We start from the raw sequence: 288,358 nt of genomic DNA, 5'->3' as shown, positions 1-288,358 counted from the left end.
GTGGTGCATCATCAATATCAAGGAAGCAGAGGTTATCCATACCATTCACACTATCAGAGCACAGAGAGCACAGGATGAGCACAGAATCAACCCATCAGAAGTCATTTTCTATAGTTTCATTACAAAAGATTTAAAAGATGAGGGCTTCAGTCAGATCATTGCAGATACAGTTCCTATAGATTGAAAATATGCTATAAATCTATAATGCGGAAATAGGCAGCGCATGAGGAGGAGGGCAGGTATTAGTAACCTATTGTATAGATAATTGACGATTTCCTATGAAGCTTTTCAAATGGGCCTCCCATCTTTGAATCACTTTCATCCCATTGAATGTGAGACTCTGATTGTGTGAAATCACCACAAGTACCTTCAATTACAGGAGGCAGTCAGCGTAGGAAATGGCTGCTGTAGGTCAGGAGGAGAAACGGCTCTGTGAAATGGCAGACGAAACGTCGTCTTCAGACAGCAGTCTGCATACCTATATGAGCAGATAACGTTTATTATTTAGGGCTTGATAAAACACAGCCCATAAAATGAAGCATTTGGATAAACAATGATCGAGGAACACACAAAGATACAGAGACTCTGAGAGATTAGAGGAGAAGAGACTGAGGGAGAAATGAAAAAGGGGAGAGGGACTGTTAAAAGGGAGGACAATTTTTAAATATGACCTTAATCCTTCAATATGACAATTCACCTTCAAAATGATTTTTAAAAAAAAGATTAACATTATATATATATATATATATATATATATATATATATATATATATATATATATATATATATATATATATATATACACACTCACCTAAAGGATTATTAGGAACACCTGTTTAATTTCTCAATAATGCAATTATCTAATCAACCAATCACATGGCAGTTGCTTCAATGCATTTAGGGGTGTGGTACTGATAAAGATAATAAAGGTCAAGATAACCTCCTGAACTCCAAATTGAATATCGGAATGGGAAAGTTTGGAATGGCAATTTTGAGCGTGGCATGGTTGTTGGTGCCAGACAGGCCCGGTCTGAGTATTTCACAATCTGCTCAGTTGCTGGGATTTATAACGCACAACCATTTCTAGCGTTTACAAAGAATGGTGTGAAAAGGGAAAAACATCCAGTATGCAACAGTCCTGTGTGCGAAAAATGCCTTGTTGATGCTAGAGGTCAGAGGAGAATGGCCGACTGATTCAAGCTGATAGAAGAGCAACTTTGACTGAAATAACCACTCGTTACAACCGAGGTGTGCAGCAGAGCATTTGTGCAGAGGTATGCAGCAAAGCCACAACATGCACAACCTTGAGGCAGATGGGCTACAACAGCAGAAGACCCCACTGGGTACCACTCATCTCCACTACAAATAGGAAAAAGAGTAATCTAGATTATTTTCAAAATTATTCAGTCATGGCGCCCTTTGAAAATGTTCTAAATTTTGTGGCACCCCCTCACATACGTTACGCTAGGGGTTAGGATCACAGTTTTAGGTTCACGGTTTCTGTATGGTTCGGTATTTGCTATGTTCATGGAAAAAAGGACTACTGTCAAATAAAAATAAAGAAAAGAACAAATAACTTAAATACAAGCAGCAGCACAAATAATTACTATTGAGCAAAGATAATAAAATAATGCTTTTTTCTTTTCTTTACAGGTAGGTCTAACATTAGTTTTTAGGTAAATAAATTGAAAAAAGTAATCAAATGAAAAATTACTGCATATTTAACTGTTTAAATTAAATATTAATCCTTATTAAACTTACAAAAGCTATTCAATCAAGAGCAGTGAGTGATGTCCTTATCATCTTTGACATTAAACAGACAGCAGTAAAGGCTACTGCCCCTTTAAGACCCAGGGGTATTGCTTTCTCAACTGTATGTTCACTTAAGGCATATTCAGACTATGTCTGCTTGGATATTCATCAAGATGGGCATGTTGACATGGGCTACTTGTGTGAGTTTGTCCGTTCAAGTGCAAGACTTGAAAGAGAACTCAATAGTTGTGCGCTGAGACGTGCATGTGCGTGCTTTCGGATGACCACACAGAGACAAATCTTCTCACATCGCAATCGCACGTGAGTTCTCAATCGCATCTTCTGGCTCTACACCCGTATTCATATTCGATGATACGGCAACACTCACATGCACTGAACAAAGTTTACTAAGAGAGACCTTTTGCCCACATTTTTCTTTTATTATCGCTGTTGTTGTAATGTATAACTGAGGAGCCAGCACGTTTATCCATTGACAGAAACATCATGTGAGATGAACCGCGATGCAAGTGTGTGCTGAAACCTTACACGCAGCACCCCGCGCACCTCGGTTGGGAAACACTGCATTAATCTGGCGCACCACCATCCACAACATGTATTAAATAGACACATAGCAGGCCTAATATGACTTTAAATTAAGATGGTTATTATTGGCACACTGTTGAGCTACAAAACGAAAATATCTTGCCAGACATCTGAACCTGGCTTAAGTCGAGATTGCCGCTCATGCCGATTGATATTAATGTCTTTCTCTTCCTAATGGTAAAAAAGAAGTTTCTGAACCGAATAACACGAATTAGCTGGTGTTTTTGTGATGAAAACCCTGAGATGATTAAAATCGATGTTTAGGGAGCCCGCATCCGCTATTTTTTTTGTGCAAAAGTATAAAGTGTAGTGTCAATAAAATCACTAATTTCAGTATTTATAATGTTAAGAATTAAAAAGAGTATTGTATCTCAAACCCCTTGGTATAATTTATCATTTACAGCAATAAACAAAAATTACCTATTTTCATTTTTATGGCTATGGCACTTTGACGATCAAAATCTCATAATTAAATTTTGCGAATTTAGCCGGGATGACTGCCCGCAAATACCCACACAATAAAACGTGGGCAGCCCCTCACGGACAAATGCCCACATAAACATAATAAAACATAAACAAAACTCAACATAAACTCCAGGCCTGGTCCTCTCTCGTCTTCCACAGCCCTTGCCCCTCCTTTTATGCTCCCGTCACATGGCCGCGAGACGAGACCGGTGTGACGTCTCGCGGTCCTTCGCCCCGCTGCCTGTCACACCACATACCCCCATCGCAGGCCGGGGGGCACTCCCGGGACTGCGCTCTACTCCCAACCCCAACCCGGCTCACGGCAAGCGCGGAGACTCCTCCGCTCCCTCTCGAATGGCAGCCACCCCACCTCGACCCAGGGGCATGGCAGCGAGGTCTCTGTCCCACCTTCCTCGCTCCAGCACCATCGCCTCGGGCAGCCCTCGCGGTCCTCATTCATCTGCGCTGCCCGACCTCCTCAGCAACGCGATCCCCCTCAGCAGCGAGGGCTCTTCGACAGCATGTCCCTCCTTCCTCCCGGGTTTCGGCACCAGTGTAATAAAGTTCGTAGATGGGAAGGAAGGAGGCGGGAACCGGCGAATGTTCAACAAACTTTATTTCAAAATAAATAAACAAAACGAAAGTAAAACCGCAGGCAACCCCTCACAGACGACTGCCCGCAAATACCCACACAATAAAACGTGGGCAGCCCCTCACGGACAAATGCTCACATAAACATAATAAAACATAAACAAAACTCAACATAAACTCCAGGCCTGGTCCTCTCTCGTCTTCCGCAGCCCTTGCTCTTCCTTTTATGCTCCCGTCACATGGCCGCGAGATGAGACCGGTGTGCCATGCAGATACATATTTGTTTTGGTTTTTTGTGTTTTTTAGGGCTGTCAGTCGGTTAAAAAATATTTAATCGCGATAAATCGCATGATTGTCATGAGTTAACTCGTGATTAATCGCAATTTAATTGCACGTTTTTAGCAATTGTAAATGTATCTTAAGTTTTTAATACTCTAATCAACATGGAATGGACAAATATGCATGCTTTATGCAAAAATACATTTATTATTAGTGAAACCATACTTATTCAATAATAATCAATAATACAGCATCAAGACTAGACGTATCAAAGGTCATAAATGTTTATCAAAGAAATTGTTAATGTCTCTTAAGCCTAAACACACTAAGAATAAGAATAAGCAGTGATTTCTCTCATTTTAAGAATATAAAGGGAGTTTTTACACTGGCAGTTTAATTCAGAGCAGGGCACTGTTCGTATGAAAAATTGGTAATGTGAAAGCTGTCATGCGGACCGATGAGCGCACCAGAACCAGAACCACACCATACCTGGAGGAGGTCCATATTCCACGAGTAGGAATATAGTGCGGCCCCTTTAAGAGCTGCTGTTTCCCTGTTGAACTGCCAGTATTTTGTGTGCGCGCCGAACTGTGCCGCGATTCACGCGAACAGTGAGAGAAACTATTTTTCCTATTTGTAGTGGAGATGAGTGGTACCCAGTGGGGTCTTCTGCTGTTGTAGACCATCCGCCTCAAGGTTGTGCATGTTGTGGCTTCACAAATGCTTTGCTGCACACCTCGGTTGCAACGAGTGGTTATTTCAGTCAAAGTTGATCTTCTATCAGCTTTTATCAGTCGGCCCATTCTCCTCTGACCTCTAGCATCAACAAGGCATTTTCGCCCACAGGACTGCTGCATACTGGATGTTTTTCCCTTTTCACACCATTCTTTGTAAACCCAAGAAATGGTTGTGCGTGAAAATCCAAGTAACTGAGCAGATTGTGAAATACTCAGACCGGCCCATCTGGTACCAACAGCCATGCCACGCTCAAAATTGCTTAAATCACTTTCCCATTCTGACATTCAGTTTGGAGTTCAGGAGATTGTTTTGACCAGGACCACACCCCTAAATGCATTGAAGCAACTGCCATGTGATTGGTTGATTAGATAATTGCATTAATGAGAAATTAAGCAGGTGATCCTAATAATCCTCTAGGTGAGTGTATATAATATATATAAGCATGTTACTATTACTTGAGTGGATGCATATGCATGTGAAAATGCATAGCACTCGCCTCAAAAAACAACATGATTTGAGGTATTGCCCTTCCCTGTAGCATAAACAGTGTGAGACAGGTTACTTGGCAAAGTAATTTTTTTTTTCAAATCCTAACCCTAAATATAACCCATATTAATAGTGCCACTAACAAGTAGGCCTACACCAAACCAGAATAAACCCAAGTTGGCGAAGGCGCTGTGCTCGCTTCTATTAGCGTTCTCCTGAACACAGCAGGGGATAATCTCTCAATCAGCGTAATGAGGAAATATATACGGTTTGATCCCAGCAGCTGACGCCTGGCCTCAAGACCAATTTACCTTTTAAATCCTAAAAGAACTTTTTCCACCATTACACTATCCTTCAAAGAGAGAGGGGTTCAAATCCTCCCACAAACCTTGATTTATTTCCCCTGTTGGACGTCTCTTCTTTGTTTTAATTAAAGCAAATTCCGCCGAGGGCGAGTCGCACGGAGGCCGAAGGGAATTTTCCTAATTATTGTACCCATCAAGACTGAATCTAGGTGATTAAAAAAAGCAGAACTCCCGAAGATGCCATATATGACCAGAATCGGAACTGCGCAGTGCTTTTTGTTTGTCTGTGAATTAAAAGGATTTTCCTAAACCAAAAACCAACCTTTCCTTTAATGAAGATCTCGCAATGAAGATGATTCTGCCCGCAAGATGAGGTTTCTTTCATCCGTACCATATTTCAAAGTGCAATACAAGCAAGATAAAAGCATTCACAGGCTGCTTGATTTACTGCCCAGCATATTAAAAACTACATTGATTCATTAATATGTAAACTGCCTCTGTGTCATTAATATTGGGGGTTGGAAAGGCCAGGCTAATGCCCTGGTTCCTCGGACCTGTGAAGATTGGGTTCAGGGCTTCTATTTCAACTGGGCCCCTCACCTTTGTTCTCCTCTAGTCCCAAGGGTAAGCGAGGTGAATAAATATGCTTGATTACTTATGGTACACTCCCATCAAGAGACAAATATATGCAATTATTTGAGCGTCTAATGCAGCCATAAGTTAAATGGAATTAAACATGATGCTACCTCCTTCCTGATGAGCACTAAGATTGGGTTAGAAATGTCACGTAACATTTAAAAAATGACATTTGGCTGCCGTTTCTCTGATGCTTTAGTGTGCAGATGCACAAAGAGAGCAGAGAAGTGCTTTATAGCACTGGAGCTAATTGAAGTGTGTTCTATACACAGATGAAATTACATTCCTTTCATATTTGAGGCCTTTTCAACAGATGAATGATTTGCATTCATTACATAAAAGGTGAAATTGATCAACATAGCAAAATAGTGGAATCACAGGCTGCTACACAGAAAATCATCTGTCACTTTGACGATGATGACCTTGAGTTGTACATTTTTTAAATCATACTCTATTTTAATCATCAGCAAAATACAGTCCATGATATATTTAATGTGATAAGAACTATTAACTTAAATTAATATAATATAATATAATATAATATAATATAATATAAATATTATATATTCATTTAATATCAGATATATCATTAATATACTATAATTTATAATATAATATAATATATTTAATTGATATAAAATATTGTAAATAATAAATAAAACATAACATATGCTGTCAAATGATAATCACATCCAAAATAAAAGTTTGCGTTTCCAAAATTTATGTGTACAATATATGTATGTACTGTGTACAATTATATGTATATTTGAATACACACATATACATGTATATAGTTAAGAAAAATATTAGTGCTGGACAACGGTTAAAATGTTTAATCGCGATTGATCGCATGATTTTTCAGTGATTAATCGTGATTAATCGCAGTGTGCACACAATTATATGAACAAAAGTTCAATAACATATGGTTTGCCAACACTTGAAACAAATAAGGTGCTTTTACAGCAGTTAAAAGTTAGTAACAGTTACAATATTTCTTGTAAATATCAACTTAAACATTAATTTAATCAAATTAAATTAAATTGGTGGTATATATATATTTTGATTCTGTAGTAATATTCTCATCAGTGTTCTGTCAGCTTTTATATAGGCCTACTTAAATCGCATATTTGTGATATTCACCCCAGGGCGCTATTTAATTTTATAAAGGCCATTTTTTAAAATCTTATTAAATGTATGCATCATCTTTTATGTTAAATTCTTACATTTGATTAATAAATTCAGTTATAATAGTAAATAAACTGTAGGCTGTTACCAATCAAATTAAATAATTTAAACTGCAAAAAATACAGCTGCAATAAATAATGTTATAAGATTGATGTTCTAAATAAAACATGCAATCATACAATGCAATTTAAACATAACCGCCAATAGGGGGCAGCAAGTGATCGTCTTCATAAGTGAGCCATCGAGTCGTTCATTCAAATGATTCAATCAAAACGCTGAATCATTCAGTAACAAATCACCACGCTGAGTGTTGCTTTCTATTGGAACTATTTTCGTCGGTGAAATCATGGGTGAAATGGAACAAAAATGGAACAAAAAACAAAAAAACGGATCTAAAAATGTTAGTAACTTAATATTAATTAGGCTACTTGTTTATTGAACTAGGCTACACCATTCACCATTCATATCATAAATCATAAATATCAACAACTACAAAAAACTCGTTGAAAAATCAATTGTTTTGATTTCTCAAAGAATGTCTCTCACAAAGAGACAGACAGTGCAAGCCTCAACGCGATTTTGTTACCAGAGGCAGAGATACACTCCATTATCAATCGCTGTTTACATTGAATATAATAATAACAACAACAAAAAAATCTGATTCATTCTCGCGTTTCTGGTTATTTTATTTTATTTTATTTGTCCCAGACAAAGAATGTTAAGGCCTTGGCTTAGGCTACAGACAGCCCTGTATTCTCCTGTGACCAATGGTTTGTCTGTATGTGTATTCAGAGGCAGTGAGCAGCGGGTTTTCAATATTATAATAAATACGTTAAAGGGGGGTGAAATGCTGTTTCATGCATACTGAGCTTTTTACACTGTTAAAGACTTGGATTCCCATCCCAAACATAGACAAAGTTTCAAAAACTAATGTTGGACGTTTGATGAGTATTTCTGTGTCAAAAATACTCCTTCCGGTTTCTCACAAGTTTCGGCGAGTTTTTTTCGAGTATGGGTCGGCTTGACGTTAATAAGAGCGGAAGGTCCTTGTATGGGCAGTACGGGCTCTTCTCCCGGTAGGGTGTGCGCGCGCGTGACTAGAGCACGCCGTAAACAGTCTCTCAGATGCAGATCCAGTCGTCCTTGAACACTTATGTGGCGCCGCGCTTCTCTTTATTCCTATGGGTGACGTCGAGCGACTTCAACGCTTCAGCACAGCATTCCGGGAAGGCAGCGCTGCATTTGAACCGATTTGAACGCAGAAATGACGGGAAGCTTCACAACATCGTTTCAGTTGCGTCTCAAAATGGATTTACACACTACTGCTGTCACAGGACTTTACCAAATCATACCAAAGAAGTGTGTTTTTGACGGAGCAGTCCCAGCGATAAAGTTTCGGTCCGTCTTTGGAAGCAGCCGGTGAGTTAACTTAAACTGCTTCAAATGTCTCTGCTTTTGGCTACGGACGCATGAGTAAACATCAGTAAACGACACGATCGCGTGCTTCGTCATTCAAATGCGCTAACGGTTACTCCATTGTTGTTCTCCGTATAACGTTACAGTATGCTTGCTACTTCTAAGGTCTAGTCGCATACAATAGTCCATAAACCGAATCATGTCCTCATACACTGCGAGTAAACACACAGAAATGTGGAGAGGCCATTAAATACAGTAACTTACATACCACAGAGACGGACGTCCTGATGTTGCCGTTTCTCCTGTTCAATTTATTTCCCTCAGATTTGATTCTGGATCATTATCTGTATTAGCTGAGAGAGCCATGGGTTTCTCCACGCTTGAGGACGTCACCGCTTTGCGCGCTTGTCATTCTTTAGCTCCGCCCACACGATACGCCTCCAGGCGCTCGGTTTTTTCCGGAAAGACTCGGTACAGCCTATATTTCTTTTATAAATATGATAAAACTAAAGACTTTTCGGAGATATGAAGGATGCAATACTACTCTATAGGTACTCAAGATTGACATGAGATTGACTGAAACTGATGTTTCACCCCCCCTTTAATGCGTGATAAAATAATTGTTGCCGTTAATTAATTAATGCGTTAACGCGATAATAATGCGTTAACTTGCCCAGCCCTAAAAAATATACAGTATATGTATGCAAGTATATATATATATATATATATATATATATATATATATATATATATATATATATATATATATATATATGTATACAATGTGTGTGTACGATGTATAATTATACATATAATTATACACATTTAAGCACACATTTAAGCACAAACTTATTTTATATGTGATTGTGATTAATCGTTTGACAGCACAATTATAATATATAATAAACAAAATATATAATAATAATACAATATAATAAAGGTTTTAAACAATACTGGATATAGATAACTTATTTGTAAACTGACAGATAATTTAAGATGATTTCTGCCATTTCGTCTATGTTTTTAAAATCTGCTAAATAACATCTAAGTGAAATGCAACTCTCAATTCTATATTTTCTCTTTCTTTCTTCACTCTCCGTAACACCTAGGGAAGATCTGGCTCAGAATGCAGCTTTACCTAATTGGTTTATTGTCTTGAGGAGCTGGTGACAAGGCAGGCAGTCAGAGGCAAGCTTTCATCAGAGGTTATTTGGAGAAATAACTAATTTCAGTCTTTCTCCCAGCACGGACTCAACCTGCTGCCTCTGAGTCAGGCTCTCTGGAGAGTTCATTAAGACAGTGGCATTCCAGATCTCCTATAGTCAACAACTAAACATGGCAGTAACCTTTATCCTGCCACACTGTCTCGTCTTGCCTTCGCCTGCACATGTTTAAATTCCAGTGTCCCACTCATATTAGTAGTTTGCACAGACAAAGGACATGGAATGTTTACAGAAAATGATATAGCAGTGGGCCAATTCTGCAAGAATGAAATTAGACCACAAAATTAGACCATAAACCTTACTTGAAAATAGCTTAATATATTAGTATTTTTGGCATTTGAAAAACACATGCAGAGAACAGTTAATTACTATGTGCAGAGACGAGCTCCAGCCCAAAAAAGCAACATTAGCTCTACCAATAACATGTTGACAAGATGACTGTTGGGCGGGGCTACATGTTTGTTCAACCAATGTCAGACAGAGTTTGAACAATCATCATTTATTATAAATATTACAATAATTCCAATTTTTGCATTACTATTAGGCAATTAGTCATTAGTCCGAATTAACCTAATCAAAATATTAAAGTGCCCTATGCTTTTTCAGATATTACATTTCATGCAATGTGTAATATAGCGGTTTGTGATTGTAAAATGTCTGCAAGGTTAAGATCAAAGTGCACAATAAATAAAGTGAAATGGTATTTTATTGGACATTTCTGATGGACATACACTTAATGCTGATGGAGAAGAATTGCAGTCGCAACGTCTCACAATGTACAATAAACTGAGTATCGCATCACTGAGAAACATCCTGCTCAAAACATCCATGCGATGAAGTTTCAGGGTGAATTACTCTAAAATGTTTCATTATACGAGGACTGAGGAAGCCTCCTGAGCTAAAGTTAAGGGACGTTACATTTCGGCCGTCTGACCAATCACAGTAGGCTCTCGGAAAGGATGGGTTTAGAGAGATTGTATCTTCAGACTAGTCATTTGAGAATCTTTTTTTATGACCTTTGATGCATGTTAACCTGTTGTAGGAGAGATCCAAAACAAAATTAGGAACCTTATCCACCTTGGTCCCACTGTTCTCGTATGAGGACAGTATATTTTAGTGAATTTCTCTGACACCATACGTCACAGTTTTACAGTCCTGTAAAGAGCACGTTCAGGGATTTCCAGAGAAATCATTTGTTTTGAGGTTTAACCAGGACAACAACAACTTCTTAGTTTTTTTAAAAATTACTTAAATGATCAAATGTAGCACTCTTATGGAAATATGATCCTATAAAATTCTATATGTTAATATGAAAATGTTGCCAAATATTACTCCTACTATTACAGTTTTTTTTTTTTTTTTCCCTCATTTCATGATGTTCATGTGTGTGTATGTGTGTGTGTTTATATATATATTATTGTTTTATTTTTATTTTTTTATTTAATTTGTTTCTTATGCTCCAAGCAATGTAATGGCATGAACAAATACCAAATTCAAAAGACTTTGAATGGGTCTTTGAAAGACTTTTTTGGGTCTTAGGAGGTTAAAGTAGCATAATAGGGGCACTTTTAATATTATATTAGTAGTAGTGGTAGATTGCATCACTAATTTTTTTTAAAAGAATTGCAAAAAACTAAGACAATATGTAATGTATAATTGCATATTTTTTTATTTATTTTTCATATATTAGTATATTATAAGAATATTTTTAAAAAATATATTATTGTTGTGGTTAGTAAGTTTATCACGCTATCAAAATTTCAGTAGTTGGCACCTATCTCAGTATCATTGTTTCGTTATCCGTAGCAATTTTGTTTTGATCTTTTACGAATTTGGTCCCGTTTTGTCTAGTCTGTTGTTATCTCTGTGTGAATCATTGCAGTTTCCAATTCAAATCACACATTTACAGTAAAAACGGTTGTCAATTCAGAAACTTTGCCGCATGAAAACCTAAATTTGTATTCCGATTGTGAAGGGGTAAACAGAAAGCAAGAGAAGAGCCTTCCCTTTATAATCACTATACGGCTGTCAATCTCTAAAGTGAGGGTCACTGAATTCTGCACTCTCGTGAAATCTCCTGTTATAATAAAAACCCTTTGTGTTTTCTTTTCTGATAGGCCATTACATTCACTTGCTCAATTGGCTACAAATGCACAACGCTTGTGAAATAACACTGTAAATAGAAACCTTGACGTTCAGAAGGCGTTCAAATAGTGTCTATCAGTAGGTACTAAATATACCTGGTACTCGCTACTACAGAAATGCTGGTGCTGTCAACTTAATTTTTTTACGGATTGGTACTGGCAGTACCAGTATGTTTGACAACCCTAGTTATTACTAAATATACAATAATATACATACTAATATAATAATAATAATAATAATAATACTCCAATACCATGCCTTCTAGGGCAACTATCATCATGTGCAAAACGTTATATATTAATTATTTTTATTACTACAATTGTTATGACAAATTAGTAATGCAGATCATCTGTCCATCCTATAAAGTTAGAGACAAACCACGCAAGTCACAGCTAAGAAAAGTTCTTGAGAAAAGTATTACTTTAAGGGGTTTTATCCCATCTGCCATAAGCAAAGGCAACAATGTACCTTCTGAAATTCCAACAAACCCTTCATTGTGCTTTTTACATGCTCCTCGCCATGCTACCCATGTGCCAGGCTTACGGTGCCAAGTCAGGCCTGACTGAACCAAAACTGCCTGTGGCTCCCACAGCACTAAAGGCACAAGAGCCCGTGAAGATTGTGCTAATTTGTCCACTTCAGTCAACATGGATGAAAGCAGGAGAGTAATTATTAATTCATTATTAAAAACTCGTATTATTTATTAGCCTAGGGATCGTGCTGCCCGGTGTGTTTGGCACTCTGTCCAAAGAGGTCCCTCTCTGTTGATGAACACCAGCCCCAGGCGCTGTACTCTGTAGTCCAAGTTGAGACACGTTCCCCTGGGCACCACGCCACCATTCAACCAGGCTTCCACCTGAGACATCAGCTCCGCTGTGGCCCGTCATCCGTGTAGGTTTCTTCTGATCATAAGTGACCAGATTCACGCTTATGAGCCGCAGTTGTTCAGTTCTGACCTGATTTATATTTTGCCATGTCTGTACACTCAGACCTACGCAAAGGAGCAAAAGGAATCCATTGCACGATGCAACGGCCCTGGGCTAAAGGTTGGCTATACACCAGTGATGAAGAGGACTTACAGAACGAGCTGTGATCAGGCCTTATTGATTTTTCAAAGCACTTTCAAAGTCATAGCCAGCTTGTTTGTGAATCACGGAGTAATGCACTTCTTGCAGGAGAACAAGTGGACTTCTATAAATTACAGCAGTTTTTCCTTTCACTGTGTTAAAACATGTATACATTTGATATTTTTCAGCTGCAGTTTAGAAATGCATTCCTTCGCATTTAAATTTTTTTTTTTAATCAAGTATCTTATGTTTACTAAGGCTGCATGCATTTAATTAAAAATACAGTAAAAACTATTAATGCAATAAAAAAACATCTATTTAAATATATTACTGAGATGGCATACATTTTCAGCATCATTACTCTAGTCTTCAGTGTCACATGATCCCTCAAATTATTGTAATATGCAGATGTAGTGCTGATTTTATCACAGTTAAAACCATTGTGCTGCTTAAATTTAAAAGATATGTCTTCAATAAACACCCCAAAAAGTACATGTGTGTATATATATATATATATATATATATATATATATATATATATATATATATATATATATATATATATATATATATAAAATCTAATATTAGCTTCTATTAAGTTACTTTATTATGTTTTAACTCACTGTATAATTGATTTGTTTCATATAAATTCATAAAAATTACATTTAAATAATCAATTTAAATAAAAAATGTATTATAAATTAATATATCTGTATTTACTTGTATTTACTTATTTTAATTAATATTATTATTATTATATTTACATTTTTACAGTTTTACTCTAGGCTTTTCAACATGTATTTTAATCTTATTTATTTTGATTTGATTCTTTTTTACATTTTTATCATATGGTAATTTTACATTAAATAATTTATTTATTTAATCTCATTTATTTGTTTACTTAATTTAGTTTTTAGTTTTTATTTTCTTTAAGCAAAAGTATAAATAAAAAAAATTCAATTTATAATAAAGCAAATTTGTTTATTTACTTATTTTATTATGTTAATTTTATACATTTAATTGTATTCATCTATTACATTTTTTCATGGTTTTTCCTCTATAATTTTCCACAGATCCCCTGTCACTCCTTTGCGGCCCCCCTAGGTTGGAAATCTCTGACATAAAGCATCCTTGCTAAATGAAATGATTAAGTTATATTATAACAAAAATGTGTTCAAATAAATAAATAACTAAAAAAACCTTACCAACCACAAATGTTTGAATCCAACTTTATATTGCAAGATCATTAATAAAATCCATCTCCATTTACAGCAGATAATAAAAATAAATAGCCTGACAAGCCAGACCCACATCAAGATGTTTGGTCTGGAAACTCACCATTGACAGGGCTCAATCTGAGGGGCGGGATAAACGGTTGTCTTTCAAACTCCCTCTGCACGCGATAGGATAGCGCTACACCAACCAGAGCAACGAAGGTGAAACGGAGCTAGTTGACGGATTAAACTTTCGCCGTATCCTTTTGGCAAAACTTCGAACACATCTTCCCTTCTTAAGAATGACTTCAGTGCCGTTCTTTGTTCTTTTCTCAGAGAAAAGATTAACTCCAAGTCTTCCAGAGTCGCGGTCAAAGCTGAGTAGAAAGAACGCCGTTCGCCAGTTTCTGTGTTTACTAGAAGCACGCAGACGCAACGCTGCCATCATTATGTTAAGCCCCGCCCACCGACTCTATACACGATGTGATTGGCCTGACCAGAGTTTGGTTTTCACAGCTCAGAAGTGTATTGAGAGTTGCTAAATGATACTCGCGGCAGATTAGATTTGCTGCCGCTAGGGTGCGTCTAGATTTCTAGGCTAAAGAATAAACCCATGGACAGATAAATCTGGTTAAGATGCAGGCAAGTGCAGTTCCAATTCCATGTTGGAACAGTGTTGCATTGTTTTACTTGTAAGCCTTAAGGAACACACTGACTTTGGGGGACTTTACCTTATTCACCATATCCCCCATGGTTAGATAAATCCATACATACCATTCTCATCTCCGTGCGTGCCATAACTGTCTGACGCACCTACTGCTAACCTAGCTTAGCACAAAGACTGGAGGTAAACGGCTCCATCTAGCATACTGCTCAATAAGTGACAAAACACCAACATTTTCCTATTTACCTGTTGTGATATGTACAGTTACATTTTCTACTAAGACCAACGAAAAATAAAAAGTTGCGCTTTTCTAGGAAGCACAGAGATGAGAATGCATGGTATGTATGGATTTATCTAACTCTGGGGGATATGGTGAATGAGCTAAAATCCCAAAAAGCCGCTGTGTTCCTTTAAGGCAATCAAAAAATCCAGCCCCTAAAACACCTTAAAAACAGACTGTGAATTAAATGCATGTTAATGGAACTAGTGGCAGCAGCCAGGCCCTTGATCAACCAAATGCTTTAGTGTACAACTGCAAAGTGATATTTATGTATATGTTTAAAACTCAATTTAACACCAGGATAGCATAACTATAATGGGCAGTACTTTTTGAGCTCAGGGCCAATCAATAATTGCTGAAAGCACAAATGATTCTATTTTCTTGAGGCCACTGGAATGATGAGAAAATGGCTGAATTTGATATGTAACCGAATATTCTGGCAAATGTGTTAGATAAGATTATCATTACGAAACCATCAGGCATGGGGCCTTGAAAAGCAGTGGGAGACAAACTCAAATCTGCACTGATTGATAATGAAAGGATTTCAGCTCTAATCATTGCTCCTAGCTAAAGAAAAAAAAAATGGAATGCATTATTTTGGCTGACAGGACACGGGAAGATACATTGTTTGTGTCGCCAAGAGACATCCAGCTACAATAATTTACTTTCAGTCCAAAAAATTAGCTGAATGCAAGCAAAAGAACGATGAAGTATGTGGTCCAGGAAGTGATAGAACAACTAAAATATGGGATATCTAGTGTTAAATCAATCAGACCATCCATCACATTACTTTATTTAAAGCATTTGAAAAACATCTAAACAACTAGATGTGTTCGCTAAACTATTATCTAACATAAAATTAACCCAATGTAATTAGCTTGCTTGAAAAACTCTTCTTGGGGACTCTGTCCTACCTTTAAAGTGCTTTTTGGCTATAATCGTGTCAGCTATTTATTTTATTTTTTCATATTTCGTCAACCATGTCCTGTTTTTGTTTCGGCAAGTTGTAGTTGACGAAAAGTATTTTAAGCCCTATTCGCATTGGATTACTATTACCTGGGGGCCATCCATAATTTAGAAACTATTTTGCGATAGTCGTGGTACACCGGTTACATCACTTTCCCACCATTTTTTAGATTTTACTATAACTGAAACAAGACAATAGCAAAATAAAAAACTGTTTTGAATGATGAAAATCTACTGTCACTTTCGTTAACGAATAAAAACCGAGACAAAAATGTTAGGGAGGGACGATTAGGGAAGGGATCCAGTCAGAACTGATGTCCTTTGTGTAGTAGATGCGCATATTTGCATTTTAACGTGCTGATCTAAACGCGGGAAATGGAGCGCTGTTGCACATTGTACAAGCTCACGCACCAGCCTTTCAGAACGGGTCACAATCAATGAATAGCGCACATTTATGCCAGGTAATTTTTTATGAACTAATGCTAAGGAATAATGACTGCTTATATAGTAATATGTTTTAGATGGTTGCATATTTTATCTCCCTCATCTGAACTTAAAAGAGCAGCTGCAACTGCAAATAGTAAGGTGTACTGCAAAAGTCAATGTGTATTTCGAGCTTGTTCATAATTAAAAGTCACAAGTCTAAATAAAAATTATCTGTCAAAATGAACACTGGTACTGTGTTTAAGTGAGTGTACTGTGTGTGAGTGAGCAATAATACTGAACTCTCACAGCAGATATGCCCTTCGAGAGCGTTCAAATCAGAGGCTAGGAAATAGACATTTTTTCTAAATGTTTTTAAAATCATATTAACATTATAAGTGCACCTCAGGAAACATTATAAAATAATATGTTAATATATCATAAAATGTATAATGTAAATATCCTGTATTTTGATTTAACGCATTGCATCGTGCTGTGTTTTAGGGTTAACAGAGATTTCTGTAAAATTGCTGGATAATGTCCTGGCAGAAAATTAGCAGTTAATTCTGTTTTTATTTTTTACAGTGCAGAACAAGTCTATTTACAAATTGCAATTACAAGCCAACATAGCAGTAGCACGGACACCTTTCCTTTATTAAAACTCAGAGAAGTCTGAAAAAACCCTTAATCGAGTCGGATAAACCCTCAGTCTGTGATGACTCTTACTACAAGGATACTTTAGTTATTATATATAGCACCCTGTATGACTAAAGCCACACATGCAGACAAAAAAATACCATGGCCTTTCGGATAAACATCACTCATTTTCAAAACATGAACATAGCAGTCCAACGGTAAACATTTTGCCTTGAGAGCCACTTCAGTATGGGTAGATAAAGGCCTTGGTTAACAATCAGTTAATCAAAACCTGAAGGTTTTTTGTTAAAAGTGTATTTTTCTGCTTTTAAAAGGTGTAGCGCTCAAACATAGAACCAAAAGAGATGTTTTGTTTTAGTAAAAAGAAAGTAGATAAAACATGCTCTTCACAAGGACGCCATGCAACCGACTTCTGGCACCGTCAATAGCTCAGACAACCAACACATTACGAGTGACTGAATGGGACGCACAAATAAATGTCTTCCCTGCCTGCTGTTTGAGATGTAAAGCAGATGTAATTCAATTTCTCATAAAAAGGTGTCCCTTCTTATTTCATTATGAACACCTTGAAGGATAGTGTTAAATGCTGTTTAGGTCACCTCTATGCAGTCTAAGTGCAATCTATCTTCCTTTGTCACTGTCACAGATCCAGGGTCAAAGCCCAGAACCACAGAGACTCTGCTTTCCACTGCCTTTGTCTGACTAAGAGTTCATTACAAATCCATGGGAGAAAAAAGGAGGGATTAAAACAGGAATAGCTTTATTGATGCAGCCGTTAAAGGAGACTTGTAGGGCATTCAAAACACCGATGACTGAAGCTATGACTGTATCCACCTTTTAATGTGTTTTAGATTATGGACGGCACTTCTGGTTTGGGAAAGTTCCATTCATTAAATTAAATTAAAATCATAAAGCTGTGCTGCAAATAATCATTATCTTTCAGCTCGACTGCATGAGCCGTACAATTTCCATCATGTTCTCATGTTCAGACTTCATGAGAATAATTTTAATGTGATATGGTATGAAAAGAATATCTACGGCAAAAACTATTTTCAGACGCTGAGACGGAGACTTTTCCTCTGGATTTCCTCCTGATATATATATATATACACACACACACACACACACACACACACACACACACACACACACACACACACACACACACAGAGAGAGAGAGAGAGTGAGGAAAATAAGTATTTGAACACCCTGCTATTTTGAAAGTTCTCCTAAATCATGGAGGGGTCTGAAATTGTCATCGTAGGTGCATGTCCACTGTGAGAGACATAATCTAAAAAAATAAAAAAATAAATCCAGATGTATGATTTTTTAACTATTTATTTGTATGATACAGCTGAAAATAAGTATTTGAACACCTGAGAAAATCAATGTTAATATTTGGTACAGCCTTTGTTTGCAATTACAGAGGTCAAACATTTCCTTTACTTTTTCAGCAGGTTTTTACACACTGCAGGAGGGATTTTGGCCCACTCCTCCACACAGATCTTCTCTAGATCAGTCAGGTTTCTGGCATATCGCTGAGAAACACGGAGTTTGAACTCCCTCCAAAAATTCTCTATTGGGTTTAGGTCTGGAGACTGGCTAGGCCACACCAGAACCTTGATATGCTTCTTACAGAGCCACTCTGTAATTATCCAGGTTATCCTGGCTGTGCGCTTTGGGTCATTTTCATGTTGGAAGACCCAGCCTCGACCCATCTTCAATACTCTAACTGAGGGAAGGAGGTGGTTCCCCAAAATCTTGCAATACATGGCCCTGGTCATCCTCTCCTTAATACAGTGCAGTCGCCCTGTCCTATGTGCAGAAAAACACCCCAAAAGCATGATGCTACCACCCCCAATGCTTCACAGTAGGGATGGTGTTCTTGGGATGGTACTCATCATTCTTCTTCCTCCAAACACGTTGGAATTATGGAATTGGAATTATGGAATTATGACCAAAAAGTTATATTTTGGGCTGATCTGACCACATGACAGATCCCATGACTCCTCTGGATCATCCAAATGGTCATTGACAAACTTAAGACGGGCCTGGACATGTGCTGGTTTAAGCAGGGGAACCTTCCGTGCCATGCATGATTTCAAACCATGACGTTTTAGTGTATTACCAACAGTAACCTTGGAAACGGTGGTCCCAGCTTTTTTCAGGTCATTGACCAGCTCCTCTCTTGTAGTTCTGGGCTGATTTCTCACCTTTCGTAGGATCTTTGAGACCCCACGAGGTGAGATCTTGCATGGAGCCCCAGTCCGAGGGAGATTGACAGTCATGTTTAGCTTCTTCCATTTTTTAACGTTTCATTCAACAGTGGACCTTTTTTCACCAAGCTGCTTGGCAATTTCCCCGTAGCTTTTTCCAGCCTTGTGGAGGTGTACAATTTTGTCTCTAGTGTCTTTGGACAGATCTTTGGTCTTGGCCATGTTAGTAGTTGGATTCTTACTGATTGTACAGGTGTCTTTATGCAGCTAACGACCTCAAACAGGTGCATCTAATTTAGGATAATAAATGGAGTGGAGGTGGACATTTTAAAGGCAGACTAACAGGTCTTTGAGGGTCAGAATCTAGCTGATAGACAGGTTTTCAAATACTTATTTGCAGCTTTATTATACAAATAAATAGTTAAAAAATCATATATTGTAATTTCTGGATTTATTTATTTTTAAGATTATGTCTCTCACAGTGGACATGCAGCTACGATAACAATTTCAGACCCCTCCATGATTTCCAAGTAGGAGAACTTGCAAAATAGCAGGGTGTTCAAATATTTATTTTCCTCACTGTATATACACACACACATAATATATATAGAGAGAGAGAGAGGGGTTCTTCTAAAAAAAATAGCATATTGTGATAGAAGTTCATTATTTTCCATGATGTAATGATAAAAATTAAACTTTCATTTATTTTAGATTCATTGAACACCAACTGAAATATTTCAGGTCTTTTATTGTTTTAATAATGATTTTGGCATACAGATTTCATCCGACCAATAAAAGAAAAGTGTTTTTAATAGAAAAAAGTCAACCTTCAAATAATTATGTTCAGTTATGCACTCAATACTTGGTCGGGAATCCTTTTGCAGAATTGACTGCATCAATGCGGCGTGGCATGGAGGCCATCAGCCTGTGGCACTGCTGAGGTGTTATTGAGGCCCAGGATGCTTCGATAGCGGCCTTAAGCTCATTCAGAGTGTTGGGTCTTGCATCTCTCAACTTTCTCTTCACAATATCCCACAGATTCTCTATGGGGTTCAGGTCAGGAGAGTTGGCAGGCCAATTGAGCACAGTAATACCATGGTCAGTAAACCATTTACCAGTGGTTTTGGCACTGTGAGCAGGTGCCAGGTCGTGCTGAAAAACGAAATCTTCATCTTCATAAAGCTGTTCAGCAGATGGAATCATGAAGTGCTCCAAAATTTCCTGATAGCTAGCTGCATTGACCCTGCCCTTGGTAAAACACAGTGGACCAACACCAGCAGCTGACATGGCACCCCAGACCATCACTGACTGTGGGTACTTGACACTGGACTTCAGGCATTTCCTTCTCCCCAGTCTTCCTCCAGACTCTGGCACCTTGATTTCCGAATGACATGCAAAATTTGCTTTCATCCGAAAAAGTACTTTGGACCACTGAGCAACAGTCCAGTGCTGCTTCTCTGTAGCCCAAAGTGGCTTGACCTGGGGAATGCGGCACCTGTAGCCCATTTCCTGCACACGCCTGTGCATGGTGGCTCTTGATGTTTCTACTCCAGACTCAGATCACTGCTTCCGCCGGTCCCCTAAGGTCTGGAATCATGCCTTCTCCACAATCTTCCTCAGGGTCCGGTCACCTCTTCTTGTTGTGGAGCGTTTTTTGCCACCATTTTTCCTTCCCGCAGACTTCCCACTGAGGTGCCTTGATACAGCACTCTGGGAACAGCCTATTCGTTCAGAAATTTCTTTCTGTGTCTTACCCTCTCGCTTGAGGGTGTCAATGATGGCCTTCTGGACAGGTTCAGGTCGGCAGTCTTACCTATGATTGCGGTTTTGAGTAATGAACCAGGCTGGGAGTTTTTAAAAGCCTCAGGAATCTTTTGCAGGTGTTTAGAGTTAATTAGTTGATTCAGATGATTAGGTTAATAGCTCGTTTAGAGAACCTTTTCATGATATGCTAATCTTTTGGGTTTTCATGAGCTGTATGCCAAAATCATCAGTATTAAAACAATAAAAGACCTAACATTTTTAGTTAGTGTGCAATGAATTTAAAATATATGAAAGTTTAATCTTTATCATTACATTATGGAAAATAATGAACTTTTATCTCAATATGCTAATTTTTTGAGAAGGACCATATATATATATATATATATATATATATATATATATATATATATACAAACAAACTGCATATTTGTTGTCTGCTCTCCTGATTTAATTTATGATACATCACATTAATAATTCACTGGAATGAACTAAGAATCTCTTGTTTCTCGCCACCAAATCCTCACGTCTCTACCAAGGTTTGTTTTCATTCGGATGTTTTAAAATGTAATTGTCTTCCCCTTTTCACTTCTTTTCTTTGTAGTGTTTACTGGAATGTTTCTAAAACAGGTAAATATAATATTTATTGTATTCAGTGTCACATGATCCTTCAGAAATCCTTCTAATTTGCTGATTTGCAGTTCAAGAAACATTTATTATTATTATCAATGTTTTAAAAATTGTGGAAATTGTGATACATTACAATTTAAAATGTTTTTAAATTTAAAATTGTATTCATCAAGGATGCATCGCGAATTGCACATGCAAATTGCTTCAAGTGACAGTAAAGACATTTTTAATGTTACAAAAGATTTTTCAAATAAATACTGCTCTTTTGAAATTTCCATTTATCAAAGAATCCTGGAAAAAATGTATCCCAAAAAATAAACAAAAATAAGCAATACATTTGATAATAACATGATTCCATTTCTAATGATTGAGCATGAATAATAACTGATAATAATAGAGAACTAAATCAGCATGTTAGAATAATTTCTGAATGAGCATGTGACACTGAAAAAAAGCTTTGCCATGAATAAATGACATTAAAAAACAGTTATTTTAAAACAAAACAATATTTCAAAATAATATTGTTTCTCATGTATATAATCAAAGTATTTAAATCAAATGCAGCCATGGTGAGCATATGTGCATATTCCTTTTAAAAATATATTAAATGTTTAAATCTTTTTAAACAAAAAAATATTTTTTTTGTGTGCTTTTTTACTCTTTTTAAAAATGTAGTCAACTAAATTTGGACTCACATTTAAAACAAACAAGCAAATTAATACATAATAAAAAAATAAAGCAATTTAAAATGTATAAAATGCTTAAAATACAAAAAAATAAAAAATAAAACTTGTCTCTGCATATTCATGGAAGCAGCCATATTTTTCCTTTCTATTACTGTCTGTATGGGGAGGTGTAAATCACGGGTTACTGAAAAACAGAGGCTCTTGGCCTCAAATTTTATTGGACAATCATCACTGCCAACTGGGTTTTGACCGATTAGGGTTCTTTCCCGTAACTGTTGTGGAGTTCTCCAATTCTGCACAATCAACAAACCATAATGAGAACTTAAGCAAAAGAGAGGCCCTCTGGTTCACTCGGAGGGGAATCACAGAGATGCCAGTGTGATTTATGAATTAAACCTATTTTCAATGAAATTTAGTTTAGTTATATTTTGCAGTATATTGTGGCTTTCCTCCCTCTTTCATTACAAACCGAAGTGCCGTAATGAAAACAGTTGCTTGCAGCACAGAGCCAAATTTGAGCGCTTATACGGAGGAAAATTTATCACCAGCGTGCTTGCGTAGTCACACATGGCCTTCCCACAAACAATGGAGTCTGGGTTTAGCAAAATAGCAGTCTGAGCTACAAATAAACGTAGCTGTGGTAGACAGATCGCCTTGTTCCACTGTGAAGAGGCTGAGTGTGCCATTGTCTTCCCTGAAAAGTATATTCCAAAAAATCAATAATTTACTGACAGAACGTATAAAGATCACCCATCTGCTCGCACCGACCTCATTAGCGTAAATACCTAGAGGAAAAAATGTGCTAATAAAATGAAAATAAAATTAACAGCGTCAGAGCTCTTTTAAGAACTTGCCTGCAGTGTTCCCGTTAATTATTTTAGATACAAAATTAGAATGAGACTAACCTGGCTTTTCACCTTTGGCTTTTGTAAAAAAAAAAAAAAAAAAAAAAAGTAATAATACTAATAATGCAACCTTTGTGTGGCTGTATGTACCTAGAGGCAGTCTTTCAGCGATGAGGGTAAACAATTCGCTTTCACTGAAGTGCAAACACATCTGAAATATGAGCCTTTAATAGATAATGACATGCCATGGCTCGGTTTGAAAGATGCCATGCTAAGATCAGATTTAACTAGTTCACTGGAAATTTCTAACATATAATAGGGAAGACAGTGGCTCTGACAGAATGTTTGCATGCTAAATCAAATCCTGTCTTTTAAACAAGATTTAGGAATATTTAAACAATTTAATTGTCACTAAAAGAAACGAATAGGATCAGTACAAGAACTGGTCTAGAATTTGATATGTTAACTTTTTCTTACCTACATCTCAGTAGGCCAAACATTCTGTCACAGAAAAAAAAAAGAAAAAAAAACATTTAAAAATAAATGACAAAAATAGTTTTCAAACTGAGGTTTGGTAGAGGATCTGAAGAAAAGAAAAGGGGAAAAAAATATACTTTACAGAATTTGACATTATGACCATTTTAGTCTTCTTTCAAATGCATGGAAATCATTATTTTATTCCACTGACAAAAAAAAGTTATTTGGAAAATAAAAAGGAATTCTGTAGGAGAAACAAACAAATATGCATATAGTTTTGTGGGGGGGAAGTTTCTCCTACCTTGCAATATATAATTTGTATTTGTTGATCACTTGTCTTGCAGTCTTAAAAATATATATATTTATATAAATGAAAATGCAAAATGTGTTTTTAAATACACCTTCCGCCAGATAATTGGCTTAACCCCATGTTGTTTACTCATCATCTATCCACCCTCATGTTACTCACTGTCACTTTTTCCTATGGAATACAAAACATGTTATTAAAATGTCAAAGCTAATCTTTTCTTTACCGTGAAAATGCACAGTGATAACTGGCTGTCAAGTTTAGCTGCAATTTAAAAATAATAATAATAATAAATAAACAGATCAGGCATAACATTATGACCTAATATTGCATTGTTTCACATTTTGCTGCCAAAACAGCCCTTTCCCATCAAGGCATGGTCTCTAGACCCCTGAAGGTGTGCTGTGGTGTCTGGCACCAAGATGCTAGAAGCAGATTCTTTAAGTCCAGTGAGTTGCTAGGTGGGGCCTCCATGGATCTGACTTGTTTGTTCAGCACATCCCACAGATGCTCGATTGGATTGAGATCTGGGGAATTTGAAAAACCATTCCTAAACCATTTTTGCATCGTGGCAGGACGCATTATCCTTCCGAAAGAGGCCACAGCCACCAGGAAATTATGCTGTTCATGGTATCAGAAACAGCCACCTTCTAATGCCTTCGTGCCCACTGTTGGCACTTTCAGTGGTGGACAGGGGTCAGCATGGCCACCCTGACTTGTCTGTGGCTATGTAGCCCCATACGAAACAAACTGTGATACACTGTATATTCTGATACCTTTCTATCAGAACCGGCATTAACTTCTTGAGCATTTTGAGCTACAGTAGCTCGTCTGTTTGATCGGACTACATGGGCCAGTCTTAGCTCCCAACATGCATCAATGAGCCTTGGCCACCATCCTTGGACCACTTTTGATAGATACTGACCACTGCAAACCGGAAACAACCCACAAGAGCTACAGTTTTGGTGATGCTCTGACTCAGTTCTTCTAGCCATCACAATTTGGACCTTGTCAAGTCCTTACGCTTGCCCATTTGTCCTGCTTTTGAGGACAAAATGTTTACTTGCTTCATCAAAATGTTCATTTTTGAATCAAGGTCAAAAACTGCACCACTAAATTAACACCTTACATTAAAAAATACAATGTTAGTTCAATGTTTTTATCCCACTTAGTAAGCCAGGATCACCAGTGGTGCCCCTCTGAAAAACTGGTGCATGGCGCCCCGGTTACATTCCACATTTACCTGTGCTTTTAAAATGTTCACCTTCTGTAAAGTAACACTAAACTAATCAAACAAAACACTTTTTAGGTTCTGCATCAAAGCCAGGGCATCGAATCAGTGGTAAGGCCCATCAAACTCATCAAAACACTGAGTAAAATTGCTTCAGCAATATAAACGGACTGTGTCGCTGACCCTTGATTTCTCATGACTACTACCCGTTCTTCTGATGCACACAAGTTCACCATTGCCGTCAGTGAGCCTGGCACACGGTCATTTCAATGAACTCCACATAGTCATCCTTCACAGTGTTGCTCTGAGCACCATTTCGAGCTTTTCCCACCTCAGCCCTGGATGTGGCCTCCATAGACCCTCGTGCATTCATGTGTTTACTAAGAGAGAAACCGCAGCATCCACAACAGGAAGGTGCATCTTACCAGCCTCTGTTTGGGGAGGTGAAGGTGTTGATGGGGGTGGAAGAGTAACCACAGACCATTTACATCGGCCCAGTGAGCCTCCGAAATTGCCTTTGGGGTGGAGCAATTGCAATGTTCTAGATCATTAGGTCAAATAAGTCATGGAGAAATTCCAGTTAGAGAGGGTAAATTTGCGGACATTTTGACAAAACTGTATATCATGGTGTGGTTTCTAAAGATGGGCCAGCGAGTGGGTTTTGCCTAAAATTGCTCCCTACTGTGAGGACGGATTTAATGACCTCATAGCTCTCCTGTCTTTTCAGATGGCAGCCTGAGCTTCCAAACAATTTATATTAGTGTGACCGATGTGGATTGCAATACATTAGCCAATTTGATACTGAACAGGTCCACATGCTCTTCAAAATAAAAAACACCCTGGTGTCTTGTGACTTTTTAAAAAACCTCACACCTTCATACATCATGCAAGAAGTGACTCACCGTCTGCTGGTAAAATACCAGCCGGGTTTCTACTGTTGAGTAGTTTGTCAGACCGCTGTGGTTTCACTGTACAGTGAGCCTTAAAGGTTTATTTTACCCAAAAATGAAAATTCTGTCATAATTTACTGTAAGACCTTACATGACCTGTAAGACCCTCGTTTATCTTCGGAACACAAATTAAGATATTTTTTATTAAATCCGAGAGCTCTCTGACCTATCAATAGACAGCTATTTCATTAACACTTTCAAGGTCCAGAAAGGTAGTAAAGACATTGTTAAAATCAATCATGTGACTTCAATGGTTCAACCTTCATTTTAAGAAGCAACGCAAATACTTTTTGTGAGGAAAAAACTAACAAAAATAATGACTTTAATCAACAATTTCTTCTAGCCTGTGTCAGCCTCTTACGTTGATTTTAACAATGTCTTTCTTTTTTGGCCTTGAAAGTGATAATTATATTGCTGTCTTTTAGGGGGTCAGAGAGCTCAGGTGGGTAAATGATGACAGAAGTTTCATTTTTGGGTGAACTAACCCTTTAAGAAACTACTATCACTACTACTAAAGGTTATAGTAATTTAGCCTGTGCTAATGCGAGGCCAAGACCAATGTGTGTTGAGACCAAGACAAGACCAAGGCAGGATTAGACCAAGACCAGACACAGAGATCAAAGAGATCCACATTACCACCTAAGAAATGGCTTAAAACTTATAATAAATGACTTATAATAGATATTTAATTACAATAAGACATTTTATAAAGGTGTTACCAATCAAATAAAATCATTAATAACAAAATTCATCTTTGCGCTACAGTTTGCTATACAGTTTTTTATAATGTTTGCAGTCATGCTCAAATTTTTGAAAAAAGCTCTCTTACTCTTGTGATATTGGTAAAAATATCACGTTATATACATCTAGATCTCATACAATAACTTTTTGCAACAACGTCTTGAATTTTGTGAGCATTTGTAATCATTTTTGGTGATATTTTTGACACAATCGCTATTTAATTTCTGAATCGGAAAAATAAATCAAATTAGAAATTAGTTATTGATTGCATCTGAAGCAGTACGTTTTACATCCAATCGCGTTAATGTTAGTAAATAAATCAGGCAGTGCACTGTCAATTTAGTAATATCCCGATAGTCTTGAAACAAAACCCAAAGTCCTCTTTGACAAGACAAGATCGAGTACAAATGTGGTCGAGTGTGGTCAAGTACTACAACACTAGTTTGTGCATTTGTTGAACATCAGACTGTCGAAAGGATCCAGGTACACGTTCCGGGCTATAAAAAGTACAGAGAAACTAAACGTAAAGTCTGGGTTCTATGTCAAAACATTTACTTACTTTTAAAAGTATATAACCAAAAATAAGCACATTTCAGCATTTTAGAACAAAACTAAAAAAAAAGTTAACTTTTTCTTAACACATTTATTTTAAATGTATGTAGTTTTTTTATTTCAAGTAGTACTTGAACAGTTATTAAACCTTTGCCAAATTTTAAACATGACTGCATATCTACAACAGTGAACAATTCACATGGTGTGTCTAATCTACCGTTCCTAAACTTCAAATGCATTCATATATATATATATATATATAAATATAATATCAGTCACCACACAAACAAATGTAACACAGCAAGCGCCGTCCAGCTCAGCCCACACAAGTTCAGTGTAAACTGCCTTATCAGGCAGAAAGCAAGAATCCAGGGTCTATCAGCACAGTGTACATGTCCATAGCGTACACCTTAAACACCCCGCTGCCTGTCTGACCACGTCTGCGGTGTGTCACAGCACGTGAAAACACTTTTCCATGACAGGTAATGTGTTTCCAGTTAAACCCCCGTCCACTTAGCAAAGGGTGGAAATGAATCAGCTCACGAAAGCATCACCTCACAGTTTAGAGCAGCAGCGGCTTCATCTAACATACATTCGAGGTGTGGCGTGGAGTCCGCTCAGCGCCCTGGGTAAAGGCCCCATATTGCCAACTGTTAATAGGCTTAAGCCCGGGCCCATTGTCTTTCATCGTGGCGGTGGGTCTACTTGTCCATACTGGTCTGCCAGACCAACAGTTTTCACACGTATGTATAGTTGGAAAGAAGTGGAGCAGATGTGGCTTTCATCTCCCCTGACAAAGTTTCTCTAGAAATACAAACACTCCCAAAAAAAGTTTAATTCTCTGAGGCAGGGAATGATCCATTTTTTACAGTGGGCTCACCGTGTTCGCAATGAAACAACGACCCTACTGTTTGGCGTTGCAGCCCGTATTTATTTTCAATCCATCCTTTCTTCTTTCTCTCATCTTTTAATTAATTTTTTATCCCCCGCGTGCGACTGCAACCCCTCGCTAGCCTGGCCTCCTGTCGGGACGTTATATTATTCTCAAGCGTAAATGAAGACAAAGAATTTTTCAAATCACCTCCAGTCAAGCACCATGATTTGTTTTATTCATCCTCGTCCAACCCCTTTTTTCCCCACATCCTCTTGTCAATTTTGCATGTGTTGCCTGGTGTGAAGCCCTTCTCTGCTGTTTGTCCCACATGAGGGCTGTAACTTTCATGCCGCTTTAGCATGCAAGTTCACTGCCGGCGATCTCCCTCTAGGTCAACATCTCCTCAATGCGCTCTGTCTGCCTGCAACATCATCTCTGTCTGCAAGCCACACCAGCAGCCTTTTTCCAAGGACGACATTTTTTTTTTAAATGACCTGCAATTAGAACGCGTCTAATAAAGGCATCTGCACAAGATGTCATTTCTTTCACTCAGACTTTTTAATTATCAGTGCAGTGTGTCCACATGCGCTTATCAATATCTCAGAAGCTTTGGTTTATTCAAGTTAAGCTTGCAGGCGCCTTATACACATCATAATATGAAGGGAAGAATGAGGTACGCTGTGCTACTTTTTATTCAAGATCCTATTCTCCAGGAAAGGATAAATGAGGTGAAAGTTTGTGTCGAATTATATTTTACAATATTTTAGGCTACTATTAACTGAAATTAGTAGAGGGAATTTTATGGTCATAAAAAAAAATCATACATTTTTTTTAAATATTTCGTTGAAAATGTATTTTATTCCTGTAATGGCAAAGCCAAATTTAAGCATAATTACTTTAGTCTTCAGTGACACATGATTCTTCAGAAATTATTTAAATAAGCTGATTTGGTGCTCAAGAAACATTTATTATTTCTTATTATTATCAAAGTTAAAATCTGTTGTGCTGCTTAATAATTTTGCAGAAAACTTAATAGAAAGTTTAAAAGAACAGCATTTATTTTAAATATAATTTTTCTGTAAAAACGTAAAGTCTTTATTTTACAGTGTTCTTGTTTCATATATTACACGTACATTACATGTATTTATAAATAATTACATGCAACTAACCCTCAGCCAAACCCTAATCCTCTCCTAACCCTATATGTATGTTGTTAAATAATATTACGCAGTACTTAAAGAAACTGTATGTTAGAAATGTATTTCAATTAATCATAAAATGGCCCTGATATGTCACTAGACATTAAGAAATCATGTTAATTTCAAATACTTATATCACTGACAGGAGTAGTCCAGCCAGGATATTGTCATTTAAAAGTTGTTGTTGCAGCCCTCAACTGATGTAGATGTTTTGGCCTGACGCTCCCCCCTCCCCCTATCTACCAATCATGAAGTCAGTAGTGTTTCGGCATCCGGGGGGAGGGGGATACACCGCTCTGCAGTCATTTGAAAGTGATTGCAGTACCAGTTTTGGCCACCATCTTACATACAATTCCTTTAAAGCAAGTGTATGTAAGATTGTGGCCAAAACTGGTACTGCAATCACTATCCCCTCTCCTCCTCCCCCCTGACTCGAGGTAGCCAGATAGGCTTCAGGATCCAGCAGGAACTGGATCTGCAGCTTTGGTAACTAGAGCAGATCTGGCAACCCAGATGCCGAAACACTACTGACTTTGTGATTGGTAGAGGTGGAGGGTGGACCTTCAGGCCAAAAACAACATGTCAACATCAACATCAGTTGAGGGCTGCAACAACAACTTTTAAATGACAATATCCTGGCCAGACTAGTGTTGTCAGTAGGGCTGAACGATATTCTGTTTTAACATCGACATCGAGATGTGCGCGTGTGCGATAGTCACATCGCCGGAACATGCGATGTGAAGGGTAGTAGTATTTTTTTTTACGGTCTATGGTAGTAGCCCATGGTGTATTAAGGAAGCACACAGTAAACACGAGTTTGTTGCTGGAGTGACATGCACGTTCCTCATGCCGGCACAGTGATTGGTTCGCTGTGCCGCTGCTTACCGCTCACGGCCAAACATTCACTGCTAAAATGCGCGACGAAGAGGATCCGAATAGGGGGAAAAAAGGTTCGTACCAGAAATAAGCTTTTTGGGACTATTTTGGCTACATAAAGGAGGATGTTGAACAAAAAGAGGTACTTTGCATGGAGTGTCTTGTGGCCACAAAACAAGAAAACACCACCAATTTGTCTGATCACTTAAAACGGCACAACAAAGCTCTATACGATGAATACAAAGCAGGGCTCGACATTAACGCTTGTCCGGGACATGTGGGTGTTTTGAAGGGACAAGTGAAAGAGAATTTTACTTGACTGACAGACAAGAGCCTGATTAAAACAAAAAATAACTAGCGAATCACCAAAATGCAAGAATGTTTGTGCATTTATTTAGTGTAAGTGGCGATCGATTGTGGATAATAATATATAATGAACTGATGATAATAAGGTCGCGCTGTTGACGCTCGTGCAGCCTCTCGAGGAGAAATCACAACACTAGAGCGTTTTCCTGAATACCATCACGACTGAAAATGACGCTGATTTCATATGACAGCTCCATAAACAACTAATTAACATTCACTTAGTCACTTACATTTTAGATGCTATATTTAGTGTTGTTGTTCTATTTCAGCAGTGAAAATCGTTCAAAGCAGACCCGTAACACGTCTCACTCATAGCAACAAGTGTGAACGATTCAGCGTTCGAATGAATCGTTTGAATGAACGACTCAGTTACTCACTTGTTAAGACGGTCACCTGCTGCCACCTACTGGAGGTTTAGTTTCATGTTTACACATATTTTCCAACATTTCTTTTTGTCACTTGTAATGAAGCTTGCTTATTAGTGAAATTATTAATATCACGGAATGGTAATTATTGACTTTAGCCTGGATTGATGGCTCTCAATATCGCAATATATATCGTTGGGGGAAAAAATATCGCAATGTAATTTTTTTCCAATATCGTGCAGGCCTAGTTGTCAGTGATATAAGTATTTAAAATTAACATTATTTCTTAAAGGGATAGTTCACCGAGATATTAAATTAGAGCCATCTTTACTCACCCTGCTGTTGATTCAATACCCTATGTCCTTCTATCACTTTCAGACCTCAAAAGCAGAAATTTGAAAAATAGTCCTGCACGCGCTCCTGCTGATGGTTCGTACTAGTCATTACAGGAACGCGCACAGAGTAACGGCTGAGCTCAGTGTTTTGACTGAATAATAGTTTATTTCTCCAAAAACCTTATAGTATGCCTCCTGGACACTTTCCATATATGGCGCGGGTCTCACTATATCACTGTGTCATACTTTTAATGTTGTATAAAAAGTAATAATATAGTTTTTTAATGTTTTAACCTGGTCGCTATTCACTGCTATTATACGAAAGAGCGCGTGCAGGACTATTTTTAACATTTCTGCTTTTGAGGTCCGAAAGGGATAGAAGAATATAGGGAATTGAATCAACAGCAGAGTTCAATCCAGTCTTTTAGAGTCATTTTATGATTAATTGAAATGCATTTCTCACATAAAGTTCCTTTGAATATAAAATAATTTTAAGGTGTCATTGTTACGGTTGCAATAAAGCATAACCAAAGAAATCTTACTGACCTCAAACTTTAGAACCAGAGTCTTATTTTACTGCCCATTACACATATTTTCAAAAACTAGAAAAAGGTTTAATACTCAGAATATTTGATTAGTTCTTTTAGAATAGCATTTTTTTATTTTATTGATTTTATATTTATAGATTTATTTTTTTATATTTTTTATTTTTTTTGGGGGGGGGGGGGCTTGATTTATTATTCATGACTCATTATTAGTCAAATAATTTACACGGGAATACAAAAAAAAAAAAAAAGTTGCATTGACATAAAACCCATTTGAACTGCCATGTAGAAAATTAATTTTGATGTGCAATAAAAAGCACATAACCAGCACTTTAATAATGAAGAAACTTGACAGTTTTGTTAGAATAAGCAAGTGAGACATCTTACCCCATTCCCGCCAACGGTTCCAGCTCTTGATAACACTGTTCTCACTTTCAGGGAGTTGCACTACTGTGGCCATTGCACTGCGTCAGTCCCCAGTAAAACACTTGTGTTATCAACCCATACAAGAGTTTGTAAACTTGACCTTGACTTGACATTTAAAGCCCTTTCTTTGGGTCTGGACTTGTTTTCAATTACTGCACCCTGTAAACCCCCCCCCCCCCCCCCCCCCCCCCCCCCAAAGTGCCATCAAAAGGGTCTCCGATGTATATTTCTGAGGCTCGGCCTGTTTGACACATACAGAACGTAAAACAGGGACAGATTTCAATAGCAGCAAAGACAAAGACACCAGCGCTAAGAGGAAAATGTACTTCACTGTACCAAATCAACACGCTCACCATGTCAGCCACACAGAAAAAAGAACACTTTTGTTCACGTTTAGTCATTTCGTTCCGAGCAGAGCTGTAATTAACTCTTTGATTGAACATTAATTGTGAACAAAACTGAAATGTGTAATTCCTTAATGCCTTGCTCATACAATATGCTCTGTATTATAAGCCAAGCTGTCTTTCGTAATTAGCACAGAAAAGCTCTGCGACATTGTGTGAAGAGCAGTTTGAGATCTAACAACTGAGATTACTGACCCGATTAATCGCTAACTGATGAATTATTCCCCATTATCTGCCACTCGCTAATTGCAAAGACTAAGGAGTTTATTTAAAACAAATTAACTAATTGCTCTGTTTTTCAACTGCCGGAGGGATGATAAAATGTAAATGAGAGAGTCATTAACAATTCTTGGCATCTATGCAGGGTTTCATGTCTTATCAAACTGCTTTTTACAGTGTATGACTAATGCATTCTTATAATCTATGTTTCCTGATCATATTAAAGTTCATTGATTCCAGACCCTGATTGCGAGGCCCGGGCTGGCAACTGTTACAAATGCATCTGAAAGTGACCGATCAAGAGAAATGTACTGCCATACCTCCATCAGCGTAAAGGTTGTGGGTCTCACGGCAAAGTGAAAATGGCAGACACCTTCTACACGCAGAGGGACAGACCTTTTGTGCACGGCTGACCTAAGGTTGATGAATTTGATGAAACTGTGCTACTGCTTGGAAACCGATCTCGCTGGATACGAAGATGCGGGAAACGTTTTGTATTATGTACAGCTGGGTTTTAATTCCAGTTAAAACTACAGTATCTGATTTCCATAAAATGTGTTTTTTGGGAGCGGGACATATCAAAAGGGTCATCATTTTGTCATCAGCCTTAATTACGTCACATCTATGAATTAAGATTTGCTATGCTACAAGTACATATGTTCTCATTCTAGAGAACATTTGATTAGACAAACTCTGTAGTGCAAGATGAGTCATCAAAGAGATCTAAATGTAATACACAGTACCCTTTAAAAGTTTGAGGGCACTAAGATTTTATTACTTTTATTCAGAAAGCATGCAATCAATTGATAATTTGATGACACAATAGTGACAGTAAAGACATTTACTGTATAATAATACAAACGATTTCTATTCCAGCCGTTCTTTATTCTTAGTTCTATATAAAGAATCCAGAAATGTATCACGGTTTTCACAAAAGTATTAAGCAGAACAATTGTTTTCAACACTGATAATACTAATAATTGATTCTAGACCACCAAAAGTAAAGTTGAGGCGAGCTGGCGTTGCCATCTGGCCAGCGCGTCACTACCGGATAATAGAAAATGGGCAAAGAGGTGGGATGTGGGCGGAGCTTAGGTGACGTAATGACTACAGGCGCGAATAAATGGCTATCCACCTCTCAGTCAAAGTAACTCCGTCCTTAATTATGCAGAACTTTAAGGCTTTATATAATGTAAACTAGGCATGTGCCGATATCAATTTTTCATGTTGCGATTAATTGCGAAGCTTTTATCACGGTATACGATATTATCACAATATTGAAATAAGTTGCAAAAAAAGTGTTGTCATAGCACTAATAAAGTAATAACAAAAATAACTGAATGTTTAAATACAATAATACAATGCACCAAATATATATACAGCTCTGGAAAAAATTATGAGAAATCAATGTTAAGTGGTCTCTTAATTTTTTCCAGAGCTGTAAAAGTAAAATTTTCAAACAGATTAAAGTGCAAAAGAATTAGGCTATAAAGAACAACGGTGTCACAGGTTCAGGTTGTGACACTGGCTCTTCCTGTTGTTTGTCCTGTCCTGTCATTTCTCTGCAGCTCGTGATTGGATAATGAGCTGATCACGAGCTGATCTCCCACACCTGTCACTCGTTCCCTCTACCCTTTATATGCCCAGCTGTGTCTACCTCTTGTTGTCAGTTGATCATATGCTATGTCGTGTGAACGTCTCGTGTTCTGTGTTCCTGTGTATGTGTTCTGTGATTACCTGCTGACTTTTGTGTTCAGGAACCTTGAGACGAGGAGTTAGTAGCAAGATTGAGTCACTTGCTGAGCCAGGACTAGGGATGGCTCGATACCACAATTTTGGCTTCGGTACGGTACCACAATCTAATACCGAAGTACCGATATTAAATCGATACCACAAGGTCTGATATTAGCGCGGGTATATTGCACGCGAAAGAGAACAATTATGCAAGTTTTGAGTTTATAAAGTGGGAAATTACCACAAATGTTTATTGTAAATTAATCAGCAAAGCTTATCACATCAAATCAGTCATTTGAAAACTTTCTTGTGAGAAATAATTTCAGCAAAAATCTCTCAAAATTAGCAAATTGCTTCTGGTTTCAAAAGACATCGCACTACACTAAAGCAATCTGCATAATCCGATTCAACATTTCACGCTCGTCTCGGGATGGAGAACGGAAATCATTTGAACATGCAAGTGATTTTATAGCATTTCGTAATAACAGTTACAGGAGATATGAGCTCATACGACACACACACACACACACACGCCTGTCACTTAGTCACGCTCGCACATTACACATTAAGTTTCCTTAAACAGTCAAATACACAGAATTATGTACAAATGTCCGTCTTTAGTGAGTAAGTTATTCACATAAACACAGGCGGTTGTGTCTAACGGGAATATAAATAGTGCAATAGTACGCGTGCAAATATAATGAGATCTAAATGTCATTGGTTGAAACGAACGCTGGAGATTGTGATATACGATCTTATGGTAGGCTATGTATGTGCGTTGATCAGTGTTAAAAGAAAATAAATGTCTAAATGAGATGGTTTGAATGATCACTGACCTGTCGATCTCTTCAGAAGTCTTAAAGTCAGGATAGTGACAGATGCTTCTTGGCTAGGTTTGATGGTTCTTCATCAGTTTTATAAGCAAAGTCATTACAAATGTCACTTCTACTCCTCTCTTTATTAATTCGTTTTGGGCATCTTGAGTGAGATTCAACTGCTTTATCCATTTTGTTCGTCTGTTGTTGTCACATTTGCCGGTTGTTTCGGGTCAGTTTGGGTAGCGCGCTGCCATCTAGCGGTGAACTTCGGAACAGCAGCATATACCGAAATGTGCCAAATCATGATATCGTACCGTTTTAAATAAAATATATACCGGTATTTTTCCAGTACCGGTATATCGCGCATCCCTAGCCAGGACTTGTCTTTTGGTGCTACGACCTGCCTCCTCTTCCTGCACGCTTGCTTATTATTGTGCTGTGCACACGGGAACCACCATCAGAGAGAACCCAGCTTTTGTTCTGTCACACTGAGACTGCTTATGTTCCGTCCTTCAGTTCCCTAATAAACTTTTTTCCTCACGATCATCTCAGCATTTGAGTCCTCCTATTTCTGAGTTCCCTGACAAACGGGTAACAAATTACAATAAGGTCTCATTATTTAATGCATTAACTAAGATTGAGCAATAGCTACATTTGGTACAGAAAGTAAGAAAGTTGAAGTTTAAGAAATACTGATCATTGTTAGTTTTATCTTAGGTCCATTAAAAAAGTTATTTGTTATTAAATATTAACTAAGAAATTAATATTACTTAGAATAATGAACTCTTTATACATATTTTTCATTGTCAGTTTGGTAATAATGAATTAACATATTAACTAATGAAGTCGTATGTCTTTTGAACAAATAATCCAAAAAATTTGAATCATTAGTGCATGTTGTAGTCCAGATTAAAACAATGTTTAAGTTTGAAAATAAATAGCCTATTAAGTCTTTAAGTATTAAGTATTTGGTGCTGAGCCTGTGATGAACAACATTGAGATTACAAAAACGAATTTCTGTTTTAAAAACTTCTTCACTAGCGGTTGCTTTTGTTTGCGGGGTTTCCGGGGTAATCGCTGCATTCTGCCGTTCCATCAGCGCCCTCTGCTGTCCCTGAGCGGAACTTCATTCAGCCCGTCTCCTTCACCCGTACAGTCATGTGAAAACGCACGTTGAGCTTGTTTGCATCTGAGCGCGCGTCCCTTTGGCGCAGAAAAGCGGTGTTGAGCATTTATACGGTTGATGGGCAAAGTATTCTTGAGTGCATTATAACAAATTTAATAATTGTTAATAAACTATTATTTTACAATATTTTGAAGTGCCCACGATACAATATTGTGCATATTCATTATCGTGATATATCGCATTACCGAAAATCAGCACATGCCTAATGTAAACAAATGAGTTATAAAAAATGTCAGCCCCCTCGGAGTAGTCATGAAGGGCAAAATTAGCCGTATAGACCAAAACCACAATTTGTACCAGACTGTAAACATGTTTTTTTTTCTACTGTAAATTTGGGCATTTTAACATGGACCTCAATGAGATTCTGCTCCCTTTTGGAGCCTGTCCCTAGTGGCCAGTTGAGAAATTGCAGTTTACATTACTTCCGTATTGGCTTCAAGGAAGATTGCAGGAGGTTGCCGCTTGATATATATGTTATATATATAGATGTCACACTTTAGATCAAGGTGTGATTCTCACTATTAACTAAGTATTAACTATGACTTATGACTAACTGCGTATAAATAGTTAGTAAGGTAGTTGTTAAGTTTAGTTATTGGGTAGGATTAAGGGATACAGAATATGCAGAAAAAAATAAAAAGGTGTTTTATAAGTATTAACAAACAGCCAAAATCCAACTAATTTGCTTGCTAATAAGCAATTAGTTAAAAGTGAGAATTGGACCCTAAACTAAAGTGTTACCAAAATAAATGTACTGTATATATGTGAAATGTAAAACAAGTGCATGTTTCCAAAATTAAGGACCAGGCTAGCATAAAGACCTCCTCAAAGCAAACAGGCACAGGCAAAAGTTCAATTTCACAGGGTCTTTAAATATCCAACACTACCATGGAAAAAGAAAAAGAAAAATGTTTGCTCTATTTCTACCACCTGACCCCCATCTAAGCAGGCAAGAAGCATCCTAGAATCTCAAGGTTTGTCCCAGAGGCCATGAAGATGCATAAATTAGATATAACATACTCTGTAGGTGACAAAATGATGTGTTTCACTGACCCAGATCCACCTTTGCTCAGCAGGAACGGGTCATAAACATCTTGGGCATGCACATCCATCTCTGGCCCACATTCAAATCTCTCAATATAGTACAACAACAAAAGATTATAGTGGGGTGACTGGCTAAATCTCCCCAAGACTGAAAGAAAACGGCTGTTATGTAAAAGCATAATTCTGCATTGGCTGATTAGTAGCCGAAGGGTGAGGTGTAAAGATCTCCCATCGGATGGAAGAGCTCAGAGCAACATACCCAATCAATATATCAATATGCATTTAAGGGGTCCGGGTTGGACCTCTAATCAGGATTACAGGGCGCCTGCACGGCATTGCCCTCAACAAATCAATTAACAAATGATATGTACTCCATTGATATGTGTTCATCACCCAGCTTTATTGAAGATCGGCCCCGCAGCCTGTCACATGCCAGACCAGTCACGGGCCGTTTTTGTACCAGCTCAGCAAGCCCTTATCTCCTGACGCCGGCGTCGTTTTCATAGACTCCAGCCATGTTCCAAACAACTGCATTTCCATGCCGTGCCTGCTGGTGTACAATCAAAGAATGTCAGCTTACATTGCGCATTGTTATTTAAATGCCGTCGAGACAATGGGGTTTGATTTCTGGACGCAGGGCCATGAGGCCCAGCTAATCCTCTCAGAGCCATGTTACGGTTTTTCGTCCTGATTCACTCTACATCGTGACGAGTCAGATGGGACACACTCAATGTCTCCTCACCTCCCAGCAGCCCTAGCACATAGTCACGACAGTCCAGAGAATTAATTCTTGACTCGGTTTTAATTGGTTTAGCCTTTAAAAGCATTTAACACAGTCTGTTGCTTATGTTAAATACAGGCAGACTTTTGGAAGAGGGATAAATGTGCAGAGGACACTGTTTGGTCAAGTTAAAAAGGAACAGCTGGACTTTTGTTTTTCACCCATAATTTTATTTTTTACTTTTTTCCAAGCAGGAAAAACTGAACGGAGGAGGACATGCAGATAATCCTCTCCATGGGTCTAATCCCTGCCAGCTCGTCTGAATTTAGAGATAGGCCGAAGCAATAAGAATCCCTATTTCCAGGGAATATTCCGTAGTTTAATACGATAGGTATCTAGGGTCTAATGCTAAATAAAATATCACCAACAAACTAAACTAAATGGATTGATAACTCATGATTGCAGTTACACAGAACTGCATTGAAAGCACAATAAGTTGTAAGATGCACTTCAATTCGTTTTTGTGCTGAAACTTTGTCTGCATATCTCCCATAACAAAAAACTTCAGAAAATATGAAATTACTGACAAACAATTACTGAGAAACTGTTGACGTTGTCTCAAACATACCACGCATCTTGAAGTCACCTAGCTGCTGCACAAAATCAACATCAAAGTCTGAAAGCCACATTAGTGCACAAAGCATAACCCTTTCACTAATATATATTTTTGCCATTTTTTGTCTGTTTGTTTCCAAGAGATGGACCAGAGTATGTCCCCATTAAAAAGCTGCTACAAAGAAACCAAGCAATAAATCTATTGTTTGATGTGCATCTTTAACTACAGCAAGTAACATTTTATTTACCATAATAGCTTGTGGATGGTTGTGGTCTTTTAGCATATGCCAGTCCTTCAAATTATTCTGGGTGAAAATTTAAAATTAAAACTTTTAAATATACATCCTCAATATAGGTCTTTTTTTAGATGTGTACCACTGAGCATTCGCTCACAAACTACTTTGTTTTAATCATTTAAAATAATATATGATTTTCTAAACAGTTTAATACATAATTAATGCACCTAACCTTTTATATCTCAATCAAGGTGGCTTGCTTCTGTAAAGATATTTAGTTTATGATAAATTAATACGAAATGGTTAGACTTCACTATATTTTAGATTGGGAAAAATAAATAAAATATTCATTTAAAACAACCATTTGTTCAAATAACTAACCAACCATTTGTTTAAACAAACAAACAACATTTACATTTTACATTTACATGTATTAATTTAGCAGAACATTTTATCCAAACCAATTTACAACCTAAGAATACAGGAAGCAATCAGTCATGAAGAGCCACAAAATAATCATAAAAAGTGCCTGAAATACTGCGTTTTTTTATTTTTTTATTTTTTTGATTAGCCAGAGCAGCACAAGCTAGAATAGGGAGGAAAAAGAGAAAAATAAAACACACTTGTTTAAACCACCAATCAACCATTTGTTTAAACAAAGAACCATTTGAATGAATGAATGAATGAATGAATGAATGAATGAATGAATGAATGAATGAATGAATGAATGAATGAAAATAAAACTTTCATTCAAAACAACCATTTGTTCACACAAGCAAACAAACATCCCTTTGTTTAAACAAACAAATAGCTATTTGTTTAAACAAACAAACAAACAAACAAACAAACAAACAACTTTTTGTCTAAACAAACAACCATTGAATTAATTAATGAACAAATGAACGGACGGACAAAAATAAAACATTTGTTCAAAACAACCATTTGTTTGAACAAACAAACCACTATTTGTTTAGACAAACAAACAAAAAAAACTATTTAAATTGATGAACGAACGAACAAACGAAAAAAATGAAACTTTTATTTGCATGAATGCGAACAAACATTTATTCAAATAGAAAAATATTAAAATAAAGAAAGAGCAATTAATCATTAGTAATATAGTAAATGTAAAAAAGGCAAATGTTTGATGATACAGTATTATTGCATGCAATAATTGGTTCTAGCAACTATCTTCACTACTAGTCCAATCCAATCACTCTTGACCAGATTAGTATTGCAAAAAAAAAAAATCCTATACATTTATTTGCAAAACTAAACTTGCAATTATAAATTATACTAATCTAGCAGTCATCTAACATATTTCAATTTTATTGAACAGACCAGCACAACCATAGTACAAATTAAATGTTGAGTCACGGACCTCCATTTTAACAATTAAATAAAAATGGTACAATAATGTTATTTTTTCCTGATATCTGGTCTAATTCTGATTTAAGCATAATGCATGTGCATTCACTCACTAAAAACCCCACCAGTAAACACAGATCAATACATCTTAATCTAACATTTGAGATCTCACACAACAAGGAATCAAGCAAGGACAAAAAATATGAAATAATGCAGACTGACCTTTGAGGGTCTCGCTGATCAAATCAGAATTCAGCACTGGCAAGGCGGAAACTTTATTTGCAGGTCAGGGTGAATACTATTAAATATCCCAACAAAAATGACCTTGACTTTTTGTTGTGGTGTAAAGGTCGAGAGCATGGCTATCTTCAGGCTCTTGTGCAAATAAAATCTGTGTAAATGTAAAAAGACTGCAGAGCTGAGTAAATGCATGTTGTAGTTCCTTTATAGTCTCTATGCTATGCCAAACATTGAATTCGTTTTAATAATAGGTCCAATCAATCAAGGGAAAAAATATTTAGACTGTGTTATTGGAAAGGAGCTCAATTTCTGACCAAAAATCAACTTGCTAAGGATTTTTTTTTTCCCTTTGCAATACAAGGTTTGGACTCGGTTTCACTGCTCACAGGGAGACTGAAGCAAAATTGCATGTTTTCACCACCGCCCACCCCGTCTATCTTCCCCCCCAAAGCAAATGAGGCCCAGACAGGAATCAGCAGAGGAGATTCACACCGCATGAATCCGTAATACATCAACACCGGCACGCCACCGGCAGCCATGCTGCTTCAGAAATTGCATTTTACACTTGTGTGAAAAAAAGGAGCCAGTGGTTATAAAATATCAAAACTGGGAGGGGAAAAAAAACCTGATGACATGGGTAGCAGAGTGATTCACAAATCTGTTATGATTATAATATCAAATCGAATCAAATATATATATATATATATATATATAGACTGGTTTGCGATCATTAAAATATTGTATATTATTTTATATTCATGTATGTACATACATATTTTTTTTAGAAATTAATTAATTACATTATTAATCATTCATTATTCAGTAATTATACATTATTCAGTCACACTGAAGACTGGAGTAACTATGCTGAAATGCCTTTGCTTCACAGGAATAAATTACATTTTAAATTATATTAAAGTAAAAAAATATATACATTTCACAATATTACTGTTTTTACTGTATTTGTGATTTTTAAAAAGACTGCAGCCTATGAGTATAAGAGGATAAATTATCCTATTCAAATACATAATTGCAATTACTTTTTTCTTTTAAAGGTCCCATTCTTCACGATTCCATCTTTCAAACTTTAGTTAGTGTGTAATGTTGCTGTTAGAGCATAAATAATACCTGTAAAATTATAAAGCTTAAAGTTCAATGCCAAGCGAGATATTTTATTTAACAGAAGTTCCCTTTCAAAGCCTACAGCGAACGGCCGGTTTGGACTACAGCAGGAAGTGCAGGGATGTAATGACGTCACTACAACCGTTTGTTGACTAACCCTCCGCCCACAAGAACACGCAAAATAAGGGGCGTGGTCTTGTTGCTCTCCCACGTGGAGAGGAGCGCGCATTCAGCGCTTGCATCTCCCCGTTATGGTAAGAGGCGGGACCTTTGCGGGCAAAGTGCGCTAAGCTGCTGTCCAATCACAACACGGGAAGCGCTGGCCAAATCAGAACTCATTACGTATTCCTGAAGGAGGGACTTCATAGAAAAAGGAAATCATCAGGCCGTTTTTAGGACAGAGGAAACAGCGCTGTACAGATAAGTCAATTCTGTGAAAAATACTGTTTTTTTTACACGCGAAACATGAACACATGTTATATTGCACACTGTAAACATAATCAAAGCTTCGAAAACATGCGAAGAACGGGACCTTTAACAAAAACATTTCCAAGGATCTGGCATCCCAGAGATCTTACCTCTAGTATCTTGAGCACTTATTTGTTCTTATTCAAACAGTACTCATTTTCTATATTTTAAAAAAAAAAATACGTGCTAAATTAATTTTTTTTTTTCCCAGTGAGATTTAGTGTGTTAAAAATTAAAAAGAAAATATATTACAGATTAATTATTTGGCCAATTTATCACTTATATAACATGAACAAGACATAATTGGAGAGAATTTAATTGGACAACAATATGTAAAATCTCCCAATTAAAACTGGAAAAAAACACCAGCTAACAGAAAAATAATACAATTTGAAAATATACTAGACTTAAAATAAAAAAGGATGCCTCCACAATGCATTTTATCTCTTTATTTCTGCCTGTCATATGATAAAACTGCATATGATAAAACTGAAATCATGCCACACAGTGTTTGCAAATTGCCCCCATCACTCTAATGTCCAGTTGGGCTGGATTGTTTCTCATCTTGCATAGCAGTGGCAGTGCTCAATATCCATATACATCTACATTTAAACAATGAAACTATCAGGTGAGCAACAGCAGCAGGACAGCAAGTCAATACGACTATGAAAGATCTCCAATAATCAACACAATTAAAGTCATGGCATCTCTGATACATCTGCCTATCTTACTGACAGCTGCTGCTTTCAATCACTGCATATCAAGCCTAAAGTAAATCATCACTCCAAATGAAGCCAGCATTATCACTGAAGAACACACGACTTTATCCAGACCTGCCCTTCATGCCTATTTAAAGAGAAACGGACAGCGGTTACAAGCACAGTCATCATGCAATATCAATTAATAAAATGAAGTTCATAAATCAAATTTGAGGGACATATATTCAAAACATGGTTGGCCGTATTAAGATGCAACCAGACTGATGAAAATGATTAACGTGGTGGATTAAAATATTGACGTTTCTACAGAGTGGTTTGCCACTACAGAACAGGCCTCTCGGTTTGATTTCCTCAGCGAGATCCCTGTCAACGACTGTACGGCACTGTTATAGCAATCAATGCGAGTCTGGCCTACAAACACAGAGCTGTATTTTCAGAGCTGTTGCCATTGAGCATCTGTTCAAAGTGAGCCATTATACAGCATCATGTATAAACATATTAGCAGGCCGAGAGGGGAATAAATCTGCTCTCTTTTCACTTGCACACGTTCTATTTCCATAATATGCTTTATTAGATTTTTTTGTGTGCACGTCTGAGTTTTGGGCAAAGATGACGTCCCCTCCAGCACAGGCACTTGGAGAGGTCAGTCCCAGGTCGGGACCAAATTGGCAATGTACTGAGGGGTACAAACTTCACAGCTCGTCATTAATGCAAGAAAAATGTATTTATATCATGTGGGGGTGATTTTAACAATCTTAACTGTGGAGCATGCAAAGCTTTTTTGAAAATGAATAAAACAATGGCAAAATTAACATGAAAATATATATATATATATATATTAGAGGTATTAAAGTTCTTTTCTGTGTAGCTGCATGGTCTTAAAGGGACAGTTCACATAAAAACTCAAATCTGTCATTGTTTATTCACCCTCACACTGTTCTAAACTTGCAAGACCTGCTTTGTGCACAAAATTAGCTATTTATCTGCTGTTTTTCCTCACAATAAAAGTAGATGGAGATCAATGACATCTAGTCACCATTCATTTTCATAACATAAAAAGAGCAGCACGTGTGTGTGTGTGTGTGTGTGTGTGTGTGTGTGTGTGTGTGTGTGTGTGTGTGTGTGTGTGTGTGTGTGTGTGTGTGTGTGTGTGTGTGTGTGTGTGTGTGGTGTGTTTTCGTTCGTTTGTTTTTGTAAAATATCAAGACTAGAATGTGTATAATGATATGGGTATTACAAGGAGAGGGTGAAATATGAGGACATTACCCATGTCCCCAATTTTCAAAATGCTTATAGATCATACAGGATGAGGGTTTTTTTTGTTTGTTTTTGGTTTTTTGAGAAAGTAAAAATGCAGAATGTTTCCTGTGATGGGTAGGTTTAGTGGCAGGGACAGTGTGTGTGTGTGTGTGTGTGTGTGTGTGTGTGTGTGTGTGTGAGTGTGAGTGTGAGTGTGAGTGTGAGTGTGAGTGTGTGAGTGTGTGTGTGTGTGTGTGTGTGTGTGTGTGTGTGTGTGTGTGTGTGTGTGTGTGTGTGTGTGTGTGTGTGTGTGTGTGTGTGTGTGTGTGTGTGTGTGTGTTGAAACACTGGCTCTATGACAAAGGGAGTGGTCCGGAAACCTGTTTGAAAATAGCTTGAAATCAATTCAATGAATCAAATCAATGGAATCTGACTTGATTCTTACCTTGCTATCCAAACCACCTTATCTTCCAAGACATTTTTACCTTCTACTTCCAGTTACTGTCGCTGTACAAAAACAGTTTGTTATGCTTCTTGATTTTGCAAACTGGTAAGGGTCATATTATTTTTTGAATGTATTATTGTAATCAAAAACACACTGGGCTGCTCTGCACTTTGAATTCATCTAGTTATTATAGAGACTAATGAATCAGAAGTCTTCCACATTAAAGAAATAGCCAAGTTCACTAGAAAAAAAAATTCCATCTACATTTTTGTGAAACTCCAAAAACAAATATTGCAAAATACCAACCTTCCAGCTGAGTGGATATTGGCAGTAAAAAACATCAAATATACTTTAATTCTTATTTACACAAATTATTACAGGGGTAGATTATTGATTAACTCTTTCCCCCGCCATTGACAGAATTTTCCAGCTTTCCATGTTTTCAGTTATACGGTAGAAAGAGTACTGAATTTCTGGATCAAAACACAGACACAAAAGGAGCAAAAACAAGCAACAAAAGCATTACTTATGCATGTTGTAAACTTTTTTTTAAGTTCTAAAAGTTTGTTTAAAAGCATACGGTCTGTTATTTCTTTTAAATATATTGCATGTTCAGATAGTCATGCACCTAAATATTTCGGGGGCCATGAAAATGTTGTGAAAATTATCAAAAACACTGGCTGGGGACCAGAGGTGGACAGTAATAAGTACATTTACTTGAGTACTGTACTTAAGTACACTTTTTGAGTATCTGTACTTTACTGGAGTATCATTTTTTCTGGATACTTTTACTTCACTACATTTGAAAGACAAATATCATACTTTTTACTCCACTACATTTCTATCAAGGTCGAAAGTCGTTTCTGTAGCAGCTCTGAAAGTCGGAGGATGATTTTTTCCATCTTTAAAAGTTTTTTTTGGTGTTGTTGTTTCAGACAGTCTGTCAGGAATCACTCTTATAGGGTCATTTACATTTTCCCAACTTTTTTTGAACACTGATCAGTTCATAGCAAAATGGAAGAAGACGGTTCTTAGGCACAGTGTGTGCACCCATAGCCATACTTTGAAAGTATGTTTCAGTTTTTTTTAAAAATCAAGATTAGTTTAGTTGGCATACACTTGGTGCATGTCTTATAAAATATAAAAAATATAAACATCTGTGAGAAAAAGAAGAGGAAAGTCGGGAGAATATCAGAAGTCTATTAGTGTATTGGATCCGTGCATTCGGCCTTAAAGTGACATCAGCTTTGTAAAGAGCTTTGTAAAGAGCTTCTACAAGTATTTAAATGAGTTTAAGTTAGTCGTATGCTAGTACGTCAGATGGAGCATCACTGAATGACTTAAACCATGATGACAGTTTGCATTAATACAACAATAATAAAATAATGCATTGGCATAAAAAAGGAAATTTACATTGATACTTAAGTACTTTTGAAAACAAATACTTCTGTACTTTTACCTGAGTAAAAATCTGTTTTTACAACTTTCACTTGTAACGGAGTAATATTTGACCAGTAGTACTTTTACTTTTACTCAAGTAATAGAGTTGTGTACTTTGTCCATCTCTGCTGGTGACTGGCAGCTTTATAAAAAAAAAAGTTAATAAAGACGTGTTGCACTAAACTATGCTATGACCTCAAAACGCATGATTTAAAAAAACTACTACATTTCGACGTTTGCATCACATAACCAGCTCCATAAAATATGACTTTTCTGACAGCAAACTTGCCCAGTAGCTCACCTGGAACAGCGTGCGGAGTGAGTCCTGTTAAACACAGGTCACAATTAAAATGCTCCAAGACTTGTAAAAGCAAGCCAAAATGGCATGGCTCCTTCAGCAAACATTTTAATCGTAATCTTTCTTTTGTTTGTTAGGTTTAGGGTAGGGTTAAATGCACAACAAGCAGGATATTCACGTTGATCTGTTTAAAACTGAAAGCGCTTTCACTTTGAAAGTGTCGCAAAAAAACAAGCAGTGCTGTAATATACACTCATTGCACATTTTTCCAATTTGCCTGTTGGAAACTTCTGCACAGAAATATAAAGTGGGTACGTTTTAAGATATAATTCCAAATGATTTATTAAATATGTAAAAAGTAAACACACTTGTATAGTATAATAAATTTACAGATATATATAGTAGTTATGCTGATTTGGATGAAGCTCGTTTTCAAAGCAAGCTTGACAGCGCATCAGACACATGTCAAATACGGACCTGTTTGATACTCAGAGATATTTTAACGTCTAATTAAGCTCATTAACAGCTGATTAGAGATTGCCTTGCCCGTGGCAAAACAGGGCCTCCCATCATTTGGCCGGCTTGAGTTAGCTGGCAGGGGAATAGGGCGTCCGGAGCTTAACAGGCCTGCTTTTGTCCACACTGACAAGCAACATGAGGAGGCCAATGCCGTTTTATTAATTAGTCCCTTTGAAAGTTGAGCCATGTGGTTACACACATTACGAAATTTGTGAGGATTCTCAACGCATACACTCCTCCATCTCCCTCGCACTCTCTTTATTTCTCTATGACCGACCAATCATTACAGATGAGCCGTTCTTTCATAGCGTGACCTTTGTGAGTCTGCTTATTTCAAGCACCGCCCCTGCAATGACTAGATTTACCAGGCTTTCACTTTTAATTAAACGCAAATGAGAACATTTGCTTTGATGAAAATGAGAAAAATCTTTATTTTCAACATGTAAACAATTAGCTTTGTTTTGCATCGGGCCTGATGTTGACACAGCGAACCCGAGGCAAAGATGCTTTTGTTTTTGTCACGACTTGCCTTGTTTATTTGCCCAATAAACCAATGATATGATCGCACATGTGAGATTATGTTTTGACAAAACACATGTGTGGGGAGCGTTCGGTAGCAGACGAGCTCGGGATTACGTGCTAATGTTAAATCTGCATATGGTACAAGCAAAAATCAGCTTTAATGGTTCAGTAAATCCAAACTAATAGAGATTATTTCTAATCTGATGAGAAATTAATACTGAATGTGAGGCTGGATTCAAATTGATGCCCAGTTTGGCTCATGAAAATGAACTTGGTGAGCACAATACGCTCTGGCCTCATTTCTGAACTAAAAACAACTGAAGAGAAACAACAAAGACAGACTGAACATTATTGCAAATGACAGCCGTTTCATATTTTTCCCATTAAAATTATGAATCAGTTCATTCCGTCACAAACTAAATACCATTGTGGTAATGTCATAGGGTAATTTTGAGACATTTCCTTTCTCTTTTATGCTAGTCTGCACCTTACATTCACTAATCTCTCACATCAGCGGTTGCTCGAGACCTTGGGAATCTCCTAATTGACTTCTCACTGAACAAATAATTAGATGAGTTAAGTCATTAAGAGTGTAAGATGAAGTGGTACCATGGAGATCTCAGTGTGACTGAAAACTGTAGCTCAGCGTCGGCCTTCCAGACACGCAAACCTTTTCTCTTCTGTTTTTCTCGCTCCATAAACGCAATGGAAAACAGATCTGATAATCAATCCTATTTGATCCACAGGAAACATCCCAACAACACAGACAGACAAGTATGTCAGTGGGCATTATTTTTAAAATGGCTTGCATAAGAAAAGTAACATGTTAAATCCTTTTGCTAAATCTGCGGTGGGAGGATCTGGCCCACAGAAACAAGACAAAACAAGCACACACACAAAAAAAAAGTCAGCACAATCAGACAAAATATGGTTCAGATGTATAAAAATAAATAAAAAAACCCAAGAAAGAAAGTGCAATCTCCCAAACAGCACTACAATAATATATAGCGTGACCTCAGAGGAGGTAGGAATATCAGTGCTAGATATTGCAATGCTGAGAAGTCGCCGTGGGATGTAGCCATAGGTGGGAAATTGACTCACAGGGCAGCACACCTGCTGTTCATGTGAAGTCCAAAGCCTCTTTGCTCAAGTACCGACTGGCCCAGATCAGATCAACAGCAGCAGGACAGCTAGAGCGGGGGATATATTCTGATGAAAGCTTCACCTTATCATTTGTAAGGTGGAACTAGTCAAATCCCGGTTGTTCTCATCAACACTAGAAAGAAACGTGTTGTTTAGAGCAGTGTTTCTCAACTGGTTTTGCTTCAGGACATTGGAAATCAACTTGCACCCCAACATAGTACCAAAATTGTTTATCATACAAGAGGAAACCGAAATGTCAAGCAACCTGTCCATACGAGGTTCTAACCAATTTGCCTTGCTTCTGCCCTGTGACAGATAAATTTACAGCAAAATAATTTAGAGCCGTTTCTCTCAACTTAAATGCCACCCAACAGTACTCAAACTTGTATCATACAAATGTAAACTGAAAATCAAACAGTCAAATGTGTTAATATTCTATAACTGAATAGCGTGATTAGACTATGCACCACTCACGATTGAATAATGTTAACATTTAAATCTATTTTAATTTTACTCTAAATAACTAAAAACTCAATTGTTTTAGTCAATGTAGTCATCACAACATTATAAATGTACATTATGAAATTTTTTGATTTTGAGATTTGCTATAGTGTTTTTAATGATTAACAATAGATGTCATTTAAAATTCATATACAGTACATGTAAAAAAAATTGGGAAACAAACATACAAATAAATATCCAAAACTGATTACAGATGTGTATATAGGTGTGTGTGTGTGTGTGTGTGTGTGTGTGTGTGTGTGTGTGTGTGTGTGTGTGTGTGTGTGTGTGTGTGTGTGTGTGTGTGTGTGTGTGTGTGTGTGTATACACACACACACACATATATACTATATGTATGTGTGTATTTAGTTGCATTTTATAGTTTGCATTTAGCATTTTGTTGAGATTCTACTTAATCAGTTGTTCTTAACAAAATATTTGCATTATATCATACAAAAGTGAAAACACTTCTGATTAGACTCAAGACGTCAGCTAAAACACAATGAAATGCATGACTAGAGATGCAAACAGATACATTTCGAATGATTATTTAAATATTATGGCTAATGAAAATAAATGGCCAATATTAAAATACTATTTAAAAAATTCAAATACCATTTTATTTTTAAAACAAATATTGTTGATAAGCGATATAGTACTGATATATTATGCATCCCTATGCATGAGTTGCATGTTATTAGCATTTTGCACTGTTTTCCCTCCTGCTGTTAGAACAGGACAAACTGACAGCCTATTTTTTGAGGTTGAGAACCACCGGTTAAGAATATATCTGTGCATTAGATATAATTTCTGAGTGTGTGCAAATGCTTCATTCTATCTGATTTGGCACATTTAGTCAATGTTCCCACTTCACAAGGGCTAAACGACAGAGCCAAACTAGTAATCTACATTATTCTGTGCTGTAGTGGAAACTGAAATTATCAGTTATATATAACACACCACAACAGATTGTTGGCCATGTGAAAACCATGAGTATCCAATCACACGGGGACTATAAATCATTGATACTAGTCAATCTTGCACTCGCTTTTGCAACCACGTCTGGCAAAAACACACAGCGGACTTCAAGCTTCAGTTCAAGCAAAATGGTGATGGGCGAAATTCAAAAAGCTATAATACTGTAGATGCTTAAGATTGCGCAAGTTATACAAGCAGAAAACGGTGATGAAATGCTGCTTTGATTTTGTACATTGCCAGGCTCAATAACTCAAACCCTGTGACACAGAAACAGATTAGATTCATTATATCTGTCTTTGGGGTTTGCTTTAAAGGGATAGTTCACCCCCAAAAAATTAATTATCCCATAAGTTACTCTCAAGCCATCCTAGGTGTATATGACATTGTTCTTTCAGATGAAAACAATCAGAGCTAAATTAAAAACGTCCAGGTTCTTCCAAGCTTTATAAAGGCAGGCCAAAATTTGAACACCAAAAAAGTGCATCCATCATTATAAAAGTAATCAATGTCCATATTTAACGCGTTATAAAGTAAAATATCTAGCTATTTAGTGTTCAACTTTGGAGTTTAAAATTCTTAAGCTAAATTCTTATTTTACTTTATTTTATAACGTGTCAAATATGGATTTTTTTTCCCCAAGAGCCTTGTGGAGTACTTTTATAATGGATGTATGCACTTTTTTGGTCTTCAAATTTTGGGCTGCCATTCATTCCCATTATAAAGCTTGGAAAAGCCAGGACATTTTTAATATAACTCCCATTGTATTCGTCTGAAAGAAGAATGTCCTATACACCTAGGATGACTTGAGAGTGAGAAAATCCTTGGGGTAATTAACATTTTTGGGTGAACTATCCCTTTAATAATACATTAACACTTGCATAATTGCGGGAATTGCGCAAACATAAATAGCTAATTAAATATCTACGAAAGAAAGTTTCTGATATTGCAGATGTCTTGTGCATTAAAAGATGTTTAGTGTTAATTATACGTTTACCACAATCAGAACTTGAGGCCGTTCATGAAAACTGACCGAACGGGGAAAACAAATAAACCGACCTTTAAGTTACTAGACTCTTTACACAAGTCTCACTCGCGGGTTTAGTTACGAGGCATTAATTTGTGTGAGCCGTTAGGATAGCGGTCTGTCGCCGAGCCTGAACACGGAGGAGAAACAAACAATGAACAACCATAATCTGGAGCTTGAATTGCAGGTCACCGGGGGGCTGCTTGCGCTGCCTCCCAGTAAGTGTTGTGATGTCAGCTCCTTTACACACTCGCCATCCATCTTACTGAAGCAATGGAGTCCACTGCGAAAAAAGCGAGAGGGAGAGAAAAACAATGGCTGAACGTATGTTTAGGGAAATAAATGAAATCTGAGGGTAAAGTACTCCTCCCCAGATGCGGAATTTTTGACACAGAAATGGGAAACAAATGACGTAGGGGCCCCGCTAGGCCACAGCAAGACAGCTGGGGGAACAAATGTCCTCTGATCTAAATGCCCTCTGGTTTTAAGCGTCTAACCTACGAGCATTACGCCAGGGCCGGCTAGCTGCGGGAGAAAGGCTAACGCAAGCCATTATGCTCCTCTGCTCTTTACCTCTGCAAAGGAGACGAGAGAGAGAGAAGACAATGGAACTCATCTTCTGCTTTCCACACAGCACCTGAAGCAGAGCATGTCTTATTCCTCGCCCGAGGCCTTCCACCCCGTACAGGCTCGGATCACACCAAACAGTTCATCTTTAAAGCACGTCGCATAGAGACTCCGCAGTCATACTGATACCCGGGCTAAAGGTGCGAGGCTCTAGCACGCCTTTCTATCCCAGCATGCTAAGCTCAGGAAGATACAGGCTCTTAGATGAATACCCAGTAGCCACCTACGTTATAAATAATGTCTGAGACCCATATAAATGCATTGTTAGCCATATCTGAAAAGAGAAAAACAGGGTTTTAAAAGAAACAAATTGACAAGCTCACGCTTTTTCCTAAATCCATAACCCTAAATATTAAACCACTATTTTATGCAGCATTTTCATTTATTCAGCCTGAAGAAAAGACTCCATCTAAAGATAATTTCAAATTTAATTGTGCCATTTTACGCTAATTCTAACTTACAGCGATGACCTCGTTGTAATATTGGCATATTGATTTCTGATTGGTTTTCATTCTCACATCAACCTGTATTTGCATATCCAATTGTAATTGGTCTTTTCTTTCTTAGCTGCATTTAGGCCGTAAAGATGGTGTTGCGGTGTGAAACCCAAGCCAGCTCATTTGCTGCCATACAACATCGGTGTTTACTCCAGGACATGCAGTTATGAATAAACATCTTGAATTGAATAATACAGTGACTTGCGCTGATTCTAAAGGCGGTTAGAAGCAGTCCAGCCTTTTCTTTTTGTTCTATCATTTCAAACCTCTTTGATTCTTCCTCTCAGTTTCTGAGCTTCTCTGGCCTCCCAGTCTTCAAAACGGTCTCCTCTCCCACCACCACCATCATAAATTAAAGATCTTCACAGCAGCTGATGCAATTAAGCATGTCGTCTTCACACTTCTCCTACAAGGCTTCTCTTTGTTCTCCAACAGAGCATCTAACCTTCCCTTTTAGTCATGAGCCATCTAAATGGGAGTGAATCTTATCCTTCATAAATGCTGTGACAAGCTCGCCATATTTTAACCATGTAAGATATGAAAATATGAACCCTCTGTCAAAGGAGCATCCTGGGAAGCAGTTGTACTGAGTTTCATTTAGGATTTTTCTAGCCATTTCTTGTGTATAATACCGCTCATAAATCAGATAAAAAAAATTCACACTGTTCATCATACGAGCCAAATATCACTTCAAGCCAAGGAGGATTTTCAAAAATAAAGAAAGAAATGTGTTGTGTTAGTGTTCTCACAAAGGAAAAAGCTAATTATGATCTCAATTCTGGACGAAATATAGCCGACTAAAAAAGGACCAAAGGACTAAAAGTATTATTTGAAATGTTAATCCATAAAATACACAAATGTAGTAGTAGTAGTAATAATAATAATAATAATAATAATAATATTAATAATAGCCACATAGAAATATAAAATGTTACACATAAATTAAAATATAAAAAATTAAAAACGTATATATAAAAAAATATATATATAGAAAATTATATATAGAAAAAATATTATCAAAAGAAAATATTAACAAAATTTAAAAATAAATAAATATATATATATATACACACACATTTCAAATAACATATACATATATATATACATATATATACATATACATATACACACACACATACATATATATATATATATATATATATATATATATATAATATATATATATATATATATATATATATATATATATATATAAGCCAATTTTTTTAATATTTATACAACATGCTTGGTCTGCTGTTCTGTCTGGTTTGCAGCACTGCATTCTGAAAGTCATTGTCTTGTTAAAGGCTGGTCCTAAAGCACTTCTAATTTCCACGGTCTACCTATGCCTCCTATTGGCCTGTTTCATTCAGTCACCCTACACTGCATGCTGAGCTCAATCTAAGAGAGCAGAAAGACAGCGAGAAATAGAAGTGGGTGGGTGGGTGAAGGTGGGGGGGTGAGGTTAAGAGAGAAAGAGAGAAAGAATGATATCTTATGAATGTTGACCACTGTCTCCTTACATAAATCTGCACATTAAGTACAATAAATGAGGCTTTTGCCGCTGAGACCTGGAGAATGGAGTCTGATTCAGTAATGTCATTTAAAAGCATTCACATCAGAGGAGATGGCGGACCCAGATTAAGGAGCCCCAGTTATCATCAAGCTTGGTGCGTCTCACACAGTCCAGTGAATGATAGCTCCCAAACACAGCAAAACATGATGAGACAAGCCTCACTTAGATTTTAAATTACCTTCCCATCAGCATGTCTTCTTGAAACTGAATTTCTACATGTCTTATGATTAAAAGAAACCAAAAAGTGATTCAATATGGTTTACTATTAAATATACTGTACACAAATATATTAGTAAACTAAGAAAAATAAGTGTTAATAGTACATGGTGAGGAAATGGCTTAAAAAATACCAACAAACCTTTCAATTTAATTTAATCATACTTCAACTGAACTTGTTCATACTGATGATGAGACTGTCTTGTAAATCCATTTGTATTGTCAAGTCTTTCCCCATTTATTTTGTTACTTTGAGCCCCAAGAGAATGGTTTCTGAAGGATCATGTGACACTGAAGACTGGAATAATGATGCTGACAATTCCAAGAATAAATTACTCTTTAAAATGTATTCAAATATTAAAAAGTACATGTAATATTTGAAAATATAGTATTATAGTTTATACTGTACTTCCGATGAATAAATTTAGCCTTAGTGAGCATAAGAGACCTTTCAAAAACATGAAAAAAACGGTGTGTGTGTGCGTGCGTGCGTGTGTGTTGAAATTGATGTATTGGCTTTATAACAAGATTAGTGGTCAAACAATAATCCTAAAAAAAGATTGCTTACATAATATATTGTACTGTGTATATTTATTATGTATATATAAATACACGCACGTGCATGTATTTATTTAAGAAAGATTTGCTGTATTTATATATAATCTATCTATCTATCTATCTATCTATCTATCTATCTATCATATAAATATATACAGTATATGCATGTATGTGTATATATACATAATTATACACACATATTATGTAAACTTTTATTTTGGATGTGATTAATCACAATTAATAATTTGACAGCCCTGGAAAAAAAGATGATCAGACAAGCCGCATTTCCTAAAATATAAATATACAGGTTAACTAAAAAAGTACATTTAATTTAATCTTAATTCCATCCCGATGAGAGAATCCAGATTTACAAGACATTCATAAACAAGCAAAAAAAAACAAAAATCATAAAAAAGCACATATTCCAACTGTACCTTTTAGATTAAACAAAAAGCACAAGACTATTCTGAGCTTCATATATGACCAGGGAGGACACTACATCCGTGTCAAGTCACCAAATGCATATGCATTCAGCATTAGGGCCGAAACACAGTGCATTAGTATAGTAATAAATATTGATGCACGCTAAGAACGACAGCATAAATGTGTGGAATCAGAGGGATTAGAATGTTTGAAGAAATGAAGCATGTAATGACGCTAGATTCACCTCCATTATTTTCAGCCTGCCACAATTCCTCCATTACTTCACTTAAGAGGCCACATCAAAGATGCAGCTGACGCCTTTGAAGCATGTATCGGAAACTGAACTCTCAATGGCCCCATTTTACAAAGCTTGACTCCGGGATCCCACTAAGTTCCAAGAAGCATATGACCCTCCCATTAGGCGGAACACAAAAAAAGGGTCAGGCACCATTTTTGCATTTACAATGCAAGAAACTTTTCTGAAATTCCCCCACAAACCCCCGCACATTTCCATTGGTAATGAGTAAAGCGTTTGTGACTCTTTTTGCACGGGCGATAATTAATGTCCCCCTTTTCAAAGGCGGTTCGTTTTAAATACTCATCTTTGCTAAACCCCTCTTTCTGCGCTGAACTACTGCCTTTTTAAAAAGAGTAATCCCGCTATTGTTGAACCTGAACAGAAGGTGAGAGCCAACGAAGCACTGAAGTGGCAAGAGACAAAAAAAATTGGGTAATCTGAGTCATCAGAAATCTAGACAGTGATCTATGCGACCGATTCGATTCCCTCTTGACACCCGGTCGCGGTGGCTCTCCACTTGCCAGCTCAAGCTCAGACCGCATGCAGCGTGTGCCATCCAAACCAAACTCAAACTTAGAGGTTGATAAGCTAAAGTGTATTGGATTTGGTAAGAGTTAGTCGATTGTTTCTGGCCCCTGGGTGGTGGTTTATGGTAATGTTAGTATCAATACAAACAAAGGCCATACAGCTGTACAAAGCACATCAAGGAAATGAAAGACAAGGCTGCCTCTGTCAGTGCAGCGTACAATAAAAGAGGGATTTAAAGGCAGGCCGACCGATCACTGGGGAGCAACAAAATGAATGAACTGTAGAAATGCTCCGAGTTGATCCTTTTCACTAGCGGTTTAGGGACTAGCTAATGGTCGAGGCTGCGCTCGAGACAGAAAATATATAACCCAGACACGTTCGGGGCATAGCAAAGGTCAAGAAAGGGTGAAACCGAGGAGTCGGGGTGATAGGGATCCTGTCATAAAACGCCGTTATTGAGAGAATAAGTGATGAATTTCTGTAAGCCATTAGATAAAACATTTCTGATTAGGAAGCCGTCGTCAGCCATCAGGTGAGAAATTTATATAAGGGTCAAATCTGAAGTGCAATCAATATGCTGCTTGAATTATTTAATGACAATTAAATGAAGGACGGGGTGCTTCAAGGTGAGAACAACCATTCATTTATGAAAGATATGTTGCGGATTGGGGAGTAAAAGGAAGTATAAATAGATCACACACTTACAGAACGAACTCCGAGTGATCAATTGCATTTAGTTTTTTACCTTAAAATCACGCAAACAAAAAACACTGAATCAGCGACACATCCTGTATATCAATTATGAAATGGAAAATAAACATCCTTGTGTTGACATTACAGTATTAAATTCTTAAGACCGGTCTGGTGAAGAAACACAAAGAGATTGGAGCACTTGATCCATATGAAGGGTTTATGACAAATCTCTAATATCCACATAAACCCTTTCTTTTGTCCATTTCAAAATGTCCTCGTTATTAAAATCTGGCAAAATAAAAATAGTATTTATGCTGATGGCTTAAATTGCATTGAAATTAAGATACTTATAATAACTAAGAGCTTAAAAGGCCTCAATAAAAGCTCCTTACAATTGCAAATTTATACTGTATTCTTATTTTTCTACTTCCTTGTATTCCTTAAAAATGCTCATCTTGTTTCATTTCACCTCCCTCTTTCTCATTTCTCCTCTTTTTATAGGTCCATGTCTCGAATTATACGCAAATTACACCTAAAAGCAATAAAAAGGTCATCTAAAATGGCTGTTTTTAAGATTGAATCATGAATTTCAAGGACCTATGAACGCAAGGCGCCATTATGGTCCATTTCCCAGCTTATTTCCCCGATATACATCTCCTGACCTGTATTCAAAATTCATAGTTCCACAAGTGACATGAGCATGTCTCGGACATCTGAGAAGTAAAGGCTTATTCCTGACCTGGTCTCCATGGCAACCCAGTGCTGACTAGTAGCTGGCAGGTTTTGACACTGATGAGAAATGTTGTACGTCTGGCTGTCTTTGTTGAGCATTATATGTTTACATGCAAACCAAAACAGAACCAAATCATTTAGAGACGCAAATGAATATGAATTTTAATAAAAGATTGGTTTGTACTACAAGGTAACCCTATAATATATATATTATTTACTGTGAAAAATGTGATAATATATGTGTAAAATAACATTAAAATAAAAAAACATTAAGAGTGAAAATTGTTGTCTTCAATTAAAAGAAAAAAAGAACCATAAATTAATATATTAATATCAATAAATTAGAAAAATAGATGACATATTTGATGATGATATATTTGGGGAAGAAGAAAAAAAAATCAATGGATTTATCTTGCTTTTTTACAGGCCATCATACTGCAATTCATAATTATTTACCAACCTAGAGTCCTAGAATTAGCATTTTGATTGATACTGACCCTGTTCGGGTTCAGGTCAATATCACTTCCATTTCTAAATCAATTCAGGAGATGCACTGAAAATGAATTGACTGATGAATTCCCCTTTGGTTTCTTTAAAAATGTCCAAAAACGAATTCTTGAATCTAATTTACCTTCTTTCTGAATAAGCATACTCAAAGTTCTGACTGACTCCAATACGACATAAATAGATGGACATTAAGGTAATATATGTTGTAATATATGATCCTCCTAGTAGAAATCATGCACTGTAATGAAATTAGACATTTTTCTAAAAACATAATCTGCACTGAAATTCATTAAAAACATCAATCGTCATCTTAGACGGATAAAAATGGGATACAAGAGACAATAAATTGTAGGAACAATCTCTCTCCAGCCTCTTCGTAATGCATGTGAATTGCCAACGCTGACCACCAGTACTTGTAAAAGCAATCTGGCAACCCTTTTTTCTCTCCATCTCGCCCCACAATCCAGTATTAGCGATACTGGGAAAGGTCACATGATAAATGACTGACAAACAAATCAAACCATATTAGCGCGTAGCTTTGTTATCAGCCGTCGGCAGAGATAACAGAAAAATGAAGCTTCTCCCGAATAATTCGCTTGTGTTTTTTGCCTGCTCTGCAGTCTAAATCAGAGGGAGGGATAGAACGAAGGAGAGGAGAAAAAAAAGAGAAAAAAAAACAAGGATCTGGCGGTGGCTGTTTGTCTCAGCGCCTGACAGTGGGAGAGCAATAATACGCATTAATGATGGTGCGTGTGCAAGTCTATGCAGCCAAGAGCAGTCAGTCACATTGGCTCCCAGGAGGTGGCAGTGAGCTGGGGTACACTTATACACACCGACACATATATACACCTCCCCAAGGCCCCCAAGGTGAGGGTGACCACTGGCCCCCCGTCCCCTGTCTATCCTTTCAGTCAAATCAGGGTTTTCCAAAAGACTCAGAATGTTTAAAAATGGCACAGGCGTGTTGAGATGTGGGAAGAAATTTGGAAATGGCAGTTCAGAAACAATCAAGGCGAATTTCAAACGGATTAGCCTGGGAGGTTCTGGGCACGAGTTAGATGCTATCTCAACTTTCCAACTGAAAGTCATCACACAGCCAGGAAAAATCAATCACGTCTCCTCCAGGATGAGAAAAGTAATATGAAAAACAAGTGCAATGGCTGCCATCTGCGCAACACAAAACTGTTCTGCTCCAAAATGAATTGCCATAGATATTTCCTTCCCCTGCTTCCTGCTTTTTATTTGTGTTCCCCGTCAGCCTGTTCTCATTTCTCAGTTGTACTTTTTGTAGTTGTGTACAAGAAAAAAAACTGTTCGGCTGAGAGTATTTTGTAGCTATAGTTAGCACACTATTATTACACAAGCAAATCTGATCATTACTTATAGAACAAACAAACAAAAGACGGACAAAGTTTAAGTGTCAGTAATGACATTTATAATGTTCCAAAAAAGTTTCATCTCAAATAAATGCTGTTCTTTTGAACTTTCAAAGGATCTTGAAAAAAATATATTTTGCACTGTAGACATGAATAAGTTGGGAAAATTCAATATGAGGCAGAAAAATTAAGCTGCCGCAAAATTTGATTTTTTTTAAAAAGGAACACTTTTAGCATAGCTTAGCATAGATCATTGAATCTGATTGGACGATTAGCATCTTGCTCAAAAATGACCAAAGAGTTTTGATATTTTTCCTATTTAAAACTTTACTCTTCTGTAGTTACATCGCGTACTAAGACAGACAGAAAATGAATATTGTGATTTTCTAGGCTGCCATGGCTAGGAACTATACTCTCATTGCTACATAATAATCGAGAAATTGCACTGCCGTACCATGGGTGTAGTGAGATGGACTTTTAAAGACGTCTTTAGTGCCTTTATAGGTCTTGAGAGAGAAAATGACATTGGTGTCATGAAGGCCTTTCTGAGCCATCGGATTTCAACAAAAAATATCTTCATTTATGTTCTGAAGATATATCTTAACGGATATCTTACGGGTGTCAAAAGACATGAGGGTGAGTAATTAATGACAAAATTTTCATTTTTTGGTGAACTAACCCTTTAAATTTAAATTTTGGAGTATACCAATTCATACATTTAACTTAAAGGGTTAGTTCACCCAAAAATGAAATTTATGTCATTAATGACTCACCCTAATGTTATTCCACGACCGTAAGACCTCCGTTCATCTACAGAACACAGTTTAAGATATTTTATATTTAGTCCGAAAGCGTATGCAAGTCTAGGCACACTATACTGTCCATGTCCAGAAAGGGAATAAAAATATCATCAAAGTAGTCCATCTGTAACATCAGTTAGTTAATTAGAATCTGTTAAAGCATTTGAAAATACATTTTGGTCCAAAAATAACAAAAACTACGACTTTATTCAGCATCAGTCTTCTCTTCCACATTTGTTTTCAAAACTCAAATAAATATTCAAACGGTCATGAATCAGCAGATTGATTCATGATTCGGATCGCCAGTGTCACGTGATTTCAGCAGTTTGGCAGTTTGACAAGCGATCCAAATCATGAATCAGTACGCTGATTCATAACCGTTTTAATCATTTTTTGAGGTTTGAAAACAAACGCGAAAGACAATGCTGAATAAAGTCTTAGTTTTTGTTATTTTTGGACCAAAATGTATTTTCAATGCTTCAAGAGATTCTAACTAACTAACTGATGTCACATATGGACTACTTTGATGATGTTTTTATTCCCTTTCTGGACATGGACAGTCTAGTGTGCATACACTTAGATACGCTGTGGAACGACATTAGAGTGAGTCATTAATGACATCAATTTCATTTTTGGGTGAACTAACCCTTTAACATTTTCATGTAACCTCAATGTGAACATTTTTATTAAAATAAACTTAGCTAGCTATAACAACCTAATTCAGAAAATGCTAACATGTTAACAATAGCATTGTATAGCACTTGCTGAATGAGTGCAGCAATATAAAGCATTTAAATCTGCAGTAGGTAACTTTTGTAAAAAAAATAATAATAATAAAAAAAAAAAAAGTATTTTTACATATTTGTTAAACCTGTCATTATGTCCTGACAGTAGAATATGAGAATATGAAAAAAATCAAGCTTCTCTGGCTCCTCTCAGTGGTCCTATTGCCATTTGCAGAAATACACTGCTCCCGGTAAGAAACAACCAATCAGAACCAAGAGGAGTGTCTTAGCAGTGTCAATCAAGCTTGTGTGCGCTGATCACACCCCTCTCGTGCGCTCTCATGCACAGCGTGTACAGGCGTTTAAATTCAAGATTATTGGTGTGCCACAGCTTTGCTTATGGCGGACAAACAATCCAAACTGCCAATTCCTCGAGTGGCACCTGCTCATAAAATAAAGATGGGTACACGGAAAAAGACAGATGGCGATGATAAATAAGACAAAAAGAAAGAATTAGATAGAGCTTGAAATAAAATGAGGGTAAATATCAGAGCGGCTTTTCCGAGGTGAAGGAAGCTAACATTATGTGTCCTGAAACGATTAAAAACCGATGCAGTTAGCCACATTTCTGCTTGACAAGTAAGTATCCCTGCTTGATTTGTAGCCCATTGACTGAGAGTCAAAACTTTGGCCGCATAACATAGGCTACAGATAAAATGTCACACACTGTGCAAAGCAACTATTGAAACCTACTAATTCACTGGCTTGTCATGTTGCTGAAATAATGTACTAGCAAATCTTATTTAGCATTACATATCGATAGAATAATTACTTGCATACTGCAACATTAGTTAACGTTATAGCTATTTATTACTTATAGAAATAGTACAACGTCAAGTTTGTAGTCAAAGTATGGGCAGGCCATAGTCAATGTAAATCATATTGTTAATGTTTCGTCCGTACCAGGGAATGTGCCGTAACTGTTTATCCGCCGTCATCTGTGGCCCTGCTTGTTTACTAGCCTGTGCATTCACGGCAGGCTCTGTTGTGATGGGGGCGGAGCTGTGGAGGGAGGGCTGTAAAGTAGCAGAGAGCAAGGGGGAGTGACCTGTGAGTTGTGCTTGTTCAAATTTTCAGGCTAAGTCAACGTTTTCTAAAAACTCCTTACTGCAGCTTTAACATACTTGCTCTCAAGCCAATCCGAGGTGCACCCCTCATCACCATGATCAACCCACATTAACAGAAACTCTTCTACATTAGCATAACAAAACATTATTCAATAAATCTCCCACTTGACATTAATCTTGCACACACAAAAAAAACATTATAAAACACTTAATTTTAGCATTTGCTCTTTTGAGTGCCATGGACAAAGCATGCTGGGAAATAGAAATCCAGTTAGTTAACTGGAAAATAGTTTCAGTTAAACTAAAGTGTATAAATCAAATAAATGACTGCATAAAACCCAAAACAATGAAACAATGAAAAGTTTAGTTTACTTAAAATATATCAGTTCTGTGAACTTGAAAGAAAAAGAAAGTGCTTAATACTCATAAAAGTTCATTTGACCAAACTAATTTGTTTAATTTAAGTTTGCCCTACTCAAACCAATTAATTGTTTTGAGCATTATGGTTTACAGTGCAGTTTTCACAAAAATGTGAAGCAGCGCAATGGTTTTCAACATTGATATTAATAAGAAATGTTTCTTAAGCCCCAAATTGGCACTATAATGAGTTATGTAGGATCATGCGGCACTGAAGGAGTAATGGCTGCTAAAATAAAATCAGTTTTGCCATAACAGGAATAAATTACAGGTTAAATTATAAGAAAACCTTTTTTGTTGCATTTTTTATCAAATTAACGCAGCCTTGGTAAGCATACAAGACCTCTTTCAGAAACATTTCATCTTAAATCTTACCGACCCCAAACATTTGAACGGTAGTGTACTTAGTTAAAATACATCTTTCTTTAGATCACTGTATCATTGCAGCTGACTCTAAACAATGCATCTTGCACTGAAATTACTTTGTAGCAACTTTGTCATGCGTTTCCTTTCCATCCTAAACCCGACAGCCTCTTTAAAGATGGATTTCAGTGTTAGTGGGCCGGTTTGGGCGCTTTGGGTTATCCACTCCAACTCATGGACATGACCCGAGTGGGAGAGGAAGAGATTATGGCAGAATGAACGAGGGAGAGGGCGCTCGGGGCCCGAGCTCCCTCACATGAAGCTTTCATTACATGAAGGGCGATCCGCGGAGGAACCTGATTTACCATGGGACTGTGTTCCTGCACCAGAAAGCCAGTGCTCCTGTCAACCTCCATACCGGTATCTCTTACTATAGATGGATGGAAAGAAAGAAAAACAGAACCTAACAGCCCTTGTCAGAGCCAAATACAGTCTTTAGTCCATTTACAGATTTGAAATAATTGTAGTTGTCATTAATGCCAGAAATCAGGCAGTGGCCTGCACTGGTGGAGCCTCGGCAGATGCTAACGAATCATGTGAAGCCATGCATTCTTGACATTTATTGCATAAAACAATAAGCAGCAAAAACCTCTTGCTGCATAATTACACCATTTAGACAGCATCGGGATCAGATGAAATGAAAGAGACCTACAGGAAAAAAAGAATTAGTTGCCATCTGCTTTCCTGGAGGGCCTGCCACCACCCCTGAGAGACATCACACATAATGTGAGACTTTAGGAGCTCGGCTTTAACTGGAGAATGACACTAATTCTGGCCAATGTTTATCTCCCCTCACTGAGCAGGACTCATAAAGATTTCATGTTACTCAAATGAGCCCTACAGTTCTCGCTCTGATCGTGCTATAGATAGATGTGCTATAGACTCAGCAGGCATTACAGATTAATCTTACCGCATACGTTTTATAGAAATGTATTAAAACAATGCGTCTTCATTTCAGACTTATGGAAAGCTTTAACACCACTGTGATATTTCAACTTAAATCTAAATATTTATTAGACTAAAGTTTTAGTATCAACAGTTCCCATAAATCATGGGTGAATCTCAATTAGAGGAACTTCACTGTCCACTACACAAAAAAATAATAATAATAATAACACTGACAATAATATTTTTTTAAAACATAAATACATGTACAATCAATTCATATTATTATTAAAAAATATTTTAGATTAAATGTCACGTATCATTAAATTACACAGAAATAAATATAACAAATCGTCATTTTCATAAACACACCACTAAAATCAAGAAGGTTGACTAAGTCCATGATCAGATCCTTATTCAAGGCAATAAATTATAAATGTTTTAACATTTAAGACAAGATTTCATAAAATAGTAAAACATATGCTACTATGATTGTTTGTTATTAAATTTCATAGTTTGTATATATAAACAGATCATGCAACAATATTATATATATATATATATATATATATATATATATATATATATATATATATATATATATATATATATATATATATATATATAATATTGTTGCATGATCTGTATATATATACAAACTAAGAAATTTGATAACAAACAATCATAGTAGTATATATATATATATATATATATATATATATATATATATATATATATATATATTTATTTATTTAATTATTATTTTTACTAAAGCTAAACCAAATACTAATTCTAACATGGTACTTGCTCATTTTGTTTGAATAACAGACATGCTATACTTAAAGAAAAGGTCTGATTTATTTTTAGTGCAGTTTTCTCCAGCCAAGAGCAGCAAAAGCATATATAAGGCATTATTTTGGTGCGCTCCTGGCTAGAGAGAATTAGAAAATATCAGACTGTCATTGTGATTTGATACTGGGATGAAAAATGTCAAAAGTGGAGATGACAAATCAGCCCAGTGAGGAGAAGTGGCTCTCAGACAGGGGATGTCATTTGTCATGATTGCCATTTGACTGCACTCCCAGTCCCCCTCCTCCACCGGCTTTTCTGCCTACAGATGAATGATACATTGATAGCCATTAATTCTAAATTATCCAAATTTGCCTAACTGCATCTAGCATGTGTGTGGAAATCAAATTTATCAGTGCTTTCCTTTTGCTTTCTCCATCTTTTTTCCCTCCAGTCTCCTCTTCTTTACCTTCCGCGAAGTCTAAACCTTTCTGTGGACAGACGGGGAATTAGATTTGCACTCTGCACAATACACACAGCCAGACCATCAAACCCTAAGCTTGGTGACATTTCCGAATGTTCATCTCCCCTCATTTCAATCGTCCATTTGGAATGAATAAAACGGCCAGGCGACTTGAAAGAATGGCAGCCCCCTGAGCTTCGCTGCATCTATGGCTCATATCTCCACCTCCTCCTCTTCGCGCATCCCCCCCCCCCCCCCCCGAGCCCCCACCCCGAGCCCAACCTTTAGGAAGCCGAGGGGCTTTGTTGGAGGGGGACACAGCTGAGCCTGCCTCACATCCAGAGCCCCCTGCATAATACTGGAGGTAATTAAGCCACAGCTTCAAGGTTGCATGGACACAAGACAATTCAGCCTAATGAAGTATCGATCGGCTGCAGCAGAAGTAAAACAAGTTGACATTCATTTAGAGGTACTAGTGAGAATATACCACAATGCCACGGATGACGTAAGGCTTCAATGGCGCACGGTTTAATCATATGGAAACAATGTGGTCTAGACTACAATACCTCTTGTTGAGCTACTTTGTCATAAATCAACAATCAGGACCTTGTACATTTTGGTACCATCACGGTTGGGTTATAAAAGAAAATAATCAAAGAAATCTCAGATTTAACCAAAATGAGAAATTCACACAATCAATGGCAACTATGACCATCTTGTTAATGGAACAACCGATCTTCAGATTATATCAAACAGTGCTGTATTAGCCAAATTCACAATTATTCCCATTTGAAATGTTCTCCAGAACATTTCCTGACAGACCAAAATCATGTGTTTCTCAGAACATGATAATATTGCTCCAATGAGGCCTGATTGAGGTTTGGCTCAACTACAAAAAAGGTCTTCGGTCTAATCTGTCCTAAGAAAACCTCTTATAGCAGAAAACCCCCCAGTGACAACCAGATTTCATCAACAAATCTGACTCATTAAAGTCATTTGATTGACAGATGTTATGATTCACAACATTTGCCCTATTTTCATGACTGAAAGCTGTAGGACCAAGCAGCCGACTACCGCAGGCTAAACTAATGAGTCTCTCTTTGAAGACCTTGGACCTTGAACATTTCAGAAAAGCTCCAGAATGCAAGATTATTCCTGGACTAAGTTTGGGTACACCAATGTCCAATTTAGTTCTCCATCCAAACATCTCGCTTTTCAGTTCCTCAATAACTTATAATTAAAAAATGTCTAATTTAAGAATTCAGACCTTTTCTGAAAATTAAAACATTGTTTTGCACAGGTTTGCTCTGCATGCAATATATTTGTAAATGCAAGATTTTTTTTACATCTAAATATTTAATAGTAAAAGTCATTTTCTTTATGACAGAAAAAAAATTCTACTAGTATTATTGTACACACATTTAAATTAATTTAAAGAAAATCTGCTAAAACAAATTTATTTAATTGTGTGGAAAGGTGCATCGCAATTTAAGTTAAGAATGTTTTTATTTTTTTAAGTGTATATTAGGGAATTATAAATTTGACAGGAATTGTGTAGAAAGAAAAGGTCCGACAGTCATCTGAACTACATCACCTGCCAACAAAATGCTGATAAGAAACATAATTCACCACAACTAATCAATTCATTTTATCTGAAATAAACAGCTCTGCACTTTACATGTAATTCAAACTGAGCACTCAAAACACCCACATTTGCAGCTTATCAGCACAATCAAATGCAAACATCCGGGAGAGAGCAGAGTTTTTTCCTTAAGTAATTGTCAGTCTTTTAATGGAGTCCACAAATGTCAGTTGCCAATATGTTTTAGCATTAAATGCAGTAGGAAGGATCCAGAAATGTGGGCTATTCGGCAAAACACAACGCATTGTTTAACAGCTTCAATTACGCCAAATAGCCAGGTTTAGACACATATTTGCATTGTGTAATATCTACAATCAATGCAGACATGAAAGTCAATTTGACTCGGCCTCATAGGGTGAAACTCGCAGTAAGTGAAAACCACTAGCGCTTTACATAAAAAGTACAGTGAGTTCCATTTGTCAGTGGCACGGTTCAAATATTTTGACATACTTTATGATAATAGCTGCACAAACCGGCTAACAAATCACCAATCATGTGCAAACATAAAAAAAGGAAAAATGCACCGGCTGGACGTTTCATTTTAATGTTGTGCTTTAAATTCGCTCCACTGCCAAAAAGATCACACTGATGCATTACTGTATCGTTGTCAGAAAATGACAGTCAAGTGCCTCGGTGCGTTAACATTAGCGCAAGGCCTTTAAGACATTTACACAAAACATTCCACCCACAGTAGCGGAATACAGTATATAAAAGTCCAGGTAGCATTTGGAGTGAAGGTGAGAGCTGCAGGTCAGGTGACATGATAAACAGAGAACATGTACTCAAAATCTCTAACTCTATTTTACTCTCTCTAGGCACTCATTGCTCATGGCAAAGACTGCAAAGATTATATAACATAACATAACTACACACCACATTAAGCATTCAGGTAGAAACCCCTAAAGGCAAAATCTCTCTCTAAAAACATTTGTATTCACATTTATGTGGATATGAATTCAAAATATGCCGACCCACTAAACACACTTTGAGCTAAAAAAGGAATTAAAATAAAACATTTGTCATTCAGTTGCATGGACTAATTAATAAGTCACCGACTGTGAATTATAAACCATTTAAACACATTTGATATCACTCTGTACTCAAAAAAACTTTTCTTTTGACACTTTTTGATAGCTTATAGCGATCATAAATCACATAAATTATAAATCAGAGACTGTTTTGACACACATGGAGAAAAAAAGAAACTGCTGTCCAGTTTATGAAAGAAGTCAACATAAATAAAAAATGTTCTCATGGGCAATCATAAATATGGAGAAGTGAGGTGTGAAAATGAATATCTAGTACCCGCAAAAAAGAAAAGGGAAAAGAAATAGGGCGCATTGTGCAGGACAGCTCTCTGCTTGTCTTACTGTGAGTTGTTTGGTATCTTTTCTTACCTGTCACAGACGCAGATGAGTCAGGCCAGGTCCTTAGAGGATTCTGCCGGTGCTGAAGACACGCGAGCCATCCAGAGAAACCACACTGTGCGCACTTCACTGAAATACATATACATCAGATAATATTTGTGTCAAAACATTCACGAGTTTCACTTTTGTCACTGCACACTAAATGCACAATGATTGCCATGTAAATTTGCAAGTATTGGATTGTGTACAGCTTTACTATGATGATGTACACAGTACACACCAATCAGGTATAACATTGTGACAGGTGAAGTGAATAACACTGATTATCTCTTCATTGCATCACCTGTTAGTGGGTGGGATATATTAGGCAGCAAGTGTTAAAAGCAGGAAGAATGGACAATCGTAGGGATTTGAGCGAGTTTGACAAGGGCCAAATTGTGATTGGTAGACGACTTGGTCAGAGCATCTCCAACTGCAGCTCTTGTGAGGTGATCCCAGTCTGCAGTGGTCAGTATCTATCAAAAGTGGTCCAAGGAAGGAACAGTGGTAAGCCAAGAACAGGGTCATGGGCGGCATGACCCTGATGCCGCCCATGACCCTGTTGATGCACGTGGGGAGCCACAAAGCAAAAATGGTCCAGGAATGGTTTGAGGAGCACAACAACGAATTTGAGCTGTTGACTTGGCCTCCAAATTCAGCAGGTCTCAATCCATTCGAGCATCTGTGGGATGTGCTGAACAAACATGCCAGATCCATGGAGGCCCCACATTGCAACTTATGACTTAAAGGATCTGCTGCTAACATCTTGGTGCCAGATACCACAGCACACCTTCAGGGGGGCTAGTGGAGACCATGCCTTGATGGGTCAGGGCTGTTTTGGCAGCAAAAGGGGGACCAACACAATATTAGGTCATAATGTTATGTCTGATTGGTGTATGTCTACAGACAAGAAGTTTTACTCCCCATGGGCCAAGTCTTACTTTAAGTACACTTTAATAGTTCTAGTGCTTTTGTAATTAATTATATGCAACGAATACTGTGTTATTGATATTCGTTTCACAACCTCTGGTCGGGCAGACATTACACAAAGAGTTCAAAGTTTCTTTGCTAGACTGCAATGTCAATTTATGTCATATGAAAAAGTAGGCCAGGAACTATCAATCTAATCCTCATCACTACCCAATCTGCTGTATATGAATAGTGCATGATTAATTCTTCAGTATTAATCATGTACTTTGTTCATATAAAACAAAGCTTAAGCTCTATTTGCTAAGATATTTGACCTTGTGAAAGAGTTAAGACATTACAGCTTGGATTTAAAATGCATCTAAAGATTAAAACTGGTGGTTGACTATTAGAGAGGATTATAGATGAAGGAAAATTATTTTTCATTTTGATGCAAAACTGATTTTGAAGTAAAAAATAAAAAATAAAATAAGGAGCAGGTGGTACATTATTTTGATAGCAAAATAACGTTATGCATAAGATGTGTGATATCTATATACCGTTTTGCCCCCGCCCTTCAATCAGAGCAGTAAAATTAAAGTAATACCTTGGACAAGCAACAATATTTGTTGTGAATATATGCTTCAGTGCTTCAGGCTGTTCTACTTCAGAAATCAGCACGGCTTTGATCTTTACTCACTGAAATGAAAAAATCCTTTATGACTATCAAGTAATTCTCACTTCTTTTTTTCTTACAGTGAATCTTGTTTACCAGTACAGAAGTGCATGTTTACAGGTGAACGGGAATTACTCTGGAGAGTTTCAGCTCAGCCAAAAATGCATATTTTTGCCATTCAAGTGCTTTGAAATGCAACCAAGGTCACCGTCAAAGACATCCAATTTAGCATTCACACAACCTGAAGCATGTCAGTGTTTTTTCTCTTTTGAAATCAAAGGTGCACTAGGTACAAGACTACTTGCAACTCTAAATCTCACAAATACAGTTCGCTCAAAGCAGGGTTGGCAATGACTTTTACGAAATAACATGACACTAAAATATAACGAAAAACACTTCCCATTTATTTCATTTACATAACTGCCTTGTAAAATCAATTCATGTATATACCAGAACAACTAACAAAATCCATTCTTTAAAGGGATAGTTCTGCTTGGTTACAAACATTCTTCCAAATATCTTCCTTTGTGTTCAGCAGAACAAAGAAATTCATACAGGTTTGGAACCACTTGAGCGTGACTAAATGATGACAGAATTTTCATTTGTGGGTGAACCATCCCTTTAAAGACACCTTTCCAGTGCATCTTTTTAAATTCTGTAGCACTTTGAGATTTTGTTTAATATAAAGTGCATTATAAATAAAATTTATTATTATTATTATTATTATTATCTATGGAAATGCCCCCTCCTATCTGAAAGAACTACTCACACCTTCAACTACAGCTCGATCACTCTGTTCAACAAACTCAAACCACCTCCATCTTCCCAAGCTCAGAACTATGGGTGATCGGGCTTTCTGTTCTGCCAATCTTTGGATTTGGAATGCCCTACCTGACCATCTGAAGGCACCTCAAGCTCTTGAGACTTTTAAAAAAGGACTTAAAACATTTATTTTTGGGAGAGCTTATGTTTTTTAGCTATTAATCTAGTAGTATTTTGCCATTTTTAAATGATCTTAACTGTAGCACTTCATTCCAAATGTAAAGTGCAATACAAATAAAATGTATTTTCATCAGGTTTTACACAAGCCTATGAAGGTAAATCAAAAGGGAGAGACGCAAGATTATGAAATTATTATGCTGAAAGTTTATAAATTCAAAAAATGCTAAACAGAAACCATTTCAGTATCGTTTTCTTAGGCCATATGGAGTCAGCTAGGTAAAGGTTCACTGAGGCCACAAGGTTTTACACAATTTTTACTTAAATACATTAAAATGATCTCGTAGTTGATTATGTTTTTAAAATCTCTCTTTCACACAACATGGAGGAGGTAAATAGGTCAACTGGTCACATTTCCCATCTCTGACAATACTTAGTCAAAGTAAAGTGTTTACTTTGTAAAATGATGGATTTCAATCTTGTGATGACAGTTTGAGCAGCTGTAAACATATCTAATTTGAAGCAAAGCACTAGAACGCGCTTTTTATGTTGAGGTCCTGAGATCTATTTACTTGATTAAATCTGAGCTCCTAATCCTTCATGAGAGACAATGTTGGTCATGTTTTTGGAATCTGTTGAACTCCACTATTGTTGTTTATTTTATCCACTCGAACAATCTATTACTCTTGCTAGCCAAGAATGCCATTCAATTATTATGGATTGTTTTTGATTATAATGCAATGTAATTTAATGCAATATAATGTAATATAATATAATATATATATATATACAAAAATATATATAATATACAACTTGATTAATTTCTGATTGGAAAAGTTTGTTGATTTTTAAAATTGTTGTTAATAAAATATAAGAACAATAATAATAAATAAGTATTCCCATATGCCATTCATTTGAATACATTTTTGTGATATTTAGTATAATATAACAAAATATTTAAATGAAATGTAAAAAATAAGTAAATGAGTAAAACTGCATAAAACTTGATTAGTTTCTGATTGTAAAAAGCTTTTAAAGTTGTTAATAAAATTAATAAATACATTTCCATATGCCATTTATTTATTATTAATTGTTTTTTAATAACTGTTAATTAAAGAAAAATTATAAAAATAAAGAATGAAAAATGAAGAAACATAAAATAAAATAAACAACAGAATAACATTGCAGACCTTCATTAATTTCTGATTGGAAAAGCTTTTAAAGCCATTCATTCTCTTAGGTTAAAGTCTTCAGATGTTCTGGGTTCATTTTAATGTCTATGCTTTTAAAAGGGGATGGGCAGATGAGAGTTGTAATCCTCTCTCCTCTGGCCTCAGAGGCACGTTTTGACTCCGTGCATCAACAACAAATGTTGACCTTGCTGTTCAAAACTCAAGGCCTTAAAGGTATATGCAAAAAGCAACATGGACACCTTAAAAGAGGACCGGCTTTTGATGTTGAGGGGCCCCGTTTTCAAAGCAAACGGGAGATACCCATAGGCTCAAATTCCATCAAACAGTTTTTCACATATATATAGCTCGTAGGTGTTTATAATTACAAACAAGCGGCATCATGATTAAAACATTGCGAGAGGATCAGAGGCCAGGGAAGACGTATTAAAAACAAGCGGGAAGAGAGGTACCGGTACATACAGATTTACTTCAGACATCTCACGTAAAATCAGACGTACACAAACTTATCGAGAGACTAAACATAAACCCTAGAAGCCATAACAATGATTTAAAACGACCAATACCCAAAATATGAATAGAAAACACAAAAAGCTCAGGAAAGAGTGATCTATACTGGCTTCCTCCCGATTCTGCACAGGTATTGCGTGAGTGACACACTGACATGGTAATAATGTCAGTCAATTTAAAAGGGTGCCGCTTCAAAGCGAGGAAGGAAACTTGGGAATAGTCCCATCATCGTCTGTCGGCCAGAGATTTTGTTCCGCAGAAGTCGTGCGCACAGTAAAATGGTCAAGGGCTGTCTTGTAGAGATTAATGAGGAAGCTCTAGGCACTCTGGGAGGTCAGGGTGACAGGAGGGGTGGGGCTGGGAAAAAAGCCCTCCAGGACCCCCCAAAAAAACATATGAGCACACATTCACTCTAAATGAGAGGACTGATTGGCCTTGAATATGCTCAATCTGACATTGAGTAATTAAGAGAAATTATGTGGTAAGGATTGTTTCCCTAATGTCTTCGGGGGCTCTGTCACTGCGCTGTAATGAAGCCTGATGTAATCCAAACCGCTTTCAAATGGCCTGTGACAAATAAAGACTGATGTTACTGCATGGCAGTTTGAGTGCATTGTGGACTATGTTGTCTCGATGATGTAATCATAGATTGAGGATGCTTTTAATTACCAGTTAAATATTTAAATCGGCAATTAAGCTAATTAACATAAACGTCGTCAGTCACACTTGATGTGCCGAAATATATGGCAATAACTGTTATATCACACAACAGCACCAAGCCTTTTTTTGTGTGATGCATAAACTGGGAGAAAATACATAAGCCTGACAGAAAAAAGAAAAAAAAAACCTCTGACCATTTCTATCTTTCTTTTCTTCTACTGTCATGTCCAATATGGCATTACAGAGAGAGACCTTCACTAGTCTCTTTAGTGCTGATCTCTCTTGATCCCGATGTGTGGTCTAAATGAAAACTCAAACAGATCCATTCTCTCAAGTTCCCTCACAGATGTGAGGATCAATACAGGGACATGTGGGTATTGATCAGCGTAAATGGTAGCAACACTCACAAATTTGCCAAAACAAGACCTTTTTTTCCAGAGGTCCGAGGCCACCGCCACGTGTGCTGTAATGTTTTTACGATGTCTATGGATTTTATTGAGGTAGATTACATAGAATTATGTTGTTCAACTTACAACCAGGACTCTCAGAACGGCAAACCTTTCACTGAGCTTATTGGCGTGGCTCTGGAGGGCAGCTTTTCAGACTGCAGTTTAAAATTGCAGCATTGAGGATGCCAAATTTGATATGGAATAAACATAAGGGCCATTAAAAATGCAGATCTGCTGACCTGACGTTCTCTATACTGATTACACCAGTATGACAACTAAGATGATTTCAAGCAATTTGCTAAAAAACTGGATGAAATAGTAGGGATGCTCAACATAATCCATACCTATCCCCAATTTATCAGTAATAGTTGCTATTAAATATATAATGCTCATGCTCATACATGTTCATTTCTAGGGATGCACCGATAGGATATTTTGGGCCCGATACAGATTTTAATAAATAATTATTAGTCGATACCGATAATCTGTCACTTGCCCTCTAATTTGAAATTTTGTCATTAAAAAAACATTCATTAACTTATAGCCTACTAGCTAGTTTATTGCTGCATGATGAAATAATTTCTAATGAACATAGTCTGGATAATTTAAAATTCAGCAGGCTAACATTAATACAACATAAAGATACATTTGAAATAAACAGTGCTTGTTAGGTAGGTTTAACAGTTCCCATTTATGGAAATAAAGTACAAAAATGTTAAATGGGTGATAAATAGAGAAATCAACTTTCCCTTGAGCTTTTGATATATAAAAGGTCATGGTAATATAAGAATATCCTGTAAGTTTCAGAGCTGAAAACTTCCTTGTTAGTCAAAGAAAAGCTTTTATAGACACCAGGCCCAGCAAACAATCTTGTGCTTCATTTTTACGTCATAGCGGAATCAAACACACCTCTACTGCACGTCTATCCAGTAGCCCCGCCCACCGACTCATGAAGCTGATCGGCTCGTGCTAGCTAGCCAACAACAAAAAATATGCCGAGGAATATAGGAGGAATATGTGGTTGAACTTTTTTTTAATGAAGTTCCAGCTCACGCGGGGAAGACATGTTCACTTAATTTCACTGCGGAATCGTTTGTAAACAAATCTCCAGTCGATGCTGGATTTGGATCCGACAGGAATGTTGCAACACACTTATTTGAGTAAAACGTGTTTTTATATGTAATAGTATTGCATTGTTATAGATCGTTTTGCTCATGTGTACGTGTCTAACAGAAACATACCTTTAGCACGCTGGACTCAGACACGTGTGGGCCAGGGCTCGCAAAGCCCGGCAGGCAGATGAATCTCAAAATATTCCGTTCTTGATCTGTGCTGTTGTCTCTCTCGACTTGACATTTAAAAGTAGTCCATGTGTGACATCAGTTAATTAGAATCTCTTGAAGCATCAAACATACATTTTGGTCCAAAAATAACAAAAACTACGACTTTATTCAACATTGTCTTTTCTTCCGTGTTTGTGTTCAATTCTCAAATAAAGATTTAAACAGTTATTCATGATTGTATTCTGATCCGAATCATGAATCAATATGCTGATTTATAACCATTTGAATCTTTATTTGAGGATTGAAAACAAACAAGGAAGAGAAGACAATGCTGAATAAAGTCGTAGTTTTTGTTATTTTTGGACCAAATGTATTTACGATGCTTCAAGAGATTCTAACTAACTAACTGATGTCACAGATGGACTACTTTGATGATGTTTTTATTCCCTTTCTGGACATGGGCAGCATAGTGTGCATACACTTAGATACGCTCTCGGACTAAATATAAAATATCTGAAACTGTGTTCCGAAGATGAACGGAGGTCTTACGGGTGTGGAACGACATTAGGGTGAAAATTTGAATTAACCTTGCCATAGTGAAATAATAAGAGTTCAATACATGGACATCACATACTGTGAGTCTCAAACACCATTACCTCCTACTTTTTATGTAAATCTTGTGCATGAAAAACACCAGGAAAAAATAAGTGATTTTCAACATAACGCCACCTGTGACGCAATCGCCGGGGATCATTAATATGTACGCCCCCAACATTTGCATATGTCCGAACATGTTCATTCAGGCGGAACTGACGGAGCCGAATCATCGGGACTGCAGGTAAACAAGCGACACTCAAGGATAGCAAAAACGGAAGCTCTCATGGACACAAATGTCATGTTCCAGGCTGTGCAGGGGACATGAGGACGTTTCATACCCATACCACAGATTAAAAAACGTCAACAGTCATGGTTGATGTTTATCATAATTGGATACCACAACAATTTAATTCAAAATCGTTCGTTTGCTCGGCCCATTTCAAGCAAGCTTCGCTCAGCGTCTTAAACTGAAGAAAGGGGCAATTACAACTATATTCCTGCAAGCAGTAAGTAGAGATTTATCCACTTATTGACTGTTGAAACAATTTCTGATTAAACTGATATCTGAGTTTCTTAGAGAGTCAGCATTGTCTAGATAACGCAAGATGCTGGTACAGTAACACTAGGAAACTCCAAGTACCAGACCAAACTAAATAGTGTGTCTAATGACAAAGATTAATATTATTTACAAAATAAAACAGTAGATACATTGCTTACAGATCGTTCACTCAATCTTTCTGGCAAACGTAAACTTTTCCACCATATAAGTTAAAATGATAGTCATTTGACAAGGCTATTCATTTGGTAAAAATATATATATTTATATTTTTGAGAACTGAAGTATGATGTTTTTGCATGCTTATATTTCAGAGTACATCACGGTAACTGCGTAGCCTACATTGTGACTAACTTTATATAAACATGCAATATCATTAAACAAAAAACACTGGTTTTGGTTTTGTCGGAGTGAAAGAAGAGCGTTCATGCCAGATTTCAGTAATTGAAATCCCCCAATCTGAGCTTTTCTGTGAAAATAACATGTATACTATCCAGTGTTTTGCGCGGATGCGCGGATGATCTGAAAAGACCAATAAACAAGTAGGCTGCCTTTTAGCCATCTCCATTTGAGATGTTCTGCTTAAAGTGTCATTCAGTCGGTCTGTGTTCTGTCAGGACGGTCAGGACTCACGAGCCGCTTCGCTGAACAGCTGAACTGCTGTGCTGTGAGCGGCTGAAATAAGCCAATCAGAGCAGAGCTCAACATTAATATTCTTGACTCTTCCAAATAAGGCAAAAACAGAGCATTACATATTAGGGACAATTTCTAGGGCTGTAAATAGACCTGTAAAACTGTATCTGGACAAATTTTCCCCTTAAGTAAGCCACATACCCTCTATGTAGATATCAGAGAACAATTTAACATATTGTTTCAACTCATTCTGACATAATTAATGACCTTTAATGACATAAATTTCATTTGTGGGTGAACTAACCCTTTAACATATATTATTGCTGCCTTTTTAATGGCACATTACAAATGTTTACATGTTTTTCTTTTTTAAGCGGTGATGAAATATCTTGCTCTTGTAAATACATTTCAGTAATAAGTCTAACGTTAACGTTATATCTTTAAAATGCATCCAAACGACAGCAAAGCACAACCGTACGGTGCTCTGCAGTGGGCAAAAAGGATGTAAACAGCAAATTCTGAAGTAATATATTACTGAAAACTTTCAAATGGCACCACACAACCTTTGTGTTTTTCAACCAGGGATCTTTACGCGGGTGATGGGAGAAAAACATGAATATTCTGGATTAAGACAACAATAATATCCCTGACTAGCCCTTGTCAATGATGAAAACACCTTACGTCGACCCCAGGAGAAACAATAACCGTCCGAATAGGGATTACGAACCCTGACTGGCAGGACGTCGTTCCCTTTTTGTGTCAGACTTATTTTTGTTTGTTGTCGTTAACTCATTGCAGCTGCATCTTCTAAATAATGCCAAGAGTGGGGTTTGAAGTGAGTGACATCACCTGCGTCGGAGCAGTAATAATAATAATAATAATAATATATTTTATTTGTAAAGCCCTTTTCATAGTTAAAAACAATCCCAAAGTGCTATAAGTGCAATATGATGCAGCCCCTGAATAAGACGCACAGAAATACTGCAAAATATTAATAATAACACGACAAAATAAAAAATAATAAATTTAATCTCGTCTCATTTTCATCAAGAAAAACTAAGACATTTTTGCATAGTTTTTATTTTGTGAATAACATTTAGTCTTGTTTTTATTCGTCATTACATCGCCAGCATTTATGTTGCGTCTCGTCTCGTTTTCGTCACGTGATAAAGGTTCGTTGACGACGATATTTATTACATACTTTTCGTTGATGAAAGCAACACTAATCTCCACCAAATATTGTTATCCTAACAAACCATACATCAATGGAAAGCGTATTTATTCAGCTTATTTATTTAAGATGTATTGACCCTTATGACTGGTTTTTGTGGGCCAGGTCACATATTATGATTCCTAATTTCACTTGTAACATTATGGATTTCAAACAAAATACTCATTTAATATAAGATAATCTACACAGCAAGATAAAATTAAGTTGGTTGATTATAATTATTACGTAATCAATGCAACTAACCCAGACAAAGCAAACATCAATATGCCAACAAATAAGTAAAGTACATCTAAAAGCACCAAACGTGACGTCATTTTTTTATCCCAGGTACAAGCCGCCTCTGACACGAGTGTCAAATCTTTACTTCAATAGGCACGCTGATGGCACGGTCTGCCACTGTATTAATAAACACACACTTTCATTTGCGCCCGTCATACCAATGAGGCTTTTGAGATCTGATGGAAATTGTCCTTGTCTTTCTTAAAGTCCATCTTGTTTTCTGGAGGGACAAACCAAGAGGCCAAGATGTGCAGTGGAGTGTGTTGAGTTCTTCGGGGGGGTGGAGATGTCCCCCAGCTTATAAAGAAGGCATGCTAAATCATTTAATTGTCCCCTAAAAGCATAAAGTCTAATTAGCATAGACATCATTGATGTGGCTTGCGGCATATGGCAATTGACATCTAGGCAAGATGTTAATTGTCGTAACTGCCATTGTAACATTCCTGAATGCATATTATGCAAATGATGTGAGTAAAAACAGCGATTGGTCATTTTAACGCCTGTGTTAATTGGACATATGTTTGTTTGAGAACACATGGCAGTGGCTAATATCAAACAGCCTGACAGATTAACATTCTGTGATGTCTGCAACAGATCTAAACTTTTAGATGATAGCGGATTCAGCATAACTTCATCTCTAGATAAAAAAAGAATGCAAAATATTTTATGAAACCCATTTAAAATTGATCTTAGCTGTTAATTATTGAACCGGAATGATCCCAGATTGCGTTTATAAGCTGATATATATCATTAGCAGAATGTTTGTGTTGAGTAAGCGCATCGATGGAGAAGCACAGGGGCAACACGCATCCATGCTTTGCATTTTATGCAAGACAAAACAATTGATTTTTGCAAATCATTTTAAATACATCAGCAGTCCTTTTACCTGGTTTTCCCAAAAGACCCCTAGTGTTGAGTGGAACCATGGTATGTCTTTAGCAATAATGCAAAATCAATGAGCAGAAACAGAGCTATCATCTCCTTAAACGCAAACTGCTATTTCACTGATTTCTAATTAAATTGACAGTGAGTCCAAACAAACAGCCCTCCTCACTGCACGGATAATACAATACTCTAGGTTTTAAAGAGCAAATAATGTGGCTGACGTTCAGAGTAACAAAATTATACAATTTCGCTTTCTCGACGCTGAATGAAAACACATCGATCTGTAAACATACTCCTTTGATCGTTCTAAACGCTCAACAAAGCCTAGTGTCTTGAAATAGATATTTGTATGGTAATTCTTCCATTTATCTTTGAGATGCGGAGGGGAGATGAGAAGCCCTTTTCTATTTGCAGTTCCATTAATCTTTTGAAGTCTTAAATGCGTAATCCAATGAAAGACAAAGCTGAAATCCAGAGCCAGTCGTAGCGGATTAAATATTTATAGTGGATGCCTTTCTCCGTTCCTACACCAACAACTTCTACGCTTGTTGCTCTTTGCTATGAAGTGAGCTAAGGCGCTTGTGTGCTCGCTGGCCCATAACGGGGAGGACAGCGCAATCAGAAAAGTACCAGAATCAACATGAAATAGCTAACAATTACTGGCATTTCCCCTCGTTTTTACATGGGCAAGAGGAAACGGGAAGTATATAAATCAAGCCTTTCTGGTAGAACACTTGCTCTAGGTGGAGGGAGCGGGAAAGTAACTGTGCTGCTAAATGATTATGTACTCATTCTAGTTCTGTCACTTTGTGTTTACACCACTGTCAATGGCATGCCAATCAAGAGCTTTATAAGACCTAATTCACACAGCCAGGACTAGTGCTTTTAGGCAATTTCCACTCTTCAGTATTCAAAAATCATGTCTGCTTACATCTCTCTGCTTAATATGAGAAAGATGTCACTCTGTATTCAGTATTTTCATTGCATATTAATTCATACAAATTAGTGCAGTCAATCGATTAAAAAGTTGTAGAATTAATAAGATAATATGCTGATTAATTAGTTACATTTTTAATTAGCAAACAAAGACACTTCAGATTTGCTTCAATGGTAGAAAAATGAATGCATTTTATAACTTATTTATGCATTGATTTAATTTTAATGAACGCATGCTAAAAAAACTAATGTAAATTGGTCATTTGTGTTTATAATTGTAATTATATATAATTATATATAATATAATTATATATAATATATATAATGTATAATTATATAAATATAACTATTATAATGCATAATTAAAATAAGTTAATAAAAGCAATTAAATAATTAATAAATAAATACAATAAAATGTATAATGGATTAAATAAATAATTTAATTTAATTATTAAATTAAAAGAAAAAATATACAACTTGAAAAACCAAAAAGGACATTTAAAAAAAAACTAAATTAAATCAATTAATACAAATCAAAAAAAGCTATTTTTTTCAACTACTACATTTGTGAATGTATCAGTGAATACAAATAGACCCCCAAAAAAAGGAGTCTCCTGTGTTGATTTGGGATCTGGCTTTGTTTTCTGGATGCTGGTCCCCACTCTTATAGACCTGCCATAAGGGATTTAAAAGATTCCCTGAATCTGGCTCTTTTCAACAGTAAATCCTGGTATTATACTCCTCCAGGCTTTGACTGTTTTACAGCAGCATTTAAATAAGTGAGCATAGGGGAAAATATGTCAAAGGTCTGTAACAGATGTCCAGTGGTCTTTCCGTTCTCCCTTTGGCTAATTTAGCACTATATTGAGCCTTCAAGGGAGGATTGATGGTCCTGAAGGTGTCCCCCCACCCCCATCCTAACATGAGCAAGTCTCAGGAGGGAGCAGCTACAACTTCCAACACTTTATTATTGGACAATTTGGAGTCTTCTTTCAGTTGGGTGACATGGCTTAGGAGATGTCACAGACTGCCCAATCAATACTGGAAGCTTAGCTGGCTGAAGTGTCTACCACCGCAGTGGCAGCAGCTGTGGCCGAACACACTGCTGACCTGTTTACGGGATGGTAATTACTTCGGAAGTGCCCAGCTTTTGGCTCTCACTGACCAGAGCGCATTAATGAAGGAAAAAAAAAAAGCACAGGGCCTGAGCGATCAATCCATCCGTGAGCTTGACCACTGCATTTTAAATGATGGGGTCACTGATGATTAAAGCCAGACAAGGAAACGTGTAAAAAAAGAAATTTAATTACAAAATCTATCCATCACTCTACCCACTAACGGTGGATGTGACTGATGCCGAAAACATGCTCACTTGACAACAGTCATTTTCGGTCTTTCAACCAGTCAGTGATGACTTTTGCAAAAGATTGAGGTTAATATTTGGAAGTGAAACAATTGCTTTGCTGTAACGATCGCACTCTACGGAGTTTTGAAAGCAAAACAAAATCTGCCACCCACAGAATTTCTCTGTGAATCGACAAGCACTAATTCCTGACATTTCTTGGCTTATTTCCTCTGAATGAGGAGCAGAAACAGACAGAAGCTGCGCGTCGGGCTGCGGTTGCCTGTGGCTCGATCTACTTGACTTGTGGTGCGACAAAGCGCTCAGCATGTAGGCAATCCAAAGCCCAGTAGCTGGCAAATGTATTGATCCTATGGATTTCCTCCAAAAGTAGTGATAATGATATATCATGGCCAGATTTGGATGAACAAACTGTTAGAGAAGTGTGAAACCAATTTAAGGACATAAAGACCATGACTTCCATTTGCAATGCTTCAAACAACAAAGGACAAAGGAAGAAAAATCTATAGAGACCTTTAAAGGTCTTTACAAAAGCCTTCATTTGTCTAGAGATGGTTGTTAAATATCTAACTGACATATATTTTTCAAAACTTTTTAGAGCCGTCATCATAAACATACTACAGAAAGTATGACACAGCTCTGTTAAATACCATTATCATGTTTGTTTCGGTTCAGATTATGAACGCAAACAAATATATATTTGTATACACACACATCTTTTGAAAGTTGCTTATGCTCACCAAGGCTGCGTTCATTTGCACTTGATCAAAAATACTGTAAAAACAGCAAATGTTACAAATTAATATTTGTGAAACAGGTTTTTTTGTTTAGTTTTTTGTTTTTTAATATATATTAAAATGTTTTTTGTTTTTTAACAGTAATTTTTCAAGTTTTCAGTGTCATATTATCCTTCAGAAATTATTCTAATATGCGGATTTGGTGCACAAGAAATATTTAATATTATTATCAATGTCAAAAAACGTATCGCTTAATTTTCATAGATTTTTTCAAAAGAAGAACATTTAAAATATAATTATTTTGTTTTTTTTTAAAAAGTAAAAAAAAAAAAAAAGTATTTACCGTCAATTAATCAATGCGTCTTATAATGTTGAGTAAAAAGATTAAATAAAATTAACATATTTAACAGAACTTTTGAACAACAGTAGTGTATACACACCATTTGTGAACAGAGGTAAAAGCAGACATCTTAGCATTAAGGCACTAAATATTGTGTTAACTAAACATGCTGCAAAAGCATACAGATCTTATGCATGTAAATGATGTCGATGTCTTGCTCACAGGGCAAAAGATCACTTTAATTTTATTCGTCTCATTTTCATACTTTCAAACTGACAGTTGGAAAACTTAAAAAATGTGATGACGTATAGATTTTTAAAGAAATAACTGTAGTTACACGTGGCAGTTTTCCTGCATACTGCACATGGATTAAAGTTATGGGAGGACAGAAAGACAACTTATGTGTTTTCTATTATATTCTCGGAATTCTGGTTCTAATCCTGCATGTTAAATATCAGACACTTTCATTTTTCATCCTGAATCGATGCATCTGTGCTTTAAGCTCCTTAGTATGCCGAAGAATTGGATTTCTGTGAACACATTACATATACACGTTTGTATTAAAATCTATAATTTCTATTCCATTTTCACCTGATTAAAATGCAACATCTGATTATTATGGAAACCTTTCGCAATCTTTCTGACATCATGAAAAAACATTCATTTTAATCTCTGCAACATTTTAATTACTAGGTCAATTCTGACTTTCAAGGGGGAAAATAATCTTTTCACAATAACAAATTATTGGTGCAATTTAAAAGGAAAAAGACATTAAACAGAGACGAATGTTATTCAAACTTAAGATTTTCTCCATCTGCTCTAAATGCCTCATGTAAATGTGACTCTCCAGTACCATGAAAAATAAAAGATGCGCTATTTTTTGATTAATTAATAATAATTTTAAACAAAAATAAATGTTTTCAGTTAGTTTTTAGGTTTCAGATCTGAATTTGCAGTAACTTTATAGGTGTTCATACGCAAATACAATATGATGCTGAATAAAATACGTCAAAAGATATCAACAATGTCTCTTTCTGTTTCAGGCTACACACCTTTGAATCAGCCTTTTCTTTTGGAAATGAAAATGGGCCACATTTATGTCAGTTTGCTTCTCCCTGCACTGGACATCTTGTTTGATGGCAGTTGTAATTTGCCATGATTTTTTTTTCCCTCTCTCCCCTTATATAAATTCTGAAAGGAAACTCGCAGTCTTTTGTAGTTATGTTTTAAATTCAAGCACTCGCCAGCATGCTGAGTGTTCATTTTAGAACTGTGATGGCCAAATCAAGATAACAACATGTCTCTCCAGACAAAATGACCACAGCATGATGCTGCCAGCTGAAATTAATTCGGCAGTTGACTCGAGGGGGGATTCAGAGGCAGTGTCTGCCGCACCTACTGTACAAGTCTTGAATATTTAGGGAGCCTTATCTTTTACATGCTGTTCACAATTCACCCTCCCAACATTTACTGATGAAAATGTACAACAAGCAAAATATTTTGCCATTAAAGAAATGGTGGTGCTTCAGTCCTACGAAAGGTACATTTGTTGGAGCTGTTCTCTGTGGCTGCCTTTGTGCTTCAGAGGCAATTCTGGAGAGGTCAGGATAAAATAATTGTTCCTGCCTATGTGACCTGACATCTAAGATTTTTGGGAACTGATTTGATTGCATGTGTACCTTTGCTTTTCATCTTTCAAAAGAAAAAACATACGTGCCTATTGTTCAACATGTAATACAATATGCTAGGAGTATCAGATAAAATTTAATTTCATGCAAAAACATTTTTTTAAATAAATATGACCCTAAACCACAAAACCAGACATAAGGGTCAGTCTTTTGAAATTAAGATGTTTACATAATATAAAAGCTGAATAAATAAGCTTGTTAGGATAGGACAATATTTGGTTGAAATACAACTTTTTGAGAATCTAAGGGTGCAAAAAAAAAATCTAAATATTGAGAAAATCCCCTTTAAAGTTGTCCAAATAAAGTCCTTAGCAATATTACTAATAATAATACGTTTTTATATATTTACGGAAGGAAATTTACAAAATATCTTAATGGAACCTGAAATATACTTAATATCCTAATGAATATTGGCATAAAAGAAAAAAATATAATTTTGACTGTATAAAATATAATTTTGACAGAATTATTGGCTATTGCCTGTATGACTGTACAACTTATGACTGGTTTTGTGGTCAAGGTTCACATACTTTTATCCAATTGCATGAAAAATTGTTTTCACAGTTGGACATAAACATTTTGCCAAATAATTTTGTTTGTTTGTTTGTTTTGTCTTGTTTTAAGTAAAAGGGAAAAATGCATGGGGACTGTTTTATTCATGCATTTCACAGGTAGACCAAAATATGGCATATTTTGGTCCACCTGTGACTTAGCTCATCATGTTAGAAGCTAAATAGCACAAGATGCAAATCTTCATGACCACCCGGACCAGCCAATTCTAGATCCAGCTCATGGGACCTTGGCTTTGTCAGTCATGTGGAAATATGGGGTTTTCTAGGTCAGGTCAAAATTCTGACATTTCTATTAAATGGAAATGTTAATGTTTGGAATACTGCCAGTGATTTCGCAGACTGATCAGTATCATACGCGACATACATGTATGAGACAGTTCAAAAATATATCTAATACTAGATTAACAGTCTAGAGGAGGACTGGCCGAAAGCCATTTAAAATACAATGATAGAATAAAGAACAAAAAATGCTTATGATAACAAGCATAAATATATTATATATTTTACATAATATCTATATAATATTATATATATATATATATATATATATATATATATATATATATATATATATATATATATTTATTGTAAGCCCTGTAAACAATATATATATATATATATATATATATATATATATATATATATATATATATATATATATATATATAAATGTATATATATATGATAACAAGCATAAATATATTATATATTTTACATAATATCTATATAATATTATATATATATATTTATTGTAAACCCTGTAAACAATATATATATATATATATATATATATATATATATATATATATATATATATATATATATATATATATATATAAAAATACGTATTATATATATATTATTATGTAATATATATACATTTCCCTTTCTCTGTTAGTATTTAACCTATTTTATTTGATCATTACCATGTTTAAAGCGACAAAGAAATATTTATACCATACGCTGAAGATTTGACTCTCAGTTATGTCACGGCCACTTGACGTCTCTATTCAGAGAGCAGTGTTGTAAATAATTACGCACAATTAGCACTTAATTAATGAGGCTGAAACAAAGAGACAGCTCCCCTGGTGCACTTTTTCAGCTTGAGCAAAACAGCCTTGCAATATGCCATCTGTTTCCAAATCCGCGCCCTGGTAGCTCCGTTCTGTAATATGGCATGTTGAAACAGTAATCTCCCCCTTGGGCCGACATAATTACGACTCCGCGTTAATCACCTAACAATTAGCAGCCATCAGTTCCAAGGGGCAATCAATGAATTAGGAGACTCCCCCACATGTTCAGTGTTGTTCTGCCCATTTAAAAGCAAGCAGCCCTTCAGACTGACACCTTCTGTACAAAGAATGAGAAGTCATTTGCACTTGTACCAATTAAGATTACTAATATCCCTTGGTGAATTGAAGCACCTTTCACACCTTTTGTGGTGTTGATTTTTTTTCTCTCACTTTTTTCATTTCCTCTCTCTTTCTTTTTGTCCACCATGTTTTTGTGAGGAATTATTCTGAATATTTGACTTTCCTCCATCATCATTTTCCTCATATTAGAGTCATTTATTATGAATAATATTGTACAATTTGATTTGAACAAAACTATTGAAGCAGGTGCAGCCCTGAGACTGATCTTCATCCCTATTGTGTTCCATTCGTTTTGATCAACAATATTAAAAACAATCCAAATACGAAAGCGCGCCATCGATCATGTCGCAAATACATCTCCTTAAGTGGCACACGTCAAGCTGTATGGCTAACCGTGCACATTCAAAACATGCACTGCCGAGAATCACGTCACTCAGATTTGTTAATAGACAATAAGAAGCCTGATTCGCTCTGCATGTGTGGTTTATTTCCCTACAGAGTGTTAGACTTTAGAAGCGGGGTAAAACTTAAAAAGAACCGCTTATTATTTCACATTAGGAGCCTTAATTCAATAGCAACCCTGATTGTCCCACAAATGGCCTTTATTCCTTTCATTCTTCTTTCTATTGCCACAGATGTTATTACTGTGCAGATGGCCACCTTCCCTTATTACTGTATTATATGGCTGCGGCCACATGCGTGAATTAATGTGTGTGGTGGAAATATTATACATTCGCAATATATGCCGGGTGACATATTGTAATGCATATGGGGGTGGGGGGTAAACATGCACGGGCCTCCATATTCATTCATAACCGGCTTCTTTTCCCCTATTCAGCTGAATAATCAACAGAGGGTTTGGGAGTCAGGTGCCGGCCCTATAACCGGGGCAGGGGGCTAATTTAAATGTCAGCCTCAACATCACCAAAAAGTACCTATGGCAATCACTGAAAGGTTAAATAGGTTTTCTGTCTTGTTCTTAATTTGCTGAAATTGCAAAATCAATACCTGCAGTTGTAGTCACAGCTTCTTGTTTTACTGCTTTAAGATAAAGTCTACAGGAAGGCAATCTTCACTTCCAATTTGCAATGTTCAGCATCAGGGTGCCTCTTATCAGTGCTTTTAAAAAGCAGCTGTCCAGCCAAACCACTGCGTTTCCTGCACCGACACACAAGCTTCCTCCGTGAAGCAGGACCTCAAAAACACCTTGAGCCGGTGGAATGGGGAAAAAAATTAATTCAAATTACATATACACATACAGTCAAAACAAAATGTATTCAGACACCTTCAACATTTTCTCACATTGTCACTATAGTTTATAAAATGGTCAAAAAAAATATGACAATAACTCAGATTAAGCTGTGTCAGAACAACTGCTAGGCCACTGTATTAAGAATTTTTAGGTATAACATATCACAGTTTACTTTATTTTGCTATCCTCACTTATATAAAATGGACTACAGTGTCCTGCACCTACTAGTAAAAAAATGATATCTGAAGTCTGAATCATTTTTGGTTTGACTGTATATAATTGAAATAATTTAAAATAAAACATGCAGTGCATCTCATTTCACTCCAGCCATTTCAAAAGGAATCACTTGTTTTATTATTAAAAAAGCGCTGTTGTAGTACATTACTAACAGCTGTTCATCAGACTCGAGCTAAAGGGAAACCAAGGAGAAAGGGCACAGCCTTAACTCACAGCCCAATACGGTTCACTCTGTGTGTGTGTGTGTGTGTGTGTGTGTGTGTGTGTGTGTGTGTGTGTGTGTGTGTGGTCATTTTTGTCTGCATATAAAACACAAACTTCACCCTCAGAACACAGCTGTTTTCGGTTCTACGTGTGAAATGGCACAGAAATTGAACATTTACAGCAAGCAAACATCCACATGCTCAGATCCAAAGCCTTTCTTACCCTGTCAAGCATTTAGTGTAAGTGTTTTAGCATTATGCTAATGAAGCTTTGGAAAGTGTGTGTTCATTTAGCTTGTTTTTAAGGCCCTTTCAGATCTTTTGTCTCAGTGTGGGCACCGTTAATCCATCTTAAAACCTCTTTTTAATCTCCCTTTCATTAGTGGAGATAACCGCAGAATGCCACCTTCGTGGCTTTTCGCTTTGATTGTGGGTTGGACGCATGAAAAAAAAAATGCCAGTGTATGGTCTTATATTAATAGCCTTAGACTGCAATCAGAGAGCTCTGGGGACTTTTGAGTTTTATTGCAGAAATAATTTCACATGTTCCAGAACAGATTAAAGAAAATTTAATCTGGATATTAAGAACATTATATTCTAAAGTTTAGGATCAGAGCTGCTACAGACAGGAAGAAATCCACAGAAATTAGAAATGGATTTGATTAGGGCAAACTGTAGATTTAAAAACTATAAAAAGAGGGGGGTAAAACAGCATTATTATTATCATCATCATCATCATCATCCAAGCCTGGCTTGGAAACTACAGGCAGCCTTTTCTCAGAATTTTCAAATTATTTTGTGACGTCCTAATTTGTTCGGAATCATGTTACTCAAAAAGCAGATTTAGTGAGGGAATAAATAGCAACCAACTGAACATCATTTTCAGAGTCATTTACATTTCTGTTTCATTCATCATAAAATACACTTATAATCTTAAATTCACAAATGCTCTCTCGACGACGCAAAGAGTTCAAACAGTTGCACTCGTCACTTTCATGATCTGAAGAAATGGCGGTTAAAGAATGCCTTGTTTACAATTTCCCATTAGAAAAAAAGGTTCAAGAAGTTCATTTCTTGCCTCACGCCCACAATTTGAATGCTTGGTGAAACACTGCCATCTACTGGACATGCAAAAGAGTCATGTCAGAGGGTTACCTTTTCAAAACGCATAGGAAAACATGCAAATAGCCTACATGTTAAGTAACAGAGCTCCTCGGGGTGTGTGCAACACATATTGCATGCATATTTCAGCTTTTAAACAGCTCAGCGCAGGTCTTGCTCCATGGCACGGTGGAACCAATGACAGTTTTATGTCTGTAAAGAGGCATTAAATACACTGAGAACCCAAACAGCCCCAATTGTACTGCTTCTCTTTGGAAAGAAATACAGGAGCTTCTAGTGAGAAGTGTGTGTTCAAAGTTAGCAGTGATGGTTAAAGGCGCAAAATATTAATCAATGGACTCAATAAGCCATACTACTAAATTAGCTTTAAAACCCACAATACTGATGTGCAAATAAACATACGCCTCAGGCCACATCATATGGAAGTAGTCTTCAAATGAAGGGTATAGTAATACTGTAAGAATAATCAAAGGATTACTGCAAAAATGAGCAGTTAACTGTAAAATAAGTCTCTCCGCCCTGGCGGCGTGATTATACTTAAGCCCTGTAGTTAGGTGTTTTGAATTTCCATTTTCACACACACGTTCCGAGACAAAGGTAAAAGGAAGAAGAAGAGGGTGACAGCGTGGAGGTAGTAGCCAAAATGTCTGCCGCACCTTTTATTGAAGCGTATGAAAGGGGCTGAAGGAAACCCACACCCTGTTTTCATTAGCCTCATGTCAACCACAGAGAGAGAGAGAGAGAGAGAGAGAGAGAGAGAGAGAGAGAGAGAGAGAGAGAGAGAGAGAGAGAGAGATGCATTTTCTTTCCTTTTTACCTATATGCCTCATATTACTGCATGCAGGGAACAAAAACCAGAAAGGATGTTTGTTTTTGTTTTTTTCAAAGGTTTTTTAAAAGGTTTTTTAAAAAGGTTTTAAAAGCTTGCATAAATATATAAGGAACATAAGGAACATAAATAAATAAATATTTTAAATATTATACGTATTTTATGATGGCCATGTACAATATAATTTGAGATTTAAATAAATAATACTATTGCCAATTGCACAAATGTAAATGTAAACATATTATGAACAAAAAACAACTGAAAAATTATCTTATGCATCTCATCAGATCAAATTTGAGCACAATACTGCATTTTCCCGGACCATAATTAACAGTTATGTCATGATCTACCATTTCATCTGTTTTCACTTAACATATTTGCAAAACATCCCTGAATATGACTAAACAAATGATATTTTCTGAATTTGCGGTGCTTGTGAAAACAAAACCAGATGTTTCTGTGAGAACGGAGTGGAACAGAATAAAATTTACACATTTAAATAAGATATATATCATAGTACTTGAGTAGGTGTGCGTGTATATAAATATGGAAATGGAAGGATTGTGGCTTTTACTTAAAGCTATTATACAGTAAATTAACAATACAACAAATTATATCTTGTAAATGCTGATGTTTTAGTACAAAATCATGCAGCTTAATCATATAAAATATAAAAAGCAAATAAGCATCACAAATTACAAATGACCATGTTCTTGGCAAGTGCCCTCATCAGTATGCAAACAGAAACAGCGGAGGAAAGATGAAGAGAATCGGAGCACAGGAAATGTGCATGTCGATCAAGCCGCTACGAGCAGCTGACTGACATTGTGTTTGTTAAAGCCCTGTGAGCGGTGAGAGCAAGCCTGGCTTATTACCATGTAGCATCCACGCTATAAGACTCGGCTTGGGGAAGTGCGCTCTAACAGGCACAAGACCCCCTCAGCCGAACATTTCGGCTTATACACATCACTGCCCCGAACGAGCATCAGTAAACCAATGACGCCTCTGCCAGCAAATTACATTCCTTAATGATCGTTTGACTGCGATTGTCACACGCATCACTCTGTGCTCATGCAAATGTGCACTCCTGACTGGCCAATGGCAGATGAAGTAATACTGCCCCATGCGTGATTAAAGATGATGGATCTCCCTGGTTGATTACCACCACCCCCAAAAAAAAGAAAGACTGCCCACCGCAAATCTATTCGCCCTAAACGTCAGCCAACGTGACTCGCTCTCACTTATAAAAGGAGAATTAACGCAGGGAGATTAAGTTGCCTCCTCCAGTATATTACAATGGGCAGTCGGCGCCCCCTGAGAACGGAACGGTGGGCTAGAACAATACATCCCTCATCAGGAACAGCGCAGAATTACAAGCCCATGGAAATACTACAGGAGCACTCCAAACTCTGACACAGCAGTACCGACAGTAACCACCATTTAACCCAAATTACGCGTACACTGCAAGCAACCACAGAGACAAGATAGTAAAACAACCACACGCCACGAGGGTTCATGCAATATTTTGGCAACTCGCAGAGAGAGAGAGAGAGAGAGAAAGAGAGATGACATTCAAAAATATTTACCAGAATGTTTCCGTCCTCTGAACCGCCCTATTTGACTGTGTTTGAGAGAGTGTGTGCGAGCGAGCGTGTTGTCTGGGGTTGAGCTAGCCTCTTCTTGGACCGGGGAAAAAGCAGACGGGGGATAAGACAGTGTGATGTGTGTATGAAGCCGTGGCCCCGAGACGCATGACCCACCGTGATGTTTCGGGAGCCAGTCAGTGACCTCCCGCTCTCTCTGTGATTAATTCCCTTTGCCCTGCGCTCGGCTGGCCCACTAAATTGCCCCCCAAAAAGGTGCACAACTTGTTTCGATATAAATGATAGACAAACACAATCAAAGTGTATGTACATTTATAGATGGGAGAGAAATTCAACTGAAAAATCTAAAAGAAAACAAAACAGCCAGTCAGTCAAAATGGAGGTTTGCAGAAGGGAAGCCGTAACCACAGCCATTACAAATATTCTGTCTCTCTCCGACCAGAGATTCTTCTCCTCTGCGCCGTAGTGATTCTCATTTTCTGACAGACTGAATTACTATTCATTCACTTTCTTTTCTGATTATGTGCTGGACAGAGAAATTTGGGGGGCTGCGAATGCTAATTTTTTTTCTTCCCCCCTCTCGTCTGACACCATGACAGCAGTCTCTGCCGTCACAAGGGCAAAGTGGGGAGAGGAGCAATCTAGCATCCAGGGATATGAATTTCTGATCAGTGGCGGGTCAGCTGCTCCTACCGCAGGCTTACAGTAATCCCATTGGACAGCCGGCTCTGATGAAGACAGGGAGAGGGCCACCACAATGGAGGTGGCTTACAGTCGCGAGAATCTCGCTCTAATTTAAAGTCACGCATTTTGAGCACTGCAGATCGCGTAAGGAAGACCAGCAAGGAGTGATTTAACCGCTGGAACGATTATGTAGATTATGCTAACTCCTGCTACACACCCCTTTTTACACCGCTTCTATTGTTTATATTACCTCTCGGTCAAACGTGCCCGCCTGACACGCTGTTTAACAAACATTTTAATGCGCCCCCTCGGGCCCGCGTTGATTAATGAACCTAGATTTAATTCCATTCACTAGGAACACTGGTATTCATTCATGTATAATATAAGAAAGAGATGCATGTTGGGTGGGGAATAATGAATTGTGAATCTTTTAATCATTTTGGATAAGTGTGTTCATGCATACATTTAGAAAAATGGGTTTCGAGTGGGTTTTAGGGTGGAAACCCAGCCCTCTCTGGGAAGATAGCCATGGGACTCGATGAGCAAACACGAGAGCAACAAAGTTGACCAAGACTATCAGCGGCTGTTAGCCCGAGACAGACAGAGCACATTCTTATAAAGGTCATGAATCTGGGCTGTGTGGACACATGACCAAACGAACTTTGTAAATGTTATTGTACAGGATGACCCATGTGAGGTAAGGTGTGCCACAACCTGCCTTGGAATAACATAGAAGTCTGTGCCAAAAGTGAATTACATTGGAGTCCAATGACCTTGGATAATTTCATTTAAACCTGGAAAAAAGACAAATGTTTTGCATTTTGAAGAATTTTGAAAAAATTGTTTAATATTATCCATTTCCTCTAGGTCACTAATCAAATAAGCTAATTTGACAATGGGTGGGTTTATATGCACACCAGTAAGCTTTATACTCAAATAAATCAGCATATATAAATAATCAGTTTTCCCTGTTTACATGCAAACCAGTAAACTGACAATGCAAGTAAACCACGTTTACATGACTTTATTAATAAACCAGGTCATTTCCTTGTAGTCAAAATTGACGTCAAAAATAATGATGTCCGTATCTGACTCTGATATTTCCAAATGTTAGGTCAGTTGTGATGTTAAATAATGCGTGCGCTGTGTCAGCGGGAGTTTTATGGCTCATATTATCCCTCAGTTACAGATGCAACGTTTTGACTGAACCTCTTCTGCTTCTGCTGCATGAGAAGAGAACACATCTTTACAATTTTCTGTCTGGATGCGTTTAAATCTGCTCTAAGTTTGCGTTTTTGTCACCTATCACGCATGCGCACTTCAATAAGCCGACAGAAAGCAGGTTAATGCGTTTACATGCAACATGAAATCAGGGTAAGAGGCAAAAAACTACCTGTCCCGACCGGTTTATGCTTAAGCCGTTTATGACCTTACTCCGATAAAAGAAAACGGGTTGTTTGTCGGCTTAAGAACGTGCATGTAAACGCACCCATTGATGTTCATCCTCTGATGGTCAGATGTTCTTCTATTTAGGCACAACATGCTCTTTAGGTAATTTCAAATCATGCTAGAGATCATTATCAACAGGTTTTACACAAACATTTCTCAAATATTTAGACCTTCTCTTTTTTTAATGAACTTTTCATCTAAATCTATATAAACTTGCAGGCATGGAAACTGTTTTATAGTTCTAAGAAGAGAGAACAGCTTTCAGTGAAACTCTCTGTGAAGCAACTCAGTAATATTTTATTTTATTTTTTAAAGATCTTTAATTCTACAAGGACACATTAAATGTATTAAAAGTGACAAACATGTAAAATATTACAAATAAAATTTATTTCAAATAAATGATGTTCATGAACTTTCTATTCATCAGAAAATACTATAATTGGTTTCGCAAAAATTGGTTGGAATGGTTTTTGCAAAAATATGAATTGTGAGAAATCCATTTCATTTCATGAGAGCCAAAATAAGTATATTATAATGGTTTCTGAAGGATCATGTGACACTGAAGAAAGGAGTAATGATGCTGAAAATTCAGCTTTGCCATCACAGAAATAAATTAAATTTTCAAATACATTAACATTAAAAACATATATTTAAAATTGCAACAATACTACTATTTTAAAAGGATTTATCATCAAATAAGTGCACACAGAAAAATAGGGTGTCAAAATTGTTCCTTTAGGGGTACAACAGCTTGTCGCTGGGGCAGTACCCTTAAAAGGATTACCATTTTTACCTCCAAAAAGGTTCATAGTAGTACCTTAAGCTACGCATTTGTACTCAAAGGTACTAATATGCACCTTTTAGGAGTAAAAAGGTACAAAGATGTCCTTTTAAGGGTACTGCTCCAGCGACAAGCTGTTGTACCCCTAAATAACTAACTGCTGGAGCACTATGGAACTGAAGTAAAATTACATCCAATAATACCCATAGTTAAACCATCCTAAACCATCACACTGGTATTCAAAAACAATGAATCTTATCTGAAAAAATTATAGTATTATCAGCAGTGAAAATTAATATTCATTTATCAAAACTAAAATACACCCATCTACTCTAACTCACAATGACATGGCAACAAAAGCCTGCTCTATGACCGAATATCCGCTGACCCACAGAGTAAAAACACACAAAACATGACAGCTTATTGTTCCGCCATAAGTAAAAACCAGAGTCTTTGCCATAAAACTGCTTTTGTGGGAATTTTAATGATGGGGAAGTCATCCACAGAGAATGAATAATGAATGAAGCATTTGATTTTGGAGGCAGAGTCTGGGTTCCTGTAGTATAAAGGATATTGTGGAGAGAGTGTGGAAGTTGAAAAGCATGAATACCCAAGCGGGGGCAGAGGGGGCAGCGGAATCAGCAGAGTTTGCTTGAGCGAATTAATTCACCTGAGTACTGTGAAGGCGAGAAGCGCGGAATATTAACAGGGCTCTTATTGTAATTGCATGATTACGGTGAACCCGGACACCAAATAAAACCATTATTTGGGTATTTTTACACACATATTTGATTAAAGCCGGGTGACATGTTTATATATTTATGCACTTTTGGACACTTTCGAATCCACCGAGTTTATGGGACGAGATCGGAACGATGATGTCACTCCGACAGAGGGCAACGACCGCCCAATCAGAAGCTACGATCCCCCCTGCAGCTCCTGCACCCCTCTCCTCGTAACCGAAGGAGCAGGTGATTTACAATATGGAAACGAATAGTTCTGGATCTTCATGATGCCTCTCGCAGAGGGAGACCAATATTGAAGGAGGTTAAAGAAATGAGATTAAGGACCAGGCCCCATGCTGCAACGCCGTAAGATTGGGCCCGGGGATAGGCACATGCATTAGACTGATGAAAGTGAGGCTGCTGATCAGAGTTCTGAGATGAACACTTGTTCGAAAAAAAGAGGCTGATGGAAAATAGAAAGAGAGAGCGCTAGAGTGTGCGAGAGAGAGAGAGAGAGAGAGAGAGAGAGAGAGAGAGAGAGAGAGAGAGAGAGAGAGAGAGAGAGAGAGAAAGAGATGACAACATCTGTGGGGTAATGAAAGCGCATTGTGTCGTGCTAGATTGTATGGAGGCAACTAATCAGATCTCAGAGGGTAGAAGGGTGCTGGTGTCATTCGCCCGGGTTCTTCCCGCTATTGTCGTGATGGACCGGCCTTCACTACGAGGCCTTCGCTAGATGATGAGTGTCTCACACATGAGGGGTTATGGGAAGTTCACGTGAACGAATGAAGTCCATTTCCGAGGTGTGCGATGAGAGAGCAACACAACCGGTGTTTTCAATTTACAGCTCGGGCCAAAGAAACGTACATCTGCGAAAGAAAGACGAGGAAAAAAGCCTCAAAAATGCTTCCCGCAGAGGTGGCCTGCAAATACAGTGAAGAATGTGGTGGGATTTCTCCAGAATGTGCCAAGATGAATTGTGGGATCGGGGTTGTGTTTTTAAAACATTAGTCAAATTTTATGGCCAGCAGCTTCAGTCGGGTTGCACGGAGAAACATCCGTACACATGTTGGACGCGGAGCCGAGAATTTGGAGATCTTGCTCGAGATGGGAACTGCAAGCACCTCGGAACTCGAATTACCGCAGGCGTCCATGCAGCCCAAGTCTAAAATAACCAGCATCACCTCATTATGTGTGGGTGGGCAGAATTATGACTGGTGGCAAATTAAGTTGTTACATCTGCACCGTGTTGAAATATGGAGTGCAAATAGATGCGGCGAGGCAAAGTCGCAGAAGCGCTTGACTTTATCAGGAGACATGCTGGGCACCAATCTCTCTCTGCCAGGCAGGTCATTTACCTCCAGAGCACACTCGGCAGTATTGAAGCAGTCAGGACTATCTGTCCCAGACACATGCCTGACAGAGCACCGTGCTGAATGCACAAATGCATTTAAAATGCAGCTTGCATTTTTCCCCAGACACACGCATGCACGTGGGTTCTAAAGGGGTGAAATTCAGCATGCATATGAATATTGTATTAGTCTGAGACTGTTGCAGCTCAATTTCAATAAACAGACTAAAAAAAATAAAACACCTGATGATGAGGCAAGCATAGTCTCACAGATTGTAAAAAGAAAGTGTAGAGCTAAAGCTATAATTTAATTTAAAAAAAAAACATTAAAAATGGTGTGACGGCATAAGGTAAAATATATCATGGCGATACAACAGTCCTGATATCTTAAGTCCTGATCTTGAATCTCTCTTCATTTTTCTATTTTCTTAGAGAAAAACAAAAGCCATGTGGTCCAACCAACATGCAGAAATACAGCAGGAAACAGGAGTCAATAACTATTAAAATATCACATAATTTGAACTTTTTCTTCCCAAAAATGTATGATTAATTATATTTGTGGAAAATACAACACTATCATTCAAAATGTGGGATTTTTTTTATTTATTAATATGTAGGATGCATTAAGTTAGATAAAAGTAGGGCTGTCAAATGATTAATTGTGATTAATGGCATCCAAATAAAAGTTTGTGTTTACATATTATACAAGTGTGTACACATATACATGAAATGTATATATATACTAGTACACATAATAATTATACACAGTACACACACACACATTATGTAAACAAAAATTTAATAAGCAATTTTTGTCATTAACAAAAAAAGAAAATATTTCTTAAATATATTAATGTGCATGTTCAAATATACATAATAATTATACACTGTACACAAATTATGGAAACAAACTTTTATTTTGGATGCCATTAATCACGATGAACCATCATTTGACAGCATTAAAAAGTGAAAGTAAAGACTTTAAATTGTTACAACAAAAAAATATGCATTTCAAATAAGTTCCTTTTTTGTTGGTAAATAAACTAAAAATATTAAGCAGCTCTTAGAATGATTTCTAAAGGATATAATAAATGTATCACACGGTTTTTACTATATTTAAAAAACAAAAAAAGCCTTAAGTGAAATGAGACTTTGTTCAAAACCTTGGGGGGGAAAAACAACTAGAAACGTACGAATTTGACCAAACTTTGGAATGGAAAACATCTTAAAGTTTTTTTAGTTAAAGGTTTCAACATGACATTATTTTACAACTTATGTTGATAAAAATAGCATAAAACCTTTCTAAAACCATGTGAAACCAACATGAATACAAAGAGCTCATTTCTGAGAATGTGCATATTAGTCAGTGACATTAGGTTCCACATATGAATCAAACGCAAACAAAACATAACTGCTAAGTGCAGTAAACACACGAGTTAATGACAATATAAAGGCGATGAAAAGGACATGCAGAACACAATCTACGAGTTAGACCACATCTCCGTTTGTTCCAGGAATCTCGGTGTTCGCTAAGTAAATAATGAAGGGTGTATTATTCCGCATGGAATAATGCTAATAGAAATGTCCTCGTCAAATGTTGTCTATCAGAGATGTAATGAGAGTTGCATTATTCCAGCAGGGTGGAAGCTAATGAACTTAAATTCATTTACTGCGACTATTCAAGGGAGAGAGAGGGAAAAAAATGCAAGGAAGGCTATAATTTCAAGGTGTGCGGAACGATCGGCTATCCGTTTCCCTTCTTTCCAGAAGACGCCTGTGGAGCAGTTTGCCACGGTGCCCCGCAGAGAGCAACACATCAGTCTAGTCAGCAGGGAGTCATCATCATTTTCTTTTTGATTAACGATTCCCCAACTAAATATGATAGAATAGGATGGTAAGCACATTGTTTGAAATTAAATAACTCACAAAACTTTGGCTGTGTTTCAGCGTCGTCGCTTAAGAGACAAGCATCAAGCGGAGAGTTTATTTTTTAGTGTCAGTTATTAATAGGAGTAAGTTCCAGATAACAATGGCCACATTTCATTTGCCACGCGTTAAAATGAAAAAGAAAAAAGATAAACTAATTATTTTGCTCATAAATTAGGCTTTGCTCCTTTGCAAGTACAGAGAAAGCCATTGTGCCGGCATAATTAATTTCTTATACTATTTGTGTGTACATTTCATAATTATTCAAATTTCCGAAAGGGCTGAAACACTTCCTTCAGTAGAGAGAGTGATTTTCTACACTTGACTTCCTGTTATAATCAAGGTCTTTCTAACCTGATAACTGAAGGTTACGCCTCGGTGAATAATTCAGTAAGGCACGAAAACTCTGGCGGCATGGAGAGCACTAATCTTATATAGTCACAGTAAAGGATATTAGGGAACAATTGGCAAAAGTGACACATCTAATAGAGAAAGATTACTCTGCGCTACATCAATTTGATTTGAATTGAATACATTTCACAAGCATTTTCAGCTGTGCCGCCCCGGACAAAATGGAAGAATGCAAGGTGTCAGAGGAGGCCAGGAACAGTCGGCCATTCTCAGACTAAAGCCCACATTTATGAAACTCCTCAAAGGGAGGGTGCTGCTCTGATGAGAGAAACCAGCATCTCAGCCCGTCTTAAATGGCTTCACCACATCCTTTTTCCAAAGCAATACTGCAGTTTAATCAGGTAAGACATGCAGACGATGAAAAAGGGGTTGTGAATGTGTCCCTTGAATGCTGGGAGCCACAGGGTTTCTACACCTTTGCCTGCTTTTCAGCACACACAAAAATCTGTTGATCTGGAGGGGAATTATGGGTAAAATGTGTGGCTGAGAAATGATGGGGCGCAATCTTTACCCTTAATCTCTCATTGAGTGGCAAGCCGGTCCCCAGTCTGACAGAAGCCATTAATTTTAAACTGTACTTACATTACCAAGTGTATGTGTGTGGTGATTTTCTCTCTCTCGCTCTCTCTCTTTCCTTTGCCTGAACCTTGATCCTGGAAAGGGTGCGATGTCAGCCTATCCTGAATTCAAGCCCACCACGGCTAATAGACCACCATTCATTTATTCATTCATTTTAAATGGAGAGCAGAGCTAATCAAAAAATATTCCCTGATGGCACAAGTAAATGAACACGCTATCAACAAATGCTTTTTAAAATAACCCAGCATGGAACACTTAAGCTAAGAGTCTTGACGGCAGCTGCAATTCTGATTCACGTTTGCATACGTTATAAAATAAAAGATCAAGTGAGATTTGTGGAGCCTCTTACTAGAAATTCCTCACAATGAGGACCATCACTACAGCGGCTCTATTTACAATGCGCCTCTAACGACACCTAGTGGCCAGGTTTTGTCATTGAATTCAATGGGAATTGGTACTTTGGATATCAATTAAGCACTGACAACCACGTATTTAAGTTTTTAACTAGTCAAAATTACTACTTTATAGATCAATAAAAAATATTACTAGTAAAAATAATAATAATAATAATAATTAACTAGAATGATTCTAAAAAACGTAAGTATAATGGATTATTAGTAAAACTAGAACCACAGATTCCCACAGGATTCAGGATACAACAAGGTAACCTACTAGTAACGTTATAATAAAAATGGAATCTTACTTAAATATAATGTTCCCCATTTACAGTCATTAAAAATAAGTGCTTGCTAATAATATCAAATATGCAATAGTTAAACGAATAAGTTACTTTTTAAAAGAAAAATACGTTTTATATAGAAAATGTTTATATCGGTTCAGATATTTACTAACGTAGAACAATGTAAAGCAAACATTGTAAACGCTATGGCGAGTGCAGGCTCCACAGATAAGTTACAACAAACAGTAGGCTAACTTACCTTCACGGACTTTCCACAGTAAAGTTGAAGAAAGCTTCATTTTTGATAAGCCCATCTTGTCATTACAATATTTATCCGACTATATTTTAGTTTGTATATCACAAAGAAAGTATCAAAGTATACAAAATATCGAATGCTAATTAAATCAAGTAACGTCCGTTAGGCCTTCAGGCTCAGACCACATCCGGAGTGAAACTCAACGGGATAAGCAGCGTAGATAATAAGAAACCTATTTAATTTTTCATCAACTACCAATTTTTATATTATGTCTTCACCAAATTATTATATTGTTATTAATATTAATATTATTATTTTTATAAATAAAATTATTTGCTTAATCGATTGGCCAAGCTGTCTGAGGCCCCGCCCATAACTAACACCCGAGGTGCAAGAGGTTCACCATTCAGCTTTCTTTTTTTAAGGGGTGGTTCCGTGTTTTTTTTCTAGGCTTGGTTGTGTTTATGGGGGTATAACCGGGTATAACATGTCTTAATACTTCTTTTTTTTATTATTTTTTTTTATGCTTTATCTTTCTTATATTTTAACTTTATTCCACACCGTAGTCTTCTTCACTGTCCTTTGAACGGCTCGTTTGCTTCGTGCTTCTAGCATACAAAGTCTTAGAAGTCAGTTTTCTACACATACACATACATGGTACGGGGGCCCAGCAAGATGGTTTGTACCCAGGGCCCAAAATTTGGTGCTACGCCGCTGCTAGCAGGGATTTATGATGTCACCAACCCAGGATGAAGCTCGTTGTAGTCCAAACCGGCTGTTTTTGTAGGCAATAAACTTTTGTTTGCATTGAACTTTCAGCGCTTTCAGATAGGCCTACTGTTTATGCTCAAGCAGCAACATTACACACTTACTAAAGTTAAAAAGTGAAACCGCATGCAACCACCCCTTTAAAGCTACACTGTGTGATATTTCCCCCCATCTAGCGGTGAAAAGGTACATGACCATCCAGTGAATAACAGTTTCTGTTCCTCTCAATCCTGATTTTGTTTTAACTCCTACGGTGGCCGATTTAGTCCAAGATTAACATGGCAATCCCTCTCTTCACATTCGACACGGTGCCATCGAGTGTTAAAACGCGAAAGGCGAAGCTTGAATTTACGGGTATGTCCCAACATGGCGACCGGCATTCAAACCCCTCACCCGTATGTATTTTCAATGGCATATTATAAACTTACGAGAATACTTTATTACTTTAAAGAAGTAAATATACATTAATGAGCACATATATTTTTGAAAGAACTAAGTGTTTTTAGCTAAGAATAAACTAAAAAAGTTACACAGTGTAGCTTTAAACGATTAATGTGAAATAATAATAATAATGGGAGTGATCATACATTTATTTTTGGGAGTTTTCATTGGGAATCACTATCCTAAAACAGAAAAGTCTCCCCTAATATTTTAAATAAAGTAAAACCCACTTATCTGAAAATTAATGGCAAAGTGAAAAATCTACTTTAAACCATCCCCAAATCTAAATTAGTCTGATAACAGATTAAAAAAGCTTGAGATTTTGCTAAAAACCCAAAGCTGGGGTTTAAAGTGCAGCACTGGAATAGAAGCAGTCTGGAAGTGTCATTATGCAAACAAATGATGGTTCTACACGAAAAAAGGGAGGAAAATTCCTCCTATTCAGCTTGTCGGTGATGTGGATTACAATCACTTTGAGTATCCTCGCTGTCATGAATGTCAAGGTGTAGTGTGTGAGAGAGTTTCCTTCACCACAAAGGTGAAGAACAGATATGCTTATTCCATCCACTCCACATTGCTCAGAGGAGGCTTACCGAGGCTTAATACCACACCGTCACACAAAGCTGAACGCCTCAGATGAGATGTGTGCCTTGAATACCAAGATAATGTTTTGTATACAAATAAGTGCATTCAGCCTTGTGCGCTTGTTCATTAAGGATCACTGGATGCTCAGCTTTCTCCCGTCAAGCTTGCCGTTTAACCCCGCGCAAGCTGCCACTCTATTATGGAGTTGATTGGAGGGTTTGCATTGTTTATCTTACCTTGCTCTGTCTCCATTTCCACTTCCTCCAAGCTCTCCTGCAGTATAATAGACAGCTACTATTGACGGCATCATCTGCCCCCAGGCCTTGTGCACTTACACCTAGTGATATCAGATTGCTTTCTGGAAAACCATCCAAACAGGGCGCACTCCAAAACTTATTACGGCTTCCCATGAATGCTGAGGTATTGACAACACGGACTTCACCTGCACCAAACGCTGTTGTTTAGATGCAGAAAATAGCCTGATTTGATGTGTTTTTGAATGAGCATACGGTTCTTGCTCTTTCTCTGTCTGTCTCTCTTTCAGAGGCAATGAGGTGACAGAGATGCATGATATGTCAGAGAGCGCACCATTTCACCTGGCTCAGATGAGATGTTATGATCATCTGCTTTCTAGTCTAAGCTTCCTCGTTTTGTTATAATTGTATAGGTTCCATGTATAGCTCACGGTGGCTTTTCACTCTCAGAAAACTGACAAAAGTTGCAAACTGGGACGTATAAATAACATGTCCCAACTACATATTTTTCATTTTTTTATGCTTCATGTTTATACAGCTGCCACATGAATCAACTGTAATGCAGGGTCCATTGACATTCGCCAGGATAGCTTGATTGTAATTCATGGAACATTTTGATGTGTAGCCTGCTGTATATGATTTGTATGAAATGTCAGTGCTCCATTTAAAATACAGGAAGAAGCTCTTCTTGCTATAAAAATAATAGCACATTCTGATATATTAATGAAGTAAGATCCTTGCAGGGACAATCCATGAATATCAACCTTCATATAATAGTATATTGTTAAGTTTTCTCTTTCAAATAAATGCTGTTCTTTTGAACTATATATTAATAAAAGAATCATGGGGGGAGGGGGTATTCCACAAAATTATTAAGCAGCACAACTCTCTTCTACATTCGTAATAATAAGAAATGTTTTAGCACTAAATTAGCATATTAGAATGATTTCTGAAGGATCATGTGACTGAAGTAATGGCATCTCTACCATCACATGAATAAATTACATTTGAAAAGATATTAAACAAAACAAAAAACTATTATTGGTCAAATAAATGCAGCCTTGGCAAGCACAAGACTTCGCTTTAATTCTAACCGATCTCAAATTTTTGAACTGAAGTGTATATTATCATGCAAAATTAAAAATGTAGAAGGACAATGAGACTTTCAGCTAAGCATTAGCTGCTTTGGTTTAATAAAATATTTTCCATCTACTGAACAAAACTGTCAATAATCTTCTGTGTGCATTATAGTTTCCCAAAAGTAGCACTTTATAACATGAGTAACATTTATCTTGCAGTACAGCCCTATAACATTGTAAAACGTTTATTTTAAAAAAACAATACAAATTAATTCATAAATTAAAAAACTCAGACTCAAAGATTAATTTATTTATGTTTTAAAGGGCACATTTTAAAGCAAAAATAACATTGCATAGTATAATTTTGTTAATAAATTAAATCTAGACTTTTTAATAGTACAAAAAAATGTCTCTTGTAACTGACAATAATTTGTTATTAGTAAACTAATATTGTCTACATTTACTAATAATGAGAAACCAGGTCTGGCAGCATGACAAACACACCATAAATCTTACAAACATAATTATTTCAATTTGTGGTGGTCCACTTCGACAAAACATTTGGAATTAGTTTGTAAAGTTCTCTTTCGATCAGTTAAATATGTTGCACTGGAGGCGGGGAAGGGTGTAACTCACACAGTTTGCACATATACAAACACACAGGGCCTGAGCTAGAGAGGAGTCTCATAGGTGAGGCTCAGGAGAGGGTCTGTTTGGCATGGGCTGTGGCGGTAGCAGGAGAACCGGGCTGTCGGCGGGCTCGTAGGCCTCCTGGTTCTGTACTGAAGTGGGAGATGGAATAGGGGTATCTGGGGATGCTGAAATAAACAGAAAAGCTATAAAATGCACTTAAAGTAGCTTTGTATGCCATGGGCAAATTATTCAAATCAGGTATTTAAAGAGCTGACACACTATATTTATGAACAGATAAATAAAAGCCTATCTTACCCATTTGCTGTGAGTGTGCAGATCCTGGTATGGAGCTAATGACTATAGTCTGTCCTGTTATTGGAATCTGAGGGTGACCATTGTGATGTAAGTGAGGTTGTTCTGTGGTTAAACCTGCAAGAATAAATCAATTCCATTATTGATTGACTATATGAAAAACAGTCTTCAAAACTACAGTATGTTCTTAATTTATCCTGATTTACTAAAGCAAGCCTATAATAATAATACAAATTTTGAGCAGATTTGACCCGAAAATTTCCTTCTACAGCTATATGGTGGCAAATATGCTACTTACAACTTACAACCACAGATGGCGATAGAGCCACAAAAGTTACAAAGCGCACATTTGAAGTTATAAAGTCCCTTTAAAGGAACTGTATGTAAGAAATGTATTTCAATTAATCATAAATCAATATCATGGCCCTGATATGTCAATAAACATTATGAAATCATGTTAATTTTAAATACTTCACTGACAACAATAGTCTGGCCAGGAAATTGTGATTTAAAAGTTGTTGTTGCAGCCCTCAATTGATGTTGATGTTGTGTTTTGGCCGGAAATTATGTTTTTTGAGGAAAACATTCCAGGATTTTTCTCCACATAATGTATTTCAATTGCAACCAACGTGTTGAAGGTCCAAATCAATGCAGTTTTAAAAGGCTTCGAAGGACTTTAGAGGGCTCTGCATCATCCCAGCTGAGGAATAGGGTCTTATATAGTGAAACCCTTGTTCATTTTCTAAAACAAATAAACATTTATATACTTTTTACCTAAAATGCGCAACTTCAGTGTTCTGCTTTTGCACTACATATGACGCCATTATGTGTAGTAATGTGATGACTTTACTATTTAGCGATTTATTTAGAAGGTGGAACATATTCTACCATATGTTGCACTTTCTTTTATTCTTAGTAATATGAGTTCACTACTTTGTATGTCTAAAGTCTTTGGTAATATTACACAGCATCAAAAGGAAGTTGCGAGTTGCGACATTTCAATTTCAGTTTTACTATTGTTGGAACTTCTTCCAAAAATGGTCTTGCATTCCTTGCATCAATACACCACATCAACACAATACATTACAGTACCATAAACACCACATAAATAACAATACATAAGTACATAGCTGGCTGCAATACATCAAATTAATCCTTTCTATTCTTCCAGAACCTTGAAGCCCACATAAGAGTGTTTGATCGGATCCATAATGCTAAGTATGAGCAATAATAATAGTGATAGGCTACTCTAATCAAATGACACCAATCCAGAAGTAATGTATATGGTATACTAATACAGCACATACATCATTTTGCCTCACCATTTTACATTTTGCAGTGTTATAAGAGAAAGATCAAGCACATTTGTTTCATAATAAAGTATTTGCTTCCACCTATTTAAAAAAAAAGTATCATGAAGCATTTTTCCGCTCCAAAAGCCCATGCAATTGAATGCTTCACCTCATACTCACCCCCAAGAAGCATCTCCTGCAGCAGGTTATCTATCTTGGCAAGACCAAAAAGCTTGATAAACTGTAGCTGCTCAATCATCTGCCAGGTGATGCTTTGGAGAGTAGGAAGCAGCAGCAAAAGCTCGCCGAATCGCCCACGCGAGTCATACTGCCGGTCATTAATGTAGTCTTCCAGACTCATTTGAACCTGATAGCGCATCGCCTTGATCTTAGAGGGGTCTCTTAAGCTTTTGGCATCTAGAAGTTTAAAAAATAGTAACATTTATGGCTGTGTTTCAAGATTCATTTTGGGTGTTAAATTAATGTTCTGTTTTATTTGCATATACCTGGATCAAAGAACACAATGGCCTTTAGAGCTGCATATTCATTGTCATCAATTTGGATGTCCTGGAAGGGTAATACCAGTTCATCCAAGACTCGGTTAGACACGCGACCTATTTCTGGCTCAGGGCAGTTTCGATGGACAATACAGCCATTACCTGCATGGAAAATAATAAACAAAAGATCCGCTTGAGTGTGTGCGTGTCTGTGTAATTGTCTATCTATAATTATGCTGAAATGTGAAAATGACTTTCTATTAGAAGTTACCTAGAAGCAAGAGGTCTTTGTATGTCATTGATCTTTTAGCCACACCAAGCAGAAGGTGCTCACCAGCATGAGCTCGTAATAAACTAACCTGTAAAAAAAAAACGAGGTCTGGTTTAACAGTTTTCTGTAAACCTACTATACTGCAATGAAATGTAATGAAAATATGCTACGCTATAAGGAAATAATCATAACACACATACAGTACTGTTCGAAAATTTGGGGTCAGTAAGACTTTGTTTTTGAACATAGTAAACATAGTAAGCTTTTCCTTTAATAAACAATTAAGTGAACACAGTATTGTGACATGTTTTATATATTAATATATTTTTAAAAAAAATAATATATTTTCATCAAAAATTACTCCAGTCATCAGTGTCACATTATCCATCAGAAATCATTCTAATAGGCTTAAAAAACATTTATTATTATTATCAGTGTAGAAAACAGTTGTGAAAACCGTGACTGTTTGAAGAATAGGAGGCTCAAATAATAATAATGATATATATATATATATATATATATATATATATATATATATATATATATATATATATATATATATATATATATATATATATATATTTATAAAATCTATTTTATTAATCATTATATAGCATATACAGTCAAACCAAAAATTATTTAGACATCACATAATGTTTTTCTAATGGGTGCAGGACACTATAGTTCATTTATTTAGGTAAGGATAGCAAAATAAAATAAACGGTGACATATTATATTTATTTTCATTCAATGGACTACCAGTAACATTTTTTAAAAACATTTTGACCTGACCATGTTTTGTTTAAGTGTTTTTTTCTTGAATTGCTAATGCGTCCTTTTACACCACAGACTGAACAAAACGAAGCATTGCTTGGTCATTGGTTGATCTAAAATGGTATTATCTGATTGTGTTCTTAAACTGAACAGCTGATTGGTTGATTAATCCATTTGTCTATCAAAGTTATCTGATTAATTTGTTTCTTGTCATATTTTATTACCATTTTCTAAACTATAGCCAGTGATAATGTGAGAAATGTTGAAGGTGTCTGAATACATTTTGGTTTGACTGTATAAATGTATGTTGTATGTATATTCATTACAATTTTTAGAAATGCATAGTGTAGTTATGGAATCTACCAGCAGAGGGCTAACTGGACAATCCTAACCAGCCAAACATTTGCCATCTAGCTTACTAGTAATAAAACGTTATCTTTATAATGCTAAATGGAGTAATCAATTTTGGTCCAGAAGAGAAAAACTACCCATTTTTACCAATTCTGTCAACTTTTTGGATTACACAACCATACAGCAAATAGACCTCAAAGCTAATGCACATGAACAAAATGCCATTTTTATATTTTTAACCCTAAAGCTCATATTTAAACATCAGAAGACTATGCATCTTCAATAAAAATAAATGCAAGGGGTGAAATCTGAAATTTCGAGCAACACAGACAGCATGCTAAATGAAGGCTAAACCAAGTCAGCCATGTGAATAGCAAATATTGAGCTTCAGTGAACGGTCCTGCAATTTAACCCAAGGGCCTCCCCAATTAGTACAGCCAGCGTTGCTTTCCAACGGCCATTACCTGGTCATCAAGTGGCAATTCGCCGAAGGCTGGGATGTATTTAGCCCACTCTACCAGAACAAGCAGCTGTTGCTTCATAGATTCACAGACGTCACTGATAGTGGCTGATTTTTTCTCTGAAACATCAGCAGGGCCCATTGGGCTGGCGGCGTTGATCTGCTAAGAAAACAGACGAGAGAACAAACCGAATTTACCGTGTCCTCTAAAAATGCTTTTGCACAGGCTGTTGCCTCTCTCAGGGTAAATTCACACAGGTACTCATGCACATAATTAGAAATGTTGATGACACTGACTGATGCTCAAAGAAAGGAACGTGCACGCAAATTACAGTTGTTATTTATCTCTCTTTGTTATTATTAACTACTGAGCAGAACTTCATCAGAGTTACTGTGATGAAACCTCTCTTCCTTCTTTAATCAGTCCTGTTGCTGGTTAATTTTTGTTTTTGATGACTATTTATCTCCAGCAGAATGCATTAAAACTATACACCTTTGCTTTAATTGACAATCATAGCAATGATTTATTGCTCCAAAGCAATAAATGTTATTGCCGCAGATACCGTAACTATATGCGTGTTTTTCATTTTCCGTGTCTCTGCCCTTTTCTACTGAATTTTTTTTTCTCTTTGTGTGTGTGTGTGTGTGTGTGTGTGTGTGTGTGTGTGTGTGTGTGTGTGTGTGTGTGTGTGTGTGTGTGTGTGTGCGCGAGAGAGTGTTTTGATTAACCTTGATAGGACAGTTTACCTGCTGTGAGAGCGCTTCAGCATGAGCGAGGGCTGTGATTGGTGGCAGATCATGTGAGTCTTGCATGTTCCTCCTAGAGCTGATACGGTCCCGCTCATTCTGCACAGCTTAAAACAAGCACAAACAATTTTGCTGATTAGTGAGCTAATAACAGTTAGGAGTTATTACTGATTAGCCAAGATGATGGGTGTGTTTCTCAAGCTTATTTCCAGAAAATCTCACACACTGCAAAGAAATAAGGGGCTCACTGGTAGAATGAATCATTCATTTTAATTTATTAACGTCATTAAGCATATAAATAGTCAAAAATTACCTTTTTGTCACATCTGCCAATGGTGAATGAACTGGGAAAATATGCCAGCCATAAATATTTCCTCTTGGCAATGTTACTGTATTGTGCATAACTTTAAATCATTTTTAAATACAGTTTTATTTAAAAATAATTAAATAACAAATGTTCTCTATGCGAATGTATTTATTTAGACTTGTGTGTGTGTGTGTGTGTGTGTGTGTGTGTGTGTGTGTGTGTGTGTGTGTGTGTGTGTGTGTGTGTGTGTGTGTGTGTGTGTGTGTGTGTGTGTGTGTTTGTTTGTGTGTGTGTGTGTGTGTGTGTATTTGATACTTTTATTGAATTATATTGATTTTTACTGTCAAATAACAGCTGAAAATAAATATACTGTAAATTTCATACCAGTATGTGTGATTTTTCTGATATGTAGACTTCAGATGATACCTGCTGAGAAAAAAATTGCCTACAATTTTTTGCTGGTCTTAGCCAGTCTCACTGCCTGGTCTGGTTTGCTAGTATAAGAGGAGTTTTGGCCGGAAGACCAGTTTGTTAATCAGGTAAACATCGGCTTGGACACACACGTTTTTTTGTTGTTGTTTTTTTTAAAGAAATGGGAAACGATGGTGAACAAACTAAATAAAATAATACATGACTGTCGAACAAAACCCTGCATAAGCTAGAGGTAAAACTTTAACTGACCACAGTCCTGAACAACTTGTACGCACGAAAAGTGGAGAGCACATGATCGCCCATCATAAAAGTCTAAGCCAAGGTTATACATCCAATAAACTAAACATCCTTGTGTAATCAGGGCAAGTTTTATGGCATCATCTATTTTACTCACTTGAGTTCCCTCTTCCTTGTTACTCCATGACATGAGATGTCTGTTCAAGACTGTGGGAAATGGGAGCATTTGCGTGGAACACGTTTGCATATAAAATGTTTACCTTCTTTCTTCATTCCGGCTCGAAAGCATTTGTGAAGTCTGCAGAAACGACACTGGTTCCTTTTGTCTTTATCCACGACACATTGACGATTAAACCTGTCCAAAAAGAAGATCACAAGAGCAGACACCATACTTTGTAAACACCATGTTCACGTTACACTGATACATGTATAAAAATATAGTATTTGTGCTTTTTGGGAACTGTAAGGAATTAAAGGTATGTGGTTCTAATTCCAATTTCACTGAACAATTCCAGATGCTTAAACAATTCTCTTTTCATTTTGATATAGACATGACAGAAGTAATAGCTTACAGTTCATTGAATTGGTCAAACTCATTAAACCAATTCAATCTGGGTTCAGATTCTTTCATTGAATGATTCCTTAAAAAGAATCGGCTCATAAGGGGCACTCAGTTGTGAATCAGGTTATATTGTTTAAGCTTAACAATAAGTAACACTTTACAGAAAGGTCATATTAGTGCCCATCAATGCATTAACTAACATTAGCTAAAAATGGTTACACTTTATTTTAAAGTGTCTTTGTTACAGTGCAAGTATTGAGTAATATTAAAGCTGCACCATGTATTTTTTCCGTCCCCATTTTTCCCGCCTATTCAAAACAAAGGCATAGTTTGATGACGCCAAGTTTGAGCTCAGAATCTTGGGACGTGGTTTTCACCTCACAGCCAGTGGAAAAGAATCGAGCTACGACTCGGGCAGAAATCATGTTCATGAACGTGATTATTAATGTTACAGTGGTATGAAGCACAGCAGGACAGAGTGTTGTAGGAGCTACGCAAGGTTGCTGGAGTGATTGTTGCCAAACACATGGCTCGCGAGCAGCGGGACTTTTATTATGAAGGGACACCGTCGCGGCCTCCATTTCCGCTTTTCCAGTTATGTGTATGAGGTAACGCAGCTCTGTTTATTATATTCGATACATTTGAGTGTGTTGAAAATGATGGCCAAATTGAAATTCTGTAAATTGATACATCAAATCTAATCTGCCGCGAGTGTCGTCTAGCAACTCTCAATACACTTCTGAGCTGTAAAAACTAAATCTGGTCAGGCCAATCACATCGTGTATAGAGTAGGTGAGCGGGGCTTAACATAATGATGCCAGAGTTGCGGTTAAGTGCTACTAGTAACACTAAACACAGAAGCTGGCGAACGGCGGTCTTTCGAATCAGCTCTGGAAGACTTGGAGTTAAGCTTTTCTCTGAGAAAAGAACAAAGAACGGCACTGAAGACATTCTTAAAAAGGGAAGATGTGTTTGGAGTTTTGCCGACCGGATACGGCGAAAGTTTAATCTTCAATGTTTACTAGCTTCAACTAGCTCCGCTTCATCTTCGTTGCTCTAGTTGGTGGTAGCGCTATCCTATCGCGTGCAGAGGGAGTTTGAAAGACAACCATTTATCCCGCCCCTTGGACTGCGCCCTGTCAATGGTGAGTTTCCAGACCAAACATCTTGAAGTGGGTCTGGCTTGTCAGGCTACATTTTTTTCAGTTGGCCGAATTGAAAATCTGTGAATTGATGCAATTTAATTCACAGAAATTCAATTCCGCCAAATGAAAAAAATGTATGTGATCAGTCACTTGAAAATGTTCAATTGGAGACCTGATTTTTTTTACAGTCTGTAACAAGGACACTAAAACAAAGTGTAACCGGGTTAGGTTTGCTGTAGGGTTAGTTGCATGTAAGTATGCATCATTTTAATTTATAGTTATTACTATAGTTAAATGTAACGTAACAAGGACTGTGAAATAAAGTATTACCTTTGGTATTTATTTATCTTTGTCAGTTAATGAAAATATAACTGTATATTGGGAGTTCATGTTAGCTCAGGTTCATTAAAAAATATTAACAGATGCAACTTTTGATATTAAGGTATTAGTAAGTGTTAGAATTTACAAATGCTTAAGAGGAATTTTCATTGTTAGTTCATGTTAACTAATATTTTTTTTAATCTATACAAAAAATTAAAGTGCAAACTAAACATTTAAAATAAAAGCTATTCATAAATTTTATTAAAATAATACTGAGCATGTTTGGTTTCCCATATAAAAATGATTTTCAGTACACAATATTAATTTTATAGATTGAACATCTTGGATGAGTGTGATGTACCTGCAGGAGTAGACATGACTCTTCCTGATGCTCCGCCGGAAGAAGCCTTTGCAGCCATCACAGCTGGAGGCGCCATAATGTTTACCTGTGGCTTTGTCGCCACAGATTGCGCAGTTGGAGCTCACACCATTTTCTCCTTGACTGATGTTGGGCTCTGTCGGCATGTTTTCTGTGAATAACAACATGGACGGTCAGGATTGAGCTCATCGCATACAATGTTATTGCCACCTGAACTCGTTGGTTCGAGTTGCAAGTTGCTACAACTGTTCATTCAGTCAAGTGAGTGCTCAATGATTCACTTGTATAGAGAATTGTGTTTATTTCACATCCGCACTAAATAGTGGAAATCTACTGCTGCTAAATTCCTAGATGCTAAACTAATCCAGCTAGAGACTAACAAACAGAGCATAAAGCTACAGCACGACACGTCTATCAAATCTCTGCCTTTTTACTCGGTCTCTCAATCATAAGCGCTAACGAGGAGAATAAGGAAGAGTTCTGCATAAGTGAACAAAGGATGCTCATCCTAAAAGACCTTCTAATGCTACAGAGAGTGGCACCCTTCTGTTCATATAGACAAGGATGAGAAATCAATCATTCCTTTGTGCATCCAAAATCATAACATTTCAACAAAAGAAATGCAGCAGGGGACTTTAGGCTTTTATGCGCTGAGACTGATTGGAGCCTCCTGCTGTTGTAGGACAGACTTAATTAGGATTAGCCTCTGTTTTATCGCATAGACAGATACTCAATGGAGATTGACATCTCATGGATAAATGTTAATGTGGGTTGAAAGCAATCTCTTCTGATTTAGTTTATTCCCAAAGTGATTCCTTCTCATTTCAGAATAAAACATCATTTGAATGCAAAGGGCACGTGTGGCCGCAGAGAGGCAATTTCGTACATCTGCAGAGCATGTTTTGAAGTATTTCGATTCAGAGTAAGGTGCTATAAAACTTAACATGAAACAATGAGAACGGGGTTGGAAAACTATTTGACAATATTCACTTCATGGGCTTGATTAAATAGATTCGCCTTAATTCTGACATAATTTATTTACTCTTATGTTGTTCCAAACCTACATGACTTACTTTCTTCTGCAGAACACAAACATTTTTGGTGACCATTGACTTCCATAATTTGAGACATTTCTCAAAATACAGGGTATTATTTTAGTTTTACTCAAGAAAGATATTCATAGTTTTGGAACGATATGAGTAAATAACAGAATTGTCAGTCTTGGGTGAACTGTCCCTTTTAGCACAGGATGGCCAAAGAAAGCTGAATTATACACAATCAATCTCAAATACTTTCCTACAATATTAAATGTATACTTTGCATGAAAACATCAACACAAAAAGTGAGTTTTGGTTTCTGCTAATGCACCATAATGCTTAATTTCACTTTGTGCAACCTATTTAAATGTGTAAAACATTAATTTATCTATTTGCATTCATCATTGGCATTCTTTAGATAAGTTTCAGTTCCCAGCATGATTTGCTTTGCATGGGACTGGACTGGGTGATTATGATAGGGTACAGTTTTGCAATATTATTTTAAACAACTTACAGTCATTTAAAGGGATAGTTCACTTTAAAATGAAAATTCTGTCATCCTTTACTCACCCTCAAGTTGTTTCAAACCTGTATGAATTTCTTTCTTCAGCTGAACACAAGGGAAGATATTTTGAAGAATGTCAGTAACCAAACAGTTAACTGGAGCCATTGACTTCCATAGTAGGAAAAAATAATAATATGTAAGTCAATGGTTCCAGTTAACTGTTTGATTACTGACATTCTCCAAAATATCTTCCCTTGTGTTCAGCGGAAGAAAGAAATTAATACAGGTTAGAAACAACTTGATGGTGAGTAAAGGATGACAGAATTTTCATTTTAAAGTGAACTTTCCCTTTAATGTAGATGGTACCATTTAACACATTTTTTTTCAATGCTAACACTTCATATTTCATCAAGTTAGTATAACAGATCTAATTTTCTTGGGTTTAATATTTGTTTCATTTCAGGAAAATCTGAATTGAGTCAAATAATGATTTGTCTAGCTGTCCATCAGAGAGTGTGAGTTTGCCTTTAAATAGTTTGTATTCCAGTTATTTATGGCCTTTCTCTATCTCTGTGTTTAGATGTACTGTAAAGAACTGTAAAGATAACTAGGAAATCTCTACAGCAATTTGAATTCAGCATTAGGTTAATGAAGAACCGAACTGGATAAATCACATCAGATTGTGGTGACGTATAGTGGCCAAAGATATGGACCACGGATAACCAAAGGTCCTTAGGTTTATAAGGTAGAAGTGACAACATTGCAACTTTGACAAAGACATTTCCCATGATGCCCCAGGGTGACTGTCCCTTTAGTAAATGTACTTTTATTTTTGGAGTAAAAGTACAAAATAAGATAATTTCACACCTCAAAATTAATTGTTGTTCTTATTTTAAATTAAATGGATAGCTCACCCAAAATTGAAAACTCATAATTTACTCACCCTCAAGTCGTTCCAAACCGGTATGAATTTCTTTTTTCTGCTGAGCACAAAAGAATATATTTTGAAGAATATGGTTAACCAAACAGTTGAAAGGCCCCACTGACTTCCATAGTATAGGGGAAAAATACTATGGAAGTCAATGGGGCCCATCAACTGATTGGTTATTGAGTTGACATTATTCAAAATATCTTCTTTTGTGTTCAACAGAAAAAAATACATTCATACCAGTCTGGAACAACTTAAGGGTGAATAAATTATAGAATTTTCATTTGTGACCTATCCCTTTAACATTAAAGTTGTACAAAATATACTAAACTTACACTTAAATATATCCCATTTTGTCTTTTTTCCCAACCCATCAACCCATGGAGAACACTGTCTCTAATCCTGAGACTCAGAACTCTTTTCTCAGGATTTGAGTGAAACCCTCTGTTGAATTTTAAACTGAATGGAAAGACTTTTCAAATAGTTACCTAAGAGTTATCTCCTTTAGGAGGTAAATGATTCTGCTGGGACAAATCATTCCACAGTTCAGACAGCGATTAAACCAGCCATGACATGGCACCTGTCCCTTCCAGACACGTCCAAGTCAGTCATACCAAGCCAAATTAACACCCGCATCAGTTAGAATTGACATTAGTTAAACACAAAATTCGAGCAGCACGCAGCATCTGCTTCAAAAGAACTTCAAAACATCTTTTTGGACAAAATGCACAGCACTCACCAACACAATAAAGCACCTCTGCATTCTCAAAGCCCAGTGTGCTATAGGTCGGGTCCAGGCCCTCACAGTAATTGGCTACATCCATGTCCAACAAGGATTTAGGGAGAGGAGTGGGTGAAAACTTCATCCCTGGCTTGCTATCCCTACTTAAAGTCGTCCTGGGACAGTGTCTCTGGGAGAGAGAACTGAGAACAGCCTAAGGTTGACCATCTCTTCAGAATGCTGATTTGTCATCTTCTAAGACAAGGGAGGAGCCTTAGCCAAGACTCCTCACCTCCTTGCACAGAACTTATCTTCTCCCCTTATCCTCTACTTATCAGAAGGATGAAGAGATAACAGTATTCCCCATTTGTTCCAGAAACCAGAGTTTTTATTGGTGAAGCCCAACCAACAGGCCCAATTCTCAAAGTCTTAAAAAGTAATGCACCACCCCATAACCAAAATATGGCAAGGACTGCAGAACAATACATTTATAAATACACATTAGGAGAACTAGGAGCTTCCTTTTTAAACAAGATGTTGTAAATCAATCAGCTTGAGATGTGCCACATAGCTAAAATGAAGTTGCATACATTTTGTTTTTATTGGCTAATGCTCAATTAAATTTACAAAATGAATATTTAAAAACAATGCATCTCAGTTACAACAGTTCTGTTGCAATTGTACACTGCAAAAAAATTATATGTTCAATAAGTTATGACAACATGTTTTTACATTGTTTTAACTCATCAAAATACGTTAAGAAATGTTAAACTTTTTTTTATAAGTTATACAAGATGTAACTCATTTTTTAAAGTCATGATTATTATAGACATCATTTACATTTGTCAGACACAAATTCTATTTTGCATGTTAACATTTGAATGTAATACTTTGTGTCATTGAGCCACTTTTCTTAAATGGATAGTTCACACAAAAATTACAATTCCGTCATCATTTACCCACCCTCACGTCCTTCCAAATCTGTATGACTTTCCTTCTTCTGCAGAACACAAATATATATTATATATATTATATATACACACACACACACACACACACACACACACACACACACACACACACACACACACACACACACACACACACACACACACACACACACACACACACACACACACACACACTATTTTATGGCAAAATAAGAATAAATACATCACAAAAACAACAACAGTGCAGCACCGACAGCCCTGACAGTGCATGTGCAGTGCCATAAAGGAAAACAAACAGGTGTCTCTGATCAAAGTATATTTTTAAAACATTTAACTTTAATGAAATACTTTAAAATTTGGATCCCCTAAGGGTTTGCTAGATTTTAGAAGATCTGTGTTTTTCTGTAGACTAAACTGCCTGACAGTACTTAAACCTGCAATAGAAAGTCAAGCACAACAAAGACAGAAAGACCACAAAATATTCAAATAAAAGATACAAAATATGAAATAAACTAGACTTTAAGGATTTGACATTAGATTCAGCAAGCACATGGATACTCTGAGGCAACACCACACAGGTTACATTTTAACTTCACTCCAACAATGTTCAAATGAGGAAGTGTTCAAATGTTCACATGATAGTGAGGACATATATTCCATGTACTCTATTTTCAATAAATTGCATTACACCTTACAAAAACTTCAATGCAGAGAGATGCAATGCAAACACTTTACTTCAAAAATAAGTAGAGTATACTCTACATTAGTAGTACGATTTCAAAAGCAAAATAAATTCAAGGTCAAACTAGAGCGGCTTAGAAGTAAAAACACACTACATTCAGTTTTGTAGGCCTATTCAAAAATTATAATTGTATTGCGTACAATAAAAGGCTGCATACTTTTTAATAAAAAATGCAACCATTTAAAGTAATTTATTTATAATGTAAAGTTAATTGAGAGAATGTTGTGCTTAGAGATTGAATTTAGCATAATTTAAACCTTTAAAATGACTGTAAAATATAGTAAGAAATTAAAAAGCACTGCTTATATATGCGCAGAAATTAAAATGTGCACTTTCTGTAAGAAACAGGCTATTTGTATATTTCAATAAGAAAGAAACATGACACGAATTACTGTCGTGTTCAAACCGAGCGATATTTTTATTGACCATGTAGGTTAGTTGTAAATAGCCTACTTCTTTAAATTTCTACATAACCAGGTAAAATGTATAAACAAACGGTTTATTTTTCCTTTAACTCGCCCACAATTCAATATGACCGCAACTCAAAACTATCTTACCTTCTCCACGTCCAACAACGATTTGCATTAATCCACCAAAATACAAACGAGCATGGGTCAAACTTTTACGCTAATAAATATGGTATTTTGCTGTTACAGGGAGCAAATGCGACTAGGCTACATGAAGTGTTTAACATGTCATTGGATAATACTTTTTGTGGTGTTGGGGGAGACTCTCATTAGATCGATTTACTAAACAAACTGAAAGTTGGGTGGAGATGTTAAACAGTAACTAGCCCCAATAAAACATGAATCGTGTTACCTGTGCGTGGGTTCACGACGTCAAGTACAGTACAAAGCCTAAATAGAAATAGAAACATTTGAATGTATAGCCTGTAATGTTTGGCCTATTTATTCTACATCTCGTACATAACAGACATTTTGTATTTTGAACAGAAAATAAATAATTAAACGCCTGCTAATAAACAATTTGGTTAAAGGTAGGCTAACTATAATTTTACCTAGCCTCAGACCGGGTTTTTGACGTTCTCCGAGTTTACCAGAAGAGGGCGCCAGATCTTTATTTTTATGCATTTCAATCTGTCGTCTGATATCGACTAACAAAATCAGGTTTTTAAACTCATACATACAATCCTATCTACAATCGTCCCCAGAAATGAAACCAATTGACCCTGTATCACTCGTGAATTGTTGCGGCTTACGTTGGCTAAGTTAGGCTACATAATATGGAGGAAATTTGAGGCATTTTAAAGAACTCATGACGTCAAAAGGGTTTTGTGTTATTTTGATGGGACCCATGCATGCCTACACGCTGGATTCATGAATCCTTAAATGAAAAAGGTTTGTTATTTTTAGTCCATCCACATTTTGTCCAATTAAAATGCTCACTAAATGTGATTAAACGTAAACCTCACGAGTTTTTACATTTATTTAGATTGCGTAAATATGACTATTATGCTAGTTGTCAGAAGTTAGCTGTAAAATTGACGTTTAAATAAGATATTTAGGGCCCACTTATAGCTCAAAAGCATAAAGTCAATACTAATAGGCCTTTCTGGACAACTGCATTTAATTTGGGATGTAACCCTTCCTGAAAGCTATACCCGTGGTAAGCCTACTAATGTTATTTTTGTTTTTACTGTTGTCATACTGAAACGTAGCTACATTTATTAGTAGTAGGCCTACTCAAGTGCATTCAACCTGTAGTAAGCGTTCCGTGCCTTTCCTGACCGTCTTTTCAACACAGCTAATAGATAGTAGACAAATGCTATACACCTTGTCACATCCTAGCCTGTCACGTTTTCTTCAGAAACATTTTAGTTGAACAGTACTTGTTTCACAACGCTGAGAACATTTAAAAGTAACTTTCCCCTCATGTGTACAAAAAACAAAACAAAAAAAACAACGTATTATAATTATAGCACTCGTTTCCTGTAAGTTTTAAAAAAAATCACATCTGCAGACTCTGGTTGATGACAAATGACATGCAGAGGCTAAATGCTGCTTTAACGTCGGAATTTCGAAAAATTTCGTAACTCCCACTTCCAAAGTCGAAGCTCATTGCATTGAAGTGAGTAACTTCAAAGGCCGTTCATGTGCAATTTTTAACTGGGAAACTCGTATTTACGATAATTCAGATAGCACGTGAATGCAGCATTAGGTCCAGCACACCTGACACACGCCCTTCCCAGTGAACGTCAACATGTCGAAACACGTAAGTCCTGTGATGGCCAGAAACACCTCATTAATCGCATGAAGATTTGCAGTGTCTTCCAGGTATTTCAGCCGGAAAAGGTGGTACGGTACCAGGCAGGTGAGCATGATAAGAACAAAGATGAGGTTTTTTACTTGAACCCAAAACTCCTGCTGGGAGCGGCTGGCGGATCCGTGCTTGCGTATCAACGCGTGCAGGATGATCGCCTGGATGCAGGTCTGAAGACACGACACACTGATAATAAAGATGGACAGAATCATGTTCACAACGTAGACGGCCATGTTTTTTTTAATCATATTCCCAAATTGGAAGCACTTGGTGGTTTCTTTGGTTTTTGTATTCGTTTCCCCGTATTGAGACAGCACGAGGGGTAGCATGATGGACAGCAGAAGGATCCACACTACAGCGCTCGCGCCCAGCGCGTGCAGCCGCCTGTAGAACTCAGTCCGTTGCGTTTTCTTGTAGTAATGCAGGAAACGAAGGGTAAGAATGATGGCGTAGATTACAAACACCATGTATATATGAATATGCACCATTGCGCTGACCAGTTTACACATCCCAGAGCCCAGAGCCCATGTTTGTTGTACAGCGTAGTAGTATATTCTGAATGGCACGGTGAGCAGGAATAGAAAGTGTGCGACCATGAGGTTCAAAAAGGCGATGGTGGTTAACGAGCGAATGTTGGTTTTTAACAAGCTGATCATCAGGGCCAAGCCTGTGAGTCCCACCAGAAGCACGACTGTGTAGATGACGATAAGCGCGATTCTGTACGGCTCGGGGAGGTGGAATGGAGTAGGGCTGGATGTCACTGTGGGATTGGCAGCTGTAGTGGAATTGGCAGCTGTGGTGGTGTTCATCGCCATGGTCCTTAGAGAGAAAACATACTGGAAGTCAAAGACAAGTGTAATGAAGTCATTTAACATGTGGACAAGTCATCCTGGTTTAGTTCAACCCACAATTACACTAAAACTATTTTAATTATTATAATCGATCATTGAGATGATCGATTATAAAACTCATACAAGTTTGGAAGGACACAAGGGTGTTTTCTATGCGGTATCTTGGCATTAGGATTGATTTGTTTTACTCCAGCTAACATGAACTACAATAAGTATATTTATTTTCACACATATTTCACATTTATATTTTTTATATATATATATATATATATATATATATATATATATATATATATATATATATTTATTATATATATATATGTATAAAGTCAAAGTCACATTTATAAGTCAAATTTATCAAATATATATATATATATAAAACCAAAGCTTGTTATTATTTAATTGACCAGCAGCAAACTTAATTATATAAATACTGTAACAAATGTGTTGCTCATTGTTAATTGATAAGTTAATGCATTAATGTTAAATCTTACCAATTACAGTGTTTTTTTAACAATTTGCTAAAGAAACATATTGTAAGTCATTGTATTTTGTAAACCCTCATTGCATTCCTTTAACCATTATTTTGAATACTTCATGTAAATGTACTACTGATAATAATTTTAGCTCCTTTAGCTGTAGCTGCCAAGCCACAGCATGTACATAAAAAAAAAACTAAAGCCAGACATTTCAATTATATTTTACAACACAGTGCATTTAAAATGTTTAAATCCCTTTACATGAACAGCTAAATGAGAGATTGAAGAAAGATACGTACCTCAGAACAGCAACACAGAAGTCGGAGACGCCGATCAGATGAGGAAGTAAGGTAATGTGTTTGTTGCTTTTGCAACTCGTAACCACTATTTTAGCACTCTTAAGACAAAGAGGCTGGACTACTGGGTGTTTCATGATTCACGCTGTTGCACATTTGAAACTTCACTTTATATGGCCAACCCCAAAAACAATGAAAGTCACATTGCCAAACAACCTCTCTGTTGTTTTCAGTTATGATAAAATACTGCAAGATCACAACCACCTAGCATTTCTGAATGTATTGTAACGTGCCTATTAAAATTATCTCTCTTTGTAAGATTTGATACCTGTAGTTTCTACTATCGCTCCTTCTTGTGTCTAGACCTGTGCTGAAAAAGCGGGTTTGTGGTTTTTGGTTTTCCCCTGCTTGTTTGTAACAGCTGCAGATGGGATGAAGGTGAAGGGGAGGCTTAGGGTGGGGGTGCTCAAGTAGAAAGTTATTAATGGATATTGATGATGTGAATAAAAATGTATGTTTTTGAACAGAATATAACACTATTTATGTAAGAGAACATATGTAAGTAAATACACTTTATAATGTTACATTATAAAAATGTAATGCATATGTTACTGCTATTAATCACAGTTATGTTAAAGCTACACTACTGATCAAAAGTTTGGGGTCAGTAAGGTCATAAGTCTCTTATGCGCAATAAGGCTGCATAAAAATACAGTAAAAAATATTGTAAAATATTATTTTAAAAAGGCACTATATATGTTAGATTTTTGGATTAAAAAACTGGTGTTATATATTTTGTTGACTTGTGTAGGCCTACTTATTTATCTGGATTTGAACATTCTTGGAAACATTTGGGATAAGTAATTTTAACAAGGACACAGCAAAATCCATTGAGTATATGTTAGTTAATGTTGTTTAAATCTTGATAACCACAAATACCATGTTTTACCATGCCTAATAAGTGTGCAACAACAAGTGTCTCATAGTAGCCGTAGTGCGAACACACCGAGTAGCATTATAACATACAACAAATCAAAGCGTCATCAAGCTATGCCTTTGTTTTGAATAAACAACCTCTAGCGGGGAAAAAATTACATATTGTGGCTTTGACATTTAAAGGTGCCCTAGAATGGAAAATTGAATTAACCTTGCCATATTGAAATAATAAGAGTTCAGAACATGGACATCATATACTGTGAGTCTCAAACACCATTGCCTCCTATTTCTTACGTAAATTTCGTAAATCAAAAATTCAACAGAAAAAAAGTGCTGCTCAACATAAACCCAACCATGACGTAAGTGTCGGGGATCATATGCATGCCCCCAACATTTGCATCTGTCCAAACAAGCCTAATCTACTGATGGTAAACAAGACACTCGAAGATAGCAAAAACGGCTCGGTTGAGGTTTATTATAATCGGATACCACAACAAATCGTTTGTTTGTTCGTCCCATTTCAAGCAAGCTTCACTCAGCGTCTTAAACTGAAGAAAGTGGCAACTATATTCCTGCAAGCAGTAGTGATTTATCCACTTATTGAATAGCTTTCTAAACAATTTCTGATTAAATCGAAAGTTTCTTAGAGAGACCGCATTGTCATTGGTGTTTTCAGATCCCCCGTGCGCGAGAGAGCTCGCGTGCTTATGGTTGCCAGATTGGACAAGTTTAGGTAGAACACTCGATAGTATACGAGTTCTTTTCACAGAAACGCTCTGTTATGGGATTTAATTATTGAAATCTGGCAACCGCACGAACGCGAGCACTTTCTCGTGCGTGGATGATCTGAAAACATCAATAAACAAGTAAGCTGCATTTGATCAATCTCCGTTTGAGATGTTTTGCTTAAAGTGTCATTTAGCCGGTCTGTGTTGTGTCAGGACGCTTCACTGAACTGCTCTGAGCTGTGAGCGGCTGAAATAAGCCAATCAGAGCAGAGCTCAACATTAATATTCATTACCCTTCCAAATAAGGCAAAAACAGAGCATTACATCCTAGTAACAATTTCTAGGGTTGTAAATGGACCTGTAAAACTGTATCTGGACAATTTTTGCCCTTAAATAAGTCACATACCCTCTATGTAGATATCAGAGAACAATTTAACATATTGTTTCAAATCAATCTGGGGCACCTTCAACATTTTCATTTTTATATATATATATTATTTGAGCCTCCTATTCTTCAAACGGTCACGGTTTTCACAACTGTTTTCTACATTTTCTTTACTGTCATTTTTGGATAAATTTATTCTGTTCTTTACCATAAAAAATTCTTACTGACCCCAAAAGTTTGAAAAGTTTCATATTTATTTTATTTGAACCTGCAATGCTCTGACAATGTCAAAGGTCAAGAGTTTTTATAATTTTATAAAAAATATTTAATGACACTTAATGTAAAGGTTTATGGTAAATAAATAATTTTACACAAAAATACTAAAAATACAGTATTATAAAACTGCACATGTATCATAATAACACCATCCGAGAATTAGATCCCAGTTAAAATCAGCTGACATATCAGTACCATAACATTCCTCACCTTTGGCATAAATCATACAGTACATATACAGACATAATCAAGTACTTTCCCTTTATCCTTTCTCAGAACTAAAATACCTATACATTCAATATATCATATATGTATTAATAATAGATCACTTTTCTTCTTATTATTATTATTACAAGTCTTCCTCTCTTACAGTTTAAGATGCAGAGTCATGTATCTTAAGTAATATTGATGTTGAGAAATTCACAAAAACAGGAAGATCATGCTGAACATCAGTCATATTTTTTGCAGTTGAATGTTTGTTTTATGCACCTTGTAAACATTAGGAGGGAGGGTCCAGGTGTGAGGTCGTCACCTAAAGTGCATCTTTCGTTTCTGTCCGATGATGATTCTCTTGGAGGTTAAAATGTGTGTCATGACACTCAGCAACATGAGGAAGATGGTCATGGACATTACGATGACATAGTGACTAATACTGCAACACAAGAAACATTTTATCATATTTGTGCAATATGTGCATTACATTAACACACATGCAATGACAGATGCAATCCAAAAGTGCGCTTGTGTTTTACATGGATAACAAGATGGAAGCTAAAATAATACAGTTAGCCCACCTAGTTCCTATGTCAAGCCAGCTTCCATAATCTTGTACTAAGAAAAAGAAATGCTGGTGAAAAAAACAGAAAAGTTCAAATCAATAATGAAATTGGTTAATAACAAGCAATAATAAAAAAAAAATTATTTGTTATCTATGCTAAGCTTACCAGTGCCATCAAGTCTGAAATGACGAGCACAATGAGGAAAATGCTAAAAAACAAATGCAGATTTTATGTAATCATGTAATGTAAATAATGTTATAAAAATATATAATTTGTTGAACTAATGTTCCCTCATTCTGATTCAACTAAAACAACGGAAAAAATGAGTACAACTGGGAGTACATGGTTTGTTATATCTTGCGACATGCAAAACAGTTTACTGAAAACAGGAGAACTAATAAGTCAAATGTGCTGACATATTAGCAAGTCATAGAAGGAAATTGTTCATTCATAGCCACGATTTCGCCTTTTGTTTTTTGTCAGCATGTCCATAGGTCTTTAGGAACATATCCAAATTGGTCTTTATTTGCTTATCATAAACTATTGATTCCAAATTCCAGATGAACAAGGAAGTGTAGCACATGCAAATATAGCACATGCTCTCTGTCTACAGTCAATGTGAAGACATGCTGGTTTCCTGCTGTACTAATTATTCTTTAATGAAAAGTACCTTCGTGATGAGAGCTGCGTTGAAACTTGAATGCTTTCGAATGTGCACATCACAATTACAAATGGGATTAAAACCTGAAAGATGATGAAACAGTGGAAAGATTTATATAGTTGTGCACTAATAATAAAAAAGCATCAATTTGAAACTTAAAGGGATAGTTCACTAAAACATGCCATCCTACATGTATATGACATTATTCTTTCAGACGAATACAATTGGATTTATTTATATAACATGTAAAAAAAAAAAAAAAACATCTTACAAAAATCCATAGTTTGCTTTAGAAGGCCTTTATTAACCCCCCGGAGATGTGAGAGTTACTTTTATAATGGATGTATGCACTTTTTTAAGATGCCATTCACTGCCATTATAAAGCTTGGAAGAGCCAGGAGTTATTTTATATAACTTTAGTATAACTTAATATAACAATTTAATATATGATTGTATTCGTCTGAAGAATGAGAAGAATGTCATATACACCTAGAGTGGCTGGAGGGTTAAAATTATGGGATCATTTTCATCCGTTTAAGGTTGAGCAAGTGCCAAACCTTCCACATTAACAGGCTGCCCATGATGAACGGGTTGAAGACAGTCAGAAAGCAGTACACTGAGGCTGGATCAAAACTGAGGGTAGATAAAGGCATAATTATATTCAAGTCTATTGTATAGCATTATTGTTACCAAGCAGCTTACCTGTTGATAGAGGCAATGTTACCACAGCCAAAGAATGCAGTTATTATGAAAAACACCTATTTAAACAGTTAAGGATTGTAAACATTTTATATATTATATATATATATATATATTATATATATATATATATATATATATATATATATATATATATATATATATATATATATATATATATATATATATATATATATAAGCAATTATAAGACACAAAACAAATAGTCTGTAGTTCAAAAGGATGCAAAAAAGTAAGATCTCCGAATGTCATCCAGTCTCAGCTGCCTGATTTTGGTTATGTCAATATTTTCAGCAAAATCAATGCTGGAGAGCTGAGAAAACAGGAAACGGGACAATCAGTAAAGACAAGGAAAAGCTGTACTACTGTTGTGGTATGCAAGTTTAGATCAACCTAGTTTAGGTTGAGAATTGAAGGCTTTAGGCTATTTCTTATAGAGGCTGAAAGGAATCTCTTAAAAAGGAAGGGACAGCATTACCTCAGTTCGATATGAACTTTCCTGAGTGGTTATGGTTTCCTGCTCAATGTTGATCCATGCAAACATGAGCCATGACATCACCGGGGGGAAAAGAGCCTCATACCTTCACAGAACACAAACCAAATAGCTATTAGAATAAAGGCCCGGTCACATCAATATTCATTAATATTATGATCGATATTAGAACTATTTATCATTATTGTTATAAATATCAATCTTGGTGTAAACAGGCCGTAAGAGTTTTCAATTTAAAATGTTAATTTAAAAATAAAGAAACACAAAGTTATTATAAAACTTTTTAAAAATCAATTTGCATATCAGTTAATCAGCACATCATGTAATTGTATTAATGATTTAAGAATATACACTATCAAAAGTTTAGGGTCAGTAACATTTAAAAAAAAAAAATTAATACTTTCCCATATGAATGTTACAAAAGATTTACATTTCAAAGAAATGCTGTTCTTTTGAAATTTCTATTCATCAAAAAAAAAAAAAAACACTATTACACATCACAGCCATTTTCAACATTGATAATAATAATAAATGTTTCTTGAGCACCAAATCACCATATAATAATGATTTCTGAAGGATCATGTGACAATAAAGATTAACAGCTGCTTAAAATCCAGATTTGCTTTCACATGAATAAAGTTCTTTAAATAGATTAAAATAGAAAATATTTCTAAATATTACGGTTTATACTTTATTTTTACTGCCCCCAGCCTTTTGAATGGTAGTGTATTTAATTCATACTGAATGTAAATAATTATTTACTTATTAGAATATATTGTCTGTAGATGAAACCGTCTCAAACCAGTCAGCTGCTGAATTGAAAACTTTTGCAACTTGACTGCTTACTGCACGCACTATGTGGTTTCCTTTTAAATTTCATTTCCTTAGATGGAGAACCTCAAAAGTATTTTTGACCAAACCTACACATCAAAACAGCTGATAAGATGGCATTCAGTCAGTGTGATTTACCCTGTGCTCAGAAGAAGGTAGACACACACCAATGACATCAGAATACTCAGCAGTCTCTGAAAAAGCCTGGTTGAACTCAATAGTGGTATCAAAAATGAGGAAACTAAAAAAGAAGTGTGAGAGAATAGGGGATGAAGTACAAACAGGATGGTAGAAAAGAAGAAGTGCAAATTGGTTAAAGACGCTTTAAATCTTATTTATAGTTGACTCTGCATAATAAAGTGCCCCAATTATGCTTTTGTAGTTATGTAGTATTTTGTATTATGCAGTGTGTAACAGTTCTAAATGGATGAAAACATACCACAAAGCTTTAAATCTGAAAGTGCACTGTATATAAAGTTTAAGTCTCTCAAAAGTAGGAGTCAACGTCAAGACGGAACTTTAGCATGGCAACATTCCAGAAGAACTGACGCATATTGCATAAGCATATTAGCATTAGCATATTGCCCATCCACTTATTGTTCGTGCAGACACCAGGGAGAAATTAAACCCCCTCAAACACTGCAGCTGATTCCTGTGAATCGTGGATCTACAATGTACTCTACAATGTTTATTGTGTTTCATAAGCATCTGGCTAACTGGCCAACTCACGTTATTACTGTCTTACTGAAATACTAGTGTAAATCAGGTGTGGGCTGCAGTATTGTTCCCTCAGTCATTCACGTTAGAGCACTGTGGTGATGTGCAATGTATATTATGAGACCTCCAAAATTAAATTAGGGAACTTTACAACACTACAGGGGTGCTAAACACCCTCAAACGCAAGCAAAAGCACCCTCAGTTGATACTGTAATAACATATTGGCGAAACCGATTTGTGTTCGCTCTCTGGAGAGCATCAAAAGCATCTATTACAATGTGTTTTTGCAGTGTTTGAGTAATGTAGCCAATCACAAATGTAACGTTAGTGGTGTCTAATCAGAGGTGTTTAACAAAGCAACAGAATTTTAGTGAGCGATCTTGGTTCGATTTCGAGGCTACAGTCTATAAAATCTCACTGAATAATAAACTATTGATTTTCATGCTGCTAAGATGACCGACGGCAAATTGCAAGCTGCAAAGAAGTGACATATATATATAAATACTGGATTCACTCTGCACAAGACAAAAAATATCCTCCTGAGACCCAGACCAGAATCGATGGTTTGACTCTGTAGAAGACATATTTTAGTGAATTTATCTGACAACAGTTTTAAGTCTAGATATTCTTATAAATATTCCCATTTGTCCGCAAATACAAAAAGAGTAAATAGATACATTGCATTGAAAACACATGTATAGCCAAATTGCAAGTTAAAATGGTATATCAAATTATTCTGTTATATCTTCCATAACATACTTGAGAATCCTCTTTATACAAAGCTTGGATAAAAAAATAAAAACGTTTTTTTTTAATTCTTTCAATAAATGGGTTCTGGTGTCTTCTACAGAGAATATAGCACACACATGCCCACATACACACACATATATATAGATAGATAGATAGAAAGATGATGTGCTATACTCTCTGTCATCCTCCTGAGAAGCAGAAAAAAAGGTTTTATGAATTTTGATTTTTGTTGTTGTTGAAGTATTTACATTGTTTGGTGCATAAAAAAACACATTGACATTTTTCAATTCAATTCTTTTATGCTTGAAAAAAATATATATTCATAAAAAAAAAAGTTCTACTTCTCAGGAGGATGACATGTTAAAATACTAGTAATGCATTAAAGCAATGTAAAGGCTGACTCAATAGATTAATAGACCAACATGCATAGCAAGATATTTTAGAAATTCCACTTATTGGTAAAAGTGATAACTTGTAAATAATCTTACTTTTCTCACTGTACACTGCTATGGTGGAGCCATTGCCTGTACTTTACTAGAGCACCCTGAGTGATTACAGAAACACCCTCAGTGATTTTTATTCTGTAACCTGGCCTGTTTTAAAATAGCATAATAGGGGCACTTTAAGCCAGGGTAACATGAAAGTATTTGGATTAACACTGAAAAAACTTAAAGGATTTGTTCACTTTAAAATGATCCCACGATTTACTCACCCTCAAGCTATCCTAAGTGTATATGACTTTCTTCTTTCTGATGAACACAATCAGAGTTATATCAATAAATGTCCTGACGCTTACAAGGCAACTTATGAAAAAAGCGTAGGTGGAGTGCAGCGCAGGTGTTTTGAACTGTGAGAGGCATTACAATTTCTTCGTAAGCTGAATATGGAAGGCGTTCTAGCAGAAGCTAGATATTTTAATTTATAAAGTTTTAAATATGGATATTTTTCAAACACAAACCCTATTGATTCGCTTCAGATGGCCCCCCAGAGTCATGTTTAGTATGTTTATGATGGATGAATGCACTTTTTTGAGCTTCAAACTCAATGGACCCCGTCACTGCCAGTATAATGCTTGGAAGCATCAGGATATTTATTGATATAACTGATTGTGTTCATCAGAAAGAAGAAAGTCATATATACCTAGGATGGCATGAGGGTGTGTAAATCATGGGGTTTTAAAGTGAACAAATCCTTTAAGGTCAATGGTTCCTGACATATTTACTCGCTTTCAAGTCATTCCTAACCTCTATGACTTCTTTTCTGCCTACACAAGATATTTTGGGGTCCAAAAGAACACTTGGCCCAATTGTATGGACACTGTATTCCACAGAATAAAGAAAGTCATAGAGGATAGAAAAAAAATAAGGGTGAGTAAATGACAGACGTTTCATTTTTGCGTAAACTACCTCTAATTCAGTGAGTCTACATCTCGCAATAGCATCATGGAAATGGAGATAACAAACCTAGTGTGAACCAGCTAACGATCTGGTTGAAGAGCGGCAGGCCTTGCTTGAGCTGCAGACTGGAGTGGGTGCTAGTCAGGGTATAAGCACACAGCACCACCTGCACCATCTGAAAATACATGCAGAAAAGCTCCCCAGATCAATTTAAACTGGGTTACATTTAGATGCCGGGTGTGCAGATTTAAATGGTTATATTATTTAGTACTCTGATAATAACGAGCATGGGATGAGGTCATGGAAGTAAAAAATAATCTACAGTACTCATGTTTTGATTTTTCACTACTTGCTACTACTAGCCAAACATACAGAACATGCTTGAATCTGTCTGCTGCGGATGCAAGAAATTTCAGACAATATCACAGAGATGAAGATGAGATAATCAGCAACAGGAAATGCACTATAACAGACAAATTATACACAATCAATTGCAGTTTACAACTGTGAAATCGGTCAAACTTCTTTTATACCCATTGAGAACCACAAAGGAGCCCATTTTGCTACCAACAAAGGAACCTTTAATGCTACTGGGTATCATTTGTTTTGATATCCATGTGCTTTTGGGTTTTGAATGGCAATTATTTTGACGTTCTTATTATTTCCAAATTGTATATCTTGTTAAATCACTACTTCCTATTGCATTTACTGTACAGCCCTTGTGTCCTTCCTGTCATTTGTTCTGTCCCTAGTTCTTTTGGTGTGACATCCGCCTTAATTTCCTGGTTCTCATGTCATGTTCTGGATTTCTCCAGCTCGCCTGAACCAGCTCTTTACAGAACAGTATCCTGGATCAATATTTTTAAACACAGGGGTTTGCAAATGAGGGAACTGTAAGGGGGGTCTGTAAGTTGATAAACTTATAATCAATATCCCCTCCAAGCTGCGCGCGTGCGAGACCGAGCACTTGTGATGCCACGGCTGCGCAGAAAGAATAAAATTCCACATAAACGGCCGATGTGAAATGAGGGGAGAAATCCATCTGATTGTACTTTAAATGCAGAATAATTGCAGTGCTCTGTTCAACCGCTATAGAGTTAGTATCGCTATAGTTTTAGACCTCTTATAGTGTTTCATAGAAATGCAATGATGTCGCGTGTCAGTGGCAGACAGTCATGTTTGCGGTCCAAATAGTTCAAGAGGCCACATGAAACCTCTGACTGTAAAAAAAAGTTATTAAAAAAAAAAAAAAAAAAAGGTTTGAAACGCAAAGACGTAAAAATATAACCTCTTCATGTTTTAAAGAAGAATGGATTGATTAATTGTGGAAATAACAGATGATAGGCACAGATAGCATGGTAACAAGAGAGACAACACCCACCACAAATGTAGTGTGCAAACTCAAAACGACTCGGTAACACGTCATTTTAAATAGATGTGCGTGTGGTTTGGGTTTCAGAGATATTTAGATAACTATAAAAGAGTTCACGTTCCCATACAAGTTTTTCATATTTACTTCAGGGTTGGGTTTTTTTGTTTTGTTTTTTACAAATTGAAGCACTTAAACTAATATAATAGCCTATTTTTATATATTAAAAATATGTTTATGTTTTTATATTATATTATAAATTGGTATAATTATATTAAAATGTAAGCCTAATAAAGAATTGATCTTACAAGGGGATTGTTTAGGGATCCTTGCCATTAAAAAGTAAAAAACCATTAAACAAAACCTGATATAGAAAATTATGGAACTTCATAAGCAATAAACAAACATTTAAGTTTGATGGTTTAATGCTGCCTGTTGCCAATAAGTAGTGTAACTGCTTAATTTTTTCATATATTATATTATTATCATGAACTGAACTGTTTTGGGGGAGATTTTTAATTAATTAATTAACCAGTTTTTAATTAATTAAACCATAAAAATAAGTTCCTTTTTTTTAACTAACAAAGTATTCTAAAATATTTTAGGGTGTGTTCACACTTGGTAGTTGTAGGTCACTTGTTTTTTTTTTTGGTAGGTTTTTTTTTTTTTTTTGTTTGGTAGGTTTTAACACCAAAACCTAAAGATACCAAACCTAAAGGCATAGGGATACACCCATAACCTGATTGGTCAGTTTTTATTATGTATATTTTTCGACTATATGTGTTGGTATTTTGACCAACTGAGAATTTGTGCGTTGCACAATTAAGAGCTTTTAAAATGTGTGAAGGAGTCAAAACAGTGGCAGGAATCCTTCCGTCACACACACAGACGAAGATCTGCTGTTAGACATGGTTCTGATGCATGAACACAAACTATGACTGGCAACATCAGAAACTGCATACTTCCCTACAATATAGTAGGCAAAAAACTGACAAATGAAGTATGTCCAAATTCACATCACGATGATCTAATTCTTTCTGCAAGATTCTGAAGTGTGCTGTCCCATGAATCATTTTCCTATCCCATGAGGCCACAGGATTTATGAATGGCAGTGAACCGACGCTGATAGGTCATGATAAATGGCAACATGGCGAATGTAGTATGTCCAGATTACATTCATGCTAAACACATACATACTTTTTTAGTGGTTGTAAAGCAACTACTTATTCAAAATAAATACCTACTTAAGAGAGTTTGTGAGTTCGGATCCAGCCTATAATGAGAAAAAATGGGAATGCTTCAGAATTCTGTCTTAATAGGGTTGTATCTTGTGGCCTCATGTCCCGTTTAGGTTTGTTTGCATGTCTATGGTTCGTGTTGCTTTCGCATTTCATTTACAGATCGTTTGGAAGCGGACCGAGACCCATCTTTTCAGTGGTCTCGGTCCGCTTATTTGGTGCACACCAGGGTTCGGATGGCAGCGTTCACACAACATCAAAGAAAGTTAAATTTGTTGTTAAATTATTAAAATATTAAGCTAAATCTTGGGGGTTATTTCAAGTAAATATTTGAAAAGGGTTCGACTGACCACAAAGTTTGGGAATCCTTCATCCCAAGATTTTGACCTCAAATGCCTGCGCCAAAATTTCAATGGTGAACAAAGTGTTAAAAGAAGGGTAAAACTGACCTGGCAGATGAACAGCTGACGATCCCTTCGGATCAGAGGAGGGCATCTCCATGATGACCACAGATATGAGGACAAATTGAAGAGGGTCAGCACTCCAGCGCAAATTCTGTAGTACAGCACATCAAATTTAGAAGATGAACCTTCCTGATGCCATTCAGCATCACTGATATGAGAATATAAGTGTTTAACAGTTAACTAATAAAGTTAACTAATGATTGTGTATGACAGTACTGGGATCAGTAATTAAACAAAGTGTGCTCACACATAGTTAATGTTAGGTTCCCGTCCCACCACAGGCAGCAATGGAAATACAGCCAGAAAGAGACAGCTAAACATCCAGCTCAGTGACCTGAACTACAGCAACATAAAGAATACAAGACATCAAAAACACACCTTTCAACCCTCATATCAGAGCAGGCCTTGACGTCACCTTACCTTTGCTTTTGTATAGAGGCCAGAAACCATAGGCCACATTGCCAGCACCACTAGACCCAAGGTCAACATGGCCCGATAGAAAAAACTCATGACCTAAAAAACACCAGCAGACAGGAAATGAAACGGGAAATAGTTAAGACCTCTTATTTACTGAAGTGCTAAACAGTTCTAACACTAAAACTGCAAAAATACTTGTAATAGCCTTAATCATGTCTAGCACACAGTTAAGCAAGCACTTACTAGTAATTCAATTCCAAATGTAACCAGCAAAAAATATCCAAAGCATTTGCTGAGTGGTAATGAGGGGATCGATCGAATCAGACCAGCAAGAGTTTCAAATCTGTGACAAAGAAAAAATACAAACTCTAAAAATCAAGGAAGAACGAGAAACAGACCTGAAATAATTTTTCACACATTTGAAAATTATTAATGTAACTGCAGATTTTAGAAGTGCAGAAGTTAAAGAGGTGATGAATTGGGAAATCAACTTTCCCTTTTGATATATAAAAGGTCACGGTAATATAAGATTATCCTGTAAGTTTCAAAGCTGAAAACTTCCTTTTTAGTCAAAGAAAACGATCCTTACGTCGTCGCACAACGAAACACCTCTACAGAACGTGTAATTCAGTAGCCCCGCTCACCGACTCATGGAGCTGTTCGGTGGATCACAAGCCAGCAGCAATAAACATGTGGTAGAAATTAGCAAGATATTGTGGAAGAACACAGCCGCTGCATAAGCTTCCTTCGGATAATAATATTAGGAATTTATGATACTTCATTTATTTTTAATGAAATTCCAGCTCACGTAGGGAAGACTGCGTGTTTGCTTTATTTTACTGCGGAATCGTTTGTAAACAAGCCTCAAGTGCTGGATTTGCAGACACAATGTTGTGCCTTCTATATTGGATCCGACAGGAATGGTGCAACAAACTTATGTGAGTAAAAATATTTTTTTTATATGTAGTAATAGTAGTCAGGGGGCTGTGTGTTTTCCAGACGTGCTACCTAAATGTACTAGCCTGACAAGCCAGACCCACATCAAGATGTTTGGTCTGGAAACTCACCATAGACAGGGCTCAATCCGACGGGCGGATAAACGGTTGTCTTTCAAACTCCCTCTGCACGCGATAGGATACGATACACAACCAACCAGAGCAACGAAGGTGAAGCAGAGCTTGTTGATAGATTAAACATTCGCCGTATCGGCAAAACTCCGAACACATCTTCCCTTTTTAAGAATGACTTCAGTGCCATTCTTTGTTCTTTTCTCAGAGAAAAGCTCCAAGTCTTCCAGAGTTGCGGTCAAAGCTGATTTGACAGACCGCCGTTCGCCAGTTTCTTTGTTTACTAGAAGCACGCGCAACTCGGCCGTCGTCATTATGGCCCCGCCCACCGACTCTATACACGATGTGATTGGCCTGCCAAGAGTTAGGGGAATACAGCTCAGAAGGGTATTGAAAGTTGCTAGACGACACTCGCGGGCAGATTAGATTTGCTGCCGCTAGGGTGCGTCTAGATTTCTAGGCTATAAATGTACGCCTGTCAGCAGAAATTCTTTCTTGATCTGGTTGCGCACGTGTATGTGTGTGTGTGCGCGCGCTGCGGGCCATGTAATACAGAAATAATATTCCAATCAATCGCGGTTGAATGAGAAATAAATCATTGTGTTTACTTGATAAAGACATTTAGGAGCCCTGTGGTCAAGAGAATTTTTGCAGTTTCCGCTTTCAAAATAATCTCTCCCTCATGTGAACTGACAGGGGCATAGATATGACAGGAGCTGAAGCTCATTAACTATGCAAATCTTATCCAATCCTAGCCGTGGGCGTTCACTTCCAAGTCTCCAGTGCGTCACGCCCATCAAAACCCAGCGTTCAGAAGACAGCCTCAAAACCAGTGTAGATAAATAGCCTATTACTTATTAGTTATGATGTTTTTAAATGTAAAAACCACACAAACGTCATTAGTTGACCTCAGACAACAGTATAAAAAAGAAAAAAAAAGCCAGTTCATGACACCTTTACCATTTTTGTTAAAACAAGTCCATTTTCCGATTTATCAACTCTCCATCATGTGAATAATTTTGCACATTGTTGGGCCTGTCTAAATTTACATTTATGAATGTATATAGGAGATGCACAATATTACTACAACAATGTTTTTTCGCCTAAAGTTTAAATGTATTTGTATCTGTCAATATTGGATAGGTATTGGATATTTAATTAAGATGAAGGCAAGTATAATCTAAATATAATAATACTGGAGAAAAGAGCATAAGCACTTAATGGCCCTCTAGTGGTTAAAACTGCATGCATTTTGCGAAGAACTTTGTTTTTTGTTGTGCTTCACCTCTGCTTGACTGTGCAGATGAATATGACTCCACCACATAATTTAAAATGCATTACAATGAACGCAATTTTTGAAAAGCCATTCCAATGTTGATTCTTGTTTTATTATTAGCTCTGTCGCATTCACTTTTTACCAGTAGACTCTCTAATGAAAGTTTTTTTAAAGTGGTGGCAAAACACATTCTTTTGAAGGCTTGATTGGGTTTGTGGGGTGCACTGTAACGTGTTCATGGTTGGTTCTTAAAAAAATTCATTATTTTTCATATATTTTACCTTTATTCTACATTGCACTGTCCCTCTTTGTAAAAAAAAACGGTCTGATGGTTCCCGGGTTTTATGAAGCCGGTCCCTCAAAAATACGCAATGAGCTCAGATTGGTTAGCTGGGCCAGTGTGTTGTTATTCCCTAACCGCCTAGTGCATGTGTTTTTGAAACCTCCTACCTTTACCGGTAGTCTGGCCGGCAGTAAGGCCGGCGACACACTGCAAGTGTGGCGTGTCTGTTTTTTATTTTGGGTCCCATGTTAACAGGTTAAAGAAATTTGTACAGGTTTGGAACAATTTGAGGTTGAGTAAATTATGACAATTTAAATTTTTGGGTGAACTATCCCTTTAAACACTTAAAACATAGTATAACATGTTTACCGTAGTGACTCTTTGAGGATTGATGATGTAACTCATTAAAAAAAAACAATCTACACAGTGTACCTTTGATCTAGTTACTGGCAAATGTCATCTTTAGTAAATCTCAAAATGAATATCCATTTTTCATACTGCACATTATTTCATACTGTACATTAGTTTAATGCTGGTAATATTAATCTGGGTCCTTCAGCAAAATTAGAGATAAGTAACTTACTCTCTCATGACGGAGTACCACACGGGCACAGGAAGCAAGCAGTAGATGTAGTAGGTCCAAGGACATGACTGGACCCACAAGAACAGAGCCACAAGAAGACCTATACACAGAAACACCTGGCCAAGATTTCTTTCGGTTACCTAGAACCCCACAAAGACAAACAGGATGTGACACACCTCACACCTTTAAACACACTATTTTAATAAACCACTAACCTTATTTTTAGTAAAATGATCATGACCTCCTATGACAACAGGCTGCACGTTGAAATACAATATCTCTTGCTTACCATTTGTGTGTAAGATGGAGGTTTGCGTAGGCTAGCATGGGTCTTCAGGATAAACAAAACCACATAAGAGGTCCAACCAATAAAACCCAGGACTACACTGCAGCCCAGGAAGAGCCGATCATACGTGTGATAATATGACAAGCCTTCCATGGCCTGGGCTATCAGCTCTTCACAATAAAGGATCTGGAGGAATAAACAGAGAGAGATTTAGGGAAATGAAATAAAGATAATCCACGAGTCAGTTCGGACGTGACGACAACAAAATAAACACTTACTGCTTGATTAAACTGTCCTCTATGGATCAAATCTCTTGCCTGACGGATAAAATCCATCTGTTTAGAGTCAATAAGAGGCCTAGAAGCAAAAAGGAAAATCTCACAAATTGATCTGACATTGATGGCTGTATACCAGAAAACTGCTTAGACAATCAAATTCGAAGACTGAACATTGCATAATGAATAATCAACATTTTTAGCAAGTTTTCCAATCATACTGTATCTTTAAAGGGACAGTTCACACCAAAATTAAAAATGCTGTCATCATTTACTCACCCTCCTGTTGTTCCAAGCCTGTACGAGTTTCTTTCTTCAGTTGAACACAAAAGAAAATATTTTAAAGAATGTTGGTAATCGGACAGTTGACGGTATCCATTAAAATCCATAGTATTTTTTTCCTACTATGAAAGTTAATGACTATTATCAACTGTTTGATTATAAAAATTCTTTAAAATATCTTCTTTTATGTTCAACCGAAGAAAGGAACAAAATGAGAGTGAGTAAATGATGACAGCATTTTCATTTTGGGATACACTATCCCTTTAAGGCATCTACTTTTACGTCAATTACTTCTGTTATGATTGGCTAACCAGTTCACATGTGAAAACGAATAATACAGTTTATTGTCATTTATCAGAAACGGCAGTCTGATAAATGTGCTCCAGATATTGACATCAATACCATGACAATTTCTGAATTACCCCTTTTTGCAGCCAAGTGCAGATGAATGTCAAATTCCAGGCTTTTTTTTAAAGCAAGAATAATCCAGTTTTTCATTATATGTGTCCTTAAAGAGATAGTTCACCCAAAAATGAAAATTATCTATCCTAATTTACTCACCCTCAAGCCATTCTAGGTGAATATGACATTCTTCGATCAGATAAATACAATTGGAGATGTATAAAAAAAAATGTCCTGGCTAATCCAAGCATTATGATGCCAGTGAATGGCAGCCCCCAGAAAAGTGGCTCCACATGGCTCCAGGGGGTAATAAATGCCTTCTGAGGGGAAGTGGTGCATTTTTGTGATAAAAATATCCATATTTAACACATTATTAAACAAAACATCTAGCTTCCATTGGACAGCCTACAACTCCGATTGTATTTGTCTGACAGAAGAATGTCATATACACCTAGGATGGCTTGAGAGTGAGTAAATCATGGGGTAATTTTCATTTTTGGGTGAACTATCCCTTTAAGCATTGACTTTTACTCACTGGTAGGGTGTGAACAGAAAGGATATTGTTGTTTCTTTCTTCTGAGCCATTTTCACCTGAATTTTACAAACACAAGATAACTGGTTATTTTAAATAAAAAAAAGTGCCAGAATAAACCAAAATGTCCTGTAATTTACCCTGAACTGCTCCAAGATCTGAATAGCATTTGCATACATGCTCTCAGCCTTAAAGTGCTGGCTGTTATTCAGGTAATTCAGCGGTAAGACACCCTGTAAAGCAACAAATGCTTCAGAAGATAATATAACCACTGCATGCATATCTGTGTAAGTGTGCTTGCTTTATGATTTAAACTGGGGATCCGAAAGCCCTGAAATAAATGCTCACCACAGAGTTTAGAGGAAAGGGAACTCCTATAAGAGATGACATTAGTGGAGCAATATCAGCCTGCAATACCAAAAACATCAGATTAGCAATGTTTCAATCATTTATAGACATTTCAAGAATAAATGAGACAGAAAATCTTACTTGATTGACATCCACTCTCTTGTATGTTTCTAACCCCCATTCTGAAACAAAAGAAGAAATATTAACAAAATCAATTCTGCTGTTTAATGATGCCTAAACCTCTATTAAATGATGTCTGAAAACTACTTTGATGGAGACGGAGGGGTGTTAGACAACTACGGGCCATAAAACAAACCTTTCAAGTAATTGTCATTGTATTTGTGAGAGTCCTGCCGTTGTGCTGTCTGAACCCCAGCGCCCCATGCTACCAGCGGGGTCAGCGTCTCTGATGGGTGTCCCGCACCGTGAGATCCTACAGAACACATGCTCGTATCAATTAAATATTCTTTTACACAAATGCTGACTTAAACTTAATATAAATCAGGCAAAATATATTAATTCTTAAAAAGATGACTGTTCAGAGGGATACAAGTAATTTATTAATCTTTTCTAACAAAGTTTTCCTGTCACAGATTTATAAAGCGTTAAAGTTACAAAGACTAGGTCAGAGAGATGTTTTACCCCAATTTGTCATGCCATGGTCAGACGTAAAAACATAAGCTGTTTTTCCATCATGCCCATAAAAGTCGTCCATCACCGTGACAATTTCAGCGACACCAGCATCAACCAGGGCAATGTTCTCTAGATATTCCCTAAGCACAGACATCCCAAAGAAAATAGTAGATGTGAGGCTTTGAAAATGGCAGTAGCTCCACCTAGTGGTAAAACTAATGTCCAGGTGATTTGATTATATGCATTTCTATATGCATATACCTGTAAACTATCAATCTTAACACATTATACTACAATACAAGTCCATTTATCTGGCCCTTTTTACAACAAATATTGTTTTGGAAGTGACTTTACATACAATAATAATATAAAACAGACAAAAGGAAAAAGGAGTTGTTGATCACATTGCAATATTTTATGTGGTGAAATAACTTTTGCTTACTTTGACATGGGCCTGTGGGCATGGCCATTGGTATCTATTCCCAAAAGATGAAGGAAAAACACATTCTGTTCTTCGTGTAACTTATTCAGCAAAGTTTCATTACTTTTGGCAATATTGAGAAAATCCTTAACAAAAAAAGGAAAGAAAAAAATAATTAAAAATCATATTCAGTCATATTTATTACAATATTTCAGTCTTATTGTATTATTATATAATGTGATATATGATTGTTCAAAATTCAGAATTGGCCTCCATTCAATTCATGAATTGGAATTTGAATTGAATTGACTCCACCCCACAGGAAGTTGAATTTAAATTGGAATAACAGGAAGTAGAATTAAATTCATGATTATGATTATATCATATATATATTAGAGTAAATGGAAATGACCTGTTTATATTTGAATTTCAGTTGTGTTATTCAATGAATAGTCTGTTTGATGCGGGCACAAGTAGGAACAAACTTGTTATTGCACTAGCATTAGCAAAGTTATTTCTTATTGAACAAAGCAACATTCTTCTTCTTCATAATAATAATAATAAGTTATTCACATCACAACCTAACCCTAAGCTCTACTCTTCTGCACAATGGTAATGGCCAAAACTTAAACATAACAGAAATTCTTTCAAATGTCAAACATAAATGAACATTTCACATTAACATATTTTTTCCTTCACTCAAAAACACATTAAACAACACTTAATTTCAATATTAATCTCCATTTCCAAATCATACTGCAAGCCATATGCAAAGCATACTGGGAACTAACAATGGTGTCTCAAAATAAAACTGCTTAATTGAGCTAATTATCTTAAAATAAACAAGTAATCTTATTTTCCTTCATTTTATCAGCTTAATCGGTTCCTCAATTCAAGCCTCAAAATTGCTTACATTTCCTTAAAAAAAATCAGGAAAGTGTATCTCGGTTTTATTTCTATACAACACTGAACCACAATTTTCTTTTAAAAAAAAAACACACACACTATTTTTAATTATCACCTTACTTTTTTGGTGAAAATTACAAGTTTTTTTTAAAGTGTCACTCCTCAATCCTGCATACATTTTGTTCTAAAATACAGATAATGATCCATTTAAATAAATTAACCCCACAATGTTGTTTGATTAGTTTTGTTCCAATGTTATTTTAATTTAAAAGTAATAAAATAACAAAGTTGTTGTAAATGCAGTCATCATTAATTTCAATACAAAACTCACTGAGCAACACTGTTGCATTTAATTCTCAATAGCTCCTCAAATGTTTTATCATTGATTCTGCAGCGTTCTGGTCTGAAGATCTTTCCTGTGACACTAAAGATTCTCTCAACAGATGCAGATGAGGCTGCTGTGGCAAGATAGACATGTATATGAATTTCTTGGAATTTTTCTTGAATTTTAATTCTGCTTCCTTTAATTCAATTCAAATTGTAATTCTACATCCTGTTTTTGACATCAATTCAAATTCAAGAATTGAATTGGAATTTAGGAGTCATTCTCAATTCAATTCTGAATTGTGCACAAGCCTGATTTATATATATATTTATATATATATATATATATATATATATATATATATATATATATATATATATATATATATATATATATATAAATATATATATATATATAAAATTATGCATAACATTATAAACGAAAGGCAACAGGTGATGAACACACACACACACACACACACACACACACAATCATTCAAAAGTTTGAGTTCAGTAAATAAATAAAAAATGAGCATATTAGAAAGATTTCTGAAAGGTCATGTGACACTGAAGACTGGAATAATGGCTGCTGATAATTCAGCACTGCCATCCTAGGAATACATTTATAAAAAATATATAATATATTTTTATTTTAAATGTACTTGTTATAATATTTCACATAATAATTGTATGTTTTTACAACTGTATTTAGAGCAAATAAATGCAGCCCCACAATTTTGAACAGTAGTATGTATGCACAGAAACAGAACAGAAATATGTATGCATGAATATTAAAAAATGTTATTACTATTAAAAACAAATAAGGGTGAAATAAAATAGAACTATTAAATTAGATATCAGATAATTAAATTAGATTCAATAACTAAATAATCCTTGGCATTGGCAATAAACTAAAATAAGTTTAAGTTGAAGCACTAAAATTGCTAATGGAAAATAAATAAAAACTAAAACTGAAATAAAAATCAATTCAATTCAACCTAAATAGCAATATTTAAAAAATAAAACAGTGAAAAAAGCATATAATGAAATTACTAAAACAGAAAAATAAAAGGTAATTCAAAATATGAATAAAACTTTAATAAAAATTAAAAATAAAATATATATGTATACATTATTATGATTAATATGAAGTCATACAATTGTATGCATAATAATTATTCAAGACTTTTAAACATTTTATTATTAAAGTAGTTTAGATACAGCACGTTTAAATAACAGTTTAAGACTTTTTCGAACAACAATTCTTAAATGCTGGGCAATGCTATACGTATAAAAGAAGTTTAGTTCATAAAAAGCGACTGCATAAAAGCACATTAAGTATCCTACCTTCACTTCATCAAATACCCATGTATCAAGTCTGGACGCATCAGTGGAGGCGAAATCCTCCCGCTCTGGTGGGTAAGTGTGAGTGTACACATGGTCTCCAGTGGCTCCTACAAAACACACATTCTAGTAAACCTCTAAAATACGGTCATTATACTCCCATATATCTTCTCACAGGCGTGTGGTTATACCTTTAGCAAACATTGGTAATATGTCAGGGCTGCCCCAACACCAAGTATTTCTGCTCTCGTTAAATACAGAATCAAACTCCACCGGATTCTCCTTCCAGCCTTTAAGCAAAGAGATGTGAAATGCATTATTAACTTTACACACATGTAGGTTATTCACAAAAACATGTATCACTGCTTACCCTTGGCAACAGCACTAACGTCCTCATAAAACCCCGCTAGTAGAGCCACGTGACCTGGCCGTGACTCTGTAGGGACTCGTGTGTGTGACACTCCCCATGTGCCACCCTCTTCGATCACACTCCTTATGACAGGAAACAATAAGAAGCACAAGTTAAATCTATTTATACATCATAAAGAACACTACACACATAAAAACATTATATTTAAGAGGCATAAACTATATTTATTAGACTATAACTGTTGTACTAGATGTATGCTTTCACTAACATGTCAGTGAATATATATAATATAAACATATTTGCATGCGTGCGTGTGTGTGTATACATGCATAAATATGTGTGTGTGTGTGTGTGTGTGTGTGTGTGTGTCTGTGTGTGTACGTGCATATAAATGTGTTTGTGTGTGTGTGTTTGTGTGTGTGTGTGTGTGTGTGTGTGTGTGTGTGTGTGTGTGTGTGTGTGTGTGTGTGTGTATTTTCATTTGAGGCAACAACAGCAAATGCAATGCATTCATATAAGTAATATTTTCTGGATCTTTCTGTAAGCAATAATGAAGGATTGTGAATATTTTGACGAAAAAGCATTTAATTGCTAAAAAAAGCCACTGAACTATTCTGGATCAGTAAATAGGACGAAGATTATCCCATGTTCATTACCTTAGGTAAGGAGCCCTGACTGTCCCATTGTTGTCTGGCTTAAAGAGACTGTCAGCTCTCAGACCATCTGCCACAAAGAGCACCAGGCGCTTGGCCGGAGGGGCCAGAGGGACACGTTGTGGTGTCATTCCATGGACAAGAGGGGAAGTGAAATAGATGTCAAATATTGAGAGAAAGAATACTACATGGACAATGAGTCCCACGATGAAGAAAGTCATCATCTTCATTTTGTCTGCTGTCAGAAAAAGGAAAGGAAGACAAGCGAAAAGTTAAACATTTGAAATACATTGTGTTATTTCCATAGTTTTTAGAAGTTTTACCTTAAAGATACTGTGACTGCATTCAAAAGGACTAAATAATCTAAAGCCATCTCAAAAATAACATAAGCATTTATTTTTACAATCGGTTTAATAATATGATTTGAATACAACATATGCTTACCTATTTGCAACCTTCAGATTGAGACAGAATTATAAAGTCGCTTAATCGAAGATGTACAAATGCATATTATCACATCAGCAGTGTCAATGAAAGGACCCGGCAGAGCATAAACGACCACGAGTCTACATGAGACAATACAACCTCTAAACAAAAGGCATCATAATCTTGTTTTAATGTGCTGTAATGTGTATGGCGAGGAACTTGGCTCATGACCTCCTAAACCAAATAGTATGTAAACAGATTAACTGAGAACTTTTCTTTACTTCCTTGTTTTGGTAACCTTTGAACTGGAAATCTTCGCAATGCATCCTGGGAAATGTAGTTTACGCCATTTGGGGTTTCTCTTCTTTTTTTACGAATTATAGAAATGTTGTATTATATTGACTATACATTATATATATATATATATATATATATATATATATATATATATATATATATATATATATATATATATATATATATATATATATATATATATATATATATGTGTGTGTGTGTGTGTGTGTGTGTGTGTGTGTGTGTGTGTGTGTGTGTGTGTGTGTGTGTGTGTGTGTGTGTGTGTGTGTGTGTGTGTGTGTGTGTGTGTGTGTGTGTCCGTTTGCTCAAATAGCGAAATAAAAACTCCACAAAAGTGACAAAAGAGGGGAAAACAGAATGAGATTGATAACTTCAGTGTCTCTCCAGAAGCAGTAGACTAACTTTTTTTTTTTTTTTTTTTTGTAATTTAATGCAAAAGTAATATAATAAAAAGTATTAGTGTTATAAATGTACATACTTTTTGCATGAAAATACGATATTGATGATCGTTAAAACGTGACATCACTGTCTGTGAAAAGCACATTATTTTTTTACAGTCTGTGGTGAAAAGGCTCTATAAAAACATTCGCGTTATATTGATACTTTTATTTTAACATCCATTAATTCCATAATCCGGCATATGATAGCTATGTTCACTAAACAGTATAGTTATGTTGAGGCTTTTATTTTGACAGCAATATAATTCCTTAGTTTACGGTATGCTCGCTAGCTTCACTCAGGTTTGAGAGTTGAGGGTTTTTGTAAAGGGATACAGCAGGTTTGTTAATGATTTCTAAATGCTGCGTTTAAATGTTTAAATAAACTAAACACCTGATCTATTATCTAGTACTTTCAATATCGTAAATTGCTAGTGGTATTTAACATACTTCTTTGTAGTTCATCTGGACATAAAACCCGATTCTTGCTAGCTATGGCTGGCAGTAGCATAGCGATGAAGACATGGGAGCTGTCAAACAGCATGCAGGAAGTTCAGAGTATTGATGAAATATATAAGTATGACAAAAAACAACAACAAGAGATTCTGGCGGCCAAACCATGGACTAAAGAGTGAGTATACCACAACATAAGAATTTCATTCTCCTCAAAATATATTTTTTCGAATGAGTAAGAACACAGTTCTCCATACTGCGTTTATTGTTTACAGCCATCATTATTTTAAGTACTGCAAGATATCAGCTTTGGCACTGTTGAAGATGGTGATGCATGCCCGTTCTGGAGGAAACCTAGAGGTGATGGGACTCATGCTGGGGAAGGTGGATGGAGAGACCATGATAATCATGGACAGTTTTGCTCTACCCGTGGAGGGCACTGAAACACGAGTCAATGCTCAGGCTGCAGCCTATGAATACATGGCTGCTTATATAGAGAATGCTAAACAGGTACCTGATCCAAATAGATTCTCTCAAATAGATTTGGCTACTAAGAATAAACCCACATAGTATTCACTTCTTTAAAAATGCATTGTGAATGCTGAATTTGTCTAGTGCTATATGCTACGCTTCACTAAACATTAATTTACTAATTGTTTTATTATTATTATTACTATTATAATTATATCAGTTTTCATGATCTAAAATTACGTTTTCATGGAATATTTGCCCTTTTAAAAATTGTATATATTTATCACATCACAAGACCATCTTAAAATAAATAAATGAAATTCAAAAAGGTGATTTAAAAATAGGAAACATCCTAAAATAAATGGTGACTTGTCAGAGGAACTAAAATATACATGCATTCTGTATATTGAAACATGATATTTTCTGTGGTGTGGTGTATAATAAACATCTAAAATTAGTTTATAATTATATACATTTGGTTTACATGATCCAATGTTAAATGAAAATAAATGAAATATTTTTATTTATTAAATCATGAGACCATTTAAAATGAATCAATGAAGGAAAAACTGTGATTTTAAAAATAAAATCTTAATAGTGATCAGTCAAAGGAAATAAGATAAACATTTTGTACATTATAGACATATGAGTCATCTCCCAATGAATGTCATGACCAGTATGTGATGAAATATGATTAATTCTGATGCATTATTTTAGGTGGGGCGGTTGGAGAATGCCATTGGATGGTATCACAGTCATCCTGGATACGGCTGCTGGCTTTCAGGCATAGATGTCAGCACTCAGATGCTTAACCAGCAGTTTCAAGAGCCCTTTGTTGCAGTTGTGGTAAGTGCTGTTGTAAATGTTAACTTGTTGCTTATTTCTCATTAGGGCTGATTTTGTCAACCATGATGCCATTAATCTCTAAAGACAGAGGGGGAAAATAGTTCAGCTATGAAACTGTTGCAGTATCAGTTTAAATTCAGCGATATCAGTGATTCATAATTGACCCCAGTTTGGTGACATTTGTAGTGCTTTCTGATTAATTGGTGTTGGCTTTGTAACTGATACATTATACAGTTTACCCTTCGTTGCTATTGCTTATTTTGTGCCCAGGGCAAAATAGCAAGCTGCTGCTCATAACTTTCATTTGCTAAACTGGCAGCTCAATGTTTTTATTTGTTATATTTGACTGAACTGTTTTGCTTATTACGGTCCATGTCATTTTTCTTCCTCCTCAGATTGATCCCACAAGGACTATATCCGCAGGGAAGGTCAATCTTGGAGCTTTCAGGACATATCCGAAGGTAATCAGTAAATTGTTTTTGTAACCGTGTAGAATTTTATATTTATGTGTCTATTAATTTATGAGTTTGAAGAGTTTATGAGTTGAGTTTAAATCACCACATATTTAAATGTTAACGGTAGGGTTACAAGCCTCCAGATGAGGGTCCATCTGAATACCAGACTATACCTCTTAACAAGATTGAGGATTTTGGAGTGCACTGCAAACAGTAAGCTTTTCTGTGCTTATAATATACATAAACTTGTTTTAAATGATTTAATTTTACTGTGTAGGAACTTCACTATAAACCGGTTTCTGTTTTAGGTATTATGCTTTAGAAGTGTCTTATTTTAAGTCTTCCCTGGACCGCAAACTCCTAGAGCTGCTGTGGAATAAGTATTGGGTCAACACTTTGAGCTCCTCCAGTCTGCTGACAGTAAGCACTCTCTTTTATTGGTGTAAAATAATTATTTTACAGTGTCCTTGTTACATATGTTACATGTATAGCACCGTTTCCACCGAAATTACCCGGAACAAATTTTCCCAGGAACTCTTTTTTCGCGGTCTAAAGTATCTCAGCCTTCATTTTACAGGTTATATCCTGTTTATCCTACAGGTTATATAACAGTGGTTATATCCTTATCTGTAAATGTTACCAATTCATGCGATTAAAGCATGAAAGCGTGCAAGTCTGACCTTTAGCTGCAAACTTCACTGAACGACTGTTGGTGTCATGATAAATCCTGTCCCCCTGTGAAATATTGTCTGCTTAGTTAGGACCTAACGCGGTAGCTGTTTTAAATGATCAAAAGCTGTTATCGTGATGTTTCAATAAGTAAAAATACCAATAAAAAATCATAACATAGTAATGTACCTATAATGTAAATAATACAGAATAAAAAAACTATAATATAAAGAACTGTAAAGGAATAACAGTGTGTAATTGATTATAAATGTAAGACGGTTGTACAGGATACAGAAATGAGTGTCCTTAGCGAATGTGTTCCTGCAGAGCGTGCATGTCTGCGTTCCTGCAGAACATTCCTCTTATCTAGTAACAGTTTTGTTTTATTAGATTGTAAAACCATGTTTGTTTGTTTTTGTCATATTGATTAGCATTTTAATAACCACACAAATACCATAGTTAAACTATGGATTAAAGCAAAACTATGGTTAATGGCTACCATGGAATAACTACAAATAGCATATCAGAAACATATTCGGTCAACTAGTTGATTATTAAAATAATCGTTAGTTGCAGCCCAAGGTCAGGTAAGTTGTAGGCTCGTTGCTATTTTCAGGCAAATGAAATTGACTGCGCGATTGACCAAAAAACCCTGGTCTAAAGTCGGTAGCGCAGTATTTTTTGCCAATGCTCAACTGGCTTTTAAAGGGAATGGGAGCCTAAAACACACTCATTAAGAGAATTGGGACAACCTTTTTAGACCATGCACAGGACACACAGAATTTTTTTCCCGTCGTTAAACTAGCAAAAGTGGATTCAGAAACGCAATAAGTGCACTTGTGCTGTGCGCTTTAAGCCCCGTTCACACCGCCAGCGACAGGCAGCGACAAAATGACATGATCCCATTTATTTCAGTGGAGAGCTGGCGACTTCCGGCAACATGAGAGCATTTTATGCAAATGAGAACAATTTGCATTTTATGCAAATGAGAAGCTATTTTCGCAAGCGACAACCAATAGGAGTGAAGTATTTAATCAACCCGTAGTAGGAACGCCCACTAGCGTCATGAATCTCTGACGCTGGGGACATGCAGTGACAAAATCGCTGGAGGTGTGAACGGGGCTTTAGACCATGCGCTTAGATCGTTAAAATAGGGCCCTATGCGCCTATAGACTGATCATGTAATATATATGCGTATGATACAAAATACATGTTGTTAACTAAAATACTCAGTACTTTAATATATAATTACACTACAAAAAGGACACCTTAAAATAAAGTGTAACCAATTAGGGTATTTCACAGTAAGAAAATCTCAGTCACATTATAATTATTTAATATAAGTGTAACATTTATTTATTATAATAATGTTCATCTGTTTGTCATTTATATTGATATTTCTAAAATAAAAAAAGAATTAAAATATTTACACAATAATTGTCTTTATCATCCTGGAGTATTTTATGTGAATGTGACTTATAATATGACAGTTTGTTGACAACCTGCGCAGATGATTAATATTTGTAAATGCTGCTTTTGTTTCCCTACCCATTTGTTTTCAAAAGCCTGTCATTGTTGACTATGACATTCTTCTGTCTTGAGCTTTGTTTAACACTTTCAATGAGTTGTAGACTATCTAAACAACAGCCTCAGAGCTCTGCGTTAGAGATAAATTGACTACTTGTCAAGAGCAACTTTCTACGCAAAAGAAGAAGTGGTGTCAGTGATTACGTTGTCACCACAGACAGAGACCTTAAGTCAAGTCTGTTTTCGTTTGGGCAGTGTACAACCTCACCTTCTGCAAACTTTTGAGACCTCATTCAGGGCTTCAGCAAACATTCAAAAAATGTTTGAATCCACCATCAGTGAAAGGCCAGTTAAAAGTATTGTTGTGAAATCGTGTATTAACCTAGAGCAAGCGAAATGGTGGTGTTAATGGCTCTTGTTCTTTCAGAATGCAGATTACACCACTGGACAGGTGTTTGACTTGTCGGAGAAGCTTGAGCAGGCAGAAGCCCAGCTGGGACGAGGCAGTTTCATGCTGGGCTTAGACACACATGATAGGAAATCTGAGGACAAACTAGCAAAGGCAACACGTGACAGGTATTACAATCTTTGTTCATTCAGTTTTAAGTGTTTCCTTTTTGTTTAAAATGTCAGTTCTGATAAATAAGTGAGAAAAAAAACCTTGTTACATGTGCTAGACTACTCACTTCACTTTTTGCCCTGTTGGTTTGATTGCTTCTATTGCTCTCATTGCTCAAAGTTATTGCTACATTGCTCAAATGTCACACTGATAATTCAAATTCTTTATAGAGGCATTATAAAAAAAATATGGTCTCAGATGTGTGGATAAATATAAAAACAATTGTACAGAACTGTAAAAAACTGTTTTAATAAAAATTAGTTTTATTTATTTAAAATGGATTAAAATTGTCACACATTGTATTTGTGTGTAATTTTGTAACCTGTAATTTCCATCATAGGTACACTTCAACTATAAGAGACAAAATGAAATGGGGGAGGGGGGGGGACAGAAAATCATTGTCTGATTTTTAAATAATTTATTTGCAAATTATGGTGGAAAATAAGTATTTGGTCACCTACAAAAAAGCAAGATTTCTGGCTCTCACAGACCTGTGACTTCTTCTTGAAGAGGCTCATCTCACTCTACTCGTTACCTGTATTAAAGTATCACAGGCTCAAACAGTCAGACTCCAAACTCCACTATGGCCAAGACCAAAGAGCTGTCAAAGGACACCAGAAACAAAATTGTAGACCTGCACCCGGCTGGGAAGACTAAATCTGCAATGGGTAAGCAGCTTGGTGTCAATGAATCAACTGTGTGAGCAATTATTAGAAAATAAAAGACATACAAGACCACTGATAATCTCCCCTCAAGATCTCATCCTGTGGGGTCAAAATTAGCACTAGAACGGTGAGCAAAAGTCCCAGAACCACATGGTGGACCTAGTGAATGACCTGCAGAGTTGGGACCAAAGTAACAAAGGCTACCATCAGTAACACACTACGCCGCCAGGGACTCAAATCCTGCAGTGCCAGACGTGTAGGTTACCCCTGCTGAAGCCAGGACATGTCCGGGCCCGTCTGAAGTTTGCTAGAGAGCATTTGTATGATCCAGAAGAGGATTGGGATGAGATGAAACCAAAATAGAACTTTTTGTAAACACTCAACTTGTCGTGTTTGGAGGAGAAAGAATGCCGCGTTGCATCCAAAGAACACCATACCTACTATGAAGCATGAGGGTGGAAACATCATGCTTTGGGGCTGTTTTTCTGCAGAGGGACCAGGGCGACTAATCTGTGTAAAAGAAAGAATGAATGCAGCCATGTATCATGAAATTTTGAGTAAAACCCTCCTTTCATCAGCAAGGGCATTGAAGATGAAATGTAGCTGGGTCTTTCAGCATGAAAATTATCTCAAACACACCGCCCAGGCAACAAAGGAGTGGCTTCGTAAAAAGCATTTCAAGGTCCTGGAGTGACCTAGCCAGTCTCCAGATCTCAACCCCATAGAAAATTTTTGGAGGGAGTTGAAAATCCGCGTTACCCAGCGACAGCCCCAAAACATCACTGCTCTAGAAGAGATCTCCATGGAGGAATGGGCCAAACTACCAGCAACAGTGTGTAAAAAACCTTGTGGCAACTTACAGAAAACTTTTGACGTCTGTCATTGCCAACAAAGGGTATTTAACAAATTATTGAGATTAACTTTTTTTCTATTGACCAAATACTTATTTTCCACCATAATTTGCAAATAAAATCGTTAAAAATCCTTTTCTAAAAAAATCTTTTTTTCTCATTCTGTCTTTCATAGTTGTGTAGAGAAGTGTACCTATGATGGAAATTACAGGCCTCCTCATCTTTTTAAGTGGGTGAACTTGCACAACTGATGGCTGACTAAAATCTTATTTGCCCTTCTGTGTGTGTGTGTGTGTATATATATATATATATAATATAAAACATTTTATAAGATAATGGGTAATTACTAAGACGAGTCTCTGTTTTGGTAAAAAGTCCCCACTAGTGACATAATTTTTTTAATTTCAATTTATCATGTTTTTAATATTTTCTTTCCTCCTCAGCTGCAAAACGACCATTGAAGCAATTCATGGTTTGATGTCCCAGGTTATCAAAGATAAACTCTTCAATCAAGTGAATACATCTACCAACTGAACTTGGAAGGAACTGAAGTTAGATGACTTCACATGCTGTGTTGGCTTAGTTATGTGTTTGTTCGATATGATTCAGCTTTGAACGATTCAAAGCAATTCTCCTGTAGGAATATTTGCATAATTTGTCATTTGTTTAAACAAAGAAATAAATGCTGTTTGGGTTTATTAGTTGGACATCAAGCATTTGCTTCATTTTCTTAATTGACTTAAATGTAATTTTTATTATGTGTAAGCGGCTCAAAATTTGCCTTAAATTAAGTCTTGTCTGAAATTCTAACTCACACAGCTCATCATCAAAGCTGTCCTTTAGATCAAGACAAATGAGTTTTCCTCAGCACTGCATGTTACCAGACGTTTGAAATGTATTCTCCTCTGGGTTCGGTGTGTAACACGGTACCGCACCATTCCCATTTCCCACAGCTCGTTGGGCGCTGTAATAGCAGTATTCCATTCACACACCCTAAAAACATTATATTTAACATGTTAACAAAAACCGCAGTGCTCCACAAGAGGTCATTTTCATGTTTGCCAGTCATAGCATTACATAATGGAATAACAAACTCAACGGCCCAAAGATAAACACAGCTTGGCATGGCTACAGCGCATCTGTCAGGACGACCCTGTGCAGGTTGTCTCTGCGTTGTACACAATCCTTCAGGATTCTGAGCGTTACACTACGGCCTGTCACTGATGCATCACAGAAACGGGAGCTCGATACAGTGGAGTCTATTCAGTCCTGCGTGTCTGCTCTTTATCGCTGCAGACACTCAACGCCTGTGTGGTTTCATGCACACAAACGTGTCTGCATTTTCTTACAGACAACAGTGACGTCGTCCTCATGCACATTTTTGTACCCCACGCCGTGGTGCTAATTTTAAAACGTACTGTTATGTTCCAGAAAGCAAGTCTGTTCAACTTGTGGATTTTGGCTTGAAACTTTAGCAAGAGTGTTTTTATTTGGCCCATCGAGGAATAAATTAATTAAAATCACAGTCATCGAAAATCACTTTCCGTAAGTTCTTTTTTACCCATTGAAATAACAACTAAAGCTAATAATCATCACCAGATGAGCATTTGTAATACCTGAAGGAAAGGAGAGTATAAATGAGATATAACCTAAGCCTAAGCATATTATGTTTTCCATGAGCGAAGAAACATCAGCCAAATCCATTAACTAATTTTAAAGTATGTTTTCTATTAGCAAGTCTTCTTAAGTTACTTGGAATTCCACTTTGTTTGCTAAACCCAAAGAAAATGTTTTAAAATAATAATAATGGAGGAATTATGATAAATGTGTAATTAAAAGAATATATCCGAGTGATGAGCACAAATAATCAGCATCACCAGGACAATGTTAAACTAGCCTATGGGACCAATGACCCCAAGATATTTGGTAGCACTGATGTTTTCTTTGGATCTTATAATAATAATCTCAACAAGCATGGCAGTAAGGAGCTGAAACATGTTAAATGCCCCAGAGGAGAGTCTGAAAAGGGAGAACTCCCCCTCTACGTCCCTAAACCAACCAAAGCAACATTTCCTTTCTGACAAGTACTCTGCATGCATAAATAGAGGCAAGTCACTCAGTCTCAGGAAGCACATTCCACCACAGTATATAACAATACACGGGTCACCGCAGTGCCTCTGTCCACCGGAGCTCACCGCACTGATATGCATTATTAGGGGCAGCAGTTTGAGCTTGGAGCGAGGGAGGAGAGGGGGGATTCGATTCAACCAGCTGAAGCTGATAAACATGGTTTCTGATTTCAACATGTAAATGCTTAAGAGTATTGTCTACTCTCAAGGTTAGCTGTAAAAAACTTTTTTTTTCTTCCCCCAAAATTGTGTCATTTAATCTCTTCATACAGCTCTGGAAAAAATATTTCTCAATATTAATTGCTCTTAATTTGTATATAAGCTGTATATAAAATTATTTCTCAGCAGTCTTTTTAGGGTTAATTTATATTTATTTTATATATGTTAATTTATTAGACTGACACTGTAAATATTCCAATATAGTTTGCATCTATTTAAGATCAAAATCATAGACATCGGACGTTCGTTTATGTAATTCCTTTAATGAATGAAGTTAATTATAACTTAAATTATTGATAACATTTATTAATTATTAAACAATGTAGCTCTTGGTAGAACAATTTACTTTTAACAACATCAGTAAAAACATTATTTTATAGCCTACTCATATCGAAAAACCATACAAGCGGTAAATAACGTGTTTTTAAAAGTCCACATAGAATTTAAAACTTTTCACCATGTCTGTTGAGAATATCAAGGCACATTCAAGTTCCGAAACAACTGGCGCGTGCAAACCATAGGTGCAAACTGATCTTGTGCTCGCGTCGCGTCGCCATGACAACGTCAGATCACTTCCTAAACAAAGCCGGGACAAGAGGAAAAGAGAAAGATATTAAAAAAACAACAGCAGAAACATTTTGCTTTCACAGCTGGCGACAGTAAATGAACAGCATTTGTACGTTAAGGTAATATGTTTATTTTCTGTTATTTCTGTTTACGTGCCAACAGTGGGCTACGTTGCTTGTTTATTAGAAATAAGAGTGCTCATTTATGTGTATTGCAATATATTAACTTCTAATGATTGGCAAACTGCCATCTTCACCCAGTTCCCTAGAGTTTAACCACAGAAAGTTATTGATTTTAAGAGCCTCTCCATGTCATCTTCCCATAGTCTGCTCCTCTGAGATCAAGTGTAAAACCGACCTGCTGTCATGTGTTGATGTATGTATTCCCTTTACTTCTGTCCTAGAGTTCATCGTCTGCGCTTGACAAGACAATATAGATAGAAGACTCAGCATATAGAATAAAATATCATACAAGGTCTTTCCAAGGAAGTCTTTCTAGTAAGATGCTTAGTTGTGCCGGGTCAAACTTGTGTGATTATAACGTTAGACAATATCAAGGGTAACTAATTACTGGGTTGTTTTTTTATTGACCTTTTGCCTCGATCCAACTATTCAAAAATAATATGTAAGGTGTGCAGGTCAATTGAATATGCAAGTAAGTTACATATCATAGAAGAAATAATGGTCACCGCATCAATTAAGGCTTTCAAAAACCTGTTTAAAATCAACAGAGACCAGGTTCTAACTTAAATTACAGAAGACTTTTGATCTTCACTTCAGAAATATATTCTTACACAAACACATCGATTCACATCAGATGGTCTTTATTAAGCCCCCAGAGCCGTGTGGATTACTTTTGTAATGGATGGATGATCTTTTAGAGCTTCAAATGTTGGGCTGCTGTTTACTGCCATTATGCTTGTTATATAATGCTTAGAATCTATCATTCTGACAGAAGAATGTCATATAACGTTAGTACACAAAATGGTTTGAGGGTGAGTAAATCATGGGGAACTTTTCTTTTTTGTGTTAACCATCCCTTTAAGATTTAAAAAGTTCCATTTCCTAAGCAAAAACACTAAATTCTGAGTATACAACCCCACTAATACAACTCTGTCTTATGTTCGTGCATTGCTTTTTGTGTTTTTGGCTCTCTCATAAATCTCCTTATTCCCTTGACATGCTGTGAAGAAGAGAGATCTATCCTGTGATATTTTTGCACACAGGGTCATTATGGTCCGCCTGACAGTGCATCTGATCGCAAAATCAAGCTATCACTCAAAAACCTGCAGAAGTGAATCTCTCCAGCAGTATCTGAAGAAACTGACCCATATCAATTTTTCAAACAAAAATATAGAGGAAATTGTAAGTTTTAGTTCTAATTCAAGTTGTAGTTTGCATTACATTAAATATTACACTACAATTCAAAAGTCTGGGTCAGTATGATTTTTTAAAAAAGAAGAAATTATATATTACTTTTATTCACCATAGATGAATACATTTATTATTACAAAAGTCTAAAAAATGAAGCAGAACAAATGTTTGCAAAATTGATGATAATAATAATAATAATAATAATAATAATAATAATAATAATTGTTTCTTGAGTGTCAGTTAGCATATTAGAAAGATTTCTGAAGGATTATGTGACACTGAAGACTGGAGTAATGATGCTGAAAATTCAGCTTTGCCATCACAGGACTATATTACATTTGAACATGCACTCACCTAAAGGATTATTATGGACTGCATTTATATAGCGCTTTTATCCAAAGCGCTTTACATTTTTGCCTCACATTCACCCATTCATACACCGACGGCGATGTCAGCCATGTAAGGCGCCATCCAGCTCGTCGGGAGCAGCTGGGGTTAGGTGTCTTGCTCATGGACACCTCGACACTTGGTCAGGTGGAACCGGGGATTGAACCACCAACCTTCTGGTTTGTAGACAACCTACATGAACCACTGAGCCACTGCCGCCCCAAGCCACTGCCGCCCCATTAGGAACACCATACACTGTGTTTGACCCCCTTTCGCCTTCAGGACTGCCTTAATTCTACATGGCATTGATTCAACAAGGTGCTGAAAGCATTCTTTAGAAATGTTGACTCATATTGATAGGATAGCATGTTGCAGTTGATGGAGATTTCCGGGATGCACATCCAGAGCACGAAGCTCCCGTTCCACCACATCCCAAAGATGCTCTATTGGGTTAAGATCTGGTGACAGTGGTGAGTACAGTGTACAGTGAACTCATTGTCATGTTCAAGAAACCAATTTGAAATGATTTGAGCTTTGTGACATGGTGCATTATCCTGCTGGAAGTAGCCATCAGAGGATGGGTACATGTTGGTCATAAAGGGATGGACATGGTCAGAAACAATGCTCAGGTAGGCCGTGGCATTTAAACAATGCCCAATTGCCACTAAGGGGCCTAAAGTGTGCCAAGAAAACATCCCCCACACCATTACACCACCACCACCAGCCTGCAAAGTGGTAACAAGGCATGATGGATCCATGTTCTCATTCTGTTTACGCCAAATTCTGACTCTACCATCTGAATGTCTCAACAGAAATCGAGACTCATCAGACCAGACAACATTTTTCCAGTGTTCAACTGTCCAATTTTGGTGAGCTTGTGCAAATTGTAGCCTCTTTTTCCTATTTGTAGTGGAGATGAGTGGTACACGGTGGGGTCTTCTGCTGTTGTAGACCATCTGCTTCATGGTTGTGCATGTTGTGGCTTCAAAAATGCTTTGCTGCACACCTCGGTTGTAACGAGTGGTTATTTCAGTCAAAGTTGCTCTTCTATCAGCTTGAATCAGTCGGCCCATTCTCCTCTGACCTCTAGCATCAACAAGGCATTTTTGCCTAGAGGACTGCCACATGCTGGATGTTTTTCCCTTTTCACACCATTCTTTGTAAACCCTAGAAATGGTTTTGCGTGAAAATCCTTGTAACTCTGAGCAGATTGTGAAATTCTCAGACCGGCCCATCTGGCACCAACAACCATGCCACGCTCAAAATTGCTTAAATCACCTGTCTTTCCCATTCTGACATTCAGTTTGGAGTTCAGGAGATTGTCTTGACCAGGACCACACCCCTAAATGTATTGAAGCAACTGCCGATTGGTTGATTAGATAAGTGCATTAATGAGAAATTGCACAGGTGTTACTAATAATCCTTTGAGAGTTTGGGAGTGTATTTTAGAATAGAAAACAGTTATCATAAATTTGAATAGTATTTCACAATATAGCTGTATTTACTGTATGATAAATGCAGCCTTGGTGATCATAGAAGACTTTTTTTTCAAAAATATAAATCTTACTAACCCAAAACCTTTGAATTGTATATTGTTAATGTTTATTGATTATTTTCCATCTTTACCATACAGGATGATCTATCAATATGCAGAAACCTCACAGTCCTTTACCTTTATGACAACCAAATATCACAAATCTGCAATTTGGGGTTTGCCTCAAACCTTACACATTTATACATGCAAAATAACAATATATCTTGCATAGAGAACCTCTCATCTCTACATAATCTCTCCAAACTGTAAGTATATGAAAGGACAAGCATATTTATTATTTCTCAATCACATTCCTGCTTGCATCGAAATGAAGTATGGCATTAATATTTTGTTGCTGCCTACTAATATGTCTGTATTTAAGGTTCTTGGGAGGAAACAGCATCACTGTGGTGGAAGGATTAGAGGAGTTGAAAAGCCTGAAGGAGCTGCATGTGGAAGGTCAGAGACTACCCCGTGGAGAAAAGCTGGTCTTTGACCCCTGTTCCATTTCTAGCCTCTCTGTGAGTAACTCGTTTCTTTAACATTCACCTCAGTGAAGAAGAGCTTTAGGTTGTTTCATGATATCTTCAGTCTAGTGCACTTACATTTAGATTGACATAGCGCAGTGTCCTGAAGCATCTTGTGAGTTTGCCGTCAGAATCAGAAGAGAGGCGTACGACTTGTGGACCGAGATGTGTATCAAAGCAGTTCTGTGCAAAGTTTGATGAGGGTAAAAGAGGTCTCTGTGGCTGCCTCCTTGTCTGACAAATCAACAGGGAGTGTTTACCGCCCAGGCGATAGGAAAACAAACCGAAAAGTTAAGAATTTTGTTTATTTTGATAATTAATGAAATTGCAAGCGTAAGTGCACCCAATTTTTCCCCCGTAAAAAAAAAAAAATCCTAAATGCTCTCCTTTTACTAACAGTGAAATCTTTATTGATTCACCAGAAATGGAACTGGTTTCAAATTTAAAGTGCATTATTATTTATATTAATATTATATTTGATAATTTCAGGAAACTCTGTGCATTTTAAATATCTGCAAAAATAACATTGATGAGATATGGGACTTGGCCCCTCTCAGAAAACTGACCCATCTTTTTGCTGCCGATAACCAGCTACAGGACATAGAGGTAAATATGATTTTCCATCTTTTATAAAAACGATACTTAATTAATTTTATAAGTACAATAAAAGTTACATTTTTGAGATTTTTGTTCTGTTTAAATATGACACGGTTGTATGTTCCTATGAAGTGTGAAATGATAGAGGGAGAGTAGTGCAAAAAACTAATCCTACAAATCCTTCCAGCAGTCTCCAGGCTTACACAGGGTCAGAATTATTCAACAAATCAGCGGGCCGGTCTCCAGGGACAGCTTCTGCTGACAATTTAAACAAGCACAAGTTTTCCTCCTTCCTCCTGAACTGATTTTCCTCTGAAATACACTCAGTGCCCCTTACAACTTCAGCCTTGTATTAAAAAAACATTTGAGGCAAACATTTAGTGAAACTAAACCTGAGAAGTAACCTATTCTGGAAAATAGATTTTCCAACCTATCGATATCACGCATTCAGCGGCTAAAAAGATTGGCGAAGGAACACTTTCCAAACTCTGCCGTAGTGTAACGAGTAAAAACCTTGTCAAGCACCTCGCTAACTTTGTCCAACAGCACAAAAGACAATTCTCTCAGCAACTGCCACCGATAATAGTGATCCATGTGTCAGAGGAAGCTTTCATGTTTAGCAGATATCTCCTTTAATTTATACAACCCCTTTGCCACTATTGATTCAGTGGCGACAGCACCCAAAGGATCAATTCCTGCCTTACGCAGTTGGGTCCAATTCTAGAGGAAACATTATGGATTTTTAAAATAGATTATGACAGGCAGTCAGCCGAGTGACAAATGGGTACTGCAGAGGCTGTTAGTGGCGCACGGCCAGACAGTGCAGATAGGGATCGAAGCGCTGGTCAAATACAGGTTCATAACTGGCCATCATTAACCCAGTGTGGGGCTGGAAAGAGCCCAGTCAGGAGTGCATTCAGCACTCCCGCGCATGGGAGGGCAATTTGGCGCTGGGCAGTTCCCAGCCAAGCCCTCAGAGTGACAGACCTGACACGATCATTTATCAAAGCCTGAGAGCGCGCGGCTCACTGGGGTCCCGCTAGAGCTGATTGCAAGCGGACTGAAAAGTGGAAGCACTTTGGTTGAGACAGGAAGGCAATGAACAATCAGAGCGTGTCCAGAGAGTATTCATATTTCCAGCCTGGATTAATGTGTCCTTAGATAAACATACACTGCAGTCAACATGCTTGAGGACTACAGCCCAGGGGGACTTGTTAGTCACCCAGTGCGAGTGGCAGTATTTATTAAAACAAGCTGATGTCTTGTTTATACTGTTTGCCCTACAAATTTGTTGTTGAATTTGTTTTTTATGCTTGTAGCCTCTTTGTCGCCCCGATCATTTTTAACTATGCCCATCTTCTGGTAAATCTTCAAAATCTCTTCAGTGTTTCATGATTTTTCCAGCATACGAAATCTCATTTGGAGCATTTGGAAAAGATGTAACTGACCTTTACTCTGTCTACTAATGATTTTATTTTGTACTGATTAAGAGTCAAATGTAATGCCTTTGTTTACGCTTTCAGGAGTTAGAGACAGTGTTCAGCCAATGCTCTCAACTGCGACTACTGGATCTGAGTAGAAATCCGGTGTGTCACAAGCCTAAATACAGGGACAGACTAATAACAGCCTGCAAGATTCTAGGTGAGAATTAGTGCTTATGAACTTGTGAAGACGAGTATTGAACCATTTAAAAATGTAATTATTTATTGTAAAAAGAATCACTGACCTTCTGAATTGCTCAATTTTTTGTCCTTTATTATGTCATTTATTTATTTGTTATTTTATATATTTAATTTATCACTTTTAATGACACCTATTTTATTAGGATTTTAATTACAATTATTTTAATAGCATGTACTTTTATTGGTGGTGTGGTTTGAATTTCATGTAATTATTTAGTTAGTAAATTATGCACATAAACTGTATTAATGTATTGTTATTCAGAGGACCTCGATGGAAAACAAATAAATGAGCTGTCTAGGCAGTTTCTAATCAACTGGAAAGCCTCGAAAGATGCAAAGAAGAAACTAGAGGATGAAAAAGTCTTCAAAAGACAAATCACAAATCCACTTACAAGTATGAATATTTGCTGCTAGTTTTGTGTGTATGTGTGTGTCATTATTTATGAATTATATAGAGGATAAAAAATAAATATTAAATATACAAATTAAATACTAAATACTACTATTAAATACCTTTAATTAAAAATTAAATATTACATATGCAGTTAATGGGATATGAGTATATTTACATACTGTATAATTTGTATTACAAATATAATAGGGCCCTAACATGTCACCATTATCGCATTTAAATTTCCTACATTTATTTGTTGAGTGAACTGCAATGAAATTGTCCTATTGTTCTCTGATATTTACAGTAATATTGACATTTTCCAATTTTGCTATTACTGTAATAGATTTTTCCAAGTAGGCAATGCATCATTTATTTATATTCCACTGATGAATATATCATCAGCATGTGGCTGAGTAAGCCTTACATCCCTTATGTCAGTTGCATGATGATGTGTGACTAACCCATGTTTTGCTTTAGCTGATATTCACAGGGGCCCCCAACATCTCTTTGCCCATGACCGCAGTAGCATTGTAAGTAAGCCGTCAGAATTTGGGAAGCCCGGCGTGACATTTCGGACTGACCAAGTTCAAGCAGACAGCAGAGGAAGAAGGTATGAACAATTAAAATTTCTACCATGTTACGTGTATTTAGTATTGTTTTTTTTTTGTTTTTTGTTTTTTCATATACTTACAACTCATCTTCTATTAAAAAAGGGAAAGAAAATCTTAGATAATAGCTATCAATGTACAGTTGCATGTTACTACTCAGTTGTTGCCTTCAGACATGCTGAATAAATGCCTGCTGTTTGTCAAGTTGTATGGCTTTTATTTTTTCCCACCCATGCAAATAAACAGCTTTCTCCTTTAGAACTGGCCTGAGGTTAACCAGAGTTCTGTGCTGTGCTGTAATGTGACATCATCTTATACTGCATTGCCCCTTTGATGTCTCACATTTTAGATTTCAGAATGTTAAAGAATCCTGTGGTTATCATATCAGTTGCTTTATCAGTGTGTGGCCTCTGAAATACAGAAATTATTTGTTAATGTAACTACAGTGAACTGAAAAAACTGTAGCAAGCAAGAGTAATAAGAATAATAATGCTGAATGACAGTTGTTTAAAGCCCTAATTAGCTGTTTTCTATGTTGTTATAGGGGTCCAGTAACAGAAGGATTTTTACTGATAATTTAAATAAGCATATTTTAGTGCCAGGATTTTATTGTTCTTGGCTATTTTTACTAGTAACTATTTACTATTTTGACTATTAACACAAAGCATGAAAGTCAACAAATAGTGTTTGAATATTATTTTAATAATCTAATTTATGACATTTTATTTATTTAACTCCTGAATGTTCTGGTGTGTTCACAGGTCAAGTGGGCTAAATATTCCAATGAGGAGTGGCAGAATCTGACAATCTGAAACCGCTGATTTAAAATCCTTCATCAGTGTCCTTTATAAAAGTCAGTCGCTCACATGCACATTTAGCTTGTCATCTGTGTGAGGACTTTTCTTAAATATAATAAAGTGAGTGGCTCTGCCGCATATAAAATGTGAATTTTTGAGCAGGTTCACCATGCTGTCCCATGACAAGTTTTTTTGCACTGCCTAGTTTGCATCTTCAAATTATATTTCCTGTTTTTAAAATATTTGTGTAAGTTTGTTTGTAATAAATTTACTTTGCAAAATGTTTGAGCATCTTTAATATCATTATGTTTTGTACATTATTCTTTAGGATAAGGACATTAGCAGTATTAGTAGTATTAATGATTATTAAAATAGTAATTTTTCATAGTTAAAATGTAATTTTAATTACAACATTTCAAAGAGAGATTTTATTTGCCATTGGAAATTCTCTGAAATCGCAGACTAGAATACATCTGTAGTTTAATTGTCTATTTTTTAGGGTTTGATGATGCTTTTAGCATTTAAATAATCAAATGTAGGTTTTGCACTTTGTGGATTTCTTATAATATTATATTTCTCAGATCAAATATATTCGTGCTTAAAATTACTTTCTCATTTCAGAGCTGAACATAGATTTATCTTTTAGATTCATAGCTAACTTTTTGTCAACTGAGGATTTATTTCAACTTACACATTTTAGCAGATTTATCAACATCATGGACACTGCGTTCTAGACTGGAACGGTAAAGGACATTGAAATATAAAACTGATTTTATAATAATGTTTAGACCTATAGAATACGCGGTAAGTACAGTAATGAACTAATGTAATTTTCTGCGTATTTGTCGTCTAATATCCACAGCAGGCTATAACCTCTGAAAGATGTAGAGTAATTAGACAGAGAAGCTTACTTAACCTCATTTGCTCTGCTTCATAATTAATGGCCTAGGGGCAATACTGTTACTTCATCCTTACAAAAACAATGTTTATTAAGAACAGTCTCAGATATACATGTTATGAATAGTTCCATTCATTAATTCTCCCACATCTCCGTTTGCGGAAAACAGAATGATTAATTTGGGACTCTCACAAGAATTTCCTCAAGCATGCCAGTTGATTGCAGTGTTTATAGTTTATTTATTGGCTTTGTCCCAGGAAATGAAGCTGATGTCTGCGGCTCAAAATGATAATATCGATATGCCTTTTTAAATATTAAAGTATAATTAAATTTTTGAGAGCATCGTGCCGATAGAATATGCAACGCTCTGTTTGCCTGCTTGCAAAAATAAAATTCACCAAACAAAACCAATAAAGGGGATGTGAGTATTTATTTCTTAAATAAACAACATTTTATGTAATGTTCTAAAGTTGTGGTTTACAAAGTAACTCTGGGAGGACCCAAAAAAATGCTGCCTCTGGCGTCGATTATGAACTGTACCCTCCTACCGACCGATGCGAGAACGGCTCCAGTTGCCAGAGTTTTTAAGGCTTTTGATTAATTACACCGAAGTGAAACACTTGTCAGCTCTTTGTGTTCCCCGATAAATTAGAGGCTCATGAGACTTCACGCAGTCATTCAGGTGAGGACACTGCGTGCGCGCGGACATATAGCCCTCTCACGCGCAGCACCACTGGTTAAACATTTTTACATCAAGAAAGGGACTATTATTTTGCCAAACTGTGGAGATTTTCAGGTCTTGATGTGTGTTTCTTAGGACAGCGCTTGAAACGATAATACAGGTATGTTTATTACATTTCAATAACTTCTCATGACTACGCACCTTTACTGGACATTTGATTTTAGGCTCACTTTAGGCAAATGTTTATATAAACTCTAAGTTATTGTAAACTCTAAGTTCCTGTAAAGAATGCATGGGCTTAAACGTGTCATATTTTTTAATATTTGTATAAATGTGTGTGTTTTAACGCACTATTTTAACCAGGTTAAGAGGTGACTTCAATGGTTGGAAGACAGTCGATTCGTATGGATGGCACTGGTTCTGTGACAGTTATGGATGATAGTCCCGCATCAAGCCCCAACTCGAGCCCCAGTCCCGACGCGCTCTCAGCGGATGGCCGGCGCGCAGAGGCCCTGTCTCGCTCCAGGGTGGTCCCGTCTAGTGGCCTCGGTGGCAGAGGGAGACCCGCAGCAGCCAACGCAGCGCGCGAGAGGAGTCGCGTGCAGACGCTCAGGCATGCGTTCCTTGAGCTGCAGAGAACATTACCGTCGGTGCCACCGGACACCAAACTGTCCAAACTCGACGTCTTGATATTGGCAACCACATACATAGCGCATTTAACGAGAACCTTGCAAGAGGAGGGGATGGAAGAGGACAACTCAAAACAAACTGAAGCTTTAAACTCACTTAAAGGCGATGGTTACTTGCATCCTGTAAAAGTAAGTTTTGGTCACGTTTGTTGTCTAATTATAACTATTTTATCATTAAATAGAACTTGAAAATATACAAATTTCCATTAATTTAAAACATCTTTCTTGAAGTTTTGAATAGGTTATAAGATTGAGGTTTAGTCTTGGAAGTATCAATTTTACGCGTGGCAATTCATATGAAACAATTGATTAAGTGTTTGTATTCATCGTTTTGTCTTTCAGAAATGGCCAATGCGTTCAAGATTATATATCGGTGCCACTGGCCAATTCCTGGGTAACTCGAATGAAAATCAAGGGGCATCTTCATCCTCGTCTCAAACATAGCTTAGATTATTTGCACAGATTTTTGGAGGTAATTATTATTAAAATGACTAAAAATGAAGGTTAAAAAAATGTTTTAGTAATTTTGTTGCATAAATTGTTCAGTTGCAGCCTGTAAATGTTTGTTGTAGCCTACGCGGCAAATGAACAGAACTCGTTAAACTGATTATCACTATGTTGCCATACTGACAGCTGAATAATTGTGCATATTAATATATCCTAATTATTTCAAATATGTAAATAAGATTGAAAAATTAAACATTGTGTTTTTTATCTTGTGGGTTTCTGCTCAGACTTCTGTAGCTATTTGCAGTTCTGTACTTGTCTGAAATTCCGTGTGTTGTTATAATGAGCTGTCATGCTTGAGCTGTCGGCTATGCACTTTCTGTTACAACTTTTGCACTAAATGCATGTGTGAATAACTTAACATTCGTCATGTGAAGTGGTCTGTCAGAATCGTAACAATAGCATCATCATTCCATCTTCTCCTTCCTTCCTGGTTTTCGATGTGAATAGTACTACATGTGGAATAATAAATAAAATAATTATTAAACTAAAATTACACTGATCTCATTGTTATTCTTATCATTATATTTTTTAAAAATCACAATGTGGAATATAAAGGTTCATTAATGGTCCTTAATTGTTTTAAAATATTTGACATGCACTGAACATTTTAAATAGGCTATTTATTAGCTATATAATTATTTTTTATATTTAGTTATCATTTACAGTTCTCATGACGGCATCAGCTGTGAAATTGCTCATGGAAACATTAAAAAAGCTCTTAATCATGACAAATTACTGAAATTTGTGGGAAGTAAAGAATAATGTTAACTTTTAAACCCTCTAAAGTGTTTATAACGCTTATATACCAGATTGTAAATCTGCATCTTAATATGTCGGCTAATACTGTGCTAAATGAATCATTTTGATCTAAAGTGTGGATATTATTATTAAATGGAGTTTGGATTTTTTTTATAGGCCTATAATGTCTAATTATTAGATATTATAACTATTTAAAAAATCCATATATATATATATATATATATATATATATATATATATATATATATATATATATATATATATATATATATATATATATATATATATTGTAGGCTAGGTTTAAGTATTAAGGTGATATGTCTACATTCAATAAGCAAGCTTCTCTCATAAAATAAATAAATAAATAAAATCGAATTAAATTTTTTAATTATTTTCATAAAACTTTACTCTTTTGAGAGCGCTATCAATATATATGTGTCATAAACATAGGCTACGCAAGAATTAAACAGTTTCAGCTGATTTTATTTCATCACACTAGCACTTCAGCACGCATGTGCGGCTTCTACTAGGAAGTGCCCTTTTAAAACGCCAAGTGCGCATGCGTCACCTCCTTTTCTTCCCAAGTGTGGAATGAGCTGGTCGCATGTTCTACACGTTGCAGTATAACTTGAGGTAAATGTATTTCAATTAACAATTGTACTGATGCATTCTAACAGAATTGACAGACATTATTATGTTGTACAGCAATTTGTAAAACGCTACTTAGAACTACTCATGAGGTTATAAGGTTTAAATTGTTGCATCATGGGTCGGCCACGTGGTTAGTCCGCACTCGTGTTGCATCAAGAATAATTTATAATACGAACATGGCACGTCCATCCATTTCTTTTATAGTATGTGGTCCATCCGTAGAAGCATCATTTGTTATTAATAACTGGAATTTGAAAGATTTGAACAACTGAATAATTCCCAAGCATTAGCATAGCGCATCGGCCATGGCGCGCACTCATATTGATGATACCCACCGTGATCTTGCACTAACCTAACGTTAACTAGAGAACAATGTTTGTCTTCAGTTTTGAAAGCCAGCCCGCCCTGTTGCAAAGCAGATCAGCCCAAATGTGTGCATTTACTACGTTATCTTAAATTGTATGAGTATTGTACGTTTGCTTAAATTACATTTGTATCTATCCATACGTTTTTGAGCATCGTTCTGGAGAAAAGATTTCTGATTTGTTGTAGACTTTTTATATGTATATGTATATGTGTATATATATGTTTAAATTGAGCATAAAGTGAATACAGGAGTTTTGGTGCGGTGTATTAAATTCCTTCAGGGACAATATGATCAATATTGTAAAGGTGACCGATTCTCCACAAATTGACATTATTTTGTCAAATCTTGTTGTAATCATGACCTATCTTGGAAAAGATTTTAAGTATCCCATGAGGACTGTTATAAATCATTTTGGCAGGAGGGTGTCCCAGATCTGGTGATAAATTGCCCCTTTGCTGTTTGCTCTGCTGTTGGCAGGACTGTGCTCTGTCCGGCATAGGGCTGCTGTCCCTCGTGTGGCCTGGCTGGTTTGGGAATGGTCTTCTATGACCTGGATTGGGTAATCACTAATCAGGGCTTTGACTCTCTTGGAGGGGCTGTGGTCTTGGTAAAGGTCCTGACCTTGAGTTGAACTAGTGTAGCCCAGGCCTTTTGTGTTTGTGTGGGAGGGTCTACTCTCAAGCTGTGTTACAGTGCCTTTTGACCTCTAGCTCATCAGTCATCTTTTTGAAGGGGAATTGAGTTTTTCATTTAACTCTTCCCTTGGTGCTGCATATGAGGCACTAAATCAATATCTGAAACACAACATGGGTAATTAGTGATCACTTTAATAACTTTCTGCTGCTTTTTTCATGTTCTTTACTTGAAAGATTTACTGAGCTGAAGCTTAATTTTTTAAAATTTAAATCTACCCTTTTTTTCAGTCACTGCAGATGAAGATGGCTGTAGCCATTGGAAAAGATCACTGTGAGGGTAAGAAACGGATTTTTCCAAATGTTTTAGTTTTGAGGTGGTTATATTGGGTACCCAAAGTTTTGCATAAACCAAAAACAATGATGATTTCACATTTTTGCCGTTTACCCATCATACTATATTGGGGTGCTGAAACTGTGACGATCTGAAGCAACAGCAGAGCGGTTTACTATTTAGTTTGTGAGTGAGAATATTATATCGCCTGCTTAATTTATCCTTTATTCTTATCCTCACTAGGTTCAAGGATTGCCACTGGTAAAGGGTGACATGAGAAGTACAGATGAAAAAATGGTAATTTTTTTTGTCTAAATAAATATTTAACGTCATTTTGTTTTTGTGTGAAATGTATGAGACAATATGTTTGAGACACGTTTGTTGCTGTGATGACTTCACATTTTGCCGTTTACCCATCAGACCAAATTGGATTGCTGATACTGTGACTATCTGATGCAACAGCTTGATCAAGAGTTGATTAGCAGTAGTCTGTTGAGATTTAACAGGAATTCAATTTTTATCCTTATGCTCCCACCAGGTCCAAGGATTCCACTGGGAAGGGGTGACCTGAGAAGTGCAGATCATTTAAAGACGGGCAAGTTTTTTTTTTTTTTTTTTTTTATGAAAAATGTATATGCGGGTGCCTATTACAATGATGATCACAGTTTAGCCGTTTACCCATCAGACCAGATTGGATTGTTGACACTGTGACTATCTGAACCATTAAGCAACAGCAGAATTGACTACCCAGAACCCCATTTAAGATTAGTGCATTATTGATTTTATTCCATCTCCCCCTACTAGATCGAAGGATGGAAACTAGAAAACGGGAGACATAAAAGGGCAGATGAATGAAGACTGGCTACTTGTATACTGGTAAATAATTATATCCGATAATTATATATTTTATGTCCTATGCCATGATGAATTCACTTTTTGCCGTTTACCCATCAGACTAATTTAGGGTGCTGAAACTGTGATTACCTGAAGCTGTGTTTAGACATTAAATGAGCTAAAGCTTGGTTCCTGCTTGTAATACCTTGCTTCATTCCTCTACACAGGTTGCGTAGGTGTGCACAAATTGCAAGATCTGCTTGCGGGATTCATCCAATGCAAGGTCCCGCTGGTACAAAGAATCCAGGTCATGGAGAGCACAGGGAAACACTGCATCGGGTGGAAAAACAAGCGCAGAGGCCCCTGCATTCCGAAGACAAACTCTCATTCCCAAACTCTCGAACACATTCACTGAAATTAGCTTGATCCTTAACTAGTAATAGTATTAAAAGGTGACTTGGTTGTGATCAAATGTACATAAATTATCATCAACATTCTTAATCTGTGTTTCTTTATTGAATATAATTTTTGAATGACTTGATTTTCTTTAAGACTTTTAAAAGGAAATAAAATGGGGGAAACTAACCATGTTTCAGGGTGACTGAACTCTCACACAGCAGTACTGCAATGACTGCATCTTCCTCCAGAACTTGTGTTCTCAGGCTGAGTTTAGCATGAGCCTGGGCCAGAGAAATCCTAACAGAACCAGTAAATTATTAGTGTATGAAATGGTTACTTAGTCAGTTGAGGTACAAATGTCTTCCATCCATCTCTAAATAAACTGAAATTATATAAAGCTTAAATCAGTTAAAAATGGTACTGTGACAAACTTGCAGTATAACTGCTCCATCTAGTGGTCTAATATGGCAGTGCTTTAGAAAGACATATCGCCATGTGTAGCTTTTGTTTTTCAGCAAACTTATTTTGTAGTGCTTACAGCAGTTTAATAGAAGTGACTGAGACAGAGGCTCTCTGTGTTGAGTCTGAGCGAACCCTGCGACTGGCCATGTAATAGCCATGGATCATTCTTTCGGCCTCGGGAGTCATTTCCACCTTCAGTTCCCTTGCATACGCCAAGAGCTAGAAGATATTAAAGTGTGGAAAAACATTTTCATGTAACCATGTTTAAAATTAAGTACATTACTTAAAATCTTTATTTCAAGCTAGTAAACAAAGAAACGGCAGTTAATGTGGTTTATTGTATACTACTGGCTAAGAGTTAATTTAAGTCTATGCTCACCAAACTTGCAAAATACAGTTAAAAACAAACAAAATATGGCGAGTTCATGCCATGTAATTGCAGAAATTTGAAGATGACCACACTCAAATCATCCTTTTAGTCTCAGAGCTGTTCACATTGTTGGACTGGAAATTATCAATTTCTATGGCAACACTGGCTAAATGAATCTGCAGCAGTCACGTGGTACTAGTAGGAGCTCTCAGAAAATGTGTCAATAGGATGTAAATGCACCTTCATTTCAACTGAAAGAAGCAGCACATGATCCTTTTGACTGCTAGTGTATATTGACAGACCTCTTTGTAGTCTTGTGTGGTAAACTGCATGCATGCTGGGTAAAGGGGTTCTCCTGGGCACATGGCCTGTCTCAGGATATGCGATGTCATGGACAGAAGTGGATGATTGCCGCTTGTTTCTCGACACTGGACTACGAGTCCAAATGCCCCTGCGAGCTGAAGGGGAACTGAGCCCATTTCCTGCATTAGAAGAAACTGTGAAATCATGACTTCTGCACTAGAAGATGCACTAATGTAGTACTATAAAATAACTGAGTAATTGTTTAGACAGTTTGGAGTAATGGCTACGATTTAGGAAATTAGCACAATGAGGAACTCCTAAAATAGATGGCATTGTCTCTGGTTCCTGTTCCCAAATACAGAAAAGGGTGGGGTCATTTTTAAAGGATTCCAGCATTCCTTCTAATCAGTCTTTTGGTATGTACTACATGCTTATAAAATCCCCATATTATCATTCTCATCTCCTTTCCTGAGGAAAAGCTTCATTTGACTATAAGAAGATTAGAAATGAACCCACCATTGAGCCCAGCACCACATTATCACATCTGGCTGTCCTCTTGGAGGAGAAAGCAGCATCAGCTAAGGCCCAAAAGTTGCACTGGATGGGGAAGGAGAGCTGCTGGTCCATATCATCGCCATACTTCTTGGCAGGAACGAAAACAGACACAGTTCTGCTTTCAAGAGCTGAAGGGAAAAGGTATTTAGGTTTGCTTTAAAGCATGTGCAATCTTTCATATAGTGCAGTCATCTGCGATACAAAATAATGTAAAACAACTAATTGGCACCAGACTGAAGCATGTCCATCTTGTCTTTCTTGTAGCATGTGAGGTCTCCCAGCAGACAGACTCCTCCAGATGCCAGCAAAGCTGAACCTGCATGGATGTTGGCGGTACCTGCTCCATGTTCATCTCTAGACAGAGATGCCAACAGCTCTCCTGTCAGCGCATGATGAATCCCTCGTGAGGCCAACGGCAGGCTATATCTCATCAACCTGTCAATGAATAAACATACTATGCATCATATGTTGATGACCATTATCTAAATGGACGTGCATTTGATAAAGCAGGACCTTTCAATGATGAGACTTTCACTGGTGAAAGCAAGCACATCCAGGTGGTTGGGCGAGTCTGGATTATCTGCAGTTTGCACCAAGCTAAGAAGAAGCCCCAACTTTAATGTGTTGTAGAGACCAGGTGGGATCACCGGGGAACCAAATGAGTTGGCTACAATGGCAGAGAATCTCCATGGGGAACAGGCGGAGGCTGCCTGCAGGTTCTGGAAGTTTTTGCTAACCAGACAGGAGCCTGTGAACGGCAGTCAGGAACAAATGACTTTGACATGCTGTGAATTTGTCTGGTTGTTTTTACACCATCGAAATCAAAACAAGACCTTACATTTGGGACTCCATGGTTGGATGCTGCAAGCCTCTACACTCCAGGTTACATTGGGCCACTGGTGCACATGAGCTGGAATTCCCACAACTCGGTACAGATGGCCGATTCTCATGGAGTTACAGAGTTCATCTAATTACGTTAAAGAGAAACAAAACAATGACAGTTGGGTGCTGGTCTTCACTTATTATTTGAGAAACAAGCTCACCACCTACACGACTGCCAACAGAAACACTGCAGGCTCTTTTAAACAATGATTCCACTATGACTTGTAGCAACTAATGAGTGCACCTTACATTTATTAACATGTATGTTCAGTAACTGGAGCCTGGCGTATTGAATTCCAGACTAATACTAGGTCAACACAATATGCTAATACCGTCCAGAGAATCTGTGGCCTCTCCAGTTGGCTAACTGAGAAATATTATTGAAGGAGACAGGAACACCCAATCTTATACTGAAAGACACTGTGAGTGGATGTGTTTTAGCAGTTTATTTATTTGAGAGCTCTGATTCAAACTTATGAAAACCAGGTTAATCAGGCATGACAAGTAACAAACTAACTGGATTATTTCCTAATGGTTGGTTTAAAAGTGTATTTGCAAATACCATGAGAAATTAAAAGGGGTTATGATACAAAAAGTGCATTTACCTCTTAGAAAAAGGGTGACAGATTGATATCTTAAGGAAGCAGCATCATGAACTCCCAAAATGTCCACCGCGTTTACATGTATGAGCTCAACTAACTGTTTATCTGTGGATTTATAAAAAGAAAATTATAATAATTTTACACATTAAATTTGGTCTGCCTCTTTGCAAGTAAATTTGTGAGTACAATACAGTTCAAAAGTTTAGGGTCAGTAAGATTTTATTTAAAACAGTCTTATTTTATAAAAAATAGTAAAAGTAAAACCAGTAATGTAAAATTTAGTTCAATTTAAGTTAAAGTAACATTTAAAATTTACTAACAATTTTCTAACATTATAAATGTATTTACTATCACATTTCATCAATGCATGTGTCATTGCTGAATAAAAGTATTAATTTATATTTAATTTAAAAAATAAAATAAAAAACATACTGACCCCAAACCTAAATAGTAGTTTGCAGCTATAAAATTTACAGATTTTTTTCTTCATGTATAAAGTTTACTCCATATAATGTCATTAATGTTTTTTTCATGTATGTTTTCTCACCCCCTAAAACCCGAGACTTCACATCCTCTTTCAGTGGTGAAAAGCAGAGAAAGCAGGTAAAATCACTTCTAACCGTGGCAGACTCTGTGGCACCCGGTGCATGAACTCTGATATGATGAAACCCTTTAGACAAATTGACAAATTGTGTAGGACAAAAATACATATAATTCCCATAAAGTTAATTAAGTTACCCACCTCTTGAGCAAGGACATGTCTTTTCTGAGCAGAGAAATCTGGCCCCTTGTGTGTATTTGGTAACACGTGTCATGGCAATTACGAGGCCCTCCAAAGCTAAAGGTCTCATTGGACCATATCCACGAGGAAACTCAGAGAGATCCAAAATATAGTCGGGAAAAGGCGGCAAGTGAGTTGGCTTTAAAACAACATTAACCTACAAAAATAAAAAATAGCATACACTTATGATGGTTCTATTATATGATTGTCTAGTTAATTTCAAGAATAGCCAAATCTGTACTCATTCAAACACCATCAGTCAAAAGTGTGGAAGAATTCAATAATTCATTCATGGATAATTAATTAACTCATGTGTACCAAGGCTGAATTTGTTGTGAATTTTTTTTACAAAATAAATAACTTTTTTTTGTAATATCCTGTGATGGCAAAGCTACATTTTCACATCCTTGTACCAGTCTTCAGTGTCACATGATCCTTCAGAAATCATTCTACTATACAGATTTGCAAAACATGTTTTAATATAATCAATGTTGAAAACAGTTGCTGCTTAATAGCCTATTTCAAATATATTAAAACACTTTTGGCCAGTAGTGAACACACATAATCAAAAAATATATAAGTGAATATGCATTAAGCTGTTCCTCACCTGGCTTTCTGTTTCTATGTGGTCAATAAGTGACAGAGTTTTCACAGACAGATAACAAACCTGAAAAATAACCACTGCATTCTTGTTTGTTTGAAATTTTGCAGAGTAATTAAGCACAATAAAATGACATCAACAGATACTCATTTATTTCCCCCTTTTCTAAGAAAACGTGAGATAACTGACTAGCACGCTGGTTGCATATTTTATTTGTGCAACTCACTGACTGAAAGAGTGAAACGGCTTTCAGGGGATCGTGTAGTATACAGTCTCCCAGTGCGGCGTCGAGTTCAAGCACATCTGAGGGACTTACATCAAAACTGAACCGATACACGCCGCCCATCTGCTGTGAACCTGAAAGACATTTGATTTGACCTCATGACCTTTTCAACAGTTATGGACAAAATAATAATAATAATAATAATAATATAACATAATGTACAACGTCGCATAAAAACGGATGTGAGCATGTGTCACGGGCACGAGCTCCAGTCCACTGAGGGAAACTACTAGAAGCATTTAAACCGCTAATAAGGCTTCCAACTTTATAAACAAACCTTTAAGGACATTACAGTCTTCAATAAGTTTACGTAAACCACCACTTCTATCTAAATAAATTACTATTGCTTCTTTTAAAGAAAGTATACTATCCATATCTTCGACAATCGAAATGCACCGCTGGCTCGGCAGTTGGATGCGACCCTTGAGTGTAGACCTCTAATATATGCAAATGAGATGTATCACACGTGACCCAAGTGCTTCTATAACCTGTAAACAGTGTTTTATGAATTTATAACACATCAAATCTATTTAAACACATTATCGCTCATTTGAAAGCAAGTTGATTATCCGTGTATTTCCCAAATAATAATAATAATAATAGATTTTATTTATAACGCACTTTTCATTCCGAAGAATCTCACAGTGCAACAAAGGGAGAAAAAATTGAATAAACAAGTAAACATACAGAATAATACAAACAACCAACCAACACATAACAGTTAAAAGCTTTTCTGAACAGAAAACAGAGCTGATGGTGTAAGTCTCTGTAAGCTCCACAGTAAGTTACACTGTGGTCCACCTCATGTATTACATTTCTTCCAGCGCTAGAGCTGTTGCTACATATTCCCAATTTCTCAGCCGATTCCCAAATTTGGCAGTGTCCTGATGATGTCGTCGAGGCATGACAGTTGAAGACCAGATGATGGGGATCACTGCAGCACCATGCAGGAGGCAAACACAGTTTTCCGGGCAATTCTGTGGACACACCAGGGTCGGTGCAAAAGTCAAAGCCGTTCCACGGTCACGATGCAAGAAGGAACAGCGATGCAGCCAAAACTCAGCAGCCGAGAAGCGGAACATCCCAACATCACGCCGGATGCTGATGACGCTAGCCCGGTGCAAACTTCAGCCACCATGCAGTTCAAGCCCGAGGGAGACCACCAGTGAGCAGCCGACACCAAGAAGAGAGCGTGAGCAGCCGCAGCGAGCAACATCAAATGTCCTTCAAACCAGAACCAACCGCAACAATTCAAAAAACATCAGAGAAGCGGGGGAAAACGGCAAACAACATCCTCTCAGTGGCTGCCAGCAATCAGCAACAGTCCCAATTGTAGCTCTGACTGTTAGACTAGTCACAAACATAAAATAAAATCTAAATCTAATAGTACAGTTAACATGATTTGTGGGTGGAGAAGCGGCAAACATGACAGACAGCGCCAGCGTCCTCTCCCCCACCTTGCCTAGCAACCAAATGTACTGGTACCTTGGTAACTGGGAACGAAACATAATACATGCAAATAAGAGGCAAGACGTGAGCCAAGTGATTCAAAAACACGTGTTTACTTGTACAGTACATCATTTAAAGGTCATGTCATACGTCAGTAGGCACTATAGGTGTCTCATCTCATAAGCACAGTGCGGCAAATGAAATAGTGGTTTATTACAGGGTCATTGTCAGTATTTAAGTGCTATTAACTCATTAAAATCTAAGATGCAAATAGCAACAAATGTATAATTTACATTGTACTAAGGCTTATGACCCGTAACTTGAAGGGTTTATCTAAATTAATTTCAAAACAGCTTAAAGGTCTGCCTATTTTTTAACTCACTTACACAGTATAAGGGAATATATACATGTTAATTGCAAGCAATACATGAATTGCTTGTGTTGACATTATATGAACATTGTTTTCCATAGTAAATTTCTAATAAATGACTAAACTACAAAATTTAATTTTTCATATACTGCACAATATTATAAGCAATCAAGTATAAGAGTAGGGGCAAAAACAAGGAATGTGTAAGTGGATGTTTTACAAATGCCATCTGCCCTTGAAAATATTCTCAGGAAAACATCATTAACTTCAGCACCTTAGCTGAACTCTCAGGTAAGGCGTTTAATGTTAAACAAAATATAATGCTATTTATGCATAAAAATACAGTTTGAAACACCCTGCATCCCAAAAGGTTTATGCACTGCTTCTGTTAAGAAACAAAAGGATCCACCCTCTCTGTTTGGGACATCATGCTCAGCAAATTCTTCCCTTTCACCAGAGAGAGAGTGATCACTGGCTTTTAATGCAGCTCTCTGTGGATCGCCATTAGCAGCGCCACCCTTACAGGAAAGAATCTTCTGACGGCGGGGCATAAGAAAATCCCAGGAAGGCATCATCAGCTTCCATGACACTAGCATTGATGATTGACTGCCCTGAAGAGAAGCACACCGAGTTTGGCACGGTTTCTTCAGTAAACTCGGGATCAAAGTTTGAGATGTCATACTGGGAATCCTGCGAGACAACATTAAAGTTTTAATACTTTTAGGTATAAAAGATTGTGAAACTTTAGTAAAATAATTATGTTAAGTCTTACCACACTAGGGTTGAATGGAGGGGGAAGCTTTTTCTGTTCAAGATCGTCCCATTTAATGAATGAGAAAAATTCATGTCTTTTGACTTCTTTCTGTAACAAATAACATACAACATTGCCTAACGGATTCATTGGTTGGCATTTTAACGCCATGCTAGATTCCTTGGCTAGTGGCGAGTAACAAGTTGAAATATTATAAAAGCACAATTTCAATTTTGCTTTGGATAAAAATGGAAACTAAAATAGGAAGCTAAACTGCAAAAACATTATTGAGATAATACTGAAATGTTTAACAATAATCCACCAGGGGGTGATATACAAGTACTAAATTTCTCACAAAGTCATCTATGAAGCCAAGCCTCTTGGTGTGGTCTTTCTCCAGCAGGGCCTGAAGGATGGACCAGGCAGCTGTGGATGCCCCAGGGCGCATGACAAGCTCCTTGTGAAGAATGTTGTCATACATTTCATGTGTGTCTCTGCTGTAGAACGGAGGCTGTTGACATAAAGGTAAAACAAGATTTAAGCTTCATCATCTATGCATTTCCAAAAACTAGCCAGATTTATGGTTTATTTGTACCTTACCAGTCCATAAAGCATTTCATACAGCACAGATCCCAGACACCACCAGTCCACAGTGTTATCATAGGGTTGCTTCTTGAGTACCTCTGGAGCTAGATACTATCAAAACAAAAGAATCCAATTATTGCATTAAAATTGTTAAGTTATTCTACCCTCAAAAAGCTTGATTTGCAGTTAATAGAGTGCAGCAGTCATGGCACCAGAATACAGAAGACTAATTCCCCAGTGGTTCCCTAAAGAGTTACATGTTTTTTTTTATAATGTGTTTTTTAGATTTATAAGTAAATTATTAGCGATCACATTGGTAAACATAACTTGACAATACTTTTGCTCTACAACATAAATTACACACACCCATATCGAAAACACAAATTTTAAAGTTATGTTTATTTTTTAAAACACACATTTCTAATAAGTAAGTAGATAAGAATGTTTGGGGTCAGAGTGTGTGTAATTTACGCTGTAGTGCAAAACATCTAACTATCGTCAAGTTATGTTTATCACCAACTTTATTTTACTTATACATCTAAAAACCGCATAGAAAATCTCAAGAAAACCACTGGTGAATTAGTCTTCTGGGTTTTGACATCACAAATGCAGTACTGGTTAATCTAGGCAAGTGTAATGACCAAATATGTGACAATTTAATATAAATTATCCCATTAGTTATCTTTATATTTCACAGATGTAAGTTAGCTATCTTTACATTTCACAGTAACATGTTAAACTAATTTTTCAAACAAAAAATCAAAAACACACATTACAAGTACAAAAGTCTGTAGTGCTTTTTTTATATAAAGAAGCTTGATTTGCACTAAGGCTGCAGTTGTTATATATACACAGTAATAATGTGAATTTTTTTTTTTAATTAGTTTTTTTTCCATTTAAATCCATTTTAAATGCAATTCATTCCAATTAATTCTAAATAGCAAAAGCTACATCATTACTCCAGTCTTCAGTGTCACACGATCCTTCAGAAATCATTCTAATATCCTGATTTGGTGCTCATAAAAAATGTCTTATTATTAAAAATGCTGAAACCGGTTGTGCTGGTTAATATTTTTGTGGAAACCGTGATATATATTTATCAGGATTCTTTGATGAATAGAAAGTTCAAAAGAATAGCATTTATTTAAAACTTTTCTTACATTATCAATATATGTTTTACTGATCAATTAAATATGTATTTGCCGAATAACAGTATCATTTCCAATTAAAAAATCTTACTGACCCCAAAGTTTTTGAAAAGCATCATTTATCTATCATGTTTCAATTATACAGTACCTCAGGTGTCCCACAAAATGTGGTCGTTGTGTCTGCTTGAGAGATGCCCTCTTTACATAGTCCAAAGTCAGTCAAGACTATATGTCCCTTAACAAACAAAATATGTCAACAGGAACATATTCAGAAAGCATGTCACCACACAAAAGGCCTATTCTTCACAGAGCCAAAGACTGTGTCTGACTGGAATATTTGGCAGGGCCTTGTAAACTCACAGTTTTATCAGATTCGACAGGAAATGCACAAATAAAACAAACTAATCTCAAGCATTCTTACAAATTAAAAATAGGTCTTTGGTTTCATTGCTATATTTTATTTGGCTGGCTACAAAGTTATACTTTGTACACCTCGTCTCGGGAAATCAAAAGAGTTTGTTATACTTCACAGTGAGGGTAGATTACTCTGTTTCCCCTGGAACTCTCAGTGTTGATCGGCTATGCTCTGGCCATGATAAAAGTGGGGAAAAAGTGTGATACTTACTTGAGAGTCCAGCAGGATATTTTCTGGTTTCAAATCCCTGGGAACACAAGAACACTTAACTTGTTAGCATTTTGTCATTTGCTTTCAGCCAGGAACAATTCAACTGAAAAAAACTTTACACAGAACATTAAACAGAAAAACCCTCAACAATGAACTATGGCTAATATATGACAAGACAAGCTATTAATAATGCATTTAATTCATGCATACTATACTCTCATGATGGCCATTTCACATGTGAGTGTAATTTTAAATGACTAAGTCAGTTCATTTTAAGTCAGTTCATCAATCACAATTTTACAAAAGTAATGTTCCAAGTCACATTATGGCAACAACTGGGAAACCAGAGGAGGTCTAGAATGTGTCTATTAAACATTCCTCTGCTTCTGGGAATTCTCACACACTTTGACAGCGAAACATCATATGAGAATCACCAAAAACCTGTGTGTTTATAATAAAATTATAATAATGTGTTTAATAAATCTGTATTTACCTGTAAACAATGTTAAGTGAATGCAAGTAACCCAGAGCACTTGCCATCTCGGCGATATAAAACTTTGCTCTGGGTTCAGGAAAGGTCCGCTCTTTTTGCAGGTGAAAGAAAAGCTATAATGTAAAGAATAAAAAAGTTCACTCAATAAATGCAGAAAATAGTCAGGCTACCTATTACATCATGGTTTCCCAAGACCATAGCCTGCCTCACAATGCTACTTATTTTTGTCTGACTTATTTAAAATCATTAGACTTAAAAAACGGGAAGTCAAACGAGTGGTTTAACTGAACATGTGAATAGGAACCATGCAAAATGCCAATAAACTGACCAATAATTTGCTTTAAAAAAAAAAAACCCTTCATCATCTCATTTGCATGTTACATAAAACTCCTACATTTCCTTGTTAAAGTTATAGTTCACCAAAAAATTAAAATTCTGACATTAATTACTCACCATTATGACATTCCAAACCTGTAAGGCCTTTTTTTAGTGCAACACAAAATGTAAGTCATTGGGGTCACATGTGTTGTTTTTGGACTCCACATACTTTCACTGAGTTAAGCAGAAGAAAGTAGTCATACAGGTTTGGAATGAAATAAGGATGTGTAAGTGATGACCATTTTTGGGTGGACTATCTCTTACACTGAAAAAATACAATACAATACAATACAATGAAAACACGTCACTGTTGGTTATCAAAGATGGCTTTTGAGATATGATAAAGCAGATGTCTGCCTTGAGTTCCACAATCATAAATACTCACTTCTCCACCATTGACAAAATCCAGGACAAAGTATAACTTGTCTGTTGTCTGAAAGGAATAGTGCAGTCCAACCAGGAAGGGGTGTTTAACATTCTTCAGCAACACATTACGCTCGGCCATAATGTGCTTTTGCTGGCGTGAAAAGGGCATTCATTAATCAAATGTCAAAGAACATAAGAGAGTGAGCATTAATACAGTTTTGGTTTCAAAACAAAGAAAATCATTACCTCTCTCCTGTTTAAAATGACCTTTTTTTGCAAGACTTTGATGGCGTAACACTTCCCATCCCGCTTCCTCTTTGCAAGGAGAACCTTTGTGTGGGAGAGAACACGGTAGGTTAGCAACGGTTTCACCTTCCACTACGGCCACTCGTGGGCAATAACTGAGACACTTTCACTTCCTGAATGGAGAGTCCATGGCTAAGAAACAAACACTAAGGCTAACCATACAGCAAAGAAAACAATGTATTAAGGCCATATGACATTCAGAGCTGATACATAACATGCTACACACAAGGAATTTTCTCACTTTCTCTCACTACTGTGGCAGTCAACAATTTCACAACAGTTTCATCAATACGTGTTATATTTAAAAAGAAAATGTACCTTTCCAAAGCTTCCCTTTCCTATGACTTTAAGAAAGTCAAAGTCAGTAGGCTTTGCACTGTGGGCAAAAAAAACAAAACATGGACATTAGGGCTAAATAAGGCATATGCATCATTCATTTACACAATGTTTTTCACCCAAATGCATATAAACACAGTATTTATCACTATACAACGCAATAAACTATTCTAGTATTCTAAACAATTACAACCCAAATCCAAATAGTTGGGACACTGTACAAAGTGTGAATAAAAACAGAATGCAATGATGTGGAAGTTTCAAATTTCAATATTTTATTCATAATTAAACATAGATGGCAAATCAAATGTTTAAACTGAGAACAAGTATCATTTTAAGGGAAAAATATGTTGATTTTAAATTTCATAGCATCAACATATCTCAAAAAAGTTGGGACAAGGCCATGTTTACCATTGTGTGGCATCCCCTCTTCTTTTTATAACAGATTGCAAACGTCTGAGGGCTGAGGAGACAAGTTGCTCAAGTTTAGGAAAAGGAATGTTTTCCCATTATTGTCTAATACAGGCTTTTAGTTGCTCAACTGTCTTAGGTCTTCTTTGTCACATCTTCCTCTTTATGATGCGCCAAATGTTTTCTATGGGTGAAAGATCTGGATTACAAGCTGGCCATTTCAGTTCCTGGATCCTTCTTCTACATTTTCTATCATGTTGGAAAATGCAAGGTCTTTGAAAATGCAAGGTCTTTCCTGAATGAGACAACATCTGGATGAGAGCATATGTTGTTCCAGAACTTGGATATACCTTTCAGCATTGATGGTGCCTTTCCAGATGGACAAGCTGCCAATGCCACACGCACTCATGCAACCCCATACCATCAGAGTTGCAGGCCTCTGAAGTGAGCGCTGATAACAACTTTGGTTGTCCTTGTCCTCTTTAGTCCGGATGACATAGCATACCAATTTTCCCAAAAGAATTTTGATTCGTCTGACCACAGAACAGTTTTCCACTTTGCTGCATCCATTTTAAATGAGCCTTGGCCCAGAGAAAACACCTGCGCTTCATAAGCGTTTATATACGGCTTATTTTTTGACCTATAGAGATTTTACAGCGAATGACACGATGGATTGTGTTCACAGACAATGTTTTCTGGAAGTATTCCTGAGCCCATGTTGTGATTTCCATTAAAATTAGCATTCCTGTATGCAGTGCTGTCTAAGGGCCCAAAAATCACGGGCATCCAGTAGTTTTCCGGCCTTGACCCTTATTTGTTCGATTGTTCCAGATTCTCTGAATCTTTGGATGATATTATGCAATGTAGATGATGATAACTTTAAACTATTTGCAATTTTTCTCTGAGAAACTCTTTTCTAATGTTGCTCCACAATTTTCACCACGGGATTGGGGGAATTTGTGATTTTGACTTCTGAGAGACACTGCCACTCTGAGAGGCTCTTTTTATACCCAATCATGTTGCCAATTGGTCTAATAAGTTGCAAATTGGTCCTCCTGCTGTTCCTTATATGTACATTTAACTTTTCCGGCCTCTTATTGCTACCTGTCCTAACTAACTTTTGGAATGTGTAGCTCTAATAAAATCCCAAATAAGATTTAAATGACATTTCAAAATGTCTCCCTTTCAACATTTGATATGTTGTCTATATTCTGTTGTGAATAAAATATAAGTTTATGAGATTTGTAAATTATTGCATTCCTTTTTTATTCAAAATTTGTACAGTGTTCCAACTTCTTTGGAATCAGGTTTGTATTAAACACTTACTGTGGGTTTGCAGATGGTCCCAGGTTAATGTTTCTAGAGGTAGAGTTACTCTGTAAGACAGATATGAGAAAAATATAACTGCTAGACTCAATTAAGCTGTAGAAAAACTAGTCATTCTATTTATTTATTAATAAGTTTATTTGCATATGATATGGACAATACATAAATATAAAAGAAGATTGAAAAACTAAAAATGTACAGAGATTGTAGCACATTATTTTGCATCCCTAGAAATAAAAAAATAAAAAAAGCTATACATAATTCTATTTTGAACCAAATGTCAAAATGCTTAAAATACAACTGCATAACACTTAATGCCTGTGAACACAGCAACCAACTAGAAAAGTATGATGCCAGCTTACTCAATACCCTATATAATAAAAACATAATATTAGTTCAAATACCAACCTTGTCATCTTCATCCTCTGAGGCATCGGAGAAGTTTTTAGATTTGTCCATCTGCAGAAAGTCTTTGACATCAGGACTGCGCATTTGAAATGAACATTCACATGTTAGAGGTCTGACTGAGGCGATACAAAGCCACAGCTGTGAGAAGAAATATAAGCTAACATCAACAGTTCTCTGTAACAAGAACCGTAACCATGGAGAATCAAAAAGAACCATCTTTTATTTGGCACAGGTTCACAAGATAGTCAAATCAGCTCTAGCTCTACTTCTAGTTCAGAGAGATATCTCGTTGTGGCTGGTTTGGCTTGTTTCCATCCAAAGGCCACTCAAATCTTACAAAAATGTAGATGCATTGATACCGTGAGTGGTAAAAGAAACTCAAGCAACGTAAAAAAAAACTGGCTGATATACTCACTAGTTGCAGAGCTGTGGATGGGACACAATCCTCTGAATGAACTCATGTAGCCCCGCTCTTCTCTGTTTTATAAACTCTAAAAATTACACAAAAAACATAGGTGTTTAAAAGATCATAGACAGCATACCCTGATTTTACATTAATCAAGTAGTGAGCCAACACAACATAACGCATGCTTATCATAAAAAAGGAAACAAAAATACTTGAATTAAAACATCTAATTATTATGAACTGCATAGGTTTAAAAGAATGCAAAACTACTACCATGACAGAGGCTGAATAGGATAATGTACAATTTTGGTTAAAATAACTCTTGAATTGTGGTTTCATGTTCTTGGTAGCCAATAATTCACTGGACTAAACACTTTGTGGTAGACACAATTCATGTTTATCCTCATTGCAAGTGAACCCATTTTTACTCATGTAGTCTAAATCATTTTTCTAATCTTGCATATTTTTGTTCATGGTTTTTGCGGATGTCTAGCAACCTGACCATCTTGGCATCTGCTTATTTACCTAGCTACCAGGAAGTGACGTGAATTTGCATCAAAATAAAGGAGAGCGTGATTGTTGATGTCAAAGGCTGTGTGTCCAAAACTTTTTATATCATGCTATCCACGACCCAATCAGAAAAGATCTATGAGAACTACTCATGACTACCATCACCTCTGACAGGAAATAACTAATTTATCTGTAACTTATCAAAACCAATGCTGTCCAATGTGAATACAGAGTGAACCCTCAGTGAAGCATGGGCAGCTACAGTAAACATGTGCACCAAATAATTATGACTGTTATTGTCCAGTGAGACAGCAATTATCCAGGTAGAATGAGGGGGAAAGAGAAAAGCAGAGAAATAATCTTACCAATAGTAAAGAAGCCTTTAGAACATGTGCACAATTTTTGCATGTGCTTCCAATGACCAGACTCATGATTTCTCCATGAAAAAAAAATCTTGACCACATACTGGCCACATAATTGGTCGCACATGAGCTAAATACAATTGGTACTTGGGTGTGCATTCTCTTTCTGTTATTTATGCACACAACGTTGCTGCCACATTGTCTGAGAGCATAACATGAGATTAAACAAGGACAAAGATTTTATAGGCTTGGTGCAGAATGGATTTAGCATGGTTGATTTTCTGTAGGGAAGACTGTTGGATAATCTAATTTGTCAAATACACATGATCTCTGTTAAGCTAAATGAAGCAAAGTCGCTAACGTATGTGCACGAGACGACAAACTTTTCCAGAGAGCTTTGTACAATATTCATCAAGGAAATCAGGGAAATGTAAAATACCTGGGTCAAAGTTGTCTCCAAATATTCTTTTAGAAGGAATCTTCAAATTCAGAGCAGGAAACTGTTTTTTCAACTGTGGAAAAACACATTATATTTTGAAAATCCACTACCATTCAAACATACAGAGTCCGTAGAAATTTTTTTAAGAAATGAATCTACCGATAGGACATTTTTAAATTGTAATAATATTTCACAGTTTTAACTGTGTTTAACAATTATGCAGCTTTTGTGAGCAAAATAGACTTCTTATAAATTCTTTTTTTTTTTAAATCATACTGACCCTAATTTTTGTGAACAGTGAATAGTTTGTATGTTGCACAAAATAATACAAAATATTATTTCTGAAGATACATTCCAAAAATGTAACAGTTTTATGTTTTAAACTATAATTCAAATTACTTACAGTGTTGTACAGTTTATCAAATTCTGCATATCTCCGGAACACAAACCACTCATGCCTTCCAACACTGACCATTACTTTGTAAACCTAATGAGTAAAGGAAACATTCACATATCCGACGTTACAACACAACATTTAAAACAAACCAAGACTTAAAATCTGTATGAGAGCATGAGAGGTAATGTGACTCACAGTATAGCGTTTCTTCTTGTCTCTCTGTTCATTGTAGCAGGGAATGCTGACATTGGGGCAGCTTGGTTGCTCCTCCATCCTGAGATCTTACAGAATCTCACAAGCAATGGCTCACAGGTCCTCAGAACGCACCCCTGCCTCTTGTGCACACCTGATTCTGATGGCAACTCTCCATTCTGGTCCTGCACAGAACATAAACATACGCAAGATGTTAAACCACCATCAAGCGCTCTTCTCAGCAGGGTCCAGCGTCCACTTTAGCTCTAAAGGGCTTTGCATGACAGGACAGGAAGGCCACTCAGAGTCACTAATCAAGTGTGGCATGAACACAGAGAGGAGCCTCAGTCTGGCCAGCCAAGCGATGAGTCTCCACCTCTCTTTTCCTCGCATTCTTTTATCCTCCCCTCTGCTTCTCTCCAACTGGGAGGGAGCAAATGGGGATATTCTTCTTTCATATGCCACTTCCACATACTCCCTCTGTTAAGTGCAACACACCATTGCTCTCTGGGTGGGCGACATTCCCTGTCCCCTCTGAGGTATATGAGGTATTTTTAGAAAACGCTGTTCTGGACCTACAAGATGCAGACTTAAAGGCCAGGAGGAGCTCAGGAGAGAGTGAATGAGCACTGATAAATATTTATGTGCACAGAAACACTGACATTCCTCAGTATATGATCAAAAAAATTCAGCATATAATAAAAAATAAATAAATAAATATTATCCATAGCCAACACAAAGCGAGGATACAATGATTAGACATAACATTATGACCACCTTCCTAATATTGTGTTTGCAGCCCAAACAGCCCTGACCCATCGAGGCATGGACTCCACCAGACCCCTGAAGGTGTGCTCTGGTATCTGGCACCAAGATGTTAGCAGCAGATCTTTTAATACATGTAAGTTGTAAGGCGAGGCCTCCATGGAATGGACTTGTTTGTTCAGCACATCCCACAGATGCTCGATTGGATTGAGATCTGGTGAATTTGGAGGTCAAATCAACACCTCAAACACATTGCTGTGCTCCTTAAACCATTCCTGAAGCATTTTTGTTTTGTGCCAGGGCGCATTATCCTGCTGAAAGAGGCTACAGCCACCAGAGAATACTGTTTCCTTAAAAGGGTGTACATTGTCTGCAACAATGCTTAGGTAGGTGGTACATGTAAAAATAGCTTCCATATGGATGGCAGGACCCAAGGTTTCCCAGCAGAACATTGCCCAAAGCATCACACTGCCGCCAGCTTGCCTTTTTCCCATAGTGCATCCTGGTGCCATGTGTTCCCCAGGTAAACAATGCACACGCACCCAACCATCCAGGAGTCAGCATGGGCATCCTGACTGCTCTGTGGCTAAGCAGCCCCATATGCTACTAACTGCGATGCACTGTGTTTTCTGACACCTTTCTATCAGAACCAGCATTAACTTCTTGAGCAATATGAACTACAGTAGCTCATCTGTTTGATCGGACCACACGGGCCAGACACTATAAATAGTTAGATCGCATTCTTAAAAACTTAACAGTATTTTAAAAAACGCAGTGTTTTCAAAATATGTAAAACGTAACTTTAAATACACCAGTTTCATCTAAATAAATGACCACCAAAACACCAACTATTTTCTAGAATAATATACATCTTTATGCATAATTATTTTAAAATAAGAAGTGGGATTATACAAAACACTCCTGTGTTACTCCTGTGTTAGACTGCGTGACATGAAATACAAACTAAATGTGTGCAGATGAGATAACAGACTGTAGCTGCCGCAGACACAGATTACCTTATCGCAGCAATCTGTCATTTTTTCTACATTCTTGTTAGCTCGTATGAATGTCACAGGTTTATTTGCCTAAGTGGCCAACTATTCAAACGACTTAAAGGGAGTTTAATAACTCGCATGCATATTCAAATGTGTCAGATATATTGGAGCTCTCTTATTGTTTTAAATACGCAAATAAATGCACACTGCCCAGTGTATCTGCCCAGCCCTAATGATTTACCTGCAGACAAGATTACTCATGTTGTCTTCAACTAAAAACAGTCACCAGGAAGCATAGCATTATTTAAATGCCTGTGCCAGTGTCAGAGCCAAATAATCGAACAGAAACACTTTACCTTTAAACTGAAACTAGAAGCTGGGTTCTTCACGCATGAGAAGTGAAAGATCACTGTGAAAGTCTCATTTCAAATGCACAAAATAAAAAACAGACAAAATGATAGAACAGCTTCAGGCTGATTATTATGCAATTTCATGAAACTATAGCCTATTATTTAATGTCATCACTACATTGGAGGTGTCAAAAGGTTATTAAACATGCCCTCATGCTATAACAACTCAAACAGTCAAACTGGTTTGAGCAGCGAAAAGAAAGTGCAAATGAACAGACATAAACTTGCACAGACATGTCACACATTAAAATATAGATTCATGCCATGCCAAAATGCATCAGTACAGGTTTCTACAGCTTTCATCTGAGATTAAGTGTAATCCTACACTATTAAAGATGTTATATCTAAAGTAACAAATGCACTGGATTCTATGTATAGAAGTATAACAGTGAATATAAGTAAATCTATAAGTATAATAAAACTTAGGACAGTTTAACTTCCAATAAAATTGATAACAAAAGGCTTGGTGAATATTTCACTTGTTGGTCATATCATTTTGATTTAAATTGTCAGCACTGCTACTCCTTAAGAATAATAAATGATACAGACTAGCCAACACAGGATTCATAGATTAATTTCTTAATGAGAAATTCCATAAATAATATACCATATTAAAAATAACCATCCATTTGTTTTGCTGTTGACCTAACGTTAGTCTAAGAAATCAATTAAATTCAATTTGAGCAATATTTATTGCCGATACAAATACATCTTATTTTGTGTTATAACCAATATGCAGAAGCAGAACTGATTTTTATTTGTAGTTCCAATTCTGCTATTTAACAAACTAACTAAACAGTTTGGCTACAAATGATATGTATAGCTGATATTGACATATTATGTGTAGCTGATATTGAAGAACTTATAACTGATTAGGTAAAAACTGATAATAAAACGAATGATCAGTCTCTATTTTTATTAATAAAAACAATATGCTTGTGTTTAATACTATTAGCATTACAATAATCAATAACAATTAAATAATAATATAAATAATGTAGCTGTTGCACACATTCAAATTACATAAATGGATAAAAACTGCCGATTTCTTTTTTATTATTATTATTTAAATCATGGTGGCCATCTGGTGTAAATACGAACATTTTGTAGCTAGATTTCCAAACGGCTAGAAACAATATTTTAGACTGAAATCAATCGAGATCCAAAACAAATTCCCAACAGGCAGACATCTGGCAGTGGCTGACATTAGTTTTTTGCAGAGCACTGTATTCCTGGCATTTGCCTTGCCTGTAAAATAAATAAATAAACATTTTATTACGTAATGTACATTGTGTACCATCGCCGAGAAAGGACCTGTTACAGCCAAAACTGTACTACAACCACCGCCGTACTTCTAGAGTCACTCGCGTGCTTCACATTGTTCAAAGAGAGTCAAGACATAACTTGCCTTATTTTCTCACTTTTTCCATCCAACTGACTCCAGTGACGTGTCGGGAGCGTCGGGAGGCAAAGGAAGTCCAACGATTCAAATATCAAACTCGGCGTGTCTGGGAACTAAATACTGACCCAGCTTAACGGAAAGAATTTGCACTCTCCTGCATTCATCATGTTACCAATGAACCGCCAGTGAAAGAAAGACACATTGACGTTTGTTCCGAAGTTCCGAAACAATCAGTCACGCGACTAAACGCGAGGAACGAAGAATAATAATGTTGTAAAGGAGCATAAACAACAGCGCCATCTAGCGGCACAACTCGATCATTCATACCTATGATTCATACACTTATGAATGAATATATATATATATATATATATATATATATATATATATATATATATATATATATATATATATATATATATATATATATATATATATATATATATATGGTTTACTGTTGGATTTTTTAACCTTATCTTTTTTTACCTCCCCTTTTACCTTACATGTTCCCTGTTTCACGAATCAGTATTTTGTTTTTATTTATTTTACTTTTTAAAATTTCACTGAAAAGTCTTATATTATATTGTATTGTATTGCATTGCATTGTATTGTAGTGTTACATGATGAGTTATTTTCATGACCTGTTAAGGTCATTAGACCATGAACTAATATTTTGAATGAATGAATGAATGAATGAATGAATGAATGAATGAATGAATGAATGAATGAATGAATGAATGAATGCATTTATTTAGCGCTTTTATTTGTACTAAGGTACACCCAAAGCTCTGGGTGCCAAACAAAGCAGATATTCACAATTCTAACCCTCCGAAGACCAAATAAAATCACAAAATATCCGCCAGAGGGCAGCATAGGGCAGCAAAACTGTACCGTGTTCCGTTCAGAGATCAATTTTACTTTGCAGTGATATAGCTTATATTATAATATTCAAACCCTGCCAATAACACGCTACGATATATCTTTAATTGATTTATTGAAATATAAAAAGTCCCCAGCAAACATACTAAGTAATACTAAATAAAACTAAGTAACTAGCTACATGTAAATAAAAAGGGCGTCAGTGAGTGTCACAGTCCAGTGGCTGTTCAACAAGAGCGCGCTACTCCGCCTTCCTTTTTCCGCCAATCAGCGACGAGGCCGCGTGCGCAGATTCAAACCCGTTTCCGGAAGAAGGCTGGGCGCGAGATTCGGCGGGATGGACAAAAAATGAAACAGAATGAGTGGAAAAAACACACGCGCTGAGAACATAGGACAGAGTGACAGTACAGAGGGGTGTGTGTGTGTTCAAGGCGGGCAAGACTAACACAGTTATATTTATGGATTTTCTTCCTTTACCATTTTGAGATCACACTAGAAGTTCTCTCTTTTTTACTTTGATTATTTAATAATAATAATTTTGGAAGGGCATTTTTTATTCTCTTATATTTATTGCATAAGGGCTCTCGGGGATGAAACTGTACGGATCTGAAGCTTTTCGCGGACCCATGTGTGGCATTGGCATGTGTGGATAAATGTCATCTGTGTGTTTTGATTTCAAGAAGAATCGCAACATTGGATGTTATAAAGACATTTTCTTTTGAAAAGAACTGGACTTGAACTTAGTTGACATGGCCAATATGAAGTCTCGCAGGTGAGATGATGGATCGTATTTAGTGCTTTGTGAACTAAACCAAATTCAAAAAGCTAAATCAATCTTAATTTAATTAAGTAATTATTATTATCATTTTATGGATTGTGTACAAATGTACAGATCGTATGTTGATGCACAACTTAAAACATCGGGAGGAATTAATTATGTATAGTATGGAGTTGTTTGTGTCGCAACAGAAATCGCTATGGCAACAATAAAGACCTAAATAACAATAATGAACCATTTAAAACATAAATAAATTATAATATTTAACATGATATGACAGGTCCCTATGACGCTTCACGTTGCACCTGCTGATCGTCGAGGTTGATCATGATCTAAATACTGACTCCTTTGTTCAAAAAAACATGTATTATTGCTAGTACCGCCATAATGTTTCCTCATGCCAAATGTCATTCGTCAAACAGTTTCAAATGTTTACGATAAATGTATTATGTTAGCCTGAATGCTAGCGGTTAGCCTGCCCTGGCACGTTCTCTATTGAACAGTAACAGGCGAAGTGAACTAGCATGCTAACCAGCTATTTCATAATTTCTGAAGTAATTTTAGTCAAAAAATTAAACGAAACAAGTCACAAGTAAATAAAATGCACGTTCAATTTTATTTTAAATTTATTTTGTTGACTTTAAATGTGTTTTAAATTAATCTACAAGTAAGAGTGATCACAAAACAGAAATGGGGGAAGGTTGCCGATTTAGAGGATTATAGTATTAGATGAAACAGTCCTGATGCCTTAGGACATTACATAATAACTACAGATCACTAACATTAATGTATAAAATCAGATTATTAAAGGAGATCTGGAATATGTAATCGCTTTCTTTTTGTAAACATTTGCATATGTTTGCAATATTTTACACTTGCATCATCCTGAAAAGGTATTAAGTGTAGCCTATACATTTTCATGATTTAGAGGTATTTAGGGGGTATTTGTTATATGTTACAGTAACTGGAAATTAATATACAACTCATATTTATAATAGGTTGATAGCTGTTCAAACACATTTATGTGTATAGAGATGCACACGAAATATGGAAATATTTATTAATGTGTATTTGAGTAGTAATAAAGGAGCAAGCATATTCATTTTGTACGTAATGCTTTCCACACTTACTCACATCTAGTTTTGTTTATAAAACTATGCGAGTAAGATTTTCCAAATTATGATGTTCATGAAGGACGCTGACATACAGCTTTCTTGCTGTGCCTAAACAAACATGACCATGATGTAACTTATGGATGAATGAAGATTTGAACACTGTGGGGTTCGGTAAATTGCTGTCAGACTTTAATGGAAGATATTTGAATGTAATTTCAAAGAGAAGACCAACTGAAGGCCTTAATCTGACTGAGTGGATTTGTCGTTTGTACAGATTTGGTCAGCCTCCTGACTGAATGATGCAAGCAAATCACCTCTGAAGTAAAATGGGCTTGTTTATAACCTCACCTCTGAAACACTTCTTTCATCTGGTGGCTTGTAATACAGAGAGCCAATGTTTCAATGATAAACATGCAGACTGGCAGCAAGAAGGATTTTAGACTTCCATATTTGTACCACTTTAGTCAAAGTTGGACTTAAGCCTAAAAATACGCCTAAACAGATTTCCTCACAACTTTAGACTTTGCAGCAAGGAATTCTGGTTGAATGTGCTGTTGCATATTTCTTTAATGATTAGACCTGCTGCCTTGTTTTTCAAGAATATCTTTTAGCTTTACAGCAAATAAAGCTTGAGCTTTGTTTATGTTGACAGTCACCTAGCATCGGATAAATGGTTTTCCATTAAGTTTGTGCTCTGGTATCCCAGGGAGACTTAACTACCCTGTGCATGGTGTTGATTAAATACTCTCTACCTCACTGCATTAGTGAAATGTTACCAGGCAACAAGGCATTCCTATAGACTGAAGTGTTGGGCAAAGTGACTCACTTTAAATTACTTTAGAATAACATTGTTTTTTTCTATGTATATTAATGGGTAGACTCTTGGATAGTGGACAAAAATAATATATAGCCTATGTTCAAATAAAAACAAAACAAGTTATGAATGCAAAAACCAGCGCACTGGAATAATTTGAATACTTCTGGAATTCACTTGTAGCTTGTTTTGCTTGCTTGCAGACTAATTATACTCAGGCATGTCCTGTTTAATGAGAGAGCTGCTTTTCTAAACTGTTTGCATCTTAGATGATTGATCAAGCTTGTCTGCTCACTGGTTTGTGTCAGAATAGTTTGACTCTTCCTTTTCTGTTTGTGTTTCATGACTGCAGTGAAGATGAGGACGATGATCGCCATTCTACAGATCCTGACAGCAGCAGGGACCCCAAGAGTTCTAAAAAGACCCTGTGCAAAATTAAATGGTCCCGGGATGAGGTACTTAATACATGAATTCTAATTTGCAACCAGTTCCACATATGCTATTTTAAGCTTCAAATGAGATAATACTTGCTCTTTGGGTTTCTATGATGAAACAGGAAGGGGTGGGAATTGCTAAAGTGTTCTTAGTGCTGCTGTAACAGTGGGCTAGTTGTGTCTGAGATGGAAAACTTCATGATCTCTATTTCATAAACAGGATGAGAAGCTAAAGAAGCTTGTTGAGCAACAGGGAACCGATTCTTGGAAATTAATTGCCAATTATTTCCCGGTAAGTAACTCGCTGAATCAGATGCAAAATCATGACTTAGAAAGTGTTTTTAAAATTGTGTGCTGGAATAATAAAATCTGTTAGTCTAGTTGTAATATGAATGATTTATTATTTCACATATTTATTATCTTTCTGTGGAAGAATAGATTTTCTGAAGTATTTAAAGTACTTAAAATATTTATATAATATCAATATTTATATAATTGTCTACATCTTGAATCTATGTTCCAAACCATGTTTTTGTCTTATCCTGAATCAATACAGTACACCTACGTATATTAAGTGTAAATATTCAGATTATTATACAGTGTGGAGTAGCATAGTGATGTTCTTCTGCAAGATACATGCAGTTTTATATAATAACCGCTAGAGAACAAAAAGTTACATAGTGTAACAAATAAACAATTTATGCAAAGTAGGCGAAAGGTGAACTTTAAAAAATAACTAAGAAGCCACATATTAAGTTCTAACTTTAGACTAAAAATACTGTTGCAAATGGAAAGTCTAGATAGAATTTCAGCAGAACTATTGTTACATTTATATTGTATTATTAGTGACAGGTCTTTGTGTTAGTAAAGATGTTATTATAGGTGTATGTGTACTAGCTGGAGGTGTTGATGTGGGATTTTGTTGCACTTTGACAGACAAGGACAGATGGTCAATGTCAGCACCGTTGGCAAAAGGTGCTCAACCCGGAGCTGGTGAAAGGACCCTGGACAAAAGAGGAGGATCAGAGGGTAAGACGAGCTGGGTGTTCTGTGTCCTCAGAGCAAGACAGAGATGGATGGATAAATGATGAAAGATGAATGATCAGGAAAGGCGTGATGATCTCATGGTCTTGATTCTGAGTTTTAGAATGTAAATGTCATTGTCCTCCTCTACCATCCAAAGAACTGAAAGCTTTTGTTGCAGTATCCTTACAACACACTGTTTAGAAGTTGCATGACAACATTCCAGAAGAACTGACGCTGTTATAAATGCAAGAGGTCTCTTTCTGCCCTATTCGTTTCACATTGTACATATACATTGTACAAGTTGTACATACTCTTCTGTTCAAAGGTTTGGGTTTCAGGTTTCAGTCAGATTTTACACATGTGTATAATGGGCTAACATATGCGCTGTTATTGATACAGTTCCTGCATGTGCACTGTAATAAATTAGAAACATACAAACACTTGTAAATGCTGATGGTGAGGAATTACAGTTTAAACATCTCATAATGTACCTCAAACTGAATAGCATCACTGAGAAACGTCCTGCTCAAGGTTTGGGTTGAATAACTAGTTCTTCCAATGTTTCATCAATTCAGACTCGTGCTGGGATTGATGTAAAATCAATGTCATCGTTACTGTCTTTAAAGTGTGTACTATCGTTGAGCTTTAGGAAGCCTCCGGATGGAGCTAGATGGTAATGTGTGTGTTTCCGAAATATGCGCTGTACGCAGTAGATCAATCACAATAGACTGGGCCATCTGACCAATCAGTGCAGTAGGTTCGCGGAAAGGATGGATCTAGAGAGTCGTTTAAGAATAATTGAATGTATATGTGCAATGTATATTATATATTATGAGAAATGTTTTGACCTTTTATATATGTCAACCGGTTGTTGGAAAATTCCAAAGCTAAATTAGGAAACTTTCAAATAGCTTAATAGGGGCACTTTAATGATTTTGAAAGAAGTCTTTTTATGCTCATGAATTTGATCAAAATACAATAAAAGCAGTAATATTGTGAAATTTTATTACAATTTAAAATAACTGTTTTCTGTTTAATTATATTTTAAAATTCTATTTATTCTTCAGTATCATTGCTCCAGTTTTCAGTGTCACATGATTCACATGATGATGATTTGACACTCATAAAAAATGTCTTATTGTTATTGTTGAAAACAATTGTGCTGCTTAATATGTTTGTGGGAACCGATAAATTGCTTCCAGGATCCTTTGTTCAAAAGAACAACATTTATTTTTTTGAATAAAAATCTTTTGTCAAATTATAAATGTTGACGGTCTCTTTTGATTAATTTAATGCGTCCTTGCTAAATAAAACATTAATGTAATTTTTAAAAGTCTTAATGATCCTAATATAGTTCTAAATATAAAGATGCAAAATGTGCAATCTATAATTTAGGTTTAGTTTAGCTCCTGAAAATAAAAATTGGGGGGAAATCTCAGTTTGTCTAATTTTATGTCAGTTCAGAGACCAGGGTTGACTGTTCTGTCGAGATTCAATCATTTAGAGTTCTTCCTTGCAGATTTTGAAAAACTATTAATATGGATGGAGTTCCAAATGGAGAGGATATTTTATAACCCTAGTGCCATATTTTGTTTCTGATCTCTCCACAGGTGATTGAGTTGGTTCACAAGTATGGGCCCAAACGGTGGTCAGTGATTGCCAAGCACTTACAGGGCCGCATAGGCAAACAGTGCAGAGAGCGCTGGCACAATCACCTCAACCCAGAAGTGAAGAAATCCTCCTGGACCCAGGAAGAAGATCGAATTATCTATGAAGCACATAAACGACTGGGCAACCGCTGGGCTGAGATCTCAAAGCTGCTGCCTGGAAGGTAAATATTTCTTATTTTTAATCTAAAGTTATAGAGAATATAGAATAGCAGTGTTCTTGTGTATGCCAAAGAGTCACATTTACCTTACTGTACGTTTATAGGACGGACAACTCCATTAAGAATCATTGGAACTCCACCATGCGCAGGAAGGTGGAACATGAGGGTTACTTGCAGGAGGGCAGCAAGAGCTACAGCAGTGAACCAGGCCAGAAGAAACGGCCCAAATCCAGCCCAGCTGTGGAATATACACATAGCCAAAATCAGCGGATCTTGAACAGCCGATCACAGGTGATAGCACTCACAAGAATAATGTAGCATACTTATTTTTTCACTTTGTAGATGTTATAGAATGCTTAACTTACCCTTCTATCAGTGATTTTTATAGATAATAATTTATATTTAGGGATGCACAATATATTGATAGCATATTGAGTTTTTTAAAAATGTATTTTGCTTTCATGTTGTTCTTGATTGGCAGCCGCCCAGATATCCGTATGGTTCGCCAAGTGACCAGTGTATGGAAAACATTAGTGTCGGGATCTCAAGCTTTATGACAGTAAGTCCTTTGGTGCAGTTCTCATGGCATGCTTCAATCTTCTCTATTTCTGAACTTTCTGCTTTCTGAGGTCTGTTCGTCTTCTCTATAAATAAAAACAATCGACTCATGTTTGTTGGTAATTGTTTAATCTGCATGTATGTGGTGTGGTGTTTTAAACTGGTCCATATTTGAATTTCACCAATGTCATTTTACACATTTGAATCTAAATGTATTGACATTTAATCTAATCTAGTACAATGAATGTAAACTACATCAGCATCCCGTGGTTTTTTGCTTGGTGAAATTCAGGGCCTCAAAAGTCTCGTGAAATTATCAGAAAACTTTGTCTCAGTCTCTCTTTCCGCCTCTTCCTCCCGATTCTTCTTCCTCACAGCCGTGCCATGACGACCCAGACAAAGAGAAAAGAATTAAGGAGCTAGAGCTGTTGCTAATGTCAGCTGAGAGTGAAGTCAGAAGACATTCGGGCCCTCGTGTAAGAAACACCTGTGTGTGTAGAATAGTGCGCTATTGGTTCCCCCCATTCCCATCTTACTCCCACCCTCATTTCTAGCTGTGCTTAGTAAATCTTGCCCGCCATCACTGCCTCCCTGCCTCACACCATCCTTTATTAACTAAAACTACAGAATGACCGCTTTGAAGTTGAGCTTTTATTAAAAGCATGTTTTTATATGCTTATTTATTAGTTGTATTATTGTATGCATATTACAATACAACTAATAACTTTATAATCTTATCTTTAAAAAATCATATTAATACAATACATTGACACAGTTCATGTATTATTATATATTTAAATTTTCTAAATGTTTTTCTTTGTGGGTTCTTTTCTAAATACATTTAGTAGATTAATGAAATGTAATTATTTATTCACAATTTCCCTGTGAATAGTCAGCCTACTGTCTATCATTACCATACTATCATACTAGTGTTTAACAGAGATTTTAGCATATGGTCAACTAGTAATATGAAACTCAGGTTTATTGGCACAGATGTGTTTGCTTTTTCAGTTTAACTCTCCCCTCCACATCACTGCAGCTTATCTTTTTCTTTAGATCTTTTCTTATGATAAACTCCCTCACTGACCTCAATGGTTTGGTCTTATACAGAATCCAGAGAGCTACTCCAGCTGGTCAGACAGCCTGCCCGATGATACTGTCACCACCACTGATAGTATGGATGACAGAGGGGTGGAGCTGTGCCGTTTAGAGGAGGGCCAGCCTGCTAGGATCCCTCTGCCTGTCTCTCCTAGCAAGTTCCTAGCTGCTGAGGCCAGTGCTGTGCTGTCCACACTAGAGACCATTCCAGAGTTTGCCGAGACCATGGAGCTCATTGACTCAGTAAGTATAATATATAGACTGTATTGCCAAAAGTATGGATTTCTGGAGTTCCAATCACTTCCATGGCCACCAGTGAATAAAATCAAGAACCTAGGCATGTAGACTGCTTCTACAAATATTTGTAAAAGAATGGATTGCTCTCAGGAGCTCAGTGAATTCAAGTACCATGACTGGTTGCCACCTGTGCATTAAGTATATTGGTGAAATTTCCTCACTACTAAATATTCCACGGTAAACTGTTAGTGGTATTATAACTGGATGCAATTAGGAATTACAGCAACTCAAAAAATTACAGAGGCGGGCTAACGCATGCTGACGTGCATAGTGCACAGAAGTCACCAACTTTCTGCAGTCAGTAGCTACAGACCTCCAAACTTTGTGTTGCCTTCAGATTAGCTCAAGAACAGTGCGTAAAGAGCTTCATGGAATGGGTTTCCATGGCCGAACACCTGCATCCAAGCCTTACATCACCAAGTGCAATGCAAAGCGTTGGATGCAGTGGTGTAAAGCATGGCGTCACTTGACATTAAGGCAGTGAAGACGTGTTCTCTGGAGTGACAAATTACGCTTTTCTGTCTGTGAATCCGATGGATGAGTCTGAGTCCAAGTCTAAAGTTTGGTGGAGGGGGGTTATGGTGTGGGTGTGCTTTTCAGGGGTTGGGCTTGGCCCTGACCCTTAGTTCCAGTTATAGGAACTCTTAATGCTTGAACATACCAAGATATTTTGGAAAATGTCATGCTCCCACAACTTTGTGGGAACAGTTTAGGGATAGACCTTTCCTGTTCCAACATGACCTGCATTACAATGATATAATTTCTGGATGATATTAACTGGCCAATACCAGTAAGTTGATCATTATTTTCATTTTATTGGTGATTGGTTTGATTAAATAAATTAAAAATTAAACACTTAAATACAAAAGTCAATTATTTTAAATGCTAATTCTCACAGCATTATAGTGTTCAGTATAAAAAAATGTATATTCATTTGACAGTATTTCACTTACTTATTTACTTATTTACAGTATAGTACACAATGTAAAAAAAAAAGTCTTTGGTCATTTTTGAGCGAGATGTTAATGTTTTCACATTCAATGAATCATGCTAAGCTATGCTAAAAGTTCTACCGCCAGATCCGGAGATTAACTGAATGGATTAGAAAATGGTAAAACTCAACTGTTTAACTCTAGAGGAGTTGGAACAATTTTAGAAAAATATGTATTGTTTAAAAAGAGGCAGTATTTTGGTTAGGTAAGTTATAATATATGTTACAGATTTCATGCATTTATTCACTGTATTCTGACAAAATACTATATTTTACTAATATATTGTTTACATATAATTTACTCAATAGGCATTGTAAAGTAAGGTAATCATGTGTATGTTTTGATGCTGCAGGACCCTTTGGCCTGGAGTGATGTAACCAGCTTTGATATTTCTGAAAGAGGCTCCTCCCCAAAACCTGCTAACCCAACTGATGTTTGTCAGAACCTGGAAAGGTGCACAGAAAGCCTTGCATACTCCATAAATGCTCCCACTGTCTCAGGGCAGTGTGCTTCAGTGAACCAGGGCAAGTCTTTGGCTCTCTCCAACACCAGCATTAACAGATTTAGCTCTCAACCAGCATCCATGATAAGAAAGAAGAGGAGAGAGAGAGAGGATCAGTCTGTAGATGAAAGGAACTGCGCTGCTTTTATAGACAACGGTGGGAACTCTCCAAAAAACACCCCTGTCAAAGGCTTGCCATTCTCCCCCTCTCAGGTATGGGTATGTTTATAACATTTCATATCTTTTAAAGCACAAAAAAGTTGAATTTGAATGAATCCACAAATTTCTATTTAGTTTTTCAATGTGTCCGGTGGTGAGCCCTTGAGCCTCGACAATCCTGCTCTTACATCCACTCCAGTGTGTGGACAGAAATGCCTCCTCAATACACCCCACCACCAGAGAGAAACCACACCAAAACACCAGAAGGAAAATGCAGGGTCAGGGCATATTCTTCACCTCTGCGGTTTGAGAATATCGAGCTGACAATTTCAGAATCAAGAAACAACTAATAGTATTTTTTGTCTTCACAGATTTAGGACCCCAAAACTTCATAAAAATATTATAATCCACACTCCAAGAACACCCACACCTTTCAAAAACGCATTGGCTGCCCAGGAGAAGATGCACGGCCCATTAAGAATGGTGGTACGTCCCAAGACCAGATTTACTAAACGGGGCAAATAAGCGTGAGAGCTCAAATCCAAAAAAGTGCGGATGGGAGTGGAAAGTTCTGTGTGTGATCTACTGTTGATGCATACATTAAAGAACACAGATTTCTATGCTGAACAACACAGTCTACCAAGATTAGTGAAAATTAGACTCTGGTTTAAGAGTCTTTTTTTGCGGTAAATAAAGGCGCAAATACCAGTAAATTGACTAGCACAAACCTTAGTAAATCACCTAGCTTGATTAATTTAAATACTCTCCTCCAATAAGTTTTGCATCTGAACGGGAAACTACTACAAAAGCATATGCAATAAGGTCGGCCGCATAAATGATTAGTCCATACCTTTACAGCAATAAAATCTGCATAAAATAGAGGCAATACAACAAATACTTGTATCATGTATAAATAAAATTTAACATACATTTTTATTTTACATTAATGTTTTATTTTATAATTGGATATTTTTATATATTAAATGTAATGTATTTTATTATATTTATTTTTTATATTTAGTTTTAGTTTTCATTAGAATCAATTATTTTATATTACGTATATGCTATTATAGTATTTAGTAATATTTTTAATTTTTTAAGATTTTTTTATACTTACATTTTATTTTAGTGTAAGTTTTAGTAATTTTGTTGGGGGTTTTTGTGGCATATTTATTAGTTTTTTATTTTATTTATTAGATTGTTTTATAAATTTTATTTATTTATTTCTATGGAGCCCCTAAAGGGACGGTGAAGAAAAATTATGGGAGGAAAAATTATCCCTTATCGCTCCCTGATAAACGTTTTGTTCACTCACAAAGAACTCAAAAGTTTTGCGAGTGGAGGCAAAGTTTTTTTGGGGGGAACAAAAGATTTGCAAGCGAATGCAAAAGCATTGACTTATTATTTTTCCTCCCATCTTATATTTTTTCCACCACCATGAACCCAATAGGGTCTCTGTATATTTCAGTTAGTTGCTACTAAGTTTTCCATCCAATATTTATATTAAACTTTATTTCAGGTTTATTTCAATTAATGATATTTAATAGTTTTAGTTAGCAATAACAACCCTGATTAGAATGATGTAGGAGATGCTTAACCGTCCTGAAACAAATGTCACAATGCAAAAAATTGTCTTAGCGATCCTAAAAACAGGTTTTATTTTTCTTTATTTTAAGACTAAATATGTCTTGACAGATTTAATGAAATTCACCTAAAAAGGCTCTTCATGTGTCTGCTTCAGCCACTAATTTGTCTTTTGATATATTGGTGTGTTCAGCCCCAACCACTGGCACTTCTTGAGGAGGACATCAGAGAGGTTCTGATAGAGGAAACAGGGTCTGACATCTTCACACAAGTGCAGAACCATCTTCAGTACAGATCTTACGAGGTACTGGCCACTTTCTTACATACCCGTTTTTATAGTCATGCAATTAGGTTTAGTCCTGAAGATTTAGATTTTGAAGGTTTCATCTGATGTTAACTCTTACATCTCTTTATTTTATTTTTAAACTCATTTGTGGTTCACAGCAGATAGATGCTCCTGCAAGGAAAGTGAGGAAGTCCCTGGTATTGGACAGCTGGGAAAAAGACTGTTTGAATGTACAGCTGTTTCCCCAACAGCAGATTAACAACAATGCAGTGGTAAGAGCATTATCATACTCTACTAGCTAATGAAGCGTCATTAGTGTTTTTCTGTTTTGAGTTTTAATTTAATTTTCCCTCTTAACCCACCATCTTTGCCCTTCTTTTTCCACATAGCCTCACAGTGACGGCCTGTTGACCAGATCCATGCTCTTGATGCCATTGAGCGAGAGAGAGGAGAACTCTTGCTCTCAAGCGTCACTGAAGGATTCACTTTCCATAGTATGTTCCCTTAGCCCACAGAGCAAGAGAGAAAACATGACCCAAAGGAGCCCACCTTACCAAACACCCACTCCGGTAATTTACTCTAATTTGTTCCCTGTCCATCAAAAGCAAAGGATATGACATGACATTAATCTCCTTATAGTGATTGTGTTGCAGTTAACACATAATCAACTCAAATAATCCTCAGAAATGTAGCATTTTTATAATTCAATATATGTATTTCTTTTGTTATAAACATGAATATAATATAAGACCATTGGTCAAACCAGTGTTATTTCAGTATTATTTGTATACTAGTTTAATATTTACTATTTTGAATTGGCTTTTATATCAAAATTTTATGTTTTGTAAAAAAATAAAAATAATAATAATTATATATATACATTTGTTCGTATTTTGAATAAGCTTTTATTTTAATATTTTGAATTTAAGTTTTTTTATATTTCTATAGAGCTTTATTATTATTTTTTATAATTTAATACTTTAACTTAAACCTATTTTATTTCGGGTAGTTGCAAATGACTCATATATCAAATGTCATATTAAGATCAATGTTTTATTTTTGTTTTAGTAATTTAGTATTTCAACTTAAACTTATTTGATTACAGATTGTTGCCAAGAAAAAATGCTTAGGTTAATTTTTTTATAATTATAATGATAATACTTATAATAATTTGTAGATTTAGTTAACAATAACAACACTTCAATCTCAAAAACCTATTTTCTTATCTACCAGGCCAATGGCGATTGGGAGGCAGTGGTTTTTGGGAAAACGGAGGATCAGCTGATCATGACGGAGCAGGCCAGGCGTTACTTAAACACCAACCCCACTGCCTGCATTTCCAGAGCTCTTGTCCTTTAAACATCACTTCTGCACTACAGCAAACCGCTCTCTTTTCCTCGATCACACCGACATTTAACCTCTCCGACAATCTGGTGTAAGAAACAGAAACACTCACTATGATGTTTGCTAAACACCTACTGATATAACAATGTATACCGCTTAGGATTAAAAAGAACGTATTTGGAAATGTAATCAAAATACAAATAGCACTAGATTTGCAGGATTTAGCTAACAGTATTTTAACATAGTTATTTCTATCCATTTTTAGCCGTCAAAAGTGTGCTGATTTTAAGGGCTGCTTTTCAATGAACTTTTTTAAAGAAGGAAAATATTCAGATAGTTTTTAAGCTCTTTTTAGAGGTTTTTCGAGACTGGTGTTAAGGATAGGAGAGCACTGGCAGTGTTGCACTACTGTGGTTGTTTGTTAGGGTGAGGAGCAGAGACAGTGTTGAGGAGTAACTGGATAGCACTTGCAACGTAATCGTTTCCGCTCCAAACATGACAAATGTTCCACCCCGATTATTATTATTTTATTTTTTTACGAGTAGGACACTCACTGAATGTATTGTATAGTGTGAATTTGCTAAGTTAACGTCTACTGGAAGGTACCTCAAACATTTTGTTTTTTGTTTTCCATAATTGTTTTGCTGTAAAGTGAAGGTTGTCGAAATGATTTATACTTCGAACATCTGGAGAGACGTAAAATCGACTTTGCAACCGAAGTCTAAATGCAGCATAGTTGCTGCTTATGAAATTGTTCTCCGTTTAGCCAAAATCATGTTTGGTACAGATGCCAATGCGCACGTCGCATTATAAATAACACGTTCCAAGAACAGATACATAGGTGAGATTTGTTTGTTTAGATCTGTAGGTTCTATTTATTAAATCTTTACTAATTTATTTATTTCAAATATATAAAGAAAATCTCTAATTATATTTCTCTTCTGTTAAAGATTTGACTACCTTCCATCACATATTTCTGATTTCAATAACACTGCCACTAATTTCTTGGCCTGTACAGTAAATTTACCATCCTTTCAAAGGTTCCGTCCTCTTTACACCAATTGGTTGACCGTAAAAGTAGCAGCATTCAGCCTCCAAATGTGGGGAAATTGCACTTTTAAATATATAAATGTTGGTTTGTCATTTATCTATTGTTTTACGCCCTCTGTAGTGTTTACGTTTTGTTTTATGTTATTCAGTGGTTGCTGAATGTATTTAAACATATCATTAACACTGACGGGTCAAGGATGACATCCGAAGGGGAAAATGATGTAAACGTAGTTCCTCCCTCCGTTTTTCTCGCTCTCAAAAAATGTTCATAAGGTTTTGCTCGCTGCTACTGAGAGTTACAGCAGGAATGGAAACAAGCACAATTGACTGAAGGAAGTGTTGGACAATTGCTTTGCTCTCATGTGAAGTGAAATGTTGAATGAAATGTCATGTTTTATTATTTTATACTAAGAAGAACCCATGTAAAATAGTTTCAGGTTATTTACATTGATAAGTTAGCCAGAGCAATAAAAGACCCTGATGTTAAAGGATTCGGCAGTATTAGCGTTATGTATTGGGGTTTTAACACATTTTTAATAATTTAATAAGATCGTCAATGATTTTTTTGTAAAAAGTTTATTTTTGCTAATTGTAAACCAGATATTACAATGCAAAAACCCTGTATTCAAAGAAACACTACACATTGTGTCCCTCAATGTATCTACGTTACTGAGAGATCCATTTATTTTGGCTCACGTAACTTTGTAGATAACTGCTTAATGTGTTTTTATGTCTTTGTTTGTCTTCATTTTACTGTTTGTCTTTGTATTTTTTCTTTTTTTCTGTAGACTCGAGGGAAGCAAGTATATGTAGCAAACTGACATGCATTAAAACAAGCAGCACACTTTAACTGACATATCTCATGCAAAATGTTACGCATTTGACATATTTTCCGCAAGACAATTATAACCTGCTTGTTTGATATTACAACGAACTTGTCAATAGCTGTTGTCAACTACATACCTAAAAATTAAAAAGAAAATGCTCTTCAAATGTGCGCGTTTGTATTTTTCTTTCTGTAAAATGTGTGATTCTCTGAATTGCACCATGAAACTGATTCAAACAGTATTTAACTTTTTGGTTGACACTTACATCCTTCCCGGGACCTAATTTTTCATCCAATAATCACTTTCTTGTTCATGTCACACTGAAAGACCTCAGAGAGTCCAGTTTCTTCTGAAAGCTGAGTGTTTACAGAGGTAATGGAAGTTGAGGTCTCTTGAGTCGATGGCGATCCCCTGTCACCAGGCCTGGGGGTGCCACAATCTCCGCCCTTGGGGTCCGTGGACCCACACCCTCCCTGAACAACACAGCTCTCCACAGGTCAGCTGCTCTCTCTAAAGAGGCCCACTCGGCCATGAAATAATGTCTTTTGGCTCTATTGTTCTGCATGTCTGTTGGTTTTGCAGGCTCATTCACTCAATTTCCCCTGAATAGAGGGGCGCAAGGCCCCACTGACATGCCTTCTGCTGTTGATGGCCATTACAAGCCTATAACACATGTGCTCTTAAATTTTTCTTTCAAATTCAGAGAACACTTTACTATTGTATTTTTCACACGGTCAATGCAGGTTTGAGATATGTCAAAAGCCTTTTGGGGATAAATTGGTTGGCTGGTTTGGGCTTTTGTAAAGTGCACTGTGTTCTTGATGGCTACTGTAGCCATTTTGGCTCAACGCAAAACAAACACCTGTTATACTTCCTGACAGTGATGGGTAAATTTAGAAAGCACTTTAATCTTTAGGTTGAAATCTAAGCCTTGACCTTGACTGAGGTGATTATTGGTCTACCAGTTGTAAAAAAAAAAAATAATACTTTATTGGTTAGTTTATAAAATGTTGACTATTTGTGATGGCTTTATGTATTTTGGATGTATTTAAAGAAGACAAAGGCAACAACAGTACGTTTTGAATAAGAATGGGGACACAATTAATAAAGACTGCTATTTCTCTAGTGAATAGTCTATTTTGTCTCTATACATGGGTTTAAAAATAGAATATATTGTAAATATGTGGCTGGTTTTTTTTCTGAGAATAATGACCTTTTAAAATCCTTATCCAGTGGCTCGAACAAATGAAAAGTCAAAAAGCCTACTGTAGTGATCATGATTCTACAGTGCCCTGACGAAATAAATCTCTAATATCCTATAGTTACCAGAGAGAATGTCAATTGTCAGTCTTACTTAAAACACAGACAATCACATAATGATGACCAAAACCTATTTCTACTAAGAAGACTTCGCCAGCTGCTTCGCAAAAACAAACCGTGTGTTCCGATTTAAGAGCAGCAAATGACTCTTGTGAACTGGTTCTTTTTAGTGAATCAAAAATATAGCCTAGGCAAATTGAATCAAGAACAAATAACTCTTTTGAGTCGGTTCTTTTAATGAATCGCTCAAGAAGCTTACGAGTTTGCGGCTTTGTATCAGTCTGACGAATCCTTTACTAAATGAACTCACTGAATCCGTTAGATTACTGAATCAACATCTACTCACGGACTGAACTGCGACTTATCATTACTTTCATGATATTCAAATCTACTTTCTTTACTGTCTTTATTCTGCAGAACACAAAATAAAACATTTTAAAGAATGTTGGTTACCAAACCATTTCTGACTTTACAGTATGGACAAAAACACACTTCTAAATATAGCCTAGCCTATATTATTATCCATAGAGCAAAGAAAGCATAGACTATGTTTTGAACCACGTGTGGTTGAGTAAGTGATAAAAGAAATATTTTTTGGGGGTGAACTAGCTCAAACTTACATTAGAAATGACTCCCCCCAAACATACACATTCCAAATGAAGGAAACACCACCCACATGAATAATATTAGTCACTCTTAGTCACTCCCAAATATTATTTCTATTTTACTTTAATAATGAGCTTCCATATAAGCCCATGAGGGAATACCATCATCATGCACACTTGCACATGCATAATATGTAGGTGTCCCAGTGCAGCATGTGGTACAGAGCCATCCTGTGAAGCCCCTCCCTTGGGTCTGTGTGCACATTGCCTGCCATTGTGTTCAGTAGACAGCAGATGGTAGGCTATCGCAGCAGTGACAGACCTAGTCATCTGGCAGGCACCCACAGTTCAGGCGGGAAACACAGGCGTGGTGCTCCGCTGCCAAAGGTGCCTATTAATATAGGTCAGTCTTTCCACTGGTTATGACCGACTGACTGCTGAGAGTTTGGGCACTGAGCTGGCCAGGCACATAGCTATATACTGTAGAGGCTTGAGCTATAAATAAACTCATATAGGTGATTTTTGAGTTTCGAGAGCAAAAGGGGCCCTTGCCATTAAACACAACAGAGGCCTATAGTGTGCTCTGCTTCATGTAGGCTAAGTATGAATGATTCTGCTGTGCACACAGTTTAGCATGTAGTCCATGATCTATGCCAAAATATTAAAAAAATAAATAAAGGTAAGAAAGATAAAAAAGGTTGAGTTTATACCCCTCAAATCTGACTTTATTTCTCAAAATTCTGAATTCATATATTGCTATTTTGAGTTAACTCAGAATTGTGAAATAAGAACGTGGAATTGTGAGATAAAGAGTCACTATTACTTTATTATTATTATCATTATTATTATTAATTCCGAGGCAGAAATGGGCTTCTACAGACCCTGGACTACTAATGATATAGGATGCAACACCAAAACAGACTGTTTGAAATGGCTGTCCTGGTGAGGGCTGGAGGCACCTGGTCAATGGGATGGTGATTATACACAGTGTTCAATGGGTGGGGCAGATATAAGTCTTTCTCCAGACTAGCAGCTGTTCCTCAGGTGATCTGCAGGCGACAGGTGCTGCGAAATGAACACTATTCATGCTTATTTGGCATCTTTTGAAGTTTCTGAAGTGCAGTAGCACATCAAAATGACATCAACATGACATCAACAGTCACTGCATCAGTGGATTAGGGTTAATTAAGTTCTGTAAAAGCCCTGCAAATAGGTCCAGGAGAAAGCTGAAGTAATTGTGACCAGTAAGCCAAGCTTAGCAGATGGCCAAGGCATCTTATTAAGCTAAAACCTGAGATAAGTCATTTACTGGGACTGATTCAAAGGAAACAGTATAGCAAAAGTTAATCTTATAATATATGGCGTGCATGATGAGCATTGCATTTTAAACTGAAGTACAGGGATTTGATTTAGTGCCACCATACATAATGAGTCTGCAAATTACAGAACTTGACGCCTTTCGCATACTGCAAATTATAACTATTTATGCAATAAAAAATGTTTATATAAAATATAAGACAAATATCGAGCAAATATGCTGTTACTTTTGGCACATGTTCCTTATACCAAAAGATTACATGTAGTAGCAGTCTGTGAGTTACAAAGCAGAATAATTGCCCCCAGTCACCCCCAGTTAAGTATCACAGGGTTGTCAATGTAGCTATTAAGATTGCAACAGCTACAGTACTACTTCTAAGCCTTCTGTAAAGGAGTCATTCAATCAGCCTCAGAAGCCCCATTGGTGGCCTCCTGGCAGTGGCTTTTCCTACGGTGCTTGGACAAGATTCTCTGGAGCATGTTGGGAGAGCTGTGTGCCTGGGCCTCACATCTGAGCGCCAGTAAAGCACCCTCCTCCCTATCTTCCCCCCAGGGGACTTGTAGCCTGCCTCTGCTGGGGAACACAAAGAGGAAACAACAAGCACAAAGACCCTGTTTATTCCCAATGACCCAGATTCCAGCGCTTTGACGAGGGGAGATAAGTGACAGGCTGTTCGGTATTGGTCCAGGACCATCTCCAATCACAAGACCACAGCGAGGTTTAATCCACCACACCTTGACCGCTTAAAACAAGACCACAGCGCCTCGAACGCAGAGAGTCATCACATAGGAATTCACACTAGTGAAAAGTGTGAAATTGCACTGGCAGCGTTGTTTTATTGGTTGAGAAATGGCATGAAAAGGCCTTCCATTGAATTCAGAACCATATACAAACATGTTTCCTGCTCTTTTTACGCAGCATCAGTTAAAAGTTTGGAATAGTTACAATTTTTTTAAAATGTTTTTTGAAAGAAGTCTCACCACGGCTGCATTTATTTGATGAAAAATACAGTAAAAAAAGAGTAATATTGTGAAATATTATTACAATATAAAATAACTGGTTTCAATTTGAAAGGATTTAAAAATGTAATTTATTCCTGTGAATTTTCAGCCTAATTAATCCAGTCTTCAGTGTCACATGATCCTTTAGAAATCCTGCTGATACTGATTTGTTGCTCAAGTAACATTTTATATTTGTTTAAGGTTTATTCATGTTTAAATTGTAATAAATATTTCACAATATATCTGCATTTAAAGCATTTTTGATCAAATAAATGTAGCCTTGGAACAAAATTCAACTCAAAAACCTAGCTAGTGTATATAAAGTGCATGAAAGCCATCGGGAAGGGCTCATTGTGCAAGAATTGATCAGGCCTGGTGTGCTATCTGTGTGCATTGTTAGCTAATGAGCTATGAGCCACCTGTTTGGGGACTGGGAGTGTGATGCTGGGAGGGGGAGCAGCTGCCCGTGTGTGTCGGTGGGGGTCGACGGGCGTCAACTTCTGTAATTTGCAGACTCATTATGTATGGTGGCATACTTACCCCGTGCCCTCCCCTAGGATCACGACAGTCCCGGCTTGGTTTGAACTGTGCCGTCGTAGGCCATTCGTAGCTCATCCCTGTAGGAACATAAACAAAAGCTTGAAAGTCACAAAGAAAACAGATTCTGTATTCTCGTATACTGTCCTAAAATGCACCAATTTGTGTAGGCCAAACAAATATATTGCAGTAACCTAGTGCATGAAATTATGCATTAATAGAAAGTAAACATTTTGTCACTCTCTGTGCTTAGTTTCATTTATATGTTTGTCATGACTTAGCTCTGTGACACATGGGACGGGGAAGTAGCCCTGTTGGCCGTCCTGCACGCGACCGGACCACCTCGATTCATGCTTTGAGAGTACTTCAATGACGTCATCCACCCGACGGGCCCCAGTAGTACGGCCCTATGGTGCGGCCACCGAGGCGTGTTGCGGTGTGTTACCACCATCTAGTGGAGCGATGATGACTCATAGAAATAATAGAATATATTATAGATGCATTGGAAATTCAATGTATGCTGCTTATAAGTAACTGTTTGCATTTAAATAGGCTATAAGTGTCTATAATTGGATCATTATTGTAGTGATTATTATGTTTGATTGGGAATGAATTGGGAGGAAGCATCTGTATGTAGAATCACTTGGCACCTCTGAGTCCAAGCATTAATTAATTGAAAGTCTTTGGGATGTGCTGGAAGAGACTAAAGTTTACAGAATGTTTGACTCTTTTATTGCCAATACAAGATTCTGACCAAAATTGATGGACCTCTTGATGGAAATAAAGTATGTGATGTTATTTCCATCAAGAGGTGCCTGCATTTTTCTTGGTTAGGTAGCCTATACTGTATGTATGCCTAGATTCAATATAGCAGTATTTAACAGAGATAATGCCTGTTTGTTATCTGAGGTTTAATAAAAGGAAAAGGAAATGTTTTTGTGTCATATGTAAATTGTACTATTGACAATACTGTATAAATTAGGAAATTATAGGATACTGCTTGGTCTGAACTGTTAAAACAGAAATAATTTTTGTAAATAATTTAAAATTAAATTAATTTATGCATTTAACCGTTCCACATTGTTAAAACAAATGTAATGTATACTGTTTTTAACGTCAACAAATGCAGGTCATAGACACATTAAACAATTTAAGTATGCACAAATAAGCAAAAACGCATGATAAATTGCAAAGGCCTTGTGGAGAGAAAAACGGATGTGAAAACCTGAAACTGTTCATTGCTTTGCATGTAAATGTGCTGATGCATCCTGAGGCCTGTCTGTGAGATACTGACAGAGATCCCTCTGTTTCTGTCTGTCCTTTAAATAAACGCTACTCACTAATCCACTGCCGCTGATATTTAGGACACAGATCTTCTGCAACATTATATTTTGATAATACTGTGGATTATGCATGTTTGAGTTCTGAAATACATATTAGAATGATAAATAAGTACATTTGTGCAAGATTAAGACACAAATATTAGTTCAGATTTAGCAAATAAAATATGCAAATATTTTCAAGCACTCATGCATGCAAACACAATTTATTTTGGGTTTTGAAAAGGTATGTTGGAGTATACATGTATTCTGGCTTTATAATTGTGAGTACACTACACAAAACAACAACAAAACAACAACGATAGATAGATAGATAGATAGATAGATAGATAGATAGATAGATAGATAGATAGATAGATAGATAGATAGATAGATAGATAGATAGATAGATAGATAGATAGATAGATAGATAGATAGATAGATAGATAGATAGATAGATAGATAGAGTCAATACACACCCTGCATCCTCAACACAGCAGTGTTAATTGATTTTGGCATCAAGTGTGCCCTATATTTCTGTCCATTGGCGTGGGGTGTTTGTTTGACTAATGATGCTTTACAAGCCTGACAGATGGGCACTTCCCCTCCCAAAGCCCCCCAGCTGATCTGAGATGGTGTCGGTGGTCAAACACCATCCATCAACTTAAGAGCAGGTTATTATTTTGTTTGGAAAGAGCCATCAACACTGACTCATCCATATTTTGAACATATGGCGTCGTTACTAATTTGGATGAGTGGGGTTTTTTGTGGTCATTTAAATCACTACATCCATAAAGTAACACACCTAAATAAAAATAGCCTCATAATCAGTCAAGAACTACAACAAATCCAAACATAACTGTTAAGTTTCAGTTTAGCTTGGTCAAACGTAAACATTTTATGTGAGGTCATTGCAGTAATTTTTTTTAGACAACTCAATTAAACATGCATTTGGATGCATTACATGAATGTACCTCCAGGTGGCTGCATTGACTTTAAAATATTTCTTATATTAAATGACAAGTAGCCAAAGATATAAGTATGCTAGCATGCAAAAAAGTACATACCACTTTATATAACAGTTAAAAATATTTAACAAACCAGAATAAGCTTATATTTGCAAGAAAACTATGGTGTGAAAATTAAATTCCATTAATTCCCCAATGGAACGACAAATATTTGTTGTAGATTAGGCTATGTAATAATGAAAAACAGTCCAGAAATGAACAAATGCAAGAAATAAAAGATTAGGAAAAAAAAAAAAAATATATATATATATATATATATATATATATATATATATATATATATATATGCATGCACACAGAACATATTTATAAAGGAAACTGATTTCATGAATTTTGCACAATTTTTATTACAATAAAAAATTTCCATCCTATTCCTTAAAATAAATTTTAAATCACAAATGATTTACACATGATAGTAGTAGTAGGTATAGTAATACTGTAATACTCAGTATAGTAATACTGTCTATAATTAATTAAAAATAATTTTAAAAAAAGTATATCCAGGCAGAATTTCTCACTCTTATATTTAAACATTGTACTGTGCAAAATTTTTTTTTATATTTTAACTTTTTTTGTAAATATTTGCAAGATTCAATAAAGAACATGACATAGAGATTTAAATTTATTGTGAAATGACAGAGTAACAGGTGGCAATATTAAATCACATTATACAAAAAGAAAAAGTCCAGTTATGTTCAGTCCAGCACTGCATCCATGAGATTTATAAAGATGCAAGTCTGGACACCGAAATACAACCATATTGTACACTCGAACTTCAGCACCAAGGCACTCAAAGTTTTGATTTTCTCTCACACATGGCAGGTTGACATCATGTGCACAATATATATAGGATTTTAAAATAATTCCACACTGCTGTAGATTTTAGCGCTTTCCTTGCTTCATTGGAGGTTTCCGTCCTTTGCCTTTGGGACCCTGACCCTTTCCCTTTCCACCGGCCTTTCCTTTCCCTTTCCCTTTACCAGACATGTTACCCTTACGTCCCTTCTTTCCTAAGCTTTTCTTGCTCTTTTGAGCCGAATCCACATCCTCTTCTCTCATTTGCTTATTCACAGCTTTCGTGATGTTGAGCCGTGGCTTCTTACTGTCCATCACTTTCAGTAAATCCAGCTGTTTTTGCTTTTCACTACTAAAGTCACCAATAAGAGGCTGGAATTTTCTCTTTTTCCCAGTTTTTTTGGATGTTTTCTCCTTGGGCAGGTTCTCTTGAAATTTACCAACAGAGGCGGTGGATATTTTGGCAACATTGACAGCTTGTGCCAGCTCTGCTTTAGACTGCTTAGGGGTGGGTGCGAGCCCCATTCCAGGCACCTTGATCTTCTGAGCTCTGGCGATGTTCTTGAGTCTGTTGTACTCATTCCTAGCCACTCTCTCTTTCTTGGCTTTATTCCTTTTTGCAAATTGGTCCTCATTGGGATCTGCAGTATGTGGGACCTCTATCAACCATTCCTTGGTGTCATCTTTGGCACGTTTGTATCCCCATCGCCTCTTCCATTCCTTGTGAACTTCATCCCATACCAGGTTGGTCTTCTTTTTCTTCTGAATGCCCTTGAGCTTGGCAAACTGTTCCCATTTTGTAGGAGGCTTTGGTTTCGGTGCAGGCTTTTCTCTGGGTAATGGTGTTGTTGGATCTGGTAGCTTGGCGACGATTACTTCTTCAACCTTTTCTGTTGGAAGTTTCCACAGCTCGTTGATGAGAAGTTGTGTGTTATCTCTCGCTAAAGAGCGTAGAAAGTCTTCTCCTTTGTTGTCTTTAAATTCCCGAGTATCGATCCGGTTCTTGTCAAACGCAAGCAAATTACCCGGGTCAAATTCGAGGTCTAGTTCTTTGTTTACTGTAATACTTCTTAGTTTTTCAGCCTCGTCTCTCTCTGCTTTAGCAAGCACGTCTTCTATGCTGCAAGACGCCATTTTGGTTCTAATGACACACAACGTGGTTTTCTCACATGTGCTACTGAAAGCGGAAGGACTTCATTTCAAAATAAAAGACTTGAAAACTCATTTTTTCAAAACTCATTAAAAGAAAAAATAAGAAAAACATATATAAAATAAATGTAATCGTGTTTTGCACATACAGGTGTAGAAAACGAATGAATGTAATATAATAAAGCTTGTTTATTATTGTGATAAAATAAAGTACGAAGACTTCGGAAGTTAGGAGGAGTAGCGACAAACTAGCAGGACGTCCCATCGGCTCTGTGGCGCAATGGATAGCGCATTGGACTTCTAGATTGAAGAATGGGGTCATTCAAAGGTTGTGGGTTCGAGTCCCACCAGAGTCGAATTTTGTGTTCAGAATCGATCAAATGGCCAAATGCCAGAAGTTACCTTGAGTGTTCGGAGATATGATTCAACCAAACAAGATTCAATGATTCAATGTCTGAGTCGTATAGCTGAACCGAACATCTTTCTTGATTTTATATAAAAACGTTTATATTTATCACTTCTATGTTAATATGTTAAGATTGTTTCGCGCATTTATAAGAAAAATATAATACACAGACGTAATACATAGACGAATATGGTTACATTTTAAAATAAGGATTAACAATAACAAACACTGTAAATGTTATTTTACAATATTTTTAAAGGGAAACGAATGTAAAAATGCTTTATGTTATTTAGTTAATGTTTTTTTTTAGCTTTGTTTTATTGTCGTGTGTTAAACTAATTGTGTTTTGTATTTGAAGGGTTAGTCAAATAACAATAATCTATCTGGTTACTGGATGGAAAACATAAATCTTGGTAAATAATTTTTCCAAATTATGTTAAAACTAAATTAGTATTATTATAATTTGGAAAATAGTTTACCAAGATTTATATTTTTTCCACCCAGTAATAAATAAATAGGTCTGAACCACAGACTGTAAAAAAAAGATCACTAAACTATTTCTGATTGGACGACTGCTGAGAACGTCATATCCGCTGCTCGAGTTTCCCCGGGAAGACACTTTGGCGCGGAATCTGTTGTTTTTGCTCGGCGGTTCTAAAGAAGGTTGAAATTCTACCACACGCCAGGCACTAATTTATATTAATGGCTCCTGTATCAAATTCTGATAAAGACATGGACGGCGGAGATTGTGGTGAGCGTGTTTACAGTGCTTAGTGTTATTAGCTTGCTAATATAAATGCAATTCATTGGGACAGGCAGCTTATTGGATTCCTGGCTGTACTGACAGGGCTAGTGTGAGAAAATACAATAGAGTAATTTTCCTGTAACGTTAATTTACTAATCCCTAAAATATACGTTATGCTTGATATATTTATGTGTGATATGCTTTTCTCCAGTAAATTTGACGCGTCAGCCTTTTGAATGCAAACTGACTATTGAATGTCAATGATTACTCTGCCAAATGTTATCTTTCCTACCTGGCACATACATGCTTATTCACATGGATTTGCTAATATTTCCTGTGTGTAATAGTCTATGGCCTGCAGAATATCTTTTTACATTTGCATTAACATATTTTTTGATAAATAATGTTTAATAAAATGTTACATAATGTGCTGCTTTGACCATTTAAGTCATTGTTATAGTAATAATAACAGTAGAATCAGTGGTTTTGAAACCTGCACTCAGATATTATGATTTTCACTAGTCCCAACATAAAATATTTCTCTTTAAATTAAAATTTGAGCAATGTGTGTAGTAATATTTATTTTATTTGTTTTTTAGTTTCAATAATTATAGTTTATGATGTAACTCAATGACCATGATGGGTTTACAATCTGATGCTTCTCATCAATTTATTCTCACATCATTTGTCATTCTCACATCATTTCACGGTGTCAGTCTAGTCTTGACATTTTAGTTTGCTATACAAAATGATTTATTCTTGCAGTTTGATTTTACCGAGCATTTCCTTGTTCTATAGATGCGTCCGACACGTGTGGCATTGCCGCCTCACGTTCCAGGCGGGAGAAAAAAGAGAAAGTGGGACGCAAGTCGGCTTTAGAGCAACTTAAACGAGCCAAGAAGGGAGAGAAGGTTAAATACGAGGTAAGTTGCATGTCAGCTTTTGGTACACGTCATGTGTGCTGTTCCAGTGTTTTGACATTGCCTTGTATTCAGGTGGAGGAGTTCACCAGCGTGTATGAGGAGGTGGATGAAGAGCAGTACTCGAAAATGGTACGGGAGAGACAGGATGATGATTGGATCATTGATGACGGTCAGTTAAACTTTCGTACCTCTCTGTTTAACTCAGTGTTTTAAAAGCGTACCAGCTAAATATCTTCTGTCTTTGTCAGATGGGACAGGCTATGTGGAGGATGGCAGAGAAATCTTTGATGAAGAATTGGATGATGACGCACTGGAGAATGGTCCGAAAAGTGAGTGTTGAAAAAAAGAGCATTTTATTTTACTTTTTTGCATTTTTCTTTGTGTTCTTTTTACATTTTTATTATTGTTTTCTTGTAAACAGACAAAAAAGGTGGAAAGGGAGGTGATTCGAAAAAGAATGTGAAAAAAGTGTCTGTCAGTAAACCCAACAGCATTAAAAGCATGTTCATGAATAGCAATGTGAAGAAACCTGCTGAGGTAAGAGACAATTTACCACTTTGTCCACAGTATGGTATATTTTTCCATGTAATGCAATTATTTGTAATGGAGGTCAAAGAGGTATAATTTTGTCTGTAGTTGGAATTGAATTGTCTGTTTCCATGATTTGTATTTTAGAAACATGTGGATTTGTCTCAAGATGATCTGCTGGGAGATATTCTGCAGGACCTGCACTCTGAGGTAAATGTTAATGACCTTTTGTATTATTAGATAGTAGGTTTGTAGCGATAATTGTTAATCAATATATAACTACATTTGATGTATCATTGATGTAAAGTTTTATCCAAGGCTTAACTTGCTGAATGTACAAGGTATAATTCACCAAAAAATCCAAACTCCAAACATTGTCATCAAAGACAATGTAAAAAATTATAACTAATTTAAATTCAGTCTTCTGAAGAGACATGATGTCTTTTATATAATGAACAGATTTACAATGTTGCACGTACTGTAGTAAAGACAGATTTTTAGACTAATCCTGACTTTGTAGCCTACACATTTGTTTCTTAGTTGTAGTATTAGTTCTTACTTTGCTAAAAATATATATTATTTATTAGAGTAATTAAGTAATGATTAAAAAAAACACAAACACTTGATCAAGGGCCCGGCCCGAAGATAGTGGTGGGAAATCTCGGCTCGGGCAGAGAATCTAAACTCTAGGAGGGAATGCTGCCTGCATTGAAAACGTGAGTAATGGGTGAGGGGAAAAATGGTAGTTTGCGGAGTTTCAGTGACTACATTAAACGACTATATTTAAATGTTGACTAATGTGTAATGATGCAATGTAGAATATTTGTGGGCCCTGATAATTCAATAATAATAAAAATATAAATAATTATAAAAAACCCTCTTTGTTTTGGCTTAAAATATTACGATACGTATTGTGAGTTCTGTATCACGATTTATGTCGAATCATGACACAAGTGTATTGTTACATTTATCCCCTATTAGATAGCTGTCTACTTTTAATACCGACATCCTGTTGGTGCTTTCAGTCTACAATGTTTATACTACAGTATGTCAGTCATTGCAGCATTATGACCTTATGATATTTTGAATGTTTCACAGAAGTCAGTTGTGCTCACTCCACCCCCAATCATTACTCTGAAGAAGAAGAAAACACTGGGATCCCCTATGAATCCATTTTCAGTCAAATCACAGGTGCCAAAGGTATTTATCCCTTGTTCAAAATGGTAAAATGTTGTTGTTTTTTGTGGGAGACTGAAGATGCATACGTTCGGTTGCTGTCATTTTTTCCCCCACCAAATAGTTGTATTGATTTACACTTGTTCAGTTTTTACAATAATAAATTACCACATTTTCCAGACTACTAAGTCGCAATTTTTTTCATGATTTAGCTTGTCCTGCGACTTATAGTCAGATGCGACTTGTATATCAAATTTAATTCATACTGACTGACAAGAATAAACATTTAGCTACGTCTACAGCCGTGACAGGATGCTCTATGCTTCTCCTTTAGCCTGCCCCTAAAGAAAACGACTGAAAAAAACATGAACTGAAATGGTAATTTAAAGACTACAACTGAGTGACTGAACACAAACAAAATGCCCCTACATAAAGAACATCCTATTCAGCAAATTACAAACTGCAGGTAGTAAAATATTTAGCTGAAAACGGTAATCGAGCAGCAGAAAGAAAGTTTGGAGTGAGTGAGAAACTTGTTGAGGGACTGGTGAAAAACAGGTTACTTTAACTGTAATGAAGAAAACAAAGAAAACTAATCGTGGACTGAAAGCAAGATGACCAGAGCTATAGGAACACAGATGGGTGCTTGAACGCTCTGCCGGGAGAGGCTGAGAGACAAACTCTGCCCGTGTGTGAATCATAGATGGTGGTAATGCACAGCATAGACGGTGGTGGGCGCACTGCTCCCGCTTTCCGCACTGCTTCTGCCCTGCCAACGCTTGCGTGTGTGGTGTGAAGATGGCGATATAGTCCAGTATAATGCGACTTAAAGTCCAGTGCGACTTGTATGTTTTTTCCTCGTCATGACGCATTTTTTGACTGATGCGACTTATATTCCGGAGCGTCTTATAGTGCGGGAAATACGGTAATACTTTTATTCAGAAAGGATGCATAAAAGTGATGGTAAAGACATCTATAATGTTACAAAAGATTTATATTTCATACAAAGTCTCACGGTATTACGGTTTCCACAAAAATATTAAACAGTGCAACTGCTTTTCAGTTTTCAAAAATAAGGGTAAAGTAATAATAATTTAATATGATTAATAATACTTAAAAATATGAAATGTTTCTTGAGTACCATATCAGCATATTAGAATGATTTCTCAAGGATCACGTGAAACTGAAACTGGAGTAATGATGCTGAAGATTCTGCTTTGCCATCACAATAAATAAATATATATAAGGCATTGTAATGATATTCTACAGTATGACTGTTTTTATTGTATTGTGATTAAATAAATGCAGCTTTAATGAGCACAAATCTTACTGACCACAAACTTTTGAATAGTAGTGTACATATATTACATAGATTACACTTTTGAGATTAGGTAAAGTGTTATAATTAGTCACTATTCAAACTATTTGTCCATCTCTCAGGAGTCAACTGAAGTCCAAGTGTCAAAGCCCAGACCTGTGGTGACGCGGGTTCCTTCAGCTGAACCTTCACGTAGGTCTTCTCATATTCAACCTAGTAAACCAGCAACCACACAGATAAAGGAGCTCAAGACAGAGGAGCCTGAAGGTATATCTGACCTCCTTCATTCCCTTAATCTTTGCGTGCAATTTTTTGAAAATATGTTGCTTTTAATTGTTTATTGTAAACTTGTAGAAGATGCGATTGAGTTTGATGAGATAGACTTTGATGAGCCCATGGAAGCAGAGGTCCTGGATGAGGAGCCAGTGAAAATGAAGGCAGAGCCTGAGACCAAACCCAATGTTAAAGTTGAGCCCAAGACTGAGCCACAGGATGATATGTTAATGTATGTCTGCAACACAGGCTATGAATTAATGTCATATACTCTACTAAGGATAGAGAGTAGAAAAGACTATACCATAACTTTCCTGTTTGCTCTCCTCAGATCCGGGCTGGTTGGTGGCATGAGCTGGGAGAAGATGGAGGAGGGGGAACAAATCGAGGCTCCTGTGGAAGTGCAAGTGGACTCAAGCCAACTCCCGCTGTTGGAGGGACCTGATGGAGATATGGTTTTCCGCTTTTACTGGTTGGATGCTTTTGAAGACCAGTACAGCCAACCTGGTGAGCTTTGCTTCTCCCTGATTTTGCCTAATGCTTGTTTATCAGTGATGCGTGGGTTGATCCAAAATGAGATCAGTTACAATTCATCCAAAAATATTTTTAATGATTTTTGGGTCGCGGTCGTTTGAAATAAAGATGCCAATTAAACCTTTGTAATTTATATAGTACTATACACAATTTTCTAAGAAAACCATTGGCAAGGACGGATGATCCTCTGCGTTTGAGCATAAGTCCAGACTGAGTGCACATGCTCCGCAGGTCTTGTCATAGAGGCAAGAAGAAACCGTCTCAACCCAGGGATGGTTGTTTCAATATTATTTCTACACATTGGAAGGAAAGCTAAAAATAAGTAGGCTAATCTTCTGTTTTAGGCCACCAACGGTACCTTATAGCCCTTTTAACCCCTTTCCTGAAACGGGACAAAATGCTCGATTGGCGATATCCCAACATGTTGAAGTGAGCAATACCATTGTACCATTTTAATAGACTACTTTGAAAAGCATATAGCTCAGTAATGTCAGTTGTATGTGTTTTCTGAGAGGGGACAGGTCTAAGTCGGGGGAGAGATGTCTATTAGATTGGATAAACACGTAGCATCTTAATTGTTAAGAAAATGAAACTAAATAAATTGACACTACGATGAGCATTTACAACTTTTAAAAAATGCGGGTCAGGAAGAGGGTCGGGTACAATATTTTTTTTTGCGGCCCGAGTTGAGGGCGGCAGGTTAGTTGAAAATGTCGGTCGGGTGTGTGTTGTTTATACATTAACCCGCGCATCACTGATGTTTATACAAATCCTAAATTTTAATTGTTTTAGGTATTTTCTGTGACTTATAATTCATGATTATATAATTGAATGCTTGAAATTCAATTAATTGTTTTCTATTCCTACATAATTGCAATGGAATGAATTGATGTTCATAAAAGGTGGTTCTGTAAATATTTCTTGTGTTTTTCTATGAAGGTGTGGTGTACTTGTTTGGAAAGGTCTGGATTGAGTCAGCTGAAGCACATGTCAGCTGTTGTGTTGCTGTAAGGAACATTGAGAGGACAATGTATCTCCTTCCCAGAGAACATGTAAGACAGCTCTTACTTAGTTGACATGCAGATACAACAAAAATTGCATCTTTAATTCATTTTTCTGTGTTAATGTAATTTTAGAAAGTGAATCTGGCAACTGGCGAAGAGACAGACAGTGCGGTAGGAATGATGGATGTGTACCAAGAGTTCAATAGTCTCTCTGAGAAGTTTAAAATCATGAAGTTTAAGTCCAAGGTAATTACTGCTATCCATCATTTCTGCTTTCTGTGCCTAGGATACTTTTATACATTTACATTTATAAATTTGCATCCCCTGTTCCAACAGCCGGTGACCAAGAATTATGCTTTTGAGATCCCAGATATCCCTTCACAGAGCGAGTACCTTGAAGTAAAATACTCTGTGAGTACATGTCTCTCATGTACACTCAAATTCATGGCTATTTTAGCGAGACTTCCTGGAATGAGTCTGGTGTTTTTTTTTTTATGTGCACATCCTATTTCTGTAGGCTGAGCTTCCTTCATTGCCATCAGAACTGAAGGGCTCAACATTTTCCCATGTGTTTGGCACCAACACCACCAGTTTGGAACACTTCCTCCTTAATAGGAAGATCCGGGGACCTTGCTGGCTTGATGTGAAGACTCCTCGTAAGATTTAGCCTCTCTTGTAAAACATATGAAACATACCATTTTATATATATTTCCTACAAAAATGAGCATTCAGTAACACTTGATAATCATCCAAATATCTAAATCATACTGTGTCTGCTCTCGCCATCACCCCTAGAGTTGAGCAATCAGCCTATTAGCTGGTCTAAGGTGGAAGCTGTTGCACAGAAGAGTGACCTGATCTCAGTAGTTAAAGACCTGCCACCTCCTCCTCTGGTTGTCATGTCCATAAGCCTCAAGACTGTGCAGAACCCAAAGACCCACCAGAATGAGGTAAAATCTGGATCTGAACCCTTCAACACTGGAGATCCAGAATAACTTAACATTAAATCATACCCATTAGGTCATAGCTCAGCTGCATTTGTATGACAGTTTATCAATTCTACTTGTCTTACCTTGAGCAGATTGTTTCCCTCGCTGCCCTTATTCATCATACATTTTCTCTGGACAAAGCTCCACCACGACCTCCTTTCCAGACTCATTTCTGTGGTAAGTTCCTCCACTCTGCATCTTAATACCTCGAGCTTGTGAGAGTAATGTCCAGAACAAAACTTGGATGCTCAAATGAACATCCAAATGTATTTTTAAACCCTTTTAATGCATTGGTTAATTTTTGAGCCAGAAGAGCTTTCTGAAATCATACATCTAGTTCGAGTTAGATTGCCCTTAAAATACACTTCCTCTTTCACATATCTCACACATCTGTAGTATTGAATTTTGTTGATAAAAAATAATATGCATGCATGAACACATATATAAAGAGGCAACAAATGAATGTGACATTAAATAAACTTTAAAACCAACCAAATGACTACAACCCATAGCAGCGACCATATATGTTAATTTGAAAAAGGAATTTAGGTTTGTCAACACTGCTGCTACCTATTGATAAACAATTGAAGCATAAAAATTTAATTTTTTTAATCATAAAAGGGAAAGTTTAAGTAAAATTTATAAATTTTATTTCAAAACATTCTAGAATAATAGGTGTTGTTTTTGTTAGAAACATATGTAGGTTTCGTAAGTTTGGACTGTTTTTGAGCAGTCATGAGTTGTAAGTTCAAAGAAGTATAAATAAATATTGGTAAATACTGGTAAGTCTCATGTTTTTTATATTTCATATAAATATGTATTTAAATAACATGTCTTATATCGATAGTGTTTTTGTTGCATTATACTCGTTTTGCTATATTTAATGTTTCATTTGAAAATTAAGAGATTCTCAATTATTTAGTTAATATTCAGTAATTATTCAGTTTCTCTTTTTTGAGATGCTTGACATGAGTGTCAACAGCGTAACCTTGTTACAATTAGTTCATTATACATTATATAGCTATTATTATCCACTATCAATCGACACTTACACTAAATGAATGCAGACCCATTAAAAAAACAGACAAGCGTTAATGTCAAGCCCTGAAAAAGCTTGCACATTTAATCGTTAAAGGGGGGGTGAAACAATCAGTTTCAGTCAATCTCATGTCAATCTTGAGTACCTATAGAGTAGTATTGCATCCTTCATATCTCCGAAAAGTCTTTAGTTTTATTATATTTATAAAAGAAATATGGGCTGTTCCGAGTCTTTCCGGAAAAAAACGAGCGTCTGGAGGCGTATCGTGTGGGCGGAGCTAAAGAATGACTAATGCGCACAAAGCGGTGACGTCCTCAAGCGTGGAGAAACTCATGGCTATCAATCTCAGCTAATAGATATATGATCCAGAATCATTCGGAGGCTGAAATAAATTGAACAGGAAAAACAGCAACAGCAGGACGTCCGTCTCTGTGGTATGTACTGTATTTAGTGGCCTGTCAACATTTGTGTGTCTTTACTCGCAGTTTATGAGGACATGATTTGGTTTATAGACTATTGTATGCGACTAAACCTTAGCAGTAGCAAGCAACATGGTTTTGCACGTCAGACTAGTGTAACGTTATACATAGAACTACAATGGAGTCTGTTAGCGCAATTGAATGACGAAGCACGCGATCGTGTCGTTTACTGATGTTTACTCACGCGACGATAGCCAACAGCACAGACATTTGAAGCAGTTTTACTCACCGGCTGCTTCCAAAGCAGCACCGAACCTTTATCGCTGGGACCGCTCCGTCAAAAACACACTTCTTTGGTATGATTTGGTAAAGTCCTGACAGCAGTGACCGTGGAGATCCACTTTGCGACGCGACTGAAGAGATGTTGTGAAGCTTCCCGTCATTTCTGCATTCAAATCGGTTCAAATGTAGCGCTGCCTTCCCAGAATGCTGTGCTGAAGCGTCGAAGTCGCTTGATTTCACCCATAGGAATAAAGTGGAGCGCGGCGCCACTGAAGTGTTGCTCAGAGTGGATCTGCACCTGAGAGAGTGTTTACGGGCGTGCATTTCCTCTCTCGCTCTAGTCACGCGCACGCACCCTACCGGGAGAAGAGCCCGTACGGCCCATACAAGGACCTTCCGCTCTATTAATGTCAAGCTGCGCCATACTCGAAAAAAACTCTCCGAAAAGGAGTATTATTAACACAGAAATACTCCATCAAACGTCCAACATTAGTTTTTGAAACTTTGTCTATGTTCAGGATGGGAATCCAAGTCTTTAACAGTGTAAAAAGCTGAGTATGCATGAAACAGCATTCCCCCCCCCCCCCCCCCCCCCCCCCCTAATGAGAAGTTGTTCATCAGATACAATGTTTATTTAATATATAACGGGCCAAAACATTTTTTTTTTTTTTGCAGTGGTGAGCAAGCCCAACGACTGTATCTTCCCATATGATTTTAAAGATGCAGTCAGGAAAAAGGTAATTGTTCTTATCTACCAGTTTTGGATTTATACATGAGATGATAATGTGTTCAATGAAACCTGTTGCTTCTGTGTACATTTTACTTAGAATGGAATAGTGGAGATTGCCGGTACAGAGCGTGCACTTTTGGGCTTTTTCTTGGCCAAGATGCACAAGATTGATCCGGATGTCTTAGTGGTGAGTCTAAATGCGTGCAGTAAGCTTGTCTGCTACACTGCTGATCTATTTTATTTATATATTTTTGTTTACTTTGATCACATCTTCCTTCTGATGCTGTAGGGTCATGACATCTTTGGTTTTGACCTTGAAGTGCTTCTGCAGAGGATCAGTGTGTGTAAAGTGCCTCACTGGTCAAAGATCGGCCGTCTAAGAAGAGTCAACATGCCCAAACTTGGGGTGAGAAGTTTCTTTGACTTAGTCATATCAGGTTATGATTTTGTTAGCAAGCAATGTTTTAATCCATTTGTGCATCTTTTTTATCTCAGGGTCGCAGTGGATTTGCGGAGAAGAGCGCCACTTGTGGACGGCTGGTCTGTGATGTTGAGATATCTGCCAAAGAGCTGATCAGGTGTAAGAGTTATCACCTGACTGAACTGGCTGCCCAGATCTTAAAGACAGAGAGGGTTGTGGTGCCACCAGAGAACATAAGGAACTTCTACAGGTTAGCTGCCACATGTGCAGTCACATTTAAGTCCTCCTTCAGTAATGAAAATATTTCCTGTATTGCAGTGTTTTAATTTTTCTCCTTTTTCAATAGTGATTCCCCACACTTACTCTACCTTTTGGAGCTCACCTGGATGGATGCTAAGCTGATTCTGCAAATTATGTGTGAGCTGAACGTGCTGCCTCTGGCAATGCAGATCACTAACATTGCTGGTAATGTCATGGTAAGATACTTTTATAAATAATTCCACTATTTACTATACCTATGGTAACCACATTTTTAGCATGGTGTTTCATATTTGATACATAATCAGTATAAGACACAAACATCTCTACATTCTGGTTTATATGCCAAATATTTTATTAATATCCCTACATGTGAATAAATCACTTTGAGCTGCATTTTATTAAATGTGCTATAGATTATTATTATAAAATTTCCCTGCTTGCCTTATCAGACTATGGTTCAGATTTTCACTAACTCTGACATTTTTTTGTATATTGATTATATTTATTGTGTTATCAGGCCAATTTAGTGCAATATCAAATGAAGCATGTAATTCCTGCTTTTATGCTTTCTCTTCATTCAGTTATCTTGTTCTCCCACAGTCTCGTACATTGATGGGTGGACGCTCTGAAAGAAACGAGTACCTACTGCTCCATGCTTTCCATGAGCGGAACTTCATTGTTCCAGACAAGCAGTTCTTCAAGAAACCTCAGCAAGATCTGGTATTAGATATTTCCCCCATTATTGCAGTTCCTAGACCATTGTAACCTTAGTTAATTCTGTTCCAGTACATTTTTGTCTTTTAATTCTTTTCTTAGGATGAGGATGTTGACCCAGGTAAAAGCAAATCCAACAAAACGAGGAAGAAGGCAGCTTATGCTGGAGGTCTGGTGCTGGACCCAAAAGTTGGTGAGCCATTTTGTCTTTGTGCATCTCATGGGTTTGCGTTAATGTTTCTGCCTCCCAACTTATCCATTCTATCTTCTGCCACCAGGTTTCTATGATAAGTTCATTCTGCTGTTGGACTTCAACAGCTTGTATCCCTCCATCATTCAGGAGTTCAACATCTGCTTTACTACTGTTGAAAGAGGAACGACCAATGCACGCAAGAAAACTGAGGTGTGTTAGGGTGGCCAGCTATCCCTAAATGGTGGGTAGGTTTATATAATCAAAGCATGCCCTAAACTTCAATAATTACAGGAGGAGGATGATGACATTCCTGAGTTGCCGGATCAGTCTCTCGAGATGGGCATTCTTCCCAAAGAAATTCGAAAACTGGTGGAGCGTCGACGACAGGTCAAACAGCTGATGAAGCAAGCAGACCTTAATCCTGACCTGTACTTGCAGGTATATATAATCCCAGAAGACTTAAATACCTTTTGTATATATAATAGACTGTTTCGGCAATATGGGCACTGTGCATGTTAAGAGTCTTATTTTAGCTCTGTCAGTAAAAAAAATTGTAAATTTTTATTGCATTCAAGCCTTGATGATTTTTCTCCCATAGTATGATATCAGGCAGAAAGCCCTAAAGCTGACAGCTAACAGCATGTATGGATGCCTTGGCTTTTCCTTCAGTCGCTTTTACGCCAAGCCTTTGGCTGCCTTAGTCACTCATAAAGGAAGAGAGGTATGTAATACACATTACTATATTTAGTTGGTATATTGTTTAGAACTACTGTACACCTGTTGCATGAAAGCTTACTGTTTAACATGTTTTTTCAGCATTGTGATCAGTCACAGATGTTCCACAGATATGTGCATGAATGCAGTGGCCGACACTGATTGAAAACGGAATGTCAGGTGTAACGTAACAAAGAACTCCTCCCTTTTTAAAATATCTTTAATCAATTGCTTTAGTTTTAGTTAATGTAATCAGTTTTTCTCAGCCTATATTCATTCCCATAAGAGACTGCATTTTAAATGCATACTTTTTTAAAAGCAATTTTTGTTAAAGTTTCAATTACACGTTTCAGTGTTTCGAGTATATAGATGATGTTAAAGCTTATACAGTCCCACCAGGATTTTTTTTTCTGCAATCAAAATGGTGCAGCGCAATTTCCAGATATTTGCATGTTTTTTTTTTTTTTTTATGTTTTTTTGGTATTATTTACAGTTAGTATACCACAAAGCCTTATTCTTAGTTTTTAGTTGCCAAGACGATATTTCTATTTATTAAATACATATCTATAAAAATATATTTAAAGTTTTTAAAGTTTAAGTATTTCACCAAATATATATTTTATTTTGTATCAGCTTTATTTCAATGAACAAAAATATTTTTAACAGGTTTAGCTTTAGCAATCACAATAACAATGGCTTCATAGTTTTGTACATTAACAACACTGCTCTAACATGATTTTGTTTCACAAGTGTTCATATAGTATTAAATATGAGGTTATAAAACTGTATTTAAATAATTATGCAATATTTAGGAAAATTTTAATAAGGGTTTAAATGATGTGTATTACATTCCCATTCATAAACCTTTGGCACACTCAGTTTCTGTCACTAGAGGGCAGTCTTAACTCAGACATCCCTGTGTCTAGCAAGCTGGTCCTCATGCCTCTGGCCTCTGGCTCTAATATCACTCTTTCCTCATAAGCCTCTGATCTCTTTTGTGCTTTAACCAATTTGACTTGATCTCTTGTTTCTTTTATGCCACCTCCTTGGCATGATTGCCAGCTACCTGCTCTTGAGTTTAATGAGACCAGACTTTGAAAGCCCACTGAGATGTAGCAATACAAACGGAGACACATTCATGCCCCACTCCCTTCTTCCACATTGGTTGCTGGGCGGTGTGAGGCATTGTTTGAAATGTGTGGGGGGGGGCCAGTAATTACAATCTCTTTGCATTAGCCCCAGCATTCAACAAGCAGGTTTTTACTGCCTCTGTGTGCCTCGTTTGTTACAAGAAGAGCTACAAAATCCCAATAAATTCAGTGAGAGGAAAAAGGAAAGCTTGTGACATTGATTTCTGCATTTGAGAATTCAATTTTTGCAGTGCTGAAACCACTTTACTGGAGTCCGCCAATATTAATGTGATTCTTCATATCGGCAAGCCCAGCTTGACTCAACAACCCTAATTACTTTGGTTAGTCTTATTGTGTATATACATATTCTCCACTGTCAACCAGTGTGGTGCTGAACTCTACACTAAGATGCTATGGTAGAGGGGGGCAGTAGCAACAAGTACTCACATTTGCGTTACACTTACCCCAACATTAGGGCCGCAATTTGAATGCTCATGTATTCAGTTGCCATTTATATTTTGATTGAGTGTTTTCTTTATCTGTTGAGAACCGCGTTAACGATAGGCTCTGGTTTTGTGGATGTCATTTTTTCCATGGCGCTAAAGATGCTTGATATGGCCCCCATTCGGATGCCCTCCTGAGCTTCTCATCTTTCCTGATTGGTCTACAGTAAGGGGATCTAGACAAGCCCCCAGTGATTCTCAGCTTGTTGAAATATGCAGGTTCTCAGACCCGTGATGGAGATGACGGCTGTTTGGCACCAGTGTCTGTGGGATTCAGTGCACTATATGTCATTTCAAACTTTTAAGAGAGCAAGAATTCAAAGAAGCAATTTTCCTTTCGTGTCTTCCATTGGTGCCAGACACGCAGAACGCAGATTGTAACTGTTATCTAATTTGACAATTGGGTTTTACGATCGTCAAACACTAAATCCTGTCACATGGTACGCTGGCCTCATCTTCTGATGGATGGTCTGCTGTCTTCACCATCATTGTTTTGGGATAAGAATTACAAGCGCTCTGCTTTTAATAGAGTTAACTAATGCTTTCTGAGAAGCTAGCTTAGTGCTAACCTGCCTCAGGGGTGTAAATTCAGCCAGCAGGTGTTGTAAAGTGGGTTGAACTCTAGACGTGCAGCAAGGGAGATTTTTAAGCTTTATTTGCTGGTTGCTTTGAGTGAAGAAATGGGGTCGGTTTCTTAAGGCAGAGGTATCAATCCTTTTATTTTTTTATAAACGTGATGATCCTCTTGTGAGGAACACTTCCTAAAATACAAAGACAACTTGTATGTATTTCTGTGTGTAAAACCCAATCTACACTGTGAGAAAAGAAAAGTGAAAACTATTTTAAAATAATGGCAAGGGAAAGCAACTTAGTCCATATTTTTTATTGGAATGCTTCACTTTTCCCACTAAAGTATTAAGCATCACAACTGTTTTTACATTGGCAATAATAAGAAATGTCTCTTGGAACAAAGTAGCATATTAAAATAAATTTTAAATAAAATTAATTTTAAATTGTAATAACATTCCACAATATTTAGTTTTTACTTGGTTAGGTATATCATTCAACTAAATACTTTTTTTTATACTTTAATATTGTTAAAGATTTTGCTATACTGTGTATATATGCATACCTGCTATATAGCACAATTGACACTTTAGAGTGATGAAAAGAGGGCTGTGCATTACTGAAGAAAAATGCAATACCTTGATAAATAATGCAATATTTGATAAGCGATATGATATTGCTTCAAGTGTGTAAAATCTATTTACATTTGTGTTTCACATTCTTTCTGGGAATAGTTTTTTATTTTTTTTATTTAATAGTCTTCACATTAATGAAATATACACTGATTCATAATAAATCTACAAAGGTTATTCAGTCAAGAGTACAGAGTGATTTTCTTTTTCTTTTGTTGTTTGATAGACAGCAGCAGGTTTACTGTATTAACAGGCTGTCACTTTAAAACCAAATCTATGGATCCTATTGACACACATCCGGGTTCTTTCCCCACCTGATACCGTTCACTTAAGACATAATCGACTGTGTTTACATGATTACCAGTTAAGACAGCCATTTTGACAAACAGTATTTGACATGTATTTGACAGTTCGAGGGTGTAATGAGGTTTGAAACCGAACCAAAGGTATCACACGATCTCTCTTTCAAAGAGGTAGCTTGTACGCTCGTTTTGGTTCTTGACCGAGACTGTAAGGAGGCGTTTCCCTCACATTTGTATTTAATAACTCTTTAACGTAAAGCAAGTCACGTAAGTAACATTCACGTGCCCAGTCTATTCTCTACTGTATGCGTTGACCTAAAACGTACACTTCACAACGTTTTGAAGTAGCATATTAAAATCACATATCACATGCCATTGCGATATGTAGATTTGCGATATTCCAATTAATTTTGATATATAAAATGAATATGCTACCCTAAATGAGAATATAAAGAGAGGGGTGTGCTTGATACTAAAAAGATTTATAAGCGCAATATATCCTGAAAAGAAACTCTTTGCAGTGCTCACGAATTTGGCATGTGGTCGATGCTAAAAGGTGTTTAGGACAATAAGCAGTGAAAAAGAACTCAACGCGGTGCTTGTACTAATACACAGAAAGCCATGTCTTTCAGCATGTGATTGCAAATTCAGTTCTCTTTTGCGTTTATTTGCACTTCAACACACGCAATTATGTAAAAATGCCCATTGCGTGGGGTGTTCATGGAAACGCAGCCCGTTATGTCTGTGAAAGTAAACATTTAGGTGTAAACTGGATGTGTATCAGTGTAATGGATCTCTGCGTTTGGTCCAAGGGTGCTGCACACATCCTGAGTATACGAGTATAGCTTATAGTCTCCTCCATGTATTTTAATGGAAACGTGAGACAAACTAAACTATCAATTCAAATACATTTTTTCCAAAGATGTTTTGTCATTTTAGGTAGTATTTATTGCTGATGTAAGTCTTTGTTTTTTTGTTTTTTTTTTAAAGTTTGTTTTTAGTTAGTAATAATAACATCCCCATTTTTATAGCATCAATTAACTATCCATGCTTGTAATTTATTATTTTCTATGCAGATTCACTGTTACATAATCACCCCAATCATCATAGAATGATTGATTCATTACAAATAGAGCTATTCAAATTATCTGGTGAAATTATCATATTGCAATATGTATTGCAGAAACACTAAATCTCAATCTCACTTTTTTTCTTTTATATCGTGCAGCCCTACTCTACAGTTTTGCTTCGAATGCAGAGTGGTATTTTATCAAAACTGGCTTAGGCCACTGTTGTTTGGCTCATTTTTCTGCATGGTGATTTGGGGAAATCCCCCTGTTGGCCAGTTAGCAAGAGCCATGTGCGTTTAGCCTTTACTAGCACTTGTAAAGTGACGTTCTGTGGCCCTTGACCTTTCCAGGGAAACATTTGTTCTGGTGCGAACCCTGTACTCCCCTGGTATGAAATGTATGCAATGGAATAGGCGTTTAGGGTTTCATGCTGAGGGGTCCGTCCTGATTGATGTGCCTAAATTTTATTTTCAGCTCTCTGTGCGGCAGCCAGTGTGAAAAGCGGAGGTTCAGCTGTGGAGCTGGGGAGGGGGTTTGGGTCTGGGGTTAATCGAGTGATGTTTACAGCTTCTGTCGCTACGGACTGCTGATGGTTCTGGAACGTTAGTTAGCCTGACCTCTCACCCCACCTTGCCTCCAGGCCTTAGTCTCTTCTTTACCTAGTTTAGACAATTTCAAAATGTAAAAAAAAAACACATGCTGTCACGGATGGCATGCCCTTGTGCCATGAATTTCTTAGATCTCAAGCGGCTGTTGGTGAGATGAGATGGCCAGTCGTGGTGACGGGGAGGTTGAGTTAAGTGTCATCTGAGTAAACATTGTTTCCTTGCTGCTCTCTCAGACAACATGTCCAGTTGTCCAAATCACAAAGGTCATTTTTAACCTTCCCAGAATAAGATGTAAGTGCCCTCCTCCCCCTCTGTAGTCATTGTTGTATGCACCGTTTGACCTTGTGGTCTTTGGTTGGGGATTTGCTCCTGATATCACTGGACTTAACAAATAGTCACAGGGCCTCAAAGAATATTTTTGGATTTGGGCGCGAGATGCAGTCAGCCTCGCGTAGCTTCACGTTCTTCGCACAAGTTCCCTCAAGAGCTTTGCACCTTTTAATTTAGGCTGGCATCGTGAGTGATGTGTTATTCTTAACTAATCCCTTCTGCGGACTCTTTTAATATTTTGTTTGGTTTTTTAATTTACCGACTCACGATTGCTGTCATTTTTCCCCATTTGGCTTACTGAAACTTTTTGTTTTAGCTGTAGATACTAGTATTGCTGTTGCTAATGAATAAGTGTAAAGAATAATGTGCCCTGCATGTGTTGAGGTGTTACTCAATTTTCCAGTGATGTAGTTCAGTAAACTATAGAACATAGTGTGGAATTACACTGCAGCTTCCTTTGGGAATAAAGCCGAACAGCTTGTTGATTCTAAAGTCTATTCGAATGAAGATACTTAATTAGAAAAAAATATAATACCTAATATAATATATTTTTATAATAGCCAAATATAATATTTGTAACCCATAAATTGGCAATATAAAATTCTAATTTTGTATTAATGAATGTAATGTAAAACAAACTAAAATCAATAAATTGAAATTCTACAATTGCATTTAGGTATCACAATATGAAAAAATAGACATTCATTTTAATATTTGCTGAAGATTACTTTCATCCATGGTAAGTTAGTAGTGTCTTTTAAAGATTACCTTTTAAGTATGTACATACTTGACTGCTAAATTATTCTCTGTGTAAAATCGGTAAGTATTGGGACAATTAACTCCATCTATCCAATATTGATAAATATTATTTATATAAATATATAATATATGAGACTAGGTTTATAAAAAAAAAAGTTTGTTCATCAATTTAAACTAAATGAAATAAGAAATTTTGTAGCTTAAATGTAATGTTTAAGTCTAACAAATTATAGTTTAAGTACTGGTAATAGGGGTGTAGCGGTACACGTATTCGTACCGAAACATTTCGGTACAGGACTTCCGGTGCGGTGCATGCGTGTACCAAAGGCGGTCTTTTGCAGTTAACAGTAGGCTTGTCCCACGGAACATACTTCAATCATTTGTTCTCACAAGAATATATTTAAATATTCTGTCCATTTTGTCATGAAATAAATGCCTGTTTGATGCTCTTTAATATGACGTGACCAATCACTGTATAGGCAGTGTGGCATGTTGAGTATACATTACAACTTACTAAAACGTGTCATGTCATGTAATCGCTCAGTGTTTCAACGGCAAATGATGGCAATAAAACGGCTTATAAACAATGTCACTTAGCATTACATTTACCTCAGGCAAGTCATTCAGTGTCCCCAGCTGAATAGTTTGCTAGTGAAATAATATATTTGCTAAACATGCACTATATACACTTTTATATTCTACTTAACCTTTTAGTGATCTTATTTAATGTATGTTTCAATAAATCTGCCATGGTAATGACAGCCACTGTGTATAAATGATTATATTTCAACAATGAATTGGAGTAAAAACATAATTTTATAATTCAATCTAGAAGTTAATCCAAAAACTGCCTTATGTGACTTTTACGTGTTTTCATACAATGGGTCTCATTTAATGTGTACGCCAATGCGTACACAAATTTGTGTGTGAAATGTGCATACGAATGATTTTAAGAAAAATCACAATTTACCAAAGATTTCATCATTGTTTTTCTAAAAATTACACACAAAAAAACTGAAACCACATTTACGCAAAAAAAACTTGCTTTGTATGGCTTTATAACCGTGTTAAAAAGTTAATCAATTTCATTCACAGAACGTTCATGACCATAATTATGAAGTATATTGTATTAATTGTATTATATAATTTATATATAAAATACATTTTAAATACATTTGATCATTTACAGTTAAAGAGTAAGAAAAGCTGCATAATTGCGTCAGCTGCAAGGTTTCTCTGAATAATGCAGATATACACGTATGTACAGCTGGCTAATGAGAGCTCTGTAATCTGGGTTTTTATAAAAAATTGTTTATTGTGAGAATGGCGCACTTGGCATTGCTTGAGGATCGGGCGAAAGCGCATTGCAAACAGTGGCAAGTTTGATATGTGGCGAAAGGATGTAAGGAAAGCATGTATGGAAAGGCCTTATATGGGGATGGTTTGGGTGTGTTTGTGAAAAGACACATTTTGTTCAGTAAGCTACTGTTTAATAAAAATAAATAAAAAGCAATTTTGTAAAACTGCTGTACTGAACCGTGACCTAAAACCACGTACTGAACCATCAGTTTTGTGTACCATTACACCCCTATTAGTTAACTATAATAAGCCTGCTGTCAACTAGCCTGAAATGTTCTCACACTGCCAGTGGATATAAAGGTCTTGTAACCCGTGTTGAGATTATTTGTACAGTATGAGAAAATGGTGCATTAGTGTCAATGCATGTGTCAGCTGAAGCTCATAATTTAGAAACGAGATGTAATAAATTTTGTTAGGAAATATTGATCAGAGGTATTATGTTGGGGTTTGGGAATGGGACGCGGCGTTCTTTTTAGTGGGATATTTTTACCTCCGGTTCTAAATGCCAGGCTGCCCGTTAAAGTGATTTCAGGCGGTCGTATTAAATCAGAGTGGATTTGCAGTGATATTTTACCCCATAGAGCTCAGACTCCACATGATCTGCCATGTTTGCTTCCACACAGCCCATGCAGAATCTGTGCACACCTGTATTGTTTAAATGTCTTCAGAAATAACTGTCATTTTACTGTTCTCTTTGTGTGTTTGCTGTTGTTACGTCCTTTGGATCATGATTTGCACGTTGTCAGGAAGGTAACTGTATGTGGCCATCTTCCTAAAAGATGTGTTTGCATGCTATGAGGGCAATTCATTTTTGCGTGTCCCACTGCTGTTTAAATCCGCCTGTGTGTATGTGTTTTAGATCCTCTGGGCAGAGGATAGAGAGATGACAGCAGACGTATTTCACCCTGACAGTGCTGTGTGGTTGTTGCTATTTCAGGCAGAGGACTGTCATCCTCAAAATGCTTTTCAGCAGGACGCTTTTCAAAACAATCGTCACCAGATACTTTCTTTTACAAGGTTTCTGTACCGCTCTGGGGCTTAAAATGCCTGCTATGATGTGCACCGAAGCCAACAGAAGGCCAGATGCCCCGGGAGAGCAAATGGCACCACGGGGCAGGGGGAATTAACTTTTTATGAGAGCAGCCGTAGACTTCGGTTTTTCACTATAACCATTCCACCAGCCGCTTGAAATGGTTGGGAAGAGATAAATGAATGTGTTAATGACAGACCTGTCGATTGGGGGGAAAAGATGGAGGGCCTTATGTGTAGACTGGGCCAAACACTCCTGTCCTGTCAATCACTGCAATCTGAGCCAGTTGCTTCAGTTCATTGGTGGTATTTTAACACCATTTTAACTCTAGGATGCACTGCTTGGTGTCACTCTCCATTTAAGTACTCAGTGGAGTCAATTTAGAGGAAGAGGCATTTGGAATTACTTAAACTTATATGACGTTATGTAACATATTTGCAGTTTAAAAGATGTTGAACTGAAAAATTAAGTAGGTTGAGACTTCATTAATCCATCAGGATGTAGTTTATGCAGAGGGTAGGCTTTAATATTACTTATTTATTTATTTGTATTTACAGACGCATCAAAGAACAATTAGTCAGGCGTTTTTACTCAGATGTGTGTATGACAGAGGCTTTAGTGATCTGATGGTAGGCTCCATAATGACCCTCTGTTGACTCTTTATCATGTCACACACTCCCGATGTATCCCCAGGCTTGTGACGGAGAGGGTCCGGTCCCCTTTTCCATCTTACTAACAGGCGGCTTTTGCTCCAACACAGCCGCTAATTCACTGAGCTTTGTAATTACAGTCCACTTTCATCACTTCTGCCCGCAGTCAGACAGGGAGCTGAGAAAAGGCTAAATGTGGGGCACTGTTGTGTTGTCCCGCTGGACAAAAATACAGAATGTCGAAAACATTTATAGAAGAATTAGGGCTGTCTGTGTGTGAGTTTCCTGCACTGCTATTCATGGACAAAAAGTGAAATTTTTAAAAATTGGAGCGCTTGAAGTTTAAATTTAATATAAGTTGCATCAATATTGCATATTGCGCATAAAAACAAATGCAGTATTAAATGCAGTACCATTCAGAAGTTTGGGTTCAATAAGGTTCAATCTGTTTATTAAAGAAATTGATACATTTATTTAATCACCATAAAGACTTAGATTTTAGATGAATACAATAAGAATAGATAAATAAAGATATTTATAGATAATATTGTTTAACTATTGTATGTAAAACATAAAGTAATTAAAGTGTAATTAATCTTTTAAAACTGTTCAGGCCAGAGTGGCTTTATTTTTTGGGTGTTTCTGAGGTGTGTTAATCCAAATAGAAAATGTGTTTTTTGTTTGACTGTAACTCTTTTGGTGGCAGGACGTTTACTGAACAGTCGCTGGACTCCGATGTCAGAGGCTCTGTGCCTTCTGTATGTATACTCTCAGATGTGTTGGTCAGCATGCTTTATAAGACAAGCTGTCCCCGCTCTTATTTCTGAGGCATAGTCAAATGACTTGTCTTTCACCTCCCCTTTTCCCCATCCGTTTCTGTTGTCCCAATGCACCGATATACAGTACAGCGGCCATGGAAACCTATACAAACATAATCGAAATCATCACTGTAGCCTCTTTTATTTTCTATTTCCTATTTGCCGGTCTAACTATATCTCTTCTCCTTTTTCAAACTCTTAGTTAATATCTGACTGGGTCAGCATTAACAGTGGAGCTTAAATAAACTATGTGCAGTGTACAGTTGCATTGCTAAGTGGCTGTAACTTTACGGCTCCCTGTGAAGTAAACTCGCACCTGCTCAAGGTCAGAAACACTCTCACACAGAGACAGATGGTGTAGCAATTCATGAGTGGGCTCTAAGAGTACTGCTGGAGATCCAGGCATGGAGCAACGCCTGTGAAGTCTCTGTGATGCCACCTAGAGCTTACCTAGTTGTATTGTGCGTTATTAGTGGTTCAGATATTGCCACTGTTTCTCATACTTAAGGTTAGGGATTTTAAGTATTAAGCTTCATGTTGTAACTGCATCAAATGTGCTACAGACATTAATTATACCTCAAGTTGTTGAAGGGTGTGCTGTTGCTTTTGTAAGATTTATAACTTATCATTTTTGCTTATTAATAGTGAAATTGTTGAAACGATATTTAACCATGTAGAGATCAAAATATCTTAGGGTTATGGTGCAGTCACGCTTACTGTTTAGCAACATTTTGATGGCAATATCCAGTTATTTAAATAGGATTTCCCCTGACCAGGATTGAAAAAAATCAGTGAGGTAAAGTTACAAATTCATGCAAATTTGCTTATTTTTCCCTCATGAGCTGCTTGTTTTGCAAGTGACATCTGTGCGAACTGTGCTTCATGCGTCACTACACTATTGACACTGGACAAAGGACCTTTTTATTTCACCAAAATGTTGCTTACGTGACTGCATCTTCAGGGCTCTTGACCTCGGCAAAATAAGCAGCCACCCATAGCTTGAACCCCTTACAATTGTTCAGAACACCTTAGCATCCACACACCTTGGCAGTTACTTTTACATTGGCAAGTACTTGCATTTTCTTTACTTTACAATTCTAGTTTTGATGAAGAACCAGTTTTGAGAATGCAAAAACGGAAGAGACACCAACAGTAAACCGCACATAAGAGTTGTTTAATCCTGCTTAATTAGGTGTGTATTTGTGTGTTTTGGGGTGACCTTGGCTATGTTGGTTAATGCCGACAGCTATTTTGTTATTACTCAGACCTGACCTCCTACTTCCCTCTGGGAGGCATGTTACACCTCATAAAGCATGCTTAAGTCCTGCTCGAGTTTCAAGGAGTGGAGCTTCCCATGTTCTGAAATAGCCTCGTCCTTGTCCCTCCGGGGGCTTGGGTTTGGCTACGATGTGTGTGTGTGCTGGGGGGTATGAATCCTGGTGTCTTGCTCGATTGCTGTTGACAGGCTGCAGTGTGTCCCTGTCTCTTTGAGGCCTCAGATTAGCGCCCCTTATTCCCCTACCGACCCCCCCACCTGTCCGAGTCCCTCTCCCATAGAGGTCACCCTGCATGCCGGCACAGCGGCTGTGGGGTGTATGTTTAAGACTGGACACCCTGAGTAAACAGTCACTGTTATCATGACACTTCAGAAATGTACAGTCTCTGTCTACCTGTCACTGTCTACAGTGGGTTTTTGTAGGATAAATAATAATAATAATCAATAATTTAATATCCAAACCTCGTAGAAGTAGCTGTGGGTGTTGGGGGAATGTTTGAATGGTAATATAGCTTGTCTAATTTCAGCAATATTTCAGTAATTGTTAACCTCTATTTGAGCTTCAATATGGATTTCATTAAAATGACATGTAAATGCAGTCAATGGGAGTTGAAGGGGGGTTTGGACCTGTATTTCCCAAAAGAGCACCACGGCTCTAACCACTATGCAAATGTATTTTTGTTAATTTTTTTTAAGGCCAATGATTTTTTCTTTGCACTTTACTCCCTCTGTCTGTCTTTCATTTTGTTCCCCTTTTGTTTGCTTTTTATTTTTCTCTGACAGCTGTAGTTTACATGGGTCTCTCTCTGCAGCTGGACAACCCCCCCTCCCTCCCTCCCTCCCCTCTCCCTCCTCTCCCTCTCTCTCTCTCTCTCTCTCTCTCTCTCTCTCTCTCTTCTCTCTCTCTCTCTCTCTCTCTCTCTCTCTCTCTCTCCTCTCTCTCTCTCTCTCCTCTCTCTCTCTCTCTCCTCTCTCTCTCTCTCTCTCTCCTCTCTCTCCTCTCTCTCTCTCTCTCTCTCTCTCTCTCTCTCTCTCTCTCTCTCTCTCTCTCTCTCTCTCTCTCTCTCTCTCTCTCTCTCTCTCTCTCTCTCTCTCTCTCTCTCTCTCTCGTCATGCAGTCCAGTGGTGATTAAGACTATTAGGCCTTATAATGACTCTGCTGGTGTGTGGGTTTGGAGCCTCATTTCAGTGCAGCTAATAGACCTCTTAGCCAATTATCCTCCATTTAGAAGCAAATCACTGAGGCCTTTTCTCTCCCCCTTTGATAAATGTTGAATTACTGAATAGATTTGCTAATTAAATTCTTTTGTGTGTTTTGCATGTGCGAATCCTCGTATTCACGCGTTGGAGTTTACGCATGTGCACTTTTTTCCGTCATGTTTCTTGCTGATAGATGTATATTAACCAAAGTGAGTGGGTTTGTTTGACGTTCCAGTTTGACCGATTTGAAATTGATATTGTTTTCCACTTGCTGTGTTTAGTGTTTGTGTTTCCCGAATGACATGGAGGTCTTTTGTCTCCCGCAGATTTTGATGCACACCAAAGAAATGGTGCAGAGGGTGAGTCATGATTAGTGTATGTTACAGTAATAATTAAGCGGGACTTGCCGCCTTTGTTATTTGTAAGCCGTGCGTGGGTTTGATGGTTTACATTTCTCTCTCAGATGAATCTGGAGGTCATATATGGGGATACTGACTCCATCATGATCAACACCAACAGCACCAACCTGGAGGAGGTCTTTAAATTGGGAAACAAGGTATATTTGAAAAATGCTGTCGGAACTTCAAAGCATATATGAGTCTGGCACTAGTGATTGAGACATCGCTGACAATCAGGAGAGAATTAAAGCAGCCATTCTGCAAGCAGTACCAATCGAATAAATGTGTCTGTGTAGGTGAAAAGCGAGGTGAATAAACTCTATAACTCCTGGAGATTGACATCGATGGTGTGTTTAAATCTCTACTGCTGCTGAAGAAGAAGAAATATGCCGCACTGATGGTTGAGCCTCAGGGAGATGGCAAATACACCACCAAACAAGAGCTCAAAGGCCTGGACATTGTGCGCAGAGACTGGTGTGACCTGGCCAAGGAGTGTGGCAAGTCAGTGCACTGAACTACAGATTATTAGCCCAATCAATCCTATAAAGACAGTAATGTAGTTGTATTCTTAGTCCACTATATATTATTTTATATTATGGTTGTGGTTTACATTATCTTTTTCCCTTTCATCTAGTTATGTGATTGGTCAAATTCTGTCAGACCAGAACCGTGACGCCATCGTAGAGAACATTCAAAAACATCTGATCGAGGTTGGAGAAAAGGTGGCCAATGGCGGTATCCACTGGTATCCCACTCAACATGTTTGAGATACACAAGGTAAAGGACTGAATTAGAAAAAATAAAACCTCATTTAAAATTAGGAGGGTTTAAACTGTTTAAATTAGAGCCGGGACTCGATTAAAAAAATTAATCTAATTAATTAGAGGTTTTGTAATTAATTAATCGCATTTTAATTGCATATAAATATCTGACCTGAGAACAATGAGAAATAATTTTTCATATGGATTTTTAGTATACCATTGAATAATGACTGAATACATAAGCTTAATCAACAAAATATTGTTTATTCATTTCAGTCCAGCAGACCAGCGCAATGTTTGCCATCAAGTGTAGCAAAAGCATATTTGTGATATTTGAGGCTCGATGTGCTGCGGTGATACGCAAATTGAATTGGAGACGCTTCCATCCTTTCGTTTTCGTGGATTTCCCATCCACGGGGCCAAGCAAAGCGGTCTCATCAGCTTCTTCATTCATGTTCACTATGGTTTGTTGTTGTCGTGACTCGTGAGCGCTAGTTGGTGTTCCAGTATAATCGGTCCGTCGAAACTCATTCAGTGAAAAACGTTCCGCAGTGCAAAAATAAGTGTGGTTAAATTTTTTAAGATTAATTAATTAATACGATTATTAATTAATCTTAATTAACGCGTTAAAGTCCCGGCCCTAGTTTAAATATGGTTAAATTTTTTAAGATTAATTAATTAATAAGATTATTAATTAATCTTAATTAACGCGTTAAAGTCCCGGCCCTAGTTTAAATAATTGCACAAAATATTTAAATAACTGGGGGGGGCAGAGAGTGGTTTAAGGTCATGAGAACATAATTTCATGGGTGTTCAAAGTTTTGACTGGTAGTCTCATTTAGTTTTTTCAAGGGAATAAGTTGTTTTTCCTTTCAGTCCCTTACAAAGGAACCTCAGGACTACCCTGACAAAAAGAGTCTTCCACACGTCCATGTTGCCCTTTGGATCAACTCTCAGGGTGGGAAGAAGGTCAAAGCGGGTGACACTGTTTCTTATGTCATCTGTCAGGTGAGCAACCAGTGTATTTGTGTGTCTGACTCTATAAATTGGCAGTAAACCCAAACTAACCTTCTCCCTCCTGCCTGTTAGGACGGTTCAAACCTGGCAGCCAGTCAGAGGGCGTATGCCCTGGAACAGCTCCAGAAACAGCCAGGACTCAGCCTGGACACGCAGTACTACCTGTCCCAGCAAGTGCACCCTGTCGTGGGCCGAATCTGCGAGCCTATCGAAGGCATTGATGCAGTGCTCATTGCTACTTGGCTAGGTACTCTGGACTAGTATTCATTTATATTTTGCCAAAAAGGACATTTGAATTAGGATCAATTCCTAATTTTTCGCTATGAAGAGCAGCATGTATTCTTATTTATTTTATTTTGATTTAATTCATTTTTGAATTATATTTTATTTGTATTCATTGTTTTTTTTCTTTTATTTAACAAAAACATTGCATTTGAAGAAATTAATTTAACAACTTAGATTAAGGTTATATATTTGGATATTAGATTGTAAACATGTTCATTTTAAAGCATTTACAAATATCAAGTATACATGTTTTCTTTTGCCTAGCAGCTGAGATTTTATTTACCCCCCAGATGGAAATTCAGCTTCTTTAAAAAGTGTATGAACCCTGCCACTCTGTCTCCATGACAACAGACCATGGTTGTTTGGTATCCTGCGGTTGGGTCCAAAACTCAGACACTAATTCAATCTATCCACCATATTACCAGAACCAAGTAGCGGGTTTCCTTATTTACATAATGATTAGAAACACATTTGTTACATTTGCTTCCAGAATTTCTTGGTCAACTGCTTCTCATGTAGTCATGCAAAAGTGCCTCACAATACAGACTACATTCTGTGTCCATTCCTAACTACAGTTCACGCACAGTTCCCATTTCCTTGGCCGCAGATGTGATTCATGCCACATGTTTGCCTGTAGATGGCAGCAGCACTCGGGCGTCAGCGGGCTTGAATCCTCAGAGACGCCGGCTAATCCCCGAAGTCTCATAGTCAACACTTACTTATGTGCTCATTTATTCACTTAGCCAAATTACCCAGGGGGACGTAGTCTGTTTTTCCATGCTCTAGTAGTGTTCGGTGTCACCTGGGGGGATTAAATGGAGATTCAGCTGCTGTCTCTTAATGATTTGATGATCTCAGCTGCCTGGGAAAAATCGGATAGCTGTGCTTTCTCTTACCCCTCCTTTTCCCTCTTATTATGTTTCCAGTTTATTCTTATCATTTGCTAGTCTCTCTCTTGCCTTCTGCAGCCGTGCCATCTTCTTTCTTCTTGTCCCTCTCTCCTCTTTCAGCCTTTTCCTATACCTCTCTTTCCATCATTGTCTTTCCACTGTCCATAAATATAACCATGGGGAAGTCTGAGTCTGCACAGCTTTATCACTAACACAGGAAGTTAATTTCAGCCTAGAATGTTTCAAAACTTGCACTGCTGATTTTTTTAAAATTTGTATTTACATAGGTGGCTCATTTTCTTAGCTTTTAATTTCAGTGCCTTTTTAAAAAGGTGCTCACAGCTTTAACCTCTTTTTGTTTTTTTTACCTGCTTGTTCAGGTCTTGACCCAAGTCACTTCCGAGCTCAACAGCAGCACCAACGTGAGGACGAAGGGGACAATTTTCTTGGTGCTCCAGCCCAGCTCACTGACGAAGAGCGATACCGTGATTGCGAGAGGTTTACTTTCACTTGCCCTGACTGTGGTACCGAAAACATCTACGACAATGTATTTGAAGGGACGGTGAGTTATCAGCTCTCACATTCATGTCCATTAACACACCTGATAATTTTTCTAGAAGCGTCCTGATCTTATCAGTCAGCAAAATGCCTGCCAGTCCATCCTGATTCATGCATTTCTCACTGTTGAATTGCATCCTACTTCAACTTCCTGTTAAATATTGTGTAATGACAGGTAACAATAAATTTGAGCAGTGCAGGTGATTACTTCCTCTGCTTCAGGCTTTTACCGGCCTATTAATTTCAGAGCCACACACTTTATTTATAGAGGGTTGGCAGAGCGGTACGGGGGGGAGAGAGCGGTTTTGTCAGGGTGTATTCCTGGAGCTCTTCAGTACACAGGATGTCCGTCATACTCCAGGCTGAGGTCAGCGGGGGCTAGAGGAGCATGTGTAATCTGCCACTAATTAAGGGTCCGCACACACACATGCTCATGCACAGCTTTCTCTTGTCCATGACTCATAAAAAGTGACATTGACCCCTCCACTGAGCTGATCTCTGTCCTCCTAGTTGTTTGGAGATTTTGCACTCTGCAGTCCAGGGAAAGCTTGTAATTCTGGGAAAAAATGTTTGGCATTTATGTGCATTATAAGTTAAGCACTCATGTTCATTTAAATATGGCATCTACCCTGATTAAAGACCATTAATATTGTTTTTGTTTTTTTCCTATGACAGTATTGTACATATTCAGTGGGGATTTGAGTTGATTTGTTGCAAAGAACTGCAGTTAAGTGCTTTGTTTACAATTTGGACAACGCTGTTTTGCTGACAAATATTTTGCCACAGTGCTAAAGATTCATCGGCAACATGGCAACACTCTAGGATAATGCACAGGGTATCCGCGGGGTCTTGAAAAGTCTGAAAAGGTGATAAATCAATTTTGGGAAAATTAAGACCCTTATAAAGTATTAAAAAGTCTTATCACGGCTTTATAAAGTCATAAATTTTGAAAGTATTTTGTTCAAGCTTTGTCAAAAGAGTTTGACTCCAAAAAGTATTTATGAATAAATTTATTTTCATCCCCATAAGTATTAAAAAACAACGGGTCGCTCAGTCTGAGATCGGCTCGGAGCGCGCGCGCCACGGATGGAAATAAGCACTGCCACCAGCCAAATGCGGCTGATTTAGAGTTGTGGCGGGTAAACTCGCTTCACCTACCGAGCTGTTTCACCTCTTTGTAAACTTTGTTCAATGCATGCCAGTGCTGCCGTATGTGTGCATATAACCAGTCGTTTTCTCCGTCATCACTCGCGTGAAGACGTGCTGTGAGACTCGCGCGCGCTGAGAGAAGATCTGACGCTGTGCATCATCCGAGAGCGCGCGCGAGTCTCACAGCGCGCAAATATTTAGTTTTCTTTCAAGTCTTGCGCTTAAAAGGACAAACTCACACAAGAAGTATGTCAACATGTCCATCTTGATGAGTATCCTAGCAGACATAGTCTGAATATGCCTTTAGTGAACTGTATAGTATGCACAGTCTAGAAAGACGAGCATATCCCTGCCTCAGGTCTTAAAGGCGCAGTAGCCTTTACTGCTGCCTGAGTGATGTCCTTATATTTAGTTTGACATTAAACAATGCTCTTGATTGAATAGCTTTTGTAAGTTTAATAAGGATTAATCTTTCATTTAAACAGTTAAATATGCAGTTATTTTACATTTGATTACTTCATTCAATTTCTGTACCTTTCTGCAGGCCAGTAGGCCTGTACATTATTATTTAATGTACACATGAGTGAGGTCGAGTTAAACATTCTAGTTTGAATTTTATTTTTTCGGTTTTCGGCTTTTTGTTTCTTCTTTTTTTGTTTCGGCCAAGAATTTTGATTTCGGTGCATCCCATTCTGACAATGTTCTGCTCGGTGTGTTGTCAACACGCTTCAAAGATGCCAGAACGAATAGTTTCATTCTTGGGACTAAAAACCATAAAACTGGAAGCCATAAAAGACCACAAATCATCGTGAAAATGTCAGTATTTCATTGAGACTTGAGATTAAATAAACTGCCCAAGTATTGTAGAGCTTGTAGTATTTGTTAAAAACAAAAAAGTGGCTGGTAAAAACATGGAGTGGTAGACTTTTAAAAAAGTTAATTTCCATCCCTGGCGAGCGCAGTCTACGGGTGACGTCATGTATTTGGCGAAATGCGCAGTTAGGTAATGTGTCGCCCACCATACGTTGTAAAACAGATAAGCAATATAAACAATACAAAATTTTCCTATGATAGAGATTTTAAGTTTACATTCGACTACAACTGTTTATTAAAGGTTTGTTGCCGATTAGAACTTAAAAGTGCGATGAGGTCTTAAAATATTTTGAGAAGGTCTTTAAAAAGTCTTAAAAAGGTATTGAAATTAACTTCAGGACTCCTGCATATACCCTGATGCAGGAGATACTAAGCCCATTGAAAAGACTATACATGCATCTTACCTAGGATAGATGAGATGCATGTATCTAGGCTCCATACCACAATTTTGCCTTTGGTACGATACCAGAATTTAATACATTGATACTGATACTAAATCGATACCATTTGCAACAAATAACCAGTTGAAAATTATTTTATTAAGAACACTACATGACACTGCAGTAACAAATGTGTTGCTTGTTTTCAAGCATAAATATATGAACAACATAAATAGCTCTTCTCAATACTCAGTGAATGATACAAAGTAGTATTTGTTATTGAATTACACTATATTGCTAAAAGTATTTGGATCCAAATCATTGAAATCAGGTGTTCCAATCAATTGATTGGCCAAAGGTGAATAAAATCAAGCACTTGTTTGATCACTGCACTACACTGCACTTGCAGGCAGACTGCGTCTTCAAAGTTTGGGGTGGGGTTATAATATGGGTTTTTTTTTCAGGGGTTGGTGCTTAGCCTCTTCATTTCAGTGAAAGGAACTCTTAAAGGTGCCCTAGAAAAGTGTTGAAAAAATATGTTAAATTGCTCTCTGATATTTAGATAGACGGTATGTGGCTTATTTAAGGGCAAAAATTGTCCAGATACAGTTTTACAGGTCCATTTACAACCCTATAAATTGTCCCTAGGATGAAATGCTCTGTTTTTTTCCTTATTTGGAAGAGTCATAATATTAATGTTGAGCTCTGCTCTGATTGGCTTATTTCAGCCGCTCACAGCACAGCTGTTCAGCGAAACGGCTTGTGAGTCCTGACAGAACACAGACCGACTGAATGACACTTTAAGCAGAACATCTCAAATGGAGATGGCTAAAATGCAGCCTACTTGTTTATTGGCGTTTTCAGATCATCCGCGCATGCGAGAGAGCTTGCGTGCATATGGTTGCCAGATTGTACATATTTAGGTAAAACACCGGATGGTATACATGTTCTTTTCACAGAAAAGCTGTGAAAAGACTGCAAGCACGAACGCTCTGCAAGCAATGCAACTGCAAGCACAAACGCTCTTCTTTCCCTCCGACAAAACCAAAACCTGTGGTTTTTGTTCAAGTTTTTATTTTTTTAAACTACATTTTAGACTCGTCTTTTTTGTCAACGACATTGCATGTTTATATAACGTTAATCACAATGTAGGCTATGCAGTGTCTGTGATGTACTCTGAAATACAATCATGCAAAAACATCATACTGCAATTCTCAAAAATATAAATATGCAGTGAGAAATAAGTATTTGAACACCCTGCAATTTTGCAAGTTCCCCCACTTGGAAATCATGGAGGGGTCTGAAATTGTCATCGTAAGTGCATGTCCACTGTGAGAGACATAATCTAAAACAAAAAAATCCAGAAATCACAATATATGATTTTTAACTATTTATTTGTATGATACAGCTGCAAATAAGTATTTGAACACTATCAGCTAGATTCTGACCCTCAAAGACTTGTTAGTCTGCCTTTAAAATGTCCACCTCCACTCCATTTATTATCCTAAACTAGATGCCCCTGTTTGAGGTCGTTAGCTGCATAAAGACACCTGTACAATCAGTAAGAATCCAACTCCTAACATGGCCAAGACCAAAGATCTGTCCAAAGACACTAGAGACAAAATTTTACACCTCCACAAGGCTGGAAAGGGCTACGGGGAAATTGCCAAGCAGCTTGGTGAAAAAAGGTCCACTGTTGGAGCAATCTTTAAAAAAAATGGAAGAAGCTAAACATGACTGTCAGTCTCCCTCGGACTGGGGCTCCATACAAGATCTCACCTCGTGGGGTCTCAAAGATCCTAAGAAAGGCGAGAGTTCAGCCCAGAACTACAAGAGAGGAGCTGGTCAGTGACCTGAAAAAAGCTAGGACCACCCTTTCCAAGTTTACTGTTGGTAATACACTAAGACGTCATGGTTTGAAATCATGAATGGCACGGAAGGTTCCCCTGTTAAACCAGCACATGACCAGGCCCATTTTAAGTTTGTCAATGACCATTTGAATCAGAGGAGTCATGGGAGAAAGTCTTGTGGTCCGATGAGACCAAAATAGAACTTCTTGGCCATAATTCTACTAAACGTGTTTGGAGGAAGAAGAATGATGAGTACCATCCCAAGACCACCATCCCTACTGTTAAGCATGGGGGTGGTAACATCATGCTTTGGGGGTGTTTTTCTGCACACGGGACAGGGCTACATTAAGGAGAGGATGACCGGGGCCATGTATTGCAAGATTTTGGGGAACAACCTCCTTCTCTCAGTTAGAGCATTGAAGATGGGTTGAGACTGGGTCTTGTCCAACATGACAATGACCTGAAGCGCACTGCCAGGATAATCAAGGAGTGGCTCTGTAAGAAGCATATCAAGGTTCTGGTGTGGCCTAGCCAGTCTCCAGACCTAAACCCTATAGAGAGTCTTTGGAGGGAGCTCAAACTCCGTGTTTCTCAGCGACAGGCCAGAAACCTGACTGATCTAGAGAAGATCTGTGTGGAGGAGTGGGCCAAAATCCCTCCTGCAGTGTGTGCAAACCTGATGAAAAACTACAGAAAACGTTTGACCTCTGTAATTGCAAACAAAGGCTACTGTACCAAATACTAACATTGATTTTCTCAAGTGTTCAAATACTTATTTGCAGCTGTATCATACAAATTAATAGTTAAAAAAATCATACATTGTGATTTCTGGATTTTTTTTAAAATTATGTCTCTCACAGTGGACATGCATGATAATTTCAGAACCCTCCATGATTTCTAAGTGGGAGAACTTGCAAAATAGCAGGGTGTTCAAATACTTATTTTCCTCACAATATATATTTTTACAAAATGAATAGACTTGTCAAATGACTATCGTTTTAACTTGTATGGTGGAAAAGGTGACGTTTTGTAGAAGGATCTATAGAACGATTTGTAAGCAATGCATCTACTGTTGTATTTTGTAATACAAAATAATATTAACCTTTGTCATTAGACACACTATTTAGTTTTGTATGGTACTTGGAGTTTCCTATTGTTACTACTGTACTAGCATCTTGCATTATCTAGACAATGCTGTCTCTAAGAAACTTTCAATTTAATCAGAATTTTTTTAAACAGTCAGTAAGTGGATAAATCACTACTTACTGCTTGCAGGAATATAGTTGTAATTGCCCCTTTCTTCAGTTTAAGACGCTGAGCGAAGCGTTACTGAAAATGTACCGAGTAAAATATTACTGAAAATTCATTAGTAATGCCTTACACTACTGCGTTACATCTAAAAGTAATAAGTTACTGTAATGTATTACTTTTGTAATGCGTTACTCCCAACACTGTGGATGAGTGAGTTTGATGTGGAGGAACTTGACCTTTCAACCTCAGTTAGCAGCATGATACATGCATATTGTTTAAAAAAAAAAACAAGCACAGAGGGTTCCCAGTACAATCACTGAAGCATTAACATTATATTGATATTCACATTATTCTCTAATTTTGTATTGTCAGCACAATTGACCTATCGGTAAGCCCCTCCCCTTGAATGCAGATGAGCCAATAGCAGTTAAGTATTAGTTAGACAGGGACTTGAATGATTCCAGGTATCCTGAGAGGATTTTTTTTTTGGTTGTCATACTCTCATTAGGTTACAATTAAAGTTAGTGATAGGTACAAACCAAAATAACTAACTGTTCTCACATCATGTAATGGTGTAAGTTAGACAATAAACAACAAACGATGGTCTGCATTTCAGTGCATCTCTGCATATTAAGATGGTTAAATGTAAATTAATTTAATCTTACCCTGTGGTACATGAACAGTGCTGATCCCGGATATTGTCATCTGTGATCGTAATATGAGGCTTCTCCCACTTGCATTGTGATATGTAAACTCTCGTTTCCAAATTAATCTCCCATCATATTTATTTTAAATTCTTTTATATATTTATGTCCTACTTGAATGTCCCCGGACGAGATGTGGTCCTTCTGTGTCACAGACTTTATTGTAATTTGTTGTTTTATTAGTTTTTCTATATATTTTTGATATTCCTGTTCAAATATATTTAAGGTCTACATAAACTGTCTTACCAGTAAGGAGGGACTCCTATTTTGATAGGTATTATAGTTTACGGGTAGTGAAAGGGAGAGATGATTGTTTTGCAGATACAGATTTACCAGTTATCCCCCCCGACACCCCCGAAATAGCACCGGTCTGTATAATTTTAAGCGTAATTTTATGTAATTTTAATTCAGTGTGGCATCTAACCTGAAGGCTATATTACCGTTTTAACAAATATCCACGTCCAGTGTACACTGTCAAGCATGTGGTACCACGTGTGTTATGTTGATGAGTAAATGGGCTTGTTTGCATATACTCCGGTATTTACCTGATAAGGTATCTAATAATTAGGAGTACAGGGTTATAGCAGAGCTCTGGTTATAGGGAGGGGGCTGATGAAAGGAAGGTTTGAAGGAACAGCCTTGACTCATAGACACTGCAGATCGTTCTCTTATCAGAACAGGCCGTGGAGAGAGGGAGGAGGACAACAGGAATGCAAACAGACGATACTAGAGACGGTATTTGCATAGACGCACAGTTCTCCCTTAAAGTGCCGCTCAGTGAAAGATGTAAAGATCATAAAAACGCTAATGGCTCGCAGCGACTACCGCTTCACCACCACCGTGCCATAAAAGCGAGACTGATGTGTTTGTGTGAGACGTGAGCTCGAGCAAGTGTGCTGACGCATTAGCCACACACACACACACACACACATAGTCGGTCCTTCAGCTTGTTTGAGGCATAATGAGCACCATAAGCAGCTCTGCTAGTGCCCATGTGAGGTTAGATTGAAGAAATATCAGGCTACAGTAGTTTTTATCCACTGTTTAACTACAATTGTTGCCACTGTTACTCAATGGGAGGTCTGGGGCCTTTTAGATGTAGAAAAGCTGGCAAAGCTTGCAAATCATCTGCACAGTATGACATTTGTTACTTGCTGTCACCCAGATACATAGCTGAAAGCATTTTTACTCCATACCCTAGAGCCTTGGTGTGGGGGGCACCAACATTAAACTTTTAGTATGTTTGAATGTCTAATAGGTCAGATCTAATAGCCTTTAAAAGCTTCTTTGGGCAATGCCAGTCAACAGGATAAATGCCCTATAATGTTTTTTTTTTTGTGTGTGTATGGGCTTGTGTATCGTGATTAAATGCTATGTTAAAAGTGAATTTGTTTGATTTTAGGGGAGCTCCTTGCAGCCCAGCCTCAAGAATTGCTGCCACATCCCGTGTGGGGGCAGTCCGATGGAGTATCCAATCCAAATTAGCAACAAACTGCAATTGGACATTCGCCGCCACATCAGGAGATACTACAGTGTGAGTATTATTAAATGTTTCTCGTAATGCACCGCCTATGTGTTCCAGATTGGCCACTGCAGGTGTTGTGAATATGGTGTTGCATAATAAGGAGGCATGTAACTTTAAAGACCTCTTTGCACCAAATGTACAGTGAGGAAAATAAGTATTTAAACACCTTGCTATTTTGCAAGTTCTCCCACTTGGAAATCATGGAGGGGTCTGAAATTGTCATCCTAGGTGCCTGTCCATTGTGAGAGACATCTAAAAAAAAAAATCCCAGATATCACAATATATGATTTTTTAACTATTTTTATGATAAAGCTGCAAATAAGTATTTGAACACCTGTCTATCAGCTAGATTCTGACCCTCAAAGACCTGTTAGTCTGCCTTTATAATGTCCACCTCCACTCCATTTATTATCCTAAATTAGATGCACCTGTTTGAGGTCGTTAGCTGCATAAAGACACCTGTACAATCAGTAAGAATCCAACTACTAACATGGCCAAGACCAAAGATCTGTCCAAAGATACTAGAGACAAAATTGTACACCTCCACAAGGCTGGAAAGAGCTACGGGGAAATTCCCAAGCAAAATGGAAAAAGCTAAACTTGACTGTCAATCTCCCTTAGACTGGGGTTCCATGCAAGATCTCACCTCGTGGGGTCTCAAAGATCCTAAGAAAGGTGAGAAATCAGCCCAGAACTACAAGAGAGCAGCTGGTCAATGACCTGAAAAGAGCTGGGACCACCGTTTCCAAGGTTACTGTTGGTAATACACTAAGACGTCATGGTTTGAAATCATGCATGGCAAGGAAGGTTCCCCTGCTTAAGGCAGCACATGTCCAGGCGACCATTTGGATGATCCAGAGGAGTCATGGGATCTGTCTTGTGGTCAGATGAGACCAAAATAGACCTTTTTGGTCATAATGCCACTAAACGTGTTTGGAGGAAGAAGAAGAATGAGTACAATCCCAAGAACACCATCCCTCTTGTGAAGCATTGTGGGTTGTAGGATCATGCTTTGCGGGTGTTTTTCTGCACAGGACAGGGTGACTGCTCTTTATTAAGGAGAGGATGACCTGTGACGTATTGCGTGATTTTGGCGAACAACCTCCTTCCCTCAGTTAGAGCATTGAAGATGGGTCGAGGCTGGGTCTTCCAACATGAAAATGACCCGAAGCGCACTGCCAGGATAACCAAGGAGTGGCTCTGTAAGAAGCATATCAAGGTTCTGGTGTGGCCTAGCCAGTCTCCAGACCTAAACCCTATAGAGAGTCTTTGGAGGAAGCTCAAACTCCATGTTTCTCAGCGACAGGCCAGAAACCTGACTGATCTAGAGAAGATCTGTATGGAGGAGTGGGCCAAAATCCCTCCTGCAGTGTGTGCAAACCTGATGAAAAACTACAGGAAACGTTTGACCTCATTAATTGCAAACAAAGGCTACTGTACCAAATATTAACATTTATTTTCTCAAGTGTTCAAATACTTATTTGCAGCTGTATCATACAAATAAATAGTCATACATTGTGATTTCTGGATTTTTTAATTTTTATAAATTATGTCTCACAGTGGACAGGCACCTACGATGACAATTTCAGACTCCTCCATTATTTCTAAGTGGGTGAACTTGCAAAATAGCAGGGTGTTCAAATACTTATTTCCTCACTGTACATAGACACCTGACCCAAAAAGTTTTTAATGACCAGCCGTGATATTCTGGATAATCTATGTAATTAACAGTAATAACTTAATTTTCACTGAACGATGATGTTAAAAATCTAAATAATTAAAAAAATATATTATTGTTAATATTATTGTTGACATGGATAACAGTATTATTAATAATAACAGTCTTGCTTATTAATATTAACATAAAATATTATTTTAATGACCAATTATGATATTCAGAAAATAAAATAAAAACACCAGATTATGTACTGCAATGTAAAAAAATATAAATTGATATAGATAGTAAAAATATTTGTTTTTATTTATTATTCTTATAAATATTACTATTATTATTATTAACAATTGTCTTTTGATACCAGTCTCTAATAGACCCAATACTTGATTGGTAATAATAAGTATATTCTTTTTTTTTTAATAAAAAGCCAGTATATTTCTAATGAACTCAAAATGTTAACATAAACCAACTTTAATCAAAATAAGAGTTGCTGCCTGGTTTTGGAAGAGTTGTTGTTTGTTTGTTTGTTTATTTATTTATTTTTAACTTTGAGCCAACTTTTATTGGTCTAAGTTTTGCAAAGTTACCAAATGTATGCACTCTGTAAAAGACAAAAAAATGATTTGCCTATGCTTTTGCAGAAGCTTCAGGTGTCCTTTTAAAAAAACTTTTTTATACAGTAACGTTACAGGTATGCATTATTAAGTTCCTTGTCAGAAAAGCTTTATTCTCCAACTCAATTAAGTATTCAACTGCTGTAATTAAGGTAATCATAAATATTCTGATGGCAATAATATGACAATAATATTCACATGTTCCTGACCTGGGCAAATTTGAGCTCACCTTCCTCATGCTGTTTGTTTTATTGAATATTAGAAGTGGCTTTTTTGCCTCTGAGCATTGCTCCAAACAGCTACTGCCCCCTCCCGCTACTTCACAAATGGGTTTAATTTTGTGGGCACTCACAGTGTCTTCGCGGCATGGCAGAAATACAGGCCATGGCGATGTGCCCCCTCCCGCTACTTCACAAATGGGTTTAATTTTGTGCGCACTCACAGTGTCTTCGCGGCATGGCAGAAATACAGGCCATGGCGATGTGGCAAGTGTGCAGATATTGGACCTTCGTTAAGAGCACGCATACGTCTGTGTATCTAATTTCCCAGCTGAGGGTTTTGATTGACAGCCATAATCACAGCATGTCATGTCCAGTCGGGATGAGCAAGCCAGGTTCTGAAATCAGGGAAGTTCTGGAATGCCATAAACTTACGAACCTGACTTGAAAGTTGTGGGGTATATTCTCCCACAGTGCCGTGCAGAAAAATCAATTAGCAGCCTGAATGTAGCCACCTCCCTCGCTGGGACGGTGCCTGTAGTCTCTTTTGTCAGTATGTGTGAAACAGCTGCTGTTAGTGAATGCGGCCCCCCTCCTTGCCCAGGCCCGGCTTCAGTGGACACAGCTCAGCCGTCCCCTCACACACTAGGAGCAATGAAGAGGCTGATATTGTGTAATTAAGGATTCCTTTCAGCTGAGGGGAGAGCTCAAATAGAGTTGTTTGTTCGCAGAGATAGAGGGAGAAAGCCTGCCTGCATGAGGGAGGACTCTCGGCTTACATGGTTACAGATTGGAAGTCAGCGGTGTTTGTTGAGTTTCCTACGGAACACCAGCGAGGCATTAATCATGAAAGAAATCACTGCCACCTCCACCTTCAGCCCACCACCATTACCAATAAAACCACCCTTTAGAGACAAAGCAAATATGCTTTCCTCTTGTCTTCCTCCCTTCCCCCTTTCTTCCTCCCCCCCCATCCTTGTCATCCATTCTGACTCCTGGCGTCTTCTGCAAAATGAGAGTGTGGCACGAAGTGGCACCCCCCGTATTTACCCCATTCTAATGTGGGTTGCCATGGCGTTTAACAAATTATTGCAATTATGTTCGTCATGTGCTTCGCCCCTTGGTAACTGGCTTGGGGATGTGATGATGGTGGTGGTTTTGAGGGGGGGTGACCGAGAAAAAAAAAAAAAGGTGATAATCCTGTTTTGAACAAAAGGTCAGATTGCTGAATAGAAAAGGCTTGATTAAAGCAGAGATGTACAAAGTGGACGCATTTGCGTCCATTCAGCCACTCTCGGGTTCCGCAGCCACTGTGTGAATGTACAGCTGTTGATTACTGAGGCACAAAGCCTGTGAGAGGCTGTTGTCTTGGGGGCTTTTTTTGCTCCAAGCCTGCTGTAATCGCAGTTTTTTGGGGGCTAAAAGGGGCGACTCTGGATTAAGGGCATCAGAGTGGGGTTGTGTGCAGGTTTGGTTTCTGGGTCTTTGGATGGCAAAATTCCTTCATTTAGCAGTGCTTTTTTTATATATATATAAACATTTGTTATTGACCTTCATCATGTAACTCATCCAGCATAGTTAAAGCTTTGAATGTGAATATAAATAAATAGAATGATAATTATATAAAATTATTAAAAAATTTAAACATATAGGATGCAGCATTAAACATTTAAAGGGTTAACAATAGTGCAGTTATAGCCTACATAAGCTACCCTATTTTCTGCTTAACTTTTATTAGACTAGGTTGAAAGAAAAGTTTTTTTTTTTTTTCACTGAGCAGTCCAAGCGCGATGCACTGCAAGCTCCCTCTCGCTCATATCTGAGGTAAATCATTAACACCACCACACTTAGAGTACAGTGTTTATAGTGTTTTATTGAACTAAATACATTACAATCGGCTAAAACAATTGCGCAGGTTACTTTTCTGAAGAAGAGCGTTCCCGAGTCCGTGTTCTTCACACTGTTAGCGTGAATCGCAGCACAGTTCGTCGCACACACAAAAAATACCGGCAGTTAAAAAGGGAACGTGCATCTCTTAAAGGGGCAGCACTATATTCCTACTCGTTACAACCTCCTCCAGGTATGGTGTGGTACTGGTGCGCTCCCAGGTCCACATGACAGCTTTCACATTACCAATTTTTCATACAAACTGTGCCCTGTTCTAAACTACTAAACTGCCAGTGTAAAAACTCCCTTTATTTATATTTTTAAAATGAGAGGAATCACTGCTCATTCTGAATTTTTAAGCTAAGGCTTAAAAGACATGAACTAGTTCTTTGAAAAACATCTGTGACCTTTGATACATGTCTAGTCTTCATGCTTTGAGTATGGTTTCACTAATAATAAATGTACATTTGCTTAAAGCATGCATATTTGTCCATATGTTGATTAGAGTATTAAAAAGTTAAAACATTAATTTAAGGTACATTTAGAACTGATAAAAATGTGCTATTAAATTAACTCATGACTATGCGATTATTCGCGATTAAATATTTAAATTGATTAACAGCCCTTATATATATATATATATATATATATATATATATATATATATATATATATATATATATAATTAATTATATTATATATAATTAATTATATTATATATAATTAATTATAATTCTATTTATTATTAATTATTGGTTTCTGGGTCTTTGGATGGCAACATTCCTTCATTTAGCAGTGCTTTTTTATTTAAAAAAATGTATTGACCTTCAGCATGCAGAATAGTTTAAAGGGTCAGTTTACCCAAAAATAAAAATTAGATGTTTATCTGCTTACCCCCAGTGCATCCCAAGGTTATTATAGTTTTGCTTTTTGAAATTAGTTTTTATTTTAGTATCGTTTTCAATTTTGCTACAAATTTCAGTTTAGTTTTAGTTAGTTTTACAAATCGTTTTGCTAGTTTTAGTTTAGTTTTTATTTTGCAAATACATTTCTATTTAGTTTTGATTTATTTAGTTTCAGTTTTAGTTTTAGTAATTATAGTTTAGCAGAGTTACCATAATGAAGTGTAGAGACCAAATCAAGGTTTTTAATTTCCGCAAAGTTTAATGTTTGCACAGATTAGAGTTTAATCTTACTAAACAGCCTTAAGTGAAATAACTTGATAAACAAGAATTATTGTTTAAACCCAGGACGGTCTTACAAAACATGCATAAAGTTGGGTATTCACCTTTGAGCAAAAAAGCTTGAGTCAAACTATGACCTATACAAACAACGATCTGGAGATTAAAAATGAAATAAATTATATTTTGATATTAAATTATATTTGATATTTTTGACATAGGCTAATACTCAGAGGATCTATCTTAAAGAACAAAATAAATGCAACGTAAAATATAAAAGTAAAAATTATAAATTCCAGACAAACTCATTCATAACAAAGATGAAATATTGTTAAACAATTAAAAGCTTATTTTAATTTCTTCAGTAGTACAATGTAGGCTAGCAGTGTAAGACCACAGCTAAAGTCATCTGAATACAGCCAACACACACTGTTGTGCTCTGTGTGTGTGTGTGTGTGTGTGTGTGTGTGTGTGTGTGTGTGTGTGTGTGTGTGTGTGTGTGTGTGTGTGTGTGTGTTGTGCTATAATTGTAAAGGGGACCAATGTCCTCACTTATCTAGTAAAATATTATGATAACTGACTAGTGAGGACATTTGACTGGTCCTCACTAGTTAAAAAGGCTTATAAATCGGCCAAAACATGTTTTTATTTAAATCTATTGTTTTGTTCTTGGGATGGGTAGGTTTAGGGATAGGGATTGGGTTAGGGGATATAAAATATCATTAACCTGATATAAAATCAATGGAAGTCCATGCATGTCCTCACTTATATAGTGAAACAAACGTGTGTGTATGTGTGTCCTGGTATTCCCTACTTTGTGGGGAAATGTCTCCACACAGACAATAATATTATTAGTAGTAAATGATTATGATACAACCTTTGAGCCTGTCAATATTATTCAAACATGAAATCTCAAACGCACAGTAGGCTAGTAACGTTATTTGCTACTATAGTTGCTGACTTTTGCGCCTGTGTCTCTCGTCGCGTAAGAAACGGCATTCTAAAACAGTGAGCTTAAGTTAAAAGAAGTTCAACGTGCATCTCATTACCTTGTGTTATTTCCCATTTCACTGCCACGGACTCATTGATTCCTTGTGAACTGCCGTTTAGGACTAGCGATGTGTTGCCTGTCTGCACGCGTCCGTCACAGGACAGCGGTTAATCACTTCACGCGCAGTAGCGCAATATACAGACACTCCCTCAACCGCCACAGTCAGATTTTCCACCACATTAAATGGGCTTATTAATAACGAAAACGAATATTTATTTTTGCTAATTATTATTTTATTTCAGTTCATTTTTTAGTAAGAGTAGTTAGTTTCGTTTACTTTTAGTTTTTTGTTTATTCAGATTTTTAAATTTAATTTCAGTTTACGAAAATGTTTTTTGACCAATAGTTTTAGTCTTAGTTTCAGTTTTCGTTTACGAAAATAACCTTGGTGCATCCAACATATAGGTGTGTCTGTTTCTTCAGTAGAACACAAATGAAGATTTTTAATTCCAACCATTGCTGTGTGCCAGCCATATAATGGGGTGAATAGGTAACAAGTCTATGAGAGCAAAACAAAAAAACATGCTTAGGCAACGTGCACAAAAACCCTGCTGCTCCTGACGACACATTGATTTTTTTTTTAAGACACCAACCGATCGGTTTCTGTGAGAAACCGAACAGTATTTATTTTTTTACCTCGTATACCGACTAGTCTCATCAAGTTGTAACGTTGTTACGGCTGTAACTTCCGTCTAGTGAGGTCAAGCTGGCGCGATCATATATATATGTATATATATATATCATATATATATATATATAATATATATCTCGGGATATGAGGTAAAAAATAACATAAATACTGTTCGGTTTCTCACAGAAAAATACCCTAAGCAAATTACAAAAACAATAGTAAATAATATGAGGCTAATATGGGGCTAATATGAGAAATGTAATATGATAGGCTATGAGTTATTTTAGTTAGGCTATATTATATGTATATATATAATTTAAAAAATACGCTAAGCAAATTACAAAAACAATAGTAAATAAAAAATAAAATAAAAATTCAGATACTAATACATATTTATTTAATATATATACATTTAATATATATAACATCTGTAGTTGTTTCATTAACATTAATGACAGACTGGTATTTAATTGGATGGCTGAATGCATGGATGTAATATTTGTGACACATTAAGTTATTACCCACCTGTTTACGTACACTAAAGCCATAACCGACTGTGTTCATGCGATGGACATTTTGACATTAGTGTGCACGTGTATTTGACTATTCAACGCACGAGAGAGAGGGCGCGCATGCGACAGAGCGCACGAGAGAGAGAGCGCGCATGCGAGAGAGCGCTTTTGTTGTGTCATTCAGCGCGATTCCGCCTATCTCGCATTCACTAAGTATAAAGAGTTGTAGTTGAATTGTAGCCAATTTTGTAATACGACGGTCTTGGCATTTCATTTAGCTGTAAATTATATTCAAACCGCCAAAGTGGCTAGTGGGAGTGGCTTAGGGCTGCCCCCAAATAGTCAACTAAACGTTAGTCGATAAGAAGAGGGCTTGGTCGAATACATTTTCATTAGGTGGTTAGTCGGGAAAAAAAATCCAGTGAAAAAATTATGCAATCAGGGGCTGTGCAGTCACGCCCGTTTCAAACATACTCCATCTGCAGTGCGTGTGCGGTGCGTATTTTTTTCCGTACGCAGGTTATGTTAACGGGCTACAGCTTTCAAACTGCACGGGGATGCGGTCCTGCAGCAGTGCAACGATCGTTTTCGTACCGAGTCTATTTTGTGATGCTGTTTTTGAATAGCCTATTGTAAGTTTCTAATTTAAAATGTTTGTGATTTTTGGCTATAACCTATGTTTAAATGTTTTGCCACTTGTGTGAGCTAAATCTAAAGTACTAGGCTATATAAATATGAATAAATGAATTTAATAAAATGTTGTTTAAATGAAGGCTAGTAGGCCTATGTAATCCTGACTTCTATGAAAGAGTAAACAAAGAGAATTGCAATTCTGACGAGCCATGTTCAGTAACAACTTTTGGATTTTAAATAAAAAATAATGAATAAATGCTGTTTTTGGGTAGGCTATAAAAATAAATAAATACATATTATTTTTATTTATTCGTTTTTATAAAATGCAGAGTTGTTTTTTAATTCTGTAAGAAAAATTAGTCTGATGTTTGCAACTTGTTGTTTCAGTTCAAGACTCATCCGTCGTCTTAATGGCAGTTTGCGGCTTTGCTCTGATATTTTTGATCTGTATTAGTGTTCTTCAAATTATTTGTTCTGCATTTTGTCTTAAATATAGTAGTTCTAAACAATTTAATCAAACACTTGTTGGCTGTTGATTTGTTTGCCGCCGCCTTTTTTTTATTCTAAGTTTTGGCGATGTGCCATGTGCATTTATTAAATTGTTCGTTTTTGTTAATTTTCCTTTTGAACAATATAAAAAGTATATACATTTTCCACTGTATTTTTATACCAAACAGCGTTTTAGCTACAGTACTTGTTTGTAATAGGCCTAAGTTATAATACGTTTATTTAATTTATTTTCAAAAACGAATTTTATTTTATAAATATTTTATTTTATTATATATTTTTTTTTTTGGACATGTAACTGTTACAGTTTGCATTTTTGATAATAAATTATTAAAATGCACAGGCAGTCTGATTGCTGTTTTTAATGTTATTTTTAGCCTATAACGTTCCAGCCACTGATTTTTGTGTCCGTAAGCGCTGTAGGCTATACTTTAAACGCTTTACTATTCTGTTTTAAGCACTTCATTTTTATTTTGAACGCGCTAATATCATGCTTTAGCATTTTCTGTCATAAGGAAGTGTTAAACTTCAACTTGGACTATACCTTTCCTTGTATATACGCAAGTTTTTGTAATATCATAAATGAATGATTATTCGACTAATCGCTAAAATGCAGGAGTGTTAGTCGACTAGGAATATCTATAGTCGGGGGCAGCCCTAGAGTGGCTGCCCTACCCGCCACAGCTGAAATCTACCCGCATTTGGTGGGTTGTAGTGATGGGAAGTTCGGTTCTTTTCCGCAAACCGGTTCTCTCCGATTTTTTAACACTGATTAAATAAACTTACATTGACATAATACTTACACAAATCCTCAGTTCACCCGTGCTCATGTATTATCAGCATCAGCTGTCCCAGTCCGAGAGAAACAGTTCGGTTACGACGCTATCACGCATGCTCAGTATCTCAGCTCACCGGTTCTCAGAATCGAACAAGTCCGAAAGATCGAACGTGTCAGATAGAAACGGTTCTCGATTCTGTACTGGTGATCCATTGCAACCCGGTCGATCTGACTCTAGAACCGCTGTATCAGTGTGTGTGCTGAGCACAGGGTGCTGAGCTGCGAACTGCTGCAAGCTGATTACATTTTAAAATGTGTATCGACTTAGAAATTACATGAGATAAAAGCTGTTCGTAAAAATATCATGCATTATTGATAAAACAAATAAATGTTTAATTTGCCCGTTTTACAATCCATTGTTTCCAAACTTTAAAATAATACAGTGATAAGAAAGCTTTATGATGTTTCCAAACGTGATTAGTTTTATACACTTAACCTGTATTTCATTCCTCTGAACAAATAACACGCATGCGCAGCTCATCGGCTCATCGTTCTCAGTATCGAACGTGTCCGACAGAAACGGTTTTCGATTCTTTACTGCTGATCCGAAGCCGCGCAGTAACAGCTGCTCGTGATTTCATCAGATCTCTCAACAAAACATGTCTCACTTCAGCTAACGATTGGAGTTACAACATCTACTTCATGATATTAGTTTTATTTTTAGTTTGAGAGACTGTCACTCATGTCAGAAAGTTAATAACTACAGTAACTTGTGGGATCACCCCTGATTTGAGACGCGAACCGTGTAGAACGATTCAGTTCAATTTGGTGAACTGGTTCGACCGGTTCACTATAAAGATCCGGTTAAAAAGAGCGATTCGTTTGCGAACCGGACATCACTAGCAGGTTGGCGGGTGTTAATGTCAAGCCCTGGTCATGCTGCATGTTTCAGAGTAAAGCACAGCACTGGTCATTTTAAGTTTAAAGTGCTGAGAGTTTGAGTCCCCTCTATTTTGATTTTGAGAATGAAACGGGCATCAAACTCTTCCCAAATTCATAACGAGAATCATCTGTAAATCTGTTGTTGTCAAAGAGAAGTGTTAAGATTGTTGGGGGAAAATCAATTTGTATAATAATCGCATTTCTGTCTTCTGACGTATTTATGAGGTGTATGTGGAACTCGTGCATAAGACACACAGGTAAAAATAAAGTGAAGACACCACAGATACATATTCTAAATGTATTAATGCCTTTAAGCCAAGTAATGGATTATGTAGGCTAGCTGTTTATATCTATGCAACTTTCCGTCCACTGGAGGGCGCCTATTCAAATCAAAGGCGTAGTTTGATGACGCCAAGTTTGAGCGCAGTATCTTGGGACATGTGGTCTTCACCTCACAGCCGGTGGAAAATAGGACATGGGCAGAAATCATGTTCATGGATGTGGTTATTAACGTAACTGTAGTGTAAAGCAGAGCAGGACCGAGTGTTGTGAAGCTGAGCACGGCTGCTGGAGCGATTTGTTATACAAATACCCGCCTCGCGAGCACCGGGACTTTTATTATGACACAGTCGCCGTGTGCCTGCACTTCCGCATTGCCAGTCATGATTATAAGGTAAAGCAGCTCTGTTTATCATATTAGATACATTTAAGTGTGTTTAAAATGATGTTATGACGTTACTCTGTGCGTTTGCTCGACGCTGCGGTGACATGTTCACACTGCTATGAGTAAAGCGCTTCTGCCAAATAAAACTGAGAGAAGCGCAAATATGACGCAATTGACAGGCGACTCCCTCAAACGCTATGCTGACACGTCCCGGTCCTTGGTTAAAATAGCAATTTTCTCGCAATATACAAATAGTTGGATACATTTGGGATATTGTAAGTACTCAACTGAACAAAACTGAACATGTATAACACTGGCCTAGGGGTTTTTGGATATTTTACTGCAAAAATACTACATGGTGCACCTTTAACCAAGGGTCCAAAAAGCCCTCCAAACTAGTGATTTTACTGAACATTACAACTACTTACTTTTGTTAATGCTGCAATAAAAGTACATAGAATATACAAGTAATGATATCCTTGTTAATGAGAGAATATATTGCATAGCTATTTCAGCTGTGCACTCTAGTGTTGTCAAAAATATCGATATTTCGATATGTATCGATACTGAAATATATGTATCGATACGATACTCAGTTTCTACAGTATCTATACCAGCTGCGCTCTCCTCTCCGACTGACAGCGAGTTGACATATTCTCATTCAGCCCGGTTAACCCTCTAAACGCGGCGAACGCGCATTCTACTGAATTTTTCCTCATGTCAGCGTGTTTGTGTTAGTGTGTGATCGGTCTGAATTCCGTGCGGAATTGCACATAATTCTACTAATCCCCGCAGATTTCACGCTCGCATTTCAAGCGCGCACAGCCTACCGTTATAAAGCCGCCTCTGACATAATACAAGTGCAAACATTTGCTTCTTTTTCCAGCTTTTTATTGGTCAAATACACTCAAAAAAATTATCAGTGCACATCTGGAAGAGTATTAACGTAAACAGTCATAAACAGTTCAGGAAGAATGAGTAACGGGAACAGTGTTTAGGATTCATGCGTGTCAGGTCTTAAAGGGACAGCAGTTATTTGTTATTCAAACTACAAAAAGACAAACAATCACACTGCTCTTTACTGATCAACTTGTGTAACTTTAATGGTTTCATCTGTAAGCTCTTTAAACATTTTTTACAAAGAACATTATTCAATGTTATTTTAAATTTAATTTGCTTTTTTTTTTTAAATTCAGTTTCTTATCTGAATCTTAGACTGGATAATGAGCACAACACCGAGTTTGAGGTGTTGACTTGGCCTCCAAATTCCTCAAATCTCAATCCAATCGAGCATCTGTGGGATGCGCTGGAAAAAAAGTCTGATCCATCTTTATTGAATTGTTTTTGTAATATTTTTGTATGTATAATTGTATCAGGTTCTCATTCTTTTTTTGTCTTTAGCTGATCACATGCCTGTACTGGACAAACCTAATATCTGATTGGCCACACTGGGTGCCAACTCCAAAATTGTATTCGCTACTGGCAATTTAATTTTTCATTTCATCTTATTGAAAGCAGATTTTTATTTAGCCTTTAGCCTATTTGAAGCCGGACTGCCAACTCACGCAATTGACACTGGACTCGCCACACGTCCATGTTTATAATGCAGTTAAAACCATTGTGATGCAAAGAGAGAAAGAGACCGCACACTGCAGGCAAGACATCTCAAATTAAACAGTCTCAGCTTTCAAATTCAAATAAACATCATTTTGGTTTTCTTTAACCAATCTGTGTCTCACTGTAGCGTCTGTTCAAGCAGCAGGTGAACTGATCATCACTTTACTACTAGTTACAGCACTAAATAAACATCTGAAGGTATGTTTAAAAAGAAGCAGTACAATTTGCTGAAATTAATCATGTCTTATGTAACATCTCAATCGGTTTCAATCACAGAATAAACAATCATGGTATATAGACCCCTGAATTAGCCTTGGCCACCCCATGTATAAAACCCTAATTCGGCCACTGCTTGCATTCGCTGCGAACATCTGCTCAAGAATACTGAAAACACCAGATCATGAGCTGTTCACATGTAAAAGAACATGCCGAGCTTCACTCTGAAACAAGCAGTGCATACGTTTCATTAAATTGCACTAAGCCATATTGCAGTTTTGGTTTTATTCCGATTAATTGTGCAGCCCTTTGGACTTGGGGCTTGGCCCTTAACCACCACTGTAGTAACAACTTACAATAACATAGCAATCACATGACAGTGCTCTAAAAACATTTAGAATACCTTTGCAGCTGCGCAAAGCGTCATAGCACATTTTGCATCATATTCTTTGGTAGCTGAAAAAAATCTAGTTTGCTTTCCGACATCAGGTGTTGAAGCAGTTGCACGAGTTGCATTTCTCTTTCAAAATGGCTTAGAAACGACACATTCTTACAAACCTGACACAGATATGAAACCTTAAGTGCTAAGTTCTGATTGTAGTCAGAGGTGAGCTGTAATACTCTGGGTAAAACCGCTGCAGAAAAAGACCTACAGGTATAGATGCGACGACGGAATTGTAAGATGTAGAAAGCTAGAAAGAAAGAGAGTGTGAGCATTTTTCCGGTAGCTTGAACTGATCTGTGGGCCCCAGACTTTGCCCAGTGTTTGGTTAAATTATGTGGAACTCATTTGACGGCTGCAGAAGTGGCTGTATTCGCAGTGTCAGGTATCGACTGGTATAATTATGCAATTATGAAGCTTTATCCTGCCTCTCTCTCACAGAGCGAGCTCTTAGTGTTTCAATTAGATGTTTTTTTCTCTCTTTTGCTCCCTGATTTTCTTCTTTTTTTTCCTCCATCCTCAATTTCTTGGTTACAATAAAAATGAAAACGGAGTCTGCCTATAAAATAAGCAGGTTGTGTTTGGCACCTGATTTAAAGAATTTTGTCTGGGTGTGTTGTTACGAGTTTATAAAATGTTAATGTTCTAATATGTGAAGATTCTTAGATTTCTTCTAAGCATTCACAGTTCAAACACTTGCAGGCCTGTGATGATTTAGTGTAGCATAGGATATGCATGTGTATACACGTATACATCATGGTTTCCAAAAAAATATGAAGCTGCATAACTGTTTTCAACATTGATAATAATGCGAAATGTTTTTTTGAGGACGAAATCAGCATATTACAATAATTAATGGCTGCTGAAAATTCAGCTTAGCCATCAGAGTAATAAATAACTTTTAAAATATACTTTTTATATTTTTACATTTTTATCATTCGTTTTAACTGTATTTTCGATCGAATAAATGCAGCCTTGGTAAACGTAAGAGACCAATACCAACCCGCATATATTAAGTCTTATTTTAAGATTAATACTTTGCAATTTTTATAATGTGCACTGACACTGATAACACTATTTCACCACCAGAGTGTTTGTTCTTGTGCCCAAGAAGGAGAACAAAATACTTCAGATGTCTGCACATATGCAATCCCAATGCCACCACAAACATCTCTGAGGGTCTCAAATTTAGAATGTAGAAATGTGAGTCACCAATCAGGTGAAATGGCAAAAAGTCTTCATCCTACCTTTTCCATCTAACCAGACCACTGTACATCGGAAAAAGGCTCAAATAGCTGTCCCCGCTGAATTTTGTGTTTGAAAACAATGACATACTTTTGTGTTTTTTAGTTGGCCTGTGTGTGTTCCTGTAGATGCAGTCTTTTTCTAAGCCCATGGGAACTGAACTGTTGGTTTAGTCTTGGGCCTCCAGAAGCACAAAAGATCCGTTATGGCAAACAGAGGGGTGATAACACCGGCACTCCCTTCAAAATGAAAGCCAAACAGCTCACATATGTTCGGATTCAATTACACACTCTGGGTTCCCCTTAGCCCCAGGGCTTACTGCTAATTACCCAAATAACATCCGTACAAAACGCCACCCAGATGAGATTAATTCAGAAATTAAAACAACCTGTTGATTTCAACAATACTGTGAGGTCTGAATAGTAACCCAGGTAGTCTGAACATGTTTAATGGCACAGATGGGATGACAAGACTCATTTCTAGATTCAACAGGGGTGATAAGCTGTGAAGATCCATCCAGAGATGCTCATAGCTCAGGAAATGGAAGCAAATTAAACCACGTATAACTGTGTGTGAAAACATTTTCTTTTTTTTGTCTTTTTGTCTTCCTTTGTAGGGCCATTTTTAGGGGGCATATCTGGCACTAGATTTTTGTGTGTGTGAAGGGTGTAATTACAGCCCCACTAGTTTCCTCAAAATATTGGATCAGAGAATTGTCAATCTGACAATTCCTATATGCCATTGGATCAGAGTACTGTTAATTTCTGTCAAAAAAGTTTGTATATATCGCTTGGATCACTCGGCCAGTCAAATGCTTTTTAAATCATAAATAAATAAAGCTAAATTGAAACGGGTACAGTAAAAAGTGCACATCTCCGTTTTGTTAGTCACCATATTTCTCATGGTCTTTCAGAATATTCAATTCTAATTGGCTGGAAGGTGTGCAATAAAATCGTTTAATGCACAGGTAGTTCCAAGTCAGATGAATCATCGTTCTATATTAATGCACTGTTTTCATTATGAAGTGCGCGCACACAAACACACCTACTCGTCACTCGCATACAGAGAGAGGAGACTGTGCTACAGATTCAGGAGAACAGAAACTTCTTACCAACACCGCCCCACCATACATTCAAATATAATCCATTCATTCAAATAAACATAATCTTATGCACTACTTTATCTCTGTGTCTGATTCAAAGGCAGCAGAATGCTGACGCTAACGAGCCGTAACTGACGAAAATAACCACCAATGTTACCCTTCCGGTCAAATATTGCACTTCAAACATCAATAACAGCTTTAAGATGTCAATGTTAGGTGTCAAGAAGGCTGACCTCTGGTAACCAAGTTTAGGTACTAAATAGTCACCAGACGTGAGATATATCCAGTTGCAGCCCCACAGTTTTAGAACTGCAGCCACAGAACCGGAATTCGGGCGGGGCTTAAACAGTCATAGTTGCGCTAATCATACACGTGATTTTCTTTTGTTAAATATAAGCTGTTTTCACATGGATTTTGTCATATAATCATATAATATGCATATCATGATGTACAATGATCCAAGTTTTAAAAGAGTATTGATCATGCTTAATGTCAATGAATGGATACAAACACATTAGGTTATATACTTAATGGATACAGGCTATAACTATACATTGTTTTTATTTACAAAAAAAAAAAATTGTGCTACATGTAAAGTGTTTCCCATTTGATTGTATGTGTGTGTGTGTGTGTGACAACAATTACAGAACAAGTGCGATTAATCACGATAATTTTTTTATTTTTTGACAGCCCTAAAATATATATATATATATATATATATATATATATATATATATATATATATATATATATATATATATATATATATATATATATATTAGGGCTGTCAATAGATTTTGTTCATCGCGATTAATCGCACTTGTTCTGTAAATAATCGCATGCTTATTATGAAATTAAGCAGTCACCATTTATTTTATTAAACACATTAATTTTGTCATAATTTGCTATAACTAAAGTAACCATTACACAAAACTGTATTTTCTACAGTGTATTTTCTACTTTTCAAGGATCATTGGAGACTCCAAAAGGAAACCAAATATAAGGAATCCATATAATTCTATAATATAATAAATTCAAATTTGTACGCACCTAAGCACCCATGGAAAAAAAAAACATTACTAAAGAACCTTTACAGAATTCATCATAGTGTATAGTATGTGTAGAGAGCAACAACATTGAGATTTTCATTTTAAACCTTTAAATGTAACATTTAAATGTAGACCTCTCAAGCTGCGATACTGAGCAGAACCACACACCAAAAAAATCCCAAATCAACTGCTTTGACTGCAAAAAACTACTATTACTAAACACAACGTCGCTCCCTCCGCTGCACGCATGCTCAGTATATATCTCTTATTATCATCATCAGTTCTCTCATAACAGTAGGTTAAGTCAGTGTACTGTTAACTGAATAACTTTGGGATATTGGTTTATTTCGAGTCAGAGAGAGAGAGAGAGAGAGAGAGTCAGACACGTCAAAAAGTGAAAAACTTAAGAAATGTGTGGATTAGTGCTTACTAGAGACGCAAACTGTTTGGAACGGTTCAGTCTGATTTGGTGAACCGATTCACTAAAAAGAACCGGTTCAAACGAATGATTCTTCGCGAACCGGTCATCACTAATGTTCACACATGACAAATCAAAACATTATTCTTCCTCAATGTGTGTGGAAAACAATGCGAATGTACTGAATGAATGCTGTGTGAGATCGCGCGCACACGTTCTCTGTGCATCAACAGATTCTCACACGATTAGTGTACGAAACCACAATTGCGCTCTTCAGAAACAATCGCAGAATATGACAGAGCTTGTGTTTTAAAGCAAAACAAACACTGGAACGAACAAATCTAAAACGCACTGTACGTCTCTATTATTTCTCTGGTGTATGAGCCTGGCCTTACATTAGCACTGTTTGGATGAATTAGATTACTGGAACACTTTCTCAGAGTTTAATGCTTAAACTCACAAACAGAATCAGGTGAAATAGTTAGAATGGAAATTTCCTCCTACTAGGGTTACAGGTGCAGATGCTCAGTGGGATTGATAAACTCCCAACTTCTATGATAGACTGTGTGATGCAAATGACTTTAATGTTGCAGCTTCACGTACTTCTGTAATTTATTTGCGTTAATTGCGTTAAAATTATTTTAACGCGTTAACGACTTAATTAATCTCATTCGTTAACATCGACAGCCCTAATAAATAGGGATGCACCGAAATGAAATTCTTGGCCGAAGCCGAAACCGAATAATAATGAAATGCTTGGCCGAAGGCCGAATACCGAACGCGGTGTTTCGCATTTTTTCCATTTATTTGGCAATTTTTTTTTACCATTACAATAATTAAATAGTAAAAATTTGCTTTTTACTATTTTGTGTTGCTTTTCAGAGAAATAAATCAAATAACAAAAATACAATTTCAAAATATTTATTTAACACTGAATTTTTTTTAACATTCCAGCAGATATTATACAAACTAAGCACAACATAACTTAAAATAAATAATTAGTAAAATAAAAAATATATTTTTATTTGGCCATCTTAGAAGCCCCCCTTCTTGAATAGCCTGTTAGGCCTATAACTGACTGCTGAAAGAATGTAACTCTGTATGTCTACAACAACTAATGTGCATTGAATAGTGCAAAAAATGTGGATGAACCCACAACAAATAAATAACTGTCTTAGACATAAGCCTACTTAGCCTACTTCTTCAGGAAAAGTGGCAGGTTCTTCTTTATGAAAAGTAGCTTCTCTGCTTTCTCACATGAAAGTCGGTTCCTCTTCTCATCGATGACATGAGCACTAAATTTCAGCACTAAACAGTGCTTCCACACTGCTGACATGTTTGCTGCATAAAGCACGCAGCTCTCACTCTACGTGGGTTACTTTTTGATCGCGTCATTAAAAACGTCATTGTTCGGCCAAAATTATTCGGCCTTTTTACTTATTCGGCCGAATGCCGAAAGTGCTTTTTTTGGCTATTTTCGGCCGAATAATTTCGGTTGCCGAATATTCGGTGCATCCCTACTAATAAATAAATATATATATATAGCGTGTTCACCCGAGACAAGCATATAAATCACTGGATGCTTATGAATACATTGTCTGTGGGCATGTACAGAATGTCCAATACAATTATCTACATTTATTCTTATTCTTCACACCGACATACATTTATCCTTTTCCTTACATTTTATGTTGTTATTGATTCGTGTCGACACACTTCTGTTTAAAGTAATTTTTGTAATGCTATAGTACTTTAATAGCAACTATGTTGCTTGCATACATTTCTCAGATGGTTATTTTGCAATTAAACTATTAATAAAATCATTACAAATGAAATTGATAAGTAGTGTGATTATTGATATGATAATCTGGGGATGGGGGGTACAATACACACCAGTGGCCGCCAATGTTGGGAGGTTTATTATAAATAATTAAGTTTCAAGTGCAGTAAATGTTTTACAAATGAATTTTTTTTTATGCGAGCATTTTTATGTCCTCGTTCCAATCAAGGCATTTAATCGCCTGCAGCCACAGGTACCGCCGGTTCTTCTGAAACGGCCGTGATCCTGTCGGAATCCTATAAAACTTAAGCCCTTTGATGGAATAGTGATTAGTGCAACCGAAAACGCAACAGCCAGACATTTTTATGCTGGGAAACCGTTTTGATAAACTTTCGGAGTTGCTCACATGTTAGAACCACTAGGGAGCAACACCACTTCTGTTGCCAAAATGCGCGCGCAACTCTTTGATCACGTGGGCTGTAAAAGGGTCTATATATATATATATATATATATATATAATATATTATTGAAAAATTAGATTTTTTTACATGTGATGGCATTTTCAGCAGCCATTATTCCCGTCTTCAGTGTCACATGATCTTTCAGAAATCAGTCTAATATGCCGATTTGGTGCTCAAAATATTTTATTATTATTATGCTTTATTTTTAACATATACAGTATAGGCCAAAAGTTTGGACACATTTCTTTTTGTTATGTTTTTGAAAGAAGTTTCTTCTGCTCATCAAGCCTGCATTTATTTGATCAAATATAGAGATTTTTAAAAAAATATTGTGATATATTACAATTTAAAATATTTGGTTTTCAATTTATTATACTTTACATTTTAAATTATTTAGTGATACTTTAAATTATAATTTATTTCCGTGATGCAAAGCTGAATTTTCAGGATCGTTACTTCAGTCTTCAGTGTCACATGATCCTTCGGAAATCATTCTAATATTCTTATTTATTATGAGTGTTGTTCTGCTGCCTAATATATTTGATAAATAAAAGGTTCAAAAGAACTGCATTTATTCAAAATAAAAACATATTTTCAAATAATATAAATCTCCTTTACTATCAATTTTTATCAATTTAACACATTCTTGCTGAATAAAATTATTGACTTATTTCAAAAAAAAAAAAAAAAAGAATGACCCCCCCCCCCCCCCCAATTACTGACCAGTAGTGTATATTGTTGTTCCAAAGATTTCTATTTTTAAAACGTTTGCTGCTTCTTCTTTTTTTCCTTTTTTTAAAAAAATGCTTTTTATTCATCAAAGTATTATAAAAAAGTATCACAGGTTATGAAAAAATGATAATCAGCAGAACTGTTTCCAACTTTGAATCACAGAAATAAATGATAATTTAAAGTATAATAAATTGAAAAACAATTATTTTAAATTGTAATATATCATATTCAATTTTTGTCTGTATTTTTGATCAAATTAATGCCGTCTTGATTAGCAGAAGAAACTTCTTTCAAAAACATTACAAATAGTAATGTGTCCAAACTTTTGGCCTGTATTGTATACATTTTAAAACATATTATTATATTATATATTTACATATTAAATATTATATTTTGTAACATTTATAAATGTACTTACTGTCATTAATGATAAATTGAATGCATCCTTGGTGAATAAAAGTATTAATTTCTTTCCTCTTAAAAAAAAAAGTATTTTTTTTTTAACAGTAGAGCTCATATTAGTGTTTATATGTAATGTATTCTTTTATTTGCATATTTTACCAGACCCCCTTTTTTTCCCTCTGTCTCTGTTCTTATCACCTCTTTCTCTCTCTTTTTCAGCCTCCTTCAGTCTATAGTAAGGAGGTGGTAATGCTTCAGGGACAGGTGCTCCTCTGATACTAGGGGTTTATTTAGTGCTCCATCATTAGCAGGGCATTAGCCATATTACCCCCTGGCCCCCGTTCTAATAACAGGGGCAGGAAAGGCAGTGTTGGCGGGGGGGCAGCTGCATCTGCTGCAGGCTGAGGCCTCACACTGCCCCACCATAGGTTAAAGCGCTAGCGACCCATCTCTTGGGGGCCACAGTAGCCCTCTGCCAATCAGCTTTTTTTTAAAATTATTTTCTTTCTCTCTATCCACAGGGTTGGCTGCTGTGTGAGGATCAGGCCTGCCGGAACCGAACCCGTCGGCTGCCCATTGCCTTTTCGCGGACTGGGCCGATCTGTCCAGCCTGTCTCAGATCCATGCTGAGGCCTGAGGTACTGCACACACTTTTTTAATATACAGAATCAGTCATTTCGTCCAGATGGTGGTGCTGTGGAGCCTGTGAAAGTTCTCCTTGCCTCTCCCCATGCCTTTATTCCCTGTCCGTGTAGATTTTTTTTCCATCTATCACCCGTATTTCTAACAATTATATATTACCGGACATGTGTAACCCATACGATACACTTTTGCTTCCTGCCTTAACAAGCCTCCTCTGATAAGAATTGGCCTGCAGGTGAACTTGGCCTTGGACTGCTAAAAGATGTTTATGTTGTGATCACTTCAAGAATGTCTTCACCTGGTTCAAAGACATCCCTTCCAAAATTTAGTGTCTATCTTTGTCCCTGTCCGTCTTCTTTATCAATTTTGTCCAGTACAGACACATCCCCCCCACCCAATTCTTTCTTTCTCCTTGTGCTTTATTTCTGCGTCTGGTTCTGTGGCGACAGGTTGAAACCCAAAAGGACAATTTCTCTTGTCACCATAGCCACTTAGCTGTCCTCCGCTCTGCCTGGTGAGATGGCAGTTTAAACTGCCGGCTGAATAAAACATTAACTTCCTCACCCCTCTACCGTCCCTCTGTCGTTCTGGGCTTTACAGCTCGGCTGACAGCAATGCGTCTCCTCTGGTGTCTCCACGGACACAGAGACATTGACTACCATTGTATCCAGATTAAATGGATGCGTAATAGGCACCCTCGGCTGATTGGCCGGTAATTTGAAGGAGTTGTACACAGGTGCAATTTATAATATTTTCAGTAAATTAAATTTTTTTCCCCGCTCTCTCTCTTTTCTTTACACTGGCTCTCTCTCTCTCGCTCTCTCTCTCTCCGTTTTTCTTTTTCAGCTGCTCTCCCTCGCTAGTAGATCTCTCCAACCACCCCCACCCGCTGTCTCTCTCTCTCTCTCTCCCTCTCCATTTTATTGATGTACGTTCAGGCACCCATTAGGGCTTCCTTTTTTTCCCTCTAGTGGAAATTGCAGCATGTTAATTTTCACACAAATTACAGCAATAGCAGGTATCTCTATTTGATACATTATAACAGGAGCAATCAGGGATAATTGAGTGCCTTTCAGATGGTAACCGGCGCATTCACTTCAATTCAAAGCCAGTCCATTTATCGTCTAATCGCTCTTTAAACACTGAATTTCTGGGAACAAAAATTCTTGTCATAATTTTGCTTAAGTGTATTTGGAAATCACAGTCCTTTGAGCAAGGATAATTGAAATCAAATCCCTTTCACGGGAGCTGACATTTCTACATTTCCCCCCAATTGAAATTAATTTCAAAAATTGAGCATGAATATCTTCAAATAGCAGGCAATTATACCTTTCAATGGGGAGAAATTATGTGCACAAAAAGTGGAGACATCAACTGGCGCTTCAGTTAAATGTCTTTGTTTCCCACTGTGTTTGCCTTGTAAAGATTTACATATATTGACTCGTTATGAAACCTTGTGATGCCGATCGCCTTCCTTTTCCAGCTCAGCCCGTTAAAATTAACTCAGATTGGAGCTTTTTTTGTTAAGCCTCATTAAAACTGTTTGGAGATTTTTCTTTTTTCCTGTCCTCTCTTTTGCAGCTGCACAGATCTGTGCAAATTGAAAATAGCCATTTTCTCTGCTTCTCTGCTAAGGGGACATTATACATCCTACACATATAAGCACTGTGACCTTAAGGAGCTCAATCAATTCAATTCCCTGTCTTTAAATGATCCCATCGTAAGTTTGGCCAATGATCTTCTTTGAGTGTCTTTAAACTTAGCTACTTTATTTTTACACCCCTTTGGTCATAGTATAAGGCCTCACTCTTGACACCTTTTCCCTGTTCCCCTCTATCCAGCTCTTCCGGCAGGCTGTGTTTGGGCTGTATCAAAGGTTTGGTGGTACGGCACTGGCTGCCACGTCTCTATCAAGAAGGGGGATGAGGCGGGGGTCTCAGGAGAGAGGCAATTTCACAGCTGGTTTGCTCCCCAGTCACTCGGGCCGAAAATGCTGCAGATTTGTGGAGAAAATTGAAATGGTGTCAGTACAGGAACAAAGCACTGAGCCGAGCGAAGATGCATAAGGGAGGGGCCTCTGTTTGCGGGGTGGGGGGGTTTAAATTCAATAACGTTTGATGGCGCCTTGGTCACACCCCTTTTGACACCTGTCAGCACAGCTGTGAATCTCATCCTTGCCCTGCTTCGCATGTCCGTCCACTTAATTCTTGGACTGCGGTTTTAGTCCACGATTTCCTTCGGCGAGCGGAGTGCCTTCGCATGCACATGGTGACCTGGCTCTGATTATAGGAGCTCCATTATGGCTGCATTGCTGAATCGACAGGCACGGTTGTTGACCAGCCAGTGCATTATGGGTCAACAGCTGCTGGGCTCATCGGAAGCTGTAGAGGGCAATTAAAAGCCGTTGTGCTGAGGAGAGAGCCCTTGCTAAACTCCTCCGGCACCCACATTGCTCTGATTCTATGGTGACACAGAAAGACTGTGACCCAATAACAGCAATTAACATAAAAGTATAATGGCTAATCAAATTGACAGCAACAGTTGTTCATCAGATCCACACACGCTGCCTTATCAAAACAAACTATTATGAAAGAGGTAATTTCAGAGCTGAACGTCTCTATCTCTCTCTCTCTCCCTCTCCCTCCCCAATGTCTTTTATTCTCTCGCTCGACCTGCGCGCCTCTGGCAGTTAGACACATGGCTAACGGTAATTACAGCCAAATTTACAAACCAAACACTGTTTCCTGCTTTTGTCAGGAGAGAAGGTGGGGAGTATGCTGGCTGTTTTCAGCCAATCAGACAGTTTCACAGGTTCTGTGACTCCAAACTCTGGATTTGACTGAGCATGTGTGTTTGTCTTTGTCTGTGACAGTGGAGAATATATGACAAACACTACCTGTCTCCACAGTTGTAATTAACACAGGTGATTCTCCAGCTTTCCCTGATTGAGCCGCATCAATCTCATTACGCTTCAGCCTTTAATTTTTCCCTGCGACAATAACACATAGTACTAAACTACATCAGTATGATTTTACCTAATTGTTGTTGTTTTTTTATATATTGAATATGCAAATAAGTAATCAGCTACCACAGTGTCTCAGTAAAGGATTGGTAAAGAGCTTTGCATGTTAAATTAATAGTTAACATTTTTTTATAATAGGCAGTTCTTGAGTTTTTGTGGAATAATTTACCACTGATACAGTACTGCTTTAAAAAAAAAAATTGAGTCTATTCTATCAATATTGTTAAATGTATTTTATTGTAGCATTGGTGTGGTTCGTAATTCTTGTGACATCAGTACAATGAAATTTGTTCTTGTTGAAAGTCAAGAATCTGATGAAATGGCTGAATGCAGTCAAATGTATCTTGTTGTATTCTGTAGTAATGAGTTTTACAAATCAGTTTGTCTGGAACAAGGTAGCGAAAGCCATTGACTTTTGACCTTTATTTAGACAAAGCTTGTTAACCTTATTTTCAGTTTCCTAGAAGAAGAACCTGGGAGTTTTCTCCATGTCATCTTCCTAAATGTTATTTACTGGTTTAATCTGTGTTTTGTCTTCTTTTTTTTCTCTCATTTTAGTATTCAGAGAAAGCCCTCTACAACCAACTGAGCTTCTACAGATACATCTTTGACTGGGAATATGCCATCAACAAGGTCCTGACGGCTGAAGATAAATGTAAGACTTCACATTAACATCAGCTATTAATAATTAGTCTAAAAATTTGCTCACAAACATTACCCATAAGCGTTCGTCCAGCACATTTTTCCAACTCTATGCGCACACACCTCACAGCCGTTGGAGGCGGCCACTAGGTTGGGTTAAGAATCCTCAGCTCCTCGAGTCGAAAGCCGTAATTCAGGCGACGGATTCAATCACCGAATGGCGCGGTGCAGAATGCAAAGCGGTCCAATCAGTTGGAAGGAAGAGGGGAGTGAGTGAGAGAGAGCCTCCTCTCATCCCGTAGGCCTTCGATAATAGCGCTGGCTATGTTGATTGAAAACAGTTTTTAGATTTTGGAAAATGATAGGGCAAGTAATTGGAGAGAAGGCTAAAGGATAGCCCTTCATAAATAATGAGACATGGAGCATATGTTTTCAACGGGCCGTTGGAGGATCCAGACCGCTCACGGCCGCTGCTAGCCGAGCCGTGGCTACTTACCCACAATCCTTTTTGATTGATGTCACTTGATTAAAAAGGACCTCTTGGAATAGACTTATACATTTATTTATTTATTTTTACATGTGCCGATGAGGTTCCGAGCCGGGTGCGAGAGCCGTAGATAAATATAATGTGTAATCAATAGATGACCACTCAGAACGTGGAGCAGGCCGAGGAGAGAGTGTTTCGGGGGGCGGGGGCCTAACATGATTATAGACTTGGCTTCTCTGGGAAATTTTATTTCTTTACTTTTTCTCGGCTGTTGTTTCTGCGAGTAATTGTGGCCAATCTGCGGCGTTCTGTCAGCCACACTGCCCATCACTGCAGCCGGGGCTCTAATTCCTGAAGGAGTGATTTTAACTCCCTAGCCCTGATTTTCACCAGGCGGAATGAGAGGTGACGTTACTCCTCCTGTCCTCCTCTTTTCTTTTCTTTTTTTCTTTGCAATTGTTCTCAGAAATCATTTGTTTATTTTTCTATTTATTATTTTTGGTTTCTTTTTGCCTTTAGTTTATCTCATTTATCATGCTATATAACATATACGTGCAGCTCCGCCATGTACACGTTTATATTGTGGGATTAGTGGAAGACATCACACATGGCTTTGAAGTATAGCCTTGAAATGGTTATCTCCCCTCTCACTATAATACTACACATTACTGTATTATAGACCACAGGGTTTACAGGGGTCTAGGGGTGAAATTACAGGGCTGCATGGCTTGTACTTGCTTTTACCTGGTCCAGTTTCTTATTTAGACCCTGGGATGTAACTCTGCTATTTTATAGGGGTTCTGAATTTACTGTCTCGCACTTGACAACTGTGCTGTTACAGCATCAGTGTATTTTCATACTGTAGATTTAGCTACAAGCTATGTGGCTATTCCATTAATGCTAGCTTCCCCTGAATGTGTAAAATAGTTGGAAACTTTTGCCTTGGTTATCCTAAACCAGTAAGTGATGAGCTGCTTTTAGACTAGCTCCTTACTGACTGGTGCAAAAATTTGTATACAATACAATTACTTACCTGTGTATATACATTTATGTATATGAGTATTGTTTATTTCATATTTAATTTATTATAATTTCATTATTTTACTTTTTGCTTTTTTGATGTAGCTGCAGTAACCTGGTGGCTTTCTCTGTAATTTATAATGTGTGACCCGTGCTGGCAAAAGGAGTAAGAATGTGTGAGCTTTTGAGTGAAAAAGTGAAAAAGTTATCTTTTGAGGTTTTCACAAAAATAAGTTCATTAAGCCCTCATCTAGCATTCCCAATGCTCCAAATAGCAACTAAAAGTATCTTTATTTGTTTGTTTTCTGAGAGGAGTACTTTTGCTTTGTCCATGAAAACGATCTTACTCACGCTGACTGACAGATCCGGTACGTGCACACACTAACAAACAAACAAATGGAAACAAGAATGTTCAAACTGTGAACAGGTATATTCTATGGCAGATTGTTTTATTTTAGTAATGTTTAAATGGTTTAAATAGTTAGGACAAAGACAACGCCTCAGGCAACGTGCAATCCCAATATGCATACATGGACAGAATTATAGTATTTCAAAATATCTCTCATGGCGAGTGCTTATTCAAATATTATCTGTTATGTCTTATGCGAATATTTGGTTAAATGTTGGGGAAAAACATCTGATGTATAATATTAATTTAGATCTGTGCAGCACAAAAGGTCTTAATACACAGGCTGTCTGTTTCATTAATGTTAACCAAACAATTGTGATATCATGGAGGAAAAAAAGTTTTATATATATATTTTTTTTCCCTATAGATATATAGTTTTGACTGTATAACAGCCAGTATGCTCCACATGGAGATCTGATCTCACCACTGAGTCTGTGGTGAGATCAGTTTACAGTTCCTGTGAAGTTTTTCTTCAAGGAAACCTACCTTGAAGAAAAACTATATGCAATTGTACCTAGGACCAAAGCTGTTTTAAACACAAAGGGTGGTCACACCAAACATTAATTTGATTTAGTTTATAAAAGTTAATTGATAAATAAAATCTATTTCCGACATAATTTTTGAAAGCATCTTCACTTCACAGCACTTTTACACAAAACTTAAAACTTATCTCAGTACTATAGCTTTGCAGGCAGGTTTTTTCAAGCATCTTGTAGATGTTGCCGCAGTTCTTCATTTAGTGTACATCATTTTATATATACGTAATATGTGGTACAATATAGATTGTTTCAAAGCAGCTTTAGAGTGATTATCAGGAAAATGATTCAGTGATGCTAAAAGAGTTATCAAACAGATTCACATCTGAGGCGTATCATTGAATGGTCAAATGGTAAAATGAAAATAACCATAACAGGACAATAAACCACACAATGGTTGGGAAGGTTGTGTTTGTAGATCTTTCTAGAAGCTTATTATGTTCCACAACCAAAGTGTGGTTTTTTTTTCGATGCATTTGCACCGATTACCAGAGCACAGCGAACAAAGGTAGAGGGTTGAGCTGTGGTCTGCCGGTGTTGACGGCGATGGAAATGCTCAGGAGCGAGAGGAATAAAGTACAGTTCAGAAAACTTTTAGCTGCCCTCTTCACACACACACATACACACACGCCTTCTCGTAATTTACCAACCACCTCCTCCTCACACCATGAGACATTTAGTGTCGTATCTGCCAGATTTTCTGTCTGTCTCTGATGACGGAGGAATTGCTTTTAAAGTGGGCATTATGCCAGACCAGCAGCACAATAGAAAAACCAATCTTCCCCCTATTCTGTCTGCTCCGCTGTTATTGTGGAGCTTTAGATAACTGGAGACGTACGTTGCTGGTAGATTGAGCAAGAGAGAGCTGTTTCTGCTGGACGCCAAGGCTGGAGGTTAGAAGTCTCCAGCTGTCTTCGGCCGCAGCCGCTGGAAGCCGTGTGAACAATGAGAGAGGGTGAATAAACCTTTTGGTCAGTCTGGGAAGTTAAGCCCGAAGAGGTGTTAAAATTACATGCTGCCTTGATGGAGTTTGTTTAGTCAGGCTGCAATGTTTCATCTTTGCCAGGGGTGGTGCTGTGGTTTGGGTCTGGTGGGATGCATTGCAGGGCTGTGATGGAGGAGGGCCGTGGTGAATTCATCCCTCTGTTGCTTGATGGTGAAATTGCTGGTCAGTGCTTTATCCATTTGCAGTCTTTTCCTCACTAGATTACCTGATTCCTTCAGAGAGGAAAGACTGATGGAAATTGGCGTCCCAACCCCCCTTCACACAAATACACACTTGCACACACTCTCTCACTTACACACACACACACGCAGAGAGAGAGGGAGAGAGAGAGAGAGAGAGAGAGAGAGAGAGAGAGAGAGAGAGAGAGAACAAAGTAAAGGGCTTTCTCTCAAGTATCTATATCTAAGGAAATCACTAGAAAATGCCAATTCCTTTGGCCGTAAACTGTCCCCTTGCCACTGAATGTCTGATTCACTCCATTGGACACGCTCTAACTCCTGATTCAACTGATCATTTTTATCTCCGTAATGTTTATGGTTTAGTTGTTGAAAGATCACTAACACTAACTGTTAGTGGGTGGTGTAGATTAGGCAGCAAGTGAACATTTTGTCTTGAAAGTTGATGTGTTAGAATCAGGAAAAATGGACAAGCTTAAGGGGGGGGGGGGGGGGTGAAATGCTGTTTTCATGCATACTCAGCTTTTTACACTGTTAAAGACTTGGATTCCCATCCTAAACATAGACAAAGTTTCAAAAACTAAGTTGGATGTTTGATGGAGTATTTCTGTGTCAAAAACAACTTCTCCCAAGTTTCGGAGAGTTTTTTTCGGGTATGGGTTGGCTTGACGTCGACAGAGCGGAAGGTCCTTGTATGGGCCGTAGGGGCTCTTCTCCCACAAGGTCCAACATAAACCTAGCGTTCTCACAAAGCGTGCTTCGTCATTCAAATGCGCTAACGGTTACTCCATTGTTGTTCTATGTATAACGTTACACTAGTCTGACGTGCAAAACCGCTTTGCTTGCTACTGCTGAGGTTTAGTCGCATAACGTTACAATAGTCCATAAACCAAATCATGTCCTCATAAACTGCGAGTAAAGACACACAAATGTTGACAGGCCACTAAATACAGTACATACCACAGAGACGGACGTCCTGCTGTTGTTGCTTCTCCTGTTCAATTTATTTCAGCCTCCGGATCTGATTCTGGGTCATATATGTATTAGTTGAATCTGATTGATAGCCATGGTTTATTTAGGGTAGCGTTTTCTTCTCCACGCTTGAGGACGTCATCTCTTTGTCTGTGCTCGTCATTCTTTAGCTCCGCCCATTCGATACGCCTCCAGGCGCTTGGTTTTTTCGGAAAGACTCGGTACAGCCCATATTTCTTTTATAAATATAAAAAAACTGTTAAATAAAAAAACAAAGTAAACAAGTAAATCTTTCCTTCTTGTACTTTACATGAAAGAGCAAAAATGAAAATGAACAGGACTTTTCTATAATTTTGACGCCCTAAGTGAAATCCTTATTGGTGCCCCCATTCAAATTTTAAAAAGCAACATTGATACTACTGGTATTAATTAATAATGACATGCATACATACATATCAAACTATATTTGTATATATTTGCTAATAAGGATTAAAATGAATAATACCATTGTGTAGCCAGATGCCTGTATAGCCTATAGGCATATACACTCACCTAATGGATTATTAGGAACACCATACTAATACTGTGCTTGACCCCCTTTCGCCTTCAGAACTGCCTTAATTCTACGTGCCATTGATTCAATAAGGTGCTGAAAGCATTCTTTAGAAATGTTGGCCCATATTGATAGGCTAGCATCTTGCAGTTGATGGAGATTTGCGGGATGCACATCCAGGGCATGAAGCTCCCGTTCCACCACATCCCAAAGATGCTCTATTGCAGGGCTATTCAAATCTTATCCTGGAGGGCCAATGCGCTGCAGAGTTTAGCTCTAACCCTCATCAAACACACCTGAACATGCTAATCAAACACTCAACAGGTGAGTGTGTTTGATCAGGGTTGGAGCTAAACTCTGCAGCGCATTGGCCCTCCAGGGTAAGATTTAAATAGCCCTGCTCTATTGTGTTGAGATCTGGTGACTGTGGGGGCCATTTTAGTACAGTGAACTCATTGTCATGTTCAAGAAACCAAGGGGCCTAAAGTGTGCCAAGAAAACATCCCCCACACCATTACACCACCACCAGCAGCCTGCACAGTCATAACAAGGCATGATGGATCTATGTTTTCATTCTGTTTACGCCAAATTCTGACTCTACCATCTGAATGTCTCAACTGAAATCGAGACTCATCAGACCAGGCAACATTTTTCCAGTCTTCAACTGTCCAATTTTGGTGAGCTTGTGCCAATTGTAGCCTCTTTTTCCTCTTTGTAGTGGGGATGAGTGGTACCCGGTGGGGTCTTCTGCTGTTGTAGCTCATCTGCCTCAAGGTTGTGCGTGTTGCTTTGCTGCTTACCTCGGTTGTAACGAGTGGTTATTTCAGTCAAAGTTGCTCTTCTATCAGCTTGAATCAGTCGGCCCATTCTCCTCTGACCTCTAGCATCAACAAGGCATTTTCGCCCACAGGACTGCCACATGCTGGATGTTTTTCCCTTTTCACACCATTCTTTGCAAACCTTAGAAATGGTTGTGTGAGAAAATCCCAGTAACGGAGCAGATTGTGAAATACTCAGACCGGCCGGTCTGGCACCAACAACCATGCCACACTCAAAATTGCTTATCACCATACTTTCCCATTCTGACATTCAGTTTGGAGTTCAGGAGATTGTCTTGACCAGGACCACACCTCTAAATGCATTGTGTGAGTGTGAGTGAGAATATAGTATTTATATATATATATATATATATATATATATATATATATATATATATATATATATATATATATATATATATATATATATATATATATACACACACACATACATACTGTACTGTAAAAAAAAATGTTGGTTTATCTTAAAAAAGTAAGTAACCTGGTTGCCTTAAAGGGGCGGTGAAACACTCAGTTTCAGTCAATCTCATGTTAATCTTGAGTACCTATAGAGTAGTATTGCATCCTTCATATCTCCGAAAAGTCTTTAGTTTTATTATATTTATAAAAGAAATATGGGCTGTACCGAGTCTTTCCGGAAAAAACCGAGCGCCTGGAGGCGTATCGTGTGGGCGGAGCTAAAGAGTGACAAGTGCGCAAAGCGGTGACGTCATCAAGCGTAGAGAAACTCATGGCTATCAATCTCAGCTAATAGATATATGATCCAGAATCATTCGGAGGCTGAAATAAGTTGAACAGGAGAAACAGCAACAGCAGGACGTCCATCTCTGTGGTATGTACTGTATTTAGTGGCCTGTCAACATTTGTGTCTTTACTCGCAGTTTATGAGGACATGATTCGGTTTATGGACTATTGTATGGGACTAAACCTTAGCAGTAGCAAGCTAAACGGTTTTGCACGTCAGACTAGTGTAATGTTATAGATAGAACAACAATAGAGTAACCGTTAGTGCATTTGAATGACGAATCACGCGATCGTGTCGTTTACTGATGTTTACTCACGCGACGAGCCAACAGCAAAGACATTTGAAGCAGTTTTACTCACCGGCTGCTTCCAAAGCAGGACCGAACCTTTATCACTGGGACCGCTCCGTCAAAAACACACTTCTTTGGTATGATTTGGTAAAGTCCAGACAGCAGTGAACGGTGGAGAGCCACTTTTGCGATGCGACTGAAGCGATGTTGTGAAGCTTCCCGTCATTTCTGCGTTCAAATCTGTTCAAATGCAGCGCTGCCTTCCCGGAATGCTGTACTGATGCGTTGAAGTCACCCACAGGAATAAAGTGGAGCGCGGCGCCTGGATCGACTGGATCTGCATCTGAGCGAGTGTTTCCGGGCGTGCATTTCCTCTCTCGCTCTAGTCTCGAGCGCGCACGCACCCTACCGGGAGAAGAGCCCGTACGGCCCATACAAGGACCTTCCGATCTATTAACGTCAACCCGAGCCATACTCGAAAAAAACTCTCCGAAACTTGTGAGAAAACGGAGGGAGTATTTTTAACACAGAAATACTCCATCAAACGTCCAACATTAGTTTTTGAAACGTTGTCTATGTTTAGGATGGGAATCCGAGTCTTTAACAGTGTAAAAAGCTCAGTATGCATGAAACAGCATTTCACTATATACAACTTTTGATTTAAAGGTGTCATTAACTGGCCAAACACCTGAAACTTGCACACACCAGCGCCGTATTGAGTTTTGAGCTTGAATGGACAAAAAGAAAATGGGATATGTCAGATCAGTGTCTCATGCAGCAGCTCTTAAAGTGACAGTAGCATCATAAGCCTGCTGCTGTCTGTGATTAATGTTAATCAAAGAAAATAACTCACTGCTTTTGATTGAATAACATTTGTAACTTTTAATAAGGATTCATCTAAATTTATTTTATCATTTATGCAGTGAAGGACTTTTGAACTGTTTAATCAATTTCTGTATATTTGCTACCTGTTACTCCTTACATGGGTCAAAAACAATGAAAACAATAACAATTTTGTGCTTTGTTAGCAGGAGAAACCCCAATTGTTTAACCCTGATCTATTGAATGGCATAAGTAAATGTGACATTTATTACAATGGGTTTATGTGAAGATTGTTTAAAGTTCACTTAAATTAAGTTTTTTTTTTAAAGCCTTATGTTTAAATTGATAGCTTTCAATTGTACTGTAATGAATGGCTATCATTCATGTCTAAAATTGAGAAGAAAAATTAATTTCATAGAGACATCAGTAGCAGTATTGATACTTAGGTCTTTCATATAGATGTAATTTAAACAAATATTTAAATACTGCCTTATGTTGTTTCTACATTGATTTAGAAATTCAATGTGAAATTATTGCTATTTAAAAGACATAAACTATAAATAATATATAACATCATTCATAGGTTTATTTTTTACACTCACACACACACCTGTGTATATGTATATAAAAATATATAATTTAAAAATCTACTGCTGCTACATAAACTTAATTTATTTAAATTCAACTTTATGTCTATTATATAATAATAAAGTATTGCTTTTGTAGTATTGATAGTATCGCTTGTAGATATTATTACAATTAAAGGTAGCCATTAACTTTTTATCTAATTAGTGCGTGTGTGCGCGTGCGTGTGTGTGCGTGTGTGTGTTGAACAGAGATGCTTGAGCCTCTGCTAATATCAGAACAGCCTTTATAAATTGCAGCAAATAAATATTTAAAAAATTCCCTTTAGAAATCACACAATTTCAAATTTGATAAATGCCTCAAGTAAATTAAACAGCGTTATACATATTAACTGTACTATATGACATTATGATATTAATAAAATGTAATGTGTTAACCTTCTATTTTGGGCTAATTCTAATATAATGTACAATACATCTACAGACCCACCGGAGTCTCCAACCTTCTGTCAGTAAAAATGAATCAAAAACTCTTGTCTGACTCCCTTGATCCTCCTGTCCAACCACCTTCACCGGCATTTGCAATGGCTCCACCAGCGGATTATATCACACACATGAATTGTGTCTGCATGCAGCATGCGTGGGGTGCTTTTTCTTTGTGTATATCGGCGCGTACGCGTGTTAGAAATGAGACATTTAGAGCCTGATCTACATGTAAACCACAGTCCTCCGCCTGATTGCAGCTACTGAGTTAAATGTGGAGGCAATTTCATGCACGGCAGGAGTCCTTCCATAATAAAACAGTTTTTTCTGCAGTTTTGAAAAAATTAGATATCCCATATCAATGACTTCCAAATCATGTTGAACTCTGATTTCATTCTTTTCATGAAGAGCAATTCATAACGTCTTTTAGGCAAGCCCTTTTGCTCCCTCCTTTCCATTTCCTCCCCTCTCTCCCGCTCTGCATCCGTCGCTCTCAGTATCTCTTACTCTTTCTAATTCGCTCTCCCTCTCTGCCTTGTCTCCTCTTAAGTGTGGGCAGTGTGATTATGTTCAGGCAGTAATGTAATTTCACTGCATTGATAAAATAGAAATTGTCCTTTATCTGTGTACTGATAGTGCTCAATTTGCAGGCGAGCTCCTCGGCAACCTCTTCAGGGCACGACGCGCGTGCCCTCCCCCAGCCCTCCTCCCCCACGCTCTGCCTGCCTTGAGCTGCTGGAAATCCGCGGGTGCGATTGTCAAATCAATTATTCATTCTGTGCAATTACACTCGCACAAAGAACTTTTCTCTGCTCGGAATGATGATTAAATTAAAAGCTATTCCAGCTGCCTGATAACATCTAATAGAATATTCATAAGCAGCCCAAATGGAATGTATGATCCCCATTAACTTCATCATGCTCACTTAATTACATGCTTGTTATTGTATTTACACCTTGTTAGAGCACATGGAAGCTGATACACTCTCTCTCCCTCCGGACTATCTTCTCCGTCCTGTCGCACCCGCCTTCTTTCTTTTATCACTCTGTATTCCTCTCTTTCTTCTTCTGTCTGCTCACCTCTTTTTCTCACGTCTTCCCTCACTATCTCGTCACATCTTTTCTCCCTCTTAAAAATGCTATTTATTTTAAATGCGACCCCTGCCGGGCCGGGAGGGAACGCGAGGTCTCTGACAACCTCTGTGGCTTTTAGGTTTCTTTTATACATTCTGCACACAGTGATTGAGGGAAAAGAATGAAGAAGAGGAGAGGAGAAAGAGGGAAAGAGAAAAAAAATTATTTTCTCCCACCTTTCAAAAATGATGACATGATTGCTTTCCCTTGATCATGCATCATCATCTTTCTTCAGCCCCCCCCTTTTTTTCTTTCTTTCCTCAGGTAAATAGTCCCCCTCTCTCTATTCCATGTTCCAGCATTCTGTTTTCTTTCACCGTCTCTATCTTCTGCTGGAGGTAAAAATGCAAGTGATAATGGTAACTGGCTCTGCAGATGGTGCATTTGGAATACTATTCTCCTTTTTGATGTTCAGGTTTGGCCATTTTCTGCGCTTGACCTTTCCCTATGGGGCAAATCTGTAACTCTGTTTCTACTGCACCTGCTAATGGAGATGGACTGTGATTGAGACCTAGACCACCAGTTGGATGTTCCACAACATTTAGGGGCACGTATTCAATCGTCTTTCAAGCATAAACCCGTTTTGTGTTAATAAACAATACAGGGTCATATGAATTTCAGTCTGGGCATTTACATAATCTCAAGGAACAGCCATATAAATGCTGATATTGGCTGGATCTCCTCTTCTCAAAGCAAAGACTTGCTTTTAACAAAAGTCTTTGGTAAAAGGCTTTTGATTTAGTCTGTGATTCTCATTCAGTCCTGCTAGCCTGCCAGTGACTCCTATCGTCTCTATGGTATTGAAGGCCCTCCTGATGGGATAAATGACCTTGGATATCGACCCGATTGCATGACCCCGCGGACCCCTGGCAGAAGAGTCTATTTAGCTTCTGCAGACACCTAGCCCCTCTCGCCAGCGCTCTACCTTCAAACTGCCTGGATAGCCGGTTCCTTATCGATTCTCAAAGACTTACATTTGAAATGATACTTGATAGACCTCTCCAAGCACATGTCTGTGAGCGTAGTTCGATATTATGACTGATATTTTTTTCTTTTCGGATCAGTTTTGACTCGTTATGGGTCCACTCCAGCCCTGTCTGCTGCAGTGGGGTTTTTTTGGGTTGTTTTTGGTAAAAGAAAGAATTATATTTGTGACCAAATGTATGTTTGGGACATGTCTTGTGTAGTGATTTTATTTGAATGTGTTTAGTATTATCCAAACTCTGTTTTTGTGTCTTTATGGTAGAGTTTTACTATTTATTTATTTTTCTTTACTTTCTGAAGTATGGCTGTATTATACCATGCTCACCACCCAAACTTTAACTGTGACCTCATAAAAACATAATTGAAGCTTAACTCATTCCCCGCCAAACACATACTTTTTTGTGTTTACAGTGTTGTTATATGCTAGGGGGAACTATGATATATCTTCTGAAAGAGTACAGATTCTCCAGATCAAAACACGTGAAGAAGCAGCAGACACCAGTGATATATGTAATCATATGCATATGTAAAATAACACGATTACCAGCATTCAATAGCATATAAATCAAAACTGCCTAATGTTCCCCTATGAAATGTCGACCCAGGATGTGCTACAGGACTGTGCAAGCATTAAGGGGTGTTGATGAACTTAATCTTTTCTATGTTTTGATCATCATTTTGAATCCGGTCCAGTTCCGGTTTTTGCTCAAAATGTTGCCTTTATGAAACTTACCCACATTCAAGTGTTGATAAAAAATGAATGCAGTATATTATATTGAAATATTTTATTTATTTGATTATTTAAATAATTATTTTTATTGATCCATTTCAATCATGAGCATTATTATACATTATAAATGGATCTTTATGCTTTGAAAATATATAGATGCCTTTTATATTTTAGGGAAGGGGTCATGATATTTGGGGCTCCCTGGCATCAAAAAGTTTGGTGATTTTAAATGTGTTATTTGTTTATCTTCTCAGTGAGATTCAAGATTGGTTGGAAAGAAGAAAAGGAAGTGTACAAAATGCTGAAGGATGTAACAGACAACGTCCTTGCCACCAGTGGATACTCTGAGGTCAACCTCGCCAAACTTTTCCAGGCCTTTATAGCCCTCAAGTACTGACCAACTATCCCGAAGCAGTCCTGGGTAATCGGATATGGCATAATATTTATGCCTTTCTGCCCACCATCAGAAGCCTTACAATGTTATTATTTTCATTTTTTATTTCCTGTCTGCTGTAAATACACCATGTGATTTTGTAATCTATTCTATTTTCTAGCTCACTTGCTTTACATTTGTAATCTCTTACAGCGTTTTTGTGGTTGGCGGCTTAGGCGTGAATTAAGGTCAAAGGTGACGAGCTCACAGTCAATCTGCATGTAATCACCAAACCTTTCCATGTTTGAGCACCTGTCTCTCGCTCTAATCTGTGTTCTTGTGTCCCATCCCATTTAGCCTTTGTCCAGGTCTAATCGATGATGAATCTGTGGTAAAATGGCCATGATAAGGGGCTAAAGACACTCTCAACACAACCCAGCCCCCCACTCCCCTGGTAGCACCACACACACTGGGTTTTTAGAGATAACAATCAGGGGTAATGACAGGCAAGTTCATGGGGGGGGGGCTTGTAGCAGTTTGAAGGGGTCTTAGTTCAGTAATGACTTCTCTACTACCCCCTTCATCTTTAACAGCACAGCAATTAGCCAATGATACAGAGGTAGCCAGTGATTTCTGGAGTTTCGAACGATTGAACTTATGTTTGAACTGCTCTCAGCTGGTATGTTGTGAATTTATTGCTTCGCGTCGTTCGGTCTGCGCCTGGCGGCTTATGTTGCGTGTTTTTGAATGCTCATTGAAAGTGTCTTAGGATTCTTAATTGTTTTTAATACGGAAACGTCAATAAAAGCTTTTCATAACACTTGCACATTTCCCTTTTTTCCCCCGCTCTTTGATTATTTTATTTCACTATGCTGCAGGGAGTGATGACATTTACACATTTGAAGAGGGCCAGTTAACTTCTCCAAATGGAAGGCTTCATTTTCAAGACCTGGAGAATGGCAAGCCAAGAGTGTGTGAAAGCGAGGAGATTAGTCCACTTAAATCGAGTCGGTTTTAAGAATGTGGTGCTTCACTCGCTCATTCCATGTGTTTATAATGACAGTTAGACGATGTCTTTAACCATTTCATCAGATGTCAATTTCCATAAATGCCATGCTTGAAAAAATCGCCTTAAACGGCTGCGACTAATGGCACCGACCTTGGAGAGTGCAGCAACACTTAAGAGCTACTTTCTGTCCCCAGTGTGACAGACAGCATTGTAGGTCTTTGCTGCCAATGTATTTAACATATATAGGCCTATATATACATTTAGCTTAATGTGTGTGCCTAGCTTGGATGATACTTAACAGATGCAGGTAGTTCCTGAACATTATGTCGCACTTTTACAAGATTAAGTCATTGCATGATCTGGGGCTTTCAACAGGACATTCCTTTAACGTGAACGTGCTTTTGTCGTGCCCGCGGAGGCTGTTTTCAAACTGGGCCACTCAATGCAGACGAGGCTTTGCATTAATTTACCCCACTAAGCTAATAAGAATGATTCGTTTTTGTTATGCTAAGCTTTATTGCCTGTCTTTTTGACCAGAATGGTGGTGTTGAGCAAAGCGGTGGACAAGGTTCTCTTTGATGAGGGAATTAGTGCCCTATTCTTTCTCTATTATTCATGGCATCGCGGAATATGTAAGTACCCGTGGGTGTCAAAAGGAAAGCCGGCCCTATTGCAAAGTGCTCCTCTTGTTGCTCTGAATAGCAGGCTATGAGATGATAAACCGCTTAATACACTGGACTAATTGGATGAGGGTAAAAGAGACGAAGGAATTAAGGCACACCAAAAGGGGACAGGGTTCCAGTGGCCCGCCATTCAGCCCTTTTCACCGTGATTTTTTACTCTACTGCTCCAATAGGAAACGAGAGGCTCATCAAAGCGCCTTTAGTGTTTCACCTACCCCCGGTGTCTTGAGCTGTGTCGGGATGGATAGCGTGATTATTTGCTGGTTGTTGAAGCACAGCCCAGTGAGCCAAAATCAAGGGAATGCATGTGAAATTTTACCATGCATTTATAAACTGTCAATGCACACTTCATTTGGAAATGTTTATTTGTTCTATATATTTTTGGGTCTTTCCACAAATGATTGTGTACCTTGTTAACAAGTAAATGATGGCTTAGAAAAA

General features: G+C 37.0%; 11 protein-coding genes, 1 long non-coding RNA gene and 1 other non-coding gene across 24 annotated transcripts; 7 read left to right on the top strand and 6 right to left on the bottom strand.

Moving 5' to 3' along the window:
* Nucleotides 1-103,495: 103,495 nt before the first annotated feature.
* On the bottom strand, nucleotides 103,496-117,504 carry hnf4g (hepatocyte nuclear factor 4, gamma). Of its 4 annotated transcripts, none has more exons than XM_067434931.1 (10): nucleotides 117,367-117,504; nucleotides 111,909-112,077; nucleotides 109,780-109,874; nucleotides 108,544-108,650; nucleotides 107,801-107,959; nucleotides 106,212-106,299; nucleotides 105,950-106,102; nucleotides 105,624-105,860; nucleotides 104,155-104,268; nucleotides 103,496-104,024 (listed from the first exon to the last, which is right to left on the bottom strand). In XM_067434931.1, exons 1-10 carry the CDS (start codon nucleotides 117,392-117,394, stop codon nucleotides 103,891-103,893), a joined length of 1,284 nt encoding a protein of 427 aa, XP_067291032.1. In that variant the 5' UTR covers nucleotides 117,395-117,504; the 3' UTR covers nucleotides 103,496-103,890. The 4 variants fall into 4 exon arrangements, with proteins under 4 accessions (XP_067291032.1, XP_067291033.1, XP_067291030.1 ...); XM_067434932.1 differs by having other exon boundaries at nucleotides 107,801-107,956; XM_067434929.1 differs by lacking the exon at nucleotides 117,367-117,504 and adding an exon at nucleotides 115,136-116,083.
* Nucleotides 117,505-118,982: 1,478 nt separating this feature from the next.
* LOC137063668 (probable G-protein coupled receptor 141) lies at nucleotides 118,983-121,154 on the bottom strand. Of its 2 annotated transcripts, none has more exons than XM_067434933.1 (2): nucleotides 120,719-121,154; nucleotides 118,983-119,908 (listed from the first exon to the last, which is right to left on the bottom strand). In XM_067434933.1, the coding sequence occupies exons 1-2, from the start codon at nucleotides 120,850-120,852 to the stop codon at nucleotides 118,984-118,986; spliced, it is 1,059 nt and encodes a 352-aa protein (XP_067291034.1). In that variant the 5' UTR covers nucleotides 120,853-121,154; the 3' UTR covers nucleotide 118,983. The 2 variants fall into 2 exon arrangements, with proteins under 2 accessions (XP_067291034.1, XP_067291035.1); XM_067434934.1 differs by having other exon boundaries at nucleotides 118,983-119,925; nucleotides 120,719-120,835.
* A 1,863-nt stretch (nucleotides 121,155-123,017) lies between these two features.
* pign (phosphatidylinositol glycan anchor biosynthesis, class N) lies at nucleotides 123,018-143,571 on the bottom strand. Of its 3 annotated transcripts, none has more exons than XM_067434401.1 (29): nucleotides 143,304-143,571; nucleotides 142,863-143,097; nucleotides 142,207-142,328; nucleotides 142,028-142,126; nucleotides 141,840-141,946; nucleotides 139,284-139,408; nucleotides 138,851-138,981; nucleotides 138,525-138,641; nucleotides 138,350-138,390; nucleotides 138,209-138,268; nucleotides 138,001-138,093; nucleotides 137,864-137,919; nucleotides 136,648-136,726; nucleotides 136,373-136,555; nucleotides 136,084-136,223; nucleotides 133,118-133,217; nucleotides 132,878-132,970; nucleotides 132,705-132,796; nucleotides 132,443-132,548; nucleotides 129,453-129,561; nucleotides 126,661-126,763; nucleotides 125,677-125,779; nucleotides 125,425-125,511; nucleotides 125,183-125,238; nucleotides 125,038-125,113; nucleotides 124,490-124,563; nucleotides 123,985-124,027; nucleotides 123,835-123,887; nucleotides 123,018-123,692 (listed from the first exon to the last, which is right to left on the bottom strand). In XM_067434401.1, exons 2-29 carry the CDS (start codon nucleotides 143,087-143,089, stop codon nucleotides 123,569-123,571), a joined length of 2,799 nt encoding a protein of 932 aa, XP_067290502.1. In that variant the 5' UTR covers nucleotides 143,090-143,097; nucleotides 143,304-143,571; the 3' UTR covers nucleotides 123,018-123,568. The 3 variants fall into 3 exon arrangements, with proteins under 3 accessions (XP_067290502.1, XP_067290503.1, XP_067290504.1); XM_067434402.1 differs by having other exon boundaries at nucleotides 142,863-143,094; XM_067434403.1 differs by having other exon boundaries at nucleotides 123,554-123,692; nucleotides 123,835-123,871.
* A 733-nt stretch (nucleotides 143,572-144,304) lies between these two features.
* On the top strand, nucleotides 144,305-151,303 carry cops5 (COP9 signalosome subunit 5). Of its 2 annotated transcripts, XM_067434788.1 has the most exons (9): nucleotides 144,305-144,381; nucleotides 144,501-144,671; nucleotides 144,769-145,003; nucleotides 145,682-145,810; nucleotides 146,206-146,271; nucleotides 146,393-146,478; nucleotides 146,574-146,685; nucleotides 148,889-149,037; nucleotides 151,040-151,303. In XM_067434788.1, exons 2-9 carry the CDS (start codon nucleotides 144,535-144,537, stop codon nucleotides 151,128-151,130), a joined length of 1,005 nt encoding a protein of 334 aa, XP_067290889.1. In that variant the 5' UTR covers nucleotides 144,305-144,381; nucleotides 144,501-144,534; the 3' UTR covers nucleotides 151,131-151,303. The 2 variants fall into 2 exon arrangements, with proteins under 2 accessions (XP_067290889.1, XP_067290888.1); XM_067434787.1 differs by having other exon boundaries at nucleotides 144,308-144,671.
* Nucleotides 151,304-153,285: 1,982 nt separating this feature from the next.
* On the bottom strand, nucleotides 153,286-174,400 carry mcmdc2 (minichromosome maintenance domain containing 2). 3 transcript variants are annotated; one of them, XM_067434296.1, is made up of 15 exons: nucleotides 173,282-174,400; nucleotides 172,948-173,078; nucleotides 172,728-172,787; nucleotides 172,082-172,277; nucleotides 171,887-172,009; nucleotides 171,343-171,444; nucleotides 170,694-170,822; nucleotides 170,369-170,603; nucleotides 170,085-170,290; nucleotides 169,817-169,983; nucleotides 169,300-169,479; nucleotides 168,704-168,846; nucleotides 168,353-168,462; nucleotides 167,972-168,129; nucleotides 153,286-153,520 (listed from the first exon to the last, which is right to left on the bottom strand). In XM_067434296.1, exons 1-14 carry the CDS (start codon nucleotides 173,376-173,378, stop codon nucleotides 167,978-167,980), a joined length of 2,031 nt encoding a protein of 676 aa, XP_067290397.1. In that variant the 5' UTR covers nucleotides 173,379-174,400; the 3' UTR covers nucleotides 153,286-153,520; nucleotides 167,972-167,977. The 3 variants fall into 3 exon arrangements, with proteins under 3 accessions (XP_067290397.1, XP_067290395.1, XP_067290396.1); XM_067434294.1 differs by lacking the exons at nucleotides 153,286-153,520; nucleotides 167,972-168,129 and having other exon boundaries at nucleotides 168,150-168,462; XM_067434295.1 differs by lacking the exons at nucleotides 153,286-153,520; nucleotides 167,972-168,129; nucleotides 171,343-171,444; nucleotides 171,887-172,009 and having other exon boundaries at nucleotides 168,150-168,462.
* On the top strand, nucleotides 153,520-161,605 carry ppp1r42 (protein phosphatase 1, regulatory subunit 42). The gene is made up of 9 exons (XM_067434298.1): nucleotides 153,520-153,630; nucleotides 154,737-154,875; nucleotides 156,905-157,071; nucleotides 157,188-157,326; nucleotides 157,822-157,938; nucleotides 159,453-159,570; nucleotides 159,874-160,005; nucleotides 160,483-160,615; nucleotides 161,375-161,605. The coding sequence occupies exons 1-9, from the start codon at nucleotides 153,608-153,610 to the stop codon at nucleotides 161,415-161,417; spliced, it is 1,011 nt and encodes a 336-aa protein (XP_067290399.1). The 5' UTR covers nucleotides 153,520-153,607; the 3' UTR covers nucleotides 161,418-161,605.
* Nucleotides 162,891-164,607, top strand: LOC137063253 (transcription factor 24-like). Its single transcript, XM_067434299.1, has 3 exons — nucleotides 162,891-163,150; nucleotides 163,354-163,808; nucleotides 164,022-164,607. The coding sequence occupies exons 2-3, from the start codon at nucleotides 163,371-163,373 to the stop codon at nucleotides 164,121-164,123; spliced, it is 540 nt and encodes a 179-aa protein (XP_067290400.1). The 5' UTR covers nucleotides 162,891-163,150; nucleotides 163,354-163,370; the 3' UTR covers nucleotides 164,124-164,607.
* On the top strand, nucleotides 165,480-168,132 carry LOC137063254 (uncharacterized). Its single transcript, XR_010901361.1, has 6 exons — nucleotides 165,480-165,581; nucleotides 166,890-166,938; nucleotides 167,176-167,229; nucleotides 167,471-167,527; nucleotides 167,737-167,808; nucleotides 167,994-168,132. It is a non-coding gene; the product is annotated as an uncharacterized lncRNA (long non-coding RNA).
* A 147-nt stretch (nucleotides 174,401-174,547) lies between the features above and the next one.
* On the bottom strand, nucleotides 174,548-188,110 carry sgk3 (serum/glucocorticoid regulated kinase family member 3). The gene is made up of 17 exons (XM_067434297.1): nucleotides 187,841-188,110; nucleotides 184,266-184,447; nucleotides 184,077-184,160; nucleotides 183,674-183,746; nucleotides 182,372-182,447; nucleotides 181,957-182,032; nucleotides 181,549-181,598; nucleotides 179,794-179,851; nucleotides 179,416-179,499; nucleotides 179,189-179,320; nucleotides 178,426-178,538; nucleotides 177,933-177,969; nucleotides 177,456-177,542; nucleotides 176,175-176,270; nucleotides 175,930-176,085; nucleotides 175,596-175,685; nucleotides 174,548-175,513 (listed from the first exon to the last, which is right to left on the bottom strand). Exons 2-17 carry the CDS (start codon nucleotides 184,341-184,343, stop codon nucleotides 175,343-175,345), a joined length of 1,461 nt encoding a protein of 486 aa, XP_067290398.1. The 5' UTR covers nucleotides 184,344-184,447; nucleotides 187,841-188,110; the 3' UTR covers nucleotides 174,548-175,342.
* A 926-nt stretch (nucleotides 188,111-189,036) lies between these two features.
* Nucleotides 189,037-203,559, top strand: mybl1 (v-myb avian myeloblastosis viral oncogene homolog-like 1). 3 transcript variants are annotated; one of them, XM_067435406.1, is made up of 16 exons: nucleotides 189,037-189,127; nucleotides 191,773-191,875; nucleotides 192,075-192,146; nucleotides 192,791-192,883; nucleotides 194,491-194,711; nucleotides 194,813-194,999; nucleotides 195,190-195,267; nucleotides 195,644-195,742; nucleotides 196,377-196,607; nucleotides 198,006-198,368; nucleotides 198,450-198,592; nucleotides 198,686-198,800; nucleotides 200,092-200,202; nucleotides 200,343-200,456; nucleotides 200,574-200,753; nucleotides 201,418-203,559. In XM_067435406.1, exons 1-16 carry the CDS (start codon nucleotides 189,072-189,074, stop codon nucleotides 201,541-201,543), a joined length of 2,292 nt encoding a protein of 763 aa, XP_067291507.1. In that variant the 5' UTR covers nucleotides 189,037-189,071; the 3' UTR covers nucleotides 201,544-203,559. The 3 variants fall into 3 exon arrangements, with proteins under 3 accessions (XP_067291507.1, XP_067291509.1, XP_067291508.1); XM_067435407.1 differs by having other exon boundaries at nucleotides 189,082-189,485; XM_067435408.1 differs by lacking the exon at nucleotides 195,644-195,742.
* Nucleotides 203,560-211,142: 7,583 nt separating this feature from the next.
* rrs1 (ribosome biogenesis regulator 1 homolog) lies at nucleotides 211,143-212,504 on the bottom strand. Its single transcript, XM_067434599.1, has one exon. The coding sequence runs from the start codon at nucleotides 212,460-212,462 to the stop codon at nucleotides 211,416-211,418; it is 1,047 nt and encodes a 348-aa protein (XP_067290700.1). The 5' UTR covers nucleotides 212,463-212,504; the 3' UTR covers nucleotides 211,143-211,415.
* Nucleotides 212,505-212,743: 239 nt separating this feature from the next.
* trnar-ucu (transfer RNA arginine (anticodon UCU)) lies at nucleotides 212,744-212,833 on the top strand. The gene is given in 2 exon segments: nucleotides 212,744-212,780; nucleotides 212,798-212,833. It is a non-coding gene; the product is annotated as a tRNA-Arg (tRNA).
* A 621-nt stretch (nucleotides 212,834-213,454) lies between these two features.
* Nucleotides 213,455-287,045, top strand: pola1 (polymerase (DNA directed), alpha 1). The gene is given in 39 exon segments (XM_067435230.1): nucleotides 213,455-213,634; nucleotides 214,427-214,551; nucleotides 214,624-214,720; nucleotides 214,800-214,880; nucleotides 214,973-215,088; nucleotides 215,227-215,289; nucleotides 216,178-216,279; nucleotides 217,696-217,840; nucleotides 217,928-218,078; nucleotides 218,178-218,353; nucleotides 219,320-219,432; nucleotides 219,517-219,630; nucleotides 219,721-219,795; nucleotides 219,902-220,040; nucleotides 220,180-220,334; nucleotides 220,466-220,550; nucleotides 222,789-222,850; nucleotides 222,941-223,030; nucleotides 223,133-223,249; nucleotides 223,339-223,514; nucleotides 223,611-223,740; nucleotides 224,126-224,245; nucleotides 224,342-224,432; nucleotides 224,518-224,642; nucleotides 224,724-224,870; nucleotides 225,031-225,153; nucleotides 237,707-237,739; nucleotides 237,844-237,936; nucleotides 238,075-238,099; nucleotides 238,102-238,279; nucleotides 238,413-238,521; nucleotides 238,523-238,555; nucleotides 239,416-239,547; nucleotides 239,629-239,803; nucleotides 241,112-241,293; nucleotides 248,899-249,030; nucleotides 270,300-270,416; nucleotides 274,001-274,097; nucleotides 286,107-287,045. Coding segments are annotated over 39 exon segments (4,416 nt in total). The 5' UTR covers nucleotides 213,455-213,585; the 3' UTR covers nucleotides 286,250-287,045.
* Nucleotides 287,046-288,358: the final 1,313 nt, after the last annotated feature.

This window comes from Pseudorasbora parva, chromosome 24 (assembly GCF_024679245.1).
Source record: "Pseudorasbora parva isolate DD20220531a chromosome 24, ASM2467924v1, whole genome shotgun sequence".
Taxonomy (NCBI): Eukaryota; Metazoa; Chordata; class Actinopteri; order Cypriniformes; family Gobionidae; genus Pseudorasbora; species Pseudorasbora parva.
This window is presented reverse-complemented; position numbering and strand designations above follow the sequence as displayed.

Bases quoted from the DNA above. Each gene is read 5' to 3' on its own strand.
- hnf4g (XM_067434929.1), bottom strand. From the start codon at position 115,262: ATGAAGTTTTCACCCACTCCTCTCCCTAAATCCTTGTTGGACATGGAT. The intron at 108,651-109,779 runs GTAAACATTTTA...GCTTGTTTTAAG, and splicing joins AGCCGGAATGAAGAAAGAAG to CTGTGCAGAATGAGCGGGAC. The intron at 107,960-108,543 runs GTAAACTGTCCT...CTGTTTTCTTAG, and splicing joins CTGAAGCGCTCTCACAGCAG to CAGATCAACGCCGCCAGCCC.
- LOC137063668 (XM_067434933.1), bottom strand. From the start codon at position 120,852: ATGAAACACCCAGTAGTCCAGCCTCTTTGTCTTAAGAGTGCTAAAATA. The intron at 119,909-120,718 runs GTACGTATCTTT...TTTCTCTCTAAG, and splicing joins TTCTGTGTTGCTGTTCTGAG to GACCATGGCGATGAACACCA.
- pign (XM_067434401.1), bottom strand. From the start codon at position 143,089: ATGAAGATGATGACTTTCTTCATCGTGGGACTCATTGTCCATGTAGTA. The intron at 125,780-126,660 runs GTAAATCACACT...TGTTCTGTGAAG, and splicing joins TACCTTCTTCTGAGCACAGG to GTATGAGGCTCTTTTCCCCC. The intron at 124,028-124,489 runs GTACTTTTCATT...TTTGTTTTTTAG, and splicing joins ACGCAGCTCTCATCACGAAG to CATTTTCCTCATTGTGCTCG.
- cops5 (XM_067434788.1), top strand. From the start codon at position 144,535: ATGGCTGGCAGTAGCATAGCGATGAAGACATGGGAGCTGTCAAACAGC. The intron at 146,272-146,392 runs GTAATCAGTAAA...TGTTAACGGTAG, and splicing joins CTTTCAGGACATATCCGAAG to GGTTACAAGCCTCCAGATGA. The intron at 149,038-151,039 runs GTATTACAATCT...TTTCCTCCTCAG, and splicing joins GCAAAGGCAACACGTGACAG to CTGCAAAACGACCATTGAAG.
- ppp1r42 (XM_067434298.1), top strand. From the start codon at position 153,608: ATGAACAGCATTTGTACGTTAAG. The intron at 154,876-156,904 runs GTAAGTTTTAGT...TTTACCATACAG, and splicing joins ACAAAAATATAGAGGAAATT to GATGATCTATCAATATGCAG. The intron at 159,571-159,873 runs GTGAGAATTAGT...ATTGTTATTCAG, and splicing joins AACAGCCTGCAAGATTCTAG to AGGACCTCGATGGAAAACAA.
- LOC137063253 (XM_067434299.1), top strand. From the start codon at position 163,371: ATGGTTGGAAGACAGTCGATTCGTATGGATGGCACTGGTTCTGTGACA. The intron at 163,809-164,021 runs GTAAGTTTTGGT...TTTGTCTTTCAG, and splicing joins GTTACTTGCATCCTGTAAAA to AAATGGCCAATGCGTTCAAG.
- mcmdc2 (XM_067434296.1), bottom strand. From the start codon at position 173,378: ATGGATAGTATACTTTCTTTAAAAGAAGCAATAGTAATTTATTTAGAT. The intron at 170,823-171,342 runs GTAAATGCACTT...TAACGTAATTAG, and splicing joins TGTCACCCTTTTTCTAAGAG to ATGAACTCTGTAACTCCATG. The intron at 170,604-170,693 runs GTAAGGTCTTGT...TGCCGTTCACAG, and splicing joins CCAACCATGGAGTCCCAAAT to GCTCCTGTCTGGTTAGCAAA.
- sgk3 (XM_067434297.1), bottom strand. From the start codon at position 184,343: ATGGAGGAGCAACCAAGCTGCCCCAATGTCAGCATTCCCTGCTACAAT. The intron at 181,599-181,956 runs GTTGGTATTTGA...TCTGTCTTACAG, and splicing joins CAGAGGATGAAGATGACAAG to AGTAACTCTACCTCTAGAAA. The intron at 177,543-177,932 runs GTAAGTATCACA...TTGTTTGTTAAG, and splicing joins ATATCCTGCTGGACTCTCAA to GGACATATAGTCTTGACTGA.
- mybl1 (XM_067435406.1), top strand. From the start codon at position 189,072: ATGAGTGGAAAAAACACACGCGCTGAGAACATAGGACAGAGTGACAGT. The intron at 191,876-192,074 runs GTACTTAATACA...TTTCATAAACAG, and splicing joins TTAAATGGTCCCGGGATGAG to GATGAGAAGCTAAAGAAGCT. The intron at 198,593-198,685 runs GTCAGGGCATAT...TTGTCTTCACAG, and splicing joins CACCAGAAGGAAAATGCAGG to ATTTAGGACCCCAAAACTTC.
- rrs1 (XM_067434599.1), bottom strand. From the start codon at position 212,462: ATGGCGTCTTGCAGCATAGAAGACGTGCTTGCTAAAGCAGAGAGAGAC.